The 229,804-nt window shown below is 37.1% G+C and overlaps 1 protein-coding gene across 2 annotated transcripts; it reads right to left on the bottom strand.

Annotated features, from left to right (window-relative positions):
• Positions 1 to 36,460: 36,460 nt before the first annotated feature.
• On the bottom strand, positions 36,461 to 212,056 carry LOC149782788 (trafficking protein particle complex subunit 8-like). 2 transcript variants are annotated; one of them, XM_089934298.1, is made up of 29 exons: positions 211,803 to 212,056; positions 203,646 to 203,855; positions 197,547 to 197,636; positions 183,226 to 183,400; positions 181,142 to 181,307; positions 169,986 to 170,121; positions 145,269 to 145,582; positions 140,068 to 140,177; positions 131,104 to 131,254; positions 125,987 to 126,090; positions 123,938 to 124,043; positions 117,544 to 117,675; positions 112,300 to 112,371; positions 110,155 to 110,307; positions 109,515 to 109,641; positions 100,227 to 100,415; positions 99,250 to 99,398; positions 92,592 to 92,666; positions 91,499 to 91,801; positions 89,746 to 90,152; positions 83,181 to 83,334; positions 80,467 to 80,572; positions 77,448 to 77,516; positions 72,445 to 72,503; positions 64,022 to 64,210; positions 60,604 to 60,708; positions 53,502 to 53,650; positions 50,554 to 50,643; positions 36,461 to 44,010 (listed from the first exon to the last, which is right to left on the bottom strand). In XM_089934298.1, the coding sequence occupies exons 1-29, from the start codon at positions 211,957 to 211,959 to the stop codon at positions 43,746 to 43,748; spliced, it is 4,512 nt and encodes a 1,503-aa protein (XP_089790424.1). In that variant the 5' UTR covers positions 211,960 to 212,056; the 3' UTR covers positions 36,461 to 43,745. The 2 variants fall into 2 exon arrangements, with proteins under 2 accessions (XP_089790424.1, XP_089790425.1); XM_089934299.1 differs by having other exon boundaries at positions 203,655 to 203,855.
• Positions 212,057 to 229,804: the final 17,748 nt, after the last annotated feature.

The raw sequence follows: 229,804 nt of genomic DNA, 5'->3' as shown, positions 1-229,804 counted from the left end.
AAAATAGTAACATATTTAAAGGACCTCGCTATTCTTGCAACTGCATCAAAAGGTGACTTAACAGTTTTCTCTAAAATGATATATATAAAAAAATAATATTAATATCAGCGAAAACGATGATGATGATGATGATAATGATGATGATGACGATGATGATAACAATACTGATCAGCGTCATCGGTCATTGTCGTTATCATTTTCATAGTATCACTCATTATTTTAGTTGACTTTCTCTTCCTAATAAACACATTTATGATTATCTAAATCTGCATTGTATGAATTAGATTATTATTATTGTTATAATTATTATTATTACTCACGTGCATAATCATAAATCACAAGTAATGTGGTTATCTTCATCTCCTGTCATCTTTTCCTCAGTATCATATGAACTGCAATCATCAATCATATTTTAAATATTATTTTCACCGTAACACGCATGCATTGTATCTTACAGAAATGTTTAATACGTAATACAAATAATATATCATAATTATCATCATCATTAGTGGTGTAGTTACAGTAGCAGCAACACATCGTAATTTTACTTCATCATAATTATCATCGTCATCGTCATCTTTATCGTCTTTTTAAATATTTGTTTGTCAAACAACAAAAGAAAAGTTTACAGTATCAGTTATCGTCATTAGATAATAAATAACTACATTGATGAACGGAAAGACGATATTGTTGACGATAAGAAGAAGAATATATATATATTTTTAAAACTGTTCCAAGCAGGTAACATTTAACTAGTTCCTTCGGATCACTTGCTCTTGTTCCCACTGGAACTGTTGTTCAGTCTTGTTGCAAGTAGCGTACTAACGGGGGTGGAGTGGGGGGCAGACGGGGCGCCAAAACCACGGTCGCCAGAAGGTCTTGGGCCTTCATCGTCGCCCCAAGCGCCATTCACCCTTAGTACACAACTACTTGTTGGTTGAACCTTTTCAATATGTGCACATATAACCATATTGACTCAAGTTCTTTTAATTTGCGGAATTGATGAATTTACTATGTTTCCTTTCTAAACCATTTTGATCGTATTATTATTATACGTAAAGGCAATAGCTGTATCGGTAGAAGGATTGTCCGAGTCGTTCATATTGGAGTCGTTTGAATTTTGTTCAGATGGCATTCTAAATACTGAGGATGACAGGTCGTCATATCTGATCACATGAAATAGAAAACCAGTCAACATTAGTACTATCATATTATTCAAGTATTCGGACATCGATATAATGAAATACTGTTGTGAAAAGCATTGGAGTCATTCTCATCAAGTTCTCGTGAGAACAGATAATCTCTTGTAAAGTGTTCTATGCAACAAACAAGATCTCTTGTAAAGTGTTCTATGCAACAAACAAGCATAAAAAATATTTATTTTTTTTAATTAAGAAATTTATATTAGGTGCCATTACCACACTAGGAATACCTGTACAATTTATGTTTGAGGACAAAAGAAGACGAATATAATCATATAATTAGCTTCCGCTTCCTGAAAATAAAAACATAACAAATATAATCCATCTTGATATTGTAACCCAGGACATTCTGCAGGTTAAATCCAAAGACAAACAACGTAATTACCACGTTATGAGATTGAACTAATTGTCTGTACACGCAACGATTCGTGGGACTTTTAAACACTGGGTAGCCGCAAAGAACAACACCCGCCAAACCTCCCCCACCCCGACAGTAGTGATAGAGTAGCAAGGTAGCAGATATTGGGTTCAAACAACTAATTCATTTTCCGCAAATATTAAAATACTAGAAATTATAACTAATTTATGCACCATAGTACGTAACGCAGGCTGGTTTAAGTATGTGCAAACTCTATCGATAAAATTACATTTAATGCTGTGCAGCATTTATGTCCAGATAAATGTCTATTAATCAGTGTTTCTCAGTCGGGAGTAATTTTGCCATGTGAAGATGAAATGTGTATAAAGTATAATCGTTGATAAAATCTTAAAAATTTAGAAAAAAAAAAGTGCACGTTTAATTTTACCCGGTAACCGATTTTTATCTATCAAGCACGATGCTCAGTGCCACTCCATCCCCACCCCCAAATCACAATTTGAGACCTCTCAGTTATTAATAATGTGGACTGAGCCCTAAAAGCGTCTATCTGAATGACCATTATATCACATAAGGGAGACCACCATTATGACATTTTAAATGTTAACTGCAGGATGAATGTTTACTCTACAAAGATTCAGTGTAAAAATTAGTTTTTCTTACATCAAAAAATAGTGCTTTATATTACTTTAAAGTCTGTTGAAGCATGAAGTCAGTCTATTTAGGAGAAAAGCATTGCTATGTGTCTGAAAGCCGATGAAACGTGCTTCCAATTCAAGATTAGTTTGGCATTTCTCATTGCAAAGCTCTCTCTGTCTCTGTCTGTCGGTCTCTCTGTCTCTCTCTCCATGCAGAGTTAATCTTTAATTTTCTGTAAAGGCTCATTAGTTTTTGTGTTACTGGAAGTGAATGTTAGTAGAACTTACTTCAGTGTCTGACACATAGGTGGCACTTTCAGGTATCGATTAATTTGTCTCTCGTGTGTAGATGTAAAAAGTAAATTCCTCGTCTGTAAATTAAGTGGAGAAAAGACTTTCTTTACAAGCTTTGTCTGTGACAGAGAAATGATGGGCAGCAGAATGCCTCAGAAAGTATAGCATTATAATATAAAACTAGAATACTATACGTCATGATGATTTTAGTAATTAATGGTGCTCCAGGATCTTCTTTGTCTGTGTTCCGACGAAGACACCGGTTTTGACCGTTTCCTCAGACAGCTTAGGGAAAAAGTCTTGAAGGTACTTGAAGGCTGCCGACTCCTTATCTCTGACAAATTGTTTCATAAGACCCAAGTTGATGTGCAGTGGTGGAATCAACACCTTCCAGGGGTCCACCAGTGGTTCCCACTTAACGTTGTTCCTCCCCACAGAAAACTCGGTCCGCTGTGGCCAGTCCCGCCTGAGGTAGTGCGCCTTGGTGTCCCTTCTGTCCCAAAGGCAAAGATAGCAAGGAAACTTGGTTTTACAGCCTTGTAGATCCATCAGCAATGCTACCATTTTGAAGTCTCCGATGACCTTCCATCCATACTCATCATACTTCAAGGCGTCCAGCAAGGTCTCGATGCTGTTGTAATCCTCTTTGAGGTTTACCGAGTTAACCAGGGGAAGAGACGGGTACTTGTTCCCATTATGAAGCAGCACTGCTTTGAGGCTCCTGGATAAGCTGCCAATGAGGAGGTGCCACTCATTCTGGTTACATGCGATTCCGAATGCCCCGAGCAGACTGGTCACGTAGAGGCAGAAGCAGAGACCATCTTGACGGGTGAAGAAGCTGGAAAAAGCTTGGTGACGCTTCCACTGATTTGCGACTTGCACACTTTCATCCAACAAATTTCATTGTTTGAGCCTAGACGTCGAAAGCTCGGCATTGGACTTGGTGAGACTAAGATTTCTGATCAAGTCGTTGAGGTATTTTTGGTTGGGGTAGTATGGGTTTCTCTCCTCAGCTCCACATCTGAAATTGCCATCTGGATCTACAATGTCTTCCTTGCTCTCTGACTTGCTGTTCTCTTTTAAAGACGGCTGCACTTTCTCCGGAGAACTGGGTACGGGGAGCTCAGGGCAGTATGGTACTGTTTCGATCGATGAAGGAAGGTCCGGATACGTGATTCAAGTGCATTCTTCTCAGTCCGATGTTTGGAAGAGTCCACCATCCAGAAGTAACAGTTGCTTGAGTGATCAGTGGGTTCCCGCCAAATTTTTGGGATAGCGAACTTCATGGCTCTCTTTTCCCCTCTGTTTCAAATTACAAAAGTACATTTATTTCAACCATGAATAATGTGTAAGAGATTCTCGCAACATTTTTCATATATGATATATTTTTTCAATGACATTGAAAATTATAGAACATTTTAAAATTAAAACTTTTACAATTTAAAAATTTTTAGCAAATTTTATCACATAAAATTCCGAGTAACATTTGTCCATCTTACCTTCCAGAGCTTATTTTGTAGTGCTCGCAGGTGAAGTGAAGTACCCAGACAGTAATTCCGAAATATGCCTTATAGGCCTCACATATCTTAGCAGATGCTTCCACGAAATACATTTTCGTTCTTGTCTTAATAAATTGGCCACAGACATAGCAAAATGCGTCTGCCGGATGCTTGCAGCCTCTTGATGCCATCTCATAAAAAATGCAGATATGTATCCAGTTTGGCAGCTGGAACTAAACTGAACTGGTGGGTTTAAGGCCTCTGTATTTATACTAAACTGAACTGGTGGGTTTAAGGCCCCTGTATTTATACTAAACTGAACTGGTGGATTTAAGGCCCCTGTATTTATACTACCATTTATATTACTAGAAAGTTCTACAAAGTTCTAGAATATACTCCAAGTTTACTCAGCACTGAATCTATCTGGAATGTTCTGGAAAATATGTAAATTTCACAATATCGCTGTCCTGGTCATAAAAGCAAAGTTTGGTGGGGAATAATAACCATTTTCGATAATTTTGAGGCATAAGCAATTAGGAAATAACACTTGCTACCCAGGAACAACAACAAAATTTTTTTACACGTTGTATTTATTTGAATTGTCTAAATACTTATTAAAATAAATACCGTTATCCAATGATTACCTCATTTTATACGTTTTGATGATTTCAACCTATTCACGTCTGACGATTATACAGAAAAGAATCAATATTTGACAGAACATGGACAGTTATGCACATTTAATTTGCATTACTTATTAGTTGGAATTTTTAAAAAATCATTTTATGCTATTGTTTTGTAACAGTGTTTTGCAACAGTGTATGCTTGTTGCGAATCTCTGCTCTTAAAATAAGTAACAGAAAAGAGTTAAAAGCAACAAGATTTGTAAAACTCAACAAATAATTTTTATTCCCTAGAAAGAGTGAAAATTTAAAAAGGAAACTTATGTTGTTGCGAATTAAATCCGAAAAAAATCATAGAATTACAGACACAAGTACTAATAATTAGAGCTCTGGATAAACTTGAGTGGAAATCCAAATTAAGTCCAACGCTGAAAGTGTTGATGTGCTGGATCACAATAATACAATACATGAAGAAATCATTATTTGAAATTTAAGCATAAATTCAAGTATTTTTTTCCAGGAATGTTATCAGAACACTTTTGTATTTCATGAGAAGAAATACTTTGAATAATTCAAAATCAGATACTGTACACACCAATAACTTGATTTTCCTCGGATGTTAAAGCACGAATGAATAATTTTTTTCCAGTCACAAGATTATATAGATCTCTACTTGACCTCGGGTCACAGTAAGCATTTTCTAAAAATCAACCACTGTTACATATGGAAAAAAAACCTTCTAAAACGTCTTAATGTTTGCAAAACAAAAGATCAGTTATAATTAGAAAGTCTCGTACTAAAAATATGATATATAACCTGATCTATGACAGGTACGCTATAAGAATCCCAATAACCCATACCCGAACCCAAATAAACATGTTTACTTCTATTAATAATAAAAATAATAATAAGATAACATCCATACACATAGAGAATATTTTAGCTATGTATAGTTCTCTAGTTGACCTCAGGTCACAATTGTCATTTTCTATAAAAAGAATTACCTAATGGAAAATAACCTTTTAGAATGATCCTGGTGTTTACAAACTTAAAATAATAACCTGTAAAATTCACTTAGGAAAGTCCAAAACCCTAACCCAAGAAAACATATTTCCTTCTTCTGTTATAAAGATATTGATATTAAGACCATTAACATAAATAATAATGTAGCTGTTTATAAGTTGTTGACATAAAATCAAATACAAGTAATTAAAAAATGTCAATCAGGCCAAGCAGAAATAAACTCAGTCTGTCAAGTCCAGCACACAATTTTACATTACAATCATGTACTGAAATAAAATTTTAAACTAACAAACAAACGATTAAATTAAATATACATAACACTTCCCCTCATCAAGAAAAAGATCTTAATAATCTCTGATTTGTGGTTTTCATCTTGCCAATGAAAGTAAGTGGGTTGTGATCACAGATCACAATAATCGGAGGAGTTGAACTAATGTAAATTCCAAAGTGTTGTAATGCCAATATCAACGCCAAACATTTCTTCTCTATTATGAAATAATTTCTCTGGTGCTTATTTAATTGCTTAGAAAAAAGCACACTGGATTATCTAAATAATTTTTGTATTTTTTAATCAATACTGCACCAACCCCATCAGCACTTATATCAACAGGCAGTTCAAGTGATTGACTGAAATTTGGAGCTGTAAGAATTGGTGGACTCTTAAGCATGGCCTTTAACGTATCCAAAAGCTTCCTGACATTTTTCAATCTAATGAAACTTGGCTTTCTTGCTCAATAAATTTGTCAGGGGTTCAAGAGGTATGATAAAATTGGAACAAAATTTCTGATAGTATCCAGCCATATCCAAAAATCGCATCAGCTGCTTTTTATTGTAGGCACGGGGAATTCAGAGACCTTAGCATCTATAGGTTTAACTAGTCCATGTCCCACAATATGCCATATAATCGTCACACAAGCACGGCAAAACGCACTTTTAGATAAAATAAATGTCAAATTTGCATCAGTGAGTCTGTCAAAGAATTTCCGAATTGTTTCTAAATGATCCTTCTATGTGTCCTTGTAGATGATGACATCATCGATGTAAGCATCACAATTATTAAGACCAGATATATCTTGTTCGTTAAACGTTGAAAAGTACTTGTCGAACCTTTGATCCCACATGGCATCATTTTATATTAATAAAGTCCATCTGGAGTCACAAATGCCAAAGTTTCATGTGCCGTTTCCGTCAGTGGAATTTGTTAAAATCTTTAAGAAGGTCAAATTCGGTGATATGCTTTGCATTTGCAATTTTATCAATATGGTCATCGATTCTTGGCTATGGAACTGGATCTGTTTTAGTCACGCTGTTCACCTTTCTATAATCAGTGCACATGCGGAAAGTATCAACTAGTTTCGGAACAATTATACATGGCAAACTGCAGTAATTTTTACTCGGCTCTATGAAACCGAACTCCAACAAATTTGGAATTTCTTTTTTAAACATTCGTATTTGAAAGGATTAATCCTGTACAGGTATTGTTTCGCAGGCGTGAAATTTACAATTTCAACGTCACGGTAGATTTTATTTATTCTTGTAGGAACATCTGGAAACAATTGCTCATATTAAAATAATAACTGTTTTAGTTGATTGTTTTCTTGTTGTTGCAAATGTGAAAGGTTCTGGTCCATATTATAAATAATTTCTGAATTCCGAGGATCGGTTACACTAAAGTCAACATATTTATATGGCAAAGTTGTTGTGTTTTTTTTTTTGCCTTGCAGGAGAATTGATGATATAATTTGAATAATTTACGTTCTTTTCAACTGTGTAAGGAACTTAGTGCTTAGTCTGAAGAGCATTGTGTCGTATGAGGAAGAGAGCCAGAACTCTGACACCATACTGAAAACTCCTCTCCTTTGTACTTTTATCATACCTTAATTTCATATGTGACTGAGTAGAGTGCAGATTAGTTCTTACAACCTCTCAAGCCTTTGACAAATTATACTTAAAAGTGGAAACATACTCAAGAAGATTAATTCATGTACCTTCATTAAAAAGAGGTTTCTCTTTTAACAGCTTCAGTGGTCCACGAACAGTACGTCCAAAGCTAGTTCAAAGGGACTGAATCCTAAAGATTCTTCAACTGATTCCCTAACAGCAAACTCCAGTAAATGAGCGTCTTTAACCCAATCTTTGCACGTATAAAATATATAACCAAATTATATTTTTCAAAATTTGATGAAATCTTTCTAAAGCCCCTCGGCTCTCAGGGTGTTAGGCAGAAGATTTGAATTGTTGGATGCCTAATTTGTACATAACTTGCTGGAAAATTCCAGACATAAAATTTGACCCTTGATCAGATAGGACAGATTTGCGAAGGCCTAATTGTGTAAAAAAATTACTATATAAAAGATTTTACTATTGTTTTAATTTTATTATTCCTCAAATGAATTGCCTCTAGGAATCTTGTTGATGCACACATTATGGTCAACAAGTACTGGTTACCTGACTTGGACTAAGGTACGAGATCCACACAGTCTACCATTACTCTGCTAAATGGTTCGTGAAATGCAGGAATAGGTTGCAGATGAGCCTTAGGTATCTTCTGATTGGTTTTTCCTACCATTTGACAAGTGTGACAAGATCAGCAGTATTTACAAACATCACCTTTAAGTTTTCGCCAGTAGAAGTGATTCAAAATCTTGTGATAAGCTTGTTATTTCCAAATGACCAGCCAAAGGAGTTTCATTGGCCAAACTAAGAATTCCTGTCTGTGCGATTTTGGAACTACAATTTGATAGTTCACTGACCACTCGTCACCAGCAAGTACCTCAGGTGGTCTCCATTCTCTCATAAGAATCCAAATTTTAACGAAATAGCAAACAGGTATTTCTGTGGCTTCAATTTCATCAATGGCATTTTGAAACAAATAGGAGATCTCAAGATCTTTTTTCCTGTTCAACACAAGTAATTGTCATTTGTTACCCTGATTAGAATAAAGAGAATGAGCAGTTAAGAGAGGATCACTGTGATCAACACCCTTTGATTGATCCAAACAAGGAGTAAAAGTGACCTCATCAAAAGCCTGATCTATATATGTCAGCTAAATGAATAATTTCCTGATCAACATCATTCTCAAGAGCTTTCATGGCCATAGCTCCAGTAATTGCACAATCTGATTATAAATCAGGCATAATTTAGCTATGTATTAGTTGCTGACATAAAATTAAATAATTAAAAAAAAATTAAATAAGGTAAAGCAGAAATGAGCTCAATTTTGGACTAAATCAAGTCCAGCATTCAATGTTACACAACAATATCATGTAATGAAATAAAAGAAAATTTCAAACTAACAAAGATAAAATTAAATTAAATATACATAACAAGTTAAAAAATGACAATAAACACCTAATTAACAAACAAAGGAAATTAAATATACATAACTCTTCCCTCATTAAGAAAAAGAAAGATTTGTCCAATAAAGCCTTCTTTTTGTTATTAGTCAAATATACACGTGTTAAAAGTTACTCAGGATGAAATCTTTTGAATGACATACAGTTTACAAGAAAAAATATATAACAATACACTTGAAAGTGCATCTACTATTAAATTATCTTTTCCCGTAATGTGCCTAATGTCAATATTTTATTACCGCAATATCAAACTTCAGCTTAATAATCTCTGATTTTGGTATTCATCTTGCCAAAGAAGGTAAGGGGTTGTGATCACTAAACACAATAATCGGAGGAGCTGAACTAATATAGACTTCAAAGCGTTGCAATTTCAATATAAAAGCCAAATATTTCTTCTTGATCGTGGAATAATTTCTATGGTGCTTATTTAATTTCTTATAGAAATAACAAACTGGACAATCTACAACAGCTTTGTCTTCTTGAGTCAGTACTGCCCTAACCCCAACAGCACCTGCATCAGCAGACAGTTACAATGATTGACTAAACTTTGGAGTTGAAACTTGGTTTTCTTGCTCAACAAATTTATCCGTGGGTCGGCAATTATTGAAATATTTTGAACAAATTTCGGATAGTATCCAGCCATACCCATAAATCGCATCAGTTGTTTTTACTGATAGACATAGGGAATTCAGAGATAGCCTTGACCTTAGCACCTATAGGCTTATCTCGTCCATATTTCGCGATGTGTCCGAGAAATGTAACACAAGCACGACAAAACTTAATTTTAGTTAAATTCATTATCAAATTTGTATGAGCAAGTCTGAAAACTAATTTCCGATTCTTCGCTAAGTGATCTTTCCATGTGTCATTGTAGATGATGACATCATCGATGCAAGCATCATACTTATCTAGATCAGATGCTATCGTGTTCTATTCATTAAACGTTGGAAAGTACAAGACGAACCTTCCATCCCAAACGGCATCACTTTATGTTGATAAAGTCCATCTGGAGTCACGAATGCCGAAATTTCCTTTGCCCTTTCCGTCAGTGGAATTTGTTAAAATCCTTCCAGAAGGCAAAATTTAGTGACATACTTTGCAATTCCAATTTTCTTCAATGCAGTCATCGATTCTTGGCGATGGAAATGAATCCGTTTTAGTCACACCGTTCACCTTTCTATAGTCAGTGCACATGCAGAAAGTATTATCAAGTATACACGATGTTATCCAATCAGTTAAACATGGTTCTATAGAACCATTCTTCATCAAATACGGATTTTTCTTTCCTCAAAAACATTCATGTTTGAGAGGGTCATCCTGTACGGATGCTGTTTCACATGTGTGAAAATTATAATTGCAGCGTCATAGTAAATTTTGTTTGTTCCTCCAGGAACATCTGGAGTCATAGTCAAGTATGAGGTGTTTAAGTTCATTCTTATCTTGTTGCTGCAGATGCAAAATCTTCCGGTCCAGATTATTTATAATTTCTGAATTCCGAAAATTGGATACTCCAATGTCACATCAGTTCGATTGCATTCCATCACTTAAATCCTCAGTGTTTGATACATGTACACCAAAATTAATTGCATGATTAATCTGGCTATCTCTCTCAACATACACTTTTAACATATTTATATGGCAAAGTTGTTTTTGTTTTCGCATCTCAGGAGTATTGGTGATATAATTTAAATCACTTACTTTTTCAACTGTGCAAGGACCCTAGTGCTTAGCCCGAAGAGCATTGTGTGGTATTACGAAGAGAGCCAGAACTCTAATACCAGGCTGAAAACTCCTCTCCTTTGTACTTTTATCATACTTTAATTTCATTTCTGGCTCCACACAAGCCGTTGACAATTTGTACTTAAAATTAGAAAATAATCAAGAAGATTAATTTCTGTATGTGCTTTTGAACGACGTTTCTCTTTTAACAACTTCAATAGTCCACGCACAGTAGGTCCAAAAAGTAGTTCAAAGGGACTGAATTCTAAAGATTCTTGAACAAATTCTCTAACAGCAAATAACAGTAAATGAACACCTTCGTCCCAATCTTCTTTCAGAATCATGTTTTTCAAAGTTTGATGAAAGGCAGAAGACTTGAACTGTTGGATGCCTAATCAATGCATAATTTGCTGGAACATTCCAGACATAAAATTTGAAGTCTGATAAGATTGAACAGAATTGGGCAGAACAAACTGAATAAAATACTTTATCAAAGCTTTTACTATTGTTTTAGATTTAATATTATTCGAAGAAATTGCATCTGGGAATCTTGTGGATACACACATTATGGACAACAAGTACTGGTTACCTGACTTGGTCTTAGGTATGAAGTCCACACAATCTACCATTATTCTGCTAAATAGTTCGTGAAATGCAGGGATAGATTACAGATGAGCCTTACGTATATTTTAATTGGTTTTTCCTATCATATGACAAGTGACAAGATCTCATAGTATTTACAAACATCACCTTTAATTTTTGCCCAATAAAAGTTATTAAAAATCTTGTGATAAGTCTTTTTGATCCCGAAATGATCAGCCAAAGGAGTTTCATTGGGCAGACTAAGAATTTCATGCTTATACGACTTTGGAACTACAATTTGATAGCTCACTGACACCTCAGGTGGAATCCATTTTCTCATAAGGACCCCATTTTAAACAAAATAACAAACAGGTATTTTTGTGGTTTCAGTTTCACTAATGGCCTTTTGAAACAAAGGGAAAATCTCAGATATTTTTCTGTTAGACGACAAGTGATTGTTTTTATCACCCTGATTAGAATAAAGAGAATGAGTAGTTAACTCTCACTGTAATCGATACTATCTAATTGATACAAACAAGGAGTAAAAGTGACCTCATCAAAAACCTGATCAATACATATGTCAGCTAAAGGAATAATTCCCTGATCAACATAATTCTCAAGAGATTTCTTTGCCATTGCTATAGTAACTGCACAAGCTGGGTATAAATCAGGGATTTCATTTTTAATAGGATCAGCCTTTTGATCAAAACAAGGCTTGTAAGTTACAAGTAGATTAACCCCAACCTTATCTCCATCTAGGTCATTGCCTCGTAATAAATGAGTACCCTCAATGGGTAAAAATAACACTGTTCCGACTGTCACTGAGCCAGAGTGTGATGACAGATTTATACAAAGATGAGGAATATTAACAAAGCCGAACTCTACTAAACTGAATAAAAAAACACTGTCACTAGAAGAAGACCTCTCCAAAAAAGGAAATTATATGATAATAAAAGTCCCCGAGAAGCTCCTAAGTGGAAGACCTATTGAGAAAAGAAACTTTATGAGCTAAGGAATACTTGTCAGCTGTACGAGCAGCATTTTTTAAAGTTTTGATTATTATGCTCATCACGGTAACTTTAACGTCATTATGGACTCAATTCTTTGACTCTTCAACTAATATGAGATGCCTAAGATTTTCTTAATCTAGATAAACATTCTTGGGGAAGCACCATCTATCAAATAACTGCTCTTTTTTCTTGCAAACTAAACATGGCATTGGCCGGTTTCTTTGTATAGTTCCTCAACTTCTGTCGATAAGCCCCAAATACCAACTGATAACCCTTCAAGATGCATTCCTTAACCATAATATAATCAACACTTTGCTGTACTGACATATCTTACGAGCTGTGCCAAAATGTGCACTTTATAATGACAGAGTCCAATTATCTTTAGCTATTGCAAATTTTCAGCAATCTCTCGAAATGAGGAAAATATTTATTTACTTCTTTTTCTTTAAAAGGGCGTACTAACCTAACATTCTTAGTAACATCAAAACTTGAATTTTTTGTAAAGTGGGGATATGTTTTTCACTTTATCACTCTAATTCTTTTAATCTAAATTTAAATTCTCTTTCTTCATTTTCTCTTTCTCTCCTTTTTCACATCGCATTTTTATTTGCGTTAACCTATCATCTCTTTCTCTTTTTCCTCTTTCCATAGCTGTAACTGTATTTGTCTTTCTCTCCTCTTTCTCTAATTTTGCATGTTTTTCTTCTTTATGTAGTTGCATTTGTCTTTCTCTCCTCTTTCTCTAATCGTATTTGTTTTTCTTCTATCTGTAACTGCATTTGCCTCTATTCTATCGCTTTTAGAAGCTCAAGCTTTTTTACTTCTAATTGATTCTTGTATTTTAATTTCAGTTCATACATTGCAAGTCAGAACTAAATAAAGACTTACTAAGCAGAGCACTTTTATCCAAAACATTCTTTTCTACCAAATATTGGACCATAAATATGTATTTCCTACTTCATTCAAGATGCATTTGCCTCAGAAAGATCATATTTTATAGCAAGATGGAGCAATAAATCTTTTTTTTCTCCAAAAGAGTCAAACTGTTCCTGTGTAGGATTTGAAATAAGGATCTCCACCTTAAATTTTTAAATTGTGAAATAATACCAGGGAATTCGAAAGCAAAACGAGACTGAATGTCATATGCTCTAAAAATTAGTAATAAAAAATAGTGAGTAGCAATAAGCTTTGTAAAATTGAATAAATAATTTATTTACCTAGAATACAAAGAGAAAATGTATAAAAAAGGAAATAATTTCCAAATAATCCCAGAATTACAGACCACAGAGCGGTAATACTGTATATAACACTCAGACTGAGACTGTGACCATGCATAACACATAACCATGCGTTTTTCTCAGATTGTACCAGGGACAGTATATCCCATACCCATATATTGTCGCGTACTGAACCAAGGACAGCATATAGCACATACCTGTAAGTTAGTCTCAGTATCAAACCATGAAATCGTCAAGCATTACACCAAATATTCAACAATCCGCTAAATATTCGACTAAACTAAGTATCAACATATGAAAATTGACGAAAATGATAGCTTGAAGTATCGATGACTTTTGTTCATCATTTCAACTACAAGAGAATGCGCTGAAAATATCTTAAAATCTAAAAAGGAAAATAAGGCAACTTACCAGCAATTACACTAGGCGGTTTGTAACCGAAACCAGATAGACAATGCATTATGTTGCTACTAAATACACAGAAAAACAAAAACGTCACTTGCTACTTGATCGATAGTAGTGAAGTGGGACGATCTAGGGACAATGGGACTTATCATTAAAAACACCCCTGGGACGATCTGGGGACTATGTAAATTTAACATGGAGAAAAATCGTGGGACTGTCTGGGGACAAGGGGAATTTAACATGGGGAATAAATCGCGGGACTGTATAGGGACAATGCGAAATTAACATGGACATAAATCGCGGGACTGTATAGGGACAATGGGAAATTAACATGGAAATAAATCGTGGGACTGTCTAGGGACAAGGGGAAATTAACATGTGATTTTTTAAAAATAAAAATAAAAAAAGGGGGTTGGCAATTAAAAGTCGATCTCTTTTCGAGAAATTGGAGTGGCCCTGAAAAGGGCCTTTGGGTTTCATCATCATCTTCTTCTTTTATTTCCTCCACTGCTTCCACCAAGTTCTCACTTTTGCCAGTATTCCTTTCTTCTTCTTCTTCTCCTTCTCTGGCATCCAGTCTGGATGACCTATTGCTCGGAATTTCTCCTGTATTATGATCCAATTGTTGTTGAGTTTGTGAAAGGCCTCTTTTTTCTTTAAGTTTTCCTTATCCTTTCGTTCTTTATTCCACTTGTCTTTGATCTTCTTTACTTCTTCCTCCATTACTTTTCTCATAAGTTCTTCCGATTTCATAAGCTGGTCCAGGCCGTTTTTGACAAAGGACCACTCTGTCCATTCCATTATGTCTTCCAAAAAGTACCTTACTTCTATCACATTATCCATGGCTTCCTTTAAGTGACCATTCTTTACATACTCTGGATCTATAAAGCCTCTTAGTCTTTTTACTTCTTCTTCTAACATCTCTTTCATCAGATCCATAGCTAATTTCAGGTTGGTCACTTGCCTTCTGACAAAATCCCGGGTAACTTCATGCTTCCATTCTCGTTCAATCCTTTCCACTACATAAGCTCCATCCACCATCCAATACCAAATGTCCTTCAACGGGTTAAACAATTCTGTTACAGCTACCATCTTCCTTGTCTTTATTCCGTAGAATGGTTCGAACATCAAACCTTGTGGGTTCTTATAGTTAAAGCGCGGACGTGAAGGAAAACATCCCCTACTTTTCTCATTTCATATGATCTACTATCCACATACGTGAAGCAGCAATAAACAAACTCCAAATCTACTATCCACACACACCAAAGCATTAAAATGAAACCCTAATCTACTATCCACACAAACCAACTTAAGCTCTTACATAACCCAATAATCTACTATCCACACAAACGTACGTGAGCGCTTACAAACACACACACACACACACACACACACACACACACACACAATTTTAAAAAAAGAGTCAGTGTTTATATTCACACTACTCTACATACACACATTGGCAAATCGATTACTATTTCTTTTCTAGAGTATTGGGTAGCCCTGAAAAGGGCTGTTTTTTTTTTTGTTTGCTATGGCAATCTTTTAGTTTCTAAGAATGCGATGTCCTCTGACGATAGACTTTCTGACGATAGGTCTGCTTCTTCGGAAAGAGAAGAAGAACTCTTTGGTGTCGATACGACAATCGACAAAGCCTCTGTCAGGTTCAGGTTGCTGCTGCTGTTGCTGCTCTCTCTGCTGTTTCTGAAGTCTGTACTTCTCTGTCCATTCTTCTTTCTCCCTGTTCACTTCTTCTCTGAAAAGCTTTTTTATCAGGTCTTCAGTGACTTTTAGCATTCTCACATTCTCTATCTCTTCTGGCTTCGGTATCAGACTGTGTCCGACCCTGTGCAAATTCACGTAGGCTTCGTTTAGCTTAGCTAGTTTGGAGCACATCTTCGTAGGAGGATGAGTCAACAATGGATGGTTAGACTGGAGGCTACCCCGGCTTTAAACTCAAAGCGCGGACGTGAAGAAAAACATCCCTCCACGGTTTTCGAGCCGGAACGTTCAATGAGTGCCATGAGAGGGATAGTAAGAAGTCAAAGAGCATGAATCAAGATTTCTATAGTCAAACAAACCACAAAGGCATTTTTTTTCAAAACACAACATTTTTTATTCAAAATCACTTAACACTAACAAACATTTTTAACAATAATCCAACAATATAACATCAAACATTTTGTTTGAAATGACAAACATTTTTTTCCAACTCACACATTATTTTGGACAGGGCTGACAACGTTGTGAATGAAATTGTGATTTCCACTGTTGGAAGTCATTAGGCCATTGATGGACACTACGTTTCCTAGCTTGAGACAAAAAATAAGCATAATGGTCACAAAACCATTGATCTACTTTCACATCGTTTCTAGAAGAAGAACGAGGATCAAAATGAGTCACTAAATGTTCTAAGGAATAACCCAGACTGCGATGATGAAGAAAATACACACAGTACTGTCCACACACCAAGGAATCTGTGCCTTGTAATTTCACATTATTGAATCGGGTGGTCTGAGCATTTCTTCTCATAAAGTCAATGATATCGTCTTCCAAAGGAGGCAATCCATACGAATCAAAATATTCTACACATCCTTGTTGAGGATAGTAGACGGCTACCCAGTGTGTTCCTGGGAGATGACTGTCGTCCGTGTTGATGACATAAGCTAGATGGTGTTGAGGTTTGCGATGAGGGAGTTCATCTTTAGCACAGACGACAGGATTCCAAGAAGGTAATAAAGTTCCCAGGTATCCATGTTTTATGTGGTTTTTTTTCTTCTTCTTCACAGGTAATAATAAGTCATCAATTCGATCCTGACTTTTTGCTTGAAAATGTCTGACAAATAACCGTTTCTTCGCTTCGTCTCCTCACTCTGATTCAGGAGAGCTTCGATACGATGGATCTGTTGCAATTGTTCGTCATGAACTTCCACATCAAAAGAATTTTGATTGGGAAGGACATTGAGGACTTGGGTCAGGTGAATGATTTCTACTAAAGCCACTTCCCAATGGGCTTCGTGATCTAATGGGATGGTCTGAGGTAATTTGGCCGTGTAACAGCACAACGTGTTTTTGGGAAACACCTCCATGGAACTGTCACTGGGTAAGGTTAAGTAAAATTGGTTTTGGTGACTCATAATTCCAGAGTTCTGTGGCTGTCCGAGGGGTTACTGGACGTCAGAGGCGTGTCTCCGCTCAAAATGGGGTTATTGTTGTTGTTGTTGAAGTGGTGACTGGCACTGGCACTGGACACAAGGTTCCCGTGGTTCCCGTTCGAGGAGAATTTCAGGGAGGGATTGGGAAGCAGGTAACGGATGCAACTGCTCAATAAAATGGTCCACAATTGTTTGTCTCCTTGTTGCAAACTCAAATTGGCAATGGCTGCCCCGATGACACAATACACCACGAAGATCTGGCAGAAAAAGACGATTTGCGTTTTAGGCACACGTTCTCCACACCACACCCACAAGGGTTGTTTTTGTAAATCTTGCAGAGAAGAACTAGGTGAAGGAGTTGTCGACGTAGCTGTGTGAAAGGGCATGATGGTCACTTCTTTTTATAGTCGATGACTTGCGAAGCGTCGATCCAAGAATCAAAACTGGGTGGATATCCTTTCCAACGTACTTTGACTTCTTTGACACGTCGTTTGCCCACTTTACGGGTTCTGCGTTCGAGAATGCTTTCGATGTCGTACACGTCGTCTTCTTTTTTAGTGACACGTTGTAACTCGGGCAAATAAAACGTTCCTTTGAGCACTTCTCCGTTCATGTCTTCCAATTTATAGACGGCAGGATGACGGCCATGCACTCGTCCAGTGACGCGAAACAATTCGGTCGTCCAGTTAGGTAAGTAACCTTTGTCAAAAGTGCGTTTGGTTTTGCCAATGCGCACCCAATCTCCTACGGTCAACTCTCCACTTTTCTTGGGGACAGCCCTCGTCGGGGACGTACCAAACAGGCGCTCAAACACCAGCACTTCGTTCTCGGGAGTCACTTCTTGCGGGGCACGTCCGATGCTTCGATGGTAAGATTGGTTGTACGCTTGCACCAGGTGCGGTAAGATGTCGATGTACTTCAGAGTGTGGTGATGCGTAAAATATTTCCACATGCGTTCTTTCAAAGTGCGTTGAAAACGTTCCACGATGCTGGCTTTGGTTTCGGGATTCTCGGTGGTAAAAAAATGAATGTCACGTTCCTTTAATTCTTTTTGGAAAGCTTGGTTCAGAAATTCGGTGTCTTTGTCCGTTTGCCATCGAAGAGGGTGACGACCGCTTTGTTTCAACACTCGTTGCAGGGCTCGCACTAACTCGCTGCTCGATTTGGAAGTCAAGGGCACGACCCAGGCAAATTTGGAAAAGACGTCAATGACACAAAACAAATATTTGTAGCCACGATTGTAGCTGGCCAAATGAGAGACATCGGCTAAATCGGCTTGCCATTGATGATCGATGCCTTCTACTTGGGTGCGACTTCTGGAAAACTTGCGTTGAATGGGTTTGTGTAAAGTGTAGGTAGCTTGTTCTTGTAACCATCGTTGCACTTGAGGTAAACGGAGACTTTTCAGTCGCATCTTGGCATCACGATACAATTTTTGAACTCCTGCGTAACCTGCAGGATGCGAGGGATCGTAGTAAATGCTGGCTAACACTTTTTCTATTTTGTGTTTGTGTGTTAATAAGGCACCCACTCTTGGAAGATGCTACTCTTTTTCTCTTGGGGTACTTTCTTGGATTGCAATGCTTTGCGTGTGCGACCAGCAATAGGTGTCGCAGAGAGGATGTCGGAACAGGGGATATCGGTTCTTGTTTCACTTCTGTCTTCACTTCTGTCTTCACTCTCTTTTTCTCTGGTGATGAAGAAGGGGTGGTCATCATCTTTTTAATCCATCCAATTCTGGAGGTAGGTTGTGTTAACTTACGTACTTTTTCTGGTGGAGTTTGAAACCCTTCTTCTTCTTCTTCTTTTTCTGTCTTGGTCACTGGTAGTGGTGGTGGTGGTACTGGTGATGGTGCTGGACTTTTCATCAAGGTCTTAAAATCTTTCAGATTGGGTAGAGCTGTTTCGTCTAAAGCTTTCTGGTGAAAGAGTTGTAGTCATTGCAAGAGTTGACCGTACTTTTGCGATTTTTCTGTTTCGGGCAAATCTTGGCGATCCATCAAGGACTGCAATTCGTGTTGTAACTGGGACATTTCGCTCAAATGGGGATTGGGAGGTAAATGCGGGGTGCGTTGTTCTTGCCAACGATGGTATTCCATCCATCGTTTGTAAGGCACTAAAGCTAGTTTTCGTCCTTCCATGGGGTTGTCAAGGGTCGATTCTGAGATCTTGGGACTTCAGAGGGCCTTTTTATCTTGCTCCCACCAGTCCTCCCAACATGGTTCCCAAGACTCCTTTCAACAATGGGCCTAACAAGAGGGGTAAAATGCGTCCACGTTGGACCAACATCTTCTTCTTTTGACGAAGGGGGTTTTCTTTTGAAACATTTGGCGAAGAACGTGACGATGTTTGCCTAAGCATTGTTTTTGGTGTTTGGACAAAGGGATCGTACCTTTCAAGATGTTCAAATAACATTCGCACACGGTATCGATGACCTCTTTGGAGGCTGTTTGAATGAGTTTTTTTCGTAGGGGCGGAGAAGCTTTGGACAGGACAGATAACATGTTCCCATGTTTGACTAAACGTGGAGGCAGTCCTTTCCTTTTCTTTCCTTGGGGTTGTTTAGAAGAGGGATGTTTTCTGGAGGGTGACATCTTCAGGAACACCAAAAACACTGATACCCCGACTTGGTCACAGACCTTTTTTTATACTGGAACGCGTCGCCACTGATTGTCTTTACGTCGTATCAACTTGAGGACAGGCATGACACGTCGTGCAGGGGTACGCAACAGACTAAATCGAGCCAGTTCTTGCTTGGACAAATCCAGTAAACTTTGTAACATGCCCGATCTTTCTTGGACTTTGATTTTGGGAGAAGGTACTTTGTGAGCAGCAGCCACTGCCACTAAATTGGAGGGTCCTGCCACTGGGGAAGTTCTTGGGGTCATCAACGGAGAAGTTCTTGGTGTGATCAACGTCTCCAAGTACTCTTCAGTTCTTGGTGTCATCAACGGAGAAGTGGATGAATTTGAGGCTGCCGGAGACGCGGTCACCGCCGTGGCAGGTCGTGGTTTGCGAGTGTAAGGTTGCGTCCTGGCCGAAGTGCCTCTCTTGCGACTAGTTTTCTTCTGTGGACTTTTCTTTTTCTGGGGACTTTTTCTCTGTTTCTTTTTCTGGGGGGGGGGGGCTTCTTTTCTTTTTCCGGGGTGGTGTCTGGTAAGAGGAGGGTCCCGTCACTGGAGAAGTTGTCCTTGGGGACCTGGTCTTTTTCTTCTTCTTGGAGCATCGTTTGACTTTTTTCTTGGGAAGAACTTTGGGGGCATTAGGATCCCATCTTAAGAGAGAGCGAATGATGACCCCTCCTAGAGTACCGCTCCCTCCAGGTTTCAAAATGATTTGTTTTTTGGTTTGAGTGTTGATGCGGGGATCGGCCAGTTGGGTCAAAGCGACTTTGTTTCGATCAAAAAAGCGTTTGGTTTGATGATAAATCTGAATGATCCCTTGGAGTAATTGACGTGCTGTCACCGTGAACCATCGTAAGACTTCTTTGAGACTAGCTTCTAAGACACGGGCTCGTGTTTGTGGATTTTTTTCTCGACTGATGCCATACAAGGCACGAATCAATTTGACGGGAAGATGCGACTGAAGGGACGTCACGTTGACGTTGTGTGAGACAGACGAAAAGGGTCTGAGGTTTTTATAGATTTTTTTTGTGGAATGAAATGAAGTCGAGGACGGAGACGTGTACAGGACAGGCCCTCCGTCTTGGCACCAGTGGTGAAACAAGTGGGTACGAAATCGCAAATCCTCGGGGGTCGTAGGTTTCAAATCGACGAGTAAATAGGCGTGTGGAGTTTGAGTGGCATCGTCGTACGCCTGAGTCAGCCAAGGCGTTCCTAACTGTTTGGCTAAGACTTGCACTTGCGATTTATCTCGAGGGCTTTTAAACAAGACCACGTAATGTGCATTGAGGCTGATCGTGCGATGGGCTTTACTTTGTTGAAACAAATTTTGGGTGATGTAAACGACACTGGCATTACGGTGATGCCCTTTGCGCGTGAACCACAGTTTAATTTCTTCTTCGTCTTCTCCTAACATGTCGTCGAAAATGACCAAATGGGTTTGACGGGAGTCAGAGACGATGCTATCGTCTTCTTTAGGAATGCCTTCCACAAACACGATGGATTCGCCTTGACTTTCTCGCAAGAGGCTGTACGCCGATTGCCACTCTTTGTAACACCACACGACACGTTGAGGTGGACGATCGATCAAATGATGTATATGTTCGATCAATCGTTTGACGAATTCGGTTTTGCCTGAACCGCTAGGTCCGGCAATGAGCATGTTAAAGGGATGGCGAAGATACAAAGCCTCCAAACTGGCACGATCTAAGTGTTCGTCGATGACTTTGACAGTAGAGGAAGAGGGAGCAGAAGTAGCCATAGTGTGAGGAATGTCACTTGTGACACGAAAACAAAGAAGACAAGAGTTTATGTACTTTTTCAGGACACGTTTATTGAATGTTTTAAACATGAATACGAAAGACAAAAATACATAAAAGCCAAAGGCTTAAGTACAACGAAAAAAGGCACATCGAAATTATCAACGTGGAATAGAAACAAGTGTCTGTACAACATGTTTTGGGTAATGTTCTGACCAGTTCTATAGAGGGTAAGGTCACACAAGTGTCCTCCCGAAAGGGTCTTTCAGACCTGTCCACGACAGTCCTGTCCTGGGTGACGGGTTCTTTTGGCACTGTCACTAACACAGGTTGAAAAGTAACTTTTTTCCTTGAACAACTCTCGTGCATACTGCGCCACTTCTTGGGTCCAAGCCTCAAAACCCCCTTTTTTCCAGTCACGGACATCTGTCCAATGGGGGTGTAAGTCACAAGCTACACACACATCGTCATACACGTCTTCGGTAGCTAAAAGTTGACGAATCTTTTTTTCCCGTAGAGGTCGAGAAGTATCCAGATGAAAACGCAAGGCTTTGAGCAAAAGGAGTCTTTCGTGACCATTTAAGGCCATTGGGGTGGTAAGTACTGTTCATAAAGAGTCCACAAGGAATCGGCTGGTAAACGAAATCCCAGAAAACAAGTCACTAAGACACACACCACTTGTCGACCCAAATTGAATGGATACAGTTCTTGTAATAATCGATGGTAATGATCCACGGTTTGAATATGGTCATTGAGTTCCTTCCACGGAATCTGTTCAATTACATGTGACATAAGTCGTGGCATGGCAGCCTGTTTTGATAGTCTTTTTGTTTCGGAAACAATACACGTACTTTCTAGCCAGAGATCTTCGTTCTCCATTGGGGAATCTAAATCTTGCATACTGTAACCTAAACGTCAGAGTTTGTTTAGAAGTTTCCTCTTCCGCTAAGTAGATTCCACGTAAAATATGTTGGTAATCCTTTAACTTGTCTTCCTCAATGCGTTGCACTAGGTGAATCTCGAAGTAACCAAAATGATCAACACGTGGATCATCGGGGCCTGGAAGTATTGAACAAAGTCTGACCACTGAAACAATTTCTGACGAATCAGTTCTCTTATGCCATTCAGGTACCAGTGGTTAAAGATCTGGTGACGTAACGGATGCAACTGTTCTTTACGTTTGACTTGTATTTTGACCAGCTCTCGGTAAATGCGTTCTCTCAACTCCACAGGCAAAGCACGAATGTTCTCTTGTAAAGTATCCATGAATAGGTCATACTAAATCCTCTTTTGTCTGACACAAGAAATGTACCGTTTGCACAGACATGGTTTTAATTCATTGTCGAATCTAAATCGTTTCATCACTAATCTACACATTAAAATTCGTTCAGAAGTTTCCTCTTTCACTAAGTTGACATTGCGTAAAAGATGTTGGTAATTCGTTAACTCTTCCTCTGGAATTGGATCCAGTACGTTTACAATGTAGTAGACAGAATCATCCATACCAAACCAATTCTTTTTATAACCATGGGGTCGTTGATCAATGTCTGTCCAATGGAACACTTTCAACTCAATCAGTCCTTGTATAGCATTCAGGTACCAGTGGTTCAAACACCGGTGACGTAACGGATGCAGCTGTTCTTTACGTTTGTTTTGTATTTTGACCAGCTCTCGGTAAATGCGTTCTCTCAACTCCACAGGCAAAGCACGAATGTTCTCTTGTAAAGTATCCATAAACAGATTATGGTAAGTTACTTCAATGTCTCGGTCTCACTAAGGGTAAGTAATGACAATTCGGTGACCATCGAGTATGTTCTACGTAGGCCGAATCTTGCGGTTCCCAGTGATGAAGTGACACACCGCAACTGAAGCACTTGACTTTATCTCCTTCGCCCAAGTAGAACAATCCGGCTCTGGCTAATTCTTCGGGGGTCGGTCCTCCCAGATACTTAGGCCATTTTCCTTTGAACGATTGAAGACGATTTTCAAAGTCGCAGTATTCCGACAAACGCACAGGAAACGAATATTCGTCTTTCACAGGTTCGTTTCGATAAGGGTTGGGTGACATGGACAGGAGTTTGCTCAGGGCTGGATGACATCCGTAGGGGGGTAGACGTGAAGGTGAACATCCACCTTTAAAACGAAAGCCAGTAAAGTGTCCAAGAGGACGAACGGAATCGCTTTCGCATCCCTCAGGTTTGGTACGCACAACATCACTTTCCATGATAGGTGTAGTGAGAACAAAGTTCCCATGATGCTTTACGGCATCGCTAAGGTCACAGCGTACAGCATCGTTCCCATCGCAAGGCTCACAATCGCATTCCACTTCAGAAGTCCCACACTTGAATTGTGCCTGTCTGAACTTGTTTTGTGTTTCTCTGAAAGTATTCATCTTGTTCGCTTGGTCTTGGTAGTCACAATGAACTATCGATCTTGCCTAGGGTTCCTTTTTATATATAGACCAATACCAACGTGTCCATACGGCAAGGTGAAATGATTGGGAAGTCGCACTCGCTTCTGGTACACAATTTGATAGACTTTTTCTAAGGGTCGACTGACGATGTGTTGGGTGGGTAAACGTACAATCTTGTTGGGTTGATAGGTGGTCACTTTAAAGTGTTCATCTTCTCTGGACTGCAAAGCTTCTTTCAATACGCCAAAGTTGACCACACGACTGGTACGATAATTCAGAGTCAATCCTTTCACTTTACACGTCGTGTGCACTTCTCCTTGCTTGTCCCGGTATTCGTAACCGTCATTTTTAGGACCACCACTGGCGAAACTTAGAATCTTGTCGTCGGGGTGCTCGTCTGTCCAGGCTCCTAAACGGTCTCCTTCGATGTCAGGGTGCTGTTGACTCGGGTGATGGATGTAAATGCAACTGTCCATGTCAAAGTACAGGACGCGTTCCCCTAACAGTTCTAAAGCTTCGTACAATTTTAAGCGAGCATGAGCTGTCACGTAAGCCGCAATGATGACATTTCCAAAGGGGTCGTCTTGTACAAAGCCCAGATCTTCTTCGTAATTCACTAAGATCAAATCCTCGCGAACGACGTCCACGTGTTTCATGAATTTGGTTTTGTCGTGAATCATCTGAAAGTAGCGGGAAGGTTCGGTCAAATACTCCGTCTTGGGTAAACACGGACGTTGTGCCATTTTACCCCACAAGCAATTTAACATCACTTTGGCAAACGATCGCCTGCCTTCGTTTTTCTCGATGTGACCTAAAGTAATGCCTTCTTGTGCCCAGTATTTCTCTTTGAATGTCTTTTCGTCTTCGGGAGTGTGACACCAGGAAGGATAGCCGCTGGCTTCTTGTTTCAGTTTGAAAAAGGCATCCACGTAGTCGGCGAAAATGCCTTTCTGACTGGGGTCACCCTTGTGGTATTGTTGTGTCTTGGGAAAGTGGCAAATTTCGTACACTTCTAACAGTTGGTGTCCCATGTCCAGAGCTTTGAACAATTCCACGCTAACCCACGTCGCCGTCAAGGCCCGTTCTTCCTGGGTGTGCTGACAATGTTGGTCTTGGTTGCACGTTTCGGCACAAGTACGGCACAAAGGAAACATCAGTTTGCCTTGGCAATGGTGAGGTAACACGGGATGGTACAAGTCCGTGGGAGGCAAAACTTTACACTTGATCAGACCTTCGTATTGTCGAATGTTTTTCAGGTCGATGTGTTCCGTCAACAATTGTGGGTGCCCTACAGAAAAGCGACAATATTTGCACACGTAGGGATACAGCGAACACACGTCCAATTATTTCATTTCTTCTCCTTTCTCTTCGTCGGCTTGGTACAGCAAACAGGTGGCATTGGTCCTTCCTCCGTACAAACTATCCCTCGGGTTCAGCGGGTCCATGAACTGGTAACTTTCCACGAGGCGTTTAAACTCGGGATCGGTTTTCAAACGGTGATCGTACTCGCGTTCCCACATTTCCACCACTTGGTATCCTTCCTGTTCTAACTTTAGGCGTCGCTGACAAGTGGCCTGGTACGAGCCTTCCATGGTTCGTTGTAAAAACTGATTTTTAGTGCCACGGTCAGGGTAACAGACGGGACATCCGTGAAATAAGCAACCGTTAAACTCGTACACGATCTTGGGGTTTTCAAACTCCCAGCCATCGACCGAATGCGTTCCAATGGTCTTTTCGCCGCCTCCGTTGCGGGCATGCTGAATCCATTTGTCTTCCTTGTCGCACAAGTAATGTAACCAGCGTAGGGCTTTGACCGAGTATTGACGTTTGACATAGTTGGTCGTTTGAGGACTGATGACTGCCACGGTGTTTTCAGGCATGAATCGTTGCCGGTACACTAAGGAACACGCTTTGGCAATGGTGCAAGCTTCTTTCAAAGGATCGACCCCTCCGTGTTCCATGAACAGTTCTCGAAATTTTCCACAGCAACGTCGTAAAATGTCCACGTCGCAACGACAATACTTTAACATTTCTTCCTGAAAGTCGAAAGGGTCCGAGGCGTGAGCCTGGTACCAAGCGTAGAAAGCTTCTCGTTGTTCGGTACGCATGTTGTCAGGGTCGTAATAGTGAGCCTCAGGTAAATCGGGTAGAACGGCGTGTTGATTGGCTTCCGTATTGAAAAAGTGTGGAAAGTACCCTTTAGCCATTTCTGTCATTCCAAACGTTTTAGGCATTCGGCTCAAGGCATGGCCAAGTAACTCATCGAATCTTTAAACTGTATTTGTCCCACTTGCATGAAAATGATTTTGGCTCCGTTCAAAGTGACTTTAGGACGCTCGGTGCCTTGTTCCGTATAGTATCTCAAAAGAAACTGTCCATCGTATCCGGAGAAATTGTGAGCCATCACTGTGGCATGACGATGACAATCTCCGTAACGCTCGATGTCCTCTTGGCTCCACGTCTTGTCGATGGGGTCTAAGACCCATTGTGCAAAATCGGCTAACGTGTTCGGTCCTCGAAAGATTTTTTCACCCCCTCCGGGAATCTTGCTGCAGTGAGGGCAATGACTGAAGATAGGTTCCTGAATGCACTTCTCGCACGCTCGATGAGCCACGCAGAAATTAGGAATGTGAATACCGGTCTCTTGCATGCATTCGAAATCGAAAAAGATGAAATTGCCTTTCTTCTTGTGACCGTCCTCTTTCTCTGATGGGGGTTGGTATTTTTGCACGTAGCATTGGTGTTCCAAGTCCACGATGTGGTGACAAATGTGACATTTTTTCTTTCCTGAACATACGTGTGCCTTGGCATTATTGGTACGTATGCCTTGTCCACACGTAGGGCACAATCTCAGCAGTTGACAAGCACATTTCTGCTGTGAACCTTGCGTCTTCAAATGTTGTTGGTAACAGGTAGGGCTGACAAACGTGCGCAGACAAGTCGAACAATGCACTGGTCCTTCGCTCAGACAGGGTGGAGAGGCCAAACATCCTGAGCATTTCAATCCACAATGCTTGTGTTGCTCTCGATTGTTATAACCATAGTCACATTTCTCACAGTAATAACCGTATCCCAGGAATGCAGTGATACTGGTAATGGTATCGAAATGGTCATCGTGATAATAGACATGAATGTATTTTCCGTCCTTAAAGTCTTTCCCTCGAAACAACAGAGGTCCGCGCACTTCTTGAGGGTGCACTTTCAAGGTGTATCGTGGAGCTAGGACATCTTGCAATTTTTGCATTTCAGGAATGCCACAGGGTTTGTCTTTGGGCAAGTCGGCTTGTTGCAACAGGAGTTCTGCTTCACTTCGTTGTTTGGTTCGGTCCGATTTTCGAATATTCTCCCAGGCTCTTTTCCATTCTACCGTGTCGTTTTTGTTGGCATAGGTTCGTCCCACCACAATAGCCCTGGCTAAACACATCTGGTCTTGAGGGTTGTGAATTCGGACGAGACTTGTTTTGGTGTTGCGAAGGTCGTTCACCAACAACACCTTATTGCGTTGTCCGGTCCGTTGAGGAGGAGAGACGTGAGTCATGGACAGTGTGGCTTTTCCATCGGTGATGTCAAACTGGTCATTGGATTGTTGCACGTGTTGAATCTTGTCCATGACTTTGGAAGCGGTCAATTCTGCAGGGGTGCTAAACTCGATCCAAACAGGGGATTTCAAACCATCGTGTTCTATGGAAAGTCTCAAGCGATCGTCTTCTTTGGGTTGACATTGTTGCTTGAGTGTGGTAAGTAAAGAATCCCACACCCCCGGTGATGAACCCTTCTGCTTTCTCTAACGGTACTTCGGCCTTGAAATCTTTAAACTTCACCGTGTATTTGTAAGCCGTGGTTCTAAATTTTCTAGAGGAGCGCTTTTCCGTCTCTCGAATGGAATAGTATTTTTCAGGGTTGACTAAGTGTGGCGAACTTTGTTTAGAGAGTTTGGATTCTGGTTCACTCATGCCCTCTTCAAAATCACTGGCATGAATTTGTGCCAAGACTTCAGCCCTGGTACGAGGCGATAGATCACGTTTCTGCCTCTTACTTTCTTCTTCTTTCTTCTCAAATGAATTGGATCGTTTCATCTTGAGTGAAAAACGTCAAATGACTCAAGTTTAAAGAGCATGGACTCATTTATAGTCCTGGCAGACCAGCGTATATAAAAGGGTGTTTGTCTTGTCCTTTCACTATTCATTTCACTCTCTAACCGAGCACAACGATGGAAGAGACTAGCCAAATCGAACGTTTCATCAGAGCTTTGCGAGGGGTCATTAGAAAATTTTCTTCAGACCAGCCGACGGACTACTCTCCTTCTTTTCGAGATAAAAGTGAAGATACTTGCTATATCTGTCAGAAGAAAGGGCATTGGTCTTCAGAGTGTCCAGACCGTCAAAAAAGAAAAACAGGGGTTAAAAGAGACAAAAGTCAAGATACCTGTTATTATTGTCAAGAAAAAGGACATTGGTCTCCAGATTGCCCAAAAAAGAAACAAGAGGAGTCAGAAGAGAAGGATTCTTCAGAGGAAGAAGAAGAGGAGGAGGAAGATAGCAGACAGGTGAAGAAACAGGAGAAGAAAAGAAGAAGGGAAGAACGTGAGGAGGAAGAGGAGGAAAAGACTGTGACGGTGAAGAAATTTAAAAAAAAAACAGAGAGACTAAACAGTGAGACAGAAGAAGTGAATGTACTTTTTAAAGTGATTTGTTGTGAATTGTGAATTGGATTGTAACTATTTATAAAAGAATAAATTAGGTATAAAAAGGTAAGTGTCTTTGAGTTTTGATTTTAAATAAGAAGCTACACTCACGCACTCATATACACGTACTATAGGGGTAAAATGGTTTTTTGTTTTTTTTTTTAAGTTATTGGCAATTGAAAGTCTATCTTTTTTCGAGAGAAGTGGGTGGCCCTGAAAAGGGCCTTTGGTTTTTAGTGTAGGGGTGAGTTTAAGCAATCAACTTTAACTGCCTTAAGCCTTTGCCACGGCCGAGGCCTACTTCTGATGATGATGATTTGGTTGAAATTACTAAGGGTGGTACCGTAGGCTTAGTCACATGGTTGGCGTGTTTAGCTCGGGAAGGTCGTATTCTCTTCGGTCGTGATAAAGAAGTCTGATACATTTGTTTCAGACTTTTCACTCCGCTAAAATGTCCAACAGTACCGTGACGATTTGACTTTCACCCTCTTGTTTCTTTGCTGATTCTTCTTCTTGTTTTTTTCTTACCTCTTCTTCTTGTTGCTGTTGCTGTAGGAGAAAAGCTTGTTCTGCTTCCTTTTGCCGCTGTATAAATTTCTCCAATTCTTCTTTCTGTCTCTGTCTAAAATTCTCCACGTGTGGTAATGAAGGTGACGAAGGTTCCGGAACAAATTCTTGCGAGGTAAGAAAATCCACAAAATCCCAATTTACCTCTTCTGAAAGTAAGTCCGGGTTATCTTGGGCTGTCTCCACTGCTGGTGCACCCCAATGGATCGTTTTCTGAGTTTACGTCATGTTGAATCACTGTCGCATGGATTGACAGCGCACAGGCGCTAGCGAATCTATATAGACCACGTGACGTCACAGACTGTTCTCTTCGGATTGGATGCGGACTGACTGAATTTTGTAACGCGTGTTTGGATTGGTCAATGAACTCAATCCGTTTCAATCCTTCCTGTACCTATAAATAAGCGCAGTTCACTGCATTGATTCACCTGTTCTCGTTGCCTCAAGATGTGGACCACAGTCGAATCATCAACCCTTGTTTCTTCAATGATGTTCAGGACGGACATGCTAATGTATGTCCGATCCAAGTGGACAGTTGTCCACAGGTCAGACACCAGTCTGTGGATACGAAGAGTGTATGTGGAGAGACAAGGTTGCCTCAAGAGGACTCTTATTTATGGCCGTGCAGTAAGACGCAGCTTGAGGACAAGAAGATGCCGCAGATGACCTTTATGTTAAGGGCATATTAACATAAATCCAAAGGCCCTTTTCAGGGCCACTCCAATTTCTCGAAAAGAGATCGACTTTTAATTGCCAACCCCCCCCTTTTTTTTTTTTAAAAATCCCATGTTAATTTCCCCTTGTCCGTAGACAGTCCCACGATTTATTTCCATGTTAATTTCCCATTGTCCCTATACAGTCCCGCGATTTATGTCCATGTTAATTTCGCATTGTCCCTATACAGTCCCGCGATTTATTCCCCATGTTAAATTCCCCTTGTCCCCAGACAATCCCACGATTTTTCTCCATGTTAAATTTACATGGTCCCCAGATCGTCCCAGGGGTGTTTTTAATGATAAGTCCTATTGTCCCTAGATCGTCCCACTTCACTACTATCGATGGACACTGTGGTTATGGCAATGTATGTGACATCTTAAACGTCATAGTTGGCATAGGCTATTGTTGACGTCGACAGATTCATTTTATTTAATGAGGAATTTGCGCAATAAATAAAAACTGATTAGCAGATATTACACCATCAAATGAGATATAATGTTTATCTATTGTCTATCACTCGAAATAAAGCAGTATTATTTTTTAAGACGGTGCATTTTAGGCTGTCATGACTATTTTGTTTAAATATTCGAATATATATTGGACATTCATTTTTCCCTTACAAACTTGAATAGATGTTGTTTTCTTTTAAAAAAGTTATCTTTTCAGTTTTAAAATTAAAACAATATTTTACGCTAAATACATGGTCATCATCATCGTCATCAAATACTATTACTACTGCTGCTGCTACCACTATTTTTCTCTAAGTACATCCGTCGCAAAATGGGTATTATCACAATAGTGCAGTTTACGTTTCCAGATAAACCAATATATTAATGAAAATAAAAATTCAACCAAAAATAAACACTATTATTTTAATTTATTTAATGTAGTTTCTTCTGCACGTTTATCTTCTGAACACTTTATGCCAGCTAGTTTTAACTGAAAATTACAAACGTGCTTTTTCCAGTGCTGAATGGCATGACATCACACATGGTTATATAGACCCGTCCTGCCAAAGAACACAACGCAGCATCCAACCTGGCTTGGTCTATCCGGGATGTTAAAAAACCTCCTTCTTTGTCTTGACTTCAGCACGTCAACAACTAAGCCTCTTTGTTAACTGTTCCTGTCAGAGCCTGTTTCAACTTTTGAAAAATAATTTGAAAAGGTTTTATCGGCCAATATCTTGGGTATGTTCCGTCCAATGTTAATAAGATCACCCTGAACGGAATGTATACGTCAGCCTCTGGTCAACAGTTGGTAGTTTGACCATATTTTGTAGCAGATAAATTTAGTTATCTTGTGGAAAATGTTTTTCTTCTTGGAATCTCTCTGACATTTACCTTTTAACTCCCAATCAAAAGATGTCACCCTCGTCTTAAATGTAAGCCATTTACACAATTTACATATGAAATGTGATATAGAGCTTTAATTTTATTTAATCATTTTTGCTTTGACCAGTCCGTGGCCTTTGCCTTTATTTCCAAGATCAATAGGCATCTTCTTTGTCTTAAATGCAAGCCCTCTACAAAGCTTGGTTACAGTAGATTATAAAGAACTCAAGCTATACGGAAAACACTTATATTTTTCAATTCACTTTTACCTTCGAACCCCCAAAACAGGTCTATTTCTTATCTCAAATGGTCGTGATTTCCAAAGTATGGTCATCTTAGTCAATTATCTGTTATACACGTGAAGCTACTGTGTGCTAGCAGAACGAGTTGGGCTTTTTGTGTGTGCTCGGAATGCGAGCTACTTACAAAGTGTGGCAACAGTAAATGATGGAAAACACACATTACTGTGCAGAAACGAAATAGAAAACAAACAAACTTACGTACGAACACATGGATGGACATCATCATATCTAGGTAACGTTCCGCTTTATGGTGGGCGTTTATAAAATTATTTGGAAACGGTTGCATCATCTTTATTAATATCATCATCAACACCGAGTGAACTCAATCAGCATCACTGACATAATTATATTTGTATCCTTGTAGTTTTAATCATCTTAGCACCGATTGAACTCAATTAGCATTACTGCCATAATTACAGTTGTATTATTGTAGTTTTAATCATCTTAGTCATCACCAAGTGAACTCAATCAGTATCACTGCCATAATTATATTTGTATTATTGTAGTTTTATTTATCTTAATCACCGAGTGAACTCAGTCAGCGTTATTACCTTAATACAGTTTTAATATTGTAGTTTTAATCAGCATACTCATCACCGAGTGAACTCAATCAGCATCACTGCCTTAATTACAGTTGTATTATTGTAGTTTTAATCATCATAGTCATCACCGAGTGAACTCAATCAGCATCATTGCCATAATTATATTTGTATTATTGTAGTTTTAATCATCTTAGTCATCAACGTGTGAACTCAATCAGCTTCAGTGTCATAATTACAGTTGTATTATTGTAGTTTTAATCATCAGTCATCACCGATTTAACTCAATTAACATCATTGCCATAATTATATTTGTAATATTGTAGTTTTAATCAGCATAGTCATCACCGAGTGAACTCAATCAGCATCACTGCCTTAATTACAGTTGTATTATTGTAGTTTTAATCACCTTAGTCATCAACGTGTGAACTCAATCAGCATCATTGCCATAATTACAGTTGTGTTATTGTAGTTTTAATCATCAGTCATCACCGATTTAACTCAATTAACATCATTGCCATAATTATATTTGTATTATTGTAGTTTGAATCATCTTAGTCATCACCGAGTGAACTCAGTCAGCATCATGGCCATAATTATATTTGTATTATTGTGGTTTTAATCATCTTAGTCATCACCGAGTGAACTCAATCAGCATCACTACCTTAATTATAGTTGTATTATTGTGTTTTAATAATCTTAGTCATCACCAAGTGAACGCAATCAGCATCACTGCCATAATTATATTTGTATCATTGTAGTTTTAATCTTAGTCATCACCGTGTGAACTCAATCAGCTTCATTGCCATAATTAGTTGTATTATTGTAGTTTTATTCATCTTAGTCATCACTGTGTGAACTCAATCAGCATCACTGTCATAATTACATTTGTATTATTGTAGTTTTAATCATCAGTCATCACCGATTTAACTCAATTAACATCATTGCCATAATTATATTTGTAATATTGTAGTTTTAATCAGCATAGTCATCACCGAGTGAACTCAATCAGCATCACTGCCTTAATTACAGTTGTATTATTGTAGTTTTAATCATCTTAGTCATCAACGTGTGAACTCAATCAGCATCATTGCCATAATTACAGTTGTATTATTGTAGTTTTAATCATCTTAGTCATCAACGTGTGAACTCAATCAGCATCATTGCCATAATTACAGTTGTATTATTGTAGTTTTAATCATCAGTCATTACCGATTTAACTTAATTAACATCATTGCCATAATTATATTTGTATTATTGTAGTTTGAATCATCTTAGTCATCACCGAGTGAACTCAATCAGCATCACTACCTTAATTGCAGTTGTATTATTGTGTTTTAATCATCTTGGTCATCACCGAGTGAATGCAATCAGCATCACTGCCATAATTACATTTGTATTATTGTAGTTTTAATCTTAGTCATCACCGTGTGAACTCAATCAGCATCACTGCCATAATTACATTTGTATTATTGTAGTTTTAATCTTAGTCATCACCGTGTGAACTCAATCAGCTTCATTGCCATAATTAGTTGTATTATTGTAGTCTGAATCATCTTAGTCATCACTGTGTAAAGTCAATCAGCATTATTGCCATAATTACATTTGTATTATTGTAGTTTTAATCTTAGTCATCACTGTGTGAAGTCAATCAGCATTATTGCCATAATTACATTTGTATTATTGTAGTTTTAATCTTAGTCATCACCGTGTGAACTCAATCAGCATTATTGCCATAATTACATTTGTATTATTGTAGTTTTAATCTTAGTCATCACTGTGTGAAGTCAATCAGCATTACTGCCATAATTACATTTGTATTATTGTAGTTTTAGTCATCAAAATTACAGCAGCTTTACCGATATAGTCTTTAGTTCTAGTAGCATTTACTGTCCTGAAAAAAGGTGTCCACCATCATTTATATAAAACTAAAAGGCCTTCTTGCCATAATGCTGTCAAATTCTGTTAAGATGTTTTTCGTATATAAACACATATTTTTACTAGCCGTAGCCATATCTGACTGCAACATTTGTAAAATAACTTAAAGGTTGCTATGTTAGGATGCATTCCATCAAATTTGATCGAATTCTGTTTAGTCGTTTTGGGCAGTCAAGTTTCTTTCCGTAATATTTTCAAATAAGTATTTGCGCCTATATTTGACAAAGGATTGAGATCATAAGTGCAGAACTTAAAAGACTTTCATGTCAAGATACTTTTTGCCAACTTGTGAACAAATTCAGTTATTCTTCAATTTTAGTATTGGTGGCCATATTTAATGACAGATTTTAGCATGTGAGATATATATATATATATATATATATATATATATATATATATATATATATATATATATATATATATATATATATATATATATAACATAGCTTTATCAATTTTTCAGTCATATCGCTACAATGTCTGCAGTGTGGCAGTTTATAGTGATGTCTAGCACTGGGGCATCATGTTCCAGACATCTATCTCTCCATGCACGCATTATAAAATTTTTTAACCTCTCCCCCCTGAACACAATGACCTTGACTTTTGACCTACACACCAGTAGCGACAATTATATCCCATGGTAAACATATTTATGTTGTCTGATGTCAATTTATTCATGGCAATAATCTAAAAACTTAAACCACTGACCACACACCTAAAATGTAAACAACCACTCTGATGTAGTCTCGTAGGCAAAACCTGCTGATCCCCAGAAGAAAACAGGTGATACTGCCATGTAAACAAGAGGCCAAAACGTGCTTTGTATCATGTACCTGGTTCACATAAAAGGTTATTAACAAGTGCTGATGTTGCCCATAATTAGGCTCATTTGCATGTGTGTGTATGTGTGTTTGTGTGTTGGCAAATATGAAGCAACACAATTTAATTAATGTGTGTAGATGTTGATGATCGTTTCATTCATTTGAGATCTTGCTGACGTAAGTTTACATGCATTCTAAATAAAATCTGATTAGAAATCTGGAATCTATAATGGAAACAGGAAACAAGCTCAGCCCATCAGATGCCATTTCACCTTATTAACAGCACTGAACTCACTAATAATCAATTAAGACAGCTTATTGTTATTAGATTAAATGCCAGGTTTGATCAATATCTGATCACAAATACGAGCTGTAACAAACTCAACCATTTAGATGGCATGCTCACTTCATTAATATAAATGGATCGCACTTATCATCCAATTTGTTAATGTTATTGTTGTAGGGTTTAGCGCCATTTTTCGGCACACGATAGGCTATATATGGCGGCCAGTATTAATGGTGGAGGAAGAACCCAGGAAAACCCCGGAAAGAACCACCGTCACCCAATTTGAAGAGCTTAATTAAGTAAGCAAATACACTAATTTTGAACTAATTCTGTCTAGAAATAAAGCCTCAAATGGTAAACAGCTCAATAAATCTGATGACAAATCATTTTTGATCAGAAATGAAGCCTCTAGAGCGTTCACAAATATGGTAAATACTGATAGATGCCAGATGGACATTGTGAGCACTATGTCCTGCAATTTGAAACATTTGTTGCAGGCAGGACAAAAAGTATGTTTACAGAAGCATGTTTGGTTTTCCACACATTTTTAGAAAGTCAAACTAAATTTAATGACAATGCATCTTCTTGCAAAATCAGACTGAGGGCAAATTACAACAGCTGAAAGTCAAATCAACATCAATTACTGTTGCAGTAATTTTCAGGGAATGCAATGCTTCAAGTATGTTTTAAGGAGTCATTATGATATTGTCAGCTCATTGCATATAGGCCTCCCAGTGCATGCTTATAAGCATAGTATGCAAGTCTGAGAGTTTATGTATACGTGTTTGTGTGACTACATGTTGGATGGCTATATCATTGTTACATAATCAGATGTTCCTATACCACTACACATTTGTCATTTTCAAATTGAGACATTTCAAACAAGGCAGATGGTGATTAAAAAAGAATATCTCTAAGAACAAGTATGTTGTTCAATTGGGCAATTGCATTAAATGTTTGATCTGCTCACAAAAGCAAAGTGGAGGCAAAAACAAAGATAATGAAGGTGTCAACAGTTGACATGCATAAAATAAACAGTAAAAAGAATGAAGACTGGGAATAAACAGGTACCAATAAACCTGTAAAACCATTTGAGTAACTTATAAATTTGTAAGTCCAGAGATTGGAAAGAGATGAAGCTGTAGGTTATGATCAGGCACAAGTCAACATGTCTCTGAAACAGTTGTTTAAAAGAAAGGTATCGGTGAAGTTAGAATCAAAGCTTTAAAATCTATAGCCACTTGATCCTTTGAAAGAATCGAATAAATACATAATAATTAACTGAACAGATTATTGTAAAAGGTTAGTAATAAAAAAATTGATACATTTTGAAGAAAGTGACAACTAAAATTACAGCATTTGAATTGTATTGTTTATTATCACCACAGTGAGATGATAAATCACAGATTTGTGCCATGATTTATTTACTTTATACATGAATGAAACAAATTCCAAGTATATAAAACACAGACACCAAACATACCAACTACATTTGGAATTAGTAAGAAAAATCATGTACAAAATACAAGCTATGATTTACTGTGATGCATTTGTATTCTGTCAGCTCTTAAAACATTACCTACTCTAATCTGAAGCATTATATTGAAAACAATGCATCACTGAATTAATGTAATAATCTGGAAATACTGAAAGAAAACAATACACTGTTCTTCTCCTAATAAGAAAAGGAATGATTTGCATATTCATATTTTAATTGTTTTTACATAAATAAAAATATATTCAACCATATTCAGCCTCAGGCTAGTGTTTAGACTGATCAAGTGTGCCACAAAACCTGACATCTAACTTGCATTTGTTTACTGATGTTTCACTTCTATATCTGACTTGCAGAACTTAAAAACATTAACAAAAGTCTTTAATATTGTTGATAATGCTGCCATTGCTAACAGCAAAATAATGTCTATGTCTCACCATTCAAATGCAGGGAGAAAACTAAAATTACTCATAGAATAATAATTTGATCTCGGACCCGTAACAACAACTTGTTTTTTTTCTCTCATTACATTTTGTCCTACTTATTGTGGCTACATCTGTCAGTGAGTACTTACAGAATACATTTGTTTTTCCTTTCAAAACATGACAGGCTATATAAAGCAGCCAGTATATTTGGTGGGCATGAACTTGTGTCATCGTAATACCCCCCCCCCATTTTGTGAAGATATCTGAAAACGTGTAGTAGATATTAACCAGAGAAGACTGTTATGATCAGAAATTTAAAAAATGGAGAAATAATTATTACTCATCTGACAAATCTGAAAGAGAGACACAAACAACTGTCATTATACCAATGTATGCCAAATTTCATGAAGTCATGTCAAAGGGTTCAGGAGTTTTTAAGTACAAGTATACACCCCACTTATTGTAGTCTGGTCCCTTTGGATACAATATAAATTTAACATGATCAATTATACAATTCAAAATAAAAGAAACATGAAAAAAGAAAACCAGATAATTAATCTGTGGATATGATTTATCTCACACTATTGCTCTCTTAATAACTTTTAAATAACTATGGATTCATTTTATTTTCCTTGCATGCCGCCAAGTTTCAGGTATTTCAGTTCAGTGACCAGATGCATACATTATATAATCCGTCAGTGAAGAAAACAGTAGTCTTACCTCATCAAAGGCTTGCCCAACATGGATGTAATTACCAAATATATTTTGTACATCAAAAACATTTTAACGTACCAAAATAAATAGAACTACACTAAATTAATTATGAATATTAAGCAGAAATAATTATTCTTGGTTTCTCCAGTTATATAAAAAGGCCAATATATATATATATATATATATCACTAAAAATGTGCACATAATTTTTCATACAACAATTTCACTTTCATTTTACAGTATTTACAAATATGCATATATGTTAAATACTTAATACTTTTTTTCCTATTATGGTACTTTTAGTGAAAAGTATTTTCACTTAAAAGTTTCCTGGCGAAACTCACTATATATATATATATATATATATATATATATATATATATATATCAATGTACCTGTGTCTTTTTAAATAAAACTGATTTAAACAATGATAAATCAGTTGCCACTGTGTTCCAGTATATGCATACATAATCCAAACGAAATAAATAATATTTAGTCCACAATTCTTTTACACAAAATCATCCATGCAGTTTGATCAATCAAATATGATACACCTTCACAAAGCATGTAGACACATACAATATTTATTTTGTACACACTTATATGGTTACATTAACTATTATTGCACTGTTTGTTTGAGCATGTGGGTGCTCACTAGTGTTTTCCATAAAAATTTAATATCAAGTGAAAATAAAAATATGACGTGAAAACCTACATTGACTGGATGTCCAATACATAGCAGTATGTGACCAAATTGAGTCATATACTATCAATTTGCAATTACAGCAACAACAACAAAATAATTTAATACTCTGGACCCACCTTGTAATGAAAATTAATGCAATATACATTTCATAACACCTGTATTGAAGACTGGCATTCACAGATTTACAGATATACACATTAAAAGTTTTCCATCATTCAACAGTATTCGGTAATGTACATCAAATTTCTATGTCACAATGTATTGTCTCATTCACCTCCCAAAGCTTTCACATGTAAAATGTTATTGTGTCACCAACACATAACAAGAGTGTCTAACTTGTGAAAGAAAGTCTAAGGCTGTACAAAAAAAGACCAGTCAATTTGAGTAAAGACAACACTTAATCTGGTGTCAATGCTAATTTAAATATATGTGCATAGTAATTGACAAACATTTTGAAAATCTTGTATCTCTGACTAACCCCTCAAAACAAATAATATTTTTGTTCAGCAGCAATTTTTAACAGCAATATCCAATAAATTGTAAAACTTCAAGGAAAAATAAGCATTCATGTCAATAAAGTGTAGTTCTTCAAGTTTGATATTTACTCCAAAAGAACATTCCCTAATATTTGTTTTCTGCTGATATTGATAATTTATATAATTGATAACAGGCTTAAAAAAGCTTTGAGTTACCACTTGCAAATGGAGTCCATTATGTGCTGTCACATCTGTGTCTCTGCAGCTTGAGTAATCAGCAGAAAAAAACAACACAGACCGTGATCTACCAGCATGTTACATCAGAGTCAGGGACAATGTTGTTTACAGTTCAACTTTACTTATAAGCAAGTATATATGGTAAGTGGATCCAAGTTGGTTCAGTTCACAACTAATTTTTCTCATAAAGAATCATATACAACAGAATTACAGCTCTCTGTCACTGTAGCATAATTCTGGATATAACACTGTAAAGCTATTTACCTCACTACTAAACTTATAAAAGTAAACAAAATACAACTTAAAAAAACTCCATCAAAATCCCACGATAACATAATGGCTGGGGTCACACAAAGTACCACTGTGTTATGTAAAATATCATGCAAAATATCCAGAGAAATCAGTTAAATGAAGAAAATACTGCAGGTTCATCTACTTTACTATACTTAACAAGGTGGGGTGGGGGTGGGGTGGGCAACAACTACGGATTCAGGGATGCAGTTACCATCTTAAAAGCATTTTAAACAAGAAATACCTAAAACAGCAATCACATATTAAATCTTTATATTTGGTTGGATGAGAACCATGCACTGGCACATACATATGCATGTACAAGAAAATGGCAACTAAATGGTGTAAACAGAAGAAGCTCACCAACCAATCTCATTGTAACTGCTATTGTAATTCTATCAAAAATGTGTATGAAAAACATAATTTCCAAGAACTTATCTGTTACATTCCATTAGAATTCCAAATCATTTCTTGAGTCATGGTGGGTCAGTAGTTAGCATGCCAGGCTCATGACCAAGAAGCTGCAGGTTTGAATCCTACCATAGGATCAGCCTGGGTAGGTTACCATGGTGTGTCCTTGGGCATGGCACTTTACTCCAATTGCCATAGCATTAAATAACCTACTTGTAATTCAGTGTCATGAGGCAACAAACCAAACCAAATAATTTCTTACTGACAAGCTAACTTATAAAAACACAGTATTTTTCATAAACATTCAAATAAGACATGTCTAAAAGGCTTGATTTTTGACAAAATAAAATGTGCAAATCTGAAACCAAATTCTTGCCAATACACTCATATTAACTTGTAGAAACAAAGCTACCGTGTTTTTCATAAACATTCATTATAACAGCAAATCATTCCCCTCTTACTAATTAAATGGTTCTGTTCCAGTCAGCGTTCAACAGCACATGTAACTTTGGAATCTCAATGACAAGTAGCCTGTGTGTACGTCTGATTGATTTGAAGATTTTATCGCCATGGGGGTGAATGTATGTGGCAATGACCAAAACTGCTCCTAGCAATTTGGGCGATCAACTTATTTCAACAATGGCATGTATGTGTGTATGATTTGAATTTTTAACACAGTTTTAACAATTATTCGGTTAAACTGCTATGATGTCTACAGTGTGGCAGTTTATACTGATGTCTAGCACTGGGGCATCATGCTGCAGACATGTAGCATTACATCCCACCCAGTCACATTATCCTGATACCAGGCCGACCAGTCCTAGCAATAATCTCTTAATGGGGGGTTTGCACCCGAGACCTTTGCCATCTGCTTTAGCCACTTCGGCCACCATAGCCGTCCAACAGTGGCATTGTTTGGTACATGGGTGATTATATGGTTAATCGAGGAGGCACTGATAGCCCATTGTTTTTACTGTTTTCCTTTAAATAGGTATATCGAATGATTTAAAAATTTGAGTACGAAACTCGATTATCACAGTTTGGTCCTTGCATGTATATGCCAGATAACTGAGGTAACATCTGTTTGCTACTGTTTACCCTAACACTAACCTCTTAATGCTGAGTGCCAAGCGAGGCAGCTGTTAGTACCATTTTTGTAAGTCTTTGGTATGACTCGGCTGGGAATCGAACCCATGACCTTCCACATCCAAGGCGGATGCTCTAACCACTAGGCCACCGGAGCGGTCTAACAGCCATAAAGATCAGTTTCCCAACTTTTTCAAGCTGACAAAGCTATATATGTACATGCATTATGCATATGTATAAGCCCCTTCAGAAGGAAGCACATAATAATGTTAATACACAGGTAAGGAACAGATTATGTTCAGAAATAATTTACAGATTAATGCTTAAGTGGAGCAGGAAGAGAGGTGTTAGGTAAATACTGAACTATGGCCATTTCCTCTTCCCCCTCCTTTTCTATTTCCCCCTTATTTCGGCGACAAAGCGGGATGTACCCTTTCAGATAAAATCCTGAAAGCATCTCTCCTTAAACTGTACATGGGGAACTGATTTGGAATTTCTCTTTTTATGCAGAGATATTTAACCAGTGAATGTAGGTGTCAATGGAAAAAAAAAAATTAGCACAGAATCAGCGAGGGCACAGATTTCAAACTGCTCAAGTTTATCACCTTGTGTAAATCAGAAAATTATAGAATAGGACCAGCTGCTGTCAATTGTTTTCCTTCTTCACTAACAAATACAAGTATTTGTGGCAGCAGCAGTCTTTTGCATCTGCAGGAAGTACAATGTGATAGATTTTGTTGGTATTTATCCTCATTCCCATGCCAAGATTTGTTCTAGATGAGATTTTCTTTGCATGAGGAAATTGCATTATTTCTTCTGTTTTGAAAATAATATCGTTAAGTTTAAGTGAGACATGTAATTGGTAATAAGATGTTTTCAAGCATCCATACTGTGCAAAACAAAGGGCCTGGTGGATAAAGTAAGTTAAATGGAACCACCATTAAAAAGCGTAAATCGCTCAATAAAACTCACTGACAATGAACATTTAGTCTCTTTGAAACTATTTTTGTTTTCTTGTCATCAATGAGAATTTCAAATAAATATATGATCTATCTGTTAAGTTGCAAACTAGATATACAACTAGTATGTCAATATACATATAAGGGCACAACCTACCTACCAAAAATGGAAAGTTCATCAAGCTCATAGATGTATCGATATGAATTATATCACAAACTGCATTGTGAATCGTACCAATATGCAGCACAGGTGTACTGTTTTACCCCTACAAGCCACTACTGCAATCAATCAGGGTCAGTACCAACACACAGAACAGCCAAAATGGCTTTTAAAGACACTTCAGCATTTTAGCCTCTTAAGCTGTGTAGACACACCTCGCCCATCAAGGTGGTTACAGTACATAAAGACATGTACCCACTGATCCTTCCTGTGATATGTTGCCGTAAATGTGTGCTTAAATAATGTCTTGTAATAAGCTTGTCTGTTGTATCTGTTTTGAAAAGCAATGACTGAGTTGCCACAATACAGCCAGAGTACATTATCCAATCACCATAGCATGCTGGTCACTTGAAGATGCTCACTTTTGGTTTGTTAAAACAGTTACATACCACTTTATTGTGAAATCAGTTGTACAGAATTCCAATGATTGAAACTGTTTCTTTATTCTAAGCAAAATCATACGGATTTTTTTTAGTGAATTATGGCATGGATGCAAAGAATGTACATTGTGTTGATTAAACAGTGCTTATATTGGTTGAATATTTGTGAATGAATGTGTTTTGGGCATACTGGGCTTAAAATAGATTGCATACATGCATGTAAGTTTGATTTCCATTATTTTGTGTTTTAGAACTACTAAATCTGTACTGTACACTGTGTGATGTCGATCATCATATGTAAGGAGTGTTTCAACCTGAGACAAGATATTTAATTGACAAAAATAACCCAACATTAATGATTGTGTTTCATACAAACAGATTATTTAATATTCAATTGTTCATTATAAAGCATGTTTAGAATGTAATGATCAGTTACTGAAGTTATTACTGTATGTATGGTGTTCCTTTCATTGCCTTCCCTCCCCACTCCATACATAAGCACATACATGAATTCATCCAGTTTGGAACCTAAGACAGCTGGTTGGCATCACTATCCCCTTATAATGAAAGAGAGCTGTACTTTACTGGCAGCAATTTAAAAATGAATACAAAACTTATCATTTTGTTTCTCAAAAAATATGAAATAAAGCTGTTAAAAACAATTCCCATAGTGAGACAGTTAAGACCACTTCCCACAGTGAGTCAGTCTGGGATCATTTCCAGAGTGAGACAGTTTGAGAAAATAAACATGAAATTATTATTTTATGCATATCTCAGAGTAATTAAAGCTCACACACATTTACATCAATGTCATAGTTTTTTATAGGCTGATGAGATACAAGGATCATAAAAAGAATTTAAAATAATTAAGTAGAATTGAAACCTATATTGAGTTATCTCTTTGATTTCATTAACTTCTGGCAGCCATGTGAAGGATTCAGCAAATGAAGAACCTATCAACACTGAAAAAAACAGCTTGTAATAAAATTATACTGTGACTCTAGAAAGGTTTATGGTTGACTCGGTGGAATCTAAATACAACAAAGTCCCAGACATCTTACAAAAAGGAAAAGATAACTTACCAATATCAAAATCTGGAGGTACACATGTATGTACCTTTGTGAAATATATGGACTATGTTTTTCCTGAATTTATGACTAGGAGAGACCATAAAAAGACTCAAAATTATGGAACGATTGCCATGCCACAGTTAATAAAACAATCTGGACACAATATGTAAGACTCAGGATGAATCCTCCACAATGAGAACACTAGGAGTTGTGTGCTTCTGCTGCATCATCTCTGTGGAGTCTTTGGTGTAGTTTACAAATGCTGCCAAATTGTTAATATTGTACACTCCAGGTTTTCCAAAGCAAACTGTCAGGGGGATGTTTCTTTGTTCCTGTGGACCCAGTTTTAGTTCTGTCAAAGTCTGTCCTACCCAGTTAAATCCATGGGCTTGTGTGGCTTCTGTTGAAAACTGTGAGGAGTCCTGATATTCATTAAGCCTGTCAGGAGAAAAAGATTTTTGTTTAAAATAGTAAATTATTCTTCTCTGTAAATACTTACCTGATCATAGTAAGAAAAGAAAAAAAAACCTAGCTGAAAACACAATCTTATGTCACTTGTTTAGGTTTGAATAAACAGTAACACAAGAAAGAGTGAAAACAACAAGCTTTTAAAAATGCAATAATTTATGTCCCTGGAAAAATTGTAAAAATTAAAAAATATGAACTTATGGTTTTATAGAATCAAATCCAAAAATAATCAAATAATAATCCAAGAATAAAATTTTTGTAGTCCTAATAACAAAATATTCTACTGATTGCATGTCTGAATTCCAAAGAAGACTCCAAAATGGAAGACGATGACGTATAATGATGCAGCATGTAGTGCTGAAGTCTACAGTTCCTGATAGAAACAAGAATCACTCCCGTTTCTGATAGCTGAATAAATTTTTATTAAAATCTGTTCTTCCACAAAATTACACGAGCACAGGTATTTTCCAGAAAATAACAGAATTAATCCTTTTGAATCCAAGTTATTTGAAATAACTCCAAATCAAGCAATCTGAAATAACTCCAAACAGCACAACATACAACTAATAGTTTAACAACCCAGCTTCTACTGAGATTAATTCAGAAAAACATGGGTTATATGGTCTTTCTAAAATGTAAACAAGGGTCACGTGATCATCTTAAAGCATACAAAAAAATTAAATTGAAATAAATATATATTAAATCAGATATAATTAAATCAAAATATACATAACACACAAACAAAATGTCTTTCTGTCTATTTACCAAACAGATAATGGGGAAGTACCTCTTACAGATTAACCCACCTTGCCCCAGCAGATGGCCATCCTAATGTCTGCCAGTTTAAGCTTGAGTGAAACCTGTAACATGATGATCACATTTGCCAGAACGGGTTAAAGGATTGATAGTAATGTGCTCACACAGCTTTAGAGGAATATAATTTACTGAAAGATTTCCTTTCTCCATCAAATACATTACCAAATCTCGTTAACATTAACAGGATGGGTAAGAGGAAGAGGAAATACTTGAAAATCCAAACTCCACCCACATAACCCTTTAGAAGCACAATGACTGCTCTAATGATAGGGTGAATGTTTCCTAACGAGAAGGCAGCACACTCAAAGATGATACATTCATGCTCATGTGAGGGAGATCCCAGTGGGATGCTGTACCTGACTATTAACATACTTGCAAAAGTTTCCTTGGTGATTCCAGCACAAGCTGTGTCACAACAAGGGCAGGCCAATAAATCATCCCCTCACCCATGATAATACTGACTGGCAGTTTAGGGGCTGATATCGCCTATTCATTAAAACCTGGAAAACTCTACAGCACTGTTGTACAATTTACACACTTACCCATTATTTTTTGCAGCTGAGAATTACCATCGGCTGAATGGTTCTTTTGGTGACATGCATTATATTTCTGGAGCAAATTCTATGTTTGTTGACTTGTAAATCCATGTGAAATAGAACAACCATCTGTCCTTTGGCCATTTTGAATTTCGTGGTAGATATGGCTGTTACCAATTACCAGTAGGTGTCTGAAGTGTACATAGGTTTGTTCTGTTAAGATCTGCATGCAGCAAAATTGCACATTATAATGAATAGGTGACATCAGACCCACATATTGTTCATCAGTGCAAACACAGATTTGGGGGGTAGATTTATTGGACTACACTCAGGGTTGAGATGGCGCTGTCATGAATGGGGTGTGGTTACAGTCTCGTCAACTACCAGTGGCCTGATGAGATTCAATTCTCTCCTGTGTAAGGCCATGTCATTGAAAAGAACCTGGAGAAAGCAGACAGAGTGTGAAGGCTAACTGATCCCCCTCAAATTGAGAGACAATGTAATATTCACAAGTTCAGCTCATGGATATACTTTGTATTTTGTGAGCATAAATTTTCTGGATCATACATTAATCCAGTGAGCATTCAGCATATGTCCATCTAATAATTTACTTTAGTAAAGCAGCCTGTGCATGTAGGGTTATGTCTTGCTCTCCCACCTTGATTGGTAGGAAGAGGCTTTAAGGGTCACTATGGACATTCTTGGTATGCCCCTGACAGTAGCAGAGAATATGTAACAGGACTTGCTTCTGCACCTCTCTCGATGGGTTGATCAAGGAGAGAAGGCAAATTGTTATTTTTTATTGCCTATAGACAGTAACCTGTTCTTAGAGACAAACTAATTTGTGTCATTAGTACAACTGTGCCAATGTGAGGTCAAAGTCAGGGCTCAAATTTGGAAGAGTTTACCCATGTCAAGACCCAGGAGAGATTCTATTTTGGATTAAAGATATAAAAAAATCATCACTGAGATATGTCAAAATTGCACAAGTCATCAAGATCATTTCTGAGGCCAATATCATCCCTTTCATGTCAGAGCATCAATGAAATCATGTGATAGTGGTTATTCCTTTGTCTCCAAAGAGGAAAAGAAGCAAGCAAGCCAACTGGGGGAGAGAGGTTGAACATGGTGTGATGTTGTTAATGAGACATTAGTTGGTGAAAATATGCCACTTCCTGTCATAAGCTGTCAATGTTGAAGGCATCTAGCTGTTGAGATCCTCTGACCTATTATGTGCAGAATTTCTTTTCATGCAGAGTATCCCTGACAAGCGACAGGCATGAAGGAATTTATTTGGACAAGAATGGAATAATGACTCTGACCACTTGAGTAGTGTGGGGTTTGCAAAGATTTTTCTATGTAAGTTAATCACTGTACTGAGCAGACTGTTGACCCAGGGCCTATCACACTGGATACGAGCAAACAGAACTATCTGCAAGCCCTAATCCTCATTTTCTGGATTAGAATCACAATTAATTATAACTGCTGAAATAGGCCCATATCTTCCCTAGTGACTGAAAGAGCATCAATGACCCATGCCTCTGGGTCCCAACAGGATAAACAAAGGTGGGCAATTTTGTTCCACCTCATTTTAAATAGGTTTAGTATCAGCATCAGGAGCCCTTAGAGTGCAAACTCAATGAAATAGTTGGCCTCTCGACAATAATGGATTGCACATGGGCAATGAGCCTACCTGAAATGGGTTGGAAAATGTATGTGTATATAGCACAGGTCACAATAATGAAGCTATGCCCATAGCATAATGAACAGCTCTGGTGTTTTTTTTCCTACCATGTTTGAAGAGGCAGTTTACTACGAGTTGTTTGACATTATAAAAACTGCCTTGCCTTGGATGCACTCCATCCAAGCATGGAAAATAATCTTAATTTCCTAGAGAAATATGCGAAGAGCATTCTTCTGCACTGTCCACTTGCTGCTGACCATATTAAATTGTGGTAGCAAATGTGCCTCACAACAACCTGACAGAATGGTACCTGAACAGAATGTTACTCCAGACTGGTGGTTTCTTAAGTTATTGATGCCATAAGCCACTACCTGTCTTGCCAATTAAGCAAAAAGTGTTTGACTTTGATCAAAATCATAATTTGGTGATCTACATGAACCAAGATTGGGCACCAATATGCCAGTATAGCCATTTGAAGAGAGTGCATGTAAAAGCAGCTAAGGCTGAGCAGGTCCATAGCACACTGAACAGGCTGAGGAGTTGAAGAAACCCATGCAAAAATCACAGCCTGGTAGATGACATCTCCAGTGCATGAATGATATGGTACATGTATCTGAGGGGAAAATAAATCAAGCTGATTTAAAACTCCATACCAACATGAACAAAATGTTGAGCTGGGACAAGGTCCAACTTCTCAACATTGACTATCCAGCCTACAGTATGAATGAAGTTGTTCATACTGTGATCTAACTCCAAACTTATTGAATTTTCTGCAGAATATTGTACAAGTACATTGCCATCAGTGTGGAATAGGACATCTAGAAGTGGTACATGGTGCAGTCCAATGTCTTGGTGAATTCCCAAGGGCTGAATGAAAGGGCATGGAATTGGTACACTACCCTGCAGTAGCCCAAGTGAATGTCCTTCCTAGAAATTGTGGGATTAGCTATGTGGAAATAGTTCTATATTAGTTAAACAGGGAATAAGTTAACATGACATTCCTGACCAACTTAGATGTGGCATGAAACTTGTCTAATCACTTTAAAAAAGAGGGAAGAAAACATTTTAATGACAGTAATGCCTTTATCTACATTACTCACATCTGAGTGGTAAGCATCAATTACATGACTTGTACCAATGGGATGAGAAAGTTGCAGGTAAATGACTCACCAAATAGACCATTGAATCAGTTAGATCACAAATCATGAGATATGCCCAGTAATTTCAGCAATCTCTGCTGACTGTGGTGAGATCCTATAGGACAGATTTTCATTATCTTCAACATTCACTGAGGCCTTAACCTTGTATGTGGTATTGACTGCTAGAGGATGGTATTCAGATGGAGACAAAATTTCACAGACCTCTTCAATACCACCATAAAACTGAACTAAGTTCTTTCAGATCTAAATCCATATCATTCCCCTCATCAACAAGGGGGTTGTCCTCTTCCTGGGAAATAACATTCCATACAGCAGTGATTATGATATGTTGTCAAAATGTGAAATATTGACCATACCTGCTTGATTTGCTAGTTGTGCTGGCATGGCATGTCCAGTATGGAGTGTTGCCTGGTTGGGGGGATATTGGTCTAGGCAGTTGGTCTGGCCAAACTGGATAGCTGGATGGGCAGCATCAATTATCATGCCAGTACACCATGTGTTGGCATCATTGATATGATCCATCTGGCTGGTTGGCTGGCCAACAAAAGTGGTCTGCTGGAAGCAGCTCACAGTTGCTGTTGCAAATGTTGAGCTAAGTGCCATTCACCAGTGCAAAATGACAGCATCCCACCAGCCAAAATTGTACACTGACTGGGTAGACAACTGGAGAGGTTGGCTGGCATCCAGGATGGTATACAGTATATGATGTGTATGCATTCCTGGCCCAGTTGGCTGGCATCCAGTATATGATGTGTATGCATTCCTGGCCCAGTTGGCTGGCATCCAGGATGGTATACAGTATATAATATGTATGCATTCCTGGCCCAGTTGACTGGCAAAGTTAGAATCAAGCACAGGCAGAGGTAGGGATTTATAATGAGCTGCCAAACTGGACATAAAACTGTCCTAGTTTCCTCCAATTTGCTTTTCAACATACTTGAAGATAAAACTTGTTGTATTATGCATGGTATCCATGATTCCAAGGGAGTTTATGCAGAGTCACTTGTGACTTCAATGGGGTTAGAAGTATTCATCACTGTAGGTGCCTTTCTGGGTATCTTTGCCAAGGATATGGGTGGCATCTTAATGACCCTCATAAAATCTCTAATTGTGAATGGATGGATACATTACACTTTGTATGCAGAGAATTTCAAATGTGCCCTTATCTCTTGGCCCTTCAACTGTACTTTTAATATGTGTTAAAAGATCACACACGTTTAAGGCCATAACGATGAATATAAGTGCAGGCAAGGCAGGTCTCATGATTTTTCTCAGTGACTCTGAAATGCTTGCATTTCATGCACTTTTGTAACAGCTCTAAAATGATAGAGAGAATAATGATAGAGAGAATAAAAGTTTTAAAAGCCCCTCTACTGAGCAACCAAAATATTCAGTGTTGAAAACAATCTCTAATATTATTTGGTAATAACAAAATTTTAAAAAATTAGCTGCTGTGGTGGACATACTGGATGTCAGATTGGCACACCGTCATTAAGGACCAATGAAAACATAAAATTACATTTAATAGGAGTAGCAAAAGCAAAATCTTCAAGATTTTCATCATGCTGGTCATAGTGGACATCAGATCAACATCATTCTAATTCATCAGAACCAACTAGAGATAATAAGAGGAGTCAGTGAAAGCCCCATGCTAATGTAGACATTCATTCAGGATAAGTAGTGATAATATTTTCAAGATGGCCAAGCGGCTTTATTTTCATTTAGGACCATCCAGACATCACGAAGAGTCTTTCCATTAAAAACCACATGCTGATATGACCATCCATTCAGGAGAAGCAACATTATAAGATTCTCATGATGGCAGCAGTGGCAGCCATACTGAATGTGCAAGTGGCACCTGTTTCAATTAGGCCCAAACATCATTAAAAGTCTTGCGGTGAAAACCACACCAATATGAGTTTGGTTTGGAGTCATGACAAGAATTATAAGTGGCTGCTGTGGTGGCAATACTGAAGTATCTTCATTTTTGACCAACTAGACATTACAGGAAGCATTCTCGTTAAGGCATGATTTTCCATTCAGAAATAATGATGACAATATTTTCAAGATGGATGCCATGGTGGCAGACACCATAAGCAGTCCTTTGGTGAAAATCCTATGTTGATATGAACATCCATTCAGAAAGGCAGGGTAAAATGATTCTCTGGATGGCTGCTGACATTTTTAATAATTAAAATGAAATGACACTGCAGAAAATGAAAGACTTCACATCATAAATATCAACTTTCAAATAAAATAAACATGATCCAAAGTAATGAGAAATTATTTTAATTTATGTACATTATCAAAATGTTACCTTTGTTGAGCCTTGCTGGTGTCTATCAGGACAGTGACTTCTGCTTCTGAGCAGTTCTGTAGTACAAGTTTTACTGGCACTAGGCACAACCTGTCAAATAGTACAACATATACATGAAATACCATGGCAGGAATGTATTGATGAAATTTAACATAAAAACATTGAAGGAAGTTATGAAAATGAGAAAACATTGATATAGCTATCCCCATTATAATGTGCCTTGTTATTATGTGTTTCTAGATATAATGCAGTATTAGTATGGACTGTATGACCATATTTCCTTTTCAAAACACCATTACTTAACAAGTTCTGACTATACTCAGTACATCACAGTTCCATATATCACACTATTCTCAATTAACCATGGTTTCATAGACATCATGGTTCTATTTAAAGAAGGGTTTCAGTATACAATGTGGTCAGCAGTAATGGACCCTTGCTACCACATTATAAAGAGGAAGAGCTGAATATTTACTTATTAAATGTACTAGAAACTGTATCATTTTTGTTTCTGGATTGCTGCTTTAGCATTAGTATTATCTTTCCATGATTAACTAGTTTCCTCTCAAACTAAAAGACTGATTTTTTTTAAAATTGATAAACATCAAGTTGGATAGTGAAGTTTCATTTGATCAGGTTCCTAAATGAGTCTATGATTATGCTAATAAAAAGCAATTGCTCAGTTAAAAGATTTAGGATAACGGTATAAGCTTTCACACCCTTACTATCTTGTTCTTTGCATTTTAGAGTGTTTAAAATGGGAAAACATACCAACCAAACGAGTTTAGTCAGTGACACCTCTACTGATTGCCAGACAAAGAAACTGTAAATTAGACCTAGGCATCTCATTGAAGTAGGCTAAGTCAGCAATATCTTTATAGACTGTTTGACAAACAAACCAAAAAAATATAAACAAGACCTAGTGAATTTTACTTCATTATGATCATTATTTTGCAGTTAAATAGCAAAACAAATAAAAAACAAGTTGATATAATGATATTTGAGAACTCCAATGACCGATGTCGAGTTGGTCATGGTATTGCCAATTAAAACCTTTGATCTAAGACCAATATCCCTATTTATTCTTGAAATTTTTGGATAACCACAGTTACTATAAAAATGTTCTTCCTTATTACACAAGTGTTCACCAAGTGTATTAATGCTAGGAGAATAGGTAACGGAAGGTGGGAATGCTGAGCATCCTACCTATACCTTGAGTACCCTTCTTGGGAAGAAAGACTGGATTCCATATGTGAATGATAACCTGCTCTCCTACTTAAAGCAACACATATGGTCACATGATCCATGACCAGTCTTCTAGTTCAGAAGAAGATTACTGAAATATCCTTACTGTCACAGTTCACTGGTGAATTCAGTTAAGCGAAGAGGCTGTGACAGTTTAATTGGGTCTAACGGTCATCTTGGGAGCCACCAGATTCAGGTTTTGTCTCTACGAAGCTATATCCAAGATACAAACTTGAAAAGGATGATGCTGTATGCCAGACAACAGAAGCTGCAATGATGATTATGATGCGTTAGACTGCGAGGCTCACAGAGATTTTTATTATTTCATGAGCTGAAATTCTCATGAGGCAAATCTTATCTTTTGAGATGTTTAAGCATGCCAAGCATATAGCCCACTTAAGCCATGATGATCTGGCTAGGGAGGTGATGAACTACCTTCTCACCTTCATGGGACAAAGAGCCCTTTGCACATGCCATGACCTGTCTGTGTGCTTCAAGAAGTGTTAGAGGGCACAGACAGGATCTTGCTGTTCTCAACTCATCTACAGATGAGATGGAGCATATGATAACTCTCTGCATCCAGATGCTGACTGGTTCTTGGCTACTATGCCTAGCTGAGTTACGAGGATCACTAAACATCGGATCGGAACTGAAGATCGTTCAAGTCAACTCAAGGAGCAACCTGCATGCTGAAGCTAAAACTGTCAGGAAAAAGGTTAGTATGATAATAGTTTCAGCAAGGTCTGGACTAATGGTTGAATTTTTCTGAACTGAGCCATGATAAGATCCAGGAGATCCCAGTTTGAAAAAGGGTGAGGGTTTTTGGCCTGTTTAAATCAAAATTGTCAAGTAGGTCTGATAGGTCTTCATCATGGTCTTTATCATGGCCGACATCTCTTCTGAATGTGTCAGATATCATGGAGTGGTAGCCTTTGATGGTAACTGGTGCCCACTTTTTCTCTTCATACATCCAAAGAATAAAAAGTCAGCTAGTTGAAGGATTGAGGCACTAACAAGGGCTGTTAATGACTCGTCACTAGTCCCTGGAAACACACCCCTTTCACTCACAAGTATTCAGAGTTGATGGTTTTCATGCTCTTGAGATACTCTCCATAATTGTTTGTCTAAATTTTTTCCCTTGCAAGGCTGTGCTGACAAGAGCCATGAAAGAGAAGATGGTCCAGACAGGGGTAGAATATTTGTTTACCATGGTTATTTTGCAAGATTCAGTTTGGCTATAATACTCCTGAGTAGGTCTATCAATGACCCAGCATAAAACACAGGTACTTCTAGCTTAATGTGCAAACTTTCTGCACATTAAAAAACTTTTGCTTTGCAGTTTTTGTTTGACTAAATATTAGAGCAGGGTGATGATAAAAGCTACCCTAATTATCTATGGGCACAACATATTTTAACCTGACAGAAAAATACTGAAATTGTGTATGTATGATGATAGAATCTATGTAAAATTTGAAAGCACTCAAAAAGGTCTTACAAAATTAAATTTAGAAAAATTTCATGCTGATATTGAAGCCAATAGCCCAATCTGCAATTATTATGAACAGTATCCAGTGTTTACCACTTTAACACTGGTACCCTGCTAAGTTAATAATTAGTGGGCTGATTTCTCCAGTGCTTTAAGTTGTTTCTCGTTACTTCATGTATGCTCTGTGTAACTGATACACAATATGTGATTTAATTACCTGGACTCTGAGAAGCTATGACTGACAGTTGCCTTGTGCTGGAAGCTGTAACTGACTAGTTGTGTGATGACCTCAACTACTGGCCTTATATCTTCTTGTGGTTCAGGATCTTGTATAAATTTAATGGCTGGCCTCTCTGTTTGTACCTGCTGTAGACAATTGCATTTGAAATTCTATTAAACATATAAAATGATTTCAAACATATAAAAGCATATCTGTCTATTTTATGCTAATATCTGTACATCTAAAAACATATATATTTATCTTATGATAATAATGGCACATCAAAAAGCATCTCTGTCCAAATTATAATGTCTACATATAAAACCATACTGATCTTACACTATTATCTGCACATCTAAAAACATATCTGTTCAAATGCTAAGTTCTGCACCTAACATACCCTGCTCCCCCAAATAACTCATACCAAGACAACACACAAAACCACTTATAATGCAGGGGTAGGCATGGATCTCATTTTATTGTAAAGAAAATGAAAAATATTTGACCCTTATTTGTTGAACGTGAAGAAAATCACAATCAACATAGGTAAACGAAGCCCTGATTTACTGCTTATTTCATCATAAAAAAACAGTCGTTTATGTCTTTGTGAATTCAAATGTGAAAAATGACAATCTACCATCACAGCTATGTCCATGGGTATTCTGAGAGAAACTTATTAACTGCCGCCTGTGTTTGATGTCCGATTTGCAGTTATATTTGTTGTATTGTTTACTCAATTAAAAGCATTTCTGGCTTACATTATCATGTTAGTTATGTCTTTTGTATAAAATTAAATAAAAGGAATGGAATAAAGAAATTTTTTAAAAGGCATGCTAATCCTACCTGCGTAAGAACTAGTGGTCAGAGTTGTGTGTCAGGTCGTCAACTCATTTCAACTAAGCACTTGAATAGTGTTATAAATATTGTTCTGTAAGTAACAATTACACTACCTTGAATTATCCTGGTCATTTACAAATGTGATCAATGATAAGAAGACAACCAAGCAAAAGGAGTAAACAGTGACTTCTGAGCTATTTGATAGATATGGTTCATTATGGAGAAATTTGTTACCAAGTTTGTAGCAAACTTAAAATGACTACATAGGTACTGAGAGATTTGCTGAAGGGAGAGCAGCAAAAGTTTCACAATTGCAACAAAATCATGCCATCAATATTTCTCTAATATAACATCTTTTAAAAATAGAGTTTCAATGTTGACTGTTTTTGTACAAAACAAATGTCTCAACTTTTTGAATAAAAGTAATCTTGTTTTTATCATATCAAAAGCAATGACATGTGTGTGTGATTAGGATTTTGAATGCAGCTTTAACAATTTTCCGCTACGATGTCTGCAGTGTGGCAGTTTATAGTGATGTCTAGCACTGGAGCATCATGCCGCAGATATGTAGTATGATGTCACACCCAGTCATATTATCCTGACACCAGGCCGACCAGTCCTAACACTAACCTTTTAATGCTGAGCGCCTAGCAAGGCAGCTGTTAGTACCATTTTTGTAAGCCTTTGGTATGACTCAGCCTGAATTTGAACCAATGACCTCCCGCATCTGAAGCGGATGCTCCAGCCACTAGGCTACTGGAGCAGTCTTAAGAAGAAAGAGGCATGATCTCCCTCGACACAATGGTTGTTCTATTAAGGCACCACATGACAGCCTGGGCTGGGTCTTGTAGGTGGCCTTCAGTTGATATGTCCAGATGAGACCAAGGTTTCAAGACCAAAGTTTGGTTAGCCGTGGAAGGGAGATGGTTCCTGGCAATGAAAGAGAATGCTGTCCTGAGTAAGACTGACTGGTCTTGTCGGAACTTGAATGTAATTTGAGTCTGCTGATAGGGCATGTATTTTGTGAATTCTGCCTGCCTTCACTAATGCCATGAGGAAGCAGGTCTTGTAGAAAATGGAGTACCAGAGATGCCGTTTGAAACTGGTTCAAACGGTATCTTGTCCAGTCAGTTTAATACCCAAGATAGGTTCTGCCCATCGCATAGGGTTTCCACTTTTGGCCGTGCATGCACATAGTTGGTGAGAAGGTCAGATAAGTCCTGGGTTTGTCCAATATCCCCTCTCCCATGATGACAAAAGGTGTCAGCATCATGGAGAGGTAACCTTTGATCATACATGGTGCTAACTTTCTCTCTTCGAAAGCCAGAGGATATAGAGGTAACATATGTTTGTTTGTGCACCCTTGGGTGACAATGTGCCATTTGCTTTCATATGCTTTTAGAGTGAAGGGCCATTGCGCTTGAGTGATTCTCTCCATGATTGGTCGTAAAAACTGTTTAAGTCTGAGGACCTGTTTGATATGATCACGATGTGCAGGTTCAGGAACTATAGACAGATGAAACAACTGCTGTCTTGGTTATCTGAATAGACGAAGTAAAACCCAAATTTTATGTAGGGTTTCCGATGCAAGAATGATGAAGTTATTGATGCACAACTCCTCCCATTGGAGTGGTGCAATAAGCATGAAGCAACAGGTTGATTCCCTTGCTTTCTGAATCACTTTTGGAATCAGGTGTTGGAGGTGAGATGTATGCATTCAGGTTGGTCCAATCCAATGAGAGGGCATTGACTGCCCCAGCTTTTGGGGTTTGGCGAGGAGAGATAAAGTATGCGAGTTTGGCATTCCACCTTGTCGCACACAGGCCAACCAACAGTCAGTATCACTGGGTACAGATCTGAGTGAGAAACGAGGAATGGAGAGACCAGTCTTTCTGTACTAGATGATTGTTCCGTGACAGAGTCAGCCAGTAAATTGAGGCATCCCATGATACGGCGAACATGTCTGTGGCTTTGTTGATGAAAACATCACTTCAGAAAGTCCCACACCACTTCAGAAGGTCCCATATCATGAATCAAAGATCTGGGGATGGGGGCCTCCTTGTTGTTGGAGATAAATCACCACTGTAGGATTGGGTTGCTCATTGTTGTTTGAGATAAGTCACCACTCTGGAGTGTCAGACAGTATGAGAACTCTGTTGCCAAGCAAATATTACTGCCATCAGTGAAAGGCTTTCACGATGGCTGTTCTCTCCAGAAGTACTAAAAGGAAGATGTTGTTCCTCGGGAGAGCATGCACCACTGGTGTCCCAAAGGATGGCAGTAGGCAGTTTCCCCAGCCTTCTGTACTTGTATTGGTACAGACTAATCTTGAGTCATTGGATGTGTAGATGAATACCCACCATGAGCCAAGTTAAGTTGCTCCCAATTCCGCAGATGGTGCCTCAGTTGTGTGCTGATGGCGAGAGGATGGTCCAGAGGGCAAACTGGAGGACTCCAATTGTGCAGAGGAAACAGTAGCAATGCAGTAGAAGGCGAACTATGATCATGAGATCTGCTGCCAGATTGAACAAGCCTAGTAGGTGAAGAGATTCCCATGCGGAACTGAATTTTTTCAAAAGTAAGGTGATACCATGGGTCATTTCAATCCCTGATCCTGATGGAGACAAAATATGTGTATTAAACTCCATACCTAAGTGAACAAATGATTGAGATGCTACTAGGTCGGATTTTTCCTTGTTGATCAGAAGCCCAGATTGGTAACATGGGTTATCACGTCTTGTTAGAGCTAACTCACTGATGTTGCAACAGGATGTCGTCCAGGTAACTTGATGTTGCCACCATAGAAATGGTCAGGACATGCACCATTACTTGATTCATCAGATGAGGGAAATCCCAGAGGCTGACGTTGAGTCACAATTGGAGTGCACTAAATTGGTATATGATGTTGCAGGCGAATCATAGGAACATGAGCATTGTGAATAGAGACATGAAGGTATGTACCATCCAAGTCCACACTGATGGCAAAGTCTCCCTCATTGATAGTGTTCAAAATGCACTGTCGAGTTTCCAGTGGTAACCAAGGGGCATGGATGAATGGATCGAGGACACTTTTTCAGTCATATCACTATGATGTCTGCAGAGTGGCAGTTTACAGTGTTGCCTAGCACTGGGGCATCATGTTGCTGAGATGTAGCATGATGTCCCATCCAGTCACATTATCCTGAAACCAGGATGACCAGTCCTAACACTAACCTCTTAATGCTGAGTGCCATGCGAGGCAGCTATTAGTATCAATTTTGTAAGTCTTTGGTATGATTTGGCCGGGGATCGAATACAAGACCTCCCACATCTGAGGCAGATGCTCTAACCACTAGGCCATCAGAGTGGTGAACCGAAATTGATAACAGTCTAATAAAATAATGAAGCATACAGGTAAAATATAATGACAATAATACCTGCATGGGAAAGAAGTTATAACCTTGTAGGCCTGCATATGATGTCTAAATACTGTGTGGGCACAGAGCAGTACCAATGAAGGTTACCTGGAAGAAATTGATAGATCTCAATACAGTGCTACCTGTAGGGAAGGTCAAGGATGGCCTGATAAGGTAGAATCATGGAAGCATGGTGTTCCAAGGCAAAGAATACCGTAGTAAAAGAAACTGACCTGTATGTACCAGAAAAGACAGAATTATACATATCAAAAGAGTTTCTTAAGAGCATAAAGACATGCACACATCTAAATAATGTAGCCTGAACCTAACTTATGAGTCGCATAGGCTACCCATGCAAGCAGCTAAGTGTTTGCTAAATATGATGGAATGTTTATGCAGATAAACATGGCTCAAAAGTCGCCTATAGAAACATGCATGTGCAGGAGGTGTCTGAATAAAACATGTATAAAGCGCTGATCTGTACTTGTCTGACCTGAGCAGAAGAGATACAGAAATGTACACAAGTGTCTATATTACACATAAAGAACCTTCACAGAAAAGGGAACTGAGGCACTGTTATAGACACGTACACAATAGGTGTGACAATATATACTATGAGGCAATACTTGTAAGGAAAAAGACCCATAGATGGCCTGTACCAGTAAAAACAATGAAGTTGGCGTCCAAACACTGGAAATACCTTGGAACAGAAACTCACTGAAATGTACCTGTAATGGAATTACACATATATGAATTATATAAGCGCTGGAGACTTGCACGTGCAAAATAATTTTAGCCAGAGCTGAATAAGAAGTTGCTTTGGCTCCAGTGTAAGTACCCAAAAGCGTGACAATGACAAATTGTTAGCAACTTGTAAAGGCAGAACTCTGTCATAATAAAACAGAAGTATCTGGGAGGGCTGGATTTGCTGCTACGGTATTATGATTAAATAACGTATTTGAAGTTGCTTGGACTGATTCTAAAACAGAGAAACTTTTGCAGGAAAACGTAAATTTGGAGAAGCTGAACATTTGGGGGCCATAAATCTGATAAAAGATGGCATGGAATTCTGGAAATCCAACTCATTCAAGTCCCATCAGTATAAAGCCGCCTGACAGAGTTTTAGTGAAAACTTCATGTCAATTCCACCATTCAGGAATGTAGAGTAATGATCACATGATTTTTAGATGGCCAAAATGGTGACACCATTTTCATTCAGAATCAGCTACATATTTGTAAGATAGTGTTCTAGTGTCATTACCATCTGTTCAGGAAAAGTAGACATGTAAACAGATCTGCAACTGGCCTTCATACCAACTATTTAGGAAGTAAATCAGCATAATTTAAACACTGGAGTAACTATATAATGCATGAAAAAAAAGGGTTTTGCTCTTACTTAAATTCTGTTATGGACATCCAGTTAGGATGTGAATAGGACTAGCCCTTCAAGAACAGTGACACGATTTTTAAGATGCCATTACAGCTCTCATTTTTATTTAGGACCAACTAGACAACATACAGTATTTTAATGAAATCCTCATGTTGACAAAATCATCCATTCAGGAAGTTTGGTCTGGTTTGGGCATTTAATGGCATAGCAACACAGATAAGTTCTTTAGTGGCATCAAAATCAGAGTAAAGGACAAACTCTGTAAGCGGACCTGGGCTGATCAGATTATAGGACCTAAACATATACACTTATTTATTACTAAGTCTGACACACTAACCACTGAGAGATCTCAGCTCTTGCTTCCATCAGTTACCACTTACAACATACAGGAGAATGCACTGAACCTATACACTAAATAACCCAAGCCCACAGGGGTAAATTCAGAAATACTAATATTAACAAGATTTTCATGATGGCTGCCATGTTGGCCATACACTGGGTGTCAGATCTGCACTATTTTCAGTTAACGCCAACAAACTATAATAAGAAATCTTAAAGTGAAAACCCCCATGAACACATTTTATCAGAGATTTACAAAACGTGAAAATGAAATATTCAAACCCAAACCAATGGAAAAGTTACAGGACTGTGATATTGACTCCAGTGTTAAATATCAAGCATGTGTATTACAAAATGAGTTGTCTTTGCTTCATAATGATACATTCCAAGTCTGAACAGAATCCATCAATTCAGGAAAAACTTTAACCAAAACCTTAATACAAATTTGCTATTACAAAGACCTTGACCCAAGGTCACATGGGTGAGCATGCATAATACTGAACAAATTGTCTAAGCTTCATAATGATTAATTCCATGTAGGAAAAATTGCCATCATGGGGTTCATAAAATATAAGCAAATAAACAAACTGTACCCAAAATCATAATGCAAATGTTTTATTACCCTGACCTTGATCACAAGGTCAAAGGGACAAGCCAAAGTGTCACAGCTGTTTCAGCTTCAGAAGATTCATGCCATACATGAAGATAATACATCAATGGGTTTAGTAAATATATGCAATCATCATTTTAAAAAGAAAAGGAAAACCCAACAAAAAACTGTTGACATTGCTGTTGCCATATTTAGAAAAGTGAATGCTATGTCTCACCCTCCCATCAATGTCAGCTTGAAAAGAAATATTGCTTTGTTTTTTTATGACATGTGGGCTGCTTGAAATCATTTAATTATTCCATATCTTGTTAATCTTATAGGAAGATGGCCCACAGGATGGCAGTCATTATTTTCATGGGAAGTAATTATGCACATCTATGATGTCTAAATTCTGGTTAAACATGTTGTATTTTCTTTTATGTTTGAATATTAAAGTATTACTTTTATGTTATAAGGACAGTGTTAAAAATAAGAACAGATTAAAGTATATTACAAGCCTTCAAACTCTATAGCTTTAGTAAAACTCACCATAACAAAGGGATACGAGGTGAAAATGGTATCCAGCTTGTCAATAGTAACATGATGCTGTCCCAGACTAACACTGTCCTGGCCTCGCTCATCTACAATGTGGGCCTGAAGGAAATAGAGACACATCAACTCTAAATGTAACTCACATTATCAAGAATTCAAAAGGAAGCTGCATCTAGCATCGCAGCTCACCAACTACATAACAAATGACGAGAAACATAAACAGCTTGATAACTTGCAAGCAAAGATCATTGTTTGAATGTATTTTCTGAAATACACTTTCAACTCAAATTAAATGACATGCACATAGTTCCAACAATAACTCAGTTGAATTTTCTACTCCTGATATTTCAGTGTCATATATATATATATATATATATATATATATATATATATATATATACACATCTGACATAATTATATGACATGCAGCCTACTTATCTGGAATCATAATAAAATATAATCTAGTGTACTTCATATATTTAAAAGATGTTGCATAAAAGATTAATCTACAGCAGATTTTTAGCTAGTTATTATGTGGAAATGAAATGCCAAGGCAAAATCTAGTTTTAGCAAAACTGATCTTGACCTTGGACCTGCTGACCTTCAAATCAATAGTGTTGGGTTAAGGGAAATTTGTTAATTTCATTGAATTCTGTTATAAAGAACTTCAAAATGCGTGAGTAAAATCTATTATTAGCAACAGAGATCTTGACCCTGGACTTAATGATCATCAAATCAAAAGGATTCTTTACAGGATTAAGGGAAATAAATGTTTTCAGTTGTGATGAAATGTCATCTAAGACTAATCATTCAGAAATAGAAATGCTAAGGTAAAATCTCATTTTTAGCAAGCAATTACCTTGACACTGAAGCTATCTACCTAAAGTCATTAGACTTCTTCCTCCTGCTAAGAGGAACACATAAACCAAGTTGCATTGACATCTGTTAACTAGAACTTAAATTATAATCTAGTAACCAAAATGGATGTCCATCTATGCCCTGCCCAAATAACTGGATAATGGTCAACTATAACACCTTGCAACTCCCATACAAACTTAGTCAAAACAGCCAGAAAGGTACATGACTGTAACTTACTTTTTTTGGTGGGGGAGTGTAAAAAAAGATAAGATTTCATGGTTTAATCAAGATAACTTTATATTACAAGGGCCTTCGGTATTTTGCTGTTGTTGTTGTTGTTGTTGTTGTGTTTAACGCCATTTTTCAACACACAATAGGCTATGCATGGCGGCCAGTATTAATGGTGGAGGAAGAACCGGGGAAAACCCCGGGAAGAACCACCGACCCATGAGAAGCTACTGGCAAGCTTTCTCACATACCCACATTGGCCGAATCCTAGACTCAAACCCATGCAGACACAGGTGAGATGGCAGTGATCCGTAATGGACAACGCTTTAGACCACTCGGCCACTCGGGGCCCCCCTTTGGTATTTAATGTCTATCAAAATATCTAAGCATGCATTCTCTCAAAATGGTAAGACACAAAATCCAAACCAACATATCACATGAAATTCAATAAAGGATGAATACAGGAATTTATGTACTTGGAATCAGTTTCAATAGACATAATTAAGCATTCCTCCATTCATGTAAAGAACTTGCCAAATTGACCCAGACAGCAACAATCTTGAGTAATTCTGACACTCAGTCAGCAACCTGAAACTACCCACAGGCAGGAAAGAATTTAAATGTCTTGGTGAACACCAGAGGAAACCTGGATCCTGTAACAATTCATCATTTCCTAAGTATTGAAATCAACAATGATGAAGACTGCCACAAATATAATCCAGGCATTTATCTACTATGAAAGGCCATCTCCGCATCTGTTTAACAGTTTAACACTTTCCAAAATGGTCCCAATGTTGTGTTTTTTTTCATTTTAAAACTTTCAATTGTTTCCTTAAAATAAATAATGGAAATAGGCATTGTATAAAGAAAGGGAGGTTGACATGTTTGTGTAAATGAACAGGAAACAAGTACATTTTTTAACTATTACAACCGAGATCACTGTGGGAGTCTTTATTTCTTTACAGTCATTTGTAAACGTAACTTATAGATATACACACACAGTACTGTTATGTCTATTTAATTTAATTATTTGTTTGTTAGTTTTTAAATTTTTAAAATTTCCATTACATGCTATTGTTGTTGTTGTTCTCGGGTTTAACGCCATTTTCAGCACAAGATAGGCTATACATGGCAGCCAGTATAACTGGTGGAGGAAGAACCCTGGAAAACCCAGGGAAGAACCACTGACCCACAAGAAGCTACTGGCAGGCTTTCACACGTACCCACACTAACCGAGCCTTGGACTCGAAAACACGCAGGCAGAGGTGAGATGGCAGTGATCCAGAACGGTGAGCGCTTTAGACCACTCGGGGCCCCACATGCTACTGTAATGTAACTTTGTTTACTGGATTTGACATTTTCCAGAAATTCAGTTCAGTTGTTTGACCTGACTGTTATAATAATAGAAACACTGTATCTAGTTTCTGACCTTGATTCAGAACCAGTGATAGTTTTAGTAAACAACTGTTTTTTTTTAATTAAAAAAATTTAATATTCTTTCTCAGAGTAGGAATTATTATCTTAAGTCAAGGCCATACCTGGATGACGTGATATTTATCATGTAATAAACTTCCATTTCTAGAAGGCTGACCCCCATCCAGGAATCTGTTTTGTGTCTTAGACTTATTACTGATGTATTGACAAAGTATAGTCAGTCATGCCTTAACACTTGAGACATCAAGTTGTTTATGTTGTGTCCAGTTTGGGCTAATTATTTTATTTTCTTCAAATTATTTTGAATTCAAGTGATTCTTTTCCCTGGAAATACTAGTGTTATAAATTAACTCTTGGAAAAGCACATTTATCAAAATTTATACAGAAATCAAACACTGGAATAATATTTTCTGTGATTCAACAAGAGACTATTAACACTGCAGCACTTTGCAGGTTAAAACAGACGTCATCGTCTTCCATTCAGGATTTCACTGAATTCGAACTCAGTTTCATTCAGGACTTTTTAGTACTAGGACTTTTTCTCATTTTTCACTTGATATTCGAGGGAAAAAATTACTTGTTAAATTTTACAAAGCTTGTTGTCTTCACGTTTTTCCTGTTACTTTTTGTAAGACCTAGACTCGTAACAGTACATTCATAATCACTGCCACGCACTTCAGTCCTAATGTTCAATCAAAACAGTAAAGAATGTGCAATCTTGAAAAATAAATTTACAGGTATATATTTTAAAACTACTAAATTTCTAAGACTGACTGAAATTAATGTAATTACTTCATACAACATTTAATATACTGAATGTTCCTGATGTCCAATAAAAACTTAACTATGCTTTGATGACTGTCCTCATGAATCTGAACACAACTAATGCACTAACCTGCCACAAAATGATCAATGTCAGACCAAGTTCTATGGCACAATTTAAATGTGAGAAATCAGCCTCAATGGATTTCGCACTGACATCAAAATTTGAGCTTGACTTCTGGACAGTTTCTTCCTCAAGTGACTTAAAACATGTCTGAGAACGGAAGTAGAAGTCCACACATGGTGATTTCGAGCTGGAAATCTGAAATTTTAAAGTCATCTTATTTAATATAATAAAATACAAATCAGACATTTCTATTTAATAATAATGAAATTAACAACATGACTTGGAAATATCATACAACTTTAAAATTCCGGGATTCTATCTAAATTTCTAAGGATGGAAAGCAAATCATTTCTAATTTGTCCTTTTCCCGGACACAAAACATAAAAGTTTTACCTATTGCTTCTATTTCTCAAATTTATAGTAGTAGCTGTGTGATTGACTGGAAAATTAATTTTTGTTGTGCCTGCAAAAAGTAATGTTGACACAAAGGTTGTTTCATTTCAAGCAAGGTTTTGAGTTAGCCTCAAATGAAGATCTCGCCATAGAGCTTCCGTAGGCTTTACTTAATGGCATTTCATGGATTCCAAGTTATGTCCTTCACATTCATGGATAATTAAGGATTGCAATATATGTAATCTAACTTAAACAACTATGTCTAGGTTAGTTTCACAATCATAAAATAAGTATACATACTAAACTTATAATAGAGTAGTTCTCCAGAATTGGTGACTGCTAGGATGGACAGATGTCAAAAATCAAATTATAATGTTGTTGTTTCATTTTTGTTTGAGAGCCCAATGTGCATAGAATCTTGTGTAGAACAGAAAATCAGTGAGTGAATTCATTTTCACATTTGTGACTTGAAGAAAATGGGCTAGGGTGTCACAAATGTTTCAATGTGACATTAATACTTTGAACATACAAAACAAGCCCCCAGTTTAAGACCTTTGCTATAATTTCAGATAGTAAAAACAGAAGAAAAAAAGATTTAAAAGCATAATTGTCAAAATCTGTTTGAAACATTTCAGTTGATCATCATAAAAAAATTGTCACAATGTCACATATAGGACAACTAGTGTTCAGCTTTTACGATAAAACCATATCTGTTCTGTGTGTGTGTGTGTGTGAATCATATTTTGAATATATATGTGAATGATATGAAGTTGTCCTCTTTTTATCCACACTCAATATGATGGATGGTGTCACACTGTTACTTGTAACAGTCACAGTGTTACACATGACAGGCCAACTAAATGAAGGTGACAGAAAAACACTCAACTGTTTAATTTCAAATGTATTTTATTTTTTCAAACTTGTTGGAACACTCTACTTGGCCATATGGGCCATATCAAGATGGCCAACAATGTCAGCACGCACAATTCAGGCATCATCCTCTGTGTCAGGGAAATAATATTTCCCATCCTTCTGGCGGAGGTACCGCACCTCAAGATCATCTCCCTGGACTTGAAGCACCTGCAATGTGCAGCACAATCTATTAGAAGCTTTGAAAATTAATTGCAAATGCTGCATATAAAATATTTACCATTGCTTTAAACTATAGCACATAAAGTGCCTACATTGATGTATACCTACTATCCAACTTTTCCATCAACTATCCATTTAAACATCAATTGTGAAAACATGTGTGCAAGTTATCACAATACAGTCAAATTTTTACCATGCATGATAGGTCAGTCACAGATTTTCATCGTTATACACATTTGTTCAAATAAAGGAAGAAAAGGATCTTAATACTAACAACAACTCCATATTTATTCCTGATGGTTTTGTGACCCAGTTGAACTGGGACACTAACCAAGAAAAACTGACCAGCTCTGAAATATTGAACAAAACTTTTAAAGCAAACAGAATAAATTACCAGCAATAAATAAGTAAGAAAAAATTCTCATTACCAAAATGGTGGAATTATCAATTTAAATTACGTGTCCACAGTCCCAAGAATGTGTTCATAGCTATGAACAAATTTGCTCAGTCTCAGTTTTAAGTCCAGAATGTCAGCGCTACAACTTGTACCAGTTATTATTTTCTTGCAAATGTTTACCTGACTGAATTAGCCTGAAGCACATCCATTACAGCTTCTGAGACTGGTACTGCAGTGACACTGGTGTTGTGTTCATGGCTGGGGCAGGATTTTCTTAATTAGCAAATGCAGTTGAGATCTCAGTTGGCTCTAGTAAAAAAAAAGATGACAACATTTAAATTATGTATTTGTGCATGTCAAACCAAATGTATAAAATAGATTTTTTAAAGGAAACTAATTTACAGTGGGTTATGAAAACACTATACTTTGTGTAATGGACATCAAAATTGCTGCATTCAGGAAATTTTGCTGTACAGCAAAATGAACCAGTAAATATAATAACAATACTATTAGTAATAATGATGTGGACTTAGTACAGTACCTTATCTTTAGAAGGTCTAAGTGCATTAAAAGAGAAATAAATATTATTAAATCTTGTGCCTGAAGACGTAATGACTTAATAGTCTTCAGGCACAAATATCATTTATATTTACTTCAAATGTGACCAACAAAACAATGCACTCGTTTTATTAAATAAAGGAAATACAATGCAAATTAAAACTTTGCTTTAAATTTTCTTAAAACAAAACATTGTTAATTATTACCAATCTGCTTTGGTCTTGCAGTCTTCTTTTTCAAGTGTGCCACTTTCCAGTTGCCACAGAATGCTGTATTTGCACAAAGGCCCTCCTCAGATGTGCAGGCTAGACAGAAGCAGCTCCTTTCTTGTATGTTAAGGACATATGGCATCAAGCCACGAGCATGGTGCAAGGTCCTAGTGCCAGCCATGGTCTTAATCACTGGTCCAGTCCTGTCTGGTCTGTGCCTGTTGATTGCATCTTGAAGAACAAAAAAGAATGCTCTCCTGTTGTGACTGTGGGTCTTGGCCGATTCTGTTCGTGTCAGCCTCCCCATGCAAAAGCTGAACATTTCTTCAGCTGTTGAAACTTCAGCCTGCCGAGCTTTGACAGCAGTTGAAACCAGACTCCTAACACCACCAATCTCTGCATTACAAGGGCCCTTTCCATGGCAACTGCCAAAAAAACGTTTTTCTGTTGGTACACCAATATTCTCTTCCCTGTAAGAGGCATCAACAAAATTGCCGTATTTCATGTCTTTTACATCCCCTCTAATTTTTCATACACAATCCAGTTATCAAAATGATAATTATTTAAATGTACATGTATTATATTTTTTCGCATATATCACTTTGTATTTTTCAAAAAAATCTTTAAATTATCAGACAAAATTTCTACTAAGAAGATTTAAGTTTGCAAAGAAGATTGAAAATATTGTATTGCCATTTGTTTTAAAAAAATAATTAATTGTTGGTGAGAAAATACAATGATTAATGCACAAGCTCTCTTACGGTCATCACAATATCAAATTGTGTTTATTAACAACTGGACATAGTCCTTCACAGAACACATTTTTAAATATTATTGTTAAGTCTCCTTATCAAGTCCGACACTGTAACAAAACACCCACATGCGTTTTAAAATGAGTTCTTAAGTCCTCTGATGTTTTGTTATCCAACAAAAATTATATCTCAGTACATGCTAAAAAGAAGACCACAGATCATTGATCAACCAGTCTTATTGTTTTATTATAGTCATACAAAAATACAAAATAAAAACCTAGTCATTTTCTAATATAAATTTGAAAGTCAAGGACTGTTAAATCTATTCATATAGAATATATACATATACATATATACACACACACCTATCTTTTAAGTGCTTGTACTTTTTAGCCCTTGGATATAATTAACAGTTTATTGTGAATCTATGCTCTAAATGCAGACGAGCTTGCACACTGACACGTTATTCTCTTTCTCTCTCTAATAACAACAAAAATCTTTTTGAGTACCTTTATTTTTACAGTAACTGGATTCTTGAGTTGAGAGCAGAATGAGACAGAAAATATACATTTATTTTGTATGTTTGTACCGTTAGGTTGTAGAGTAGCGTGTTCATACAACTTGTTCGGGTAATATCCCTTTAAATGTTTTGTACACAGTCATTACCACAAAATGATAATTATTTATTTTACATATAATTTTTCATACACTGAAATTAATAATTATTTTTTCTTGTACAATAAATTACATGATATATGGTAGTTTTCCCTTGTACTGTGTGGCATATCCATCAAAGAAATGAATTATCTTTGTGAACAGGAGTCCTCGGGACTGTAGCTCATGCACTGCAATCATCTGGAAATGTTGGTCTTCATGCGCATCATGCTGCAGGTCATCTGATATAAAGATCCAGGATTCTGTAATGGTGTCATGATGTTGTTAACAGCAGTAATGGGCAATCATTGGATGAATTGTTACTTGTTGGCAAGTCCAGTGAGCCCCTTGTGCCTCACCATGGAAGTAACACCCAAAATTGTCTGCAAAATCCATACAAAGTAGCAGCCAGTTTTCTGGAAGATTTTCTTTCAAGTTGGCAAAAGCTTTATGTTTCCAATCCACATCTGTTAGAAGGCATGAACAGGAAAGTAGTTCTTCCTCAAGTTCTGAAAGAACTTGGTCCAGTGTGCCCTGCATTGTAGTAAGTTGCCATTTACATACTGTTTTGTTCATTCCAGTACGGTCACTTCTATTCTCTTTGACGAGCACCCACTTTTTCCACTTTACTATAGCATTTGTATTCATCTCTATTGTTGGCTGTAGCTTCAATGTGGCTATTGTTAACTCCACGGCTGGAACATTTTCTGTCTATGCAGCTCATGTGACCTTGCATATTTATTTCCTTGTCACACAAGGTCAGATCACTCATGGCAACCTTTGAAGGAAGCATGAGGCTATGGAGTCCCCTTTGCTGCCAGAAAGTTGTGGATGGCATCCCTCTGCAGTGTGATGTTGGCAGAATAAATTTTACTCCTTGGGCAGTGTTGGCAAATCCTGAAAATGATATGCCAACCTTTGTCTCCTCCACAAACTGCCTGTAAGAATCTTTCAATTTTTTTCCATGTATCTTCTCATAGCATGGGTCTTCTTGCTCACAGATGCTGGAGAGGGATTACATCTGGAAATGTCACCTCATCTGAAAAAGTCTACAACTTTCTGGACTGTTTCTTCTGGCAGAGCATTGCTTGACATTTTGCGCTCAAGTTTCTGTGTCTGACACTTTTTATGTAGTGGAAACTGAGACCATACTTCTTTTGTATACAGCTGATGCTACTCTTTTGTTAGCCTTTAACAGAATATTTGCCAGGGCAGATCATTTGATGTTGTGGGCAGAAGTCTTAAACTTCTTCAGTTGTTTGTAGCTTTCACTAACTTTATCCAGGACTGTAGCTGAAAAAACAATTTCACATCTTGCTGATCTTGGAAGTATGTTTTTTAACTGAAAGGCCTGTTTTTTTTTTGGTGCAGAAGTAAACTGCACAGTCTCAACAACTTCCTCTATCACTTCTGCAAACAGCTGTGGTTCTTTGGGCAGTTTTCTCATTAACTTCAGTCTCTCCTTTGATTGTGATGCTGGTGTGCAGGCTGGTGACTGTTTGGAATGAGTACATTTTTCTACTGAGGATGGTTCCAACATCTCTTCCTGTTCTAAAGCCCTATTTTCCCGCTTCTGCCTGCTGTTGTTTCTTCCTAGTGATCCATCCCCTTTTCTTCGGTCGCTGTGCTAATCCAGCTCTATATCTATGTTGCCAGAGCCTGTCTTCTTTCTTTCTTCTACACATGCTCTTGTCTGAGATTTTGGATTCCGTAGTGGTCTTCCTAATTCTTTTTGTTTTTTCCTCCATTCAGCAACCCTAGTCCAACTTTTATCTCGTTCTAGCTCTTTTTGTTTTGGCATCAGACTTGCCTTGTAGTTTTTTAGACACTGTGTCTCCTTCTCCCAGTATGCCTTGTATCGAATATGATCTTCTTTTAGATGTTGCCCGCACCTTTGATTCCTTATCACTCTAGCTGATAACTTGTGTTCTTTTACAGAGTCACATATTGTGAAATTCGTTTCAGTCTGTGTCAGCTCAGAAAGCTTTCTTTTCTCGGCAAGTCGATCTGATGTCCTTATCATGTTAATGTTGTTGTTCTAGGGTTTAACGCCATTTTCCAGCACATGATAGGCTATACATGGCGGCCAGTATAACTGGTGGAGGAAGAACCCTGGAAAACCCAGGGAAGAACCACCGACCCACGAGAAGCTACCGGCAGGCTTTCCCATGTACCCACATTAGCCGAGCCTTGGACTCGAACCCACGCAGACAGAGGTGAGATGGCAGTGATCCGTAACGGAGAGCGCTTTAGACCACTTGGCCACTCGGGGCCCCACTTATCATGTTAATAACTATCCTGAAACTGTTATAATATGTATACTATAATGGGAGTATATATGATAACATAACAGAAAATTAAGTGTGACATATTATTATAAAAATACAAATGCATTTACAGACTTTTGGTCAATTTATTTAGGTCAATGTCAATTCCAATTCCAAGTCTGTGTAAAAATTTAAAATCAATATAAAAAAATTACATTTATAGAAATTCTTTTATACAGATGAAATTGCAAGAGAATTTATTTTTTTATAATAATTTACTGTTTCAGTAACAAAACAGAAGCACATGTCAATGCAAGATTAACAAGTATTTTATAAAAATGACTATCACCAATCTTGTACAAGAGTTTATTATGAAATTTAAAAGCATTTGAATACGAAATGGGGACAACCACTACTGAATCAGAAATGACTAAGTTTGCTTCAAAACATGCTAAGAAGAAATTCTCAGGCAGTTGCCAATGACTAAAGTCCAAAGTTGTCTCAAGTAACACACATGACATCAACTTCAGTAAATCCAACAGATGATAAAATAAGTAAACAATAAACAGTAAAATGTGCGATTTTATAAACTAAACTTAAATGTACATGCTGACCTGACAATCTGAACAATATTGAGAAACATTAACAGCTGTACTAGCTGCAACCATCCTGTCCATTACAACCATTGTACAAAAAAAGTAAGATGAAACATATGAGACAGAAAACGGGGAAAAAATGGTAAAACATCTATTAAGCCACACGTTTCATATTATTATTTACTGCAGAGGCGCAAAAAATGACTGCATTCGAATTTCATATACGTGCTACATTCAGTCTCCTATTAATGTTCTTTATCTTTAAAAATGCAGCTCAACCCATGCCATTCGTTAGACATGACAAGATTTCGAAAACAAAATTGTCGGTCATAGTAACGAATATGATGTTTTCACAAATATAAAATCTCCTTTAACGAACATCGATTGGCTCTGCATTCAACTGAAAATCAACACAGTATCAGAAGTGATTTCAAAACTTGATAAAATTAATACACAGAAAGCAGTACTATGTTTATAGACAATTTTGACCATCTTGTTCTGTTACAAGTGACATTCAGGAAACCAGGTAATTCAAAATTTCAGAGTGCATACAAAGTAAGATGATGGTTATTTAGCTGTAAATTATCATTTGTTGACATAAAAAACATTCTAAATTAATATTCTACTTACCTCAACTCATGAAGAATACTCTGAAGGCTGATTTGTGGATAAATTACCAAGCAATGATTAAATCTTCCGCCTAGTGTCTCATCTGTACATAAACCAGATATGAATGACACGTCATACTTTTCTGATAAATACCTTGCTTCACATGATGGAATTCTGTCGTAAACGTTTCAAATTGTGTGCTTCTATATTTAGCTTATTTTCAGATGGTATCAGGGTCATTAATATGTCCCACTATGCAGCATTAGGGGATTGAAAACTGGCCGTCATGCTATGTTACAACGTGACACTGTTGGTCAAAATCAATATTTTTTAAATAGATTTTTAGATAATAAACTTAAATAAATGAAAATTTGTGTGTTTAATTTCATGTTTGTGATAAGTGACAAATTGCAGGATTCTGCTTCTGAGCTGCAGGTAAGTAAACATATACCCGAATAAGTGACATGTTTGAGTACAAACGCGACGGTTAATTCCAAGTTCCAAAATATAACAACACAAAACAATTGTGTTTTGAAGTCATTTATATTGTTTACTGGCATTGTTTTATAAACTGAAACACAAATAAGAACCACAATCTGAACACGTGGTATTGCCAGCAGTAAGCTGTTAGGTACCAGTTGCTGCAAGCAAGTTCTGGTTGCCATTTCTGCCAATTTCATCGATTTTAGTCCAATTATTCAGCAAACAAAAACTGACAAGTCCCTGATATTGATACTACTGATTCTTTGGGGTACATTTGATATACTGATGCTCACTGCGAACCCATAAGGACCCCATACAAATTACCATGGAAAAAATTGGGACCATAACAGGCAGTCACCAATTCCGAAGAACTACTCAACAAATTATACTATCAACACTGTCTGAATAAGGATACTTACTTGACTACTTAGAATAATGTCTGTAAATAACAATGTCTTTCCTTTTGAATGTACACTTTCTGAAAAGAGAAACAAATCTGCACAAATAGAAATAAAACATACTTTTACCACATTTCGTTTTATAAAAGTCTCAAAGGGACTCATAGCAAATTTTTTTCTCCAAGAATTGGAGATGTGTATTATTTGGATTTTTAACCTAGCTTTAACAATTAGAGACAAGACCATTTCTTCTTCTTTAACAGCTGAGTGTTGATACCATCTTTAATATTTTTTTATACTGGATGTAAGATTGGATGCATTTATGTACAACAAACTTGACACCATGGAATATCTTTTGGTGAAAAACCCAAGTGAATATGAACATCTATTCTAAGGGAATAGCGATAACAAGATTTCAAGAGGGTTGCTGTGGAAGTCATTTTGGATGTCAGATTAGCACCATTTTCATTTAGGACCAAATAAACATCAAAAGTCTTTTGGTGAAAAACTTGCGTCAATATGATGACCCTTCTAGGAGAAGTCGCAATAACTAGATTTTTAAAATGCCCATTATTGTTTCCATATATTAGGTCAGATGGGCACCTTTTCAATTTAGTATCAAACAGATATCATAAGGAATCTTCTAATGAAAACCCCATTCTGATATGACTTTCTGTTGAGGAGGAGTAGCAATAACAAGATAGCTGCCATGCGAGTCATACTGGATGTCAGTTTCATTTAGGTCAAACTAGATATACAAAAAACGCCATGGGGAAACCACATATCTATGTGACCATGCATGTAGGGAAGGTAGTGATAAGATTTTCAAAATGACTGTTGAATCATCCATAGTGAAGGTCAGATCATTACTACTTTTATTTGGGCCAAGCCAAGCTTGACATAGGAGTCTTAAAGTGAAAACCCCATCTTGATATGATATGAGTTAAGATTTTCATTATGGCCATTGTGTTGACCACATTGTGTATCTGAGCAGCACCCATTTTCATTTAGGAACAACTTGATGCCATAAGAGAAGTAAGACGATTCTGATGATGGCTACCACCATTGTCATAATGCATGTCAGATTAGCACTATTTGCATTCAGGACCATAGAGACATCATGAAAACCCCATGCTTATATGACTATCCACTATATTCATTTGGGACCAACTGCACATCAAAACAGTATTTGAGTGAAAACTGCATGTTTATATCATCATCCATTCTGGAGAAGTAGCATAGCATCAAGATTTTTTAGATGGCTGTATACTGAATGTCTGATTTGCACCATTTTTATTTAAAGCCAACTAGACATTTTGAAAACCGTATATCAATATGACCATTTGTTTAGAAGGAGTAGTAACAACACAATTTTCAAGCTAGCATTAATACAGGATGTCAGATTGGGACCACTGTCATTTAGGACCAACTAGACATCACATAAGTCTTCAAGTGAAACCAAATGTTATTATGACCATCCATTCAGGAGAAGTAACAATAAAAGATTATTAAAGATGGCTGCTATGGTAGCCATACTGCATGTCTGAGCAGTACCATTTCAATTTAAGTCCAACTAGATTTTAAGATGAATGTATGGGTACATTTTTTGGCAATCCTCCATGCAGTTTAGGGTGTGTGAATAACAAACCTTTGCTAATGGATGGACAAAGGAGAACAGGCCATCCCATATGCTGTTCTGTTCTATGACCAGTAGAGCTAAATTCCCACAAACTCCTATAAACTAAGATAACATGTTCCATGGTAACATATTTGTCAATGTGAAGGTAATTATGATAAAACTCCTTCTCAATAAAAGTATGAAATTTATATTTTTTTATCATTACAAGATACATTACAAACTATCTGCATGTTCCATCTTTTTCAATCTTTGGTTTCATTATCTTTATTTTTCAACAAGATTCAATGAGAGATAAAATCAAAATGTCATGATATATGTCATGGCTCAAATTAACAGGCTACTCCCCCCCCCCAAAAAAAATAGACTAGCTTTTGGCTGAAAAGTTGAATATTTGTGTGCATAAGAGCAATTTCCATTTCACCTTCTGTATTGGAGACTACCCTTCCAATTAAAACAATTTTGCCCTCTTACAGTATACCCCCTACTACATTTCCCTGACGTACTTTATTTGGTACTAAAGCAAAAATGAAGCCTTGGTTCCAAACACAGCAGCATACAGAACATTGTGACACACACATACCCTTTCAACAGTTACAAGTAACTGGCCCCATTTGACAATATGTGCTGATGGACAAACTCAGCACTTAAACTCACTGTATAATCATTCACTGTATTGCACAGGCTGTTTTACATACATCATCACTGACCTTATTTATATTGTTCAAAAAGACAAGGCACTGAAAAGCAATCAGAATAGTTAACTGCGTGTAATGTGATCCAGGGGGTAATATCTAAGTTATTCCAAATTCTTAATATACAGATTGGAATCAACAATCAGATGGATCTGGAAAAACAAAACAATCCACACACACAAAAATCAGGTGACAATAAAAGTGAATAAAGAACTAAATACATTCATATAAAAATCCTTATCTCTTTTTAAAGGTTTTTCTGCATATACTTGCTCATAAGTTGACCTTTCTATAGGGATTTATGCTGAGTTGGAGTAATCTTATGAGCATGTCATACAAAAAGTTTGATAATCTTGGGGTAATGCTGGAAACTTATGTCTGCAATACACTAAAATACTGTGAATTCAAATTATTTTACATTTCTATGCCACTATTCCAATTCAGAAATGCATGTATGGTAGCCAATGGTATCCATTTCATGATGACATTCAGTACAGTACACAAATTCTATATCTACAGTTATTTGGATTTTAAAATATTACAAGTAAATTAAATAATACCAACGGAAAAGCGAAGTTTCTGTCAACGTTGTCTACAATGACATTACTAGCAAGTATTCTACTTCCATTTTAGTTCATGTCTGAACAACCTGTATCTGCATTAATATTGTGTTTTGTTGCATAAATTGTGTTTGATGCAATACAAGCTTTGTTTTAAGTTGTATTTTTCTACTCCATAACTTAAATTTTTAATTCCAAAGTGATGTTTTCCAAGTTTTCTCACAGAGCACATGCTCTGGTCAGCCCCTGGCTTGTAATGGCAGAAATCACTTGTTTTCAGGTTGACAATCCTTTAGAGTCCCTTATTTAGTATGTGTACTGGTTCAGTGCCAAGTCAAGTTCTGCATCTTCCAGTAAATGTCTGACCCTCTTTATTATTCTATGTGATAACCCTACAATCGAGCCATGAGTTTGATCCCTGCCCAGTGCCAAGTAACAGAGTGTGGTTATTTGAACTCCATGTAATTTTGCCACATAAATGACATGCTCAGTCACAGCTTTTGATCAAAGTGTTACTTACAGAACCCAAGCACAATACCAACAGAAGCACCTGCATATGACAGTTATGTTCCTGTTGTTTTGGGGTTTAACACCATTTCTAAACACAAGATAGGCTATATATGCATGGCAGCCATTATAATTAGTGAGGAAGAACCCGGGAAAACCCCAGTAAAAACCACCGACCCATGGGAAGCTACAGACAGCTTTCTCACATACCCATATTGGCTGAACCTGATACTGGAACCCATGCGGACAGGGGCGAGATGGCAGTGATTGGTAAAAGTCATATGACAGTGATGCTGAGGAAACGGAGTCAGATGATATTTACAGTGACTAGACCATGATGATTTACAATGACTAGATCATGATGGAAGATTTCAGAACTTTGTCAACAAGAATGAATTCTTATACTTTATACCAGATGACACTGTGACATTCATAGGATACTGAGAATAAAAAAATATGTGGACTTAACTTTTCAGTTTATCTGTCAGATATGTGAAATTAACATATTATGCAATATGTGACCTAAAAAAGAATTCATCACATAAATGGATTTAAAATGTCAAGTATTATGGATTTTAAGTGATTTAACTTAGACAAATTGTAAGTTGTCACTTTATCAGTGATATGCTCCACTCAATAATATAATTGCATTTAACATTGGTTGTTATTTTTCACATCTATCCATCCATTCATTCATCTATCCAGTTGGACTTGTTTATTTTTTCAAAGTGCAACTCGGACTTGCAAAATATACTTAGACTTATCCGAGGATGAAAGAGAAATTGGTTTTCTGTAACCACTAAAATGGGTGGGGTGGGGGTCGAATTACAGTTGATTAAACTTATAAGTGAGTATAAACACTAAATGATTTCTTCAAACGCTTGTGTTTATTTCTTCAAACAATACTGCAATGATTTCCTGCATCTTTTTCATCAGTCTCACGAGCATCTTATTGCCATTCTGTTCATGCATGACAGAACAAAGCCGTATAGCACTGTCATTTTTTGTGTCAGTTTCAAAATATGGGTCAATCATGAGTGATAATTTACTCTGTTGTACATCATGGAGACAATCAACCTATATATCAATCAATCTGCAAATGAAAACTAAACTGACTTCTCCAATTTTTCTTACCCTAAGCTAAGCACTGTCTGTCATCATATGAGATCACAGACCTGGAACAACTGTTCTGCTCATATAATATTCTATTGGCATATACATCCTAAAATCTTCATTACACTTTTGACAAAATGGCTGTGCAGTTAATTTTCCCCACTTCTATCAAACAACAATATACCAGTATATATTAAAAGGTACATAATCAATTTTGCCCTAAAGCGTTACATTTTGACATGAAAAGGAAAAAGTGGATCAGAGTTCAAATAAAATTATTTGTCAAATTACAAAAAAATACAACTAAATAATCCATTTCATAGTACTACTGAGTACAAATATGAATGCCTGTGATTATTCTTGATAGATGCTGTTCATGTATGTATAGGGTTTAATGGCTATAGGGTACCACCTAAAGGTTATGATATAGAAATATGGCAAAAACTTATCAAAGATAACCATTTCTAAATAAGTGTAGATATTATTTTTTATGTAATAATTCCGATGGCAAACCTGTCAGGCTGGACTGTTTTTCTCCCCTTAGACACAACTGTAAGATTTCTCTGCTACCAATTGTTACATCTGAAATCATAAAGGAATTTTTGTTAGTAAATCATGTTTCTCCATTAATACTTACCTGATGACATTACATTAGAATAACTTAATTTGCTAACTTTGCCATTCCGGAAGGCAGAAAACAGTCTTTCTGTCTATATAGTATATACAAAAAGGGAAGCAACTCATAGAGGATAACTCCTCTTTCGACAAGCGAAGTGGAGACTGTTATATCCAGTTTAAATCAGTTTCTAACTTGAAAAACACCTTATAGGATGCCTTCATTGAGGGGGAGGGGGGAACAATTATTTGTAATGTGATCAGGTACGTGTCCGAGATCATGGAACAGTACCCATTGATTGTGTTAGGGACTAAAGAAGAAGAGAAATTAGATCACTGTTGGGGAATTGGTACTGAGAGTGGTGTGACTTCACTGTTGTGATACCAGTCACTCTGCTGCTGCTATCCTCTCTAGGATTGAAACTTCAAATTACTTTTCAATCAGGACATCCCTGAAAGAAGCCAGGAGTGAAGAAGTCTGTCTTAACAAAGATGGATTAATTTTGATTTCGACTGCTGAAGCCGAGTGGAGGTTGCTATGAGTTGTCTGGGTACATGTCGCTAAATCAAGCAGACTGTTGATACACGTTGTTAAATCTTAGTGGGGTAATCAGGGATACTGCAGTCTTTGTTGTACGTGAAGCATCTATGAAAAAGGGTTAGAAGTGAAATTATATTTTAAAATTTGAGGATATTTTTCAAGGTTTTCTCAAAGTTTAAAAAAAAAATTAGGTTAAAGACATAGCAGTTAAATTATGATCTCCACGGTGAGCATAACATTTATTAAAAATGTAATAAAGAATGATTTGTTTCTAAATAAAATAAAACTAAAGATAAAGTGAAAATTAATAAAAACTTAGTTTTTTTCCCACATTTTTAGGTCGTTTAGTATTATTTAGATTTTATTTTTCAGGCTTCTTTCTTAGGTTTCTAAGGTCAAAATGACATTTTAAGTTTTTCAAGGTTTTTGAGGTCCACTTCTAATCCTTGAATAAAAGTACTGCAAGGCAAAGGTTTAGTGATTGTTCCACCCCTTGCAGAGGCATGCTACCAGAAATAAATTGTATGACATCAGCATTATGTTTCATGGATACACTCCACCCATGTATAAAAGGCATAGAGAATGGTTTCATTTATTGATATGAAGAGCTTTTTATTAAAGAATCCAGATGCCACTGATGGTCACAAGTCCAGTAGTCGACTGGCATTTTAGCAGGTCCACCCTGCATTAAGCAGGCTGAGGAGTTGTAAGATACTTCCTCACCCAGCAATATCTTGTCTGATGCTTTCTCCAATGTTGTATGCACCATATAAAACAATTTGACTTGCTTTACCACTGAAAATGAAATGTGAAGTTATACATTTTATCGAATTTAACTGGATTGTGTGGAGGACACCTAAGCATATGGCAGCAAAAGTAAAATCTGGTTTAAATGGTTGCCATCAAATGGGTACAAAGGGGAGTTGACATGTACGAGTTGCTTCCCTTTGCCTATCTAACCTGCAGAAAGAAAGACATTTTTCGCTAACTCAGGGAGGGCAGATTTGATGTAGCGAAGAAACTTATATTTAGTATGATTAGATAATGTATCTGACAGAGAAATGAAAAAAGCTGATTATTAATGGTGTCTCCATTATAGTTTCATCAAACGCAAGGTTTATTCAAATCTTTTTGGGGGTCAGAAAACATTGTTTTCATCCCAGGCACATCCATTTTGTAACGATTTCCAGAACAATATACTTGCATGTGCAGTTATTTCCTTAAGTCTGATGAAACTGTTTATTCCACAGACTTGTTACGATGCTACACTTCTGCAGTCATGCTGAGAGAAATTTTACTGATGAGTGGAAGACAGTTATAGGGTATTATAAATCTTGCCAAACACTTGTAGACACTTGCCTTTCTTTTTTTTGTCATGCATTCAGTGCTCTTTTGAAACTGAAAACTTCATATATCAATGATCCTGTAGATGTATTAGCATTATTCCACTGATATTTTCATTAGTTAACCTGTTTCTGATTGAAGTGAATGACTGTTGATCTGGGTAAAGAAACCCCTTTCACAATTTGTAGTTCAGAGAGGCATGTGTATTGCTCATTCTGCTAGCTTTATCCAGACCATGACCTAAGGAATTTTGACTTAAATTTTGTCCTCGTCTATGGGGTTTCATCACATGCAGACTGAATCCTAGTTAAAACTCCAATTATTCTGTTTGAAAATACTGTCCCCAAGTTATCCATGACCCATTTATTATCCGGATTCAAGTCAGAAATCCCAGCAGAAGGAACATTAAAGCAATCTGGTATCAATTTATGACCTGCTATTGTCTTGACCTTGCTTGAATGAATTACCAGTCATGCACTGATATGGTTATCAGCCACAAAAAACACCATGGTGATGAAGACTAAAGCAGTTTACATGTACAAAACACCATCACACTTCATATAGATGATCTGCAATGCACATATTTTTATTTGTTTAGGTTAAGATTTCACTGCACAAGCTCATGTGCACTGCTAATATCAAATCACATAAAAGACAGTCACATCTGTGTGATTAATCCACTCACATGACCAGGCATTATCACTGCTTCAAAGTAATTATTGAAACTGTATTGTAAATTCATTTTATGTTTCTAGGTTATTTTTGTTAACCCATTTATATGTTTCATGTTGTTATTTTATGTCACAATTGGTTTCTTATCCTATAGTGTTTTTTTTAGACATTTTCATGTGTTTTATGTTGTCTGTATGCAAACAGTTCTTATTCACTTGTGTGTTTACTTGACGTTGTAAGGCGCTTACAACTTTCCTTAAAGATTATGTGCTCTATTAAGTCATCACTGTAATTTTTATTATTAATAATTAGGAAGTGAAACAGTTCTGCAAAGTATTCTTCTTACTAATTTTTACTTACCAGGAGAATCTTGTGATGTAGACAAACCTTTCAACACCCAGTGAGGACTAGCACAAGAGATCTGAACTATCTGAATCTGTTTTACATGCATCTTCTGTATCTGCACCTGGAATTTATAAGCATACATTGAGAACTGTGTACTATGGCGCAAACAATCCATTTAAGAGACATGGTGCTATATTTATCTAGTGATAAGCCCATGCTTGATGATAAGCCAACCCCATTTTCCCCAAATATTTGGGTCAATATTTACCAAAGGCGTCATCTAATAATAAGTCCATATCCCCTGCTTTTGGTGCAACTTTTCTTAGCTCCTGGCCTTATCATGGCAAAAACACTTTGAATGCTGCTGTATATAAGCAAATCTTCTCATGTACATATCTGTGATGTGAAATGGTTTGCCTTTACACGTCATGTCAACCTATCTTTAAACTGTTCTTATTAACTGGATTATATTCAAATGTGCATGACCTGGTACTGTTTGTCCATAAATAAATACTGTTTTTCCAATGTCTTTTATAAAGTTAACATCCAGAAGAGTAATATCGTAACCTGCTGTGATGACAACATGAGTATTATGGCACACTTCATGTTTTACTGTTATATTTTATTTAAAAGATATATTATTTTCAGTGATAACAAGAGTTTCAAATTAGCTACTGCGGTGGATGTGGCTTGTTGCTCTCTCTCTCTCAACTTGACATATTTCTTGGAAATATTTTTCCATTTCACATGACAACGGCAATCATATCTCTGGTCACGAGACATACTCAAACTGGCACGTGATGTCCAATAAACGTAAATGTGTCTTTTCCAGCATTTATTCGCAAGAATCTGAATACTCCTTTTTATTCTTCTGTGTTGATTATTAACACTTTTCAAGAAGCATATTTTCCCTTTCGTCTTTAACATGCATTGCTTTCTGGATGCCATTTAAAAAAATTACATATTCAACAGTTTAATCATGCAGACGCTTCGCATGAACAAATAGGTGCAGTTAAAAGCATCTGGGGTGCTGCCGAAAAGTTAGTCTGGTTCCCGGACTAATTTCACCAATTCTAATACGAAACCAAGATCCAAATTAAACACGGACAAACCAATTATCCAGATTTTACGGCAACGACCATTTTTCTTTTTTGCATGTATACGATAAACCCATACTTATAAACCCATACTTGAAGGGTAATTTTCATAAGACTTACAGCAAAATCATAAGGGTTGGCAGGTCTGATGTCCTTTTAGGAAAATTAGTGATAAGATTTTTTGAGCTGGCAACTATTGTAGCCATATTTAATACGGCTAATGATTTCTAAATTCAGGTCAGTAACATTTTCATAGACATGATAAAGAAGTCTTCTGGTAAAAGTTCCATGTCAATATGACTTTCCTTTCAGAAGGCACAGCAAGAACAAGACTTTCAAGATGGCTACCATGGTGATTATACTGAACATGAGATTCACAAAATTTTCATTTAGGATCCAGAAGAAGTCTTTAAGTCAAAACACCATGCTGATATGACAATCCAGAATAGCAAGAACAAGACTTTCAAGATGGCAACTGTGGCAGCAATATTGGATGTCTGTGAAAAACCATTTCCATTTATGACCAACTAGACCATGGGATAAATGCGTGCAGATTTTCACATCAATCCTATAAATAGTTTAGGAGAAGCAACGATAACAAACATATTCTAACAGATGGACCATCAACACATGACAGATCATCTCACAAGCTCTTCTGGTCTATGTCCAGCACAGCAGAAAATGTTGGGGTTCTTCTACCACAAAAATATATAAGAATATTAAAGGGATCTTGGAAAAATTTAATGGAAAAAGTATTAGGATAACATAATAAAGCAGTGGCTGGGAGGCTTTCAAATATCCAACATGAATGGAAGACAAATATTAAATCTGCTTCTTTCTTCCTATTTACTTTCTTACATACTGTTTTATTTATTTAAAAAGCAGCAAAAAAGATATCTTTTTCAAATTAGTAGAAATGTATCTAGACAGCACAAGTGTATCTAGACAACACAAATGCCTCTTCCGCTATCGTGTATTTAAAGAAATACTGGTTCAAAATTTGATGTCAAATCTCTAACCCTAAATAGGGCAATAAATGTCAAATGTACAACCAGCTATGTGAAATTAAAACTGATCAGGTCTTGTCAATACAACCAAATTTGCTTTCAAATTTGAAGTCCTATGTTATGTGGAATTTGCAGTGCCAAGACAAAGTTAAAAATTCAAAATTAGGCTCTAATTCAGTAAACTGCATACAATTAAGTTAAAATCAAACCTGAGGTAGTTCTTCTCAAGATAAACCCTTGTGTAAAAATTAATTTCAATTCACCGAGTCCCTCAAAAGCTGCCATTCTGAAGTCAAACAAGTGACATAACTCTGAAATTTTGACATAAATACACCCCAAAAAAAGACATGTTTCTCCAATAAAATTTATACTAAATTATACTGGTCTAATAAAAGTTACCAAGTGGAAACAGAACTTATCATAAAAAGGAAAACTTCCAGGTTATACAAGAGCCTTAACTCACATCTGGACATAAATGTTACCAAATACTCTGTAAAGTCCTTCAAAGGTCACAGAATGGAAGCAAAAATCTGACTTGATGGGACATGAAGTGTTAAGACAATAACAATTGGCAACGTCCCCTCCATAGATGGGTATAACAAGCATGTCTTGTTACTGAACCTACCTGACTGAGATTTTCCATCTCACATGACAGAAAACAGGCACCAACTTTCCCATCACAGGTAAAGCTATCATATTTACTAGCTCTGTAAGCCACTGCTCGTACACTTAATGATTCTATCGTGTTCACTATTGTTGTGTGACGTAACAGACGATGCCTGTAAAAATGAAGAAATTATATGTTTATAGAATATGAATCTCCTAGCATAATAAGCTAAACACAAAAGTCAACCTGACATACAGAATGATAAACGGATGATTGGATAAAAATAACACTGTTCGTCCCTTACACATTTATTGTGAGGAATTCAGATTAGTCTACTGGGCAAGAATACACCTACATGTTAAAATGCTAGTAAAAAAAGAAACATGTCAAGTCGAGTTCCATGTGACCTTGTGGTGTGGAAACTTTTGAACCCAGTAAAAATGTAAAAGCCTTACAACTTAATGTTCACATGGATTCAAATTCTAAACAGGAGCCATCCAAAGCAAATAAAAGCACAAAATAAAGAGGCTAAAAAAGCTATAGTAATTAAGAAACATCCTCTGGCCAAGACTCTTGACTGTAAATGGAGAAGAAAAAAAAAGACATGACCTTTAAAAAGAACATTAAAAAGTGCAACTTTCTCTGAAAGTGTAAGTCCCATTTGTTATGTATGACTGATTTAATTTATATTTATTTTAATTTGTTCGTCAGTTTTAAATTTTTTATTCTTTTATATGCTATTATAAAGTAAATTTATTCACTGGAGATGATATTTTTCCAGAAAATTGGTTGACCTGAATCATTCTTTTCATAAGCACCAGGTGTTGGCCTGGATGCTGACCTTGATTCAAAATTAGTAAACAAAGTTCTATTTTTATTTTAAAATGATTGCTTGTTGTCAAGGTCATGATGGGGCTTTGGGTTTAAGTTGCAAACAACTTTTTTATTTCTTAGAGAAAATTATTGGTCTAATCAAGGCCATATTCTGTGTACGTGATACAAACATGATCACGTAACCCACCCCCTTCTGATTACTTGTGGGAATTTCGAAACTGTGTCTTATAATACAATATAACCTTTGTTTTAGAGAGAGAGATCTCAGTGTGGGGCTTTTTACACTGATGTCAAGTTAATTTGATGTAGCCAGATTCTGAGCTATAATTTTCTTCAGATCAGTTGGATTTCAAAAGGATTAATTCTTTTTTCTCTGGAAATATTTTGAGTGCTCACACAGAAATTTTGGAAAGACACTGCTTACAAATTTAATTTGTATTTCCAACAACAGAGTGCAATTATTTGTTTTCTACAAGGAACTGTAGACAAGCACAGTACTGACCACAGAATACGTCATCATCATCCATCTTGGATTTTCCATCAGGATTCGAACTTGAAATTATTAGAACATTTGTTACTAGGACTTTTGCAAAATAATTCATGGATTATTCTTAGATTATGTTTTGGATTTGATTCTTGAAACTATCAGTTCTTCTACTTTTTTCATTTTTACAGAATTTTTCCAGGAAAATAAATTATTTGTTAAATTTTAAAAAAGCTTGTTTTCACTCTTTGTGTTACTGTTTATTCGAACCTAAACATGTAAAACATTAAACTCACCAGTTAGTAACAAATTTTCTGAAATTTAATTAAGTTACATCTCTTCATCAACACAGACGGCACTAGCAAACTCATCAGGAATCAAGGAGTAAATTTTTCATAAACATAACAGCGAGCATCAAATGGACAACAAATTTTCATACAAATATACCACAGCATCTTTAATTCCATTATCTTGAATTAGTCTAATAATTAATTTTGGCCAAAATAATAACAGTTTATTTTAAACATTAATACTTTTCACAAATTATCTGTATCTTTCATTATTCTTTACCTCTGAAACCATTTTCACCTACTTAGTCTTTATGACCAATTCTTGTTCTGTACATGTTTGGTTTCTTTTTACAATTAGAATCCATATTTTTGGTCCACTATGTTCATGCACAAGTCATTTAAATTTATTTATTCCAAAAAGTTTTGATTTTCCAGAAATCATCCCTGTAATTCAGAATGCAGAACTTTCTCTAAAAATCTGTAACAATTCCACAAAATCTAGATTGGATGGCATCTCTACATCAGTTTTACATGTGACTGTGGAATGAACAAGAATGAAATTTTATGAATTCTAACAAATTATCTGACCCAAGTTAACACTGAAATATATATTGCCAAGTAACATGTCAAAGTAACGCTTACTGCCTTACAAATGGGAATATAAATACAATCAGTAACATCAGGGCTGTGAATGAAACGGACAGCAAATGTTTAAAATGTATCTCACTTGCAAAATGAGGTCTAACATCATTAAATTGTCACCTTAAGAAAAATACAAAAATAAGAAAAAATTTCTGTGTTGTCAAAAAACAATACATCCGCAGTGTACTCACAGCACATAGCCTATTCCTGAAACAAACTAAAATCAATAAGCTGCAATGAAAGCAAATTCTACTACAGGGACAACTGGTGTTTTGATCCTTTTAATTGCAGTTGTTGTTGTTATAGGGTTTAACGCCATTTTTCAGCACAGATAGGCTATACAAGGTGGTCAGCATAAATGGTAGAGGAAGAACCAGGGAAAACCCCTGAAAGAACCACCATCCCACAAGAAGCTACTGGCAAGCTCTCTCAAATACTCACACTGTCCGAGCCCTGAGACTCAAACCCATACAGACAGAGGTGAGATGGCAGTGATCCCTAATGGTGAGCACTTTAGACCACTTGGGGACCCTTTAATTGCAGTAAACATCAAACTAAAATGCAGAGTTACTTCCTCTGTATAAATGACCAAATTGTCATGTACACATTGTGTTGTCACTTTTAGCCCATATAGGCAAACTGAGTATGAGATATAAATAGGTGTTGACAAGTTTTCAAATTAATTGTATTAATCAACCTGCATGCAAGTTTCGGGTGACTTCTAACTGGATGGTTTAGTCATCAGGTTCTGTTGTGACATGGGTACATCTGTCACATAGGAAGTGTTACAATACAGATCAAGTAGAAAACATCGCAATGTTGCCATAAGGTGTACATAAGGATGAGAGCTGATCAATTAGATCAGTCTTAATTCTTATGTTCTTGTTTTAAAATCAGTCTGCAGATGTGTTTGACGTTGTATTTAGATATAATTTGAGAAGAAACATTCTTTTCAGATTATTTATTGGAGTTACAAAGTGCTTATTGACTATGGACTAAAATAATATTCTGGAATTATTGTGGCTTTATTCAAAGGAGTTTTGGACAATGCCACTGTGATAAATCAACACAGTTGGCACATCAGCTCATTGGAGGACCTGGAATTAATTAAGAAGACTCAATTCTTTGGGACTTGTGTAGAACTTTGTAGGATTATTCTGAATTTAATTCATAATACTTTACATTCCTCTTAAATTTTCATTTTATAACTTAGAGAATTAACTTATTTATTAAGTTTTACAATATTTGTTGCTGGTTTTGCTTCTTTCTGTGATTTAGGTTAGGGACTCTTCAGTCATACAAAAAATTGGGGCTCATCCAGGATATGAATTTCTTTCAAATATTTGAGAGAAATTCAATTTGCTTTTGAAAATTAAATTCATTTTGTTCTAGAATTTTCCTGATCCCTGGTATTTTTTATTTCACACTGTGAAACCAGCAAGCTTTCACAATGTCATCTAGAGTGGAGAGTTTTGTTTCTAATCTGATCCAGGAAGGGTTAGACTTTAAAGAAAGACCAAACGCTGGAGCTTGCAAGCCACTATTCTATTTCCGACATAAAAGAAAGTTAAAACATGAAAATAAAAATATTTTGATACAATATTTTGTGGAAAAGAATATTTTTGATACAAGTGCTTTGGGATTAATTATCAACATGAATCTGGCTCTAAAATGAAAGTGATAGAATTGAAATTAAAAAACCCAGATGGAAATAAAATTATAAAAAACTTTAGCTACAAAAAGAAATGATGAAAATCCAAACTGAGAAGAGGAAAGAGAGAGAGAGACAAATGCAAATATAAATTCAGAAAGAGGAAAAATTCAAATTAAGAAAGAAGAGAAAAAGAGACGCACACGAAAATGCAAATGCAGAAAGAAGAGAAATGCAAAATCAATGGAAATACAACTAAAAAAAGAATTAAAGCTGGCAAGCAAATAGACTCTCCTCACAAAAGTTCAGGTTTTAATATTAGCAAAAATATTAGGTTAGAACCCCCTTCTAAATAAAAAGAAGTAGATCAATATTTTCCTCATTTTGAGAAAACTGCTGAGAATTTGAAATGGTCAAGAGAGCATTGGACTTTGTTATTACAGAGTGTACTTATTGGCTAAGCTCAAGAAGTCAACACTTCAATGTCGGTACAAAAAAGTGCTAATTATGATGCAGTTATGGAATGTCGCTTGAAGGGTCATGAGCTGGAACCTGAGGCATATCAACAGAGATTTAGGATTTGTAAACAAGAAACTAGCCAAACCCATGTCAAACTCAGTGAATTTAAGACCTGTCTTGATAAGCAAAAGGTAAGAACTTCACAAGATGCTGTCTAAAGTCGCTGATTACTCCTTGACTCACAAAGTTTTGTTTGTCAAATAGGTTTCCTCTGAGCAGGTTTCTAGCTAGAAACCATCTCAGACTCATATAAGTATCTCCAAATCTCAATTTGGCACAACTTAAATAATTCAAACTTCTGATAAGATTGATTAGAAATCCTTATCTCTTCCTATATGCACTTATGGCAAGAAATTAGGGCATATTATTTCTGATTGCTATAAGTTAAAAAACAAAACAAAACAAGCAACAGAATAAAGGCAGAGCTATTCCAAATGCTCTTATTTCTAAGAGATCAAGGTCACAGTCATATACTGAAAACAATAGATTTGTTGGGTCAAACAAATCCCAGTCTGATTTTATTATGGAGAATTATTAACCATTTATCTCGAAGGGTTCTGTATCACTTACTGGTGATTCTGCAATCCTATCCCTATTAAAATATTACGGGACAGAGGAGCTTCTCAGTCTTTTATTATCAGGTAATTTGCTTTTATCTGTGATGTCTTCTTTTAGTGAAAGTGTTCTTATTCAGGGAGTAGAGTGCTTTGGTAAGGTTCCTTTCCACTGTGTAAATCTGTCATTAGACTTAATCTTAGGACCCATGACAGAAGTAGTCACATCTTTGCCCGTTGAGAATGCTCATTTATTGTAAGGCAATCACTTAACTGGAGATAAGCTTGTGGCTAATCCATCTGTAATTGATAAGCCTTTTTTATATCAAAAGGTTGATCCTGTTGAGATTGAAATCCCCGATTTATTCCCTACTTGTTCAGTTACCAGAGCTATAGTAAAATGAGCTCTTGAGAATTATGTTGACCAGCAAATTATTCTCTTAGCTGACACATTTATTGGTCAGCATCTCAATGAGGTCTTGTGCAGAACTTTTTTGGATTATTTTGGATCTAATTCATAATACTTTAAGTTCCTCATAAATTTTCATGTATAACTTTGAGAATTAAATTATTTGTTAAGTTTTAGAAAAGTTGTTGGTTCTGCTTCTTTCTGTACTTAGTTTAGGACCATAGAGTTGTAACTATAACTATTAACTCTTACTATATATATGTATATATATATGTATATATATATATATATATATATATATATATATATATATATATATATATATATATATATATATATATATATATATATAAAACTATGTTCATTGTTTTAAACTTAAGCATACATAAACTGCTGTGATGAACTATAAGCTCTGAAAATCCAACACTCTCTGCAACATGCATCGAGGGTTTAACTGAATGGTCAGCTCTACATTAGAAAAGGGCAGTTGTTGTTTACACACAATTCAGAATTAAAGTAATACAAGGCATGTTTAGATAAATATATAGCATTCATATAGAACTCTTTGAACAAAATATTTAGAGAGATGAGGCAATGTATTTATCCAGTAACAATTGCTAGTTATGAATGATGTATGAATAGATTAATGACTGTGCTGAGTTAGGTCTAGAAAAATCAGATATGGTAACAACCTTTAATTGTGATTGTGTTTCATTTATTTTATTCAATTTAGTTAAGTACCTTGTGCAACCAAGCAAGTGAAAATCTGATCTGTGCTGTACATTAGAGGGAATAAGCTTATTTCGACAAATTAATTATTTCAATCCAAAAGTCAATTTATAAAATGAAGATTAATGAAGTATAACAATGTGCATAAACCCTAAACAAATAAAGCAATCAATGATACTGTGCCACTTTCTGGTGACTAAAGCCTTAAAGTGCTTCCATTATTGTGATATCATGTACTATTTGTTTTTATTTGTCATAGATATGATGCATTTATTTTCTTCTGTATTTACAATTACAAGATCGGATCCTTGAATATTTCGCCAATAGTAAATCTCCAAATTACATTCTGCTAGTAAAAGATGTCCATGTTGTAAAAAATGCCATTTTCCGCTACCAATATCAATAGAGTCTAGCGACGTAATTTATCCATGGCAATTTGTATATGGATTCAAATTTATATGTTGTACCCACCTTATTTTAGACATCTTCTGAACTGGTTCATAATAGAAGAGAAAATCTACTTCATGGATCCCACCAATATCATCCCCTCGAATCCAAGCAGGAATTGAAATAGTACTCTTTGGCTGCAGTGTCCCATTTGGAATGCTGATATCTACAACACGACTGACATTACCAGTGTCCTTACAATTGAGTGTTGTTATAACATGAGTCCTATTGACGGCATCAGTGATATTGTCTGTGTGGTACACTCCAGCAAACTTTGGTGACTCACCATGGCTGCTGAGTGTGAAAAATTTGGGATTACTACATGCCACTTTTAATCTATGTAAAGGACTAGATCCACTGTTTGTGAAATATACCACTATAGGATGGACTTCACCACATAACAAAGACTTTGGGAAATTAGAAAAAGATGCCTGGAAGAAAACAAATAAATTATATGAGGTAAACATAATCAAATTTACATGGAAAAAGCTTGCTGAGTAGTGCAAACAAACAATTACAATGTGCTATTTTGATATTTTTAAGAGCTTAAAACAGAAATGAGCTGATTATAATTAAACAGCTATCCCTTTTCCCAGCATTATGTTACAAATGTATGACAACTGACATAACCCAACATTAAAAATAATTTAATAATTTGCAGTACCTTTTCTGGCAGTCAATTACTCAGATATGAATCTCAATAAATCACACAGATCATACACTTTTATTTCATAAGAATAAACCTAGTAGTTATTCTCTAGTTCTTTCTGGCACAAGGATGAAAAGATATGTAAATAATAACATGGAATCACTGGAACACGAGTATCTCACCTACAAATGAGGCACTGATGTATCCCCATGTATCTGACTTGTAAAGACCAATGCCAAAATGTATCCCATTGTATCTGCATTGTAAATACCAGTGTAATGGTGTATCCTGTATCTGAATTTCAAAGACCAGTGAAATGATGTATCCCTCTGAATCTGAATTGTAAAGACCAGTGGCAAAATGTATCCAATGTATCTGAATTGCAAAGAATGGTGCAAACATTTATCCCCATGTATCTGACTTGTAAAGACCAATGCCAAAATGTATCCCATTGTATCTGCATTGCAAATACCAGTGTAATGGTGTATGCTCCTGTATCTGAATTTCAAAGACCAGTGAAATGATGTATACCTCTGAATCTGAATTGCAAAGACCAGTGGCAAAATGTACCACAATGTATCTGAATTGCACAGAATGGTGCAAACATGTATCCCCCGTATCTGAATTGCAAAAATTTGTACACAAAACTTTAAAATAGAACCTGGATGTTGACCATGATAATGACACCATTACCATCACTGCTGAAAAAGTAAAATGTTGTTTCATCATGCTGACATTGGTGAGACAATAAATAGTACTGGTGTATGTGTGTGATTTGGATTTTTAACATAGCTTTGACAATTTTTCAGTCATATTGCTACGATGTCTAGCACAGGGGCCTCATGCCATAGACATGTAGCATTGTAGCATGATGTCCCACCCAGTCACATTATCCTGACACCAGGCCAACTAGTCCTAACACTAACCTCTTAATGCCGAGCGCCAAGTGAGGCAGCTGTTAGTATCATTTTTATAAGTCTTTGGCACGACTTGGCCGGGAATCAAACCCATGACCTCCCGCATCTGAGGCGGACACTCTAACCACTAGGCCACTGGAGCGGTGAACCTAAATTTGATATTTAGCGCTGGTACATATTTACTTACAGACTAAATTTTTTATTACCATACCTGCAGCAGAGGCATTTCTTGCTGAATGACTAGATCTAACCGCCGATCTGGTCCATACATTTTGTTCACCATCTCTTCCTTTTTGTTGTTTAATCTGGGCCCCTGAACTTCAAGTTTCTGCTTTCCCCTGACATAAACTGTGCTTACATAACTGGCTTTAGGTCCACTTCCCCCTACTCCTCCATTCCCCATTAGACCTCCCTGAGATGCCACGGAGAAGCCAGGTGTGCTACTGCCCAGATTATATGCCAATCCCACAATTCTTAAGTCTCCCATCTGCTGAGGTATCAGGGTAAGCTGAATCTGTTGGGGAAAATACAGTATGTAGAGTAAAGTCCCACAAAGAACAGGTATATATATATAACCTGAAATCAAATTATTTGAAAACCGTGATTTGTTTGTAGAAAATATAAAAGGAAACAACACTCTTTTTTAATAGATGGCCAACTATCTGACAGTGTTACACAATTACTTTTTATGATGCATATTGCGTAATTATCCACAACTCAAGATGCACTTCATAATGAAGCTGTTCTCCCAGATGAGGACAGTACTGCATCAGAGATACATTTTTCAGTTTTTCCTTCTTGAATGGCCACTTCTCTTATAATACCATCATTTTAATGCAGACAGTAAACTCAGAAGAGGATGTTTTTGGTGCTTTAGTGCACATCAACACACGAGGTTTATATCACGCTAAGGTAATGTGAATGAAGTACATTGCCCAGGGGACATACCATGGCAGCTTACCTAGGCAGATTCAATAGCAGGATTTGAATCCATGTCCTTCAAGTCACAAGTCCACCTTACTAATACTGAGCCACTGCAGCTCTTATTAATTCTGCTCCAAGGGTATGTACATCCCTCTGTTGTCAGGTGTGGCGGTAATCTGTTATGTAGAGTAAACTTTAAACATTGATATCCTTAATGATAAAGATTACCAACCAGAAATGCTGACAATGTTAAATTTAAGTATAACTGAAACACTGTCTAGCTGAGAGTTCTTGTATGTCTGTTAACACTGTATCAGAGTGCACCGGCATGCATGTTAAAAACATAATTATACTAGTGTTATTTGTGTATCTGGACTCACTGGAAGCCTTTCACTGCCCTGCAGAATGATCTCCTCTATCACCTGGCTGTGGATAATCTCATCAGCCAGTAGATTCTGTAAAGTAGGAAATATCAATTAAGTACATTTGAAGATAAGTATTATGAAATATATTTTTCTGTAATACCAGAATTTCCAAGAATGGTATGACTCACCTCCTCTCACAGTGCATAAATCAGTAGTCATTAAGTAGGTCATTGTGATTCACTTCAAAATGCATTTATGATGTTGCATGGCCCTCCAACAGTCAAGCTCAATGCAAAACCTATCATCAGAACATAAATTATGTCACTGCAACCTACATTTTGCAATAAATGAAACCAAGTTCACTTGTAACAATATGAAGCAAGAGTTCTGGAGCATGCATATTTTGATTATGAACACTGTTTAGCTGCATAAAACTGTTCACCGTGACATATATTTATCAGTAGTTTGCCCTAGTCCAATAAATAATTTTAGCAATCTATCCATACTTTGAATACCAACACTCAAAGCTGGAATAACATTGCCAGAAACTCACAAAGCATGCACAAGTCTATTTCTAGTACCACTGATCGTCTTAGCTGACATCCGTGCACCCCCTTCTATGCCAATGGTTAGCATCAATTTGCAGATGCAAGGTCACATTTCTTTATGCAATTTTTCACCTCCATTTTGACCACCTCATCTGTTATTCAGAGTTATTTTATCTGCCAAAAGCTCATTACAATATCAACTCCTGAAATTTATGTTTAATGACTTCACTCATAAATGGTCTTCAGTGATAAACCTGACAAGCCTAGTAGTAAATGAACAGAAATCTAATAAGCATCATTTTCATAGAAAATGACTGGTTGTAAAATGTATGCCTTGAATCGTAACCATGGTGAAATCATAGCAATAAATGGACCTGGATGCATCTTTCTGCTCTAGCAGGCAAGAGAAGAAACCCGTGTACCATGGTAAAGCTTAATGTATGTAGTAAATTTATAGAAGTTCCTGCTGCATACAACAAATACTATAGACAACATATAAATTTTAAAAACTAAAGCGCAGAATCTTAATGTTGACACTGTTCATGCTGCTATTGTAAGCATGGCATGTTACCCAAAGATATGATACAAATTTTAGCCACATTGTAATATCATCCCAGAGGTTCAACTCAAGATCAGCTACAAATGAAAAAGGCAATACAAGAAACCAATGTTTCCTAGTAAAATATCTTTGAGAACACTTACCCAATCATACATTATACCTTAGAAGAACTACTACTATCTAGCAAATCCAGCCCACCCAGATACTACTTTAGGTAAAGGGGGCTTAAAATTATCTGCCTACCTAAGTGGTGGTCAGGCAGAGTGTTCTCCCCTTAGGTGTAAGGACTGGTGGTAAAAACCGTGAACCTGTCAGTTACTACTGGAGCATAAAGTATGCTTTCTTTAGATGTAACTGTGGAGAGGCTGGGAATGTGTATATGTATTATGATTGGGTAAGTATGCTTGAAGAAACATGTTTTACTAGGAGAAAATATTTTGTTTAGAAATTTTACCAAATCATAATACTTAGGAGAATAGGTAAGAGGAGGGAGGTACCATCTCTGGTTCCCTAGGGTATGTAAGAGACAGCTTCTAGGTAACCTGATTGGAAGAGACTCCATCTATTGGGGAGCGGCATCAATTAGGAGACCCCCCACAAATCCAGAGGAAGTCATGAAGACGCGTTTTAAGAAGCTGTTGATAGACCTGGAAATGTGACCTGTCGAGCTGCAGACACAAGTCCCACCAGATCAAGCTGGGCCCTTTGGGATCACAGAGATAAAAGCTTGAGAATGTGAACTCTGATCTCCATCCCACAGCCTGAATGTCAGTTCAAGAACAGTTCCAGTCGAATGCTATGCAGGTGGAAACTGTTCCATACTCGAGAGCCAAAAGGTGTGACAAGTTCATTTCTCTATATGCCGTGAAAATAACCCACTTACTTCTGGAAGAGATAGTCTGTGTTGATATTGTTATGTATATTTGATTTAATTTATATTTGATTTAATTAAATAGTTTGATTGTTAGTTTTAAATTTTTTAATCATTTATAGTAATGAAATTTTGTTTACTGGAATTTGACATTTTCCAGAAATCAGTCTGACCCGTTTTTTCCCCATAAACACCTAATAATAGAACTTTGTATCTAAAAGCTGACCAGGTCCCTGACCTTGATACAGAATTAGTAACAGCTGAAGCAAACAAGTTCTTTAAAAAAAATATTTTTTGTTCATTCTTATATGGATTTTTAGGGTGGAATCGAGGCTGTACTGGGTGAATATGACCTTACACATGTAAATAGCCTCTATTTCGAAATTCTGGTTTGCCTTCATATGCTTTCAGAGTGAGGGACTTCATGCCTGAACAATTCCCTAAACAACTGGTTGTAAGAACTGCTTTTTTCTGAGGGCCCGTTTAATATGATCCGGACATGCAGTTTCAGTAGCTCTGGAAAGGGATGAAACAACTGCTGCCGTGGTTGTTTGTGTAGATGAGGGAAATATCAGAATTTTCTGAGGACTTTCCGATACATGACTGATGTGGTAGATGATATATGACTTCTTCCATCTGAGTGGTGCAATGAGGATAAGGCAGCAGTCCCATTCTCTTGCTTTCTGTATCACTTTTGGAATCAGAGGTTTTGGAGGGTAGGCATATGCATCCAGTCCATTCTATTCTAATGACCTAGTGTCAACTGGCCAAGCTTTTGGGTCCAGGACTGGAGAGACAAAGGTTTGGAGTTTGGTATTCCATCTTGTTGCAAACTGGTCTACCAATGGTTGGTCCCATCTGGTACACACCCAAGTGAAAACGGAGGGAAGAAGAGACCATTCGATCTGTATTAGCTGACTATTCCATGACAATGAACTGGCTAGTATATTTAGGCATCCCAGGATATGGTGAATGTGTGCTTGGATTTGCTTTTGACAATACCACTTTAGAAAGTCCCACACCAAGACACAAAGTTCTGAGATTTGGTTCCTCTTTGTTGTTTGAGTTAAGTCACTACTGTGGAGTGTCAGAAAGAATAAGGACTACCTTGCCATTTAAATATACCTGCCATGAGTGAAAGGCTTTCACAATGGCCTTCATTTCCAGAATATTGATATGCAGATGGCGTTCCTGGGGAGACCATGCACTGCTGGCTTTCTGAAAGGATGGCAATAGTTGGGCTTCCCAGCTTTCTATACTTTAATCTGTACAGATTGTAATTTTGGGCAGTTGTACTTGCACAGGTATACCATTGTGAGCCAAATTAGATCACTCTAAGTCTGAAGATGGTGCCTCAGTTGTGTGCAGATGGTGAGGTTTTGGTCCAATGGGACACTTTTTTGGCCTCCATTGGGACAGAAGAATCATCTGCAATAGGCACATAAAAAGGTGACCTAGGACAATTACGGCAGCTGCCACATTGAGCAAGCCCAGTCTGTGAAGGAATTTCCATGCAGAAAAAGTTTTTCACACAAGTTAAAAAAAGCCACGACGGTGCAGATTTTCAATGCCTCATCCTGAGGGAGACAACTATTTTGCCGGTGTATTTAACTCCATACTAATGTGAATAAATTGTTCAGAAGATACTAAGTTGGATTTGTCCTTGCTGATGAGAAAGCCCAGATTTGGTAAGCAGTTTAACAAGGATTATTATGTCGCATTTTAAAACATAACTAATCTGATGTTTCTGCAGGATATCGATCAGGTAACTTGTTGCTGCTGTAGAAATGGTCCAGACATGTGTAATTACTCAGTTCTGGAGATGAGTGAAGACCCAGAAGCTGATGTTGAGTCCAAATCAGAGTGCCCTGAATTACTATTTAAGGTCACTGTAGGCAAATTGCTGGACCTTCTGGAAGACTGGTGAATAGGGACATGAAGGTAAGCGTCTTTTAGGTCCATACTGATGGCGTTATCTCCCTCTTGGACAGCGTTCAAAATGCACCGTGGTGTTTCTGTTGAGCACCAAGGGTCGTGAATGCAATAATTGAGGATGCCGAGGACCATGACCGTATGCAGAATGCCGTTTGCCTTTGGGACCAAGAAAAGTCTGGAATAAAAAACCCATAGAACATGTGTTTCAAATGCATTCCATCACCCTTTTCTGGAGGTCATTTATTTCTTGATACAAGGTGGTGGGTTTCAATGGGTCTGATGGGATGTTTGTAACTGTTGGGACTCTGGATAGGGAATGTGGAAAGTGATGTAGAGCCCTCAGAAAGTACTTGTTGAGTCCATGGATCATGGTAGCAAGTCTTGTTCCATTTGGCATCGAAGAATTGAAGCCTTCCTCTGAATGGGATGTGTGCAAAGGGCTGAGTGGAAATGACATCATTTATGAGGGAAGGAGGCTGTCGGGGGGAGAAATGTTGGAGTGAACTATAGGACCCTATTTGTGTTTTATCCGCTTTGGTTTGCAAGGACTGTGGCTTTTGCACAGTGGATCTTCAGTAGAATAGTTTTCTAGAGGATTGTCTCATGTGCAGCATTTGGGTGCCCTTCCTGAGTCCCCATTATATCCCTGTATCAATGCTGTGACTGCAGGGGAGGAAAATCTGGTCTCTTTTGTATCTTGTTTGTGGACTTCAATCTGGACGTTAAAAAGAAGGTTGGAGGATAAAGGCTGTTCTCACAGCTTGACCTTATGGTGGTCCTTCAGGAAAGTGGAGGTAGAAAGCACTGAGTTGCATTCTGCCAACTGCAGCTACAGCATTGGCAGCTCTATATAGTACTTAGATCATTCATCAGACCAACTCCCAGAAGTGTCCAGGTATAATATAATTTACAATATAATTATAATACTACCTGCAGAAATGTTCAAGGATGCCCCATACAAGTAAATCATGGAAGCATTGTGCCAGGGTGTTAGGAATGTCTGTACCAGCAATGATGGAATTATACAGATATAACAGAGTTTTGAAAGGCATAAAAGACTTGCATGCCCAAACCGTGAAGATATATAGGCTACCCATGCAAGTGATGAAGTGCTTTAAATTATGCAATGGCAACAAAGTGTTAGCAAACTGAAAGGAAGAACTTCGTAAGTAGGAGAGAAAAGTTGGAAACAGAGATCAGTATACTTTCCTTTCAGGTGACAGGACTCATCCAACTGAGAATGGTATGCTTCCAAGTTGAAACTGGCTTGTGAGGTATCTCTTGAGAGAAAGCATGCAGTTTTGCACGAGCAGAAGTAGGAACTGACAGGCTCTAAGACTTTGCTGCCAATCTTTATAACTAAGTGGAGATCACTCTGCCAGACTGAGACATGGGTTGGCAGACAACTTTTGGCTCTCTTTAGCTAAATGTAGTATCTGGAAGGGCTGGATTTGCGAGGTAGTAGAAGTTCTCCTAACGTATTATGATTGGGTAATGTTTTTAAGAAGAAACTTCTGCATAAAATAAATAAAACGCTGTTGATCATGCTGACACTGCTGCCAGAAAGTGATAGGTCAGATAAAAATAAAATAATACACCAAAGATTAACATTATCACTGCTGTGTGCACTGCAACTCACTGTCACCTACTTTTCATGGAAAGTCATATTCTTACAGAAGAATGTACCCAAACATGGTTCAGCACTGCATATGACAATGTGTTCAAGTAATGTAACTCAATGTAAGCTAATATTACCAGGTGTCGAATGTAGTTATTTTTTAGCCTCTGTACCAACTCCACCTCCAAATAAAATAATAGTCATATTTATCATAAGTGAGATAATGCAAATCTCAATTACAAGCCCAAGTTTGTGAAATTTAGTGAAATAAGGGCATACTACCTGTCACAAAATGCCATAAAACATATAATTTTAGCTGCATATAATGTTAGCGAATTTAGCAAGAAAACCAATGTTAACTATTTTACAATCAATAAGATGTGTGAGGAATCATATAAATGATAGAAAAGCTGATGTCAACTTGGACCAACTTGGATTGATGTTTTGTCTATAATTTTGTTTCAATATCACCATGCTGGCAGAGATCTGAATTATGTGCAGTTTGAAAATATGCTGTGTTGGAATAAATAACCACACCTCTGAGTAGAAAGAACATAGCATTCATGTACATATATAGTATTTTATTAGGCTGGGTAAAACAGTTTGGTTTGGTGTTATACTGCAAAGCAACATGTGAGGGTTATTTAGTACCAAAGCAGTTGGAGTAAGGTGCCTTACCTAAGAACACACGATGGTAGCCAACCTGGGCTGATCTAACAGTAGGATTTCAACCTGTACCTTTGTATTCACATGTCTGCCATGCCAACCACCAAGACACTGCAGCCCCTTTCCTACTCTCCAAAATTCATATTTTTCCTCACAATAAACAGTCTTTGTACAAGTCTTTGGTATGACTAAACTGGGGTTTGAACACGCTACCTTTTGCATCTAAGGTGGACTCTAACCAACAGGCCACCGGAGCAGTAAAGAATTGTTTGAAATCTTTAGGCTTGATATTTAGCAAAGAATAATAAAATTAGGTAATGAAACACAAGAAATTGCTTCTTTTGATGTAATGGATATGGTGCTGATCCCACTGCAGTTGGCATTGTGAAAATAACTAAAAATGAATTTCTTATAAACACTTGGACAAAAATTTATTTCCAGAAGTGACATGCATAAATGTACAACTGCAAGCCTACCTTTACAGTCGAAGCATGTTCATTGGTGATGAGCTGTGGTTTGTCATGACCTGATATGGTAGGGAGGAATGTCCACAGAAGTGTCACATTTGCCAAGGCTAAGGGCACCTTCAAGGGGTTCACAAGGTAGATCTCAACAGTTATGGGTTCTGTAACCAATACCATGATCAATAAAAAATTTGTAAACGAAAACTATTAAAAGTTACTTGCATGGTAACAATGAAAAATGCTGTTTGAAAGCAAAAATCCACTCTGAAATTGTCAATAAATTTAGCGCATTTAACAAATAAAATCTACTAATTAAAAATATTATAGAGGCTGTAAACATTCAGCCATCATTGTCATATACCAGCCATTGAAAATACAACAAAAACTTCCCAAAACAATGATTCCCATTAGTTAACCTTATTTGCATTTTTTAAATGCTTATCAATGCACCTTCAAACATTGTTAAAGGTGACTGTTGTATGTATGTATGTATGTATGTATGTATGTATGTATGTATGTATGTATGTATGCATGCATGCATGCATGCATGTATGTATGTATGTATGTACAGCACAGTCCCTGGGTTTAGTCAACCCAATGTTAGAAGAAAGGTGTATACAAATGCCTGAGATCATCATGGCTTAGGTCAAAGATCATCTTTTGGGTCATAGCTATATTATATTCTCCTGACATCACGTAGCCCCTTGAGAGAAGCAAAAATGTATTGGATATATTACTGATAAACAAGTTTTTATATACATTTCGAGGAAAGCTGTCCGAAGTCAAGTTTTACAGACTATTCAACATTTGGTTCATGTTTTCAGTTTGATAAATCTTGCTAACATGATTATGATATTGTAGGTCTGACGGAGAGAATTACCTAATGTGCATAGCAATTTTTGTGGATAATCATTGAAAAAACAAAGTAGAACATACTTTCTAGTCCCGAGTTGGGTATATGTATAGTTTGCATTAATTTACTTAATTACCTCTAACAAATCCTACTGGGTTAAATCTGTTTTCTGTTTTACTGCTGTAACACTGTATGGAGGGTCTGAAGATGACAGGAAGGGTTCCCCCATTAGCTGATGCCACCAGTAATTCCTCCAGTTTGTGCCACTTGGAGTTGTTCACATCCGCCTGGTCAAACCACACACCAGTAGCTGGGATTCTGTCTCCTATTAACGATAAATACAGTGATCATACAGAGTTTGTTACGTTCAAGATAGGAAATATTCTGATGTGGAACTTAGCAAATTATTAGTGACAAATCAGTATTTTTAAATGGTCCCTAATCATTTAAAGGCCACCAAGTGACAAATAAAGACATGTACTTAATCTATATGGGCCTAGTCTAGGATGCATGATTGCAGGATTCATAATAATTTCAAAAGGTATTTGCTGAAAATTCAAATGAATGCATGAAAATCACACATCATACAGCTTGCAAAAACCTTTATTTCTTCACTAAATCACTCCAATATTTAGAAAATTATCCTTTTATTCAACTAAAGAGGGAATTTCATTGCTAAATTTTCAGTTCTAGAACAAGTCATGATAATCACATGCAGTAAAACTCATGGCAAAAACCTGAATACTTTGAAGCAGTACTAATCATATTAGAAAAGAATTTGTCCCCACTAAGCCACTAGATGCGTTAAAGCCAATGTTGAGATCACCCAGTGTCACAAATACTGAGTTGCTATGGGTTGTTTTTCTTATATCCTACCAACATAAATCCAAACTTTGGTTCTTTTTATTGTATTTTTACAACCTACCAACACATGTCAGCAATCAAATGGCAGCTGATGGAGATAAAAAGCAGCAATCCATGGAAAACTGATCTCGGTAAAATCTGTGGTTCAAGAAGCAATTTCTATTAATGATATCAGTGGGCACATTGTTTCATCCTGAAACACAGTTATGTGTTTGAGGCTGTAATTTTCTTTGGTTACACATGATCTTATCGACAGTAAAGGTAAGACAGATGTCAGGTTCATCCTGTTGATGAGAAATAGGAAAGTAAGTAGTTTATTTTAATATGCACTGCGATGAACTGTCATTTTACTTTTAAAATAACAAACAGATTGTAAATGTATGATTTCTTCATTTTTTCTTGCATGTGTACTATCCATGCAGTTAAGAAATCAACTATATGAAACTTCCACACCATGCACATGATTTGGAACCAAATAATAGTTAAGATGTATTTAGCATTATAACTGTACATCAAGCTTTATAAAAAGTTTGTCTTTGAAACTTTTTATACTCAGTAACTGTAGATTTTACTAATCAAAGACAATGTAATTACTGTTTGGTTTCAAAGGCATAAGGTACCTCAAACAGGTTTTTGATAGAAATATACCATATAGCTCTATTTACTGTCTTTCTAAGACTTATGTTGAGTTCTCATACAATCTGTGCATTATAATAGTTATCAATTTTACATTTTACACATAACTATTGTAGATGAGTGGAAACTGCAATACTCAAATTAGTTACTTTCAGAGAACAGTAAAGCATTTAATAATTTCTTATAGTACTTATTCTATTATAGTTCACATCATTTACACAAGTTAATCTTACACAAGTTAATCTTACACAAGTTAATCTTACACAAGTTAATTGGCTTTCTTCACAAGATACTTCTGATCATGCAATGAATATACATTCACTTCACTGGCTAGGCATTTCAAGTCACAAATTTGACTCAAAGCTAATAAATCTGTAATAGCAGGCCATTTGTTAATTTAATAACATCCAGGACAAGGTAAATTCCAAACCATGATGGAACAAGGTCTTCACATGTTATCTGTGCTCTTCTAAAATTGTACTATCTCTGTATATTTCGTGGTTCAAATTGACTCGGGTACTTTGATGGCAAAATAAAAGCAAACACAGAAATATGCTCTCTTAGTTTAGCTACTAAGACTCATTGCTCCTGGTCACAAAGGATTGGTAAATCACATGATTAATGTACTATTTATGTTCATAAACTGATATCGTATTTGTTTCATATTACAAACATATAACAAAAGCTCAAAACATTACAATAATGTCATCATGTCATACAAGGGGAAAGTTTAAATGTCTGTGGCATCCAAGAGTACATAAATTTCACTACACTGATTGGTGATTTTATTGAAAAAATGGTGTGCATTTTGTCATGTTATAAGAATAATGTAACATTTGTGGTTATTTCACCATATTTGGTGTGACACTGCTATAACACAGTAGCTATATATATATATATATATATATATATACACACACACTTAACAATTCAATATGATTGTCGCAACTAGCACATGGCTATAGCTGTTTACATGCAACATGTAAATGTACTTATATTGGTCTAGATTTTGGTCAGCTGGAAACAGTATCATCTTGCCGAGGGGGTGAGGCTATTGATAAGGAAATGAAAACTACAACAAATTAAAAAGTTCAAGAAACATCTTTGCAAGATATCCCATCAGCAATTAACTTGACAGCAATATATCACTGTTTTCAAAAGACTGGAAATTTAATCTGCGTTTAATGCTGCCACTGGTAGTCACCGTAAGCATAATTTTTTTCCTGCAAGAATGAAACTGTCATGGCACAAAAAACTTCTTCCAGACACTTAGGAAAATGCAACAATCTGTCAGATTCTATTGCTTTTGTTGAAGTTTGGTGCCGACTTCTGATGAAAGGTTATTTGTTTTTATTGAAGATTGTATTTGGCTTTCTTTGAGGGTGCATGTGTTATTGCAGTTACCACTAAAAGACAGCTTTGGAGGACCCAATAGAAGTCTGTTTCTTATTGTGGTGGCAACATCAAAGAATAACATTGACAGAGATTAAATTTTTTTTTCATTAGTATTTGTAAAGAATGATCAGTGCTTCAAAAGTGATCCATTTTCTTTGAAGCTTCAGCAATACTACCTTTTCTGGTTAGGTGTTAAAAACAAATTTAATTGGGCATCGTTTGGTTGATTGCATCAATTACATTTCCTGCCTTCAAAAGTTGGTTGATTGTAGGTTAGTCCCAGTAGCACAGGTAGACCAACAAGTAGAACTCCATATCTGTTTGTTTTGTTTTTTGGGTTCTTTTTATTTGTTTGTTTTGTTTGGGAATTTTTGTGACATTTATGGTGGCAGAGTGATGCTGCCTTCCATGCATGCATCAGAAATTTAAAAAAAAAAGGCCAACACACACTGAATACACAGGCGTTCTGTTCTGTTTCTACAGAAAATATGAGTGTTCTGAAGGATTTAATTCTATCAGTGAAAAGAAGTGTACTTTTAATTACCATCCATATACTGAGGTCAGTCAAAATAAATATATTATTATTAGTGAGCAGCTGATAATCTGACACTCTTTCGTCCGAAAGATCCATTATGAGATAGTGCTTTATCCGGTTAATCTCCACCAGAAATGCTTTAAACAAAAACAAGGCCGAGATTTCACAGCATACAGTACTCAAGGCCATATGTCAAAATATGTGGATTATGATATATAATTTCACAGTTAAGGTGGACAGTCAATATGAACAATGAATCTATTTATCTAACGATATATAAATTCCAGTGCATTTTATATTAAGTTTGCAGCTTCCTTTCATGGTGCCTCTGAATTTCTTCACTCCAAACCAAAGCTGTATATACAAGTTTAAACAGCCAACAATGTCGAGGGAAAAAAATATATCACCAGATGGTAGATTTTGTCGCCAGTATGGAAAATAAATCGCAACTTGCGACACTGGTGAAGCCCAGTGTCATCCTTCAATAAACATTTTATACATTAATTTTCCTACTTTTAAGGAGAGAAAACTTTTTTGTGTACAAAATAAATACAAGTATATGAAATTGCAGGAGACACACCACAATTGTCTTGTATTAGAATTCATGCACGATCTCTTCCCCCAAAATGATAATAAACTTTTCACGTTTCTTTTCTTACTTTTATGAAATTCAAGTTATAATTCATGTCATAACGGAGCAGGGATCACAATATATATATATATATATATATATATATATATATATATATATGACCTGCCAACCTTAAAGAGTCTGTCTCAGCAAGGCAGTTGATCTTTTTCCGTAAGTTTTACCAGTTTTCAGTAAGGTGTAACAATATCATAAACTGCTATTGTAAAGCTGGAAAAAGTAATGAAAAGCTCAGTAATTGAAACATGCAGTGACGATAAACATTATGTTCAAATGAAAGTTTGTAAAGTATGCATAGACTTTATTTAGCACTAGTACAGATGCACAAACTTTAGTTCCAAACCCAATGCATCTCAATGGCTTGTTGCTATCTCTCAACTTGACATAATTCTTGGAAAGTCTTTTTCCATTTCACATGACAAAGGCAATCATATCTCCCCCCATGAGACATACTCAAATTGGCATGTTGTGTCCAATAAACATAATTCTGTCCCTTCCAGTTTTTATTCACAAGAATCTGAATATTGCTTTTTATTCTTCTGTGTTGATTATTAACACTTTTCAAGACTTATTTTCCCTTTTGTCTTAAACATGCGTCTCTTGCTGGAAGCCAGTTTAAAAAAATTCTATAATCAACAGTTTCATCATGCAGATGCTTTGCATGAACAAACACGTGCAGTTTAAAGCGTCTGATGTGCTGCTGTAAAGTTAGTCTGGTTCCCTGACTAATTCCACTCATTTTAATATGAAACCCGGATCCAAATCAAACACATATGTGCCAAGTATACAGATTTTTCAGCAATGATCTTTTTTCCGTAGTATCTGCTTTTATGCTGTATGTCCGTATTTTAAGGTTAATTTTCGTAAGACTTATGGCAAAATCGTAAGGGTTGGCAGGTCTCTCTCTCTCTCTCTCTATATATATACATATATATATATATACACATACACACTCACACATACATGCACACACATACAAAGAGAGTTCTGCACTGTGATAATTCTATCATCAGGTGGGGTTCCTCATTCCTAGAGCATTTCTGCACTGACCCACAATGTTCTCCTGGGGTGCACCAAATTAGTTGTTCATCCTCAGCCTGGAATCAATTAGCTTTTCATCACTCCACTCTCTTCCATCATATCCAATGTGAGGCTTCCTCTGCCTGTTTACCAACCTTGGCAACTCAATTCCTATGGCCAGGTTCTATAATCCCCATGACACTCAAGACACAACAAAATGTCTGAGCTGCAAAGCCATAGCATCCTATTTCCACATGCTGATTCCAGGTCTCCTGTCCATTCTGCTGGAACTTATGGATATCCATGAGTGGCTAATACCTGGATTATTTCTTCTCATGGCCTCCTCCATTCTAGCTTCCTATAGCACTGTCAGTTCCACAACAATAAATTATAAGATATTAGGTCTAAAGTTTGTATCACAGATGTCACTTTGGGAACTTCGGCTGTTCTTTCACATCTGCCTGCATTTCCCAATCTGGCAATACAGTTTGTATCACAGATGTCACTTTGGGAACTTCAGCTGTCCTTTCACATCTGCCTGCATTTCCCAATCTGGCAATAAAGTTTGTATCACAGATGTCACTTTGGGAACTTCAGCTGTCCTTTCACATCTGCCTGCATTTCCAAATCTGGCAATAAAGTTTGTATCACAGATGTCACTTTGGGAACTTCATCTGTCCTTTCACATCTGCCTGCATTTCCCAATATGGCAATACAGTTTGTATCACAGATGTCACTTTGGGAACTTAAGCTGTCCTTTCACATCTGCCTGCATTTCCCAATCTGGCAATATAGTAAAGATACCTCTTGATTCAGTCTTTTGCCTCTGTGTCTTGCCACTTCTCACAAACCTGATGGGGTCACTGTTCACTTGATGTTTCTTTCTCCTGGCTATATCCATGTTGCAGCAATCTCTTTGTCATGATGCCAACAAGGACCATCTCTCAGAGCTACAATGCTGGAAGACAGCATATGTTCTAAATTCGCAGGTCTCCCAAAATAAGTTTGCAATTTGGGTCTCCAGATAGTCCCCATGTCTTGAGGGTTGTTGCTGTGTTTTTTTGATGCAAAGGACGGACATAATGTGATCAGGATTTATTTAATATCCAATAAACTGGACAAGGAATGGCAATGTGTATAATACAATAATAGGCATTGACTGGTTCCCCGCTTTGTTTGCTCCCTGTGTTGTGCTCCTCTATTTGTATAGCAGAGTGCAATGCAGGGAACATACTAAATAAGGAACCAGACTAGCACAGGCAATGTTATGACGTAATAGCTTCCCCATACCTCGCAGGCTCTCACATGATTTCAATCGAGCTCAGCAAGATGTCATCTAGATGTTTAACCTCAATGCTTGTTGCACTAGAAAGTGATCTCCAGATTAAAATGTCGTGCACTAATAATCATTAGTGAAGAAAGTGAAAGAAGCAGAACACAAAAGAATAACTGTGGATCTAACTTTAATGAAAAAAGGAGAAAATAATTCGGCTGAGTGGAATATGGCACATCCATTAGGATTACTGGTGTGACTTCTGATCATGTGATTGCGAAGTTTGCAAAAGTGAATAATCCTTTCATGACAGGGTTTAAGAAATTTTAAAATTCTGCCCTCGTTCGCCACAAGATATCTGGAGAACACATTATAACCCAAGGCATTCTTTCACAACAAAGAAATCAGTAAACTTGCCGAGACAAATGCGTTATTTGGATTTCAAAGTCAGGGGGTCATTGCAGATTTTGTTGGCTTTTAACTTTGCTACAATAAAAAAAAAATCCTAAAGTTCAAGTATAACTTATTAGAAAGAAGATGAATCATTAGTCTCCTTGATTTTGGATAAATGTGTTCCAGTAGGAAGTACAATGAAACCGATGATAGTACAAATTTTATGACAGTAAATTAACGGCCATTTGATAAAAAAGATTAGGCTGTTTGTATTGGCTTGTATGTAATGTGTTGGTCTATAATACTGCTTCAAAAAGCTTATAAGGAGACTGTTAAAAGTACAACTTTAAAAGAAAAATGAACTAATAAAATTATTCTTTGAATGGACAATGCATTTGTTTGTTAATTGTACATGTTGGTTTATTTGCATGTTTAGAGAGAGAAAGAGAGAGTATGTTGTGCAAGTTGCAATATCCTATTTCATGCTGAAAAAGCATGGTCAGATGAAAATTTGTCAGTACATTTTTGACCCCCCACATTTCTTTATTGACCACCAGTTATGACACCAATGGGTTCTTTTTACCCTCAATTTTACACCCCTGTGGGATACACTGGCCAAGGTGTAGATAGGGTTAACATATTGAAACACTGGCTACTCAATATGTTTGCTAACGAGCAAATGGACTGTTGTTGTTGGAAAGTGACTGTCTTATCTTTCTGTCTATTATCTTGCATCTCTGTCTGCAAAAAGTGGAAGAGGAAGGCTATGAAAACTGAAGTAGTAGCTCCTTTACATGGAAGTACCAAACCATGAAGATGAACCACAAGTGACTGTCTGTGTGGAGGTACTAGTGAGGATGTGTGGAGGCACTAGTGAGGATGCATGGAGGCACTAGTGAGGATGTGTGCAGAGAGGCATGTGTACAGATAGGCACCTCTTCTCACCAAGTTCATGTTGCATAATGCCTTCAGAATGTTGACTATCATATGGTGCGTTACTCTGTTCATGACTCTGGCTTTGTGGCAAGACAATTCCCATACGCTGTCATTGCAAGCATTTTACACCAGGTAGAAAACAGCCAAAGATGCAGGTATGATGCTGCAACATTTTGAACCAGTTCTTAAGTAGCACTGAAAACCTCTCAATTGATTTTGTAGCATGGCAGAACAGACATATTCATTGTTATGTCCATGTCCAAGCTTCGAATATCAACACAGTAACAGAAATAATGTTACCCTACAATGTAAAATAAAAAAAAAACTCTGGTACCCCAGCTTCACAGACAGCTGGGAGAAATCTGGAATTGTATGGATTTTAGATGAACATGCCAATTTTAATATTTGAAGCCAATATATGGAATTTTCAATTCAGAAATAAGTGACCGCAGGGAAGCTTTGGATCCTTTATCTGCTTTTTCATTACCCTTACACCAATACAGACCTGTAACCTTGAGTGGAATGAATATCAGGATGACAAACAAAAAAAAATTGCAATTTGGAGGGAAAAAAATGAGGGTCAGAGTCTGCGACCATATGTTCACAAATACTTTTACAAAGAAATTGACATCTCCACTATCTTATGCTATTTACTGAATGTAAAAATGTATGCTACAGTCATACAGTGAAAATCTATCATTTTTCATTGTCATCTTTTCTGCTGATTCAATTAACACACTCAATACCAGCCTAAAAGATGAAAACAGGAAAATGATCACTTCTGTTCTCTTTGCGCAGCCATCATGAATCAATAGGTTAATTTAAAACTTTTTGTTGGCATTTTTAAAAACTGGAATTTTAGGCAAAACAGTGGGAAATTGGGATTTCAGGATTTTGAAGCAAAATTTGGGATGATTCTGAGTAAATCGGGACAAGTGGCAGATCTGCCAATCTAATTAGGCAGTCAACAGTACAAAATACCTTTTCCAGATTTAACAAAAAAAAAGTGTCTCTATGAATTTATGATTTCAATGGGTTGTTCAATTTAAGACTTTGCAAGGCATCCAGTTTGGAAAGTAAATCAGATAAGATGATAATTTTAATTTCTGAGAGGTTTTAATGTAGTTCAAGGATTATTTTTGGCTAACTTCTGCTGTTAAAATGGAGGCTTTATCCAGTAAATGGCTGGAAATGGTAACATCTGGAAACAAGAGGATTTGTTGAGGACTTTCAGAATTGGCAAAGGTCAAATATCAATCAGTGTGTATCAATGGTGGCAAACCAGGAAAATACAATTTCACTGCACTAGGAAACTGATTTTCCTATTTCTAAACAAGTATGAATTCATATGGCAGACGGTGGAGAAAAAGATACTGGTTTCTGAACATACAATATATCTGGGCCAAAAATAGGACAGTAGATTTGAATGATTAGTGGATAGTTAATAGAATACTGAGGAACCAATTTTGGTACTCTCAGATAAAGTTTGTTTCATCACTGAGGCTTTTTCTTTAGGTGGAAATTCTAAATGCTCACATAAACAGTCTACATCTATTATAGTGTATTGGTGGATTAATGAGGTAGTTAAAGATATTTTCCTTGATCTTAATTTGTTTAGGTAATGTATTCAATGCATAAATGAGCACTTATTACAGATCTTATAAAACTATGCCTATCAATGCATTACAAATGTGGATGCATTCATATATGCTTCATGACCTACCTTGTGGAGGCTGTGGTCTACTCCCCATCAGCACTCTGGTGGAATTGGAGTCCAGGGTTGGGAGAGGAAGTTCTGGTAGTGCTCCTGACAATACACCCATTTCTCCTGCCTCCTGTTGCAGTAACTGCTGTAGGGCAAATAATATATAATCACCACTTTTAGTCATGACTTCATGAACCTCCAGGCAAAAACATGAAAGCACAGGTAATAATTACAGCATTTTAATCAGTGTGATGAACATTTTTACCACCCCCCAACACTTTCCCCCAAAATTGGTGTAAGCAATCAAAATAGTCTTGAAACTAATTCTCAACCATAACAACTACCTTCAAATCTTAAGCATAATTTGAAAGTGGCAAGCAAATAAAACTCTAGCAAAGTACATTTCTTAAAAATCTGCATTATAATGATTTCACTCAGAAAAACTGAATATATTACTGTATTCAAAATACTTTTGTTTAATGCACATTTGTAAATTTTGATAACAAAATGTCTGCAGACCTACAAACTAAACTTTTGATAATCTGATGATTGGATACTGTATACTACAGAACTCTGTTGCTTTTAATTGGTAAAAGTTGTTTTACTAAATTTAAGAAGCATCAATGACAAGGTGAAATTTATAATTAATAATTCATACCCTGTAAACAAAGAGGTACTCTCTGAGGAAGGCATTTTGTTGGCTGGCTGTTTGCTTGCTATTCTCTGTCAGCAGGTGCTTGAAAGCTGCAGTTGCATTCTCCAGCTGCTTCAGGCTGTGAGACTGACGACCAAGTGTGAAATTAATGTGATCCTACAAAAAAAAGAAAAATACACATTAGTGTTTGTATAGTGCTACTTCCAAAATGGAATAAGGTTAAGAAATCTTACTCATGCATTATTTACTACCAATCTCAAATGAGCACTTTTCCTACTAAACCAAAATCACAATGTGGAATTAATGCAAAGTGAAAGCAAAAGAAATGAAATACTGAATGAATACAAGAAATTTTGAAGCTACATTTTTTTAAATATAAATTCAAGGATTTCTTTTGCTTTCTTTGCATGTTATTTCATTAAAGCACAAACATAATAAGAATAAATACAAAAACAAGAGTGCTCCCACTTTAACATTCTTGAACATAGAAAAAGAAACTCCGTAAGTGCATTTTAACTTTGTTCCAAACAAGCAAAGTTTAAAGATAACCATGGATGAAAAATGGTAAATGTAAAATCTGAATGCACTTTTGTGACCATTAATGAAAAATGAGATGGCAGAAGAAAAGCAATCATGAATAGAACACAAACTGAATGCTAACAAAATGGAAATGGAATTATCTGTTATGGGGTCTGCACAATGTCAACTTACAACAGACTTGTTGCCAGTATGTGGCTTTTCAAGATAAATCATTGCGTTGAATGTGCAGCTAAAGGAATCCAATACATACAGCTATGCATTACAGTTCTTTTCAGAAAAAAGAAAATCAATATAAGAAATCGATCAAACAATAATAAACTGAAATCAAATTGGAAATTTAAAGGCAATACCAAATTCCCAAAATCCACACACAAAAATCAATTGTTTATTCTGTATTCCACAATGACTGCAAAGTTGGCAATGTGTAAAATGTGCAACTGCATCTAAAGCAATATACTTCACAGGCAACATGGCCATCTGTTTAACTGATGTCAGTGCAACTGCATCTAAAGCAATATACTTTACAGCCATCACAGCTCTTTAATTTATGTTATGCAACAAAAGCAGTCAAACTAAATACAAACCCTGCAACAAGTAATTTTACCAGTGAAGCAAAAATGGAATGCAGACAGAATGAAGAATGCAAATGAAGAGATGAAGAATACTATTTAAAACCTAATGCAAAATACAGAACACAGAATGATGAATGGTCAAAAACATATTGAATGCATTACATGCATGGATTTGAAACTGTATCTGTTTTTCACGTTTAAAAGCCTTTTGCATGATAATTCAGGATCAGATTCTTTATATTTCACAAGAGTACTAACTTTTCACCACTTACAAGCTGTGAAATTGTTTTCAAAACTGCTACTGATGTGAAGACATTGGCACTGGTAGTTGTGTCTGTACGATGTTTATTGCAATGAAACTCATTGTTTTATTGTTTACATCTATTGCAGTTGCAGAAACATATTTCTAATTTTATGGATTTTCTATTGTAATGAAGTATACTTTTATTAAGATATGGAAGTAATAGTTTCTTCCATTTAACACATTTTAACAGTAATCAAACTTTGGTAAACGTATTCTATATGAAAGAAAATTACAGGAAATGATTATTGAAGAAATAAATGCAAAATCTGAATACATTCCTGAGACAGTCAATTATAAAAAAAAAGATGTTAGCTCAATGAAAATCATAAATGGATGGTAAATGGATCACAAATGAAATACAGATTTGGTAAAATTACCAGTTTCAGGGTCTGTAACACGAATAAATTCAAGTAAAAAATTTTTTTATTTCTTTCCTGATGACTATTACATTTTTACAATTAAATGAAAATAATATCTTCACAAAATCACACAAAGAATATATACCTTAAAGAAGTCAATATGCTTAGCCTAATTAGTCAGTTTGGGGTATTTATTTGCTTAAATCAAAGTGAACACATGCATTTTCTTTTGTGTATTTAACATCATGACATTCAATTTAATTTGATATTGCTTCAAGAAAATGCCTTTTATTTTGACTATATACAAAACCTGCTATCAAAAGCTTCTATTATCAGTTACATGCTTTACTTTAAACACACAAGATTGTCTTACCTCAGCTAGTGACCAATTCTTTCCTTTGTATACTTGCATCGCCTGGGAATATGTCCTAAGCGCATGTTTCCGCTAAAATGATAAAGCAATACAAAATTATCAAAAGCTGGATTGTGAGAGTAAAGATTTCATGGCATACTTACTGATATTAATATGTATATTCAGTGTGATCTAACTAAAGCACATTTCATTATAGCACAAATTCAGATATGACAGATTTGTGGTGTTGTACCTGAAGATTTGTATATTTGTTCGAGCATGAAAAATAAATATATTAAGAAAACTAATGTGTAAAAAGTTAATTATCAATTTGGGGAAGAGGATGTGTCTGAATTTGTATACATTATAATTATAGCATGGCTCCTGAGATTTTACAATATTTCACCAATTATCTGAAGAAGTGCAAAGTCTGTGCCAAAATAAACAAGAATTTGATTTAATAATTGGGCAAGAGGTGATGCATTCTTCAAGTAATATACTGTCTTATGACTGCATTTTTTTTGATATGAATAAAGATGAACAAAGTTTCTTTTTGTAAATATTCATTTCAAATTTATCAGTAGGCAAACACTGCCCTTTCATCTAAGCTTAGTTTTGAAAGAAGTCAGCTCACTGACAATCTGATTACCTTATATACCATACATATTAGGCCACAATAAAATAATTATTTATTTTCCTGTCCCAGAACTTATGGTGAAACTTTTTTTCACCAAAGTTATATGCCCCAAGACTAAATAAATATTCATGCACCAATAGAATGGATTGTACGTGTGCAGGAGAAGGATTGTGTTGATGAGATAATGCTGCATTGGATTAAAGACTTTTATCTCAAGTACACAGTTTAATATTTTTAAAAATAAAATTTCTGTTGGAGGGCATTTTCCAATATGTATTTTTCAAATAATTTAAAAGGTGTCTCACAAATTATGACTCAAAAACAAAAAAAAAAACAATGTGTTCCAGAACATACAGTGCACAAACAAATTACTTTAAAAATTAATTTATGATATTCCAATATATATGGTAAATACAGTAGTGTTAATTGGCTGTGTGTGTGTGCATGTGTGATTTAGAGTTTTAACATAGCTTTAACAATTTTTCAGTCATATCGCTACAACGTCTGCAGTGTGGCAGTTTATAGTGATGTCAAGCACTGGGGCATCATGCCACAGACATGTAACATGATGTCCCACCCAGTCACATTATCCTTACACCAGGCCAACCAGTCCTAACACTATCCTCTTAATGCTGAGCGCCAAGTGAGGTAGCCGTTAGTACCATTTTTGTAAGTCTTTGGTATGACTCAGCCAGGGTTTGAACCTGCGGCCCCAACAGTGTTAATGCTTTTGAAGTAGGAACAACAAAGCCAATAAGTCTTCTCTGTTTCTCTTCAATAAATTCTGTGTACAATTTTGCTCAAAGGAAATAAAAGAATATCGTCTGAATTTATATATCAAGTAATTAAATTAACAACTAATGATCAAAGTTAATCTCACTATTAGAGGTTATTCAAATTATGAGACAATGAATGGTTTAAAAAAAATGGAACATATAAAAATGAGAAAGCCACCAACACACGCACGTGGATTTGTGGTTTTATCAATCGTCACATAGTCAGTTCACCAGTGAATACTATTCTGCATTTCCTATAAAAATGACTCTGTTGCTCCTTAATTATTCTTGCAGTAGTCATTCAAGCAAATAGTAGTCAGTGTGTGTGTGTGTGTGATTTGGATTTTTAATGTAGCTTTAACAATTTTTAAGTCATATCGCTATGATGTCTGCAGAGTGGCAGTTTATAGTGACACCTAGCTTTGAGGCATCATGTCGCAGACATTCAGCATGATGTCCCACCCAGTCACATTATCCTGACACCAGACCAACCAGTCCTAACACTAACCTCTTCATGCTGAGTGCCAAGCAAGGCAGCTGTAAATACCATTTTTATAAGTCTTTGGTATGACTTGGCTGGGGATTGAACCCACAACCTCCTGCATCCGAGGCACACACTCTAACCACTAGGCCACCGGAGTGGTCAAATAGTGGTCAGAGTGTTAATTAGTGAGTATTTACAACTGATAATGTGATACAGAAAAATTAAGCATTTACTGTTCAAAAGATGCTTGAATCTGGGCAAGAATAAGTTCAGAATTAAACAAATGCAATTAGCTTCAAGATTTAGTGTTCACAAGTCAAGCAAACAATATGGCAGTCTAGAAATGCTTCTTACCCGAATTTATAAATCAATTATTTCATCAATCATTTGAAGGGGAAACAAATGGTAATAAATAACTTCTGACACAAGTTGATGGATCCAATTGTCAACCATTTTGGTCACTGCCACACACATGTAAAACAACCCTCAGCCCCATTTATCTTAACCCTTTGTATTTTCTAGCTTCATATAATTTACATGTACACTGGAAACTGCCCTTCTGGTGTTAAGAATGATTGGAACAAAACCAATTAAGTTAAAATGGTGAAGGGAATGGCTTATATAATCAAACATTCTAGCCCATGCTTTTTTGCTCTGCAGTGAACCAAAGTCATAGTTATAAAACACACATACTTCAATGAATACTAGGTATATTTTTATTTATTTCCTCCTCTGCCTTTTAGTGAATGGCTGAACATTTTTTAAGGAGCTTGCTCTAAACCCATGCAATTGAATGGTTTACTCCCAAATTGGGTTCGGGCAGTTTACATGTACAAAACCTGCTGAATTATCATCACAATAGCATTAAGAGGTCAATACCTTTGACCTTTTTCTGCTCATATACATGTACTTTTCAACCCTAAACTCAATCCTGAACTGAAAACCTGAATTATGCATTCACACAGCTTCTCCAACCTGACAGTGAATGAGGTCTCTTAAAGAATTCAAAAATTCATTCACGAAATTTTTTTAATTAAACTAGAAGGATAAGATTTTAATCTTAAACCTATCAATAGATCACACATATGTACAAAAAGGTAAAATGGTTTCAATTTATGTCAACTTTAACATATACTATCCTGCTATAAATCTTACTGGTGGGCTTTTTCACATAATCATTTAGATAATAGGCATGCTCTTTATGGCAAACTGCACTCTTTGATGTTGGCACATGTATATCGAATGCCTGCACAGTGACAGACACTATGAGGTAAAGGGTTAAATTCTTTGAACATTTTTTTTTGCCTGAACAATAAGGGCTGTTCCAGTAAAATATACCTTGGATCTGAGGTAGACAATATCAGTGTGAAGAAGTCACTAAAAGGTACAAGTTAGAATTTTGTATCATTTTCATATGAACTCCATGAATAACCAGAGTACTCTAACATAACCATGTCTGTTTTAAAAGGAACAGCCATAATTATCAACACTTAGTTTTCCTAAGGAACTATCTGCTTCTTCTTGTCTTCACTAAAGATTCCTAATAATTCTGCAATATGGTCAACATCTCTACAACAGTGTGGACTATGCTTTCAGGTTTCTTTTATTTTTCTTACAGAGTGATGAAATCTGCATGTATTTGTACTGCACATTTTCATCATCACCGATTATATATAACGCAATGAGAACTGATAGATTACTAATGTAGCCGCTCTCTTGGAAAGCAAACAAAGTGAAAGCTCTGATACATGTCTGACTATGCTCTGGTAGATGAACACATATTAAATTTAACAACATGGGCAGTAACATCTGTTCTTTATTCATTATCTTACTTGTTATCAATATAGAAAAATGTGTATTTTTTGCTTAATATGTAGAATAATATCACGGGTGCGAATTTTACTTTTTTCTATCTCCAGTTTATTATCAAACATTGAATTAAGTAATTTATTATGTTTTGGGACAGCAAATACATGCAGAAAAACAGTATTTTACAGTAGTACTGTGTGTCTGATTAATGAAAAATGCATTATTCTCCCAATGATGTAACAGATCCTTAAACATGTATTGTTACAAGTTTAACAAATATGGAATGCAAATGGAACATTGAATGAATGCAAACACAACACTAAATTAATTTAAATGGAATACAGAATGATTGATTGGTTTGGCTATATCATGCTGAAGAAATGGGATGTTAATGGTCTTTTCCAATGAAGCACCAAGCCAGCCAACCCAAGTTTGCCATAGGGCATTTATTCTGCTACCCTTGTTCTTCTAAATGTGTCATCACAGCTCCCACAATGAAACAATGAATGAATTTTCGAGCAAATGGAGAGCACAAATGCAAATGCAGAACAATGAATGACAAAGGAAATGGAATAAATTCAAGAATGGGTCTAAAAATCAATTCATGTTAGGTACTGCTATCTTTCCATAGTCAAAGCCCTTGCCCTTGATGATATGTGATCAGTCTTCACACAATGTTTTACCCCTTATAAGCGACATTGTTTTTGATGAGGCAGATGTCAAGAAACAATGGCCAATGATATCACCCATGATTGAGTATGTACAATCTTTATTGATCGAATCCTCAACACTGTTCTTGCTGAGGCAGACTTAATGTGAATTACATTTTCGGACAAATTCTCTATATGTTTTTACAATAATTGCAGTTTCTGTTATCTCTTTCTGCATGTTATGCATTTATTAAAGGACAATTTTACAAAAAAAAGATACAACAGTTCTTCTCTACCTTTAATGCTCTCAAAAACAGAAAACCTGATTCTGGCAGATGCATTTCCTTTACATTCCAAAGGTACAAAAATGAATGGTAATGATGGATGAAAATGATAAACACAAAATCCTAATGACTTTCTAAGAACAAAAAAAAAAATAAAAAAAAAATAGAAGATGATATATGAAAAGCAAACAAGAATGGAATGCAAACATAACACAAATGGAATATGAACATAATACAAATGGAATGCAAACAGAATGCAAATGAAATGCAGATTTCGTAAATTACCCATTTCAGGGTCTGTACTTGATGCTTCCTTTCAAAACTGAAAGTCATATGCAGTGAAAATATTTAACATTTTTCAAATATGAATCCAATCTGGAAAAATTGTATTGGGATTTTTCTCCACAAAAAAGTCAAACAAGAATTTCTGTACACAACATTATTTTGTGTTATGTTTTTACAATTTATACAACATCTAAATATTTGGGTTATTTAAATGCAAGGCAAAAACAAAAAAGCTCTAGAAAACTTTAAACAGGGAATCACATTGGCTGCAAAATATTATGTTTTTTTAATCATCACTTAGCTTGCCTGAAGTAGTCTTATTCCAAATGAATGCACATACCTGTCCAGCTTTGCTGAAGCGATGACCAGCCAGTATCATATGGAAGGCATATTTACGAACCATAGGAGCTTTCATATTGATAAAACAATGTGCTGCTTGCTCCAGGAAAAGAGCACTCTGAAGATCGGATTCCTGTCAAGAAAAATAATAGCATGAGCCAGCAAAACTACCCTTAAAATGCACAAAGATATTTTTTCATATGGACATCCAATAAATTACATAGGCAAAGATCATCAAAAAAGACTACATCAATATAATCCTGATACTCATAAAAAAAATTTTTTTACGATCAAGCAAAATCTTCAATGGACAATTACCAAACAAACTGGTCCATTCATGTTTACCTTTCTTCTTTATTAAATTATCCCATGCACCAAGCAGCTATGTAATCTCCCCTACAGCATACAGGTACAGTGAACGCCTAGGGCAGTGATAAAAATATCAGTGCTTCCGTCACTAAAACTCAATGATAATACTTGAATGAATTTTACTGGATGTCACTTGAAAGAATTTTTTAGTTTTTTTATTATTCCTTCAATGAAGTTGAAATTTGACAAAGTAGTTCCTGATCGAAATCTCAATGGAATAGAATAAATAGTATAAAACATAGGAAATGAAAATGCTATGCAGAAAGGTACAGAAGTAATCTACTTTCCAATATTAGTCCTTTGCTCACGATACATTTATCTGTATATAACTCCATCAAATTTATTTTGAATTCTCACCATAATAAAAATAAAACTTTCTGAAATTTATATGAACTTTTTTTTTTTTTACACTTTAATATAGCTTTGGATAAATAATTTGGATTCGGTTCATAATATTGTAAGTTCCTCTTACATTTTCATTTATACCTTTGTTAGTGAAATCATTTGTTAAGTTTAACAAATGTGCTGGTTTTGCTTCTTTCTGTTACTTAGCTTATGACCACAGAGTCATAACAACACAGCTAATAAAAAATGCTGGTGTAAATAAAATTCATTTGTAGTTTGTGTCTAAGTTCACTTTTGGTCCTGGTGCTGATCCTGTAAACAGCCTCTTGCCAAAATGGGTTGTCATTAATTATCCATTTGGTTTCCATCCCTTCATCTTCCTCTTTACATTCCTTGCTGTCATTCATATGTTCTTCTTCAAGGGGTATTTTGAGATCACTGCTAAGTTCAGCTAATGAAAATTTTGAAAATTCTCTATCAAAGCATGTAACGTTATTTCTCCTTCCACCAACCAATTCTATGTTTTCTATCATTTTTATGTTCAAATATTTCCTCTCTATATGTAAGTTAAGATTTTATTGGTGGAATTAAACCAATGGTGCATGCCATATTAAATAATCATGCAAGATACAGGTCTAAAGTATTCTACAATTTAATCATGGCATGTGGCACACATACAAAGTTAACTGCACCACTTTATTGTCACACAAAGGAGACTAGGTAGGTAAAGCATGGTGTATTACTATGACAATGGGGGGGGGACGAGTTAAAAGTGATATCTCGATGCGACTGATGCTACCTTGTATATGAAATTTTTCCATTTTAAAGCATGTAAGCCTTATGGAGTTGAAAATCACAAATCATAATGATTTGTATGCATTGAAGAGAGAGGGTTGATACAACTCTAAAGGGGATATTCACAAAAGGATCAGCTTTACTATGCCATTGGTTTTACGGATTCAGTTCCTTCATTTTATGGCCAGTTTAAACATGTATCCAAGTTGATAGTTTGCAATTTTTATTTCTATAGCAGATAGTTTCAAAGTTTAGTTTACATCCCTGACTGTAGCTATAGTTATAAATTGTTTAGTGCTACCTTGATTAGCATTTATATATTGTTCAGACTGACTTTGTCAGATTCTAGTTTCTTACTGTATATTGACTGATATTTTTCTTGTCCCTGAAATAAAACTTTTCTGGGAAAATGGTATGATTAAAAAATTTCAGTATGGTGAAAGCAAATTTTTCGGTAAATTATGTTCCTCCTAAAATAATTACCACATCACATTGATGTCAGGAATATAAGACCTATTACATCCTGAATCTAGCCAACCCAAAAGACGAAAATTCATTTTGTCTATATTATATCGCCAACAGTCATTCACTTTTGTACTTTACCTCCCCTTTGCATACAGTGGCACCAGTTTTATGCTGAGTGGAAGATCGTGATGCTCACATTGCAGGGAGAATGGGATTGTATTAATGAAATGTGATCAGGCATGTAATCTAGGAGAAACCAATTTTTCCTAGCAAAATATGTTTCTTTGAGAATACTTACCCAATCATAATACCTTTGGAGAAATAATACTACCTCCCAAATCAAGCCCTTCTAGATACTACTTTTAGTTGAAGGGACCTAAAAGTAGTCTGCCAACCTATGTGGTGGTCAGGCAGAGTGATCTCCCCTTAAGTATATGACTTTGTAGCAAAGCCTAAAAATATGTCAGATACTACTGAAAGCATGTTTTCTATGGCTTAACTGAAAGGGAGGCTGGGAGGGTGTATGTGTATTATGATTGGGTAAGTATTCTCAAAGAAACATATTTTACTAGGAAAAATTGGTTTCTTCTTTAAATACATTACCCAATCATGATACGTTCAGAAAATAGGTAAGAGGTGGAGGGAGGTACATCCCAGTACCCCCCCAGTTTCTAGGTAACCCAACTGAACGGGAAGCCATCTGTTGGGTCGAGGCTTCAAAATTGGAATAATCCCCCTCCCCTCTGCAAATCCAGTGGAAGTCATGAAGCTGCATCTTAAGTTGTTAATAGACACCTGGAAGGGTGACCTGTTAAGCTGCAGATGTAGGTCCAACCTGACTGCAATGGCTCTTTGGGATGACAGATCTCGGAGATAATAGCAAGAGATCGTGGACTCTGATCTCCATCCCACAGCCTCAATAATGTCGGATAGAGAACAATTCTGACTGAATGCTAGGCTGGAGGCAAATGCTCTAACCCTGTCAGCCGATCTGCAAAAGAAATTCAATTGAGCTAGGGTTATTTGTCGATATACCAAGTGAATAGCCCACTTAATCGAGGATGAAATATTCTGTTTTGAAATATCCTCCTGTCCTTTCTTGAAAGATAGAAAGAGGCGAGATCTCCCTCGATGCAAAGTGTGTTTTATTAAGGTATCACCAGAAAGCCCAAACTGGGTCTTATAGGTGGCCTTCAGCTGATGTGTCCAGACTAGAAGAGGTTTCATGAAAAAAAAAACTAGTTACCCATGGAAGGAAGCTGGTTCTTGGTGATGAAAAAGAATGCCTTTGGGAGTAAGACTTACCTGTCTTGTTGGAACTGCATTTAATTTGGGTCTGCTGATAGGGCATTCATTTCATTAATTCTGCCTGCAGTCGCTAATGCCATGAGGAAGCAGGTCTTGCATGAAAGGTGCACCAGAGATGCCCTTGAGTCTTGGGACTTGGTTCCTCCTAGTCATATGAGACAAATCACCACTGTAGGACTTGGTTCCTTCTTGTCATTTGAATGAAGTCAACATTGTAGAGTTGTTGGACAGAATGAGACCTCGCTTGCAATGCAAATATTCCTGTCACTAGTGAAATATTTTCTCAATGGCCATTCTCTCCAAAACTTTTTTATATGAAGATGTCGTTCCTGGACAGCGCATGCACCACTGGTTCCCTAAAAGGATGGTAGCAGGCGGGCTCCCCAGCCTTTAATACTTGCATCAGTACAGACTGTTATCTCTGGAGGATGCAGACCTGCCAACCTGACAAGACTGTTTCAGTAAGGCAGTTTATTATTTTCTTAAGTTGATCAAAGCCACCAACAATATTGCACATTAACTGCCGGGTGTCATCAAAGGCCATCCAATCCATACATATGCAGTGTGGCTTTGTCATCCCGAAAAAGCATCTATATCAGAGTCAAATGCTGGATTTCCAAATGAAAGAGTGGTATGTGATAAGGTAGAACAGCCGAGAAACGATGTTAAAGGCAGACAGAATGTCTGTAGCTCTCTGAGACTGCAGAAGTAATTGAGTTCGGACTTTTCCATTTCATCCTAAGATCAGCAGATGCTTAAGCTCTGGTCCAGGTTGTTGATGGAGTGGGAGGAGAAGGTCAAAACTCTGCAGGTCAAAGACAGAAAACACCCTTAATGGATGTTCAGAAGTGCCATCGGAGAGTGTAGAATAGATGACAGCACTTAAGAACAAGCAACATCCTCTTGGTTGCATAAGTGAAGCTAAGGTCCCATGTAATGCTTGAGACACAGCTGGTGGAAATTGATGCAGGTTGCTGCTCACTAAACTTGATGAACACCCTGAATTAGAAACCACGACTTCAAGACAGTCGCTGATTAAAGAGTCTCTTCCCGTGGCAGAGTGTAGAGAGACTGTGGAGCAACATCTATTGAAACATGAGGAACTAATCTTGATATTGTACTGAATGAGTGTCTCGAGGCGTTATGTTGGTTAGAATGCTCAATGTACATGTCTGCATAAGTCAGTTCGACATACTGGAAGAAAGGCTGTTGGTGATTGTGCATGTAGTATTGTTGTTCTGGCCCTTCGTAATCTCAAGTATATGGTCTAGGACAGCAGCAATGGAAATAGGTCATCCCTATGGGGAAGATATAGTCAGGTTGGGACAGGTTACAGGATGTTTAATCTATCTAACCAGTCCATATGTCTGCTAAGTGAGGGGGAACTTGGCTATTTTTTTATTTTTTTTTTGTTGAATGATCATGAACTGGAATCCTGTAAAGATATGGTGAGGTGCTCAGTGTGCTGTATTACATTACTCTCATATTCTTCTTTTACAATTTGCAAAGCCGTTCTGATTGGTCCCTTTTTCTGATCTGACATATTCTGAAGTTTGAAAAGATCATCTGCTCTAATGTTTTCCATCATATAACATCCACAACTCACACCATAAGTGTTTCACATAACATCTGGCACCAATTTCTTTAAAAATATAGACTGGTTTCATAAACATATCAGTAAAATGAATCTGTTAGGCAAAGTTCACTTTTAAAGAAACCAGTCTGTTTTCTTGAAATGGGGTCATATACAGTTGCAATAAATAGCATATAAGGAAAGTGACTGTATGCTATTTCCATGCAGCTGTCACCTTTTTAAGAATATTCTCAAATTTATATATGAGTGAAATTAAAAAGATGATAATAAAATGACAAAAACAACTTTTTATTGCTTTATTTTTATTTTTTAATGTAGCAGAAAAACATAATCCATACAAAGTTTATCGGAAAACGTAATTTGGTGAAAAAAATGATAATGATTACCCCAAAAGCTTAATGACGGGCATGTCTGTGTAAATATGTCACCGACTTGGTGTTACACAGAAACAAATCATGCATGGAAATGAAATCTACCTTTTATGCCTCTGAGTTTATGTTCTTCCATCCAAATAAAATGTTATTTATGAGCACCGAAATCCCTGAGAAGAACAAATGGGGCAGGCAGTTATTGAACGAATCTATCTAATTCATTTGGTTGCAAGTTAGTGTCGAGGTGGTATATAAATAGAGCAAAATATAATCGCTCAATGAAGAATGACACTTACAGCAATGGCTTGTAAATAAGTTTAATGGAATGGCATTAAGAGTGGCTATAGTGTTCACAACAATGGAGCTCTGCCTGAGGCCCATTCAACATTTTTAGAGAAAGTATTAAAAAAAAGTAAATTTTTTAAAAGTGTGATGTTGAACATATATTTTAAAAAAGATTCCTGCAGACACATTACTGCTGGATCATGTCATCTAAAAGCAGAAGAATATCATCGTAGTTGGTTTTAAGTCTTCCACTGTATAATGGCATTCTTCATCATGAATCAAACATGGAACTGGTATTTTAATTAGGTCAGACCTTTCATGATGGAAATTATATGCTTATTTATCAGAAGGAAGTATGTGGTTTAATTATCTGTTCATGGGCTTTAAGGTTACCAGTATATCATGAAAACTCTGATTTTGTTTTACATTTTCAATCTGTCCTCTTCGCTCACACTCTACAAGTTGACTAGCCCAAGCATAGTCTTTTTGACTACAAATGGAGATAGTGTGGCAAGCAGTCCAGATGCATCTTTTGACTGAAAATCACCATTAAGCACGGAAATTAATCCAAGCTATGCCAAAGGAGATGAAGCTATAAACAGTATACATATCACAGTAGTTTCCATCATGGATAACTATTATACATGGTTTCATAAATCTTCATCTAAAATTGTATTAGGAGTTAAGGCAATGGGCTGACATGCACAGGTTACCACAATATTCAAACATTTTTGTTTATAAAAGCATTTGCACAAAACTTGGACAGGATTAATATGTGAATGTAAACAAATTAAAACCCTGTTTTACAGAAGTATTCCATAGAAGTATATTTATACAAACGGAAATCAGAATCACACTTATACCTCATTCATCATTTTAATAAACTGCATGGCAGCCTCTGTATACATTCCTCTATTCTTCAAGGCCTCTGTACTGATGAGTGATGCTCTGGTTGCATATTGCCAGTTTCTACAAAATCATATGAATCATCACTTTTAATTGTTGTCTAAACTTCATGTTTCAAATAACTGAAACAGTCAAATTTGAAAAAATGTAATTAATCACATGATAGTATGCTGAAAACTCAGACGGTAACTTGAAGCTTAAAATGTTATTCATGTAAATAAGTAACATTTATGCTTAAATGCAGCACATGTTAATATAACGAAAACAGATTAACATCATTAAATTTCCCAAAGTCAGTAAATCTGGAACATATGCAATTTAGAATTTCCAATAATTACTGACTGGAGATAAGTTAACTGATCACAATATTTTGATTTAATATAAACCTTTTCCTCAATAAATTGTGAACAACCACAATCAAGTATATAAACATCTACACAACATAACTGACTTTAAATGTAAATCAAGCTGATGTGCAGCAAGTAGAGATTTGTTCATCAGTAAAGTCTCAGTGTGTGTGATTTGGATTTTTAACGTAGCATTAACATTTTTTCAGTCATATCGCTATGATGTGGCAGTTTATAGTGATGTCAAACACTGGGGCATCATACTGCAGACGTATAGCATGATATCTCACCAAGTCACGTTATCCTGACACCAGGACGACCAGTGCTAACACTAACCTCTTAATGCTGAGCGCCTAGTGAGGCAGCTGTTAGTACCATTTTTATAAGACTCTGGTATGACTCGACTGGGGTTCTAATCCATAACCTCCCGCATCAAAGACAGATGCTCTAACCACTAGGTCACCTGAGTGGTCAGTAGTAAAGTTTGCTCCTCAGTATTAAACTAAGTGTACAGAACATAAACAAATACACATGAACTAAAGTTACATAGCTAGAAACCAATGGAATCAAATGCATCAATACGGTTTAAACAGTTAATTCCTCTAGATAGCAATTTTAAATGTCACAGCTGTCATATGGCAGCTGAACTGTCCCAAAATGTTACAGAATGATCTAAAAAGAAAGAAAAAATTATCTTCAAGAGACTGATACTCTGTGTTTGTGTTTATTGGATTCTTAATGTAGCTTGAAGAATTTTTCAGTCATATTGCTATGATTTCTGCAGTGTGGTAGTTTATAGTGATGTCTTCCACGGGGGCATAATGCCTCAAATTTGGCGTTATGTCCCATCCAGTCACATTATCCTGACACAAGGCAGACCAGTCCTAAAACTAACCTCTTAATGCTGAGCACCAAGTGAGGCAGCTGTTAGTACCAGTTTTATAAGTATCTGGTATGACTCAGCCAGGGTTTGACGCTCTAAACATTTAGGCCACCTGAGCAGTCAACTGATGCTCTACTTGGCAAAAATAATCTCCCGGAACTCAATAACTGCAGAGTGTCAAGACCATTTTTTTTATAGTGTTCAGCAATAACAAAATTTTCAAATTAACCTACTATCTTAAAAATACCCAACACCAAACTAACAGGCATTTCTCATAAAGTCACATAGTGAAGTTTTATTTAATCAGGTCCCCAAATAAATCTTGCATGATAAACAATGTCGTTAAATTCTTTGTTTCTTAATTCAAATGGTGACTTCACATATTTTGTTCCAATGGTATTATGTGCTGACAAACCATGACACCTCTAATGAGTGTCTGTTAAAGAAACAATGAATAAATAAACTATGCCTAGTCAATTCTGAATTAAGCTTAGTTGGTAACATCTTTATTACGTGTCTGACAAAAAAAGAATCTGCATAAAGAGACCTAGTGACCTTTGAATTTTACTTCATTAAGGTGTCTATTTGGCAGTTTAATGGATAAATAAATCAAAGAAACATTTACATAATTATAATTGAGAACTCCAAACAGACGTATGTTTGCTCATATCATATGCAATCAAGAACTTTAATCTACCAGACATATACAGCAAATACTAGAATTTCAGGACTTCTGTTACCTAGATATATTGTCTAATATGACCAAAATCACATACCTGCAAGACTGGGTGTATGTGGTGATGGCAGATTCCATATAGTGGTGGGGATATTGTCTTTGGCTGAGGTTTCCCAACATGAATATGGCTGCACAGGCCATTTCCTGGTCAAAGAATTTAAATATTTAGCATTATATGACAATGGTGTACCAAAGGAAAATATTTCAAAGTGAGCTTGATTTTCCTCACTTAGCCAAAATTGGCTAAGAAAGATACACACAGACAAAAATGAGTTAATAATTAATCTGACAATTTTCTTTTAAAGCATTCAGTGAATCTATTTGTTGAAAACTGTTGGCCTCTTTGAACCCTTTAGCTGAGGTCTTTCAACAAAAAGGGCAATTTTTTATTTAACATTAAATAGAGAGAATGTCACACAATGCTCCACAAAGAAACAAATAAGACACATCTCGTTGAATCAATGTTCACATCAAATTGCATTCTAATGTGCTGAAAGGCTCTTACACTATGCTGTTTACAAGCAACACTCCATGCAAAGAAATTAAGTCAACCAACAATGGCCATAACTCTGCCCAAAGGGAACAAATGAGACAAAACCAATAAAAAGTACATAAAACTCTAACAGACAATTTTATCAGCAAAGTCCAAGAAAATGTGTTGCAAGTCTTCAGTTATGTTGACCACATGCAACATCCATGAAAAGTTAATCTGTTGATCAACAAGTGCCATAATTAGGGCTGGATATTGCATGCTGATTCAATAAACAATATTCATCCTTAACCGCTTTGGTCCTTGGTAAATGAACATTTAAATATAATGACATATTGGGCAGACACAGCAACAATTTACATGTAAACATGCTTAGAAAGCATCAAACATGTATCATCAATACATATTGCAAGTTGTGATAAATATCATACTGGATGTGAGCTGCCAAAACCCAGCAATAACTTACACAAAATGGATCCAATGAGACAAAGCACCAAAAGGCACATCAAGGTCCAACAGACAAGGGTCTTACCAAATTTTATGACAAAATATTGAATGGTTCTTGAATTCTGCTGATTACAAACAAGGTCCCATGCAGAGATATGAAAATGACTGACAAGGGACATAACTTTATCCAAAATGGAGTAAATGAGATTAAACCAGAAAAAAGGCACATTTAAATCTATCATATCTTAAATGGTCTTGAGTTATGCCATTTGTAAGCAACATCCTATGCGATGATAAGAATTACTTGAAAGTGCTGCAGAAATAAAGTGGTTACAGGTGTGAACAGATGGATTGCCTGAGATGAAATAAACAGTCTTGTATTTGTTTGCTCTTGTCAGCAAGTTTCAATATCTTGTCCTCCTTTAAAAACACATTCTGCTTTCCCTTACTTTCATGTACTCAGCAAATGGAAAAAATACCAGTCTCAATCATGCAATACAATTACTTGATGTTGCCACCACAATAAGAAACGGATTCGTTTGATTCTCCAAAGCTGTCCTTTAGTGGTGACTTAATAATGCATGCACCCTTCATCAAAGAAGGCCGACTACAATCCTCAATACAAAGAACCTTTTTTTGAAGGAAGTCAGTACCAAACTTAAATAAAAGCAATGGAATCTGATGGATTGTTTCATTTTCCAACATGACTGGAACACGTTCACTGTGCTGTGAAAGTTTCCTTTTTGCAGGAAAAATGTATGCTTACAAATGCTACCAACAGCAGCTTAAAATGCAAACTAACTTTCAACATCTTGTGACATACTGAAAAGTAAATGTGCTTCATCATTCATTACATGATTGTGCTGTTTTTTCCCCACTGAATTCAGACTTATATGAGCTGTGAATAAATTATTGATCATTTTAAATCTGAGTTTGTGCATATTTTCGATGGAATTACTTGCATTGTGGATTCAATGTATGTGATGAGATTCGCAGGGCAGTACATGGTGTTGATAATGCCATACATTAGACATGTATATATAAACAGTATACACGTATTTGTACCAATGTGTGGTTCTCTGAATAAAGTAAAATATTATATATGCCTTCTCCGTTTTCATTACAGGTGTACTTCTTATTTAATATGCATCATTTTTTTCAGCTAACTGACCTGGTTGCTTATAACACAGTTTGGTCTATGACACGGTCGGGTTCTATTTCTCCCAACTACCGTCTTATAGTGGGGTAGTACTAATATTAGTACCCTTACTCGTACCTCGTGGACAGGGTACTAACATGAGCATATATGTGTTAATGGAGCAAGCCGGGTGTGATTCACACCCAGCGCTCTTTTAGCCTAAAAATAACACTTTAAACAAATTCCTTGCATAGAATCCCATAAATTGAGTAGTCCTCTTATTTAATACCGGAAGTATCGAAAATCATTGTAGAAATAGTTGTAAAATCTCGTTTACCTTTTTTAGCCGATATTTTCGTTTAGTTTGTCCGCCATATTATTTCAAATAATGATTACTTCCATTCTCAGCCTTGTTTGTTTGTGTGCCATATAAGGACATTGACGCCTTATTTGGAAATGTAAACAAATCGTAGTAAAAATTTGGCGCCGATTGCATCATAAATTCTGAGCATTAAAAGTAAATACGGTTTATCGGCAACTTTGAAATTCCACCAAGAAGCGATTATTCGCACTTGATTGATAATAATATAGCGTAGAATATCCAAAATATGGTCTTGCAAGCCTTACGTTGAAAAGGGGTCACGGCGAGAGTCTCGCGTTATCTGTCATGGTGGACAGGATAAGGTTAGAGTAACCATGCCAATTTATTTTATCGTGTAAGGGCTTAATAAATTCAAAATAAGCCAAACTTCTTTCACAACATGATTATACTTATGTAGTTGATTTCTACACGGTTTGTTTTTCTGACTTTAGTGATGATTTTTTTTGCTCCATTACATGATATGGGATCAGTTCGTAGCCTCAACCACAGCAAATCAAGTTGAGGCTACGAACTCGTAGCTAATAGTGGGGTCATACTGTATATTTATCAGATTGAATTGGGATAAAAATTTACAATCAGAATTTGAATTAATTTTATTTCCAGTGAATGGTGGGACATAGGTATTACTTTTTGGACAATTTTGGGACATAGGTATTACTTTTTGGACAATGGTGGCTATGTCAACAAGAATGACATTTGTTAAAGTCGTTTGGTTAGTTTGTTTTTAACAGCACTTTTAACATCTTAGCTCTAATTGCCAGTTTGTTTTCTCAAGCACAAAATGTCTTCTATGCAAAAGCCAATGGTAACATATTTTGGTGCATAACTATATAAATGGAATGAATATTCTGATAAGAAAATAATCAAGATAGAAAACTCTATCGCAAACAAGTCCTAGAATTTGCCTTATGACCACTATGGAATTAATCACGAACATGTTTTGTACAAAATTTTCATACATATGAAACAGTTTGTCAGGCATGATCCTACACCGGTTTCAGTAAGCAGTTTCTCTCCAGTTGAAGTCCAGCTTATGAAGAATCTTGTAAATGGACTAAAACATTCAAACTGCTTGAGCAAATCATGTTTTTGGGTTGTCACAGTTTGTTGTCTTAAAAAGGATATTTATACTGCAAGCAAGATCTTTTGCATATAAAAACATTATCACCAAGATAAAGCACTTTTTGATTAAATACAGAGATAGCAAAACAATAATAGTATCAAGAAAAACAGTAATTACTAATAGTTATTTATGATTCTCCCAGGGGCTTTAATTCTTTAAGTGTGTGGTCTGGGACCCATGGTTTTGGCTCTACTATGTGAGCTAATATGATGTTACATTGGCATGGGCATCTACATACCACTTTGGGTACAGTTTTGGGTTGAGTTGTTGTTGTGTTGGTGTCTCTGTCATTCATTTATCATTTTAGGTTGGGTGGTTTTTGGTAAGAATATTGCTAATTATCACTGTGCCCATTTTTTTCCCTGAAAAATACCACTTTTTTGCTTAAGGTTGGTCTTTTTTCGTACTTTTTAAAAGATTTGTTTTTGTGTACGAGAAAAATATACATAAAATTTCAGAAGCCATGCCACATTCATCTTGTATTATTCATATGCAATCTCTTCCACAAAATGCTAATCAACTTTCTATGTTTTTTTTTCAAACTTTTAAGAATTTTTTTTTTTTTGTGTATGAGATAATACATACATATGAAATTTCGGGAGCCATGCCACGACCATGTTATACCTAAATTGATGTTATAACAGCATGCTATAGCGGGGTCACACTGTATTAGTAGTTTCTGTTACTGTCAATATTGTATATTACTGCCTCTGTCAACTAAAATCAAATCATGTTTTTGCCTCTGTCAACTAAAATCAAATCATACACAAAAAAATCATGTATATTACTGCCTCTGTCAACTAAAATCCAGCTCCTGGCCTTCGCGAGTGGCTTAGACTTGAAGCCCAGCAGACCATGTTTTCTACTAACAGGAGAAGGGGTGAAGGCGGCCCACTGGTGCCTTAAAACCAGTTGCTTCGGGTAGATGGGACTCGTAAACCTTGGATGGTAGCTCATCTAGGAGAAGGAAAACTCCGATTCCAAACCTCTGCTGCCTTGTGGCTATACCCACTCATGGGAAAGGCTAAGGGAGTAAACCCTGACAGAAAATCCGAAGATGGAGTCCCTAAGGTGGTATGACATTGACTTCAACGTCATTCCGGCAACTCCTGCGATGCCGTTGGTGCCAAGCTGTATCGGCATTCGTCGTTCCCTTGGGCACACCAGCTGCGTGGAGAGGGGGGATCTGCTGCATGGGCAACAGCTGATTCTCCATACCACCCTGCCCAGGCTTCATAGCTTCAATATTGTATCTTATCAATTCAGCTCTATATAGTTTCCTACATACCACTAAATAAAGTCTATTATTCATGAAATCAGCATACACCCATCTATTATACCATACCATATTCAATTTGTTATACTACAGGCAGGGATATCTTGACCTTAAGGGCACTTTTGTACACTGACTGATACTAAAACAAGAGTAGTGGCTTCATACTGTCTTCCCCAAGCTTCCCTCACCTCAAAGACCACAACAAGTCCAATATCTAAACCTGCAAGATCATATAATTGAAGTTCTTAGAACTAGTACAATAACATTAAATTTCATTAAAGCAGAAAAAATCAAGACTTACTAGGGCACCAGCATAGTGGAGCCATGCATGATCATTATTGAAATCTCGCTTAGCTGTGTGGTAAGTCTGGTAGGCAAAGTCATACAGCTGAAATAGGAATGCCAGGTCAGCCAATCTCCTCATTTGAAGTTCAGGGGCCTCCGTGGTGTAACTGAAACAATATGAATCAGCATTTTTATTTGCTCATATACATTTACATGCAGGCTAGGAAATGTAAAATAGGCCTGCAAGTCACAAGAGGTCACTAATGGAGGCAACATTTTTGTTCTGGGACTCATCCCATGATGATGCTCTAGCTGAGATGGTCTTGACCTTTTTTAAAAGATAAATATCAAAAATTGATGCTGTATTTTAAAAAAATTACCCTTTTTCAGCTTTGTTCTGTAACTTGTTAGTAATGCCTAAATTTACTCATCGCTGTATTGCCAGGACCATGCTGATGTTCGTTTAAACCATAGACATACATAAAATACCTACCTACCTAAATTGAGTGTATGGAGCTCATTCAGCTTGCAAGCTGAAGATAGTGCTATCAGAAATCAAGTCTTTCATAACTGCTCAGCAAAGTAGAAGAAAATGGCTTGAGTTGAACCATGTCATGACCCATCAGAGGTTTTATTTTGGAAACAAGTTATGCAAGCATAGCCTGGATATATTGAAACCAGACAATAAACTGGAAAGGTCTTTGTTTTGGCCATTATCATCTCTTTTATGATGTCTGAGATCATGGAACAGTATCCCTTGATTGTGATAGGGTCCAATCTGTTGTCTTCAGAGAGGAAAAGTAATAAGTTCACCACTTGGTGGATGGAGATGAAGAGTTGTGTAATGTCATTAATGTGACAGTTTTTGAAAACATGCCAGTTCCCCTCATATGATTGCAAAGTCACAGGCCATCACAATCCTATCTAAAATCTAATTGTAAAACTACTTTCCATGCATGACAAAAGCTGGATGTGAAGATATTTCTTCAGACAATGAAGGAATAATAGTTACCTTGGCTGCTTGAGCTGCGTGGAGAGGGGGGGTTGCTTTGATTTTCCTGGGTATAGTCTTTCCTAGATAAAGCAGATAATCGATTCCTGATCTGTTCCTATCAGAAAGGGGCAATTATAACTATTTTGCAAACTGTGCCCCTAATTTGCAAGTTTAGTTTTTATATTAGAAATGCTGGAAGCAAGGCATATTCCCATATTCCCTCCCAGCTGATTGAAAGAACATCTACCGACAATACACTTGGGTCAGGAATGAAGATGGGCAGTTTGTTATTCCATTTTGTTGCAAACAGGTCTAGCATTAGTTGGCCCCATAGTGTGTATACTCAAAAGAAGATGGATGGGTAATACCACTCCATGCAAAGGAGTCAGTCTCTCCTTGAAAATAGGTTGGTTAGAACACTGAGACCGTCTGGGATGTGTCAGACATATGTTTATATGATATTGGGAAGTCCAATGAAATTACTCATACCGTAACACAAAAGGTCCAGTGATTTCACCCCACCTTGTTTGAAGACGTTCATAATGATTGAATTGTCTGGGATTATCGTAACAGTCATCCCTTGAATGTGTTCCAACCATGTGTGGTGGGCACTGAGAATGGTCTTCTTTTCCAAAAGATTGATTTTAAAAGTCTTTTCTTGCAGTGTCCATAAAATATAGTAGTAAGTGTGTCCCCCAAGATAACAAAATGGCATCTGAACAAAGAGTGATTTGAATTTGTGGGGATTCTAAAGGTTTTTCAGACACTAGCAATTCACAGTCTTGCCAATGAAGCATGAAGAGTTTGATTTTGGTTAAGATGGTCAGAAGGGCCATCTTCTGAGGGTGCATGAAAAGGCAATCGAGGTATACCAGGTTTGCCACCAAACTGCACATGCTGAAAGTTGAAGAAACTCCCTGGCTGAAATATACATCCTAGCAGACCCCTTCTCCTTTAAAATAACAATAGTGTTGACACAACAACACAATTAGGAGGAAGGCAAACCAGGCTGATATGAATAAGAAACACTAAATATAGATAACAAAATGTTCAAATGAGACGAGGTCTGACTTCACCACATTGATTATCTGCCCTAAACTGTAAGCACGGCAGAGAAGGTTGTTCAAATTGTGTACCCAAATCATTTTACAGTATATCACCCAGATACCACACTGCTGCTGTGGAGGACATCCTGACATGGGGTGTGGCATTGTCAAACATTTTGGTGAAGGCCCAAGATCAAGAGCCAAGATTTAGCTAAATGCAAGATTGCAGAATTGGAATGCTTCTTTGAATATGTTACCCAATCATAATACCTCGGGTGAATAGGTAAGAGGTGGAGGGAATTACATCCCCTTACCTAAAAGATGTCATCTCCAGTTCCAAAGGCATTTGAAACAGCTTCTAGATAACTTGACTGGAGAAGACTCCATCTATCGGGGGGGGGTGGGTTCGAAAGGGAAAATTTTCCCTCAGACAAATTCATTGAAAGTCATGAAGCAGCATCTTATGAAACTGTCAAATGACCTGGAAAGGTGACCTGCTGGTGCCATGGCTATAGGTCCTACCAGGTTGAGTTGAGCTCGTTGGGATGAAAGATCTCTTAGATAAAAGCTGCAGAATGCCTACTCCGATCTCCATTCCATGGCCAGGATAATGCCAGTTACCAAACAGTTCCAGTCAAATGCATTGCTTGTGGCAATTGCTCAAACCTCATGAGCCAAAAGGCATAACAAATTCACTGAGCTGGGTTAATGCTTGATATACAGAGCGAATAACCCATTAAATCCAGAAAGAAAGGGTCTGTGCTGATATATCATCCTGTTCCTGTTCAAGAGGTAAAAATAAACATGGTCTCCCTCGACATAATGGCTCAGTCACTTTAAGATAACACTTCAAAGCTCATACTGGATCTTATAGGTGGTTTTGAGCTTAAGTGTCCAGAGTAGATAGTGATTTCATTATAAAAGTCTGGTTACCCTTGGATGGGAGCCTGTATCGTCATGAGTGAAACTGACCAGTCCTGTCAGAACTGCACATAATTCAAGTCCACTGATATGACCTGTAACTTGCTGATTCTGCCTGCTTTCACTAATGTAAACGAAAGGTGAGAAAATGATGCCCTTGCAAGTGGAGGGCTTCATAGTGATAATGATCCATCATGTTGGAACTGCAAGTAGATTGGTCCACCAAGAAATGTATTGATGAAAGTAGTGATGAGGCAGGTCTTGTATGATAGGTGAACTAATTAAGCTCTTAAGAGCAACTCAGTTGGTGTCTTGTTCAGCCAGGTCAATCTCCATGAAAAGTCCACTCAGCAATGGTCCAGAGCCGTTGGCCAGGTGAAATCCAAGCAAACAGAAGATCAGACAGATCTATATTTCATGCAATATCTTCCATGATAGCACTGTGTGCTAGGGATGGTGGAATGGTAAGTTTAACTGTTTCTCATCAAAGAGCTTAGAAATCAGCTATTGTGGTTAGGATGTTTCCGTTGGAATAAAGCACTGGTGTGAACCACTGAGAGTATATTTCGTTATCTTCCTATACTGACCTGTTGGTCCTGCTTTCCCTATTTGGAGACATTCAGATACTTTTGGTCCTACATGAGATCCAGAAGCCAAGGTGTTTAGATGTGCATACATTCAGCCATTCTAATGTATAGAGAGCGGCAATTAGCCCATCTTTTGGGCCCAGGATTAATGTGACAAAGGTTGGGGTTGCTGGCATTCCACCTTGTCACTATGTCCATCAAAAGTCAATCCCACCAAGCATGTATTGTATGAAGCTGAGGGATGAAAAGACAATTCTGTTGGTACAAGTTCCTGCTTGCAGAAATATTAGCCCAATACATTAGCCAGACTAGGATATGTTGAACTGAAACTTGGATTGTTATTGCAAGACACCACTTGACAAAATCAAACAAGAAAACAAATTTACAAGTACCTGTTCTGTTTTGTTGTTTGAGATCAGTCACCATAGTGAAGTTATCTGGCAGAACGAGAACTCGATTCTAGATAAGTTCACCAATGATAGGCTTTAAAAAACTGCATAAATTTCCATTATGTGGACATACAAATAATGATCCTCAGAGGGCTATGCTCCTATGTCAGTCTGAAAAATTAGGAGACTTGCTCCCTGCAGCCTTCTGTGTGCACATCCATAGTGATCATGATTGCCAAAGGATGTGTTAGTAAATATCACCACTGCAAGTCCAAAGTATCTTCGTGATGCAACCTCAAATGGTTGCCAATTAAGAGAGTTGGTCCAACTGTTTTTTGGTCTCCATTAGGACCACATAATCAATGCTATGAGAGCCCCATAAAGTGACCATGGGTTAAGATGTCCGCTACCACAATGAACACAACTTGTCTGGCAAATAAATACTCTGGCAGATGGGTAGCTCCAAAGTGGCATATAATTTACCATTTCATTAATTCAAATCTCTTTCCCAGGAACAAATTCTTCTTATTTGAACATAGAGAATGTAGATGACCGAACCATGAAACAAGGTCTAAGATGTTCTTGTTGAACAGAGATTGAGAATGAAAGGAGAGTAACAGGTAAATCATGTCTTGCTCCAAAACAAAACTAGTCTGTTGCTTTTAGCCTGTTGTAGGGGAATCACAAAACTTCTGAACGCTGTTTGAGTGGGGCATGAAACCATGTCTCTTGCAAGTCCACACTAGCATAACAGAGTTGACTGAATGCGCTTAGGTTGTTGATCAACTGAGAAGTGCTGCATTGTACGTGGCCAAAGGCTTTTTAAGTGTGCTGTTCACAATACACAGTCCCCAAAAACTACTGTGTAATCTCCATGTCAACATAATAAATATTATCAAATCAGCCACAAAAGATTGCAGTCTTCTTCCTACTGGGATCTGAGATTAGGGTAGAGTGAGGGGTCTTTATGTATGTCATCAAGATTACGGTCTCGTGGAAGAAGTGATAGAAATGATGAAACTTGTTCTTCCACTTAATTCAGGAGTTGTAGGACCATTTTCCAGTGGCATGTACTCTAGGGACATCCTGTGACCTTGTTGGTTGCCTTGCAAATCCCTCTGCTATTGCTGAGATTGAGAGGGACTGTGGTTTGTAGTGAAATCTGTCAAATCGATCAATAATAAGGAAAACCAGGAGGTTGCTAAGTGTACTTTGGACCAAGATGGGTCTGTAGGGTTGGGGTGGAGAGCATTGAATCTCGTCCACCTGTTGTAAAATCATAGATGCCATCATGGCTATAGTATGTTGTACCTCTATGCTATGAAGTAAACCTTCCCTTGAATATGCACCCGTTTATTCTGTTGAGATCTGTGGTGGAAGGATTTAAGCTGTGGTCGGTATATTGAAATCATCAAATTATTGGATACAAGGTTGATCACATGGTCATGATGCTGGGAATCAACTCATGAGCATTCAAATTGAAAACAGGAGACATCTGTGATATAATACACCCACAGATGATAGGAACTCATATTTGATGACATACTCAGTCCAAAATGTCAATAACTGTTCAGACTGTGAAAGCAATTGAAAGCAGAATCTTCCGTAGATAATACTCACCTGATGTAGACTCAGCAGGTGATGTAGAAAAATGAGGATAAAATTCATCTAAGTAAGACTGAACAATAACAAGGGAACTTGAATGAACATTTCATTGCCTATAAATTGAAGTAGTTAAGACAATGTCTTCTGCACTACATGCAACGTAATTGAAGAAGAATGTCAATGATAGTGGCCCGCTACACTTGAGGCACTTAAGAGTCAGATACCATTACTTCTAACATGTCACTAAGTAGAGTCTCATGGGTGGCAGAGGCTTCTGAGCCAGTGACATTCCTTAAAAAAAGAGGCCCCAATATGGACATTGTATGTGGAAGGGTTTTGAGGTACTATTGCAGGTAAGAATGATCTATGAGGGAGTGACTGCATAGAATGTGCATCATCCACAGGAAGTGCCTAGCAACACTATGCGAGTCAAACTAATCCATGTATAACTGGTTTAATGAAGTGGGTTCGTTAGTATAATGGCTATAAGCTGGGCATCATACACTGGAAGAGCTTAGCAGCACTATGCATGTTGTAGAACTGTACACGTTTGATTTCTGGCTGCTGATACTGTATGATTAATTGTGGTTGTGGCCCACTGCACTCAGTTATATGGTCAAATCTGGTCATGATGGAACATGACCATCTTGGCTGGCATGACACAGTCCAGTTCTTAAGGTTGGGACAGGATAAGTAATGTTTGATCCATGCCACCGGTGCATAATTCTGATAAAAGAGACTGTAACTGATACATGTTGAATGGTTGTCAGAGAGGTCTTGCCCATGGTCTAAATCTGCATGACAAAACAGAGCAGACCCTATATATATTTAGTGTAGCAAGTGTCCTGCCTTGAACTTGTAAGAAACCATTTAGGGTTACCCACTCTGACAAAAATCTGCTGAGCGGTTCACGTGACCTGTACAGGTAGAAAAATATCATCTGTGTATCATCAGTGCTACTTGACATGAGCAGAAGTTATAACTGATATATTAATGGGATCTGGTGCCTATCAATGTACTAAGGGAAGATCCCACTGCCTGGCTGACATGTAGGTGGGCAGAAAACGTTTAGCTGTTTAGCTAAAGGTTTTTCATCTGGGAGGGCTGGATTTCGAGGCAGCAGTAGTTCTCCTAAGGCATTATGACCGAGTAACGTATTCAGAGAACAAATATATATATTTTCTTATTACAATGACAGAGTTTCACAGGTCTATGTTTAGCCAATTCCTCAAAGTAGTTTAAGTTTTGCTTTGATAACTGAATCCCTTCTTCAAATAAGCTTGAATAATGACAGAACAGAGAGCTGAAGGGACAACTTCTGTGCTGCCTGCTTTCTCACCTCCCATGATTAACCCCCAAACAAAATGGGGAACCAAATGGGAGGGAGTGTAAGGTCACCAAGTGGTGGGGTTTAAGAGAAGAAGAGTACATCTCTTCTTATCAAATCAAGGATAAAATAGGCCATTCATTCACCATTGTGTAGTAAGCAGTCGTACTGACAACTTTTGCAGTTCAGTATACCTATTTCCAAGAATGGTCACTTCTTGCTTTGTCTATATGAAAGATCGCAAGTTGAATAATGAGAAAACTGACATAATGTTCCTGACCAAATAAGACACGGCTTGCACATATCAACCTTCTAAGATACTACACCACTGAAAATAAATGTGCCATGGTTAAAATTACTTATAAATAACTGGATTTTTCTGTGGTTGTGTTCACAGTTGCAAGAGAAAGTTTAAATTGCTCAAACATCCAGGAATAGGTTAGCCACTCGATGGGAACTAGGGGAGTTAATCTGCAAGAGTTACATCCCTGTATATATATATATATATATATATATATATATATATATATATATATATATATATATGAATGAAGGGAAAGATTTTTTTTTTGTCTTTCAGAAAGGACTGGATTTGGAGGCAGCAGAGTTATTCCTAATATTAATGTGATCAGTTAATGCATTTGGCAAAGAAACTGCATGTGTCAAACAGGGCAAAAGCGGTCCAATAATCAAGAATAATATGCGGCACTTTATGCCAATTCTGCAACCCTACCAAGTGTCAATCAAAAGTAATGAGTTAAACTTCATTGAACAGCGCTATCATGTATCGCAAGAACAAGGTAAACTCATGATAAAAGATTTGCTGTAGACCCTGTGACCATGACCTTACGGTGAAAAGGCTGAACAAGCATGTCACAAAATAAATTGTCATAGCTGATAATGATTCATCAAATGTATGCACAAACAATCCATTAGAGGACTGATGAAATGAGAGCAAAAGATAATACTTTAACCAAAACCTTAATGCAAATTTTCTACAACTATGACTTGGAGTACAAGGTATAAGGGGCAAGTAAGCATGTTGTAGAATGAACTGTTGTTGCTGTTGTTTTGGTTTTAATGGACTTTTTCCCCCATATGATAGGCTATATATGGCAGTCAAAAAACTGGGAAGAACCACTAATCCACAGGAAGTTATTGACAAGCTTTGACACAGACCCACTTTGGTCAAGCCCAAGTCTTGAACCCACAAGGAGTGAAGTGAGATGTTGGTGATCTGGAAAGGTAAGTGCCTTAGACCTCTCAGCCACCTGAGACTCCAGAACGAATGGTCCTTGCACCATAATCATTCACACCAACCAAGTATGAGACTCTATGATTCAAGGGGTTTAGGAAATCTAGAAATCTATGCAAACAAAAACATTTACCTAAAACAATAACAAACTGTTGATACTGCTGCTGCTGCAATCAGAAATGTCAATGCCATGAATTGCTTCCCACTAATGTGGGGTAAAGAAAAATGTGTTCATGGAACATGGATGCCACAATACTGAGTATGAAATAACCTCAACACTGTCCTTAAGTTGGGTGTGATGGACAGATGGATGAATGGGCAATAGTAACACTACAATCCTTATGACTATCTTGATGAAGCATGCATATGACTACATCTCAATGTTTATCAAATCCAAATAACATTGTGAAAAATATCTGAACAATTTGATTCTTAAACCAATTATACAAAGTTGTCAAAATAGTTAGAGATTAATAGACAAGAAAAGTGAGGCAAGAAATTCTCCCCCCCCCAAACCTAATTATGGGGGGCTATCACAATAAAAAAAAAAAGGTTTGAGGAGAATTCTGGGACCACCCACTACACTGTAGTTGTGAGGGCTGCATGACCAGTCGTTATACCACTGCTGAAGGCAAACCAATATGCATGTAAGCTATTCTTAAAGAGGCTTTAACATGTGAAGGAAAATCCTAGCAGAGAACTATAACAACTATTAATAATTGATGTTCGAACAAGAACTAAAGCCAAAGACAAACAACAATGAAAAGGGGATTCCCAATGTTTCATGCTTTTCATAGAAACAGAAATAATGAATTAATCTTTTAAGAAGTATATTAAAAAGTCTCAGCAAACTTACACTACAGTTGTAGTTTGGTTGGCAGCTGCATAGCCTGTGGGCTTGTTTCCTCCAAACCATTTTTTGGTAGCACTGAATATGGACCTTCTCAGTCCTGTTCTGGAGGTCAGCTGAATAAAAAATATGCAGGGTAAGCTTGATTACTTAAATTCTAAAAAGCATTTTATATCATCTTTTTTTCGAAAACATCAATTTAATGTAAGACTTGTGCATAAAGAAATGGCCAACATATTCAAACTGTACCACCAGCCTGGATGATCTAAAGAGAGAGATCATCCCTGCCATCAGGTAGAAGATAACTTACCATGTTTCTGCAAGTCATCTATGTAGATGATGTCGATCAGACAGGGTAATCTATAATCTTGATAAAAGCCCAAGGGCTGGTGTTGAGGTTAAAGGAAGAACTCTGAACTGATAAACTGTGTTGTGGTAAGCAAAAACGGAGAAAATGTTCATGACACAGTTGGATAGGTATGTGAAAATGTCACATTTGCTCAACTCCAGTTCGTAAGTTGTGTATAAACTAAGGTATTATTATTATAAGCTATGTTTGATGTCTGAACGTGCCAAAGACTAGAGTTAATTTTTTATGCAAGGTTACCATGACCAGAGAGAAGATCCGACACATGGGCTGGCACAGGCTTTAGATTGAGCGACTTCCCACCTACGTGTTACAAAGATCAGAGGAACCCCCGAGGAACAGGGCATGTTCTAAATCTGTCCCCACATGGACAGACAGCGAGGACATTGTTCACAAAGTCTGACTGGATTGAATCAAAGCGACATCCAATTGGAATTGAGACGGAGGGTGTGATAACAATTAAAGCTGTACTGATTAATTGGCCATACTCATAATCAGACTGATCGCTGGAACAATTGGTATAATCAGTATCGGCAGAAATAATCGATGCCGATGTAAACAAATTTCCAAAATATAAATTTAATCATAACATTCATCTTGACATGGCTTGAATTTTAAATCAGAATTAAATAGTGGAAATTAAGGAATAAACATTTGATTTGGGGGGTTAATTGAAAGACAATATATTCTTAAAAATAAATACTTTTGAACACGCTTGCTGTAAACTACCGCTGATTGTCTGCTCACAACAAATTATCAATACCATGCATGCACTCATCCCAATCACAGCAGCCAACCAGCCACTGAAGCCTCATGTGGCCGTTGAACTTCCATCATACACATTACAGGGATGGTCCTAGCTTTTAAAAAGTTGTTGCCAAAAAGAATCATCAATCTCAATATTTTGTTGCCAATTTTCAAAAAATGTCACCAGAATAAGTAGTGAATATTTTTCCAAGACTGTTAATGTAATAGGCAATGAAAATTGAAAAAGATGGGATAGTTATTACTTTATTGACAACAAGCAATACAGCCATAATATTACAAAATAAATCGTTACATGACTTTTTTGCACTACTTCCATGGTCTTTGCATTGCGCATCACTGTTAGTGCATAGGTCTACCTGTTGTCACCTGAAATAAATGCATTATCAAATGTAAAATATCTACTTTCCTACAGTCTCTCTTTTTTTAAATAGAAACATCAGGTATTAAGCATTATTATTATAATGCAAGTATTCTTTTCCAAATAATAGTTTTGTAAGAACCTTTATTTAGATGTGATGTGATGTGATTTGGATTTTTAACGTAGCTTTAACAATTTTTCAGTCATATCACTATGATGTCTGCAATGTGGCAGTTTATAGTGATGTCTAGCACTGGGGCATCATGCCGCAGACATGTAGCATGATGTCCTATCCCGTCCCATTATCCTGACATCAGGCCGACCAGTCCTAACACTAACCTCTTAATGCTGAGCACCAAGCGAGGCAGCTGCAAGTACCATTTTTGTAAGTTTTTGGTATGACTCAGCTGGAGTTCAAACCCGCAATCTCCTCATCTGAGGCAGACGCTCTAACCACTTAGGCCACCGGGGCGGTCGGCAAATCAGTATGTGACTGATTAGCTGAAATGGTAACCCAGACTTCCTCTGACTATATATCACAGACTGTGTATACATACAGACTTCCATGCTCTGAAGTTGCACAGATATCATTTAAATGACAATCTGGTGAGGCGACAAAAAAAACCCCAAAAACACTGTCATACAAACTGAGAAGTGAAAGTGTTGTATCAGAAACCTAAGGCCCTGTTATGAACTTATGTACAATGCTTAGTTAATAATTAAACCACAATTCTATCACAATAACATGAAGCATGAATAAACTAAGCATAAATATCAAACAGCATTTTAGAATTTTGCTAATGAGAGGTCCGTAATGGACGAAGTAGACGAACAAAATAAAAGGCGTGCTAACTCATAATGACATTGTACCAAGTCAACAATAGCATGGTGGGATGGTGGTCTTAAAAGACAAAGTCCCGAAAGGTGACAAAATCACTCAAAATTGGCAGAAATTGTAAAATAATGCATACAACCTGCAGTAGATCAATAAATCCACACAATAAATCCAAAAGGAAAGTTGGAGGAGCCATAGGAAAACAAAAATGGCTCAATTGTCAGAGGATGAACTGTATGATGTGTGCAATGTAAAGCAGCTATGCAAGTAATGGGCAAGAGTTATTGATCAATGTCTGTTGAAATAGTTACTGCCCAATGTCTATTGAAAAAGACAGAAAAAGACAATTTTCATCTTTATGTAGAAAAAATGTGAACAAGATGACATTGTTAGGGACCACAGGTAAATTACAGGTTAGATATTAATTGATGAATAAAACGGATAAATTTTGAACATTTTTGTATATCCTTGGTGCTTTTCATTTTCAAAATTGGCATGGAGCTATGATCATTTTCAAAATCAGTAGGATGGTACAAACATGAGGGTTAAGTGTAGACTATAAATATCAAATTAGGCATGGTTTGTCTCTGTAGTTTTTTTTTAGCTGTCTTGCTTACAACATAATGTGATTAACAGCACAAAACCAATGTATACCTCTCAGCATAGGTGGGGGGGGGATGCATACATAATTTTTACTGAGATGCTACTCCTTTTGCTCTGAGTTTGTTTCAATACAAAACTACTTTTTCTGTATAGGACTTGTACCAGTAATAATTATTATTAACCAAGTACAGTACCAGTCTCAGTCTCAAAAAGAAAGGAACATTGAATACTGTACCAAACACTTCAAGACTGGGTGACTATCTACATTAACAGTGTGCAATGTCTCATTTTTTAGTTTCCAAGACTACACAGATTCCATCTGTCCATCATACAGTCTGACTTTTTCTGACAAGATAAGTATCGGGTGCCAGACTGTTGATTAAGGTAGCTTTGACTGCTACCCCCACTATAGAGACCCTTTACTTGAAAAATTTCACGAAGTACAGTAGTCCCCCTCTTATAAGGCCACCCCTAATGCAGCAGGGAAGTGGCCTTATAATGCGGGTGGCCTTTCTAGAGGGGGATGACAAATGTGAATAGTAAACACATGAAAAAAGTCACAAGTACATTTAATTTTAAATATTTAATATTTTAATTAAAAAATCACATGCATGATGTGAAATAAATGTAAAACAAACTTTGTCATCATTTGCAAAAGAATGCATGAATAACCAATGATACAGTTTTAAAACTGTCTTTATAATTATGTTACAGTTCACATTACGTCACTTTGTTGGTAATAGTCTAAAAAACAAACCAGTCTCATCACATTAAAAATATCCTTGCTGTCATATCCCCTGCATATATCGTTTAGTCTTTTGTTCCAATCTTCGACAACTTTATTATTAACATCAGCTGATTCGCCGCTAATGACAGAACACTTGATATTGTGTCTCACTTGAAACATGTGCAACCATCCGTTACTTGCGGTAAAGTCGTCATATCCCAGTTCAACTGACAAAATTTTTGCTTTTTCTTGTCTTTCAAATCAGGATACAAACGTCTCCTGGCTCAAACAATCTTCCTTTCTCCGTCCATTTCACCTTTCCACTTCTGCAGAATTGTTTCATTATCTTTCACGATATTGTTTATCTGAGTCTTCCCGACGTTAGTTTTCTGCAAGGATCCTCGACGACACCCCCCCCCCCCCCGTCAGTTGAATTACTTTCACGTTCTCCTCTAAACTGAGAATCTGTATTTTCCTCCATGACATGTTGATCTTTTTGCAGTAAGTTATTCATGTTGCCAACTACAATACTGATAAAACAATTTTGTATGCATCTAAACAAATTGCCCTGTGTTTTTAAAGGAAGTGATCTGGTCACGTGATTCGTTAGTCGCAGTCTGGTACCCTATTGTTTTTATACATTTCTTGAAACTAGGTGAGAAGCTAAAACGGCTTCGTTATGTACCATTAACATCACGCAGATCTGACCTCGCGGCCGCTAGGATTCGTAATTTTGACAATTATTGTCAGTAGTAATAGCCACTGATTACCAAAGTGAACAAGCTCAACATCTTACTAAGGGAAGCCATAAAGGCTATTAAACCATTTTCCTGCTGACTTTGGTATTGTACATCGATACTGCCACTTCTCAGCTGTTACTACTGTATTATCAGAGTGACTAAACCGGACATCTTATGATAACACAGCAATAAGGCTAATTGGATTACATGTACGTACCCTTTTGTATGGATTAAAATTTGAGTCTTTCTCGGTTTTTATGGAATAAATTTGGCTTCTCGTGAGGCGTAAATGATATAATATTAACTTTAGTGGTAAATGTACTTTACTCAACACTTCTTTCAGTAACGAAAACCTGACATCGGGAAACAGAAATCGGATTACTTAACACACGTTATGAATACAATACTGGTTCTGGATACATATTCAAATAAAATGCTGCCGCTTGTGAGGGGTAAATTTTATGATTTTGCACTAATATGCTGGCCGCTGGTCGCGTTAGGCGGGTGGCCTTTCGCGAGGGGTACTTTTGAACACAAACTCGTCGGTGCCAACGGATTCTGGCCGTAAGGAGCGGGTGGCCGCTGGTCAGGGGGGCCGTTCAAGAGGGGGACTACTGTACCCAATTTTGACATTCAAAAAGACTGTGCTAATTTCAATTATAGGAAACACAGGTTGTGTACTGGGCTAACCAATGCACAAAATAGTTTTATTTATTCAAATAATAATATTGCGTTGCTGGAAAATGAATTAGTGGTCTGAACCATATATCTGTATCTTGCATTTGATTCCAGGTAAAATCAAAACTTACCTGATCATTTAGCACTCTCATTTGCTTTTCTGCCCAGGGTATAAGTGCTCGGATAACAAATTCATGGATAAATATCCTAAGCCTGTCATGGTCACTTGTGGTCAGACAAAGTCCATGTGCCAAGTTCTTCTTTTCTATTGTAAAGGATTGGGACCTTCCTACTGTAATGGAGTTCTCACTGTTTAAGGAAAGACTGGAGCTGTGAACAATGTCCACAGGAAAATCCCGATCCATGTCTGGGGAGCTGTGATTAGACAAAGCCAGAGGATGATCAAAAACCTCAGTAACAGGGGGTACAACGTCATCGTCAAAACCTGCAAATACAGTATATTACGTCAAACCCTATAGTAATGACATTTCAAATGTAGTAAGAATTTGTATATCCATAGTTATCTACCATGGCCATTATCAATGTTGACATTTTATAACCATGTCTCCTAATAGTCAGTTTTACAAATGTTTACATTATGATTTGTTGTTGTTGTTGTTGTAGGGTTTAACGCCATTTTTCAGCACACGCTAGACTATACATGGCGGCCAGTATTAATGGTGGAGGAAGAACCCGTTAAACCCTGGAAAGAACCACTGACCCACAAGAAGCTACTGGCAAGCTTTCTCACATACCCACATTGGCTGAATCTGTTACTTGAACCCACACAGACAGAGGTGAGATGGCAGTGATCCATAATGGAGAGCGCTTTAGACCACTCGGCCACTCGGGGCCCCCCCACTACATTATGACATATTATAATGTAACAGCACAGCATCTAAAGCATCTGGATGTACTAGCAGCAGGGAAGTCGTACAGACCAGGTCGCATATAAATTTAAGCCTCCCACACAAACTTTCTCCGTAGAAGCCTCAGATTGCAGAAATAAACCTTCCTGCGCAAATTAATCATTAAAAATTCGCCCCGGGATGCATTTTCGGACATAAAAAAAAAACAACAAAATTTGGGGGGGGGGTATTGTAAAATTTATGTGCGATTGCAAAATTGGGCTGTAATTTTATGAGTAAATCTGATCAAGACCAACTCGATACCTACTACGTGGATCATGAAGATTAATCGTGACAAAACCGTGTGGTGTTGCCTGAGCGTGACTAAAGAAATTTTTGAATTTATTTATATCCATATCGCCGTTGCACCAAGTTTGATGGATATTCCTCAGCGTGTGAGTATCAACGCCATTAAAAACCGATAAAATATTACAATTATCTCTAATCACCTTTGGAATTTGCGTATATCGCTGTGTCACGTAAATCACATCGGTGTTCCTATGTCGGCCACGCGAGAATATCCTAGCTGGGTTAGTTTGCTTATCCAGCATCACATCATCGAATACTACAAGATTATTAGTATCTCCGTTTAAACTTTCCACTGATGGAGCTTCATTGATATCTGTGATAAATTCTATTGTGCCGTCCTCAGTATTATCGCTAAATTCTTTTAATACCTGATAACATCGCTGATCATCAACAGACGGCGCAACCAAATACAATTTGTCCCATTTTAACCATCGCATAATCAAATTTAGCAACAATTGCGTTTTTCCAGAACCAGATGGTCCAATGATTATCATTCTAATCGAATTTGGTAATGCCTCGATATGTTTTACTTGCTCGCGTTTTTTTGTGGCTGAAAAATCAATTACATTCATGTTATTAGAATAACATGGATTCATATTGTGTTAAGTGTCGCACTCGAACTGCTACGATAAATCCAATCGAAGTCGTTACACGCAACAACAGAAATGCAATCAAGGGAGAATGTGAAGTTTGCAAGACAATTAAGTTTAGATTTGTAAAAAAAAAAGTAGAACCGGAGGAGACATCGCAACCTCCTTAACAAATCTGCCTGGAGCTCCTTGGGCGAAATATCCCGGAGAGAAACATTTACCAGGATATAATTACTGCGGACCTGGTACAAGGCTAGATATAAGACTTAACGATAATAATCAACCAAATTCTGGCGAGGATCCAGTAAACGCCATCGATAACGCATGCTACTATCACGATCTTGCATATCGCAGCGGAGATTTACAACAAAGACATCTCGCTGATATTAAATTAATTCACGCAATAGATGCTATTCCTGATAAAAATTTCAAAGAGAAATTGGCAACTTGGTTAATAAAAGGCGCGATGAAAGGTAAATTAGTACTAGGTGCTGGTAATTTATAATGGAGCAAATATATTATTCTCCGCGAGGATTTTGGCGAGGAAAATCAGCAATTGCCAAACTTGCTAAGGCAGCAAAAGTAAAGCAATCTGTCGCTGAATCGTGGCTATCGAGACAAGCAGTCTGGCAAATTTATCTTCCTCCGCCTAAGAAAATATCATATGCGAGTTTCTCTGTCAGCGTCCCTAATGAAGTCCATCAGGCTGATCTTATGTTTCTTCCTTACGATACCGTCGACGGAGTCACATATAAATACGTGTTGACGGTTGTTGATATCGCTAGCAGATACAAGGAAGCGGAACCGTTATCGAATAAAACAGCAACAGAGATTGCTAAGGCGTTTAGCGAAATTTATTCACGATCTCCATTAACATGGCCGAAGCTTCTCCAGGTTGATCCAGGTCGAGAATTTCTTGGCGCGGTTACTTCACTGATGAAAAAGAATAATGTTAAAATCCGTCGCGGTATTGTAGTGTTCATCACAATCAAGCTATCGTTGAGAGATTCAATAAAACTCTTGCAGAACGATTATTCGGATATCAATACGCGAGAGAATTTATCCAAGATAAACGATCTCACGATTGGGTAACAAGATTACCTCACGTGATTAACGCACTAAATAACGAAGTAACACGAACAATATCAATGAAGCCCGCAACTGCAATTACAAAACCAAATATACCACTAAAGCGAGATTCCACAATTCCGCCTGTGCTAGGTAGTGTTATTGTAAGATATTTATACAAGGAAGGAGAAGCCGAGGGTGGCAGAAAAAGAGCAACTGATCCAACTTGGAGCGTTACGACACATAAAATATCAGCCGTAACAAGATCATCAGGAAGGCCAGCAATTTATTTTCTAGATTCACTAGCACCACAACGCGGATTTACCAAAGAAGAATTACAAATAATACCGAGAGATACTCAATTACCGCCGTCGTCACTTATGTGAAATTTAATTCTACCTAACTGAGATAATTTTCTTACTCGAGAAACTGCTAGATAAACTAAATTTGACCAGGAAATTCTATCATCGACGATCCAGACCTGGCCATCTACTGTTAATCCCTGTGATGAATGTATCGTTGCTGCGTATCCGAGTTTCCATGGCGATCTTTCTGCGTTTATTGCATCATTGACAAGATTAATATCAACGAAAATAATATCATTCAAAACTAATATTTTTTCTTCTCCACATGGCAAAATAACATTGATATTTTGTTTCCTAGTATCAGTTGGCCTATAACACAACGGCACCTGCAATGTTGGAAATTTATCACAATGAAGTTTGAATAATATTTCCTGAATAACATCGCGAACAATTTTTCTGCTAGCAACAATCAGATGATCTGGACGCCACAAAGTTAGAAAATTATCCATCGAAGTTTCGTCGATTATTTTTCTCATCACATCACATTGAAATTTATTAGGTTGCAATCGAATCATTTTTTTAAACTCGGTCAGTAAAATATCATTAGATCTATAATCAGCGTCAATTTCTTCATAATAATCTACAAAATTTCTAAGCCACCTGTGAGGAGATTCACCATCAATAGGATCAGGTTGGCCGTGATCTCCGCACATTATTACAGCGGTATTTTTTTCTTCTAGCCAACCCAGGAATAATTTTAACACAACTAAATTTACCGTGCAAATTTCATCAAATATTATAATCTTGTTGATATATTTATTTCCCATTCGAGCTGAATCCCACAATCCACCGCTGTACTTGAAATAACTATGATACGTACAAGAATTAACGCCACGCTGTTTTATTTCTCGCGCTAATCTATGAGTTGGAGTCAACACGATCATATCAGAGTTTGAAAATAAGTTTATCGCTCGTGTTGTTTTACCACTACCACCAGGACCATTTAGGTAAACGAATTTGTTTCGTGAAATCGGATCAAACGCAGATACTGCTGTTGATACTTCATCACATTTATCTTTATGAAACTTATCGCAATCTTCCACATCCGCGTCCTCGCAATAATCTAGAATATCCTCGTTTTTTATTCTCCAAGTTCCCCAAGCTCCATCAGCGATTAAATTGTCCAACCTACACTGAAATTTCTTATCGATATAAAACGAATCCGTTGCAACTCTTACCGCGATATCAGAAAATTTATTTATCATTGACAGTAAATTGATACTGACGTAAGCGAGCATTGACGACCTCAAATGTGTATACTGCGCTGACTCTCCATCGAGATAACTAATCACGGTACCCAACTTTTCTCCATCAATAATAATATTTTCTCTGTTACAAAATATTCCACGCGATACTGTATCAGCAATAATAAAATCCATCTCCGCATCATTAATAAACAACCTAGCGTGGCGATGTTTATGATCAACTGATCCTCCTTGAGTGAATTTACCAATGATTTTTCTTCCAATATCCTTCGCGTTTTCACAGTCCGTGGGCAACCATACCTCGGTTTGCTTTCTATACGATATAATCGCTTCACTTACCGTCAATGATATTAACATCGACGAATCCAACATAAATCTCAACAATACCGTAGGGACCCATCTTCGCTGAGATAAATGCCGACCAAACCAAATATAACAAATTTTATGCAAATTTTCAGCAAGTTCGAATGAAGTAACATGAGCGAATCCTGTCATGACAAAATCAGGTAACGGTCCGTTAATTGCCACTCTCGTCATTTCGTTGGTGGGATGGCCGAATTTAGCAAAGTAATCCGCACAATCGCCATATCCGAGAAAACTTCCAGGATAGCATGCGCTCATATCAACGGAAATCATATCTTCGAAATAATACTTGGTATTCCATAATCCTCCATGGCCGTATTCGATACAACTAAGTTGAATATCATTAAGAAACTCATTCCTCGTAGGTTTCCACGAGTTTCTTTCTCTCGCAGCATGAGCGGCAACAGACGGAACAGTAAAGCAGTTTGTCAGCAACTGATCTGGATTTGATGAATACTTCTCCGCGATATTTCTCATTGTTTCGTGTAATATTTCATCACGGTAAATATCTCCGCGTGGTAAGATAAATTGATCGTATCTTTCTTCGCTAGAAAATAACCAAATCGATATTGGATCGGACTTGGCTAATAGTTTGATAAACCTAAACATTGCATCGGAATTATCTTTCCCAGATTCCACGGGATAAAACTTAACAACACGATCTCGCGGGAATATCATTACCGACTGACTCCACGCATGTGAATTATGATCAACAATTTCGATTGGTGTTCCTCGAGAATTATACGGCGACGAATATAATATTTCACCCGATAGCGTTTTTACTGTGATAGGAAATTTAAGTTTCTTACTTAACGCAGCAACATCATCGATTGATGCGCCATCAGTAATTGTCTTTGCCCATGAATTAATTTTATTCAATCTCAATTGAGTCAGACCAGATCCACGTCGTGCATTTTTCATGTGCTCGATGACGCGCTCAGCTACACAATTTATTTTCGGTGATTCCCTCATCGTAGGTAGGTTTTTCACATCAGGATTATTATTCAGCCGATAAATTCCATAGACAACAGCACTAGAAGGATACGCCCTAGCATAATAAGGACCATCAATCCCTAATAACAATCCTGGTTTCGAATTTTTATCAAGAACAACATTTTTCTTACCGCCGCGTACCGGATCTCGTTTATCACGAATAATCCAAATGTCATCGGGCATTTGTGCAATAAATTTTATTCCGAAAATAAATCTCTCTTCTTTGTGTGAGTTTTTTATATGTTCGATTATCTTTTTCGCTCGCTCCAAATTCATCGTAGCATCAACAAAGTTAGTTTTCCATGTCGACCAAACATGAATCGCTCCATCATCAAAAAATTCCTTCTTCGCACGATCAACTTCAGGAATGATATATTCTGCCTCATCAAGATCAAATAAATCCATTATTATATTTTAGACAAATATCTAAATATAATGAAGCAATGCGCGTGGATAACAGTTGGATCAATAAAATCATGCGATAAATCCTGCAGAGGTGAATATTGTGGCGCTCACATATACGAAATTCGACGAGGTAACAAAGGACCACAGAGATGTTTAGTTTGTCAAGTTGGCATTCGAGGAAGGACTCGATTATGTTTCTCCTGTGGAGGAAAAAAATATCGTGAGTTACGGAGATATTATGAAAAAAGATCCTCGTCAGTGATATCTTGTGAAGAAGATTATATTAATCGTTTCAAAGCAAATTACGATTTAAACAAAGAGAATATCATATATGGAAATGAAATCAGCGATTCCCACAATGAAAATCACATGCGAGTATAAATCGCATCCCATCATCGAAGGTTACGAAGCATCTGAGGATGGTAATGTCAGAAACATCAAAACAAAGAAACGTGTTGGTAGTATTTGTAATTCGGGATATCTCAAATTTACAGTCCATAAAAGAAATGAAAGAACAGAATGTTATTCGAATCATAGATTTGTGTTCGAGTGTTATTACGGACCAATAGATATCGGACTTGTTATTGACCACATTGACGGTAATAAACTTAACAATAAACTTTCCAATCTGCGCGCGGTAACCCAGAGTGAAAATTGTAGGGTTGGTAATAACCGTGGATTTCCTAATTATTCGAGGACTGTTAAATCAGTGAATCAAGCAACAGGTGAGGAAATCGCGTTTACATCGATGTCTGCAGCAGCAAAACATTTCGTTATTGACTCGCATTCAGTAAAACGAGTGGCAGAAGGAAAATACAACGCAACGTTTTCTTATGATGCTGATTCGTGGATCAAATTCTCCTATGTACCAATAATATTTGATTCGGAGAGTGACGAAGAATAATTGAATATCTCCGCAAAACAAAAAAAAAGATTAATTTTGAAAATTTCCCTGGATTTTATTTATTTTTTTCGCCCATTTTTTCCTGGGAGATAGATTTGGAAAATCTCGCTCACGATTTCACCAAAAGATTGATACTTACAGTTTCTCCTCGTATATCAAGTAAATTTCCTTTCTGATCCGTTAGTTTGAAATTTATTCTTGTCAATAACCGATTATGACATCGCAGGTAAAACGGATTCATTGGTTCCTTGATTATCAAGTAACCAGGAGATGCGCTAGGTGAAAATGAATATAATACAAATCCCTGATTCGCTTGAGTTGACTCTGACGCATCAACATTATAGCTACCCTCGACAACATCCGCGTGAAGATAAATCGCGATAACTTCCGTTATATTAACGATACCCGGCGATATGTGCCGTCCACCTTTGTCAGGATCGTTATTGTGTTTAAGAATTAATTCTGAATGTATTTTTTTGGTCCATGCGGCATGTAATTTCGGAAATAAATCATCAATGGTATCAGTGACGGATTTTCTCATCGCATCAAAATCAGAATTGGGAAATTTGAAATTTGGCAGTGTTTCCTCGGTTAATTCAAATACTCTTATGAATTTTTGTTTTTCTCCTGAGTTTTTGATCAACTCGAATTTGCTAATAGGGAGAACATAGTCGGCAATTGATATATCATCGACTATCGCCTGAATAAACATATCATGATAATATTCAATATCATTCGCAAGTTGATTTAAAATTTTCACGTGTTTTATAATTTCGCTACATGAACCAGATTTATTTAGGATGCATTCATGAAATGATCCTCGCAATAAATTTAATTGTAATTCGTGTTCTTGAATAAACTCGTCTAGTGTTCTTCTTACCAAGATACCGTCTATGGGGGCTATTATCCTGTTAATGTTGGTAGCGTCGAAGATTTTCACATCTGGGGGGATTTTAGGAAGAGGCAGCCATGAGAGAATTCTTTCGTTAATAAAAGTGAAAGCGAACATTACTAGGTTAATTTTGTGGTTATTCATGAGATTGATGGCGCTGTGGATCAGAGGCTTGTGTTTGATATCTCCATACCATCCTTCGTTGGTGGTAAAATCCGATTTTTTTGGTTCCGGTAGTTCTGGAAGGGTTTCATCATACCAACCTGGAATAATAACATCCGATTTTTTTGGTTCTACCAGAGGTGCGACCTCGGGCCAACCTAATATATTTCTAATCGATGATTGGTAAATATCTACCACGTACGGTGATTTCACTTCTATCATTGACGATAGTGTTGGATCATGTGAAGATATCTTTATTCCCGGAGTAGCATCGCCGGTTAAATTTGATATTCTGGTAGTAAACTCATTATTCAGCTGATCAATTTCATAACTGCCCGTTGGTATACCAACGACGATCCAATCCGGTGTTCCATCGGGTTTATTTTTATTTGCAAAAACAAGTGAATTATTTGGCATCAAATTACCGAATGATTTTGATCTAACATTAGGCCAGCTATTGTAGACGCGCAATTGTGTTAATGCAATTTCGTTGACGCTGATTGGTGTTGAAAAATTAATGCTAAATTCTGGTTTCGTTGAACTTAACGATATTAACGTTGTTGTCGGCGGTGTTGTGTTTGTCACAATCTGGGCTAGCTCGGACATTATTAATATTCATTTGTTCAATCTCCGAGTAGATACTGATAATCGAAGAAAATTCTAGATCGGATATAATACCGTCATTAAGACTCTCTGAAAGTAACGATGATAATTTTGAGTACGCGTCATTGATCTTAGTTAGTTTACTTTTATACGATGATAACTTTTCACTCGTGCACGAGGATATCTTTTTCGCGATGATATTTAAAACACCGGCAATTGTTGTTGTTGATGATATTATTATTGTTGCTACGATTGGCGCTATCATTGTTACCGCGGATAGAATTATTCCTGCACCAGCGACTATGGCTGATACTGCATACACGGCAACATCAATAATAACTAATCTACGTTGATACTTCTTTATTTTTGTCTGATAATCATCAAGAAGTTTTTTTAGTGAATCCTGCCATGATCGCGCCTGATTGTATCGGTAATCCGATGCGGTCATTTATTAATCTACGATAACAATTGCGGAATTACTGCCTATATTCGGATAAAAATTCGAAAATTGCAAAATACTTCACCGGTCCCATGGTGGTTCTATCTGGCGGTTCTAGCGTGAATGTTGGATTGCCATATTCACTTAACGAAATAATAAAAAATCCAGGGCAGAATTCATAAATTTTATTATTCTGATCCGGTTGTACCTTAAATTTTATATCGGAGATAATATGTGCTCGATATACGCCAGCAATTGGCGCGGTAAAGCTAAATGTGTCATTCTGGGGTGTCCAGGTAAGATTATTTATGGTTAACACAAATGTTAGATTGCATCGTATAATTCTGTCTATCAAATGATCTGGCACATAAAATTTCGCCAATCTTGGGATATTCAATGACGATATTTTTGTGTTGATATTGTTAATTTTTGTGGTTGTTTCGATAATTTCCCTACCTAATTGTTTTACGTCAGTGGCGTGACCAGTTTTATCGACGGATTGGTCAATCTTTACTGTTGCAGCAAGAAGTTTCGTGTTTAAATCTCGAATTTCTCCGTCGTACGTTGATATATCTAACTTTTGACGCGTCAATTCATGTACCGTGTTAATTTTATCGTTGATGGATTTTATTTTCTCATCTATTTGTCCTTGCATCACGTTAATCCCCTTGGTAAATTCAGGAACAACAACATCGCCGAGTTTAATAATTTCCTCGTTGATTTTTTTGCTGAGATCGTCGATTGATGGTTTCTCACCCATCGAGATATTTATCTTGGTAATTTCCTCGTTGATGGATTTTACTCTATCGATGAGATCGCTGTGTGTATTTGAGGAGGTATCGATGAATTTTTTTATATCCTCGTCGAGTTTTTTTCCAAGTTTACTTGATGCATCGTCGAATTTTTTAATATCGCTAAATAGTTTGTTGAGTCGCTTATTTATTTTGTCTTGGGCGTCGGTGTGTAATACTAACGCCGCTGATAATTCATTATTTTTTTGTTTTATATTCACGAGATCGTCCTTTGGTGGAAACTTTGCAATGATATCGGTAATATCAGCGATAGATTTTAATACCGTATCCGATTGACGAGTAAATTGACTGATACGATCATTATATTCTTCTCGCTTAATTATATCAGTTATTTTGATATTACTGGTTTGTAATCTTCCTTCGGTATTTTGAAAAACAGCAACTTCACCAGGATCAACTTCTGACAACGATAGAAGATTGTTAATATCACTCTTGGTTGCAAACTTTGATGTATCGATGTCGCCCGTTCCTTTTTTTTCTTTCCTAAAAAGAGATCTACCGTAAATGTCAACCATGATATTTATCTAAGGTATATTCAAATAAAATTTTGCGATAAGGGTTGGATGATTTTGAAATTGCATCAAGGACGTTAATTGACTCTGGACCGCATATTGGTGGATCCGCTAATGTTTGTGTTGGAAGCGTTGAATACCAAACCGGAAGTTTTAGTTTTGACACGTATTTGATAAATTCGTTTGGTGGTGCTAATCCATACGAGTCGAAGTAAATGATTTCGCAAGGATTAATCGCGTAGGCAACCCAGTGAGTGCCAGGACCGGAATTTTCATCAAGATTTATTATTCCTGTCTCGGTACGATTTGGTTTATTCGGTAGTTGATCTCGCATAAATACGCCTCTGAAAAATTTTATTTTCTTTTTTTTTGCTTCACTGATTAAATCTAAATTTGAGGCTGGTAGGCTCGACTTAGACCGGATCCGTACGGGGGTCGTCTTAGGTAAAGGCCTGATCCTTGTTGCGGCTGCATCAATTTTGTAAGAAGAGGGAGAAGAGGGAATATCCCTCCCTTTTTTTTGCGATATCTTCCTCCAACGATCTTTTTTCCTAATACGGTACCCATCCCACCAAGTGCACCTAATCCTACTGCCTTTGCAATCATGGGGGCCGCTGCAGCTATTAATCCTGGAATAGCGGCGAATAAAGGAAAAATACCACCTACTTTGATCATATCTCTGATTGCTCCTATTGAGAGATTCAGGCGAATACCAATATTTGCTGATCTGGCTCTGGTGAAATGTCCGTGTTGATTTTTAGTTAACGATAGTTTGTTAGGTCCACCGTGAAGCTGATTGCTTTTTAAGGTTAAACTTAAACCTCGTCGCGCTGTTGTTGCTGCATGAAGTTTTTTCACCTGACCGGGGGTCAGAGTTACGCTGACGTGATCGTATGGCATATTAATAATCACTTCATCTAAATTTAGAATTTATCACATGTTCTCTACGGGTGCATCGATGACTCTCATTCTACCACTGATGCCTTCTAGAATCATCGTTCTATCACTGAGAATAACCGCGATTGCTCTTGCATTTCCTCCTCTTGTGTTAATTCTTGCTTTGAAATGAATATCAACAACCGACTGCTTTACCAAATCAAGATGTTCCAAAGAAAAATAATAGATGGGATAGAGAGTGTTAAAATCTAATTGTGATATTTGCAATCCAGTATCAATATTTTGATCGCGGCCCATGAAACTTAACAATCGATGATACGCGCGTGCCGTGGAATTGGTGACATAATCGATGGCTATTTCCTCGGTTGGCTCCTGTTGGCCGTTTATTCTCAATGAAACGTTTGTTGCCTCGAGTCGATCGAATATCATATGGCTATGCAGTTGATCATTTCTATTCATGTTTTGCAGAGCAACAAAGATATGTCTTGGTGCGGAGGAGCCCTGCTGTGACGCAATTCGCCAAGTAAATATTCCGTTAATATTAACATTTTCGATAGAGTCAGTCATCGTTGTCAGCCAAGACATGATGGATTTTCCTCCTTGATTCATGAATGATAATAATTTTTCTTCTATGATCATCGATGGAACTATCGCTGGCATCCACAAGGTAATTTTTTCAAGGACAACTTTGCCGATATCAAGGGGATCTGCACTTGCATCTCGCCAGATGGCTCTGTCATCATTGGCATCTCGAACGAAAGATATCGTATGTTTTGCTCCGTAAATAACTTTTCTGAAATGTCTGCAAAATCCAAAAATATGAGATAACGGAATTGCGCAGGAAAATCTTAAACTCGGACCAACCAACTTAAGTTTTCGCGTGGCAAATCCGAGATTGTAATCGTCATTGACGCCAGTTATTAAAGCCATCTGAGTGGCTGGTGCAGCACCAGTGTTATCCATTGGTACAGCGATGTTATACCGATTGTGTTCAGCTTCATTAGAATTATCCTTGGCAAACATCATACTAGGACCGGCTGATCTGGTAAAATCATCCGAGTATCTTGCTAGTCCTATGATCGTCGTTGCTATATCAACATTATTCGTGATTGATTCAATCTCTTTTCCATCGATCATGTAAGTGGCATTCTTGAATAATGCCATAATACCATTATTGACAAATCCAACTTTAAAATTTGCTCCAAAGTTGGTATCATTGGTTCTAACAATTTTACCAACAAATTCGATATACGCCTCAGATGGAAGAAAATATCTTGTTGTATCGTGGACTTGTATTTCCTTCCGATTTCTTGAATCGGGCTCAACTACATCGTACGAGAAATATTGAAAATCTCGCACTGATGTATCCCTACCTACTGGTTCATCCATGTCAAATACTTCATTTGACACTTGTGCAAACATTTATTATTAATAATATCGTCTAAAACGAAGACCGCTGCCTGAAATGAAACTTGTATTTGCTAGATTTGTCCTAGCAACATCCTGCGCTAGATTTGTATTAGCAACTTCCTGCGCCAGATTTGTTATAGCAGCTTCCTGTGTTAGATCATTTATTTTTTTATTTGCCGCATCATTTATGACCTTACTAACTTCGGGTGGCATTTCTCTGGTGCTAGGTAATTTAACAGGTTGCTTTTTACGTACTAAACTTAATATTTTATTTTTGATAGCGTTGAAGCCTTTACTAGCCAAATTACCGATACCAGAAACAGCAGTCTCACCTATCTTTCCTATTGCTTTTAATCCTAGTTGTTTTACCATTGGTCCAATTTTAGGTATTACTCGCGTGACAAGACTTCCAATGATATCGCCGAATCCATTACCGTGAATATATTTGTATACTGGCAATCGAGAGTTTACTATGCGGACCTGATTAGGTCTGCGTTGATGTTTGTGAACAATCATATTATTTCAATTATGTTGTTTTAATCGATGAGTTCATCGACAAACTCTTTATAAATGTGAGAATCGATGATACCACCACGGAATAATCGCTGACAAATATCTGATGCTTCGTTGACTATCTCACGAGAATTATTTCCGGCTCGCTTTCCTCCGATTAATACTTCGAGGCGAGATACATCGTTGACAACACTATCAGGGCAAACTGAATATCCACTTCCTGTTTTTTTTTGTTCTGGAGATTGTAATGGTGTTACGTAGAATAAATCGTCTGACGGCGTTGAAGATTTCTTCTCCTCCTCTGATGGTGACCCTGGTGATGTCCCCGACGACGTCAGTGGTGAATATATTTCTGGTGGAGGTGGGGGAGTCCCAGCCGGGTGTCTTTCTAGTTTTTTACCCTCAGGATCGTAAAATAAATATTTCTCAGTGGGCCCCCTGTAGTTTGAAGCTGTTGGTTCCGGAGGTGGGTCTTTCCACCAGGGGCGTTCTACGTGAGGATGCACCTTTTCACGTATTTCAGGAAATTCAATGGGGTGGCGAATATCAAAGGAGGATGAATCAGAACTTTCATCTTTAGGTGACGAACTTTTACTTTTACTTTTGGGTGACGAACTTTTACTTTTGGGTGGCGAATCCTCAAATTTGGGTGGTGAACCATCAAATTTAGGTGTTGAAATTTTTACATCTTTCCTTACTTGATAATTAATAATATCCGACAAAAATTTTGAAAAATCATCATCTTTATAATTTATTGGTTTTCCTAAACTACCAAAATAAACTATCGCATGCCAAACAAGATCGTTGACTTTATCAACATTAATATCTTTTTTCAAATAAATTTTTTTAGTTTTCAAATCAGTTTTTGAAGCAATTACAACTCTCGCAACATCATCTTCACGAATTGCATGTATGTTATCTTCATCCAAATAATTATCAGCAGGTAAACTAGGATCAGGAATAAACGAACCAGATTCATCGTATATGTATTTAGGTACAATTATTGGTTCATCACTCTGATCTTTTTTCTTTTTCGATTTTCTCTCTTTTTTCTGTGGTGGAGTTCTCTCTTTTGGTCTAGCTCCTAATTCCTCTGGTTGAAATATTGGCTCCTGTGGTTGAATATCTTCCTGTGGTGCTGCTTTTCTTCCTCGTTTTTTAGTTTTTTCCTTCTTTTCCTGTTGTTTTCTTTCTTTCTCTAGATTTTTTTCTTCCTTCTCCTGTTGTTTTCTTTCTTCCGCCACTTGCTTATTAAATCTTTGTGTATCTCTTGCCGCTTCTAAAAATCTTCTGTAACGTGGATCCGTTACTACACTCACATGTGTTTTTCCCGTATAAACTTTATATACCATGCTGTACCAATTATCACGAGTCCCATATCTTTTTTTTCCTATTGGAGTCAAATATTCATTTCGATCGCTAAAATAATTTTCCGCAAAATCACCAATTTGTTCTATAGTATACAGTGCCGAGAGAGGTCGCGATATCATCTCCCATCCCTCCTCGGTAAAATGTTCTCTTAAATTCTCAATATTAAACTTTCCTTTTATCATTAAAGGTTTTCCTCCTCCAGGTTTTTTTCCTCCAGGTTGTCCTCCATCAGCAATTGCAAGTTGTTGCGCCGCTGCTGCTATTGCTAATCGCTCGGGTAATGTTCGTGATTGCTCCTCAATACCTTTCAACATAGGAAAGATTCCGCGTTTCCTGGTATCTGGATCTTTTTCGTCGCCATATACAACTTGTTCAATTGTTCCGGTCACTGGCTTCAACCATTTTGCCGAAGTTTCGGAAATTCCATGTTGCATATCTTCGTAACCACGAACATTTCTCTTAAATAATCGCTTCGTCGGAATGAACTTCTTTAATGCCGCTAATTGCTCTCGCGCTAATCTAGCAGATTGAGGCTCTCCAACTGTGCTAGTTTTTCGACTCATCTTATTTTCAACTATATTGTTTTATTGTGAAGTAAAATTAGTATCCGCAACCCAATTTTGCAATCGCACATAAATTTTACAATACCCCCCCCCCAAATTTTGTTGTTTTTTTTTTATGTCCGAAAATGCATCCCGGGGCGAATTTTTAATGATTAATTTGCGCAGGAAGGTTTATTTCTGCAATCTGAGGCTTCTACGGAGAAAGTTTGTGTGGGAGGCTTAAATTTATCTGAGCCACCTGGTCTGTACGACTTCCCTGCTGCTATGTACTAAAACAAATGAGTGCTCCAAATGGACTCAATCTATAGTGGCTAAAAAGACTTTGTTGGACTCCACAAAAAGTCCATTTCTACCATATTTTTTTTCTTTTTATCTGATGACTGCTGAATCTGTATTCTTTTAAGACTCCATCCTGCTTAACAAATTAACTTTTTTTCATATGTTTGAGCTAACATGTTTACAAGATAAAATCCAAAACAAATACCTCCATCAAACTCTATGACACGTAACATGATGTCATGGATAGAAGACTGTTATATTCATGGCATATAATGTCAAGATATTCTCAAAACACAGTATATAATAGAACAATATATTTGCAAGTTGGTTTCAATCATAAATGTAAATATTTCTTTTTTAAATTTTATCTTGGATTCAACAATTTTCCAAGACATTTCTGATAAATGTTGTTGATACACAAGGCCTACAAATGCTGGCCAGGTTACTGAATCCCAGAAATGTCAGTCAAAGGTTGGGAGCTGAGCATTTTGCCTTGTAGCAAAAGGTCCAGAATCAACCCCCATTGGTGCAGATTCGACTTAAGACCAATGAGTGAATGGATCATTCTAAATGAATCTATTGATTCCATCTGAACAGCAACAGGAAGTCTGTTAGGACACTGAGCCAATCTGGGAGGCAGACTTATCAATGTCACCCCGAGAAAATCACACTTAAGAAGACCCATACAAAGCAGTTTATTTGTGGTATGTGTTATGGTTCTGTTATACCAGTAAATATTAACTGCAACATATGTACACTTGATATAATAAAATAATTTGAAATTAATAGTTCATTTTGTTCCTAAACTGGCTGGTGTTCAATTAAAAAAATTCAAATTTTACCAGATTTCAGTCTCTATGAAGTCTTCAAAAACTAACAATGCATTCAATAATACGTTAATTTTTGGACAGAAGATACTTTTTATAACCATCTTACATGTATAAACTTTTTATACATGTTATCAGTGGCACTCAATACCAATGAGCAGAAAAATAACACGACATGCATAACTTAGACCATATGCCATTTCGATGGTATACACTTTAATTTTTTGTTTCTTCAAGCAAATTTGACATTTAAATGTTGATTGATATTTGTGTGGGAGACTATTTTTCTTTTTGTTTGTGGTTGCATTTTGAAGCAATTCTTTAGTGCAAATAATAACTGGAATATTTGGATGACAGAAGCTAACTATATAAAAGATACAATGAGGAATGATATTCACAGCAATAAAAAAAGCAGCTGCCAATGATGTTATTTTTGACTAAAATGGTCTGGTAAAATGGAATGAGGATAAGAAATATAATCTTTGGTTATATTAAGTTGCAGGGAAATAGGATCATAATATGCATGGTATGAATTAGATTTTATGGTATCAGCAATGAATCCAGTAAAACAAAATTAAACTTTCATTAATGTTCATTTGTTTTAATTTTATGAAGCATTATATGGGGACATTTAAACACAAAATACTGCATGCTGCAATTTTCAAAGAAATATTTATGGAAAGAAAGGAAAACTGACAATTTGGGTTCTTTTTGTGTGCAATTATGTGAATTATGTTTGACACGGACCATTCCCTCGTGGCCAGCAAGGTGCGAATATTACCCAAGAAGCTGCACCACGCCAAGAAGGGTCACCCACGTATCAACACCTGCTGTGCAAGCAACCCAGAGAAAACACAGCAGTTCATCAGCAAACTGAAGGAAGCCCTCACCAAAGTGACACCTGATGACACCATTGATTCCAAGTGGTCCCATATCCGTGATTCTGTGTACAATTCAGCCATCACAGCTTACGGGAAGAGGGAGCGAAAGAATGTCGACTGGTATGAGGCAAACTGGGAGGAGATGGAGCCCGTGACTGAGGCAAAGAGGAAAGCCCTCCTGGCATACAAGGCTGCACCTAGCCCCAGAACACTACAAGCCCTCAGGATTGTAAGGAATAATGCCCAGAAGAACGCCCGCCGCTGTGCCAACACCTACTGGCTGAACCTTTGCAACAGTATACAGACAGCTGCTGACACCGGGGATACAAGAGGAATGTATGAGGGTATCAAAAAGGCAACAGGCCCCCCCACCAGCTACGAGACCGCCCCCCTCAAGTCCAAGACGGGCGAAGTCATCACAGACCAGGGGAAACAACTGCAGCGATGGGTTGAGCACTATCTCGAGCTATATGCAACCCCAAACAATGTCACTGGAACTGCCCTGGACGCCATTCCAGACCTGCCTGTCATGGAGGAGCTAGACACACAGCCCACCCTGGAAGAGCTCGGAAAAGCCATCGATTGCCTTGCCTGTGGGAAGGCTCCTGGAAGCGACGGCATTCCACCTGAAGTTCTCAAGAGGGGAAAACCAGCACTGCTCCAGCCCCTACACACACTCCTCTGCCTTTGCTGGGAACAGGGATACATCCCACAGGACATGCGTGACGACAACATCGTCACTTTGTACAAAAACAAAGGAGACCGTAGTGACTGCAACAACTATCGGGGCATCTCCCTCCTCAGCATCGTCGGAAAGGCCTTCGCCCGTGTTGCCTTGGCACGCGTGCAGATCCTAGCCTCCCGCGTCTACCCAGAATCCCAGTGTGGATTTCGAGCCGGCAGGTCAACTGTAGACATGATCTTCTCACTACGTCAGCTGCAGGAGAAGTGTCGCGAGCAGCGGATGCCCCTCTACATTGCCTTCATACACCTGACGAAGGCGTTTGACATGGTTAGTCGGAGTGGACTCTTCAGACTCCTGCAGAAGATCGGCTGCCCCCCACGTCTGCTTGCTGTCATTATGTCGTTCCATGAGAACATGCACAGCACAGTGTGCTTGAATGGCGCAACATCTGAAGCATTCCCAGTCATTAGCGGAGTCAAACAAGGCTGTGTCCTTGCACCGACGCTCTTTGCCATCTTCTTCTCCATGCTTCTCCAGTACGCATTCAAGGACTGCAGCGAGGGAGTGTACATCCATACCAGGGCTGACGGCAAGCTGTTCAACATCGCCCGTCTCCGTGCTAAGACTAAAGTCACAGAGGTACTCATCCGTGAATTGCTCTTTGCTGACGATGCAGCCTTGACATCACACACGGAAGATGGATTTCAGCAGCTGGTATGCTGCCTCTCCCATGCATGTAAGGAATTTGGACTGACCATCAGTCTGAAGAAAAAAATGTCATGGCACAGGACACAGACTCCCCTCCCTCTGTCTCCATTGATGGGTACAATTTGGAAGTTGTCGAGAACTTCACATACCTCGGGTCTAACATCTCCAGCTCACTCTCCATTGATTCTGAGGTGGGCGGCAGGATTGCCAAGGCAGCAGCAGTGATGGCCAGACTTAACCAGAGGGTCTGGAACAACCCCAACCTCACAGAGAAGACCAAACTGCGTGTCTACCAAGCGTGCATGCTCAGCTCACTTCTCTACAGCAGCGAAACATGGACCACCTATGCAAGACATGAGAGGAAACTCAAGAGCTTCCACCTGAGATGTCTGCGGCGCATTCTGCACATCCAGTGGCAGGACAAAGTACCCAACACAAAGGTTCTAGAACGCGCCAACATGAACAGCATGTTCTCCATACTCAGCGAGAGGCACCTTCACTGGCTCGGCCATGTCAAGAGAATGGACCCAGGTCGTATTCCCAAGGACCTGTTATATGGGGAGTTAGCAGAAGGTGCACGACCAACTGGACGACCACATCTGCGCTACAAAGATGTTTGCAAGAAGGATATGAAGACAGCAAACATCAATGTCAACGACTGGGAGAGCTGTGCAAACAACCGTTCCAGCTGGCGTCTAGCTGTCAGGCAGGGAGTTCAAAACGCAGAGGAAAATAGAAGAATAAAGCAAGCTGAAAAGAGAGCTAAAAAGAAGGATAAGCAAAAGTGTACTTTGGAGCTATACCATCGTCTCTCGTAGACGGACGGATGCCAAGATGTGAATAAAATCTGTTGTTTTCTTTTTCAAAAGTAAAAAGAATCCAAAATGCAGATAATGGAAGTTCTGAATATGTATCATCATAAGAAATGTCACCGTAGTCAACTGTCAACATTTTGTGTAATTAGGTCTATGATGTAGAGTTAAATGGTTGTGCTGCTAATAATAATTAATCCTTTTACCTTACTTTCCATTTCCTACATGTTCAGATTAATAGCTCAAACTGTTATCTATCCGAAGGTTTGAATGAGGAGTTTAAAAATACCTCTCAAATTAGGAGTTTAAAAGTAACTCTCAAATTAGGAGTTTAAAAGTAACTCTCAAATTAGGAGTTTAAAAATAACTTTCAAATTAGGAGTTTGAAAGTAACTCTCCAAGCATTTTCTTTTCTTTAAAATTCACCAATTTCAACTGACTGCTTTGCCATTAATGTGTCAAAAAACAACCATTGGTGTGGTTTATAGACACTGATGGTTTAAATTAATCATGCCAAGGAAGTGGAAGTTAGATGTCTTTTCCAATGATACTCGTGAGACAGTGGGTCATGGCTAAGGCTTGTAAAGGTCTCACACCCGCTACCGAAAGATTACAAATCCAATGCTCTACCAACTGCGCAACTGTCTCCACCCTCCAAGAAACGAAATTGTGGGTCCCTAAGTCATAAAGATATGGCACATATCTCAATGTAATTTAATCTAAAAAGATTATTATTGGCATTTTTCATAAGGTCTCTGCTCAACTATGGCAGTGAGTCCTTTTGAAGCACATTTTTAGCATTTTGCCATGGTTAGGTTGGCACATTCTGAATGTCTTATGCATATTTTCCCTTCAATTTCAACATTATTTTTAGTCTGTGTTGTGTATATACACATGTAAGTGCACTCATACATATTGAAATCTTGTCATAACCAGCCAATACTGTCAACCAGTTGTTATATTATTTCAGATTACATGATAAATCAATAGACTGATTGTCAGCCTAAATTAGGTATAAATTATACTTATCTCCGAGTATGCTGCTGTTTTTAAAAAAAAGAATACATGTCCAGACCTGCCAACCCTGATGAGTCTGTCTCAGTAAGGCAGTTGATTTTCTCCCGTAAGATTGACCAGTTTTCAGTAAGGTGTGACAAAATATCAATAACTGCTATTGTAAAGCTGGAAAATGTAACTAAAAGTTTGATGCACCGACAATAAACATTATGTTCAACTGAAAAGTTTGTAAATTATGCGTAGACTTTATTTACCACTAGAACAGTTGCACAAACTTTAGTTCCAAACCCTGTGCAACTCAATGGCTTGTTGCTATCTCTCAACTTGATGAATTCTTTGAAATTCTTTTTCCATTTCACATGACAACAGCAATCATATCTCACGCCATGAGACATACTCAAATTGGCATGTGATGTCCAATAAACGTAATTGTTTCCTTTCCAGCTAGTATTCACAAGAATATGATTACTCCTTTTTATTCTTCTGTGTTGATTATTACACTATTTTAAACGCTTATTTTCCCTTTCGTCTTAAAGTTAAACATGCATCGCTTTCTCTATGCCATTTGTTTAAATAATCAACTGTTTGATCATGCAGACACTTTGCATGAACAAACAGATGCAGTTTAAAGCATCTGAGGTGCTGCTGTAAAGTTAGTCTGGTTCCCTGACTTATTTCAATTATCCTAATATGAAACCTGGATTCATATCAAACATGGATGAACCGATTATCTGTATTTTTTGGCAACTATCATTTTTCCATAGTTTTTGCTTGTATGCCATAAGTTCGTATTAAAGGGTAATTTTCATAAGACTTAGGGCAAAATCACAAGAGTTGGCAGGTCTGCATGTCCAACACCTTGATGTGAGTGGGTGCCCATGCATGCAAAGTGTTTATAAATTTTTCTACTGACTGGATCAGTGTACAAGGGAAGCACTTCTGAATTTTATCAGACCTGAAAGTTTGCCTATTACCTTGTTTCATCACTGAACTGAACACTGAACAATTCATGTACTTGTATTCAAGGCTCATTTAATGTATGGGGCAGGGAAGGGGGTGGGATTTTCATTCGAGCCTGTATATTTTTCCTTCTTTACTTTTAATAATTATTACCTAACTTATTTGATTACTTATCAATATAAGGAAGAAATTTATGGAATGGTAATAAAATAAAGTTTAATGTAAGCTTTCCCATGCCATTACATAGAGAACTGCTTTTATCGCTTATGTTCTGAACATTTGGTTTTGATTCTTAATTATATACTGAAGCAATATACAGCTATTTCTACTACACAAAAGATCTGGCAGTTTTGGGGTATTTATTTATGGTAAGGAAGTACACAAATTGTTATTCTATGGCAATGAAGCAAAATTTGGACACACCAAGTCATTGTTAGACAAAAAATAACATAACTGTTTAAACAAAAATGAAAATAGGTGTAAAAAGATAATCAAATGTACTTAACATAAATATATACAACATGTTGCAAAAGAAAAAGACATATTTCTGCAAACTATTATTGACTATTGCTATACTGTGTGCACATGCAGAATTTCAGCTCTATCTCTTTTGGCAGTCAGCTTTATATGTGTGTATTAGCCATACTGTCTATAATCCACGAAAATAGGTTCCACAACAAGACAGAAAGCCACTGTCTTTTTAATAGTCTATTTCTTTATTAAAAGCAATCTTAGATAAGAATTAAATACATCTTTTGGGAAGAGAAAAAAAACATCTTTTATCTATGAGTTTCATATGAACCTGACTGGGGGTCAAAATCAGTCCTTATCACACCTTGTCCTTTGTTGTAGTAAAAACCTTAAGATATTAAGATTTTTCATTCCGGAAAAGTAGTGTTTACATGATTTTCAAGATGACAACAGCAGTGACTGTACTGGATGTCAGATGAGCACCATTTTCATCAAAGAGCAAATACACATTGTAAAAATTCCTTTAATGAAACCCTATAATTCACACAACTATTAATTCAGAAAAAGTTGTGATAACAAGGTTTTCAGGAAGGTCACTTTATGGGTCATTTTTTTAAATGTCAGATTGGCACTATTTTCATCACACAACCATAAATTCAAAAGGAGCTGTGATAACAAGGTTTACAGGAAGGTCACTTTATGGGTCATTTTTTTAAATGTCAGATTGGCACGATTTTCATCACACAACCATAAATTCAGAAGGAGCTGTGATATCAAGGTTTTCAGGAAGGTCACTTTATGGGTCATTTTTTTGTCAGATTGGCACTATTTTCTTTGCACAACCATAAATTCAGAAGGTGCTGTGATAACAAGGTTTACAGGAAGGTCACTTTATGGGTCATTTTTTTTAAATGTCAGATTGGCACTATTTTCATCACACAACCATAAATTCAGAAGAAGCTGTGATAACAAGGTTTACAGGAAGGTCACTTTATGGGTCATTTTTTTAATGTTAGATTGGCACTATTTTCATTTAAGTGTTTTAATGACCATATCAATGTAACCATCAGATTAGGACATCATTTTAATTTAATTTATAATTAAATACAAATTTTAACATTATTGTGAATACTGCAATAACGCATCATACAGCTGAATCTACATAGGCAAAAATATTACTATATCACATAAACAAGTTCAACTTCTTATAATTTAGACTATTAGCACAAATTTTTAGTATATTTTCACAATATATTTATAGATCTCATTTTAATCACTGGAAAAGTTTTCAAAATAAAAAGGATACTTGAAATGAAATAAACATGCAAATGAGAAGATGGAGCATCATGTTTATATGAGTGGGAAATCTTGGACTTATTCTGCAATCAGGCTATAACTCTACAATCTAAGTTAGCAACCAAGGTCACATCATTTAAAAATGAATGAAATAAACTTAAATTCTAATTTAAGATCAACAGCATATCCTATACTGTATGTTGATGTGGTAATATAGGTGCATTTACTTATCCTATATTAAATATTAATTCTTTTTAAATAAAATTATTACTAATATAGTCTGACCAAAGTATAATCAATCCTGATTATTGACAGCCCTGTACCGTAACTGTCAAGAAACATCCAGACATAAATTTCTTTCTGCTATCAACTTTTACAGTGTTTGCAAGGCAGTAAACTGAGTGAAGCAAAGAGCATACAATTTTTAAAAATTACATGTGGCTTTCATTCTGATATCTGAGCATGCAACATTCAATCTGGTTGTACCGGATCACACCTCACACCTTTAGGTTGACAAAGTCCAAAAATGTTTGCCTACTTTAACATTCAGTTTCGCTGTATGTATTTTGTTAGGGCATGTAATGAATGACCTTCCAAAGGAATATGGACGCAGAAGAATCCCCACAAAGTGAGTAATCATCATTTAAAGGCACATGTAATCAAATTCTAAACGATGACACCCATTAAAGCTATAGTCAGTAATGAATGCATGCATGACCTGTATGAGCTGAACTATAAATAGATTAATGAAAATGATCACATTCATGTTCAGTTATTCTTCATCTTCATTTAGGTTCAACTACTTATTAAAGACATGTTTTAATGAAAACCTAAGTCACTACAAACATCCATTCAGAAGAATCAGTAACAAGATTTTCAACTTGGCCACATGGCACTAGCACCATACTTTAAATCAGTACCAACTGCAATAAATGTTTTAGTTGTAACTCCATATCAATACAACTATCTTTTCCAAATATTTTCAAAATGGCTGCAATGGTGGCCATATTGGATGTCAGAGCATAACTACTTTCATGTAGGGTCAACAGAACTGTTGGATAAATCAGTGTACCAAACTTCACACTTTTTCTCCTAGTAGTTTTGAGTAGCAATAAGAAACAAACGATAATGGATGATGAATGCATGACCATAATAAGCTCTTCTGGTTTTTGACAAAAGGCACTAAAACTACTGGAATCATTATGATGTATTCACTGAACAATATATCCACTTATGTCATGTGATAAACAAAATTTTACAAGTGTGCTCATATAAGAATGATGCAAATAATTTTGTTGCCAAGACTGGTACAACACAGAAAATATTTTCAACTCATTTTCTGAATTTTATATATTAAGAGCATTTATGTATGATCAAGGAACTATAATAACCTGCCTGTTACACATTCATCAAATGTTTCTAAGCACTAAAATTGCTTTAACAAAAGAACCCCAATATGTAATGCTTAATTGCTGATAATTATAATCTAATAACACATGTCAGCATGTGTGTTTGGATCTGAAAAAATAAGATTTTCTTGGTTCTGAATCTTCTTGCAGTCAAACATAATTATAAGCAGAAATATCTGATATATAGATTTTTGTGCATTTTCTTCAATAGCATTTTACCTGTAGGAGTTTCAGTGACTGAGTCTATCATGGCATTTCCAATGTTGGCTTCAATGTTTGCCCCCTCCTCCAGTCTGCTTGGGAATATGGATTCCTCAATTCCACTGGTGCCAGACCCATCATAATCTACTCCCTCCTGTAAAGAGGACACAAAAATGCTTCTCTCAAATATGCAGTTAATTTGCTAAAATCTCAAAGCAATAATCAGTGTTTTCTCTCTGCCTCTAGTCAAACATCACATCAGCAATCAGTTGTATAAAATAAGATACATCAAAAAGCTTTAACACATAATCACTAATTGTCACGTAGGTTTATGCCTCACTAAATGTTAATAAGAAAATTCCAAAAAAAGAAATCAATGGACACAGCTCCGAATAAGCAAATTCCAATATTTATTGCTCTGCTTTTGACTGGAAGTAGGAGACTGTAATTTTGCAGAGAAAGCTGGCTAGGTTAATATCATAAAAGTCACATTCTTTCCTATAATCCTGTTTCACACCTATAAAATAGTGGAACCTACTTATGCATCATTCTAGTAATATAATAGCAACATTTGAGTTTGTTATATAATAAAATATGGCACAGAGAAAATCATTAAGTCTCAATTTTACTGCTGTTTGTTGAAATTATCTGATATTCTTAAGTCATAACAAGATTTACAAATTGTGGGGTCATATTCAAAACTGGATCAGCAACATTTTTGTTTAGGCCCTCCACAAAACACCGCAGACCATGAACCATTAGGCCAGTGACTATACTGAATCCTGATGTTGAAATGAAATGAATGGATCCAATAGCCAGGGGCTATAACTGCTAAATAACCGAAAAAATGCCAATAGTCAGATTCAGCCAAAGTCTAATACACTTAAAGCTGTCCATTAAATTTCACTGAAATCTAATTAGAAATCAAAGGATTACTGTGTGAGAAATAATAGTGGATGGGTCTGACAATCAGGGGCAATAACTCCAGTAAATCATACAGAAATACTGAGATTCAAACTGACTATCAAATTTTGTGGAAACCCAATAATAACTATGGTGCAGAATACAAAGTTGGTAGATCACACAATTTGGGTCTATAACTCTGCAAAATAACAATACAGAAAACTGGCAGTCAAACTCAGCCAAGTAAGAGTTTAACGTTGTTTTTCCTGAGTTTATAATGGTATAAACTGTCAGTTGCCGATTCACATGGCAAATAACATCCAAAGGGCGTTATGTAAGCTGTGTGAGTCAGCAACTGACAGTTTATACCATGATAAACTCAGAAAAAACGTTAAACTCTTATAATTGAAATTTCATTTATTCATTATGTTATTTTGTTTGCATCATTAAAAAATAGAAATCTTAATTGAGTGTAGTAATACATGTTTGGGTTTTTCTGTTACATAGCTATATATAGCACTTGGGATTGTCCTGCTTGATCATAATAAGGTCAACATAATACCAGTCCTTCAACCAATGGAAGCCAAATGTATTCAATTATTTAAAAAAAAAAAAAGTAAGAATGTGTTTTCCTTTAATGCTTACTTCGTGTCTGCCTTCACTGGCAGTGTTTATCTTATGCTGTACACGTGACTCTATTTATAGAAGTGGGTATTCTTAGAAAAGTAGTTCTCCTTACAGTTCATACAGAAATGAACGCAATTCATTTTGATCACGTGGTAACATTTTGACAAATGGAAATGTAACTTTCCTGTACCAGCTACTGCCATCACAATTATGGTCTCATCAATTTCATGATGCAGGCCAAACTTGGATGATAACTAAAAATTGGGATGAACAAAGGGATGACTAGATGGATGAAAGATTCAAAAACTGAAAGGCCCAATTTAATGTCCATTGTCTACAAAAATTTTAAAGCCCATTACAGGAAAAACTTATTTCCCAAATAAAATGGAGGCCTGTACTGCAATTAGTTTAGGTGAGTGAATTGAATACTGCTTGCCATGGAATTATTCCAGTGACTGCCTCACCTTTAAGAAGATCATTCTCAATGAAATCTTTTAATAATTTTGATGCGAGTGCTGCAACATAAACAGTACAAAGGTATATGTGGGTAATTATGTAAAAGACATGTAAGAGTCATTGACCGTGGGCTTAATTTTTCAACAAGTAATTAGTGCTAGTCATAATCATATATTTGTGATTTTGTTAGGCAGAGGTAGAAGCTTATGGTTTTCACCCAGTGTCATTTTGGGTGATATCAAAGGTCAGAATTAGACTGCAAGCAAGCTTTCCTTTATCATTTTTTTATTATTAGGCCAAACCTTGATGTTAAATAGGCAACATTTGAGAACCCATGTGATTTCAAATAGCAGCAGTGGCACTGTTATAAGCACGGAAGTGTACAGGTTGTCTTTTGAAGCATAGCATCCATTTTAGGGCTGTTTTATTATGTCCAAATCTTTGTCTTCAACTCAGTAAAACATTTATTATCTGGACCCATCAGGGGACATAAGTCTGGTCAAGATAATAGGTTATTTGAACAATCAGATTTTGGTGAAAAAGAACTGTAAATGGAAGAACCTGGATTAAACAGATCCAGTTAGCACACATTCAACTGTATATTTATCAGTAACATAATAAATATTAACATTCTGAAGTAGAAACAATGAAAAATATTATTAAGCAACATTAAGTACTAAAATTTATGATACAGATTTACATTTGCACATTACACCTGAGATCTTTTTGGACTATTGACTGAATTATAACAGAGGACTGATGGCTGATTGTGTTAATTGTATGGACTGGTGTTTGCTTGTTTTGATTCTGATTGCTGTTAGTCTATGCTGGCATCATCATCACCAAATTAGTTTCATTTCAAGATATATATATATATATATATATATATATATATATATATATATATATATATATATATATATATATATATATATATATAATGTAATAAATTAAAATTGAGGTAAATATGGTAGTAATCCATACAATAATCTTAATAATTGGCATCCAGATAATCTATGTTTAACAGTAGATTGTGAAAAAAATTTGGTTTATACTTATCAAAATAATACAAGGCCTTCCATTAGATTTAAAGCCGATGGTTGAGTTGCCAAAGCAGGCGGAGGTGGGGGGGACCACCCCCAACAGGGGATACAGGTTGTTTTTAAAAAAAAGTACTCTTGTGCAAAGTAAAAGTAAATCACATGGCTGATAAGGAAAGCACTGATATAACGATAAATATCAAACACTGTACTTTCATTACATCGGATAAATATGACAACAGATTATGATTCATTCTAACATCCAAATAAGCAGCAGCAAACATACCTAGGTAAATTAAAACAAGTCTAAAACAAATTCAGGAAATCTTTAAAATTCTCTCTGAATAATTCACAGTAAGTTTAGTAACACCTTATCATTTCTGAATGGTTTTAGGCAGTTTCTTGGGGCCCAGAGTGGCCAAGTGGTCTATAGTGCTCACCATTACAGATCACTGCCATCTCACCTGTCTGTGTGGGTTCGAGTCTCAGGTTCAGCCAATGTGGGCATGTGAGAAAGCTTAGGTACAAGTATTAAGTAGGGTGAGCACTGCCAGCTGAAACTATACAGTAATATGTGGACAAGTTAAAGCATGTGTTGTATATAATAAATTGGTTAAATATGCTTTTGTTTGAATTTCTGGTACTAATCCACATGGATTTTGTCCATTTATGACAAGAACCTTAACTAGCTACAGATCCAGTTTAGTAGCAAACCAAAATGTATATATTTCATACAGTTCATTGAATTTGTGACATCAAACATAGAGATTACACTTGTTATACTTTTTTTATGCCACATGAATAATGCCAAAAAAATTTCTAGGGGTTGGCAGAGTTGTTACAGCATCAGTACGACATTATATACATTTGTTGTCTTACCTACTTTTGCTACCCTTCTGCCTTCTTTTAATTAATATTTTGTATTTAGCTAGCACACTATATTTCTGTATTTATATGTATCCTGGATGTGGTTGGGAGGGGTGGGTGTTTTCTTCCCTGACTCTTACTCCTGTTGCTCTATCATATAAAATATTTTAGCTGCAATGTGTAAAGTTCATACATTTAGACCTTGCCAAATTCTACACATTATATTTGATTCAACTGAATTGGTCATTTCACATCTGTTAAAAAATAAACGAGTTTCTAGCAGATTTATTCTCATAGAATTTTAAGATTTCCCAACTACTTCAGTCTATTCTGGTATATCCAAATATGCAGACAGTCAAACAGAATGAAGGAAAACAAATGTAAATACACTGGCAACAACCAAGGGCAATCTATGTCAATAAAAAGAAAATTTCACCTCAAATGATTTTTCTTAAGGTATCAAAGAGACTATGAATTTCTGCAAGAAATTTAAGTGTAAAAAATAAGTTGCTATAGTTTTCAAATTGAATTGCCTCAATTCTGCATCCACACTCTTTTCTCTCAATATAACAATTACAACTCATGTTTTAAAACATGTTTTGTTTTTATTTTACAACTTTAATACAAAATAAGTTTTTATATTACAACTTTAATACAAAATAAGTTTTTACTTTACAACTTTAATACAAAATAAGTTTTTATTTTACAACTTTAATACATAATAAGAAAGGTCAATAATAAACTTTAATTAACAGGGCACTTCCTCTCAAGAAATTGAGAATGTGTATTGAAAAGATAGTGCCTGGACATGTTAAATGTTCATAGAAAAAAGCTGCACACTTTAACATAAAACATAAGAATTTTAGCAAAACAAGTAATTTTCAGTTATTACATATTTTATATCTGATTTCAACAAAGTAAACCAAATGCATTGTTAGTGATCTCTCTCACCTGTTGTATCATTAGAATAAATAAAAAGCCACTTTTTTATTATTATTTAAAACTGGATGTTCCCAGACAAAATGCCCAATAAAGATCACACCAGTTAAAAAATATGACTCAATGAAATCCATAAAAAGAAAAACTTGAATGATGTCATTAAACAAAAATCAGTTTTTGTAACACGAATTGTAAGAATTGAAATTTTTTATATGGATCTTGCATATCATGTTGAACTGGACAACTCAAATGTAAACAATGGTCCAACTGCAACAGTTGCATACAGAGGGTCCTGTTTTGGATGGGTGGAAAGTGGCATTGACCAATAAGTTATAACCATAATTCTTCTGTTCTTTTATGATTTTTTTTCCTTCTTAAAAGCCAGTGTCAACATGGAGAAAAAGAAATCAAGTGAGAAGAAACTTATTTGGTCTGCCAGATATATAAGTCATTTTCTTTAGATCAAATAGAAAAGACACCCTGTATCTCACTGCAGTTTCTTGGTATCTGATTGTATAACTTGTGTATTTGGTCATAAAATTAAATTATCACTTAAAGAAAACTTTATAATTTCTGAGGGAGTTGCGTACCAACTTTCCATAGTCAACTTTAACACTCTGCATGGACATAATGTTTTTTGTTTGCTGAACAATGTTATTCAATAATGTATACACATGTAAACTGGTGCCAAGCAGGTGGGTTAAGGGTCTGCAAATAAAACATCTTTATTCATTCTTGCACTCTCACCTACTAAACTGTCATACCTTGGATGCTCTTGTTAAGATATTACATGGAAGATAAGATAGTACAAGTAGTGTGAGCAGTTATATCACATGTGAACAACGAGTTACATTCTTTGCACAATCCCAGCATTTTCAGATATGTTTTGAAACAAAATCATAATACGACGTGTCGTAATGAAAACTCGGCCATAAAATAATAAACATAAGTCTGCTATTATTATGTTTGAATCATGTACTGTCTATTGCTGATCGTGGAAACTGGCCATTGGTCTTGAAATAATTCCCCATAATGAAATTGTTTCTTAAAATGACCATCTTATGTGTCTGCCAAACAGTAACCAGTTCTAAAACAAATCTGAAATAACTGTTATGTCCACTACTAACAGAATATAAATTTGTGAGATTTTGGGTCTGAATTGTTATGCCCTGGTTTTGAATAAAATCTTACATTTTTATTTGATCTGAAACATTTTAAATAACATTACAAAATTGCTGAAAAATCCCTGGAATACATTCATATCTTTAAGACAAAAGGTAAAAATAATAATTTAAAAAAAAAACACAGGCTCGTGTGTGTGTGTGTGTGTGTGTATATATATATATATATATATATATATATATATATATATATATATATATATATATATATATATATATATATAAAATATATATATAAAATATATATGTGAATTCTGAAAAGAATACATGTAATTAATAAAATATAAACATAACAAAAATATATGTACAAATCATGCACAAATTTATTTGTGATTGGAATGAAAAATTCCTCTCAAAAAAGCACACAAAAATGGAAATGTACTTAAAGAAATATACTGAAATATCCTGCACATGTCAACAGATTAGAATCTCTTAAAATAAAAAACTTCTTTTGCTGACACAGTTTTATCTCAACACCCATCTGTGCTCTATTATAGGGCCAAAGTTTCATCTCAACACCCATCTATACTCTATTACAGGGCCATAGTTTCATCTCAACACCCCAACTGTACTCTATTACAGGGGCATAGTTTTATCTCAACATCCCAACTGTACTCTATTCCATTTTAACACCCAACCTCTGCTCTCTAAATACAAGGTCACAAAATTATTTCAACACCCAACCTCTACTCCAATACAAGGCCAGAGATTCATTTCAACACCCAACCTTGCCTCAAAGAAAAGACCAGTTTCATTAAATAAGGGGTACTCTCATAGATGTGAAAATCAAACAAGTTTGTCCAAACACAATTGTCATCATTATCAGTGTAAAATATCAACAAAGTAGTTTTTCTATATAACCACAGACTCGTGATAGAGATACCAATTTATAAGACATTAACAGACTACAATGCCTCAAATCTGGCATGATGAAACAAGTGTGAAAGTCTAATCAATGAGATATCAGCTGAATATGACTATCATAATGTGTGAGATCTTTAAACTCATCAATGAGTTATGTGTGGTAACTCTAAAATGGTCATGCAGAGATGTCAGCCCTGAACAAGGTGAAACAGGAATATCAGCTTGAAAAAATGGAATCTTAGCATACAAGCAGCAACACAGTAATTTAGATTGTTTTTTGTACCACTGGTCTGACTTGGCCCATCATCTTGAAAACCTGGGGGTCAACTTTCAATACCATGAGCCAGATGGAAAATTTAGCTTGTAATTCCTAAACATTAACATGGTGAATCAAGGGCAAAAACATTTGTTGAAAACTTTATGATCAATGGCATACAATGAGACAGTGCATAATCATTTAGTGGCTAGAATTTTACAGATACATACATTTACAAATATCTCATTCAACTGCTAACATTCATTTTTGCCTTGTGCATCATCATAAATATTTATTTGCATCATTGTTTATTCTGTTTCAATTATAAAACTGAATAAAAAATATTAATCAAGTGGTGATTTTTCAAATTACTCCAGAGAAATCATTCCGATAAAGTTGTCATCTGAAATGAAAGGCTGTAACATAGCAAAGAAAATATATATATTCTCCTATGATTATTAACTTAAGATTATCCAGTTTAATTATTATTTCATTTATATTAGTTTGAGTCTTAGATGTGGACATCTGTCATCATAGAGAACATGGCCATGTTAAAATATAACAGGCAAAAGCACCTTGCAAACCTAAAATTTTTGGCTAGTTTTTATTTTCATAAATATGACACTTACATTGATTTATACATACTATTTGATTCTTGCCCTAATGTCTGGGAAGATATGTTCAGTGTCATCTGCCTTTTGGCTATTTACACTATTCAGCTTAAGAAGAGGTAAATATTACAATGGCATGGTTCTCTTCCTTGCTCAAAATGTTCATTTTAATCGTCACCACAACTGCGCAATTTCAGAATCAGAATTCTTCATCAGTCAACACTGGCAATCAATCAGTTTTAACGATCAATAATGAGAATATGAACCATGTGTACAAGAGCTGAATAGTTGGGTATCTTAATCTTGGTTGCAAGGATATTTGTTCCAATATGTTTTTTGTATTGTCTGACACAAAACAAACACCTGATTAACCAAGACAAGAGAAATACATTTCTTTACTAAAAACTTTTGGAATCTTTTGGTCAAACCAGTAAATTGTCAGCTACCATCAAATTATATTTTACTCAAACACTGGAATCAGACTGAAGCAGAGATGCCCACTGCCAACTAGGGAAATTAGGGACAAAAAAGTACAACTTCGTGATTCTACTGAAAAATTCATGTCACTTACCACAGGAAATAAAAATTCCACATGGAAGACAAAAGAATAATAAATTCATTTAAAAACATTACAAAACATTTCTATGTGCAGTTACATAACACTATTTACAAAGCTCTGTGTATGTTTTTTAATTGTCCTTCAAACTGCTACTGGCTCATATCAGCTTTGCCAAAAGATAATTTTCCAAAATCATTTCCACAAAACAAAAGACAGATCCCCATTTATCAACTGCATGGCTCCATTCTCAGCTCTCTCAATTTTTGTGTGACAGTTATTGGCATCTTTAAAGCACCAAGGACACATTTTTTTCTTTAAAATGATGAATTTAATTTTATTCCATATAGCCTTCAGGATGGGCTTAAAATCACTGTCTGACATTTTAAAGTCAAGGAACCCACAAAAATTTTATAGAAACACTGCCCATTATAGTTCGCAAATAAACACAAATGTTGCAGAAATCTAATTTGAAGAAAAAAAAAAAAAAACAACACAGTACATCATGAAGAAAACACATACAAATGAAATGAAGCATTCTGAATAATGGAGCGAAACTGATCATATGATACGAATTACTGGAAAAGACTGTGAAGGAACAAAACAAACTGTTCTGATTATAATGGCACATTATATGCCAGAATCTGGTCTTAGGTCGCAAATTACCATAAAGACAGGAAAGGACCGAAAACACTCTAGTTGCTGGAAAGTGATATTATGTTACAAATTACCAGAAAAGACTTGAAAGGACTGAAAATACTTGTGTAAGGCTTCAACTTCTGCCACATTTTTCTTCGGTTTATTTTGTAAAGAAAATCATGACTTTTGTATACTGTGGCACGATTAATGAACACGCTTGGCAACTCGGGACATTAACTCCAAATTCTGAATGATGGGCATCTCTACTGAAGTGATCACAATGGCTGACATTTCTCTGTATCTCTGTTTATCCATTCAGTCTGACCTTGACCTTTGATTTTCCAGATCAACTGATATATTTAGAGACCATACTAAACCTATTTGCAAGGTCTGCTGACAATGTATAAATGTAAACAGAAACTGAAATCATTTCAACTGTTAGCCAAAAGATGATGACTTTCAAAAACAATACAAATAATTAAACTAGCATGACCTCTCTTCCAGATCAGTTGCAAATTTAAGAAAAAGTGCATGCTGAAATCTACATGCTGCCGTTTTACAAAGAAAAGAAAAGACAAATTAAGTAGCGAACATACTTCTCTCTAAAAGAAACTGAAGAACACCAAAGCCAAACAATTACACTTAGAGTAGTTTCAGCATTATCTTGACATTGGAACTTACCCAAGCAATGAAATATCTAGCCTTTTGAGGCTTTTTCTGTAAAAGATGGGTTTCATATTATAAGACCCAGATCCATAAATATTTTATTTTACACCTTAAAAAAAGCTATTCAATTTCTAAATATATGCAAGACATTCTTATACTGTTTCATAATTGAAATATATCTGAGAGTGGAATTAGTTACAGTGATTACTGGTTATCAATAACTGAACAAAAGGCCAAAGATACTCACCTGGCAGATGTCTGTTTAAAAGCCAAACTGCAAGAGCAGCTGGCAGAGAAATCTTGGTTGCTGGGATGCTAGATGAAAAAATGTCTTCAAATTCTTTATTTATTTGTGGGGGAGGGGCAAATTCATCCATATATTTTGGTGACAGATCAATAATTTTTTAAATAAACTTTAAAGTCATTTAATCCAAGAAGCCATCAAATTTGGTCCAAGTCTGTTCTAGATGTTTATAAGAACCTGAAAGTTTTTATATTTTAAGTAATGCTGGATGGCAGATCTAAATCATTTGTAAAAATTTTTTTAGAAGGTTGTGATACAAAAATGCTTTCTGCTGAATTTAGTCCAGTGCTGCTGAGTGGTTAAAGTTTTATTTTTGTAACAGTAGGCACACTGAAAGGCATATCTTTCTTATTTTATTTTAAGAATACGAAAGGCCTTTATTCACAGCTGCTTTCTGTTAGATCTGGTCACATCATCTGGACCAGATTTTTTGTTTTTCTCTTTACAGCATCAATACCAAATGAAGAAGCAGCATCAGGTCTACACCTGTGAGGCCTTCAAACCTACAAACCTTTCAGTTTTGGTCCCATTCTATTTAGCAATATTTGTGAAAAAAAATAGTTTAATTTTCCAATTTTTTTGTAATGGTGGATATTGTTTATTTCCTGAAATGCATTTGTGCTTGAATGTTTTCTGTCAAAAATAAGTCAATGTTAAGTGGCTTTTTAACATAAGATGTTCAGTTTTATTCTTCTATTTGTAGCAATGGCAACCACACTACATTACATATCAGAATCATTTGCTTAAAACTTGAAAGGCCACCTTGTCAGGACGCATTCTGTCAAATCTGACTGAAAATCGATCAAGTGATGTTTGAGAAATTTGAAACAAAAATGTTAATAATGGACAATGCGTGATGCATACCTAACGCAAGGACATGCGATAAGCTAACTTAGACTTACAGCTATGTAAACTAATAGCAAAATTCAGTTAAAATTATTCCAAAATTTTAATTTGAAGTACATTTCTCAATTCTTTTGTTCAATTATGATATAGTAAATAAAATTACCTTTAAAACAAAACCTCCAATAAAGATTAATTCCACAGATGATAGCTTCAGCAATGAATGCCATCAACAGGTGTAAATGATGGTTTTGCCATAAATTTGGATTCATAAATATTGTGACTGAATAAGATCAACTGTATAACACAGTGCCTGCAGCTAGTTTACAAACCAAACAATTTAGAGCAAAGAAAACATCGAAGAACTGCTAAAATATTGAAAATCACATACCTACTACCAACAACCATTCTATCTTACTTACATTCTGCTCGACTGTGGATCTGCTTATAAACTGGCTCCATGGATCAGGAAAATTGTTGTCCATCCTCAGGCTCTCTGCAGCAGACAATGACCTGGAGTTGATCTGCAGTAAGTGACAGTAATGTGCTCCAAATGTGGACTTCATGCTTTGATATATTGCTTCAGCCCTAGAAAAGACAATAAAAAATAGGAGAAAATAGTCTTTACCCATTACTTTAGTTGCAAAACAACTATAAAGGAAACCATTTTAATATCCTGACTTTGTTAAATACCTCTGAACCAACTATCATATCTTATCCCCACTACTTGCAAGAGGAACAACAAGGCTCTGAACCCCTTCAGTGTCATATAACAGTCCTATTGAAAAATCACACCAAATATTATCATCCTACTTCAATCAGTGTAAAAAGGTACAAAAAAAAAACTTGAACTGACACAATGACAGTCACATGGACACACAGATGGATGAGACTGATCAAATTACCAGTATATACAAACATGCTGATGTAACATTTCTAATGGTTTTTCAGATATCACAAGTATATATATTCAGTGACAATGTCATCTTGTTTGCTTGTTTATTTTCATTAAATGACTGTCACTGTTCAAAGACATTATGTTGTGTGTTTACTAATTGAACCTGACTTTTTGGTATATGTCTTGATGTGTTAGGGGCTTGTATAGAGGCATAGATGCATGGAATTTTGGTCTTGTGGCATAAAAGCACATAAGAATAGTGAGTCAATATACACACCAAATTGCATCAGTGTATATTCATTGGTTCCCCAGCTAGGGCCTGCTGTAGTGGAGACTTACACTATTAAAAACGACCAACAACTGCTTAAAAATTGGGCCTTTAAAGAAAAAGCTTTAAAAGACACCACTACAGTAACATGTAATAGTCAGTTCACCAACCTAATTTCAACCAGTTATGTGCAAGGAGATCAGAGCTATGGTGGTTACAAGAAGCTGACTGGATGGACAGACATACAGAAGGAAGAGATTATTACTATCGGACCCTTGCATCTCAATAATTGGTCTAAGCCATCTACAAACACTAAAAGCATTATCTTTTTTAAACTTGTTTTAATGCTTTTGTTTGAATTCATCCTACAAGTTTAGTATATGATCTGCTGTGAAAATATAACCAGATAACAACTGTTTATTACTGCTTGCTACTTGCAATTAAGTTATTCAATGTATTCTAACAACACAAACTCCATTATTTTGAACATAGTTTTAAAGTTGACTTGGCATAAAGTTAACTGGTTTCAGTCAGTTATTTTAAGATAAGGATCAAACCCTGAATTATCCACAGACTAGTTTATATTTGTCATGTCAATGCCAGTTCAGCATTAAAATTTCTGCTCAGAAATTTAAGTTTATCAAGAAGGTAAATCTAAAAGACCTTTGAATAAATGATCAGCAATCAAACTAGGTGTCTAATTCCTCAAACATTATTCATATTTGCTAACAATCTGTCCTGTATTTATTAATTTCTTTAAGTATGCTTTACAATATTATATGGGCAGAAGCCCACTTCAACTCTAACCAACTCATTATGGGCCTCAGGAAACAGCCAGTCTATGTACGTGGTAAACTGCATTTATGACACAAAATATTCAAAAATAGAAGTGATGAAAGAAAGGCGTAGTTTATGAACAAGCTTCTCGTTGAATCAAAGTTAAATTTAAGAATAGTAAAACTGTTCGTAAACTTTTTTAAAATCAGCTACAAAAAAATTATGAACACAATTTAATACATTTCCACAAATTAACATGAACTGCAATATTTATTGTTTTTATATATAAAAAAAATTCCAGGAAAAGAAAACATGCATAGCTAATAGGGTGATTAGTAAAAGTTAAGTAAAAGCAGCATTTGGAATGCAATATTTCTGAAAGCAACACTTTTCTAGCATGCCTAATATTAATTTCAGGCATAACTTCACAATATGTAGGTGTGTTTTAGCAATCATTATTTTCTATTAGTTATCTTTGTTCATGATGTCAAATTAAAATGATTGTCTGATACAGCTGGATTAACACGATTGGGTAAGCTGTACATATGCCTAAATCTACTTACTTGGCTTGCTCTCCCTCTGTGACATCATGTAGCAGAACATAGTACTTGAGAATGCTTGGACAGAACCAGCGTGGAAGCTTGTTTGGAAATTGGGTCTGTTGCTGCTGTTGGCTGTTAGATAGTGTGCTAAACATTGCAAGCGGGTCTGTGTGTGCTGATGAAACTACAAACATAGCTGGTAAACATTAAGGAATCCACTTCCTTTCACAAAGCCTTTGGCTATAATAATAAGTAACCATTGATGTATTTAAGCAGAATCTGGGAGAAAGCTGTAACGTTCCTGCACATTTCCAAACTACCAGAAGCCCTAACTATATGTGTCCCACCGCAATCTGTGGCTTTTTTTGCACCTCGTTCCTATTTTGTATGGGTGAAATGATACACCTGTGCCATGTATCAATATGATTCACGATACACAGCCTGCAATATGATACATATCAATACACATATGAACTTGATGGTCTCTCTATCGTTGGAAGGTAGGTGATGCCCTTTTATGTATGTTGACATACTAGTTGTATTTCCAGTATGCAGATTACAGACAGACATATATTTATATGCAACTCTCATCAATGACAAGATAAAAAAAAATTTCAAACAGACTGTCAGTGAGTTTTAATCAACATTTTAGGCCATTTAATGGTGGCTCCAGTTAACTCACTTTAGCCACCAGGCCCTTTGTTTTGCACAGCAAGAATGCTTTGAGAACATCATATTACCAATTATGTCTCACTTGAACTAGGAAGACATTACGATGTAATCTTCAAAACAGAAGAAATAATGCCATTTTCTCTTGCAAAGAAAAACCCATGCAGAACAAATCCGAGCATGGGAATATGAATGAATACCATCAAAATCTATCACAATGTACTCATAGCAGATATAAAAGACTGCTACAGCCACATGTACTTGTATTTGTTAGTGAAGAAGGAAAACTTTTGACAACACCCAGTCCTACTGTATATTTATTTTATATAAAATTGATACCAGGTGATTAACTTCAGTGGTTTGAAATCTGCCCCCTCACTGATTCTGTGCTAATTTGTTAATTCCATCAGCACCTGGTTAAATATCTCAGCATTAAAAGTGAAATTCCAAATTTGTTCCCAATGTATAACTTAAACAGAGATCCTGCCAGGATCTTATCTTAAATGGAACCTCACCCTTTGTTACTGAAATAAGGGGGGAGTAGAAAAGGAGAGGAGGAAGAAACGGCCATAGTTCAATATTTCCCTAAGACTTCAACGTCTGTCTCCCTTTCTTCCTGCTCCATTGAAATCAAAATCTTTAAAAGATGTCACTTCTAGCTGTACAAGCATTAATGTGTTAATTATTTCTGAGTATACTCTGTGCCTTATTTGTGTATGAATATTGTTCTGTGCTTCCGTCTGAAATGGCATTTATGTAGCTAGCTTAGTTAGCTTGATGTTGGGAAACTGATTTTTGTTCCTGTTATGTATAATTTTCTGGAACTCAAAGATATTCTTTTGGATACATCTGCTCCAAGTAGGATTTTTCACTAACATAACTTACTTTCTTGAATCAGTAGTTTACTGACTGCTATAATGGCAGATTTCCTATCTGTTCCATAATGCTGTATTAGGGTTTTTAGTCCTGCTATAGTCTACTTGTGCAGACAATGGTATTCAAATAAATATTTTTACTTCTTAATTTCATTTTTTCATCCTTATTTATTCAGTCATATTAATCTCGATAAAGATATATGGTTTTGATGTATATGACTTGCAGGGCCGAACTGATTAATAATAGAAAAAATAAAATTTCATTCTACTTTTAAACTGTTTGTATTTTAATTAGGTTCAGTTTTCTGCTCTTTCTACATTTAATTTCAAAATACCGCTGAAAGGGAGATTGACCATCAAGCCGTCTATTTTGTCCATCCGACATGTACATCTGATTAATATTTAACACCATTTTTCGGCCAAAAAGCATTCACTATTATCTCCATTAACAACTTTTCCAGTTCCAATAATCTGATATCCTCTTTAACTTTCAAAATTATTGTCATCATCACAATCATCAGGTAGTATTTGCTGAATGAAAACTTAGTTAACCATGATGGGAATCAGATATTTTGGGTTTTCTAGGTAGTACGTATTTGAAACACGCATTTGTAAAACTTCCTTGATGGAAGGTTCAAACTACACCATAATGCTTATTCCAGGGCACCAAATTTAGTTTAACACATTAACCCCAGGTGGTTTTTGTCGTTTTTGTCTGAAATTTGAGAAAAAAACACATTTTGAAAGCTATTTCAGAATAAATCCTAAAACACCAACTTCAAGGTGATCATCTAACAACATACTGCCTAGTTGTGTTGGAAACATCGTTTTTCATTGGCTATTTGGGTCACGCATGAGCAGAAGGGTAAAAGTTGGATTTTTTTTAAAAAATTCCCTTATCGGACCCTTTATTTTTGTATTGAGACCACTCTTTATTCCAAAAGCCCATCTTATCCTACTTTTTGCAAAGGTTCATTTGTCTGTTTGCAATTCATACCGGTTTGCCTTAGATCTGAGACCAAAAAGTCGAAAATCCGGACACAAAATCGGATTCTGACCATGGGCAAATTTTGGGTAGAAAAAAATAGGGTCCAAAAATGAGAATTTTCCCTCTGTATTTTGTAGTACAACTAGATATTCCAAATTATTTGGTATCATTGTAGAGCTACATCTGTCTGTCTTTCTATAATACCACCCACTTTAGTGTATCATACATGACACTGATGCTACAGAGCTCGGCAGTAGGCTACTACCTCCTGCCACTTAAACTCGTTACCAGGGGTTAATGTGTTAACAACCATTCATGTCATGCTTGAAGAAACCAGATTTGTAAACAGATGCCTGCTCCAAAAAGCAGACATTGTGACAAGATTGTTAAATAAAATTGTATACCTCCCTGAGCACATTTTCATATGTGGGGCTTTCAACTAATTTGAGGGAGATCTTGCACATCACTGTTCTCTAAGTGTGCTAATTCATACAAATTTTGCACAATTCACCAAATGCACACCCTGATAGTCTTTGTTCAAGTATTTTACACTTCAATTAGTGACTTTTGCATGTAGTTTCTCTGTTGCTTTGCCAATACCTCCTGTTTTTCACACAGGAAATAAGTTACATTAATTTCTGCTTGATGGTTATTGTTCAACATTGACCAACGAGAGTTTAGTGTAACATATGTCATTATGTGACACACTGGTCGTGCAGATTTCAAATAAATCGTCCAAGGCAGACCAGATTCAAATAAAAGTAGAAAAATTGTGTAAAAGTAATTAATAAATTATGAGTAAAGTACTTCATTATACATGTGGAACATGTTTGGATTGTATTCTATGTGCTGAACATGCTGCTGGGTTATGATAATTAGTATGGAATGGTGGGGGAGGCAGATTATAAACCATGTCACATTGTGTTAATATATAGATGGCAAGCATGTATTCTCAATAGTCTTTCTCATTATTACTAATGAAAAGTGACTTTTTAAGTAAATTACCTTTCATTGAGAATAATTATCTAATGATATCAAGTTAGGAATATTAGCCTGCTACCTCATCAATCCTACACTACTAAAAGAAAAAAAATTGTGTTTTTCTGTCTATATCAATAGATAAAGGACAATAGCTCTTGCCCATTACTTCCTTTTGGCACCTCCAGGTGTCACTAGTTTTTAGTTGAGCAAGATACTAACGAGGATGCTCGCATGGCAGGGAGGTTGGGAGAGTTTTTATGTAATCTGATTGGGTGAGTATTCCGGTAGGGTAAAAGATCCGATAGGTCTATATCCCGCCCAAAATCATGTCTGTTATGATGCCAGAATATGTCAAATATCATGGGGTGGCAGCCTTGGATAGTGGTTGGGGCCAACTGTTTCTCCTCAAAGAACCGGAGAAAAACATCAGCCAGCTGAAGGATTTAGGCCTGCATAGGGACAATTTGTTGGTATGGCACCAGTCCCTTTCCCTTGTAAGCCTTCAGATTGGAAGGCCATCAGCTCTTAAGATTCTCTCCACAGTCAAAGGTTTTAATTGTTTGTCTCACAAGCCACAAGGTTTCCTGACAAGAGCTGAACATGTAGAAGAGGACGGTCTGGGCAGGGAAGGACCACCTTTGACCACGGTTGCTGGACAGGATTCGTGCTGACCAGAATATTCCTACGCATATCCATTGCTAGAATGAGTAGATCAGTGACCCAGGCCTTGACCCAGCTGAGAGGGGCAATCAGAATCATCTTGCCATTCTGACCCCATAATTTCTGGATTATTTTCGGTATCAGCACCGTGGGAATGCGGCAAATGGTCTCAACCCCTCCCAACTGAATGACAGTGCATCCACAGCCCAAGCTTTTAGGTCTGGAACTGGAGTGAAAAGGTAGGTAGCGGTGATTCGATCTCATTGCAAATATGTCAACCATTGGACGCCCCCATCGTGTGCAATTCCAAGTGATAACTGATCGATGGTGAAAACATTTTCTGTGAAGGGCTAGACATCTTCTGGATAAGGTCAACCAAGACAATGAGTCGGCCAGGAATATGTCTAATTTTATATGTTTAAATGGAGACTGTCGCACCAACATAGAAACTGCCAAATCAGAACACAGTTTGGGTGATTTGGTATCCCCATTGGAGGAAATAGATTACCACAACTGGGTTGTTGGGCCTAATGAGGACTGTTTTCTTGCCTCAAAGTCGATCTTTTCAAAAGTGAAAGGCATTGATGATGGCATTCATTTCTAAGATGTTGATATGTAGAGGCCTTTCCCCTGACTCCTACGTGTCACTGACAGTAGTGAAGGTTAGCAACAGGTGGCCAGCCCAACCATGCGCACTAGCATTGGTAAATACAGTTATATCCGCTTGTGGCTTCTCCAGCAGCATTCCCATGGTCAGATAAACTGGGTTGCACCACTGATGCAGGAATGATTGAATCTCAAGCATGACCATGCCTATTTGATCAAGAGGACCTGAAAAGGGGAGCCATGCATAAAAAAAGACAGCTGAGCAGGAGCAATTCCACTGCAGCATTGAATAAACCAAGTTGCGAAAATTCTCTGAGATCAAAGTACTGTTGGAAATGGACTCAATGAGCTTGACAATTCTGATTATGCAAACACGAGAAAGTCACATCAGATTCCAGATGGACAAAATTCAGGAATGGATGATGGGCTAACCTTTTCCATTTCTCTAGAAAGCCTGGATGATCTAAAAGACAGGAGATTGTTCCTGCCTCATTGTAGAAAAGAAGTTACCATATGTTTCTGGAGGATGTCATCCAGGTACACTGCCATCATCATAGATGATGCCAATCTGAACAGGGTGATGTAATCCATAACCCTGGTAAAAGCCCAAGGGCTGATGTTGAGACCAGAGGGAGAACTTTTAACTGATAATCTGCCACAGAAAGTGGTAAGCAAAAATGGTGATACAGTTCATGACACAGGGTGTATTGGAATGTGAAAGTATGCGTCAGTCAGATTGATACTAATGACATACTCATCCCGCTGAACAGTGAGGCAGACTGAACTCGCCATCTCATCTTGAATTGGTTGAGGTGACTCCAATTGATGAGTCTAACCTAGCTGTTTGCTTTAGGAAAAAGAAACAGCCTTGAATAAAACCCCGGGGACTGTGGTCTTCACACAAGCTCCATCACCTGTGTTCTTTTATATGTAAGACCATTATCTGCTGTTGTAGAAGGCATCCTTCTCCCAATCTGACAGTGTGTCCATGAAGATGGGACAGGAAAACGGGAAGGGGGCTGTTGATGAACGAAACCTGAAGCCCCTTTGAATGACCTGGATTCAACCACATCCCTGCCCATTCTGAGGGAACAGGGAGATCCAGTGAGCTCAAAATTTGGTTCTTCTGTACAACTCCTCCTAGGGATCAATGTTGGCTGGAAAGTCAGCAAAACTATATGGTTTTATTATACATTAGATTGAATGGATCCAGCAAAAATCCTATGTATTTGGACTTGGCAGCCTGAAGACCATGCTAGGACATGAAGGAGGGGCTGGGCTGCTGAAAACTGGTGAATGCTGCCCCAATGAGACACGAATTGGCTAGGTTCTCAAAAGGTCTCCCTGCTGGAAGGTTGGTGTCGGTTGGAAGGTTGGTGATGGCTGGACGGTTGGTAATAGCTGGACGGTCAGTAACTGTACAGTGGTATAACTGATCCGATATGAACCCCATGCACTGTGACTTACTATACACCCAAAGGCCATGCTCTGACATTCGGGGGTAATTACAAGCAGAAAGCTACCTAAAATTGGGAAATAATCCCCAATGAGTCGGTATCACCAACAACAAACCTTAGATTGTCTTCCATCACTCTTTCCTTCACCAAATGGACTATGGTTCTTAATGTGCATTTCATGCATTTAGTAAACAATTTTCCTGAAATGATACAAGACGAAAAAAAAACTTAACTTAGGAAACTAGTGTGTGACTAAATAGCTAATATGGTAACCAAGGCATCCCCTGACCATCTGTTACAGATGCAGCATATCATAAACGGTGTATACATAGTATAAACAAAATAAGAATCATGGTAGACTTCCATGCTCCGAAGTCGCATAAATAGCATTTCAATGACATTCTGCTGAAACAACCCAAGGAAAGAAAGAAAGGCAAAACTTGGTAATTCATCAAGCTAATAACTTGCTAATATAAAATATATTCCACATTAATGAGGGAATAAAAGAAAGAGTTTCTTTGAACAAACACATTTAATTATTTAAATGACTCTTCTACTGAAACTACACAAGAAAGGAAAGAACAAAGCATAAATTAGCAATGCATCATGTTAAAAACTTGCTAAGGCCAACACAATTACCAATAAAGCAAAAAAAGTCAATGTTAACTCACAATGACTATGCAGAGTTCAACAACAGCATGGTGTGACACCGTCTAAAATGGACAGTCCCTAAAGGTGAAAAAGATCGCTCACATTCGACAGAAACTGTAAAAAGAATGTATACAACCTGTAGCAGAATGATTAATCCACATAAATCCAAAAGGAACATTGGAAAAGTCATTTAAACACAAAAATGGCTTGGACTGTTGAAAAATAAACTGGACAATGTTATCCAGTCCAACAGTGAGTCTAAAAACCAGGGGTGCCAAGGGAAGGAAATGAGCAAAGGTTATTGCCCTTTGTATGTTGATAGAGACAGAAAAAGTAGTTTATTTTTTTAGCAGGGCTGGATTCACAAGGTAGCATGCTAATATTCCTAACATTGGGATTGAGATTTGGGAATGTATTCGAAGGAGAAATGAGTGTCTAGATCTGCAAATGCTGTTTCAGACGAGTTCTGAATTTACAGAATAACAAGGCAAACTAATAGTAATTATTCATAACTGCTAAGACAAAACTAACTCGCATACAGTAACTATAATTGTGTATTCATTCTCCATTTCCTGTTTCAATACGTGTATGCTTACAGCAAAAGTATCAGACCATAGATATACTGATGAATCATTTCAACAATACTATCGTTTTGCTGGTATTTCGTATTGTGGCAATTCCAGAAAGCAAGCTGCAACTCGTGAATTCCTGAATCAACTTTATTTAATGCCAATATGGCCTTATAAGTGTTTGACTTTCAAATTAGAAAACTGATAAAATGCTGACAAAATAACATATTACTTCTCAAGATTGGAATAAAATAAATGTTTTATTTAAGATTAGATAAATCATCCAATGACAAGGTGTCATGCTTGGGTGTGAGAATATGTTTTTAAAAAAGCAGTTGGTGGTAGATGAGATAACTTGTTTTAAGCAAATGAAAAATTCACCCTCAATCCTGAAAAATCTCTAGTGACCCTTCCAAGTCTAAACTGAACAAGATTTTTGTTTTGCAAGTCTCATACTTGAGCACTTTAAGAGTGATTGTTCAAAGTCTGGACTTGAGGTAAACTGTTACTTACTTGTGAGGCCTTGAGATAATCAAGTTTCTAGTATACAGAAAATGAATTAATATACACCGTACAATTATTTTTGTCAGTTAGATTTTATAAAGTTAATAAAAGCAGTTTTACGATATATCTATAAACTGGTTTATTTTTTATAGCTTAACATTTCTCCTGTACAATGATGCAAAATTAAGTATGGTTTGCATGAATTTAACATACTCTGGGTTCGTTTGGGTAGAATGATGCCCTATCCTTTCCAAGTCCTAGCAGGAACACTATTAATTTCAGCTGATTATCATGGTTCAAAAACCTGGCTATTCACATGCACAATGGACTTTATTTTGTTCCCGTGCATATAAAACATACCAATTAGGGGTGCTTAATTGTATATTTATAACATGAACCCACAAAGACCTATACAAAGATGTAATTTTCAAACCATGATAAATCTGACAAGATGAAAATAATGGTAATAATTTTACTTTTTCTGTTCTGATCTCCTAATCTGACATTCAGTTAAATACTTTTCTGCATGTATGTGATGCCAATTCTTAACCGTTTTAAATACTCTCATGATTATCATAGATAAAGCATCTGCAAATTCAATCTCACAAACATTTGCACTGCCTGGATTTGAAGAAAACAAATCAACCTTACAAACATCTGCATTGCCGGGATTTTAATAAAATCAACCTTTTAAATATCTGCACTGTCTAGATTTTTTTAAAAAAAATCAATCTTAAAAACATCTGTACTACCTGGATTTTAGCAAAAACTTATTATCAAGCAATAAAGTCTAAATAAAGCTTTCCAAAGATGGATTTTGAAAAGGTAAGTCATTTGATTTATTAAAGAAAATAAAATTTCAGTTCATACAGATCAGGAGAACTGAAACTCAGTCACTTTTCAATCACCAGTTTTCAGTTTTCAATGACTACACACACTATCAAGTGTTCTGCTTCAGTTACTAATTTAAATACAAGATAAAGGCTCTCTACCATCTCTACTTTCTTTGCAAGCTGCAACTACAGCACTTTCACTTTAGAATTACTGCCTGGATTTTATCTAACTGGGGAAGGGACCTCCCACTTGTTACGAAAATAATGAGGGAGTCAAACAAAAAGGAGGGAGGAGAAAATGACCGCAGTTCACTATTTACCTATCACTTCAATATCCATCTATCTTTCTTCCAGTTACTCTTCTGGAGTGCTACTGAAATCAAACTATTTTAAGCTGTTGCCTCTGTCAATTCTTCAGAGTTTAATTTGATCCTCATCAGTGTTTGAAACTTGTTCTGTGCTGAGATGCCCCTGCTGATGGGGGCATATACATAGTTGACTTGCGAACTGTTCCTTTTGGTTATTATGTAAAAACAAATTCACACCTCCCAGGTAATGTCTTTTAGATACTCCAAAATATGATTTTTCACTAACATAAGCCTGTCTATTTAGGTTTTACTTTTCTCATCAGTGCTTTACTGACTAATATGCCAAATTTTCTATCTGTTCTATATGCTGTATTCGGATTTATTAAGTCCATCAATGCTACTTACTGCTCGTTCAGAGAGGTATTCTGATAGAATAAATATATTTACTTCCTAATTTTATTTTTAGATTATTTCTTAAATTTATCTGAACCTCTATATGGCTGTATCTAGCTATGCTCAATTTATTCGGAATAATGCATTTGTAATAAGAACTATTAACCTTTTTGAATTTACCATTTATGTTTGGATTTTTCTTGGGGGTTTTTTCCACTCGTAAACCTTATGATATTATGCCAAAACTGATTAAAAACAGAAATCTAAAAATAGCATGTAGTCAAAATTTCCAAACTTTGGAAATCAGCAGCTTTCTTCTCAATAAATGGGAATCTGCAAACAAGTCAAAAATGTAAAAACTTTTTATAGTACCCTAAACTAAATAAATGTGTGATATCCCTACATTTCTTCAATAAAACAAAACCAGTCAAAACATGTATTCCCATGTTTTTCATATCTAGGCTAATTTGGCAGTAAATATTCCCCAATTGTACATTAGAATTAACCTTGTATTGATTTACTCCAAAAAGAAAAAAAATCCAGGTGATTCAAAGAATATAAATTTGTGTTACTATTCATTGTTTCAACACTCTTTCTTCTACATAAAACGTTGAGGCAATGCTTTAAAACACTCCTCAAGAATATGAAGGAGCTAATCACTGTTTGTAAGTTCATAGATTGGTGCTAACAATCGCCTAATGAACAGCACAGAAGATTTATACCTTTTAAGACTGAGAGGGTGTATGTTATTACAATTGGGTAAGTATTCTGGAAGAAACATATTTTTCTGGGAAAAATTGTTTTTTTCTTCAAATGTTACCCAATCATAATACCTAAGGAGAATAACAGGTGAAGAAATGTACATCCCCATACCCCAGAGATATCATGTCCGGTTCCCTACAGTATTGAGACAGCTTCTAGGTAACTGGACTGGAGGGGAATCCATCTGCTGGGGGGAGGCTTCAAAAGGGAAAAATCCCCCTCGCAAATCTGGTGGAAGTCGCGAAACCTCATCCTAGCAAGCTGTCAATCGATCTGGTAGGGTGACCTGTTTTGCTGCAGACATAAGTTCTACCAGATAAAATTGGGCCCTCTGGGGTGACAGATCTTGGTGATAAAAGCTAGAGAATATGAACTCCGATCTCCATCCCACAGCCTGAATGATGTCGGTTAGTGAACAGTTCCAGTCTGATGCTAGGTTGGTGGCAACTGCTAGAACCTTGTGAGGTTAAGTGTGTAATAAGTTCATTGAGCTGCGGTTATTTCCCTATATGCTGAGTGAATAACACCCTTACTTGATAGTCTGTTCTGATAGATCATCCTGTCATTTCATGAGAAGTAGAAAGGGGCAGGATCTCCCTCGATGCAATGCCTCTCTTTTTAATAAAGTATCACCTGAAAGCCCCCACTAGGTCTTGTAGGTGGCCTTCAGTTGCCATGTCCAGATGAGACAGCAGGTTCATGACAAAGTTTAGTTACCGTCGAAGTAGATGGTTCTCAGTGATGAAATAGGATGCCATCATGAGCAAGACCAAACCGTCTTGTCAGAACATGCACATAATTAGGGTCTGCTAATAGGTTTTGTATTTCATGAATTCTGCATGCAGTTGCTAACATCTTGAGGAAGCAGGTCTTATTGGAAAAGGACCACCAGAGATGCCCTTGAAATTGGTTCAAAAGGTGCCTTATCCAGCCAGATAAATATCCAAGATAGGTTCTGCATTGGGCATAGGGTTAACGTTTAGGTCATGCATACACAAAGTTCACTAGAAGGTTGGATAAGTCCTGGGTTTGTCTGATATCCTCTCTCACATGATGATGAAAGGTGTCAGTGATCGTGGAGGGTTAATTTTTGATCATACTCAGTCTTATCTTGCTCTCTTCGAAGAACCAGAAGAGGAAATTAACTATCTGCGTTATTGACGCATGACAAGGCAAGATATGCTCATTTGGGCCCACTAGGTGAAAATGTAACAACTGACTTCATATGCTTTCAGAATGGAGGGCAGTTGTGCCTGAGCAATTCTCTTCGTGACTGGTTGGGAAAATTGTTTAAGTCTGAGGGCTTGTTTGAGATGATAAAGACATGCAGGTTCGTAAGCTCCAGACAAGGATGAAACAACTACCATTGTGGTTGTTTGAGTAGATGAAGGAAACCCTGAATTTTCCAAACAGTTTCTGATGCAAGATTGATGAGGTCCCATTTGAGTGGTGTGATGAGAATGAGGCCAACAGACTGATTTCCTTGCTTTCTGTATCACTTTTGAAATCAGAGGTGCTGGGGGTAGGTGTATGCATTCAGGTTGGCCCAATCCAATAGAAGGACATTGACTGCCCAAATTTGGGTGTGGAACGGGAGAGTTTGCCATTCTGCCTTGTCATAAACAGGCTCACCAACAGTCTTTCCCATCAGGAGACCATTCCTTCTGTACTAGTTGACTGTTCCACGACAGAGTCGGCCAGTATGTTGAGGTGTCCTGGGATATGGCAAACATGTATGTGGCTTTGCTGATGACAGCACCACTTCAGAAAGTCCCACGCCATGATGCAAAAGGTCTGGGGACTGGGGCCCTCCTTGTTGTTGGAGATAAATCACCATTGTAGGAATGGGTACCTCCATGTTGTTTGAGATAATTCACCATTGCAGAGTTGTCAGACAGAATGATAACTCACTTGCCAAGCAAATATTCCTGCCATCCATGAAAGACTTTCACAATGGCCATTCTCTCATGAATTATTGATAAAAAGATATCGTTTCTGAGGTGAGCATGCACAACTGGCATCCCAAAAGGATGGTAGTAGGCGGGCTCCACTGCCTTCTGTACTTACATTGGTACAGACTTTAATCTCGGGTTGGTGGATGTGTATATGTATACCCGTCATGAGCCAAGTTAGGTTGCTCCCTCTTCCGCAGATGGTGACTCATTTGGGAGTCGATGGCGAGAGGATGGTCCAGTGGGCAAACTGGAGGACTCCATTTGTGCAGAGGATACAGTAGTAATGCAGTATAAGGTGACCAAGGATCACGAGGTTAGCTGCCACATTGAGCAAGCCTAGTAGGCAAAGGGATTCCAGTGACGATAGAATTTCCTTGAAAGTAATTTGCTACCATGGGTCGTTTCAATGTCCAATCCTGAGGGAGATGAAATATGTTGCCTGTGTATTAACTCCATGCCAGTCTTTCAGATAGTACTACATCAGATTTTTCCTTGTTGATGAGAAGTCCAGAGTGGTAACAAGGATTATCATGTCTTGATAGAGCTAACTCACTGATTTTGCTGCAAGATGTTGTCTAGGTAACTTGATGATGCCGCCATAGAAATAGTCTGAACATACGCCATTACTCGATTCATCAGACAAGTGAAGATCCAGGGGCTGATGTTGAGCCCCAATTTGAGTACACTGAATAGGTATACAACATTGTAGGTCAATCGCAGGAACATCCTGGGCGCCTTGGACAGTGTAGAATAGATGACAGTACTGGAAAACAAGCAGCAGCATCTTGGTTGTGTGGGTTGGGGCCATGGTCCCCTGTAATGCTTGAGATTTAGCTGGTGAAGAATGACCAGACCAGATCTGTTGCTCACTAAGCTCGTAGAATGCCCTGAATTAGAAACCATGACTTCAGGAGTTTCTAAAGAGCATAAAGACATGCACAGGTATAAATAATGTAGCCCAAACCTAACTTGTGAAGTCGTATAGGCTACACATGCAAGCAACTAAGCACTCGTCAAATATGATAGAAAGTTTTTTTCTGATAAACATAGCTCATATGTTGCCAATAGAAACATGCATGCACAGGATGCATCTGAATAAAACATGTATAGAGTACTGACCTGTACTTGTCCTGCCAGAGTGGAAGAAATACAGAAATGTACAAGTTTACATTACACACACACACACATAAAAGAAACCTTCACAGGAATGGGAACTGAGGCACATTTAGAGATGTATATAGTAGGTGCAACAATATATATTATAAGGCAATACTTGCAGTGAAAAAAAAAAAAACAGAGTCTGTCCAAGTAAAAACACTGAAGCTGGTGCCCAGACACTATGAATGCCTTGGAACAGAAACTTACCAATATGTACCCATTTGTCATGGAATTACAAATAAATCGGAGTAATATACGTGCTAGAGACTTGCACGTAAAAAATAATTATAACTCGACTGAATGTGAAGTCACATAGGCTCCATGTGCAAGTACCTAAAAGTGTGATGACAAAAAAGTGTTAGCAACTTGTAAGGGCAAAACTTTGTCATGACAGAAAGAGAAAAAATTAAAAATATAGATGGAGTATACTTTTCTTAGAAGTGAAAAAGTCCTCCAACTTGTAGATTCTGGTTTTTGCAAGGTCTCTTGTCACAAAAGCATGCTTCTTGGTACTAGTGAAAGTAATAACTGAAAGGTTCTTAGGCTCTGCCGCCAAATCTTATACCTAAGGTGAGATCACTCTGAATGATTGCCACATACACCGGCATACAACTTTTAGCTCCTTTCAGCTAAAAGAAGTATGTAGGAGGGCTGGATTTGCAAGGTAGTAGTAGTTCTCCAAACATATTATGATTGGGTAACGTATTGGAAGTAGAAACTTTGAGTGAAAGAAAAAAGACTTACATATTTGGTATGCATACTAGAAGAAAATATTGGGGATTTGACTACTTTAAAATATGAGGATATGCTGCTTATCTGGGGCACTGGTCTTAAACTATGCAAGCTCAACTGTATGGCAGTACTTAATACATTAAAAAACATGTGGCTGCACAAAATTCACCCATTTTGACTTAAATGCACAACATAAATTCAAAATCAATATATTTCACTTGAGTCTTCCGTGAAAGGATACATGCAAGACAATGTCTTAGGAACTCATGATCAGAGGGAGGTAGAGTCTGTAGAAAGATCTCTCTGTAAACATCAAACCATGGAGTGGAAGCTGAAGGAAAAAAGATACACAAATGCTACTCTTTAAAGTCTACGCTGTCAATAAATATAAATCGCTCAAGTGGTACAATTAATTCACTAGTTTTTGTGGATTTCATGGTTACTGTACACCACAAATTTAAATAAACAAGCTATAACCTTCTACGAAATTACTAGTATCCAATCTCCAAATCCTCAAATTGAGTTACCTTATTTTTTGATAAACCACAACAATTAATACTGATGGTGATAAATGAATTTGCAGTAGTTAGATATGAAGTAAAATACAAGCTGATGAAATGAAAAATTCTGAAGCTGAAATTCCTACTGTAACTCTGAAATCATTCAATATGATACGAAACAGTCCTACCCACTTATATTGACATCACTTATGTCGACAAGCTGTCTATTTCGACAAAACAGCAAAGTCCCATTCCCTTGGTCTACTATTACTACCAAAACTGTCATGCATATGTTGACATCAAGAAAATAAATGTACATGTCAACAGAAGCTGTTGGTCCCAACTTGAACAAATCCTTTGTTTTCTAATCATTTATGTCGACAAGCTGCCAGTTCCGACCCATACTTTGTGCAACAATTAGTTGATCTTGCCATAAGGCTTTAATTTCCTGCCTAATCATTTATGTCGGCGAGGGTGAAGCATCTCGCAATGATGTCTGGGAACATTTTTCTCTTAAACATAACACTCTGTCAGGATGGATGAAAGCTGCTGAGTCTATAAAGAAAGACTACCCAAAGCAAGAAGCAGAAGACTGCTAAATTTGAAGACGTGGAGGAGGACACAGCAAAACGGTTCAACAAAACCCACATTGCACATTAAACCTTATCCACAGATCGTGATATGATCATCGAAAAAGCGAAAGAATTTGCGAAAAAACTTATTGTGGAGTACTTCGCTGCAACAAGTGGTTGGTTCAGTCACTTTAAAGTTCATCATAACATTTGATACAAAAGGATTTGTGGAGAAGCCAACTCAGCAGACACATCATAGCATGATGGATGGAAAGCCCAACTTAAAGATCTATTGCAGAATTATAAGTCTGAGGATATATACCATGCGGAAGAAAAAGATTTATTTTGTAAGTGTTCTCCAGACAAGACATACTGCATCAAAGGTCAACCATGTGTTGGTGGGTAACAGCCTAAAGACCGCATCTCTGTTCTAGTCACATTGAACATGATTGGCAATGATAAATTGCCACTTCTAGTTATTGGCAAGTCTAAGAAGCCTCGCTGTTTTAAAAATGTGCACCATCTTTCTGTGGATTATTATGTGAACACAAAAGCTTGGATGATGTCAGACATTTTGATGGAGTGGATAAGGAAACTCAACAGAAAAACGAAAGTGCAAGGAAGAAAAATTGCCTTGCTTGTGGATAATTGTTCTGCACACCCACGTGTGGACAATCTCCAACACGTCCAACAAATTTTTCATCAGCCCAATACCATGTCACTCATACAGCCGATGGATCAAGGAATCATCCAGGATCTATAATTACATTTATTGAAAACTTCTCGCCCACAAAAAGCTGGCTGTGATTGATCAGCAAGACACATTTAAGGAAGATTTGCTTGGGGCTCTGTACAACTTGAGGAAAGCTTGGGGATTAGTGAAGCCAGAGACCATACAGAACTGCTTTATGCATGCTTTCTTTCCTGGAAACGAGGAATTTCATGGATTCTCCCCATCAGATATCCCACATAGTCTTGAAGAAGAGGGCTTATATGAAGGTTATGGAATTCCGATGGACTGACCAAAATCTAGGCCAATTTAAGTACATGTACTTGAAGCATGTAAATAACAACTATGCAACCATGTGCTAATGCTGACATTGAATATCTTAGTGAATGTTTTTCATATCAGTATGTGACCAATGCAATATTTTATTGTGGATTTTATTACACAAAGGTAACTAAAATGTAATTTGTCAATATACAAGTGTATTTCACACTGGTTTTGTCTTCATGTACTCAAAATTTCCATTGTTTGTTTTCTCAAAGTGTAAATGCTACTCACTGACAACAGGTCACCCCATACTGATGAATTTAACTTGCATCTTTTTTTCAGACCCCCCCAACACTTATCTCGACATCAGCCTATGTCGACAATATTTCCTTGGGCCTGAGGATGTTGACATAAATGGGTAGGACTGTATTTCAAAGTTCTATGAATCACATCAACAAACTCTGCACAGGGGGTGTGAATTTTTTATATCTACCCTTTAGCCCTTCAAGAAGGAACAGGGGAAAAGGGTCTTGTGCACAAGAAGAAACACCTTTTTGTTCATCCATCCTTTACTTAGCTGCAATTACAAAACTTGAATACTAACCTTAATCTATAAAAACTTTACAGCTGAAATGAATCTACTTTACAGCTGAAATGAATCTAGAGTATGGACATATTCACATACACATGGAATCTTGCACCAAGGCAGGCTCAATAAAAGTCAGGCAAATTACATGAAAGATTACTTGCAAACAAATGATTATTCTTTTAAGTTGTCATGGCTTTGTAGAATATGTTACAGTAAGCCATTTCAATATTCAGTGCAGTGGAATATATTACAGTAAGCCACTCCAATCTTTAGTACAGTGCAATATATAAAGGATCTCAAATGGGTAATGATTTAATATTAAATTGATTAAACTTGTTGAAAACTCATTTACTATACTCACCAAGGCTAGCAAAAGCTGGACATTATTCAACGAGTTTCATAAATTTAATATTAAATCATTACCCATCTGAGATTCTTTTTGTCACATTGTTTTTATTTCAGTGGAAATTATTTAGATTGAAAGAAGAACAAATAATTTTGTTCATTCTGACAGTCAATGCCTTTTTCATTTGTTGTGTATAAAAATACATAACCTAAAGTGTCACTTTCACAACTAAACATTACATTGTTGCGATATTCATGAGAAAGAAGTGATTACTGGATGCAGAAATTTCTATATTTACTGTAATGTATTTGTGACCAGATATTTGGAACAATAGACCACAGAAGATGTAAACAAATTTTCATTCTGAGTTGGAATTGCATCACATATTTACTGCACAAATATGCTATGGTTGGATAAACTTCTGTCAGTTGGGAGACCGATTTATGTCCATATTCTTCTGTGAACAAAGATGACATTTAAACCACGCTTGTATGTAAGTTGGATTCCAGGCTACAGTTATACCACCCACCCAATCCACCCCAACCTCACACACCTGCCATCAACTGAGCAACACCCTTAGTTTTACTTGTTGTTGTTCTCGTCTTGGGGGTTTAGCCATTTTTCATGTTATGATATGTTATGCATGACATAATAAGCCCCTGTGGGGGTAGATTGGCCATATTCAGACAGATGAGACCATATTTCCCCAATTCCTTTCATGACTAGAGTTGAAAAATAGCCACCAAAATGATCATTGAAAACTTTAAAATTCCAGAAGGTGGGATTAAAAAACTTTTTCCTTGATCACAGCTAATCAGTGAAGAGAATACTGCACAATATTTCATGGGCTTATTTAGACCAATCAGAATCACATAAAGTGATATATTAACAAGTTGTAATATCAAAAATATTATACTGCACACACTAAAGGCAAAGTGTACAGAATATGTGATAAGTTACAGTAAATCTCTGTTAGACATAATATTCCTGCAATGAAATGATCATAAAGCAATATCTCCCAAGTTGATCAAAGTCTCGTGTTGAATGGCAATAACTGCAACAGTTAGCTTACAGCTTGGCATGAAAGAATGAAAGAAAAGTTGCAAAAGAAAAATAAGAAGTTTTGTTCTTACTTAAAAAATAATCTGGTTGGTTACATTAAAGTTATTTAACCAAACAACAATTTTTAAGTGTTGGTTGGGCTTTACGATTTATTGTCCCTTGTTACACAAGTCTACAAACTGATTATACTTCCTATAGAAACCAATGACCTAACTTGTTCAAAATATCACAATTAAGTGAATGCTACAATCTGTATATGCATTCCAGGGATCGTCCTGGGCTTCGCCAATGTCGCAAATTGCGATTTTTTTTCCTTATTGGCGACAAAAATATCCCATCTGGCGATTTTTTTGGCGATAGACTTTTTGGTTATTTAATTTGTATATACAATCATGGATTTTGACTGGATAAATTAAAAGGAGAATGAAAGGAAGCCACAAACATGACTAAGCAATGCATTGGAATCAATCTGTTACACAAACGATCCTTTGTTCGTATTGACAACCCCATCTTTAGAGTGGATTGTTACATCATAATCTGCTTATGCTGACATCTGGGCTGAGTACTGTATGCTGTGATACAGTCAATCATGCTACCGAACTATACCTACAACTGACCGACTTCTGAAGAAGCGAATAGAACAGATACAATTAATTGAATGGCTAATCCTTCTGTTGTTGTTTTTTTTTTTTTACATATACCAATGCAATAGTTTTGCTGAACCTTCATAGAAAACTGATAACCTTTGAAGTACCGATTATTGCGTATAAATACAAAGCAAATGGAAAAAATCTCAATCACAATTATATGTCGCCAGTGCAGCATTTTACTCATTGATCTTTTCCTTTTGCCATCAATCCGTGTTATGGCTGCAGAGATTTAAACTCCGCAACAAGAAATAGCAACCAAAAAAAAAACAGTTTTGCATAATTAATAATAATTATTTATTTCTCAAAATACAGGAGTGAAAGAATCCCTAAACTGGGTGTGAATTTATGCTTATATATACGGTCCAATATTGCCAGGTGTTGACTCATGTAAGTTTCATTCGTGGGAATGGAGATCCTAGTTTGCTCGTCGAGAAAATTTATGCAGCATTCAGTGATCATTCTTGTGATTTAGGAATCGATTCACTTCAAGCTTTGTGAAGCTAGCCATAAGGGGGAGAGGGGGGTGGGGGCTGCCGAGAGACTACTGGTGTCACCTGTCAGCACTGTAGACTGTGAACGTGGATTCAGTAAGATGAACCTCATAAAAACTGACATCAGAAATAAACTCTGCATTTCATGTCTCGAGAATTTAATGAGAATCAGCATGTACAGATGTGAAAAATTAGACTTTGAAACTGCATTCAACAAGTTGGCAGCCCTAAAATCGCCACGGATCTTCATATAACACTTTGTAACATTTTGTTAATGCTTATTGTAATTAGAGTATTAACTAACCAATCTTTTGTAATTTTCATTGCCTGTTACATTAATAGACTAAATTAACATTTCAAAAAATGTACACTACTTGTTCTGGCGACACTTTTTGAAAATTGGCAACAAAATATTGAGGTTGGCGATTTTTTTGGCGACAGCTTTTTAAAAACCAGGACCATTCCTGCATTCTAACTAGATTGTACTTATTTATAAGTTGGCCTGTTATGTTTCTGACCTGTTGCAGACCTCAAATTTCCGTTGCCCAACTTCTAGTGCAAACTAATTTTTTAGACATTCAAGCATCTTGAGGCAGATTCCACATCAGGTAAAACAACAAATACTAGTAGTAACAAGCAGAGAAGGGGTGTTGGACAGCATGTCAGTACATTAGAGACTATATGGTGCAGATTAAAAGAAAAATTCTAAAAATATAAAGAACTGCACTAAAAAAAAACCTTGGAATGAAAAGCCTTCCAAAAAAGATACTAATTGATAAAAGTTAAAATGTTAAAGAATACTATTAAAAGTACACAAAATAAAAAATATAAATGGTACAAATCTAGTACTACCAATAACATAGAAAGTGAACATCTTCATTGGGAAGTTAGAAAAGTGAACTTCACATTTTTGTAGGCAAGAAATCCTTGAGAATTTTTTTTAAGGCTTATATTATCAGAGCTCTATACAATTTGAAACCCACTTAAATCTCCATATTCTGCTGCTGAAGAAATATGGCCTCTAGAGCTCCAGTTTCAAATTACTACAGAAATCTCTACCATCACAATATTTTGTCCATCAATGAAAACAAATATATACTTAAATCTCAGAGACTCAACTGCTCCACTGCAATTACCATTCATACCATTCAACTGTAGATCATAGTTTCCAACTGAAAGGACGTTGCCCCTATTGCCCTCGATAATCTGCGGCTGAGCACTGGCCACCATGTCATTCATCAATTTCTTTGCAGCAGGTGGTTGGGGTGGGTGGTTGTTCATGTCAATGATTGTTATTTTCAGATGATGAATCGTATGGCTTGCATTATTTGGGTCTCTTATGTGAGCTGTTTAGAAAAGAAAAGATACCATTACACTCATATTTCACTACGTCATTTTATAGTCATGCACATCACACTGAATACTGTATTTATCTCCAACTGAGACAGAAATAACCAAAAAGTTTCTTCCTATTCCCTATGTATGCTATCTAATACACTTCATACCTTCTAAACTGTACAACAGTTTCCTAAAAATTATTTCCAATTATTGCAATCAGGTTAAGTTCTGATACTTTTGTACAAATTTTCACTGATACATGTACAAGAAGCAAATCATATAAAATTATTTCTTTATTGTTCCGAATTAATCATCTGATGTAGCATCACAGACGTCTTAAATTACTTAAATTTGAATTCAAACATGTCACAGGGATTATTTTGAAAATATAAAGGAATTCTGTCGAATGAAGCTACTAAAGCCCTGATAACATAATATAATGCATTAGCTCAACAGACTTCAATGAATGATTCTATGTACCTTTCTTAAAGGGAAGTGTATATGTGTGTGTGCTGGATATTTAACGTAGCTTTAACAATTTTTCAGTCATATCAATACGATGTCTAAAGTGTGATATTTTATAGTAATGTCTAGCAATGAGCTATTAAAACACACCTATGAATATGCAAGAGTTTGTCTGTCTGCTCAATTGGAATCAACACCCCATATAATACATTTCACTATGGGTTATAAAACTACACCGTCAGAACTTCCAGGCTTCCAGGCTACAGTGAAGGGCCATCTCAAATGTCACAAACAACTGTAACTCATTGTATGTCTTTAATAAAAAATCACTGGACAAAGTTGTTTTCCCTTTTCTAACAGGAAAGGGCAAAGTTTACATTTTTTTAGGCAACTTAGTCGCCCACTTCGCCTAGTAGCACAACCCCTGAACCATTACATAAATTTATTGCAGTGACCTTCCAATTGGATAAATTAAACATAATCCATCCATCACAAGGCATGACATCAATATTCGCAATGACTACTATGCTAGGTCAGTGACAAACAACAGCATGTACAGATTAATTTCCACGGTGTAGGGATGGTTTTTCCAAAATTTGCATTGCATGTACTGGAGTATCTTTGATATTTTATGGAGAAGAATATGTAAACCTTAAAATTTTAAGCATTACTTAAATTGTAGTGTTTGTGTGTGTGTGTGTGTGTGTGTATGTGTATGTGTGTGTCTGTGTGTGTGTGTGATTAGGATTTTTAATGTAGCTTTAACAATGTTTCAGTCAGACTGCTATGTCTGCTGCATGGCAGTTTATAGTGATGTCTAGCACTGGGGCATCATGCCGCAGACATGTAGCATGATGTCCCACCCAGTCACATTATCCTGATACCAGGCCAACCAGTCCTAATACTAACCTCTTAATGCTGAGCACCAAGCAAGGCAGCTGTTAGCACCATTTTTGTTAAGTCATTGGTATGACTTGGCCGGGGTTCGAACCCACGACCTCCCACTTCCAAGGCAGATGCTCTAACCACTAGGCCACCGAAGCAGTCTTAAATTATAGTACAAGTTATCAAATTTGGGTAACAGCCTGATTTCAACTAATAAGTTTATTACTCTTTTCAATTGATAAGTTTCTTATTCTGATAACAAATTTAACAACTGTTATATGCATTATTTATCCTGGTAGTGCTGTGTTGTTTTACTTGACCTTGAAACCAGTGATGATTTGTTTCTAACTGCACTATCTGTATATGCTGAATTGTTTCAGAACAATACAGACTTTTTGGTCCAAATTTATATAACAGATCAAACTATTATTTAAAATCAGATTGCTGTGAAATTGTACAAAATGATGCATATATGCATGCAGATTGCAAACACTAAAAATGTTGGTGAAATTGATGTGTGTTTATGGTTACCATAGCAACCAAATAGAGAAAATGGGTGGAGAAGTAATTTTTGACTACAAAAAATTGAATATAGTGTACACTTTTCCATCAAATATAGTTATTCTGAATGTGTACATGGAGAGTTAATTTCTTTTTACATATTTCATATCCTCAGTTCATTACTTTTAGGTCTATGCTAGATAATTAAAACTTTACTTTCAAATATGTCTGTACATTTCAGTATGATACAATATTTAGATGATGCAGTATTTATGTAGTTATTATTTACAAATTTTCTCCATATAAAACATAATTCTTTTCACTTACATAGTTTATTCATAAGGAACGAATGCTAATCATAATGAAAATGTTAAATAATTATAAAATTTACTTTGGTTGCCATAGCAACCAAAAAGTAATGTTAGTGTTTGAAAGGTTTAAAAGACTGTTTAAAATAATATTGTTGGCAGAATCTTTAATCCAACAAAATACAGCATGCATTGTTCAAAGAACTCAATGTTATCATAATGTTTCAATTATGAGGGTAAAATAATAATTTACATAATGTACAACAATTATATTGGTCATGGTTTAGGGTGAAGAGAATACTGTTTATGCAATAAAGTCAAACTAATGGAAAATTAGTTTTCTCATTTGAAAATTGTTGAAAGGCAGATGTCTTACAGATTTTTATGTAAACACATCTGTAAGCAATTACTGTTGCTTGCAGTAATAAATTTAATGAATACAAGTATCTCTATACATGTGATAAATGTAATAACTGAAACAAAATCAACAATTTGCAGGTTTTGTTATCAACCACAGTGGACTCTTATTATTTCATCATATGTTCATTGGCCTACCTTGGAAACTTAAAACGAAACAAAACTGATGAGGACAAAAGAAAGAAAAGATTTCCACCGGGTTGAAAGTTCTGATATTGGCTGAAGGTCTCGAGTATTTGATTACAAAGTCACATACATTTCACGTTGCTGTCGTAAGAGTGGGTTAATTAAGAAGTGAATCTATCTCTCATCCATTTCTTTTTCAACTTGATTGTTGAGAGAGAAAGACAGATAGAGAAGCAGAGCAAAATGAACTTTATAACACAACAGAAACACTGTGATTTTTAAAATATAAAAAAAGATAGGCAAGAAGGAATATGTTGGAGCCGACACCCATCACCCCCATAAAATGAACGGCTGGTCCCTTTCAAGCTTGTATAGTTCTCATTCTTGATGATACAATGTATCACCCAATATAAGAAAAGGCTCTGCACATAACAGACTTGATAAACTTAGCTACTACATAGTTTAAGCTCGATTTAGTGGAACTTTAAAGTTGTTACTAATGGGATGGCGATGTCATAGCACTTATATATCAACATGTGATAGTGACAGAGCACGTTCATATCAACATGTGGTATATTCCTGCAGAAAATTCTCAAATTTGGAAAACTCTGTGTATTGCTATTTATACCTCTACACAAAACCCTAACAAACTTTGTTCTAATTTGGACTATCTCATACATATATAAAATAATCAGCCCCAACTGGATATGGGACAACTGCGAGACTGCAACTACTGAACAGCCACCATATTGTTTATACCAACGTCCACTGTGGACAACAGATTTTCCTGGGAAAATAAGTCTGAATATTTGTTTTACTGATGTTCTGTTACAGTGATGCAGAGCCATGATCGAGACAATTACATATTCTATGTCCCTGCTATTATTAGCACACGATTAATGATTGGCCTAGATTGGACACACAGACGTCACTGTCCTGTGCCATAACAGAGGTCTCGCTAGAATTTTAAAATTAGGAGTCCAGAACTCCCATTTTGGTAAAAATAGGAGTCCCACCATAAAAAGATGCAGTCCCTTCTTTCCTACAGAATCAACACAGACAATGAATGCATCTATTTTTAGAGGGAGGTTTTTGTAATGTAATCACTCGCTATAATATAACTTCATTACAACAGTCCATTGACAGGATTGCAAATTTATGGTTTATTTATTTGTACACATACTTGTAGTAATTTTAGGCAAATAAGTAGTATCTGATTTGCTTTTCCCCCCAATATTTTTGCAACTATGTGTCAAGTCAGAAAATAGCTTAGACCTTAAAATGCATGTCGCAAATTCCACAACAGAATTGCCCCATATGCTTCTGACCTAAATAATTTGCATTTTAAAGTTAAATCTTTAATAAAATAATACCCAGGCTTTGGTTTCAATGATTTGTATATTTTTTCTGAATATATTTGCTGGATGATTTAAGAAAACAGACAATCTAATAAACTGGTACATCCCAGACTTATCGAAGTCCGCCATTAATTCCGGTAAGGCCTACTGGTTGATTTAGTTTCAAACTAATTTCATGATGAAATAGTGTATAAGAGGCAGTTAATATGTATCCAGCTCACCGATTCTGATCTTAAAATACAAGTCTGTGTTTTATCATCAAAGGATAGCATGCAGGAAATTGATGGTTGCTACCTTACTCGGAAAAGGGTTAATGGTCAATCAGCTATCAAAACATAATGCTTGTGAATGGGCAAGAGTTTGTTTGTCAACTAACTGACACAAAAGCGAGGCCTAGCTACTGATGCCTTGATGAATACATTTCACTACAGCACTAGAACTAACCGGGCTAAGGTGAGCGGCATTAAAAAAAAAATGGTATGGTCAGTCAATGTACCTCTTAAATAATCACAAGGCAAAGTCGTTTTCGCTTTCCTAACAGAAGAAGGTGAAGTTTACATTTTTAGGTGACTTGTCACCCACTTACGAATGACATTTTGTCTAAGTCTCAACATGTCTTGATTCTGAGGTCACATGCACTGCTTAGTCTGCTACATTCGGAAATGAACACAATAACGAAAGCTAAAGTTGTTTATTTGATTATTTGATGTACTTTTATAATGACCACATGTACATCTCTGGGTCTTTCTACCTCTGAATTCAATCACTGTAAATATCTACATCTTCCCATGCGGCCACCAGTCAAAGCCTTTGAACTTGCCGCCCAGCTATTGCATCATGTTCTTTTTTATGTACTCTTATAAAATGGCAACATGTATGTATTATGGGGTCTTTCAGTCACTGAATTCTGTTGTAAATATCAACACAGCTAACTGATCAACACATTTTCCCACAGAGCAGGTGGCTGAAGCAGGACTAACAAGTCTTTGAATTTTGCTACACACATATTACATGCGTACGGAGGACTCCTGCCTCAGCGATTTTCTGCATCCCAGATAAAAAATTGGTGTCCAAATACGCATAATTAAGCATTTCCGAGATCTCTGCATAAAAATATGGCATCTGCACACAGAGCTAGGTGACGTTTGACCATAAATATATGGTTCCAGTATACAAAGCATGGTGATGTCATCCATAAGTATATGGCTTCTGCACAACCATGACTAATGTCATCTTTGTTGATATAAATATAGCAAAGCTGCATCAGGAACATCTTCCTTTCTATACCACAATTTATAATTCAGGTGCTGAATTAGTAAATAGTTGGAAAAATTGGAACTGGGCATTTAGATTTTACATTTTTATACCCTGTGTGGTCATATGATCCAAATCTCACTGCCTACTTTTTATGACAACAGTGGTCAAAGATCACGCAGTACAACCTATATAGTGATATCACTGATTATGACTGAATACTAGTGTTTCTTAGTTTCACGATTTGTCAATTACATGACAAAGCAGAGCTGCAAGGAAAAGTAGACTGTAAATAAAGGCTAATCAGGTTGTAGGTGTCAGTTTATTCAAATTATAAGTTATTTCTTAACTGTTACGTCTGTGAAGACAAATGTTCTACTTAATGAGTGGACTGGGTTTGATATAAAGTTCATTAGTTATGGAAGCCCTTGTATAAAGTGACCACCTTATGCGGCTAACAAATGGTTTAAGAAAGGAATGCATTCTAACTTTCCACCACAACAAAGACTTACAAATATCTAAAAGAATTGAAAAGGTCAAATGAAACTCTAAGTATCTGTGTGTCTGCTTGCTAGACATAAAAAAATTCTCTCTATTTATATCATAGTTTCTTGCACAAGTTACAGCCAAAAAGCTCAACTTTCTACCACTAAACATTACACTGCCTCAACCGCTTTGGGGCCCTGGAATGTAAAATAGGAATGATGGGTTCTCCAGTCTCTAGACCTAAAATGTAACACCCTGACCCTGATATTTTTGTTCTGGGCGTCAAGGTCTTACTGCCCAAATAACAGAGCTGTGTATCCTGTTCCGATGTTGTTTAACATCAGAATGATAATTCAAATGAAAACAATAAGAATCTTGAACAAAATGAAGCAATCTAAACAATTTCTTCAAATTAATATACTTTTATTTGTTTCATTAAAGAAGTTTTCTTGAACCTAACCCGATTTTGGCATTCCCAGCTTCCGATGATTTCCTGCCAACAGAAATGTGGGCCAACTTGTGTGAGAATTTAAATTTATTAGAAAAAAGATATCAGAGTAAGTAAAGTCTAATTGAAACATGATGGCTTTAATTGTAGCAAAGCATTGTTATGGAGTGCCAAGCGTGCAAGAAATTCCTGAAAAAGACTTTCATTACGATGTTAGTCAAAATCAAAACACACTACACAGCATCATTGTTCAGGCAGTAAGACCTTGATGCCCAAAATGTAAATATATCCGGGTCGAGGTCTAGTCCTACAATGTAAGACATATCACATGTTATTTATGTTTTAGTGCTATGTCCTATTGCCCAAACAATGACTTTATATAGCGTGTTCCAATTTCAGTTGACATAGGAACGAGTAGTCAAAGCTTCAGGAATATCTCATACACTTTGCAGCCCATACTGACACTTTCACAAATTGATGTGTAATTAATATACTTACTGTACTGTTTTTATCGTGGTGGAATCAAAATCTGACAAGCAAATGGATGCATTTTCAGGTTCCATTGACATACATTTCAATTTGCTGATATGCCATGGTAGTCGAGGTATGCCAAAGTATATTCCAGTAGGTTCATGTGACGGGACAAGTTTCTTTAATGAAATGAAACACTGCTTACAGTTCCAATAGGCATATCTTTATTCATTTTGTTAAAGAATAATACTTCTTAACTTAACCCAATTTCGGCTTTCCCGGCTTCCATCGCTTTCCATCCAACTGAAATGTAGGCCAACGAAACTTGAAAACAGGTCCATTTGCTTGTGTGAGAATTTTAATTTCTTAGGAAAAAGATATCAGAGAAAGTTGTTGTCGTTGTTGTTGTGGAGTTTAACGCCATTTTTCAGCACATGATAGGCTATACATGGCAGCCAGAATTAATGGTGGAGGAAGAACCCGGAAAACCCCCCAAAAAGAACCACCAACCAACAAGAAGCTACTGGCAATCTTTCTCACATACCCACATTGGCTGAATTCGAGACTCGAACCGATGGAGAGAGAGGTGAGATGGCAGTGATCTGTAACGGAGAGCACTTTTGACCAGTCGGGGTCCCATATCTGAGAAAGTAAAGTTTGACTAATACATTGTAACTTCAATTTGTATAAAAGTGCCGATATGGGCTGCCAAATATGAGATATTCCTGAAAATTTAACTTTCATTACGTTGTCAGTCGATATCAAAACACACTACACAGCACCATCCTTTAGGCAGCAAGACCTTGAAGCCCAAAACATAAAATTCAAGGACGATGTCTTTCACTGTAGGACTAGGTCGAGGTCTTACATTGGTGGACTGTCCAGTCTCCTACATGTTGGGTGACAAATGGCAGGTGAAACAATGGTGGTTCAATTGTTAGTGTGCTGGGTGTGAGTTAGAAAGCTACCATTAGTGAGCTACCTTAGCGTGTACTTGGGCAAGGCACCTTACTCCAAATGCCGCAGTATTAATTAACCAACTTGTGTTGCCGTGTCATAAAATAGTGAAGAAAAAACAGTTAATGTTTTTCACCCTTGGCACCCATTATTGCCAGATCTAAAAGTCAATAAGTATGGCTTTCTGCTCCTAATAAGATCAGATAGATTCAACTGTTAACGTGTTTGGAGGCATAGTACAAGATGCAAAAACAAACAAGAACCAGATTTCACTATCACCTTCAGTTGTCAGACGACAAAAGGGTTGAACGAGATCCACAAAAGACAAGTTATTCTTCCTGCATATCTGATCGGCATCGGAGCTACAAAGCACTGCCACCTGCGGGCTGAAGGTATTCTGAATAAATTCTTGCGCAGTTTGTTTGCACTGCGCCATTTTTGTATCTTCTGCTATTTAAGTATTATGGATATGTTCACATGTCATTTAGTGGGATGCAGAGTTAACTTCCTCCGTGTTAGCCATGATCGTTACGCATGCGCTTGACAAACTAATTTTCTCAAGGGATGCAACTGCTACCGTCTGTGCTCGTAGCCTCCCTGACTTACCTAACCTTTGTCATTCCTTCCCTATTTATTTGGAACTTGTCTAGATGAAATTATGATATTACTCAAGATTATATTATTTCAGATCAATACTGTTTGATCTGTACGTTATACAGTTCTGTCAATTCTTGACTGTTGCGTGCTGTATGAATAACTCACAAACATTCCACACAAATACCATATAATTATTGAGAGAAACAAAAATGCATAAGCATAATATGGTAATTTCATCAAATGCAACAGGGCATAAAAATTATAAATGAATTATAGAACAATAATTTACATTATTTTGCAACATTTGAAAGTGACCATATTATACTATGCTGATCCAGGCTGGAGAGCTACCACCAGATTGTAAAAGCCTTTGCTATCACCCTCACCCCCACCGAAAAAAAACAAAATACAAAACAAACCTGCTTCATTTACTGATTCCAAATCAAGTGAGAAGAACATTATAAATTACTTAATACGTCTTTCATTCAAAAGACAAATAAGACGCTTACATAAGCAGAATTTGAGTACAATTATAGCAGAAAATCGGAAGGATTCGTTAAGAAACTTAGAACCAGTATAAGCACTACAACGGTCAGGACCTGTAAGTAGTGAATAGGGACACTCTAGGGACTAGGGGACTTCCATGTTAAAAAGGGTATATCCACTCTGGGGACTATGTAAAATTTAACATAGGAGAAAAAAATATCCACTCTGGGGACTATGTAATTTAACATGGGAGAAAAAAATATCCATTCTAGGGACAAGGGGAATTGAACATGGGAATAGAGTTTGGGCCTGTCTAGGGACAAGGGGAATGGAACATGGGAATACTGTGTGGGCCTATCTAGGGACAAGGGGAAATGGAACAGGGTCGGGACCCTATTTTAATACGGTCCCGACCTGATGGGTCTATGGAAAGGGAACAGGCAAAAAATTAAAACAGGGAGGGGGGTCTCTATTTTTTTTTTTTTAAATTAAAAAAAAAATGGGCTAGGCAATTGAAAGTCAAGATCTTTTCGAGACCTATGAGTGGCCCTGAAAAGGGCCTTTGGTTTCATCATCATCTTCTTCTTTTATTTCCTCCACTGCTTCCACCAAATTCTCACTTTTGCCAGTATTCCTTTCTTCTTCTTCTTCTTCTCCTTCTCTGGCATCCAGTCTGGATGACCTATTGCTCGGAATTTCTCCTGTATTATGATCCAATTGTTGTTGAGTTTGTCAAAGGCCTCTTTTTTCTTTAAGTTTTCCTTATCCTTTCGTTCTTTATTCCACTTGTATTTGATCTTCTTTACTTCTTCCTCCATTACTTTTCTCATAAGTTCTTCCGATTTCTTAAGCTGGTCCAGACCGTTTTTGACAAAGGACCACTCTGTCCATTCCATTACGTCTTCCAAAAAGCACCTTACTTCTATCACATTATCCATGGCTTCCTTTAAGTGACCAATCTTTACATACTCTGGATCTATAAAGCCTCTTAGTCTTTTTATTTCTTCTTCTATCATCTCTTTCACCAGATCCATAGCTAATTTCAGGTTGGTCACTTGCCTTCTGACAAAATCCCGGGTAGCTTCATGCTTCCATTCTCGTTCAGTCCTTTCCACTACATAAGCTCCATCCACCATCCAATACCAAATGTCCTTCAACTGGTAAAAAAATTCTGTTACAGCTACCATCTTCCTTGTCTTTATTCCGTAGAATGGTTCGAACATCAAACCTTGTGTGTTCTTATAGTTAAAGCGGGGACGTGAAGGAAAACACCCCCTAAGACATAATATTTATATTACCTAGATCATTACTTAAAACGCGCGGACGTGAAGGAAAACATCCCCTACTTTTTCTCATCTTATATTATCTACTATCCACATACGTGAAGCAGCAATAAACAAACCCCAAATCTACTATCCACACACGCAAAGCATTAAAATGAAACCCTAATCTACTATCCGCACAAACCAACTTAAGCTCTTACATAACCCAATAATCTACTATCCACACAAACGTACGTGAGCGCTTACAAACACACACACACACACACACACACACACACACACACACACACACACAATTTTAAAAAAAGAGTCAGTGTTTATATTCACACTACTCTACATACACACATTGGCAATTTGATTACTATTTCTTTTCTAGAGTATTGGGTAGCCCTGAAAAGGGCTGCTTGTTTTTGAACTCCAGTGATACCTGGTTAATGATGGCACCTTCCAGGCCTGGCACCACACACACATCTTCTTCCCCAGTCTCCTTTTACTTTTTTTCTTGGGAGTGCAGAGGCGGGATGATTTTCTTCAGCACCCCAATCCTCTGTCTCTGGAATTTTATACAACATCCTCTCTCCTATTTTCTTTTCCTCATCTTCCCTCTGTCTTCTCTCCTCCTCTTCTTTCTTTATCCTTGCCTCTTCTACGATGTCCTCTGCAGCCAGCTCATTCACTATACACCTGGCATATTCCAGGTGTACATGAAGTTCAAGCAGTTTTGCTAGTCTGGTGTTCATTCTCTTGATCAATCGACAAGGGTAGCTAGACTGCCGAGCGATTTTCAATTTATACTAAAAGTGCAGACGTGAAGGAAAACATCCCATAAAAAAAATTTATATTACCTAGATCATGACCAAACAACGCGCGGACCTAAAAGAAACACTCACTCAATTTTTTTACTACCCATTACTATTTTAAAATTTTTCATTAAAAATAATATACTATCCACATACGCGGAACAGCAATAAACAAACCCCAAATCTACTATTCCCACACGTCAAACATCAAAAAACATTATCTACTATCCACACAAACGTACGTGGATGCTTACAAACACAAACACATACAATCACACCAGAAAAGAGTCAATGTTTATATTCACACTACTCTACATGCACACATTGGCAAATCGATTGTTATTTCTTTTCCAGAGATTTGGGTAACCCTGAAAAGGGCTGTTTTTTTTTTTTTTTTGCTTGCGTGAAGTTGAAGCTAGGGCGATCTTTTAGTTTCTAAGAATGCGACGTCCTCTAACGATAGACTTTCTGACGATAGGTCTGCTTCTTCGGAAAGAGAAGAAGTACTCTTTGGTATCGATACGACAATCGACAAAGCCTCTGTCAGGTTCAGGTTGCTGCTGCTGTTGTTGTTGCTGTTGCTGCTCTCTCTGCTGTTTCTGAAGTCTGTACTTTTCTGTCCATTCTTCTTTCTCCCTGTTCATTTCTTCTCTGAAGAGCTCTTCTATCAGGTCTTCAGTGACTTTTAACATTCTCACATTCTCTGTCTCTTCTGGCTTCGGTATCAGACTGTGTCTGACCCTATGCAAATTCACGTAGGCTTCGTTTAGCTTAGCTAGTTTGGAGCACATCTTCGTAGGAGGATGAATCGACAATGGATGGTTAGACTGGAAACTGCCCCCTGTTTTAAAGTCAAAGCGCGGACGTGAAGGAAAACATCCCTCCACGGTTTTCGAGCCGGAACGTTCAATGAGTGTCATGAGAGAGATAGAGAGAAGTCAAAGCGTATGAATCAAAATTCTTATAGCCAAACAAACCACAAAGGCATTTTTTTCAAAACAACATTTTTTATTCAAAATCACTTAACACTAACAAACAACTCTAACATTTTTTAACAATAATCCAACAATATAATATCAAACATTTTTTTCAAATACCAAACATTTTTTTTTCAACTCACACACTATTTTGGACAGGGCTGACAACGTTGTGAATGAAATTGTGATTTCCACTGTTGGAAGTCATTAGGCCATTGATGGACACTACGTTTCCTAGCTGGAGACAAAAGATAAGCATACTGGTCACAAAACCATCGATCTACTTTCACATAGTTTCTAGAAGAAGAACGAGGATCAAAATGAGTTACTAAATGTTCTAAGGAATAGCCCAGGCTGCGATGATGCAGAAAATACACGCAATATTGTCCACACACCAAGGAATCTGTGCCTTGTAATTTCACATTATTGAATCGGGTGGTCTGAGCATTTCTTCTCATAAAGTCAATGATATCGTCTTCCAAAGGAGGCAATCCATACAAATCGAAATATTCCACACATCCTTCTTGAGGAAAGTAGACGGCTACCCAGTGGGTTCCTGGGAGATGACTGTCGTCCGTGTTGATCACATAAGCTTGATGGTCTTGAGGTTTGCGATGAGGGAGTTCATCTTCACCCGTTTGCAGCAAGACATTTTTGCCTGCCCTCAGGAAAGCTTCTTTGGGGTTTTGTTTGTCGATGATGACATTTTGGAGAAATTCTTTGCCTTGTGTCAATGCCGCATCTTTCAAGGCGTGCAATCCGCGTGTCACCATCGGTTTCAACACCGGGGCCACCGAACGAAAGGCCGATTTTAACATATCTCCTAAACCGTGTCCTCGCTGTCGTGCAACCCCTTGGTACACTGGATACATGACTTACGAGTCGTGAGAGAACCGTTTTCGAAAATGGAGTTTCACCGTGACTTTCCCTTTGGTGAATGAAATATTTTGTCCCAGATCTCCTTTTATAGTAATGTTGACCGTGTCCAAATAAGACTTGCTGACGGGCAAATAGTGAGGATGTACAAATTCTCGGAGGACGTGATAAGTGTTTCCACCTTCCTCGTCAGCGGTAGAATCCACTTTGAAAGGAATGACACGCAGTAACGGTACGGAGGTGTGTCCCACCACGTTGTACTCCACCACATCGGAGTACACAAACATCAAATTCAGTCCTTGGTTCAGTTCTACCGGGGAACGAAATAACTTGCTAAAAGACTCGTTGTCGTAAATGATTGGTAATTCGTTTTTCTTGATCATGACCATTCTCATGTCCATGTCTCCGCCCAACATGTCAAACAATTCAGGACAAAATAAAATGGACACGATTTTACCCCCGTCAAATTTAATCAAGAAGCGACGAGCTGCTTTGTGGTACTCCATGGTGACACTTTTTTTGACACTTTCCAAAGCTTTCAGAAACACGACATTAAATCTGGAGGTAATGTGCTGACCAAATGTTGACCACTAAAATGATAGCCTGGGGGAATGAACAAGTGGTAGGACCACTTTTGAGTTTTGTCATCATAGGTTTTGTGATCATATTTGACATGGGTATTCAAGTATTTTTGCATTGGCTCGTCATGAACTTCCACCGTAAAAGAATTTTGATTAGGAAGGACATTGAGGACTTGGGTCGGGTGAATGATTTCCACTAAAGCCACTTCCCAATGGGCTTCGTGATCTAATGGGATGGCCTGAGGTAATTTGGCCGTGTAACAGCACAACGTGTTCTTGGGAAACACCTCCATGGAAATGTCACTGGGTAAGGTTAAGTAAAATTGGTTGTTATTGCTCATAATTCCAGAGTTCTTTGGCTGTCCGAGGGGTTACTGGACGTCAGAGGTGTGTCTCCGCCCAAAATGGGGTTATTGTTGTTATAGGAGTGGTGACTGGCACTGGCACTGGACACAAGGTTCCCGGGGTTCCCGTTCGAGGTGAATTTCAGGGAGGGATTAGGAAGCAGGTAACCGATGCAACTGCCCAATAAAATGGTCCACAATTGTTTGTCTCCTTGTTGCAAACTCAGACTGGCAATGGCTGCCCCGATGACACAATACACCACGAAGATTTGGCAGAAAAAGACGATTTGCGTTTTAGGCACACGTTCTCCACACCACACCCACAAGGGTTGTTTCTGTAAATCTTGCAGAGAAGAACTGGGTGAAGGAGTGGTCGACGTAGCTGCGTCTGTGTGAAAGGGTATGATGGTCACTTCTTTTTATAGTCGATGACTTGCGAAGCGTCGATCCAAGAATCAAAACTGGGCGGATATCCTTTCCAACGTACTTTGACTTCTTTGACACGTCGTTTACCCACTTTACGGGTTCTGCGCTCGAGAATGCTTTCGATGTCGTACACGTCGTCTTCTTTTTTGGCGACACGTTGTAACTCGGGCAAATAAAACGTTCCTTTGAACACTTCTCCGTTCATGTCTTCCAATTTATAGACGGCAGGATGACGACCATGCACTCGTCCAGTGACACGAAACAATTCGGTGGTCCAGTTAGGTAAGTAACCTTTGTCGAAAGTGCGTTTGATTTTGCCAATGCGTACCCAATCTCCTACGTCCAACACTCCACTTTTCTTGGGGACAGCCCTCGTCGGGGACGCACCAAACAGGCGCTCAAACATCAGCACTTCGTTGTCGGGAGTCACTTCTTGCGGGGCACATCCAATGCTTCGATGGTAAGATTGGTTGTAAGCTTGCACCAGGTGTGGTAAGATGTCGATGCACTTCAGAGTGTGGTGATGCGTAAAATATTTCCACATGCGTTCTTTCAAAGTGCGTTGAAAACGTTCCACGATGCTGGCTTTGGTTTCAGGATTCTCGGTGGCAAAAAAATGAATGTCACGTTTCTTTAATTCTTTTTGGAAAGCTTGGTTCAGAAATTCGGTGCCTTTGTCCGTTTGCCATCGAAGAGGGTGACGACCGCTTTGTTTCAACACCCGTTGCAGGGCTCGCACTAACTCGCTGCTCGATTTGGAAGTCAAGCGTACGACCCAGGCAAATTTGGAAAAGACGTCGATGACACAAAACAAATATTTGTAGCCACGATTGTAGCTGGCCAAATGAGAGACATCGGCTAAATCGACTTGCCATTGATGATCGATGCCTTCCACTCGGGTGCGACTTCTGGAAAACTTGCGTCGAATGGGTTTGTGTAAAGTGTAGGTAGCTTGTTCTTGTAACCATCGTTGCACTTGAGGTATACGGATACTTTTCAGTCGAGTTTTGGCAGCACGATACAATTTTTGAACTCCTGCGTAACCTGCAGGATGGGAGGGATCGTAGTAAATGCTGGCTAAGAGTTTTTCCATTTGTTGGTTTGTTTGTTAATAAGGCACCCACTCTTGGAAGATGCTACTCTTTCTCGCTTGGGGTACTTTCTTGGATTGTAATGCTTTGCGTGTGCGGCCGGCAATAGGTGTCGAGGAGGAGGAGGAGGATGTCTGAACAGGGGATATTTTTTTTTGTTTCACTTCTGTCTTCACCTTTTTTTTCTCTTCTGATGAAGAAGGGGAGGTCATCATCTTTTTAATCCATCCAATTCTGGAGGTAGGTGGTGTTGTTAACTTGCGTACTTTTTCTGGTGGAGTTTGAAACCCTTCCTCTTCTTCTCCTTTTTCTGTCTTGGTCACTGGTAGTGGTGGTAGTGGTACTGGCGATGGTGCTGGACTTTTCATCAAGGTCTTAAAATCTTTCAGAGCGGGTAGAGCTGTTTCGTCTAAAGCTTTCTGGTGAAAGAGTTGCAGTCGTTGCAAGAGTTGACCGTACTTTTGCGATTTTTCTGTTTCGGACAAATCTTGGAGATCCATCAAGGACTGCAATTCGTGTTGTAACTAGGACATTTCGCTCAAATTGGGATTGGGAGGTAAATGCGGGGTGCGTTGTTCTTGCCATCGATGGTATTCCATCCATCGTTTGTAAGGCACTAAAGCTAGTTTTCGTCCTTCCATGGGATGTCAGGGGTTAATTCTGAGATCTTGGGACTTCCGAGGGCCTTTTTATCTTGCTCCCACCAGTCCTCCCAACATGGTTCCCAAGACTCCTTTCAGCAATGGGCCTAGCAAGAGGGGTAAAATTCCTCCACGTTGGACCAACATCTTCTGTGTTTGACGAAAGGGAATTTTCTTTTGAACCATTTGGCGAAGAACGTGACGATGTTTGCCTAAGCATTGTTTCTGGTGTTTGGAAAAAGGGATCGTGCCTTTCAACACGTTCAAACAACATTCGCACACGGTATCGATGACCTCTTTGGAGGCTGATTGAATGAGTTTTTTTCGTAGAGGTGGAGAAGCTTTGGAGAGGACAGATAACATGTCCCCATGTTTGACTAAACGAGGAGGCAGTCCTTTCCTTTTCTTTCCTTGGGTTTTAGAAGAGGGATTTTTTTCTGGAGGGTGTCATCTTTGAGTCTTCAGCACCAAAAACACTGATACCCCTACTTAGTCACAGACCTTTTTTATACTGGAACGCGTCGCCACTGATTGTCTTTACGTCGTATCAACTTCAGGACAGGCATGACACGTCGTGCAGGGGTACGCAACGGACTAAATCGAGCCAGTTCTTGCTTGGACAAATCCAGTAAACTTTGTAACATGCCCTATCTTTCTTGGACTTTGATTTTGGGAGAAGGTACTTTGTGAGCAGCGGACACTGCCGCTAAATTGGAGGGTCCTGCCACTGGGGAAGTTCTTGGGGTCATCAACGGAGACGTTCTTGGTGTGATCAACGTCTCCAAGTACTCTTCAGTTCTTGGTGTCATCAACGGAGAAGTGACTGAACCTGAGGCTACCGGAGACGCGGTCACCGTCGTCACAGGTCGTGGTTTGCGAGTGTAAGGTTGCGTTCTGGTTGAAGTGCCTCTCTTGCGACTAGTTTTCTTCTGTGAGCTTTTCTTTTTCTGGGGACTTTTTCTCTGTTTCTTTTTCTGGGGCTTTTCTTTTTGCGGGGTGGTGTCTGGTAAGAGAAGGGTAACGCCACTGAAGAAGTTCTTGGAGACACGTTTCTCCTTGGGGACCTGGTCTTGCCACCGTGGCTCTTTTTCTTCTTCTGCGAGCTTCGTTTGACTTCTTTTTTCTTGGGAAGAACTTTGGGAGCATTAGGATCCCATCTTAAGAGAGAGCGAATGATGACCCCTCCTAGAGTACCGCTCCCTCCAGGTTTCCAAATGATTTGTTTTTTGGTTTAGTGTCGATGCGGGGATCGGCCAGTTGGGTCAAAGCGACTTTGTTTCGATCAAAAAAGCGTTTGGTTTGATGAGGAATCTGAATGATCCCTTGGAGTAATTGACGTGCTGTCACCGTGAACCATCGTAAGACTTCTTTGAGACTAGCTTCTAAGACACGAGCTCGTATTTGTGGATTTTTTTCTCGACTGATGCCATACAAGGCACGAATCAATTTGACGGGAAGATGTGACTGAAGGGACGTCATGTTCAAACTGTGAGAGACAGACGAAAAGTGTCTGAGATTTTTATAGATTTTTTTGGAGTGAAATGAAGTCGAGGACGGAGACGTGTACATTACAGGCCCTCCGTCTTGGCACCAGTGGTGAAACAAGTGGGTACGAAATCGCAAATCATCGGGGGTCGTAGGTTTCAAATCGACGAGTAAATAGGCGTGTGGTGTTTGAGTGGCATCGTCGTACGCCTGAGTCAGCCAAGGCGTTCCTAACTGTTTGGCTAAGACTTGCACTTGCGATTTATCTCGAGGGCTTTTAAACAAGACCACGTAATGCGCATTGAGACTGATGGTACGATGGGCTTTACTTTGTTGAAACAAATTTTGGGTGATGTAAACGACACTGGCATTACGGTGATGCCCTTTGCGCGTGAACTACAGTTTAATTTCTTCTTCGTCTTCTCCTAACATGTCGTCGAAAATGACCAAATGGGTTTGACGGGAGTCAGAGACGATGCCGTCGTCTTCTTTAGGAATGCCTTCCACAAACACGATGGATTCGCCTTGACTTTCTCGCAAGAGACTGTACGCCGATTGCCACTCTTTGTAACACCACACGATCCGCTGAGGTGGTCGATCGATCAAATGATGTTTATGTTCGATCAAACGTTTGACGAATTCGGTTTTACCTGAACCGCTAGGTCCAGCAATGAGCATGTTAAAGGGATGGCGAAGATACAAAGCCTCCCAACTGGCACGATCTAAGTGTTCGTCGATGACTTTGACAGTAGAGGAAGAGGGAGCAGAAGTAGCCATACTGTGAGGAATGTCACTTGTGACACGAAAACAAAGAAGACAAGAGTTTATATACTTTTTCAGGACACGTTTATTGAATGTTTTAAACATGAATACGAAAGACAAAAATACATAAAAGCCAAAGGCTTAAGTACAACGAAAAAAGGCACATCGAAATTATCAACGTGGAATAGAAACAAGTGTCTGTACAACATGTTTTGGGTAAAGTTCTCACCAGTTCTATAGGGGGTAAGGTCACACAAGTGTCCTCCCGAAAGGGTCTTTCAGGCATGTTCACGACTGTCCTGTCCTGGGTGACGTTTTTTTTTTTGGCACCGTCACTAACACAGGTTGAAAAGTGACTTTTTTCCTTGAACAACTCTCGTGCATACTGGGTCACTTCTTGGGTCCAAGCCTCAAAATCCCATTCTTTCCAGGCACGGACATCTGTCCAGTGGGGGTGTAAGTCACAAGCTACACACACATCGTCATACACGTCTTCGGTAGCTAAACGTTGACGAATCTTTTTTTCCCGTAGAGGTCGAGAAGTATCCAGATGAAAACGCAAGGCTTTGAGCAAAAGGAGTCTTTCGTGACCATTTAAGGCCATTGGGATGGTAAGTACTGATCGTAAAAAGAGTCCACAAGGAATCGGCTGGTAAACGAAATCCTAGAAAACAAGTCACTAAGACACACACCACTTGTCGACCCAAATTGAATGGATACAGTTCTTGTAATAATCGATGGCAATGATCCACGGTTTGAATATGGTCATTGAGTTCCTTCCACGGAATCTGTTCAATTACATGTGATAAAAGTCGTGGCATGGCAGCCTGTTTTTATACTCTCTTTGTTTCGGAAACAATACACGTACTTTCTAGCCAGAGATCTTCGTTCTCCATTGGGAAATTTAAATCTTGCATACTGTAACCGAAACGTCAGAGTTCGATTAGAAGTTTCCTCTTCCGCTAAGTAGATTCCATGTAAAATATGTTGGTAATCCTTTAACTTGTCTTTCTCAATACGTTGCTCTAGGTGAATCTCAAAGTAACCAAAATTATGAACATGTGGATCATCGGGGCCTGGAAGTATTGAACAAGGTCTGACCACTGAAACAATTTCTGACGAATCAGTTCTTTTATACCATTCAGGTACCAGTGGTTAAAGATCTCGTGACGTAACGGATGCAACTGTTCTTTACGTTTCACTTGTATTTTGACCAGCTCTCGGTAAATGCGGTCTCTCAACTCCACAGGCAAAGCACGTATGTTCTCTTGTAAAGTATCCATGAATAGGTCATACTAAATTCTCTTTCTCACACAATAAATGTACTGTTTGCACAGACATAGTTTTAATTCATTGTCGAATCTAAATCGTTTAGTCACTAATTTACACATTACAATTCGTTCAGAAGTTTCCTCTTTCACTAAGTCGACATTGCGTAAAAGATGTTGGTAATTCGTTAACTCTTCCTCTGGAATTCGATCCAGTAAGTTTACAATGTAGTAGATAGAATCATCAATACCAAACCAATTCTTTTTAAGACCAGGGGTTCGTTGATCAATGTCTCTCCAATGGAACACTTTCAACTCAATCAGTCCTTGTATAGCATTCAGGTACCAGTGATTAAACATGTGGTGACGTAACGGATGCAATTGTTCTTTACGTTTCATTTGTATTTTGACCAGCTCTCGGTAAATCCTTTCTCTCAACTCCACAGGCAAAGCACGAATGTTCTCTTGTAAAGTATCCATACACAGGTTATGGTAAGTTACTTCAATGTCTCGGTCCCACTAAGGGTAAGTAATGACAATTCAGTGACCATCGAGCATGTTTTACGTAGGCCGAATCTTGTGGTTCCCAGTGGTGAAGTGACACACCGCAACTGAAGCACCTGACTTTATCTCCTTCGCCCAAGTAGAACAATCCGGCTCTGGCTAATTCTTCGGGGGTCGGTCCTCCCAGATACTTAGGCCATTTTCCTTTGAATGATTGAAGACGATTTTCAAAGTCGCAGTATTCCGACAAACGCACAGGGAACGAATATTCGTCTTTCACAGGTTCGTTTCGATGAGGGTTGGGTGACATGGACAGGAGTTTGATCAGGGCTGGATGACATCCGTAGGGGGGTAAACGTGAGGGTGAACATCCACCTTTAAAACGAAACCCAGTAAAGTGTCCAAGAGGACGAGCGGAATCGCTTCCGCATCCCTCAGGTTTGGCACGCACAGCATCACTTTCCATGATAGGGGTAGTGAAAACAAAGTTCCCATGATGCTTTACGGCATCGCTAAGGTCACAGCGTACAGCATCGTTCCCATCGCAAAGCTCACAATCGCATTCTACTTCAGAAGCCCCACACTTGAAGTGTGCCTGTCTGAACTTGTTATGTGTTTCTCTGAAAGTATTCATCTTGTTCGGTTAGTCTTGGTAGTCACAATGAACTATCGATCTTGCCTAGGGTTCCTTTTTATATACAGACCAATACCGACGTGTCCATACGGTAAGGTGAAATGATTGGGAAGTCGGACTCGCTTCTGGTACACGATTTGATAGACTTTTTCCAAGGGTCGACTGACGATGTGGTGAGTGTGTAAACGTACAGTCTTGTTGGGTTGATAGGTGGTCACTTTAAAGTTTATCTTTTTCAGACTGCAAGGCTTCTTTCAATACCCCAAAGTTCACCACTCGACTGGTACGATAATTCAGTGTCAATCCTTTCACTTTACACTTCGTGTGCACTTCTCCTTGTTTATCCCGGTAACCGTAATTTTTAGGACCGCCACTGGCGAAACTTAGAATCTTGTCGTCGGGGTGCTCATCTGTCCAGGCTCCTAAACGGTCTCCTTCGATGTCAGGGTGCTGTTGACTCGGGTGATGGATGTAAATGCAACTGTCCGTGTCAAAGTACAGGACACATTCCCCTAACAGCTCTAAAGCTTCGTACAATTTTAAGCGAGCATGAGCTGTCACGTAAGCCGCAATGATGACATTTCCAAAGGGGTCGTCTTGTACAAAGTCCAGATCTTCTTCGTAATTGACCAAGATCAAATCTTCGCGAATGACGTCCACGTGTTTCATGAATTTGGTTTTGTCGTGAATCATCTGGAAGTAGCGGGAAGGTTCTGTCGAACACTCCGTCTTGGGTAAACACGGGCATTGTGCCATTTTACCCCACAAACAATTTAACATCACTTTGGCAAACGATCGCCTGCCTTCGTTTTTCTCGATGTGATCTAAAGTGATGCCTTCTTGTGCCCAGTATTTCTCTTTGAATGTCTTTTGGTCTTCGGGAGTGTGACACCAGGAAGGATAGCCACTGACTTCTTGCTTTAGTTTCAAAAAGGCATCCACGTAGTCTGCGAAAATGCCTTTCTGCGTGGGGTCACCCTTATGGTATTGTTCTGTCTTGGGAAAGTGACAAATTTCGTACGCTTCTAACAGTTGATATCCCATGTCCAGAGCTTTGAACAATTCTACGCTGACCCAGGTTCCCGTCAAGGCCCGTTCTTCCTGGGTGTGCTGACAAGGTTGATCTTGGTTGCACGTTTCTGCACAAGTACGGCACAAAGGAAACATCAGTTTGCCTTGGCAATGGTGAGGTAAGACGGGATGGTACAAGTCCGTGGGAGGCAAAACTTTGCACTTGATCAAGCCTTCGTATTGTCGAATGTTTTTCAGGTCGATGTGTTCGGTGAACAATTGTGGGTGCCCTGCAGGAAAGCGACAATATTTGCACACGTAGGGATACAGCGAACACACGTCCAAGTATTTCATTTCTTCTCCTTTCTCTTCGTCGGCTTGGTACAGCAAACAGGTAGCATTGGTCCTTCCTCCGTACAAACTATCCCTCGGGTTCAGCGGGTCCATGAACTGGTAACTTTCCACGGTCCGTTTAAATTCGGGATCGGTTTTCAAACGGTGATCGTATTCGTGTTCCCACATTTCCATCACTTGGTATCCTTCCTGTTCTAACTTTAGGCGCCGCTGACAAGTGGTCTGGTACAAGTCTTCCATGGTTCGTTGTAAAAACTGATTTTTAGTGCCACGGTCAGGGTAACAGACGGGGCATCCGTGAAATAAGCAACCGTTAAACTCGTACACGATCTTGGGGTTTTCTAAGTCCCAGCCATCGACCGAATACGTTCCGAAGGTCTTTTCACCTCCTCCGTTGCGGGCATGCTGAATCCATTTGTCTTCCTTGCCGCACAAGTAATGTAACCAGCGTAGGGCTTTGACCGAGTATTGACGTTTGACATAGTTGGTCGTTTGAGGACTGATGACAGCCACGGTATTTGAATCGTTGCCTGTACACTAAGGAACACGCTTTGGCAATGGTGCAAGCTTCCTTCAAAGGATCGACCCCTCCGTGTTCCATGAACAGTTCTCGAAATTTTCCACAGCAACGCCGTACAATGTCCACGTAGGAACGACACTACTCTAGCATTTCTTCCTGAAAGTCGAAGGGGTCCGAGGCGTGAGCCTGGTACCAAGCGTAGAAAGCTTCTCGTTGTTCGGTACGCATGTAGTCAGGGTCGTAATAGTGAGCCTCAGGTAAGTCGGGGTATAACGGCATGTTGATTGGCTTCCGTATTGAAAAAGTGTGGAAAGTACCCTTTAGCCATTTCTGTCATTCCAAACTTTTTAGGCATTCGGCTCAAAGGCATGGCCAAGTAGCTCATCGAATCTTTAAACTGTACTTGTCCCACTTGCACGAAAATGATTTTGGCTCCGTTCAAAGTCACTTTAGGACGCTCGGTGCCATGTTCCGTATAGTATCTCAAAAGAAACTGTCCGTCGTATCCGGAGAAATTGTGAGCCATCACCGTGGCATGACGATGACAATCTCCGTAACGTTCGATATCCTCTTGGCTCCATGTCTTGTCGATGGGGTCTAAGACCCATCGGGCGAAATCGGCTAGCGCGTTCGGTCCTCGAAAGATTTTTTCACGCCCTCCGGGAATCTTGCTGCAGTGAGGGCAATGACTGAAGATAGGTTCTTGAATGCACCTCTCGCACGCTCGATGAGCCAGGCAGAAATTAGGAATGTGAATGCCAGTCTCTTGCATGCATTCGAAATCGAAAAAGATGAAATTGTCTTTCTTCTTGTGACCGTCCTCATTCTCTGGTTGGGGTTGGTATTTTTGCACGTAGCATTGGTGTTCCAAGTCCACGATGTGATGACAAATGTGACATTTTTTCTTTCCTCGACATACGTGTGCCTTGACAGTATTGGTACATATTCCTTGTCCACAGGTAGGGCACAATCTCAGGAGTTGACAAGCACATTTCTGCTGTGAACCTTGCGTCTTCAGATGTTGTTGGTAACAGGCAGGGCTGACAAATGTGCGCAGACAAGCAGGACAATGCACTGGTTCTTGCCCTTCGCTCAGACAGGGTGGAGAGGCCAAACATCCTGAACATTTCGATCCGCAATGTTTGTGTTGCTCTCGATTATTATAACCATGGTCACATTTCTCACAGCAATATTTGTATCCAAGGAATCCGGTGACACTGGTAATGGTATCGAAATGGTCATCGTGATGATAAAGGTGAATGTATTTTCCGTCCTTAAAGTCTTGGCCTCGAAACAACAGAGGTCCGCGCACTTCTTGAGGGTGCACTTTCAAGGTGTATCTTGGAGCTAGGGCGTCTTGCAATTTTTGCATCTCAGGAATGCCACAGGGTGAGTCTTTGGACAGGCCTGTTTGTTGTAACAGAAGTTCTGCTTCGTTTCGTTGTTTGGCTCGGTTCGATTTTCGAATGTTCTCCCAGTCTCTTTTCCATTCTACCGTGTCGTTCTTGTTGGCATAAGTTCGTCCCACCACGATAGCCCTGGCTAAACACATCTGGTCTTGAGGGTTGTTAATTCGGACGAGGCTTGTTTTGGTGTTACGAAGGTCGTCCACCAATAATACCTTTTTGCGGCCAGTCCCTTGAGGATGAGAGACGTGGGTCATGTCCAGTGTGGCTTTTCCATCGGTGATGTCAAACTGGTCATTGGATTGTTGTACGTGTTGAATCTTGTCCATGACTTTGGAAGCTGTCAATTCTGCAGGGTTGCTAAACTCGATCCAAACAGGGGATTTCAAACCGTCGTGTTGTATGGAAAGTCTCAAGCGATCGTCTTCTTTGGGTTGACATTGTCGCTTGAGTGTGGTAAGCAAAGAATCCCACACCCCGGTGATGAACCCTTCTGCTTTCTCTAAGGGTACGTCGGACTTGAAATTTTTAAACTTCACCGTGTATTTGTAAGCCGTGGTTCTAAATTTTCTAGAGGAGCGCTTTTCTGTCTCTCGAATGGAATAGTATTTTTCAGGGTTAACTAAGGGTGGTGAACTTTGTTTAGAGGGTTCGGATTCTGGTTCACTCATGTCCTCTTCAAAATCACTGGCATGAATTTGTGCCAAGACTTCAGCTCTGGTACGAGGCGATAGATCACGTTTCTGCCTCTTACTTTCTTCTTCTTTCTTCTCAAATGAATTGGATCGTTTCATCTTGATAGCAAAAAGCCAAATGACTAAAATTTAAACACCATGGACTAATTTATAGTCATGGCAGACCAGCGTATATAAAGGGTATGTGTCTTGTCCTTTCACTATTCATTTCACTCTCAAACCGAGCACAACGATGGAAGAGACTAACCAAATCGAACGTTTCATCAGAGCGTTGCGAGGGGTCATTAGAAAATTTTCTTCAGACCAGCCGACAGAGTACTCTCCTTCCTTTCGAGATAAAAGTGAAGATACTTGCTATATCTGTCAGAAAAAAGGGCATTGGTCTTCAGAGTGTCCAGACCGTCAAAAAAGAAAAAAGGGGGTTAGAAAAGACAAAAGTCAAGATACCTGTTATTATTGTCAAGAAAAAGGACATTGGTCTCCAGATTGCCCTAAGAAACAAGAGGAGCAAGAAGAGAGGGATTCTGGAGAGGATGAAGAAGAGGAAGAAAGTAGACAGGTGAAGAAAAAGAAACAGGAGAAGAAAAGAAGAAGGGAAGAAAGTGAGGAGGAAGAGGAGGAAAAGACTGTGACGGTGAAGAAATTGAAAAACAGAGAGAGTAAACAAAGAAACAGAAGAAGTCTATGAACTTTTTAAAGTGCTATGTTGTGAATTGTGAATTGGATTGTAAATACTGATAAAAGAATAAATTAATTATATAAGGTAAGTGTCTTTGGGTTTTGATTTTAAAATAAGAACGTACACTCACACACTCATAAACACGTACTATAGGGATAAAATGGTTTTTTTTTTTTTTTTTTTTTTTTTTTTTTTTTTTTTTTTTTTTTTTTTTTTTTTAGTTTGAATGGATGTCGGTAATTGAAAGTCTATCTCTTTTCGAGAGACGTGGGTGGCCCTGAAAAGGGCCTTTTTTGGTGTAGGGGTGAGTTTAAGCAATCAACTTTAACTGTCTTAAGCCTTTGCCACGGCCAAGGCCTACTTCTGGACTGCGTACTGTTGATGATGATGATGATTTGGTTGAAATCACTAAGGGTGGCACGGTAGGCTTAGTCACAGGGTTGGCGTGTTTAGCTCGGGAAGGTCGTATTCTCTTCGGTCGTAATAAAGAAGTCTGATACATTTGTTTCAGACTTCTTAACTCCGCTAAAATGTCTAACAGTACCGTGACCGTTTGATTTTCACACCCTTGTTTCTTTGCTGCTGCTTCTTCTTGTTGTTTTTTTCTTACCTCTTCTTCTTTCTGTTGTTGTTGTAGGAGAAAAGCTTGTTCCGCTTCCTTTTGCTGTTGTATAAATTTCTCCAATTCTTCTTTCTGTCTCTGTCTAAAATTCTCCACGTGCGGTAATGAAGGAGACGAAGGTTCCGGAACAAATTCTTGCGAGGTAAGAAAATCCACAAAATCCCAATTCACCTCTTCTGAAAGTAAGTCCGGGTTCCCTTGGGCGGTCTCCACTGCTGGTGCACCCCAATTGATCGTTT

This window comes from Sinohyriopsis cumingii, chromosome 15 (assembly GCF_028554795.1).
Source record: "Sinohyriopsis cumingii isolate HCF-2022 chromosome 15, ASM2855479v2, whole genome shotgun sequence".
Classification (NCBI taxonomy): Eukaryota; Metazoa; Mollusca; class Bivalvia; order Unionida; family Unionidae; genus Sinohyriopsis; species Sinohyriopsis cumingii.
This window is presented reverse-complemented; position numbering and strand designations above follow the sequence as displayed.

Excerpts from the sequence above, each read along its gene's own strand:
- LOC149782788 (XM_089934298.1), bottom strand. The coding sequence starts at position 211,959 with ATGGCGCAGTGCAAACAAACTGCGCAAGAATTTATTCAGAATACCTTC. Across the intron at positions 183,401-197,546 it reads CCTAAGACATTGTCTTGCAT|CTATGTTTGTAGTTTCATCA; the intron begins GTATCCTTTCAC and ends AATGTTTACCAG. Across the intron at positions 124,044-125,986 it reads ACATACACCCAGTCTTGCAG|AAACTGGCAATATGCAACCA; the intron begins GTATGTGATTTT and ends ATGATTTTGTAG.